At 39.9% G+C, this 250,834-nt stretch overlaps 2 protein-coding genes, 1 long non-coding RNA gene and 1 pseudogene across 8 annotated transcripts; 1 reads left to right on the top strand and 3 right to left on the bottom strand.

Moving 5' to 3' along the window:
• Positions 1–19,981: 19,981 nt before the first annotated feature.
• Positions 19,982–26,492, bottom strand: LOC125093330 (uncharacterized). Its single transcript, XR_007125210.1, has 3 exons — positions 26,321–26,492; positions 25,335–25,468; positions 19,982–20,975 (listed from the first exon to the last, which is right to left on the bottom strand). It is a non-coding gene; the product is annotated as an uncharacterized LOC125093330 (long non-coding RNA).
• Positions 26,493–40,518: 14,026 nt separating this feature from the next.
• Positions 40,519–206,563, top strand: LOC125093322 (uncharacterized). 6 transcript variants are annotated; one of them, XM_047718319.1, is made up of 10 exons: positions 40,531–40,608; positions 104,349–104,569; positions 122,583–122,619; positions 130,722–130,992; positions 172,184–172,305; positions 180,539–180,742; positions 190,937–191,095; positions 196,151–196,219; positions 197,642–197,713; positions 205,316–206,563. In XM_047718319.1, the coding sequence occupies exons 2-7, from the start codon at positions 104,482–104,484 to the stop codon at positions 190,953–190,955; spliced, it is 741 nt and encodes a 246-aa protein (XP_047574275.1). In that variant the 5' UTR covers positions 40,531–40,608; positions 104,349–104,481; the 3' UTR covers positions 190,956–191,095; positions 196,151–196,219; positions 197,642–197,713; positions 205,316–206,563. The 6 variants fall into 6 exon arrangements, 4 of the variants coding, with proteins under 4 accessions (XP_047574277.1, XP_047574276.1, XP_047574275.1 ...); XM_047718322.1 differs by lacking the exons at positions 172,184–172,305; positions 180,539–180,742; positions 190,937–191,095; positions 196,151–196,219; positions 205,316–206,563 and adding exons at positions 104,733–104,827; positions 199,250–199,441 and having other exon boundaries at positions 130,789–130,890; XM_047718321.1 differs by lacking the exons at positions 122,583–122,619; positions 180,539–180,742; positions 190,937–191,095; ... (1 more) ...; positions 197,642–197,713; positions 205,316–206,563 and adding exons at positions 104,733–104,827; positions 176,816–178,463 and having other exon boundaries at positions 40,519–40,649.
• SYNPO2 (synaptopodin 2) lies at positions 52,206–226,764 on the bottom strand. The gene is made up of 5 exons (XM_047718306.1): positions 226,509–226,764; positions 89,422–89,573; positions 85,217–86,028; positions 80,598–82,780; positions 52,206–54,005 (listed from the first exon to the last, which is right to left on the bottom strand). The coding sequence occupies exons 1-5, from the start codon at positions 226,611–226,613 to the stop codon at positions 53,466–53,468; spliced, it is 3,792 nt and encodes a 1,263-aa protein (XP_047574262.1). The 5' UTR covers positions 226,614–226,764; the 3' UTR covers positions 52,206–53,465.
• On the bottom strand, positions 152,665–154,105 carry LOC125093321 (keratin, type II cytoskeletal 8-like; annotated as a pseudogene).
• Positions 226,765–250,834: the final 24,070 nt, after the last annotated feature.

Below are 250,834 nucleotides of genomic sequence, written 5' to 3'. Positions count from 1 at the left end.
ATTTAGCCAGTGTAGTAAACATGAGCCTTTTAGCCAAGTGGTAAACAAGGTCTACATTGATCTTCCTCTGACTGAGCACTTGTTTTTAAATTCTGTGTTTCTCCTTGTCCCATTTGCTGTCTATATTAGGTGACTGTGGGCAGTTAGAGATTAGGGCAGGATCCGGGGGATGGGGGTGCCCAGGATGTGGGAACTGGCTGTCTACTAGATGGGCAGACAACATATCATCATTATTGAGGCTCAGTTCTGGAAAGATGCACACATAACCCAAACAGGGAAGCTCCCAGGCTAATGTTAAATGACAAACCTGTTAAGATGATCAGTTGTTTACCACCTTCAGGTGTCACATATGGCGCTAACCCTGGGAGAAGAGAAAGGATAACAAAGGTGTAAAAGCTTACAGTCGGTGAGGCTGTCTAAGGACTCATGGGTTTTGGTGTGTGTGAAAGGCCTATCCATTCTCCTTATGGCTAATAGGCTTGCCATGTCTTCCGTGGTTCTTATTTTTCTACGTCGAGGAAGGCCCAGCTTAAAATCAATCTCATTACCCAGACGAGGCCAGAGTAGTTACAAAGCAGTGTTTGCTGACCATCCCACTGGCCAAAGTGAGACAGTAGCAGACAAATTGGTGAGTTTGCAACTGATCTCACCAAAGCAAAGGCCTCAGGGCACCTGCAGGGGTGAGAGGAACTGTTACAGCCACCTCGTAGTTCATGTTTGCCAGGCGGGGCTGTTGGTCACACATCAGTCTACACTTTCGTAACCCACTTTGCCTATAAATCGAGGATGAAATGTTTCACCTTAATCTGGAAGGAGAAATCAAGTCCCCCAAATGTGTGTATCATATGTACTAAACAGCATCATGTGAACACATATATGCAGTGTGTGTGGTCTAAAAGCTAAAGTAAGGGTGGGAGGTTTGGGGCACCAGGTGGTGGGTATTGTAGAGGGCACGGATTGCATGGAGCACTGGGTGTGGTGCAAAAATAATGAATACTGTTATGCTGAAAAAAAAAAAATTAAAAAAAAATAAAAAAAAATAAAAGCTAAAGTAAGTGGAAGAGAGAAGAAGAAGTAAAACCATATGAAACAGCAAAAACATAATGTCTAAGGTAGACAAAGAGCATTTTCTTAAAAAATAAAGCAACTTTTAACTTCATCATACTTTTTTAGTCTTGCTCTTACATTACAGAGGAGGAAACTGACCTTCTGAGAGAGAAAGTAAAACCCGCACACATCATCATCTTTGTAAATTATAGAGATGGAATTAACCATTTGGTTTGTCTGATCCAAAGACTTTTGTATTTTTTTTAAAGATTTTATTTATTTATTTGACAGATGGAGATCACAAGTAGGCAGAGAGACAGGCAGAGAGAGAGGAGGAAGCAGACTCCCTGCTGAGCAGAGAGCCCCATGTGGGGCTTGATCCCAGGACCCTGGGATCATGACCTGAGCCAAAGGCAGAGGCTTTAACCCACTGAGCCACCCAGGTGCCCCAAGACTTTTGTATTTTCACTATACTATGCAGAAATATGTATCTTCTCAATCTCCAAATATCTCTGCATTAATATCTTTGTAACAAAAATAAAGAAGCAGAGTTGAGAACCATCAGAATAATTATTTCAACGTGTTCCTTATCAAGTCCCTTTAGAATGCAGCATCCCAACACATGCTTTATTTTGGCTGGGGTCCTTTTTACTTATAACATTAGTCGCTTTTTTCCAACTCGTGTTTTTCTCCTTTGCAAGCTTCTAGAGTTCTTCCTGGTGTCTATTCTCGGGGTGCTTTCTTTTCCTTCAGCTGTGCAAATACTAAAGTTATTAAAGTGCTGAACATAAACAAATGGAAACATGTGCCATTTGCTTGCAGACCTCTCCTTCCTTTCCTGGCTGGCGTACCACACACACAAACACACTTACCACCTTCAGGGCCAAAAATAAGAATCAAATCCAACTCTATCAAAATAATCCATTTATAGGCAAACCCAGGGTTTTACCTGTCTTCCTCTGCAAATTTATTCCTCTTGCTTAAACAAACTGGGGTGAAAAGGAGAGTTAAGCAGAACCCGATGACCAGCTTGTCAAGGATGGTTCATGCAATAGGGTTGGGAACTTGGAAAGAAAGAAAGTTTCATATACAGGAATATTAAGAAATAAGTTGCCAAAGCAAACCCGCAAATCATTTTTTTCCCCTGCTTGCATAATTCCAGCATTTATCCAGAACTTGGTCACATTTCCTTTCGTGATGCTAGCCAGCCTGTATTTTTCCTACAGTCTATGGAAGCATTTTCTTTGACAGTTTTCTCACCTGCAAGAAAATGTACCCTTGCTTTTATACACAAATTTAGCATGACCTAATTAAATAAAAGTTCATTAAAGAAAACGTAAAGTTTTTTAAAGAATGTATAGTCCACATTTTTTGGTGACAGAATCTGGATTTCACAGCTATGTGTCACAGGCTAGCGTATGAGCAGTATTGACTGTACGTAAGTTAAGGATGTCCATAGCATCAATGTCATAGAGCAGGTCAATGGCATGGGGCTTATCCCAAGATAAGGTCATTGGATTTGGCAAGAAGTCGGTCTTTGGCAAATTGAGACATCTTTTTAATGTGGTAGTCACAGAATCCAAATAGAAAGGATTTAAGACAATAATGAGTGGTTAGGAAGTGTCAGCTGAAATGGAAACTATTTATTTGAAAGGACTGGCCATGAACTAAAGGGGAGAAAGAGTTCAGTTGCTAAAAGGAAAACAAGTTGCATGTGTGTGTGAGTGTGTGTGCATGCATGTTTTGAAAGAGGAAATTTGAACATGTTTGGAGATAAAAGAGGAAGAAGTATTCATTTGTGAAGTAATAAGAATGTTGATAATTTGAGATTTGGAGTGGTGCACTTCATGGTAGTTGTAGGTCTATGATGGTTGATCATTGGAGAGAAATCCCAGGAGGAGGAGAGAAGTATGTGACATGCAACGTTTAAAAGGAAATGTGCAGTGAGGTTTTGGGTCAGGGCCAGGTGGTGCCATCAGGATCTCCAGCATGACATCACCAAGATAAATCTGCAAGGGACCAGGTTCTGAGCAGGTGCAGACAAGGCAGCTTCCCAACTACATTAATCTTAGTAAGTCTATGCCCCGTCAGTTCATGAAATTACGTTTAAGACAGTCGTAAGTGGCTGATCCTGACCTATCTCCCCGCCTTTTCACCTGTTTTTCCAAATTGCAATCAGAACCCCCATTTTTGTGTCCTCCAAATGGCATAACATTAACACATCCCAAACTAGGCTCATCCCCTTTCCTCTCAAGTGAGCCCCTCATCCTGAATTCCCCAGATAGACGTCTAGAGAATGTTGGCATCACTACCTACACTGCAGACCAAGCCAGGAATCACCATAGAATCCTCTTTTTTTGTTTTCCCCTTACAATCTAATCAAGCACTTAAGTCACTTTTAGGCTGGGGAAAGGAAGTCTACCTCAACCCCAGCCCTCTCACCCAAAGGAAAAGAGGGGATAATAACTTGAATGTTGTCTCTCAAGACACAAATCTGACCAGATTGGGTGGTAACTATAGGCACAGTGTGTTGATAGGACCTACAAGCAGGCCTCGTTCCATTCTTCGCTCTCTATTCCAAGCATCAGCAATGGTTATAAGGCAACTACAGCCCCAGCCTTCTTGCTTGCTCTTCTCTCCTGTTTTTCATTTCATATGATTGACAAGATTATATTAAAATTACATTTTGCTTGAGATGGGTAAGCTCTCAAGTCTCTACCCATGTTCATTGGGAACCTGAAATTTTGCTAACAATAGGTTTTCCCCTCTACCTGATGAGCTCTCTTGGTGAGTTTCCACTGATTTTCTGATCGCCTCCATCTACAGATAGTTTCACCTCCTTGTAATCTTTTCTGATCTTCCCAAGTAGTTTGTGCTTGCTCTTGGGTCAATTGCTTTTCTGGATTGTGTTGTATTGTGTTTAAATGTACAACACATCTGTTAGATATTCAATCTCTTTGTTCTAACAAGACTCTGATGTTTTATTCCCTAGTAGATTAAGTCACTTTGTAATGCCAGCATTTAAGATAGCAATGGTATATCCTAGTCAGGGGGCAAATATCGGTTGGATAGCATAGTATAATGCATGGGCCATGGCAGGAATGTAATGAATCGTAGTTCCTTTCACCACTGTTAACCTTTCATTCTTATCTCCTGATTGTATGATATGCAGCAGTGGGTCAAGAAGTGATGCTGGTTAGAACTTTAGCTCCTTTATTTTGTGTCAAAACTCTTGAAGTTGAAATCGTGTGCATGCCATGCAAACACAACCTCAATACATCTCAGATATACACATAGATCTTCAGTCAAAATGCATCTTCAGTCTTAAAAAGGCTTTCTTTTTTTGTTTAAGGTTTTATTTATTTATTTGACAGACAGAGATCACAAGTAGACAGAGAGGCAGGCAGAGAGAGAGAGAGAGGGAAGCAGGCTCCCTGCGGAGCAGAGAGCCGATGCGGGACTCGATCCCAGGACCCTGAGATCATGACCTGAGCTGAAGGCAGCGGCTTAACCCACTGAGCCACCCAGGCGCCCCATAGCTTTCTTTTTTTTTACTGAAGTATAGTTAACACATAAGTTAAATTAGTTCCAGGTGTTCAATACAGTGACTTTTCAACTGTATACGTTATGCTGTTCTCACAAGTGAACTACCTACCACCTGTCGCCATACAATGCAGTTGTAATACGAAAAGCTTTGTCTCTTGATTCCAGGAAACCATATATTCCTGGTCTTCCTCCTGTTTCTTCTTAGTTTGTTCATTCAACAAATATTGACTGGGCAAATGCATGTATTAAGTACTATTCTAGGCACTAAGTAGTAAATCAATTTTTTTAAAGATTTTATTTATTTATTTGACAGAGATCACAAATAGGCAGAGGGGCAGGCAGAGAGAGAGAGAGAGAGAGAGAGAGAGAGAGGAGGAAGCAGGCTCCCTGCTGAGCAGAAAGCCCGATGTGGGACTCGATCCCAGAACCCTGGGATCATGACCTGAGTCAAAGGCAGAGGCTTAACCCACTGAGCCACCCAGGTGCCCAGTAAATCAAATTTTTAAAATTCCCATCTGCATGGAGCTTACATTCCAGTGGGAGAGATAGGCATAGGGCAAGATAAGCAAGTAAAATATACCATACGCTAGATAATGATAATGGTTAAGAAAAACAATAAAGTAGAGAAGGCAGGCAGCATTGTTGGGGGGGGGGATTGATTTTAGAATGACCAAAGAAGGCCTCATTGAAAAGATGATATTTGAATAAAGACCCAAAGGTAAGGAAAGAGGAATCCATGTGGATGTATTAGAAGAACATTCCAGGAAGAAGGAATAAGTACTCCAAGGTGTTAACATGTCTGACATATTTGAGAAAAGTGAAGAAGCTAGCGTGACTAGGGCAAAGTAAGGGAGAAAGAAGTCCAGAGATTGGTCAAAGGTACATCAGTCTGCTATTTCTACATGTATTTCTACATCTCACTCAATTGAGTGCCTTTTCAAAAGGTAGCGAGGACGTTTTAAAAATCATATTTAACTCCTCTTCTCAAAAATGCCCTCATGGATTCATATCTTAAAGTCCAGCCCCAAGAATAGCCTAAAAATATCCTCCACATTTTTACCATCTGATAACTCTCTGACCACATCTGTTCTCTCTCTTGCACTTGCTGCTATAGACCTCCAAGCTTCTTTGCTTTGTTCAAATATTCTAGGCTGTTCCTTCTGCTGTTCCATTTTCTTCCAGATAATCTGTGTGGCTCTCTCCCACACCACTTCAGTCTTTACTTAATGCCACCTTCTTAGTGAAGCATTCCTTGTCTACCCTATTAAAAAATACAATACCTCCTCCCTCCAGAATTCCCTAACTTCCCTGATATAATTTTCTCCATAATACTAATCGTGATCTACCATATTTGTGTAAATGCCACAAAACAGGGATTTTTGTAACCCACAAGTGGATTATCATTGGATCAATTAGTGAGTGAGGATATAATATGAAAAAACTCTCCTCAATTCTTAAAATTTCCAAGTTGAACATTACTTAGTTGAATTGATTAGAATGCTAGGGCTCTGGGACTGCTAGGGCAATAATCAGAAGTTTCCAGGTGATGCATATGTAAAAGGAAGCATTGTCAAAGCCCCCCCCCACTACTCTATGATCACCATTTATAACAATTATCATTTCTATACCCCTTGTAGTATATCGGAGACTGTTCTATGTGTTTTACATAAATTAACTCATTTAATCTTCACAACACCCTAGATAAGTTCTCTTATCATCACTGCTTCTTTACAGATAAAGAACAGACACATGGAAAACTAAGTAACCTGCCCTAGCTCAGAAGCATTGTTGCAAAGACTCACACCCAGGTTGCTTCGCTTCACATTAGATGCTCTTTACACTGCCTCAATAGTAATGAGGAGCCAAACCATCACAATTCATAATTCCCCATTAAATTTAAAATCTTTAAGGTAGACATGTCTTTTACTCCTAGAGATGCTTGTTGCCTTACATGTACTCGTTGCTGTAAAAACTTGATGCTTTAGGAATAAAGCCGTTAGCAAGAGAAAGAGACTTGAATAACCAATTTAGCTGATTTTGGGACAGATTCTCCTTCCTATGTGCAGAAAATTTACAAAGTGGTCATGAATTGGAACGACTTTGAATGTCGATAACACTGCTAAGTCTTACCTTACACAGTTGAGCCTTGAACAACACGGGTCCAATTATGCGCAGAATTTTTTTTCTCATAAATAGAGTACAGTACTGTAAGTACGTCATTCTCTCTCCCTTATGTTTTTCTTAATAACATTTTCTTTTCTCTAGCTTACTTTAATATAAGACTACATTCTGTAATACATATAACACACAAAGCACACATTAATCAACTGTGTATGTTATCAATAAGGCTTCTGGTCAACAGTAGGCTATTAGTAGTTAAGTTTTGGGTGAGTCCAAATTATATGCAGATTTTTGACTACGCAGAATGGGGTTGGTTCCCCTAATTCCCATGTTGTTCAAGGCTCAACTGTGTAATTCAATGGCCCATCCCATAGTGAACTACAGCAGTTGAAGTGTCTCTGTGTGAAGAAAGGCCCAGGCAAATTTAACTATTTCCTTTAGGCAATACACAATGGGAAAATATTTCACTTCTTAAGAATTGGAGGAAAAAGGGGCGCCTGGGTGGTTCAGTGGGTTAAGCCTCTGCCTTCGGCTCAGGTCATGATCCCAGGGTCCTGGGATCGAGCCCTGCATCAGGCTCTCTGCTCAGCGGGAAGCCTGCTTCCTCCTCTCTCTCTCTGCCTGCCTCTCTGCCTACTTATGATCTCTCTCTCTGTCAAGTAAATAAATAAAATCTTAAAAAAAAAAAAAAGAATTGGAGGAAAAATAAATAGATGATTTTTAAAGTAAATACACATTCACTTAATATATTTATGCATATGAGTCTGTATATTTAGAAACACTTTTTCTTTTAATGTCTATTTCCCCTAGTTTTATTACTAATATATGTACATTATATGTAAGTTATGAAGCACAATTTTAAAATGAATACCTGTGAATATATTGCCCAACTTAAGAAATAGGATGCTATCTGTGCTATTGAAGCTCATATCTGTCCCTTCTATCTTCTCCCTGCTTCTCTGTCCCTTCCGAGAAGTACTCATAGTAATAAATACTTGAAGTCATGTCCTAGATCTTCTTCGCAGGTTTTCCAATGAGCATGTATATATTGTCAAACTAGGTAGTTTGCTTTGGGTTATTTTTGAACTTTATAAAATATCAAGAAATTATCTATATTCTTCTGCTACTTCCTTTTCACTGAAAAAAATTCCAAGATTCATCCATGTTTTGTTATAGTTGCAGGTGAATATTTTCATTACTGTTTACTATTCATTGTATGGATAGCCACACTTTTACTAATCTAATTTCTTATTGAGAGATACTTATTTGTTTGTTTTCCATTAGAAGCAGTGTTGCTACAAATATTCGTACATGTCTCTTGGGGGCACTTATGCAAGAGTTTTTCTGGAGAATAAAGCTAGGAGTTAAATTCAGAGCATATAATGATTTTTTTTTTTGGAGCTTATAATGATTATACCAATTTATCCTCCAACTAGCAGCCATTAAGAGTTTTACCACATTTCGCATCCTCTACAACACCTGCAGAAGATACTAACTCCTGAGTCAGAGATAATGTACTTTACTTAAGGCACAGCAAGCAGCATGGGCTTCATGTTTGTATCAGTTCTTGTTTCCAAGTCCAACTGGGCTCAGACGGATGCCTGCATATGCACTGGGTTGCATTTTAGGAGAAACCTTAAGCCTAGGGAACTTGAGCCTTTTTTTATTGGCAGTAAGTGTTGACTGCTTTTTGCTCAGAAAAAGACACTGTATCTTCCAAGGCTGTTCACTATATAAACATCCCCGACAAGTTAGTCCAGAACAAAAGACAGTCAGTGTCTCTTATTTTTAATACTTCATGTATTCTTTATTTTTAAACTTTCTGCTACATCTGTAGTATTCCTCTTTTCATTCCTAATATTGTTAATTTTTTACTTTACCTTTTTACTTGAATCAACTTTTCTAGGGGTTTGTTGATTTTATTAGTCTTTTCAAAGACCAACATTTCATCTTGTTCTCTTCCCTTACATGCTTGTTTCTATTTCCATTCTTTCCATATGATTTTCCTCTTCCAACTTTCTTTGGGTTTATTTATTATTTAATTCCAGTATTTAAAAAATCTTTATTACACTCTTCTCTTTAACTCTTTTTTTTCTCTTTAACTCTTGAGTTACCATAATAGTGTTTATTAGAACTTTATGAACAGAGAGAATTATTTTAAGCTCTCATTTTATTTTTAATTTCTGTGTTCTTATGATAAGCTACCAGCTACAACAAACAATTCCAAATTTCAAAGGGCCTAACACAGTACAGGTTTATATCTTGTTCATTCAAAGTCCATCCTGAATATTTCTATGTATGACACAGAGAGTAAGCTTTTTCCCTTTTTCAAACTGCCAGCATTCTCAACGTGTGAGTTTTGTATGTTTTAGATGAAGGGGAAGCAAGAGTGTGTAGAATTGCTCAGGATATTTTGTGTTTGGACCTGAAAGTACATGCATCACTTCTTTCTACATTCGATAGGACAGAACTAAGTCTTCTAAATATAAAAGAGATTTTAAACTGGGGTTTAACTCTATGATGAGAACTGAGAGGAAGATCAGAATCCTTGCCATGATTTCTAATGGTCAGAAAAATGTGTTCTGTATGATACCAATTCTTTCCAATTACTGGTTGCAGACTTCTATATATATTAATGAAATCAAACTTGATAATTTTATTGTTCAAATTATTTGCAATATTAGTTTTTCTTTTTTTATTCCCACCATTTTATTTTTTACTGAAATACATTTGACATACAACCTTGTGCAGATTTAAGGTATATGTGTTGATTTATTACATTCGTTATAGTATGATTGCCCAATGGCAGTTATAGTTAGCATCTTTAACATGTCATATAATTATCATTTCTTTTTTGTGGTGGGAATAATTAAGATCTAGTCTCTTAGCAAGTTTGGCAATTATAATACAGTATTGTTGTATATTCAGTATGCTGTGCTTTATAGATCTCCAGGACTTAACTTATTATCTATTGGTTGCAACTTTGATGGTTTTAGCTGCTCAAAGTATTAGAGCAAAGTCTAAAGCTTTAGCTTTAAAGCTTTAGCAAAGACTAAAAGTTATGTGTTAGATATTCCCTACAAATATTTGCATTTGTCAATTTCTTTTTGTAGTTCTTTTTGTTTACATGTTATTTATTTTGAGGCTACAATATCAAATAATATAAACCTATAAATGTGATATTCTTTTGATTATATCTTGTTATTTCTATAGAGTTTTCTTCTTTACCAGTAGTATTTTTTTCCTTCAAAGAATAATTTTGGGGGCACTGGGGTGGCTCAGTCTGTTAAGGGTCTGCTTTCAACTCAGGTCATGACTCTAGTGTCCTTGGATGGAGCCCCACGTCCAGCTCCCTGCCCAGTGGGAAGCCTGCTTCTCCCTCTGCCATTCACCCTGACTGTGCTCTCTCTCACTCTCTCTGTCAAATAAATAAAATCGTTGTTTTTTGGTTTTTTTTTTTTAAAGAATCTTGTCTGACATTAGTTATAACTAAATTACTTTCTTTTGATTGAATTTACCTTGTTGTCCTGAAACTCTAACTAGATATATTTTTGGACTTCCTCTTTAATATATTTTGGACTTCCTCTGTTTTCTTTATGTCTTCAAATCTTTTTAAAATTATTTCCCATTTTTTAAAATCTCTATTGCTTTATTCTGTGTAATTTCTCTTTTTGAATAAGAATTTTCCATTTTATTAATTCTGTTCACCATGGTATCTATCTGCTGCTTTTAATCCCTACATTGAATATTTACTTTTAATTATTATACTTTTATTGCTAAATCTCTTTTCCCAAATCTACCTAATCTCTTGCTTATTAGTGAGGTTTTTACCTCCCCCTCCCCCTTTTAAAACTTCTTTAAACATATAAATTTATTTTCTTTTTTTTAATGATTTTATTTGTTTATTTGATGGGGGAGGGGAGAGCACGAGCAGGTTGGAGCAGCAGGCAGAAGGAGAGGGAGAGAGAGATTAGCAGGTTCCCCACTGATCTGGGAGCTCAGTGTGGGGCTCGATCCCAGGACCCTGAGATCATGACCTGAGCCGAGGGCAGATGCTTAACCAACTGAGCAGCCCAAGTGCCCCTATAAATTTTTCTTTTTTTTTTTTTTAAGATTTTATTTATCTATTTGACAGACAGAGATCATAAGTAGGCAGAGAGGCAGGTAGAGAGAGAGGGAGGGGGAAGCAGGCTCCCCACCGAGCAGAGAGCCCAATGTGGGGCTCGATCCCAGGACCCTGGAATCATGACCTGAGCCAAAGGCAAAGGCTTTAACCCACTGAGCCACCCAGGCGCCCCTAAATTTATTTTCTCATATATTCTCTCTATTTGTATATTTCCAGTATCCAAGCTCCTATTGTTTATAATTTCTATGACAGTGTTTGTGATGGCTTAGTTTCTTCTCCTGTGTTTTGTGATTTTTTTCTTACTGCAAACTTTCTTCACAATTAAAACACAATCCTTTGGACTTTTCTAATTCATTCCTCCAGGGAGGATCTGTGTTTCTTTCTGGCACATGTATGAGGACATTACCAACCTGGGTTTAGTTTAAATGGGTCCAGACATGAAAATTTTTAGCTTACAATTTTCCATATCATGTGAACTGTGTAAATTTCAATCCCAAATGCATGGCTGAAACTTCCAGTGGCTACAAATTCTCAGGAGAGCTTTGGCCCATATTTAAATCTCTTTTAGACAGTTTTCTTTGTTGCTTGCCTCTGTGAAGGGCTATTTATTCAATTATTTCTAGTGAACTCTTTTCCTACATACCTGGCTTTTCCTGAGCATGGCTTTCATGCTGGAGGGTCACTAATGGAGCTTTCTGCTCTGGGAAGATGCAAAGTTCTAGGCATCCTGGATATACAGGTTCTCCCAGGACACCCAACTGCTTCTCACTGACTTAGCTAAATTCATACTCCTGCTTAATTCCTGGCAGCCTCTTCCATTTACTTACAAAATGCTGTTGGGATTTTATCTAGCACTTTTTCAATGAATTAAGAGAATTATGAATGAATGTCTTTGCTATTTTTTTTAAGTAGCATTAAATACGATTGAAATCAGTAAGACATTTGTGGGAGAGATCATCATTTTTGCGATCTATTGGGGTGCCTCAGTGTATTGGTGGGTCCCTTCAAACGACTCCTCCACCAGTGATCGGAACTGGTAAATTCTGAGTGGCATATAGACTGGAACTACTGTTCATATGAGACGTGTGAAAACCCAGTGCTCACTCTCCCACCAAGTGACTTTGTTAACCTCTTTGGTGTCAAGCCACACTTTGGGGCTTGAGTTCTCTCTTCCCTAAGATGCATTGGTTTATCTAGTATAAACTTCTTGAGTGGTATGGGTTACAGAGATTCTGGGAGATACTAAGCTTCTGACACCCACCCACCGGCAGCAGGAGCCCCTTGCCAGTTATCTGTAGCCTCCAACAGTCTCAGCTCTGACCCCGGTGTGCCACACAAATACCATTTTCTGTTGGTATTATAGTTTCCACTCTATTGTGAAAAAGTTTAACAAGTATGGCCTAGAAAATCTCTAGCAGTCTTTCTGCCTCTAAAAACTCTTTTTCTAAAGTTTACTTCAAAAGGGATTAAGTATTAATGCACATTTTTTCTCCAGGCACTTGTTCAGTGAATGAGCATATTGCATCCGAGAGAAGGGAGGGTGGGTTTTACAGAGTTACTTTGAACTGAAATCTTCAAAAGGAGTTGCGTAATTTTTTGAATGAGGAAAATCCCAAGAATTTTGGGGTAAGTGACTTGTTCAGAGCCAGTAATGCCGGTCTAGGATAATAGTTCTGCTGATTTGAACAAGCCAAGACCCTTGATGGCTCCTTGGACACAAATCATATTGTTTTTATAACTAGTCTCATTGTGCTTCTCCTCTTCACTTTTTTCCTCTATGAGTGAGTACAGTATTATGGAGACAGTTTACATAACTTCATGTCCTTTTCTTTCTTTCTTTTTGTATATATTTAATAGTTTATGCCTTTGTTTTATTTTATGTGAAACAAAGTTTTGTTTTACTTTATGTTTTCAATCCCTCTATTTCCCTGGTATTTTGAACAGCTTGAAATAACAGAAGATGATTTTACTTCCCAAAGACTCATACACATAAAACCTGTGAAGAACAATGATTGGTTTTATTAATTTCTGAAAACATGGGTCCCCACATGCTCTACTTCTGGCTGTTTCCAGCATGATCCTGAGTCATGCTTTAAGAAGAATGTTTCGCGCTCAGCAACCCAGAGTTCAGTCTGGCATTGTTTATGTTGGGATGTAGCATGTTTTTAAAACAACAGATTCCTGTCTCCACCGCACTCCTACGAAATCTGAACCTCCATTTGTGGGGGTCAGAGAATGCAGTTTTACAAAACTTAAGTTTTAGCTTTTGGGACAAACTTCTCTGGAAACAGCTGAAAGAATTAATCACTTGGCTGAAAATGGAGGAAATGTTGAAAAAGACTTTGTAGAAGATATATATATATATATATATATATATATATATATATATATATATATTTGCCCTTGAAGGACACATCAAATATTTGCCTGATGAGGAAGACTGGGGCAGGATATTTTGGTCAGAAGGAGTGGCATGAGTCGAGTGAGACTCCATGGCACTTCTTTGAGGACTGTGAATGGTCTAGTGTGACCAGGCTGATCCCTAATATAAGAGACAGAAGTGAAAGAAGATGGGTCAGAAAAGTATAGTAGAATTAAATTGTGAATAGTCTTGAATGATAAGGAATTGCATGTTATTTCATAGGCAACAAAAGTCCCCAAAAGATTCATAAACATGACAACAACGTAGCAAGATTTTCTTTTGATAATATAATCATGGCAACAATATGGAGGGTGAATCCAAGGGAAAAGAAATTGGTGGCAGTGAGACCAATTACAGATTATTAGAGTAGTTCAGAAAAATGATTATAAGGCAGCAGTCAAGGACAGGGAGAAATGGGGCATAGATTTGAGATTATTCATTTACTCAGTAAATATTTGTTGACTATTTATGTGGTAGGCCCTGTGCTAGCTGCTAGAAAAATAAATAAAACAAAACAAACTATGACTGTTCTAAGACAAATTAAAAATATGTAGTGTGGGTGTGTGCATGTGAGTGTGTGTGTATATGTATATCAATAGAAGAGCTATTTTTAAAATAATGGCATTTTCTTTGTGGAAGAAATAGAAACAATTTCGTTTTTGTTACACGTTATTGAATTTTCAAAGGTGCCTACAATAAGAATGTATCACATTTTTTTAAGTGTTATAATTTTTTTAAAAAAATGTATATATTAGTTTGCCTCCCAGAATAGTAGTGAGAAGATAGATGTGTGAACAATTATATAGCTCTAAGGTAATTGTTATAATAGAGAGATGTTGACAAATTAGCTGAAAGCATGTGAGCACTAGCATTGAAGTGTGCCGTCAAGAGACAGGAAGTCTTCCTGAAGGAGGCAGCATTTCAAGTGAAGTTTTTAAGATCTGTGGGAATCCCAGAGAAGAGATACTCCAGACCACGGGAATAGCACTGGAAGATTAATCTGAGTGAATGGGCAAAAGTGTTTTTGCAAAAGTGTTCAGAATTGATCTTATACTGCATTATGAAAATGGAAGCAGGAAAAAGACTCAAATGTTCATGCCACGAATGCCATTCAGGCCACAGTATGGAAGTTAGGTTGAGGTGATATGGACTGTGGGATAAAATTAGAGGCAGGCAGAAAAATCAATAAAGAGACACTTGTGATAGTTTAGGTGATAATTAAGAGGCAGTAGTGATTTGATTGGTTAAATAGTATGTGCGTTGGGGGGAGTGTTGCCCATGACATGTGTTTGGTGGGTAGATGGTCAAAGGAGCAGAAAAAACTTATGAAGTCTATCAGATTACTTTTTTTCCTCAAATGAGGGGATAATGGTGTTATTTACCATAATAGGATATATATGATTAAGAGACTGGTGGGAAATTATGGTGAGATACATGTGGGATATCCAACTGGAAAATTTTAGTAGGCAGATGTATATATGAATACAGACCTCATGAAAGAAATGAAGAGGTAAAAAAATCCATAAGATCTGATGCTTATATGCAATTGAAGGAATGGTGGTGAGACTGCCATCCAGTTAACTTTTCAAAATTTAGTTTTTAGTTGTTCGGAAAAAGAAGATAAGACAAAGAACAAACTTGTAGTTGTTTCTCAAGACAGGGCTCTGTTGTGTCCATCATGACCATGAGGCTCTCTTGTTCTCTTCCGGGTATGGTAGATTATTTTGGATCTCCAGGTGGGGTAGTTGGAAGACACCCTTCTCATTGAAGTCCATCATCGCTTCCTTTTTCTTATGGTTAAGCAGTGCAGACCCAGAAGTGAGCCACCAAAGGGAAGTGGACGCCTAGAATATGACATTGTTTAGCCATATCCTCTCAATTGCTATGAGTCATATCGGTTATATCTTTTAGTTTCTTAAGACAAAATGCAAAGAAATGAGCAGTTCAGCTCTCAAAGTTTTCTTGATCTTGTGTTCTTAGATGCAAGAGATGAGTGGATTTTAAGAGAGACAGCTGGATAAATGTTTAAGGGTTGTTTTTTTTTTCCTGAAAGAATAAATGAATCTTATGGTCTGATTATTTATTTATTTACCTTTTTAAAAGATTTTATTTACTTGTGAGTGTAAGAGAGAGAGAACACAAGGCTGGGGGAGTGGTAGGCAGAGAGAGAAGCAGGCTCCCTGCTGAGCAAGGAACTTGATGAGGAACTCGTTCCCAGGACCTTGGGATCATGACCTGAGCCAAAGACAGACACTTAACCGACTGAGCCACCCAGGGGTCCCTGGTCTGATTATTTAAATACCTGTCTCTGGTAATGATAAAATTGCCAGCTGACTCACTTATCTTTTCAGATTCTTATTCTTAGAACTAATATTTATGAGTGTCTATTGCATAGGAGTCATTGTTCTAGGTTCTTTGCATATTTCAATGAATTTAATATGCACAACAGCTCCGAAGATGAGGTAGGTACTGCATACCATTTTATTGATTAAAAAATTGAGAAATAGATAAAGCAATTTGTTCTAGTAAGTGGCAGTCTTTATGAACTTAATCCTGATACTCTGGTGTGTATTAATTACTTTAAAAGAATTAATGAAAAATCATGATAAGGGTTATAGATGGATTTTTTGGGTTATAAGTATATTTTTGAAGAGTTTGCCTCATTATATATCTTTAGTAAAGGGTATACAAATTCATTACAATTTTTATAAAAGTATTTTACATGTCATTTGACATTCCCAACACTTCTATGGGTAAAGCAGAGAACAATCCTTTTGTCCCCATTTTCAAATGAGAAAATGAGGTTCAACAAGATTAAATGACTTACCGAAGGTTGCATGGCAAATAGTAAAGTTGGGGCAAGAATTTACATTTATCCAGTCTTTTTCCTTTCAAGCCATCTTCCTACTTTCATAAACAGTAATCCATTGGCACCTTTGCAGGGTAGAGGAAGTGTGGAGTAAAATGTGACTTTTTGAAATGGGTGTTTTGCTGAATCATAGAAAAGTGCAAAGTAAGGTAAACATCTACTATTGGTATAGTATTTAATACCAAATCTAAATTTCAAGTGAAGAATAGCTAAATCATTTTATTCATTTATCTATATATTTATCATCTATTTATCTATCTACCCATCAGAACTACAAGATCCAGTCTTACCAATCCAGTTTTAGAAATGACAGTTTCTCAAAATGAATATTTTGGAGATTAGACTATCTTCATTGTCCATTGGCCTTTTAAATATTTTTTCTTAAATAAATTTAAAGTGTTGCTGAGAAGAATCAAAAATTTTATTTGATCTTATTTAAGGTCATTCTAAAAACCAATCTCTCAATGTTATTATTCACTGAAAGGAGTTTTGAAATAATTAGTTGTGATTGTATTATAGATTAGTACAGTTTATCCCTTCTGATTTTTCATTTGTTTTTAAAATTCACAATATCTTTTGGCAGTTCATCACTTTGCTCTGCTACACATTTTGCATTAATAAAATCATATGTTTAGAATATTCTAGAGCCATCCTTTCCAAGTTGCTACTTCAGTTCAGTAAACCATGTTTCCTTCCAGGCATAGTGATTTTCTGGAACTTACTCTGAGAGCAAGAACAATAGAAATTCCCCGAGTTTGTTACAAACCTAAGAAATAACTATAGGAGGAAATTTACAAATGAGATATATAGGAAAACAAATTAAGGGAATGAATGAGGGTAGAGAGGGAGGTGGTGGCATAGCTAAAAAATCAGGACAACTTTTTTCTGTTGTCTTACTCTTCCTACAGAAAACGTCTAATCACTATGCTTTCAAACAATTTAAGAACAAGCCTTCTGTTGAAGGGCATCTTGGTTCTTTCCACAGTTTGGCAACCGTGGCCATTGCTGCTATAAACATTGGGGTACAGATGGCCCTTCTTTTCACTACATCAGTATCTTTGGGGTAAACACCCAGTAGTGCAATTGCAGGGTCATAGGGAAGCTCTATTTTTAATTTCTTGAGGAATCTCCACACTGTTCTCCAAAGTGGCTGCACCAATTTGCATTCCCACCAACAGTGTAAGAGGGTTCCCCTTTCTCCACATCCCCTCCAACACATGTTGTTTCCTGTCTTGCTAATTTTGGCCATTCTAACTGGTGTAAGGTGATATCTCAATGTGGTTTTAATTTGAATCTCCCTGATGGCTAGTGATGATGAACATTTTTTCATGTGTCTGATAGCCATTTGTATGTCTTCATTGGAGAAGTGTCTGTTCATATCTTCTGCCCATTTTTTGATATGATTGTCTGTTTTGTGTGTGTTGAGTTTGAGGAGTTCTTTATAGATCCTGGATATCAACCTTTTGTCTGTACTGTCATTTGCAAATATCTTTTCCCATTCTGTGGGTTGCCTCTTTGTTTTGTTGTCTGTTTCCTTTGCTGTGCAGAAGCTTTTGATTTTGATGAAGTCCCAAAAGTTCATTTTCACTTTTGTTTCCTTTGCCTTTGGAGACATATCTTGAAAGAAGTTGCTGTGGCTGATATCGAAGAGGTTACTGCCTATGTTCTCCTCTAGGATTCTGATGGATACCTGTCTCACGTTGAGGTCTTTTATCCATTTTGAGTTTATCTTTGTGTACGGTGTAAGAGAATGTCGAGTTTCATTCTTCTACATATAGCTGTCCAGTTTTCCCAGCACCATTTATTGAAGAGACTGTCTTTTTTCCACTGTATATTTTTCCTATTTTGTCGAAGATTATTTGACCATAGAGTTGAGGGTCCATATCTGGGCTCTCTACTCTGTTCCACTGGTCTATGTGTCTGTGTTTATGCCAGTATCATGCTGTCTTGGTGATCACAGCTTTGTAGTAAAGCTTGAAATCAGGTAACATGATGCCCCCAGTTTTATTTTTGTTTTTCAACATTTCCTTAGCGATTTGGGGTCTCTTCTGATTCCATACAAACTTTAGGATTATTTGCTCCAGCTCTTTGAAAAACACCAGTGGAATTTTGATTGGAATGGCATTAAAAGTATAGATTGCTCTAGGCAGTATAGACATTTTAACAATGTTTATTCTTCCGATCCGAGAGCATGGAATGGTCTTCCATCTTTTTGTGTCTTCTTCAATTTCTTTCATGAGTGTTCTGTAGTTCCTCAAGTACAGATCCTTTACCTCTTTGGTTAGGTTTATTCCCAGGTATCTTATGATGAATGGATAAGGAAGATGTGGTCCATATACACTATGGAGTATTATGCCTCCATCAGAAAGGATGAATACCCAACTTTTGTAGCAACATGGATGGGACTGGAAGAGATTATGCTGAGTAAAATAAGTCAAGCAGAAAGAGTCAATTATCATATGGTTTCACTTATTTGTGGAGCATAACAAATAGCATGGAGGACAAGGGGAGTTAGAGAGGAGAAGGGAGTTGAGGGAAATTGGAAGGGGAGGTGAACCATGAGAGACTGTGGACTCTGAAAAACAATTTGAGGGTTTTGAAGGGGTGGGGGTTGGGAGGTTGGGGGAACCAGGTGGTGGGTATTGGAGAGGGCACGGATTGCATGGAGCACTGGCGTGGTGCAAAAACAATGAATACTGTTATGCTGAAAATAAATTTAAAAAATTTAAATATATATATATATATATATATATATATATATATATATATATAAAAGAAAAGAACAAGCCTTCTGGCTAGCAGCCATGTGGGGGAAACATTTGCTGCTCATCATCCTTGAGTTAAATTTTGTCTACGGTGAAGAAGACCAGATAATGAAGGAAAGGCTGGTTAATGAAGTCACATAAAGTTGGTCCACTTATTTTTTTTGTTTCAATTATGCCAAAGTTATTCCTGGTATACTGAGAATCAGAATGGTTTTACAGGAAATAAAGCCCTGAGTATGGAGCCACATTCAGTCATGTAGACAATGCTAGGCATTGCAGCACGTGGAAATAAAAGTTAATAGTGGCTTTTTTTTTTTAAGATTTTATTTATTTATTTATTTATTTATTTACATGAGAGAGAGCACATGTGCACACAGGCTGGTCTGGCGCATGACAAGGATGGGAGAGGAACAAGTTGAGCCCTAGAAGGGGTTCCATCTCACCACCCTAAGGTCATGACCTGAGCTGAAATCAAGAGTTGAACGCTTAACCCATGAGCCACCCACTTGCCTTGTGACAGTGGATTTTTAAGTTCGCACTCTAGTGTCCATGTATATAATCACTCCATAAATTCCCTCACTTTGTATCATGAATGGGACAATCCTCTTTTTCACATATACTTCTCAGCATACAATCTTTCTTATTCTGATGGCTATTTTTCCTCTTTACTCTATCTCCCGTATCAAAACTGTGGTTGTTAACAGGTGGGCAAGATGAGACAGTACAGCTGCTGGTAATGGAAAATCCACCCTTCCTTGTCCCTGCCCTTCTATAGATAGTCTTATATATGTCTTCCTAGAAGCCAAGGAAATTTTCCATTTTCTTATATTTTATTTAATTTTCTCTTTCTCCTCTATGTTCTTACAGCATTTAACTCATGCTTCTGATATGGAATCTGCTATCTAATATGTATGTTTTATATTTGTCTCTACTGCTTGATAATAGCCATCATATACATTCATCTTGTATTGTTCTGTAACACCCAGCAAAATTATTCCTTGTACATAGTAGACATTTAACAATTTTAAAATAAATCAATGAAATCACTATTTCCATATATTTTCTCTGCTTTTATTTTTTTTTGCAATGCTAAGATATGTTTTTATATCTTACCTTTTTAAGAAAGAAAATTAGATTTTGTAATTTGAAGAATGTGCTAAATCCTAGATAATTCCTTTCTTGATGATCAGGTTAATAGTCAATCAGCAGCAATCTCCTTAGAGATTTTTAGAATCATACTAGAAGCAGATACCAGTGAATCCAGATGTACATTAGGAAGAAAAGTCACCTTTAGTTGATTATCACTTTTGGCATAAGGTTTGTCCTGGTCATGTTCTTGTAAGGTCCTATAAACCCTGTTCTTGACTGGCACGTTGGTTAGCCTTCATCCTGTGGCTATGGAACAGGGATGGTTACTCATGGTGACAATGATAGCTATGATAGCTATGGACATACTAGCACTATATTCCCCACATGCATTATTACATTGAATTCTGTGGTGCAGACACAGAGAAGATAAGTGATTATCCTAATATCACACATTAGAGAGTGAGGGAGCCTGGCATCCAAGCCCCCACAGTTTGCCTCTAGCCCTTACACTTAACTACAACATACTCTGTTCCTGTCAAGTTTCCCTTTCTGAAAAAAGAAAATGAATTGAAATAATAAATGGCAAATTGAATTTTCTCATGGAAATAAAATTATATAGGGTATTATTTCCTATGTGTATTCAATGACCCTTGACCAGATTTTTAACAGAAGTGACTATGAATGTATCTAATCTGTTGATGCAAGTAAGAATATATGTATGAGAATTACACAGGGCAACTAAGTAATGAAACATTGTAAATTACAATAAATGTGTACTGTTTCATTATACTGTTTGGAAGAGTTCTTATTTTCTTAATCTGTGTCTTATTTTCTACAAATCAGAAGAGGAAGTAATAGTTTTTATTGTAACTGTGTAATTCAGAAAGGCTTCTTTGGAGAGATATTTATAGACATTCTCAAGGAGGATTTTGTGAATACTGAGTCACTTCATAGATTTTTGCAGTTTTCCTTTTCATTCAACAAAGCTTTCTACAGAAAGAACAAACAGAAGATAAAATTCTTCTTTATTATACATCTTTCAAAATGAAGATCTTTCTACTTTTATTATTTTTTAAATCTTTCTATTCTTGATCTGTTATTTCATTGTGATTCATAATTTTATCTTGGAACCCTAGCTGAATTTTGAATTATTTAATTCTTTACCACAATTTCACAATACAGTTGACCTTTGAATATCATGGGAGTTAGGGGCACCAAACCCCATGCTGTCAAAAATCTCTGTATAATTTTTGACTCCCTCAGAACTTAATTGTTAATAGCTTACTGTTGACCAGAAGCCTTACCAATAACATAAATGGTCAATACATATTTTGTATGTTATATGCATTGTATGCTGTATTCTTATAATAAAGTCAGCTAGAGAAAAGAATGTTATTAGGAAAATCACAAGGAAAAGAAAATACATTATACCACTGTACTGTAAAAAATCTGCATATAAGTGGACGTGCACAGTCCAAACCTGTGTTGCTCAAGGGTCAGCTCTACAATAACCCTGAAATCTGTGTGGTTAATGGTATTCAAACCGAAACATAATTCAGACTGAATCTGAACCCAGAAACATGAAACTCTTGATCTTGCTTTCAAAGCCTACATTTTTTTTCTGATTGTATATAATACTAGTTTTCAAATGGGTAATTTTGCCTCCCCAGGGAGCATTTGACAATGTCTGGAGATATTTAATTGTCAGGACATGGGGTGTTACTGGCGTTTAGTGAATAGCGGCCAGAGATTTGGCTTATGATCCTGTAATCCACAGGACACCTCCACCCAAGCTCTCCCATCCAAAATGCCAAGGGTGGTTTAGAAAGAAAAGAAAACCTAGTTTATTGAAACCCTTACTGAGTACATTGCTTTGCTACCTTTTCAGCTACAGTAAAGGATTTTTAGGTTCTGTATGGAAAAGTTAATAGGTCTGATTTATAAGGGAACTTACACATTCAAACAAAAGTTTTGCTTCAAAGTCAAAGAGACACAAGACAAGAATGAGAACCAGACCTTAGCTTGAGGAGCTTGGGGTTTTTTGGTTTATTTGTTTTTTTGTTTTGTTTTTCCCAGGAGAAGGGAGGTTTTTCCCTAATGAAAGCAGGAAAGAAGGAAACAATGGGTGAAGGTAATTTTGAAGATGTGGAGATATAAATTGCCAGATGTTTGTATCGAATGTCTCCTGAGATAAGAGGTGAGATCATCTGTTGGGAGAAGGAGAGATAGCAGCGGTAACTGAAGAGGTTTAGGAATAATAAAAGTTGAAATAACCACTGTAGAGAATGGGCAGTGGCTTTGTTTGAAGTTAAAAGGACAGGTGCATCGTGATTCAGAGAGCTCATAAAGTTTGTGTGGTAAATAACCAGGGGCGCATTTCTTGCTGAGTGGAGAGTTCTAGCCACAGCATGGGACTTCAGAAACCAGTAGAAAACTAAGGAGAAGCACAGTTAAAATGGCTGGACAAAAACAATGATAATTAAGGGAAACAATTGTATCTTGATGGGCATGGAAGGCCCAGGTTTATGGTGCAAGACTGATTCTTAGTCCCAACTGCAGATGGGACTCGTTAATGTTTCAAACATTAGCTCCACGATTCCTAAAATAAAGCCTAGCATGTTGTGGATGCTTAATCAATATTTGAATGAATAAATGCCACATACTTTACTAGGCACTGAAGATATATACATTGTGGAAGAAAATGGTCTTTTCTTGTATAAGCTGGTTTGATTCATATTTGTTGGAGTTTTGAGACCGAAAGAGATATACATGATACAAGAAACAAGCACAGTGTTCTCTAGGACCCAAAGGAGGGTCATCTGATCCAGTCTTGAGAGCTCAGAGACCTATTCCCAGAGGGAGTGAGATTTGTCTAACATGTCAAAGATGAGGCAGAATCATTTTTTGTAAGAAATGGTCTACGTGGGTTCAAGCAGAACTGACATGGAGAAATTCACCCCTTTCCCTAAATTCCTTTACCTTCCCCACCAGATAAAAGTTGTTGCCAGGAAAATACAATAGAAGCTTCTAGTCCAGGGAAGCCTCGTGCTCATTTCAAGCCACATCCTTACCTTATGTACTTAACTAAGTACCGTATGTATACATTCCAAAGTCAAAAATTCAAAGTGGATTGAAGATAGGTGAAAGTCCTGAAATTTGGGGTGGAAGACAAGGAATTTAAGTTTGGTGTCATCACTTGAGTAATGTTACTAACCGTTGTTGGGGAACTGTTAAATATTCCTACCTCAGTTTCCTTTTAGGTAGCAAGAAATTTGTATTGTCTCTCATGTGATATTAATCAGTACCAAAAAAAAAAACGGTTCAGAATGCTCGGAGCAAGGAGTTCTGAGAAAGTTTATTTTCTTATTCAAGATACATATTCGGCTATATTTACCAGAAAACACATTTCTTTGTACTAATCCATAATTTAGTTATTAGGTTATAGAACAAAACCAGCTGTATTTTTCTGATGAAATAAAATAAACCTTTCCTCCTTCAGGCTTATGTTTTAAATTACTGGACCTAATTCTGGCTAATGTGCCTTTTTTACATTAGATGCGGTATACATGCTACAAATAACCTGATAGTTATTCAGCTATTTCCCAAAGAATCTGATGCAAAAAATGGGGCTGAGGGAAAGACAATCCTTTGTTCATTTGTACCAGATTCCAGAAATCCACTAGTTCTGAGGAAAAAAACAAAATGTATTTCTAAGTTATTTTATGTTTTTCAAGATACTTTATCATATATTAATTTAACAATTTCACACAACAGGGGCACCTGAGTGGCTCAGTGGGTTAAGCCTCTGCCTTCAGCTCAGGTCATGATCTCAGGGTCCTGGGATTGAGCCCCGCATCGGGCTTCTCTGCTTAGCGGGAAGCCTGCTTCCCCCCGTTTCTCTCTGCCTGCCTTTCTGCCTACTCGTGATCTCTCTATCAAATAAATAAATAAATATTTTTTAAAAATAATAATTCCACACAACAATTCTGTGAGTTAAGTATCATAATTTTACCCACTCTATACTTTGAGAAAATAAGGAGGTTAAAGAGCTTGGCCTAGGACGTAGGAGTTACTGGGGTAGTCAAGCCACTGGGGCTGCCTCACTCGCAGAATTGGTGTCTGTGCTAGCTACTTTCTTATGGAAAACTGCTTCTCTACCCTCACCTCTGATGTGTGTTCTGTCTGGGAGCTGCCTCATCTTGTGACCTCAGTCCCCTGGGCAACACTAACCGACCTTGGAGTAATCACTTACCTAAACTAGACTAATAATAACCCTTCTGTCCCAGTTCATGAATACATGAAGGGAGCCTGGGCAATTAGAATCTTTCCTCACATTTTTTTTTAAAACCTGGATGAAGAGAGGGATGGAGGAAAATGAGGGAGGTGATGTGGAGAGAGATCCTCTTCTCTGACTGGGAAGCTGTTCCTAAGGGAACCAGAAGAAGCCGCTGAAAGTTGTCATCATAGGCACATCGAGAGTGCCGGTCCGAGAGAAGGAAGCTGACCTGGCAGGACTCATGTCCCTGATCCAGTTCTCCCTCATGACAACTGTGTTTTTAACCTGCTGCCTGTCTGGTTTCCTGAGCCAATAAATACCTCCTTTTCCTTTGACTAAGCTAGTTCTAGTTGGGTTTTTGCAACTTCCCACAAGGGTCCTGACTCACACAACTATGAAGAGGCAGAACCAGAATCGTAATGGGTTTTCTTACAGCCATCTCCACGCTATTTCCACCAAACTATAATATCTATCATGCCTCTGTTTTGGGGTTCTCAGGTCCTTCTGGAATTGACATTCATTTATATGGACAAGACTAGATAGATAAGTTGTGCCAGGTGCAAGTTTCTGACTTTCTCTCTTGGCTCTTATGATTTATGCTTCCTGAACATGCCAGAGTGGTATTTCTGGTAAGTAAAGCTAAACAGCCAGGGGGTCGGAGGAGAGCTAAGCTCTGGGCTGAAGGATGTTGTTCAGATTTTGCACGTTTAAAACTGCCTGGAATTCTTTGCCATTAGGTCTCTAATCCCATTTTCCCCATTTCAATAATAAAAGCCAAAAAAAGTGAAATGTGAGGGGATGGACTCTGAAAAACAATCTGAGGGTTTTGAAGGGGCGGGGGGTGGGGTCAGAGGTTGGGGGAACCAGGTGGTGGGTATTAGAGAGGGCACGGATTGCATGGAGCACTGCGTGTGGTGCAAAAACAATGAATACTGTAATGATGAAAAGAAATAAAAAAATTTTTTAAAAAGAGGCATTAAAAAAAAATCAAATATGGATTGTGATGGTCTCCCAGAAGAATTAGTTTTAGAACTATAGCCAGATCATTTGGTATAACTATAGCTTTTGCTCACCATATTCACTAGAATAAGATGGCTGTTCTTCTTGAATGACAGGAAGCAGTTCTTCACTCTTCTGAATTCACTATGTATGTTACCATTGCATATGCCAACATCATTTGAAATTTTTTTCTAATCCATTCCACTTGCTTTTTTTTTTTAATAAAGATTTCATTTATTTATTTGAAAGAGAGAGAGAATGAGCAAGGAGGGAGTGCCAGAGGGAGAAAGAGGAGCAGACTCCACACTGAGCAGGGAGTCTGACGTGGGGCGAGATCCCAAGACCCTGGGACTGGACCTGAGCCAAGACAGGTGCTTAACTGACTGAACCACCCAGGTGCCCCTCCCTTTCACTTGTTTTATGGAAAATCTTGGCTATTTGGATGTCATAGAACCCTTGACCCAGATTCTTATTCTCAAATAACATAAATATAGATTTACACTAAAAAGCCGTGTGCATTTATATACATATAATGCATGCATTATATATGTAATTAATATAGAATTTATCATTAACAAATTATAAGATTTTTTTGGCATAGAAGTAGGACACTCAATTAAATGATTTGTTCAAGCCTCGTAGTTCTTATATCCTTTATAATAACTCTCATGATCGATAAGTCTTTTTAAATTTAATTCAAGTTTGAGGTGAAGAAATTCATGTTAAAGGACCACATCATGTTCTCGATAGTCATAAATTAATATATTCATAGGATATATCATTTATGACAAGAGAACGGCTCTGCTTAGTTGTCCTTGGCCATTTGGATAGGGCCATTTTCATGGAACTAATTGGCATGATAGCAATGACTACAGTAACAATGATAAATACTGAGTCAACTGAAATATTCAATGAAGAATATGAAAGACAAAACCAACCTGCAATCCATAATTCAATTAAGAGAGTGACCAAGAATACAGCGGAGGGAAAAAAAAAAAAAAAAGATTACAGTGGAGAGTTATAGAAGGTCAAGTCAAATTCTGCTTGTGTTCTCACTGACCTGCAATGCTGTGTGACAGGACTCAGTGCCAAGTCAGTTTTAGCTGTATCTTTTTTCCTTACCACGCTCAGGGCTTCTACTGCCATCAGTAGAGGTAGTAAAAGGCAATAGAAGCCAGAGGTGAAAACAATAAAAGGGAGGCAGACCCTTGCTTGAGTTTCCAAGTTACTCGTCATCCTGGTTTATGGACTTACCATGAATATGGATGTGATTTCTTTTTCACTGTCAAGTCACCTGATGTCTCAAGTCCTGGCTGAGGAAATGAGATGATCAGGGAGGCCTGCCATTGGCTCGCAGAAAACTGTTTGTTACAAGTGCCGTTTGTTGTTACATTCTTACTGGACAAAGTACAATGTGCCATGTAATTACAAGGCTTGATTGTTTAGACTCTGAGGTTAAAGAAGGTAAGGATTAGTGTCTCTATTTTTTTAATACCCATTTTCCTATAGTAGTCCTGCTTTGCTACACTCTTATATTCCAAGATATGAGCTGCCAGGACAATGACCGACATTTTGATGTCTGATGCACAAATAACCTCTCCAGAATAACTGGAAATTTTAATATTTGGGGGATCTGAAATAATACATAGAGGTAAGCTATAGAATTTGGAGTAGAGAGGAAAAACACTAAGTGTGATACCCACTTTAAATTTGGTAGATGATTTTGAAGAATTTAGGAAATCACTTCTTCCTAAATATTTTGTTAAAGGCTCTGAGTAGCTGAAAAGTCAACAATAAAATTACTCTCAACTACTACATTACGTGGCTCCACGCTTTCCTCACTTATAAAAACCAAGTTGAATTATACATCAGATGTATAAAAAAAGATATTTGCATTAATTGCTATATATGTATATTATATATGTGTAATTTTTATACATGTATTTTACTTGTTGAAACTTCGCAGCAATATGCACGCATTACGCATAACTACCCCCATTTTGCAAATGAGAAGTCTGGGACTACGCAATTAAGTAGCCTTCCCTCACCTACAGCTACTAAACAACCAAGACTACATACTTAACCCCTACGTTACACTCTTTCCTTTTTGGGGGCTTATTAAAAATAATAATAAAACAATTTTTAAAATTTACATTCTAAAATATTGTGGAAAGGAGATCTGCTTAGAGCCCTAATTCTTCCTCATCACTAATTTGCATCTTAGTAAGGGCATTCTTCCCAAACTAGAGCTCTGAACTTACATTGGTTGTATTTTGTGAGAGTTCTTTAATTAAGCTAGCAGATTAGGATTTAAATTCATGAATATACTGTAATAGTTCAAAAACAGACCCTGGCACACTTACTCCCACCTAGACAAAGAGCCACAGTTTGAAAAACTGTTTGTGTGGACATCATTGAACCCCATCTCTTGAATTAACTATTCCAGTGCCTGTATTAGAATAGCTCAAAAAGAACATTTCTAGAGGACATATTTGTAATGTGGTGGTAGAGATACTCTGATAATGAGTGAATTACTTTCGCCTTATGGATAGTTTCTTTTTTTTTTTCTTCCTTAGTAGTAGTCACCTACTACTGTTAGCTGCTGGTAGTTATAAATGAGAAATTGTTTTGTCTCATATTTTTAGGATTTCTTTGTATCAGATCATTGTTTCTAGATAGAAGGAAGTTGAGTGTTTGGAACTTAAGTAAGTCACTTACTCAGGATTACAACAGAGTCAGCCAAAAGAGAATAAGAAACTTCCTGGTTATAAGTGTTAGATGCTTATCTACCTTTTTGCCAGTGTGCCACCTTCAAACCCATGGGCTTTTCATGCAGGGCAAATAGGCTTGTTCTGACCACCACTGCTGCTCTCTGAAATGACATCACCTTGAATTAGGTTTTATTTCATATGGTTGACATGTAAACCTCTTGGTTTTATTATGAGATGTCAAATCTAAAAGTGAAGGTTCCTTGTCAGTTGCTAATTTCTTTGGACAAACTTTGCCTGAAGAGTAGATTGCTCCTGCAGAACAAAGGTTTTAAACTTCAGGCAGTCTTGAATCAAGCTATAAGTAAGCATAAGGAATAAGGCAGCATGACCCATTGCTCTCTTATTTAGAAATATAGTTTTCTCCCATTGGATATCTACGTGTTATGATGTAATGTTTCAGGAAGGGCACTGTTAGCGCTGACTCACACAGTATCATTGTTGTCTGGGCATGAGTGATTTCTAGAATTCATTTATCATGAAATTATAAATATTAATTCTGTGTGTGTACTGATCATTCTTAATCATCCAGTTGATTTTTCTCTGTCTGTTCCCAATTCTCTATTATCATATTATTCCCTGTATAGCAGTTGTCTTTATCGTAATTTTTCTCATGAGCTTTAATTGCATAAAATTTGCTTTGTTGGCTTGTACTTTGAAATATTTTGTGGGGCAAGCCAGAGAGGACACCAATGGAGCTGGAAGGGCAGGCCTCTTTGTTGGTTTCTCTTAGGACAGCAGACATTGATAGACAGTTTCACTTTCCTGAAATATCACCTTTTACTTCCCCTTTCACAAAACACTGCAGGATCCCCATGGAGTGACAATATTGCTGATGAAATAAAATTTAAACTTCTAAGAATGTTTCTAAAACTCATCTGATCACTTCCTACCTTCTTTGGGTGACAATGCTCACTACACACCAGCATACATGTTCCTTCTGACTCCTGCGTCCAGGTCACATGGCATTTCTCAAAGCTGTTGCACCAAACACTAGTCATTCCTCTGCTCCTTTAAAAATGCTATAAAATGTCCTTCTGTAATTTCTTATTTACCCTCAATAGTTACTGAACTTACTGTCTTCAGCAGGTAGAGGACAAAAATAAGAGGTGGTAAGTGTGTTAAGTGTGACCCTACCTTACTTACCACCTTCCATCAGTGATCAGAAAAAACACCAGTATTCCCCCAACCATATATGCCAACTTACTGCTTCTGCAATGTTAAATTTTGCCTTCTTTCCTATTATAAGAGATTCTTTGTCCACACTCCTGTTTAGAGTCAAGCCCTCCACTCGAGCCCTGGATCCCATCCTGTCCGACAGCCTTGTTTCATTCAGGTTCTCTGCTTTGTTATCATGAAAAAGACTTTTTCTAACAATCTAGACTAGCAGTTCCTCCTCACCATTACCTTCTATCCCCTTGGCCTGTTCTACTTTTCTCAAGGCATTTATAATGACCTGAGATGATATTCTATATTTATCCATTTCCTTCCACTTAGAACAGAGGTTGGCGAACTATGGCCTGAGGGCCAAATCAGCCTGCCATCTGTTTGAGTAAATAAAATTTTTTTGGAACACAAACATGGCCACTTGTATGTCTTTCAATGACAGCTTTCCCACATATGAGTTGAGTAGCTGTGACAGAGACTATGAGGCCCACAAAGCCTAAAATATGTGTTATCTGGAACTTTATAGAAGATGTTGGCCAACCTCTGTGGTTGTGGGAATATAAATCCCACAAAAGAAAGTATTTTGTTCTGTTCCCTGTCTTAACCCCAGTGCCTAGAAGAATGGCTGGCACATAACAAGAGTCTCAATAAATATTTGTGGAAGAGAGAATGAATGGATGGATCCTCTCTGGTACCATCTTATCCTTCACCCTCTCTGATTCAATCTTCTGTTTTTTATTATCCTTCCTCCATTTTCTGTAAACTCAGTCCTCTGATTTGTTTCTTCCATTAACATTTTTCTTCATATTCATCAAATTTCCATTTGGAGGAAAAGTCCTAAAAATAGCTCAACAAATTTTGGAAATAAAGGTTAGCTTAAAGGAATTTTTTCTTTGGCAATACTACTAAAAATGTGTCCACTGTTTCTTTCCTAGCATCTGTATCATTGTGTTCATTTTGGAGAAGAAACTCTGTCAGCAAGAAACAGTATTTCTTTTATTAGTTATTTTTCACAAATAGTTACCTAGTATACTGCTCAGTACTCTTGGTAATGTTTGCTAATAATGTTGACATTCTTTATCATTCATTTATTCCATATCCTATGGAGTTTAATTTCTGTAGAGTAACTCCCTTTTATATTTTGTTGACTGAGCATTTTACTTGTTATTATTAATGTGTATTATGCATACCCTGTCTTAGGTTTTTGTTCATGAGGCTTTATCCAAAAAGTAAACACTCCCGATACATGCAATTCTTTTGATTTCACAACTTATCCATGCCGGAGATACTTTCCATACTAACTTTGATTTCTTGCAGATGTGGAATAAAACCCGTACTAAATAAATGAACTTTCTATGTCTATTCTTAAAACAAAAGAAAACAAACAAAAATCTCTGCTGGATCTGATTACTCTTAGGTGACTAAAAATTCTGTGAACCTGGGGAGACTGGAATGTACTGGCAGCAAAGAGCCTGGGTTATCTATTAGAATCTTGGATTGTGTTTTTGAAATAGGAAGTTAAAATGCTAATGTGTCCAAAAATAATGTCAAGTGTATGTTATTATTGTTCCCTTAGAGAGAAATTCACAATTGCATAACATCTTATAAAGGTAAAAATGTGACTCTCAATATGCAATCATTCACGTGTTATGAGTAGATGCATCAAATCTGATGCATCAGAGCTGTCCTGACATGATCATTGTTGTGATGGGGTTCTAATGCCCAATAGACTTTCATGGTATGTCAGTCAAGGTGATTTGCTACTGTCTTATCATGAGTAGTGATGACAATACTTGATCCTTCTCTCTGTGTCAACCTCTGACCTCATTTATTAATTGAGTTTTGAGATTTACTCTGGGCAGGTCTCCAGTTCACATTCAATCTCACCTGTAGCTCTAGTTTCTTGGCTATAATTTATATGTGTCTTATAAATTGTGATAATGCCAGAGAAGCCTGATGAAAGATACTTATTTCTAAATATGTAAATGAATTTCTGTTTATTTCAAAATGTAACATATGTAAATAATAAGAGTTTTATCTTTAATAATGATGGCATCTCCAAGTAACATTGATGTATTCTAGTTTTCTACATACTGAACTAGCAAGGACAACTAAGATACTGGAAAATAAAAAGATTAGCCTATCCCATGCAGTGGAAAGGTTTTTTAAGCTGCTGTTTTTCATTGAGTATTTGAGTTCCAGTAGATTGTTTTTGTTTTTCACAAATCTCTGTTATGAGGTGTGCAAAATAAACTAAATCTATAAAATCTACCAAGTTTATTGTGCATGTTTCTCATTTTCTGGTAAAACAGAAACTACATAGTATATGACAGCATGGTAGAGTTGAATCAGTTCCTAGGAATCAGGAGACCCAGTCCTGAAATAGTTTCTATTGTATGATGTTAAACAGGTCACATAATTTCTCTGGAATTTGGTTTCCTCATCAGGAATGGAAGAGGGTTTAGTTAGGTGATCCTCTCTTCCCTCCCAGATTACTAGTTTCACCCTCTATTTTAGGGTCTCTGGAAAGGCTTTGTGTTGTGGAAAAAAAAAATTCACAAACTGGAATCCAGGTATATATTCCTACTTCCATTTTTTATTACCTATTTTCTATTTCCTTCAAAATGAGGATAAATTTTAATTTATTTAGCTTATTCGTCTTTTGTTCTTCCAAAGGCACACCCGATCATGGGGTCAGTGAAAAATGTTCAAACATTTGTAAACAATCAACTTTGCTAATGTGAAGGCCAACCCTCTGGAATCTTAAGCAGGGCAAGGCAATGAAAACAGTCTAAGCCCTGGCTTGGACTCCTTTAAGGGCTCCAAAATCCAGGCTCTTTGTTAACTGTATCTTCTTCATCTTGGTTTCTTCTACAACAATGTTTTGTTGCTTCAGGCAAAAAGAGTAGAAAAAAGACAACACACCCGACTCATTGAAATGTAAATCTTAGCATAAAGATTTAAACACTGTGATGCTGTATTAGGCTGATTACCAAGCAGGATCATCAGGCGACCTGATTCAATATTAGACTGCACAAACTGTGAAGGTCAACCTGGTGTTTTGGGTGCCCAGACTGAGCCTGTTGCTAAAAACGACTCACAATGTCAGTTGACAAAAAGGCTTGATTGTATTCACAAGCTGGAATACTCGGGCTGTGAATTATATGAAGGTGGGACTGAATCCAGAGAGGTGAACAAAGGACATCATTTGAGGGCTTTTCCTGACCTGGATGAACCTCAGGGTTAATTTTTGATTCTTTGCAGTTTTATGGGGATGGGAAAGGAAGCCGAGGGCTTGCCTAACATGGGAAGCTTAGTAAGAGGCACCCCCCCACTCCATAAAACTGAACACCAAAGGATTGTACTCTAATTAAAAGTGTGAACCAGAAATAAACTTGTATGTACCATGCACGCTGCCCCTCCCTAGGTATTTCAAGAAAAACTACCTGTATTAAACCTTGACGATAAGCTGAATTTAAAAAAAAAAAAGTCTCCCAAGAATTTCTAACCATAAACTAACCTTTATATGTTTTTTCATATGTTTGAAGACAGAACTCCCACTACCAGTGGTGGCCTGAAACATCTTAAGTCAAGTTAGTTTCAAGTGATCCAAGACTAGTAGTGCTAAGGCACTTGGCAGAAACAGGTGGGAGTCTTTTTCAGACACACCTTAAAGAGTCCCCACTGATAAAGACCCAAGGGATAGGAGCTTCTCATTAAAAAACAACAAAACACATAAGGAAACAAAATACCAGGAGTGAGAGCTGACAATCAAGAGGCAGAGACGTCTGCGATTATTTTGCAGTTAATAGACACACATATCTTATAAGAAGTATGAATTATAGATTTTAAGGCATAAAAAAGAAGAGTTTTTAAATTAGAAGTAAAAAGCAAGCACAATTAAAACAGAATCAAATCAACCAGAGCCTACAAGTGAAGTGAAGAACTAAATGCATGGGTTCGATAGTGGGTTAACACAGTTTATGAGAGAATTAATACTCTAGACCTGAAGATATTGTCAGTTCAGTGAGTAAATGAGAAGGAAGGGGAAAAGGAGAGGATGAGAGAAATGGAGGTTGAATCCAAAGTAAATCTAGTCAGCATCCCAGAAGGATAAGAGAGAGAATGAGACAGCAGTTTTTTTCTGTAAAGATAATGACTGAGGCCTGGTAAAAGGTATCAAGAAAACTAAAGAAGCCCAAATAGGAACTATAAAATGATATCTATACCTAAATATATCACAATGAAATGCTAAGATTTAAAAAAAAAAAAGTCTTAATAGCAGCTCTGGGGATGGGGAATGTTGGGGGGAGGGATGGGGCAGCAGAGAATCATAAATTGCAAATAGCAAAAGGTACAGAAAAACCCAGTCGTGAGCATTTTGGGGCTTTTGAACTTCTGGGGTAGAGTAATAATGTGACTTATGGGAAAGAGGTGAGTAGGGAAGTTTAACAGGTTTCCTATTTACCAAAGCTCTGCTATGAACCAGGAGGGCTTAGTTGTACCACTTAATTCTCTGACAGTCTGATGAGGTGGATATAGATGTCCTCATCTTATAATAAGAAAAATGAAACTGAAAGACATTAATTTTTCAAGATCATAAAGCCAGTAAGTGGTGAAAGTGAGTTTCACACCCATGTCCATTTGCCTCCAGAGCTTATACGTTGGGGGCGGGGGGTTGCTTTATGGTTATGAAGGACAAGAGAAAGAATGGAGTAAATTCACAGTGGCATCTTCTATGGCTCCCCGGCAGAGTCACTGGGAAGAAGAGAATTCTGAAGTTAACCACGACTTCGATGAACTTTATAAAAGCACAGTGAGTGGATCCTTAGCCCTAACGGATCTGGCATTCCAGTTTTCTGACACCTGAGACTGGCCACGAAGTCCATGACATCTATTACTTTATAATGAGGAGAGTCAATACTAAAGCCTTTGTTGATCATTCATTCCTTAATCCAACGAATAGATATTGAGCTCCTAACTGGGTCAAGAACTGTGTGGAGTGCTGGGGATGCAGCAGCCCCAATCCCAGTTCTCACAGAACTTATATTCTACTAGAGGACATGCAAAATAGGAACCATAACCGTAAATGAACTATGTTGAGTGACAGGTAAAGTCATATGGTGGTGCTAAGAAAACAGGTGGGAAGCAGATGGTTTTGTTGAGGGTGGGAGGCTGGAAAGAATGATCACAACAGTTTGAAACCTGAAGGACAGTGATGAAAATTAAATGCACTTGGCAAAACCTTGAGTTGTAAACAGTAAAGTTGCTTTGGATGGATAAGATGGGAAGAAAATAGACCAGCATTTTTGTTTCAGTGATGGTTAAAGCTTAGTCCCCGCTAGTCATCTCTGGCAGAAGGAGAGCTGGCCTGTCTGGAGGCTATTTCATGAGAGGCTGAGAGGCCTTTTGGTGCAGGGTTGATTCTGAAGGTCTGGTCCTTCTTCCCTTTCACCACATAAAAGCAGATGGTAGACAAATGGCACCTAGTGACAAAGCTTTGGTCGTAATGGGCCAGTGGGTGTTTTGAATATGAAGTCACATCTGTTACTTGTGTAATAGGAATTTTTGTTGGTGTTTGTAACACCCACCATCTTCCAAGGAGGAAGGGTACTGGTAATGGAAGAGAGGCACAATGAGGCTGGGCCCTGCCGGGAGGGGAACTTTTGCTAGTAACCTGATCAGAAAGGGGAATCTGGAGAAGAGAAATGGAAAAATGTCAATTGGGAATTTTCAAGCAGTCAGCTGTAGAGTATGTGCTATTACTTCCCTCCTCCTTTTTTCCCCCATAAAATCTTGTATAAATTCCACAGTTCTCAACAGTATTTTTTGGGGGAGTGGATTCATTAATTTTTTGGGTGGAGAAGGAGGTTGGGGAACTCAAAGAGAAAGACCAGGGAACAGAGGAAATTTGGGTTACATTTGCATACGATCTCCTAATTTAAGCCCCTAAGGATACTTTTTCAACCAGAGAGGAGAAGGGTGGGGAAGACAGAATGGGCCCTGAGTAAAAACTAAAAAGGCTGCTTTCTCTTAAAAAACTCAGAATGGCATTAGGGTAGTATGGCTTAACCCACATGCCAGAGTAAGACACAAACCGGGGAGAGAATCTTCATTCCCTCTTAGGCCAAAGTCTAGGCCTGAGCTGTGGAGCCAGCTTGCAGCAGTCTCTCTGAGCCCACCATCTCTGCTCCTGAGCAGGTGCACAAGCCCATCACAAGAGTCACACCAATAACCCAAGCACGTCAGGAGACACCATGGGCATGAGGACTTGCTATTGTGAGCCTGGTTTTAAAGACAGGAAATCATAGGACAGAGAACTTGGGGAACTTGCTCAAGGTCTCCAAGCAAGGAAGTGACAGAACTGGGATTTGAACCTGAGCTGTGTGACTGCAGAGTCATGCTCCTCACCAGCATGCTAGATTGTGATCGAGACGGGAGGTTCTAGAAACCAGACATGTGGGCTGATCCTAGGTTCCACCACCATGGAAGTAAACTGGACAAGGTAAGGAGTCTATCTGCTCTGCTCATCACTGTACACTCAACAGCTGTTAAATGGTAGGTATTCAGTAAATATTTGTAGAATGAGTAAAATCAGATGTATCACTGCATACACAGGATGTCTTCTCTCATCCAGACTAGAAGTCTCTACTCTGTGCAAGTCATTAGGACACACAAGCCAGAGCAGAAGTATTTTAACTTTTTTTTGAAAGATTAAAGAGAACTCCAAGGGACTCAGGAATTAAAGGAACATGACATACCAACTTCATAGTAACCAGATGATGAGTAACCAGACCCAGAGTGGTGAGGGACTCTCCCAAGGTCACCATCAGTAAGGCCCAGGATGGTGTTAGAATAGGCAAAACCAACACAAAACAGGGAGGGAGAAAGTCTGGCTGTACTCAGCATGTCCAAAATGTGAAGATCACAGAATCTAGAAAAATAGCATAATTTCAGCATATGGGTAACTTATGTGTCACTTAAAAACATTAATATGAATTCTAGAATGAGAGCCATGGTGGCCCCATAGTCCTCACTGTGCTTGGGCCTCGCAGTGTGAATCCTGCTCAGGCCAGACCAAGAGCTGGACTCAGATCCCCACCCCCAACTACCAGTCTGCGTCTTACTCTTCCTATTGCCACATGGAGCTATTTTGCCAGGGCCTGACTTGCTTCTGCAGGAAATGCTGAAGGAGGGGTGGGGTAGGAAGAAGGAATGCATATGACAGGTCCCAGCCCATTATTCCTTTCTCCATGTTCAGGGAAGCCACAAGTGGCACAAAGAAGAATGGGGCTCATTAGTCACATTCTTCGCCATTGTCACATGTCCTTCCTCTCTTTTCCTCTTGCCTCCAACTTCCCTTGTCCCTTCGCTTCCCAGCCACAACAAACATGTTTTATTCTGAAACGATTGTCAAGCCACAGGATCCTTATAAACCAGACAACATTGAGTAAGCTGGAGTGATACCTTTTCTATTAGTAGCTCAGAATCATGGTTTTCTCCTATTTTTGAAGTATTTATTTTTCTTTTCTTTCTTTCTTTTTTTAAGATTTTGTTTATTTTTGAGAGAGAGAACACAAGTTGGGGAGAAAGGCAGAGGGAGAAGTAGACTCTCGGCTGAGCAGGAAGCCAGATGTGGGACTGGATCCTAGGACCCTGAGATCATGACCTGAGCCGAAGGCAGACACTTAACCAACTGAGCCACCCAGGTGCCCTGTTATATTTCTTTTTTCCCCTTGTTCTCTAATTCACTCCTCTTTTATGGATTGTGGGAGGTAGAAGAGGAGGGAGACTGTAGAAGACTCTGTCAGAGGTTGGTCACCATCCTGCTTCACTCCAAGGGACTCTGAGGGGGAGGCTTTGAGTCACTCCCACTCACTACTCAGGGCCAGCCCAGGAGGAAACCTGTTCCACCATCCACCAACCCTCCCCAAATCACTACTGACTTTTCTTTAAGCTTTGTTTCCAAAAATTTCTGACCACAGTCCTGGAACCAGGGATGGGTACAGATTGTGGGGGGCCTGAAATGCATACAATTCGGGGACTCCTTTAAGAAAAAATGACCTAAAATCTAAAAAATAAAATTAGTACAGGGTAAAAGAGACTTCTATAAATCAGGTCCCTTAAACTACCTTAAACTAGCTAAAACTATATTAGCTTCGAGGTAAATCCTGGGAGAGCTTTGGGACTGAAAGGTTTTATTTTATGGCCATAAATAAATTATGAAGGCAAAGATTGTTTTATTTGCCTTTTCCACTTCTCCAACATTTGGCCACAGCCCTACTCATGGTGGATAGTAAGTGTGGTCAATGAATTGTGTTTGTGCTGAGGAAACAATCGTGCCAGACTGATGGGATCACCAGAACAAAAGTGCGCTAGAAGCAGTCTGCCCTGGAAGCAGTGGGAACAGAAAGAAGGAAAAGGTCAGTTCTATTTGGGGCAGAGGCGCAGTGATCCCAAAAAGCTTCAGAGACAGGTCGGTCTGTGAATTGAGACTGGAAAGATGAGTAAAGGCACTTCAAGCCGAGAGCAGTGTGAGCCGAAGCAGGGAGGTTTGAAGACACATACGGAGTTGAAGGAGTTGTAAGTAGTCTGGTAGGGCGGGAGTGTGAAGTGCAGCAAGAGGGACTGTTAGCAAGAGGAAGGGTTGAAAGGCAGGAAAGTAGGAAATACTGGAGGGATACACAGAAGTTTGGACTTTAGCCTGAGAACCAGAAGGGCCATTGATGGCTTTAAAGGCAGTAACACGATATGCATTTTTGTACTATTCTTTTGACACTTGAATGAAGAACAGATTGAGGATGTAGGCGGCAAGACCTTAGGACCCTACAGCAGTCATCAAAGTATAAGGTCACGAGGGCCTGAGCAGATGCTGCGATGGGCTCCAGGGAGGGCCAGGCAGATAATGAGAAATGCTGTGAAGAGGGGGTTTCACAGAGTTTCATGATCGCGGTGTTGTATGAGGGCTCAGGTGAGGAAAAAAACAAGGGCAGTGTGTCCAGTCCCACCTTAAGCAGTCAGCTGGGTGGCTGGTGGCACCAGGGAGGGAGGAGAGGAAGCAGACTCTGAGCAGGAAGGGAGCAAGGTCTCTTCTGCAAGTGTTTAATCAGAGGTGTCCTGGAATCCTTCAAACAGTGAACTCTAATGAGCAAATAGACTCAGGGATGGAGCCAAAGAGATCATTCAAGTCAGGTTTGGATATGGACTGTCCCCCGTGTGTCAGTGCTAATGATTTAGGGGGTTGTCTGCTGGATCACCAGGAGAGGACCTTCAGGGAGACAGAAGAGCGGGCGGCCTGGGATGGAGCACGGACGTTCACAACAGGCATAGACCATTTCCCCATCTGCTGCGTTGCAAATTTTGCAAACCTGCTACCTGTGCCCAATGGGACAAATACTCCTGCGCCATTTCCACAGTGCCCTACCTGCTGCTTCTCTTCTCAGGCTAAGAAATTTTGAGCTGCTTCCTGGTTTAATTCTACCTCCATTTTCAAGTTTACCCTTAAATCTGATTTTGTCCGGAGGATTGGGTGCTCACAGTTTATTTTAATTAGTGGATTGACTGACTGAATCGTTTTTGCCTCCCCTCCAGTCAGAAGCTCTATGAAGTCGGAGTCATAGTCCCGTAGTTACTCCAGTCCCTGACTCCTAACAGACAGTCAGTAAATAGTTTCTCAAGTGACAACTATGGATGTCAGAGGGCGTCTGCAGGTGATTGCCTCCAGGCAAGAGAGCTAGATGGGGAACCCAGTTAACTCCCCTGGGAGAAGTCATTGCTGATTGATTGCTGCTGGGTCCTACACCGTAATGTCATTTCTATAAGGGCATCCATGATAAGAAAGGTTATTCAGCAACAGAACTGTCATTTCTTAAAATCGGTGTTTAATAAATCTTCTCATGTAATATGTGGAGAGTTGTGTTTGCTTCCTGTTGGTCTTACTCAGAAATAAGTACAATTTCCTGGCTATGGGTCCTTCTTTTTTTGTTGTTGTTGTTTTGTTTTTGTTTTTTGATGCAAAGAATAAAAGGCCAGGCTCTGAAGTCAGACTTCCTGGATTTAAATCCTGAATCTCCCACTTACAAATGTGAGATCTTGAGGAGGTAACTCAACCTTTCTATACTTTGCTTTTGTTGTCTATAAAATGCAAGTCGCTGTAGTAACTTCCTTGTAGGTGATCGCGGAGACTATATAACTTAATATGTAAACCAAGTCTGGGACATGTTGAGCAATCCCAATGGCTCTTAGCTATTATTACTGTCATCTGGTGACTCTTTTACTTTAAGAACAGTTTTCCACAGGAAAGTTTAAAATGTCCAGACTTAATATCATTTCAATATGTCCAAATACAGAACTTTTAATTTTCCCTCCTAAATTTCCCACTTTAATCTTCTTCATCTCAGTAAAACATAATGCCATCCATGCAATGGTTCAAACCATAACATCTAAAAATAAGCTGTAACACCTCCCTTTCTTTTACTGCCCACATCCAAGATGTTTCCAAGACCTGGTGAGCCTATCTCCCAAATAAAATTAGAATCGGTCTGTGTCTTTTTCCATCTCCAGTGACTCCACTTTAACCACTGTTTGCCTGGACTTCTGTAAGAGCTTGCTGGCTGGGCTTCCTGCTTTTACCCTTGACCTTCAATCCATGTTACTCATTTTTTTTTTAAGATTTTATTTATTTATTTGACAGAGATCACAAGTAGGCAGAGAAGCAGGCAGAGAGAGAGGAGGAAGCAGGCTCCCCGCTGAGCAGAGAGCCCGATGCGGGGCTCGATCCCAGGACCCTGGGATCACGACCCGAGCCAAAGGCAGAGGCTTTAACCCACTGAGCCACCCAGGCGCCCCTCCATGTTACTCATTTTTAAATACACTAGGTGTTAGGCTAAAAGGTGAGCAAGTCATTTTCTCTTTGTTCATTCTTCTTCTTCTTCTTTTTTAAAAAAGATTTTATTTATTTATTTGACAGAGAGAGAGAGAAGGAGCAACATCGAGAGAAATAACACAAGCAGGGGTAGTAGGAGAGGGAGAAGCAGGCTTCCCGCAGAGCAGGGAGCCTGATGCAGGCCCCCGATCCGAGGACCCCAGGATCACAACCTGAGCCAAAGGCAGATGCTTAACGAATGAGCCACCCAGGCGCCCCAGTCATTTTCTCTAATATTGAGTATAAGTGAAGGATTATGGAAATGCAGAGGAGGGAGTGACTAGTCATTTGGAGAATGAAATGCTTAAAGAGTGATATCTGAGCTGCTTCTGGAAGGATGAACAGGTTTATAGGCTAGGAAAGAAGGGTATTTTAGACAAAGGGAAGGGCAGGCTCAGACACATAAGGAGAGGATCATGACCAGCCAGACTGTGGGAAAGAATTGCTGAGCAGTCGGAGCGGCGGTGGGAAGCAGAGCCGGAAGGATAGGTTGGTGTTTGATGAGGCAGACCTGGGCCTTCAGGGAGAAGGTAGGGAAAAGTGTTTTGAAGAGTTTAAGTCATTCAACATTAACAGACATGAGTTTTAGAGATATAACTGGGTAGAAAAAAGATGGAACTGGAGGCAGAGAAATGCGGTCTGACATTATTTTAATAGTTCAGGTGATAGGGGATGAGGACCTGGACTTGGAGAGTGGCACAGGGACAAAGCCCTTCTATACTGCATTGGGGGACCTTGGCCATTTTGTCCTAGCTAGGTCTCAGAAAATGACAGTTTGGCTAGATAAGCTCTATGATCACTTTCAGCATGATGATCCCATGCATGCCTTACAATGTTTCTTTTGTTGTAAATGTATCTGTCTAGTTTCCCAAACATGGAGATACCATGCCATCTATATCTTTTTTATCATGTGTATACAGACAAGTATATATAGAATGGACTGTAGAACAAGTCAATTCACATCCCAGATCTATACTTTCTAGTGGTGTGACTGTCTGTTATTTATGCATTCTATGTCTCAGTTTCTTCATCTCTGAAATGGGGAATAATAACAGTACCGACTGCCAAAAAGGTGAGAAAGTTAAATGAGACAATAGAGTTGAAGTATTTAGTGTAGGGTTTTGGTACGCTGTGAGTACCTACAAAAAGTGGCTATCACCACCATGATCACCATTATCGTCCTCATCATCATCATTCTTACTACTAGTAGACTGCTTACTACCTAAAAAGCATGTAATACATTCCTGATTAATGATTGGATAAATGCAGTAAATGAGAATACCAGTTCGGGTAAATTACTTCAAATAAATCTCTACTTAAGTTTTTCCTTGATTATGTAAATAAGATTTGTGATAATTCTATGAAAGTAGATTAGCAACAATTAAGTCTCCTGTGCAAATCTTTACCTTGTTATATTTAGGAAGCTTCATTTTGGGGAGGCGTATATGATGAAGTTACAGTACGTCAGAAGATTATGTAGCAGAATTATCTGTTTTTTTTTATTTTTTAATTTTTATTTTTTAAGAATTGTTGGTTTTGGGTGCCTGGGTGGCTCAGTGGGTTAAGCCTCTGCCTTCGGCTCAGGTCATGATCTCAGGGTCCTGGGATCGAGTTCCGAATCAGGCTCTCTGCTCAGTGGGGAGCCTACTTCCCTCTCATTCTCTGCCTGCCTCTCTGCCTACTTGTGATCTCTTTCTGTCAAATAAATAAATAAAATCTGTTTTAAAAAAGTTTTTAAAAATTTTTAAAAATTAAAAAAAAGAATTGTTGGTTTTCATGACATTCTAAGATTTTTTTCTGTTTTTGAAAATCAACAATCACTAAATTTTTACAAATTTCTATTTGTCATAATTTTTTCACATATCATCCTGTTAAAAGATTTTCACATCATTCTTGAGCTTGAACTATTTGTGTGGGTATAATAGCCTGGCAGTTTGCAGATTACATAGCTGCTTTAGTTAGAATGACTTACTATTGTAGTCAACTCTGGCTTATTCCGCTTTACTCTTTTAGAAGTACATATTATTATACATCTTCCATTACTATGTTCTTCTCCACTTTATGGTTCTACATTTTGGATGGATTTCAGAACAGAGATAATGACATAGTGCCACATAAAACTATCCTATCAATTGCCAATGACATCACCTCTGTCTGTAAAACAGGAAGGGAGGAGGGGATGTTGACATGGGCCATGTCTGGAACAACATAACATTGGCTCAAGTCTATAAACATCAAGTGCCTTAAGACCTTAAAATGAAATTAATAATACAGCAACATTAACATTTGAAAATGGCATTGCACGGAAGGTAGGATAATATTGCCATCTTAAATCTAGCAGATACTGGGTTTAAAAAGCTCTGTAATCAGTTCTTTGAAGAAAGAGAAACCTGGCACGTGTTTTGGCTTTTTTAAAATCCCTCCTGTATTTCATCACACATTTCATTACATTTTAATGGTCTGTGAGTGTATGAACCAGACTGATGCCATGTTGGAAAATCTGCCATGAAGTCTTACCTGATGACCTGAAGCCTGGAGCACAGTCCTCCTCCCCCACTAACACACACACATGCTTTTTGTTTAACCACAGCCTTAAGTACATCCTTGGGGTATAACATCCTCAGTGTGCTCTGGAGATGTGACTATGACACATGACTCTTCTCAAACATCTCCTCGCAGGTGGTCTACCAGGACATACCCCCCAACTTCCATGGCTATACAAGTGCGTCTTATGGGAGTGGATTTGCTGAGATCTGGGATTGTGGAGATCTACTGGTCTTGCAGCCACCCAAGATAAGTTTCTGTCCACAAATCCCCTTCATAAACCGTTTCTTGTCAAGCTGGATTTACCAGCCTTTTTCTTTGGTCCTATGGCTCTTTCAACCTTTAGAGGTATTTTGCATAGACCTCCCTTTCACAGAAGAGTGAATTTTGAAAACCTCCCTAAGATATTCCTATTTTATTTAGTTCTTAATCTCTTGAAAATTATTTTTCATTTCAAGACATTTTTGTGACATGTTTGATTTTAAATGCTTTGAAATCCAGATTATTTAGCAAAGGATGAAATCTTCAATTATGCTACAGGAAAAGAAGCTAATCATTTTGGTTTTCTGAGATGGCATCAGTTCATCTGTCAAATACAAACAAACAAACAAAAGGCTGTTATGGCTGTCAACAAGAAAATAACTGTTGTGAAGACTGTGACCACATCTGTAACACATATTGATGGCTTGCAGGAATTGGGCCATCCTAGCACTCACTCAGCCGCCACCATCTTCCCAGAAATTAGGGAAGTGGGTTGCTGGGAGTGACTCTTTCCACACAGTTCCCTCTTGTTTGCTCGGTTGGGAGAATTTGAAAGAGGAGGCGAGCTGGCGGCCACAATGTGTGCTTGGGACTTGGGACACTGAGGAGGCGCAGCGACAAAGAGAAGGACAGGTAGAAATAAGGGAGGGAAGGGACTCGGACTCTTCGGGTTGGTTTAGAGTTGATGATTTATTACAGTGTGTTCCAGCAGGCAAACCATGCCTGCCTTTTCACACAGGAAGATTAGACAGCTCTGTGTCCTCCTTTCCCCTTGTCCTGCTCTCTCAACTCTATCTTCCCCAGTGCTGCCAGAATAAACTTCCTACCAAGAAGGCTGGGTCATGCCAGTTCCTTGTTTAAAATCCTTCAATAGTGCCCCATTGTTGCCCTACAGCAGGAATCCGCAAATGACCGCTGAGGGCCTAAATTTGGCCTGACACCTATTTTTGTACAGACAGTGAATTACAAACAGTTTTTCTATTTTTAAGTACTTGAAAAAAAATTTTTAAGAATATTTCGTGACTTGTGAAAATTATATCGAAGTCCAATGACAATGTCCATAAATAACGTTTTATTAAGCCACGTTCATTCATTTCCTATTAGCCATGGCTGCTTTTGCAGAGTTAAGTTGAAATTGTATGGTTCTGTAAGCCTAAAGTATTACCAAGTAGCCTTTTACCAAAGAAAGTTTAACCTTCCCAGTAAGATAAAACCCACCTTATTATCCAGGGATAACACAGAACTCCCGGGGTATACCCCTCTGTCTGAAATGGCCTCTCTTTTGGCTGCACTCAGTTACTCCTACTCAGCCTTAAGATTCAAGTCTGCCATAAGCTCTTCCAGAAAGCCTTCTGTGAGGACCCTCCCACACTTAAGGTTGAATTATTTTTGTTCTTCTCATAATACTCAGTATAATCCTATCGTTGTTCTTGTCTCCTTACACTATCCCCTCCCTTAGAACTATCAGCTTCCTGGCAACAGAGGCCATGTTTTATTCACTAATATATCCCACATCAAACACTGGGTATGGCACAGTGATAAAGGATAAAGGATTATTTGTTTGATAAATTAATGAATCCATCTCCCCTTAATAGTAATTTCTGGAGCTGCCAATAGAAGGGCTGTATGTGCCCCTGTCAAAAGTAGTACATTCTAGAAGAATTACTAAGGGTCTACCGATCGGGACATACCACTCTCCATTCTAGGACTTTATTGTCAAACTGCGAAGAGTCTATAGCTATAGACTGTGGTGAGCCTATTTACGTTAGCTCTCCACTTAGGGAGAGTATTTGAGTTTGCTGTCACTTTAAATCCAATTCTAGGTATATTCATTATGCCAAGAAAAAAAGTCCAGGGCAGGAACTGAAATGCCATTCAATGTTAATTAAACCTACTAGCTGCTCACACTGATAAAATTTAATGTTTCCCCTTGTCAGAGAAATTAAAAATCAGAACAAGCATTACTTGCAGACTTTAATTCTGATGTCTTCATGAAAGCCCCAATGTTGTCATTGCTAACTTCAAATAATAATAACTAAGGGAAAATGGGTAATCAAATGCTTAAAGGAAGAGTTCTCTTTTTTTTAAAGATTTTATTTATTTATTTGAGAGAGAGAGAGAGAGCACAAGCAGGGGGAGGGGCAGAAAGGAGAGGGAGAGGGACAAGCAGACTTCCCACTGAGTGGGGAGCCTGACAGTCATCAGACTTGATCCCAGGACCCTAAGACCATGACCTGAGCTGGAGTCATATGATGCTTAACTGATTGAGCCACTGAGGTGCCCCCTAAAGAGAGATTTCTTAAAATGAATGCAATGCACATGTTTTATGGAAATATTTGTGCCATAAATGGCAATGTCAGGGCACCTGGGTGGCTCAGGGGTTAAGCTTCTGCCTTCTGCTCAGGTCATGATCTCAGGGTCCTGGAATCAAGCCCTGCATTGGGCTCCCTGCTCAGCAGGGAGCCTGCTTCCTCCTCTCTCTCTCTCTCTGCCTGCCTCTCTGCCTACTTGTGATCTCTGTCTGTCAAATAAATAAATTTTTTAAAAATTTTTAAAAAAATTTTTAAAAATGTCAATGTCTTCATGGTAGTAAAAATATCTGTTTTATACTTATGGATAAAATTCACATACATACCCCTTTTTTTGATCTTGGAATGGACCTCTTTTAACGTGCTTTGTTTCAAGAATAATTTTATAGCAGGGTAATGGTGAAATAAAAAAGTGTAACCAATTCTTCTGAAAGTTCCTCAGCCAAAATATGTATAAAATGCATTCCTACCTCTGATTTTTTTTCTCCATGATAGCATTTTAGACCTGAAACAGTATTTCTTTTTTTTTTTCTTAATGTCTCCTCTTTTATACAAATGAGAAACCCAAATAGTTTCCTTATTCAAACATATTGTAGAAGAACCAGTTGAGTCTCCACAAGGAATGATTTTCAGACACCGCCACTGAAGAATATTACAAGACATGAAACCTCTCCCCTCTTTTTTGGTTATTTTCTATTTCAAATTCATGATGGACATGGAGCTTGGCTTAGCTGAGAACTGAAGTTTGGCTGTTTTATCACAAAATCGGGTTCTTTTTCCTCTTCTCAGCCTTCCGGTAATTATCAACTTCAATAACTTATAGGCACTTTGTATTGCTAATGATCAGAGCTGTAGTTGTTGTAGTTAGAAACCAGAGAGAGATCATCTGAATTCAAGGATAAAGAGACATTTAAATGACATAAGGACCCAAATAATACCAAGTTATGAGGAAATATGAAACCCCCTACCCCTTTTTTAATTTAAAAAATATTATTCTTTGTCTTTGTTAGGTCCCCCCAAAAATGGGTCCAGGATTAAAGGAGCGAGACTGATATAAAGTGAAGGTCAAGCAAAGCTTTATTCCGCGCCAAGCATCAAGAATCAGACCGAACGTTCAGGGACGCATCTCTTACAAGAGAGGGCGACCCTTCTCTGTTTCACAGACTAGCTTTTAAGGGCAAAGGCCATGCGGTTGGGCCTGGCCACGCACAGGTAGCCAATGAAATTATAACACACAGAAAAAGCTGTACAGTGATGCTAGGTGACCAATTGAATTACAATTTACCCTATAGTAGACATTTGACCTAGCCTATCACCTTGGTTAGAATTGGCGCCCAAAAGGCTCCCAAAGGGCGGGGCCCATACTTCTTGGTAGCTAGGGAGACAGTATGCAAACCCCCACTGACTGGATGTCTCCACCTGGCCTGACCCACCCTTGTATCTGGGCTTTGTTACCTGGGGCTGGTTTCCGGGACTTGTTTTTAAGTAAGTCCCCTGGGGGAAGGGGAGCAGAGATAGTTTAAGGGTTAAACAACCTTATTGTTTTAACCTTGATGGAAGCCTCTGACTAAATAGGTCCTTACAGTCTTGTGTATTGGTCTGGCAGAAAGCTGTGGTATGAATATCATGTAGATCAACAGGAAAAACAACCAAGCCAATCTCTTAAAATGAGGTTAGTCCTGATAGGGCACGGATTAACCCCAGGAGCTGCAAAGTTTCTGCTGACTTCTCTTTTGGTTCTTTCTTTCTTTCTTTCTCAACATTTTATTTATTTATTTGACAGAGACCTAGACAAAGGCAGAGAGCCCAAGCAGAGAGAATGACAGAGGGAGAAGGAGAAGCTGACTGCACTGAGCAGGTAGCCCAACGCACGGCACCATCCCAGGAGTCTGGTATCATGACCTGAGCCAAAGGCAGACGCTTAACCGTCTGAGCCGCCCACGCACCCCTGGTTTGGTTTTCTATACTGCGTTGGAAATGGTTGCTTCATAGAAGTGGTAATAGGGGCAGTGCAGTGTCCCTTCCCTAGTTTAAGGATGGCTTTTTACTTTCCAACACATGCACTACACCTTGTTGAGGAAATATCCCTGCAGAATACACCTATAGCTCAATTGTCTAAATAAATAATTTTTTCTAGAAAAGGCGGTGTTGAAGAAAGGCTAAGGAAAGTCTTATCTCTACTTCTAAATGTTCACAGAAATGTAGACAGGATTCTTCAAAGGCAGTTTGAGCTTGGATAAGATTTTGCCCTTGCCTACGTTGTCAGGGAGGAAAAAATTTTCTCTGCCTTTCAAAGTCCTAATTGGACTAAGAATCAAAATGACATGAGACCTATTAGCAGGAGAAAATAAAATTTAATTTCATACATGAGAGAAATTCACACAAGCATGAAACTCCAAAGACAGGTAAAATGAAGTATTTTGTCATTCCTACTTTAGGAGATGGGGTTAGGGGTTTGGGACTTCTAAAGGAAGGAATGAAATTCACAGGAAGATGAAAAAGAGTAAACGTTTGGTAAACAAATGTTCACTGGGCCACACAGAAACAATGGGACATTTGCTAAATTCCTCCGTGTTTACCACCCACTCGGTTCATATCATAATGTAGTTAACTGTGGTGATCAGTCTCTTCCTGGAGTGGGCCCTCTACCTCAATTATCTCTAGGCAGTTGAAGAGGAGGTAAAGAACTTTTTCTGAATCTGCTGGGTTTTGTTTGCTTTTAACTCAAAATAATCTTCATTCCAAAGTGGCCCATCATGATGGTGGCCTGCCCTTAGTTCTTACAACATACCCCATTAAATTTCTTTGGTAATTTAGGGCAAACCTCACACATATTCAAATCATCATGGTTCGGCAGTCATGCTTTATAAAAGCTTTTTCAGACTTTTAAGTAAGAAATATAAATCATGGGGCGCCTGGGTGGCTCAGTGGGTTAAGCCGCTGCCTTCGGCTCAGGTCATGATCCCAGGTCCTGGGTTCGAGCCCCGCATCGGGCTTTCTGCTCAGCAGGGAGCCTGCTTCCTCCTCTCTCTCTGCCTGCCTCTCTGCTTACTTGTGATTTCTCTCTGTCAAATAAATAAATAAAATCTTTAAAAAATAAAAAAAAAATAAAAAAAAATAAAAAAAAGAAATATAAATCATGATGTGATGAGCCCTGGATGTTATGTGTAAGTGATGAATCATTAAATTCTACACATGAATGTTATATGTAAGTGATGAATCATTAAATTCTACACAGGAATTTTACCATATATATATATTCACTAACTAAAATTTAAATAAAAACTTGACATAAGAAAAAGAAATATAAATCTTAAAATCCTTGAAAACATGAATGAAGCTTTTTCCTCTTGGGGAAGGTGGGAGTAGAGGAAAATTCATGAACACTGGTAACAGAAAAGTAAAGAAGAATGAAGTTACAATATAACAAAGCTTCAGTACAACTATAGAGAGAAAAAAATACTGTAAGGACCAATTTAGCCAGAGCAGCTCCATCCGGTTAGACAGTGATTTTGTTGTTTATGCAGTAAAACTTAAACTGACCCTGCCCACCCTCCTCAGGGAACTTACTTAAAAGCAAGTCCGGAAACCAGTCCCAGGTAACAAAGCCCAAATACAAGGGCGGGTCAGGCCAGGTGGAGATATCCAATCAGTGGGGCGCGCATACTGTCTCCCTAGCTACCAAGGAGTGTGGGTCCCGCCTTTTGGGCACTGATTCTGACCAAGGTGATAGGCTAGTTCATATATCTACTAGGGTAAATTGTAATTCAATTGGCCACCCGTGTGTGACCTAGCATGACTGTGCAGCTTTCTCTGTGTGTTACAATCTCACTGGCCACCTGTGCGTGGCCAGGTCCAGACCACATGGCCTTTGCCCTTAAAAGCTAGTCTGTAAGGCAGAGAGGGGTCGCCTCTTTGCAAGAGATGGCGCCGAACAGTCAGTTTGATTCTCGATGCTTGGCACGAAATAAAGCTTTGCTTGATCTTCGCTTTGTATCAGTCTCGTTCCTTTGACCATGGACCCAACAAATACCACAGCAAGATTCATTGGAGGCCATTTCCTCTTTAAATGACCTGTTTTATAATTACTTGATTTTTATAGCTTGATTGCCAGATTCTTCCTAGAATTATAAACTGTCACATTTTATAAAGCTGTAAATAACAAAATGCCCCTTCATGGAAAATACTGTCCTATTAAATTTGAGAAGTCACAAATTCTGTTGTTTTCCAGAACCTCTGAGGAAAAGGGAGTAGTTTGTACTAAATACTTTTGGTAGTAAGTAGACGGGAGGAAACTGGCTAGTTTTGAAGCAGCTCTGTCGTGTTCTTCCCAATGAGGAGCCAGGGAATTGAACTCCCCTTGCCTCAGGCTGTCTGTCCGCTCCATGTGGAAATGATATTACCTACTTCTCAGTATGTTTTGAAATTTAGTCTACTAAGCACTAGGAATTCCTCAGAGAAAATGGGATTCTTCCAGGGCATTAGCATCTTAAGACAGTATAGTGTTAGTACCCTTAGGTCATCTTAATCTTTAAAAAAGTCCTCATTTTTGAAATATGTTTCCAGTGCTGGCCCTTTAAAAAATATGTATATATTTTTTTCAGAATACCAAAAATAACCATTCTATTCAGAATTTATGAAACAAAGCAAAACCAAAAACCGGTGTCACAAAGCTGGGCTGTATGATACCAACTGACCAGGGAGCTTGAGTTCCAGCTGATAGTTTTAATATCATGCAGGAGGAGCCAAAGTCATTTTTGGAATCACAAACATGACAGATTCTCTGAATCAGTCCCCAACAGCTTCAGAATCACAACCAACATGTTATCAAGTCATATTGCCATTGGGTATTCTTAGGCTTAGGACTAATTTCCAATATACTATGAAGGAAAATATTAATTTATGTTTGGACCCCAAACATCTTAACTTACATGTCAAAATGATCATATTTTTAGATTTTTCTAAAGTTTTTAAGTGTGACAGTTAAAATGTTGCCAATCAGCATGAAATTCTTTTGATGTGTCTGGAAGCTAATATTATGGAAACTAAAATTCAAAAAAATGTAATAGATAAGCTTAATAATCTAATATATCATACTTAAGAATATAATGTATATAATAATATACATCAACTTCTGGATTTGGAATATATCAAATCCCAGTTCTTTGGGGTGAAAACTAATTCAAAATAATATTTTACAAGGAAAAATGAAAACACTCTTTAAGTTGATTTCCAAGTTACTTTTTATTACTAATACAAATTTGGCTTTTAGTATGCATCTTTCAAATACAGTCTTTTGGGATAAACACAGTCAGAAATGTCAACCTAACTAGCAGGAGAACATAGTCATTTTTAAAAGAAAAGTGTGGCCAGAGTAAATACTTCTACTTTGAACAGAAATCAAATGTGAAAATCTACTTTCTCTTAAAAAACAAACATTTCTACAATTCCTCTCTAATTATAATAACTGAGCCTATCTAATACAATCTTTTATCCAAAGTTCCAATTCATTAATACATATATATGCTTGAGCCCTAATAAGGTGGCCCTTTCCAATGTGAGTGATGGTGCCAAAACATAAAAGAGACATATTCAGAAATAAATGGACTAGAATCCGTGCATTTATAAAACTTAAAATACAAACTCTACATCATTTTAATAGGGGACACTTCACACACATGTAATGATGTGATATTTAAACTCAAGATGGAGGAAAGATGACAAATTAGTGTCCCTGTGACTGGCATACTGTAACATTTTAGGGCATGCTTTTTAATCCACAGTGAAACAGGAACTCTGTCTACCTATGTGATTGCTACTAGTAGAAAAAAGTCTTCACGAATGTGGTATATATTTACAAGCAACAGTCCTTCTAAAAATGCTGATTTTATCTTACAGATATAAGGTATTCTCACCCATAGGAATCAGATCTCAGTGTGACAAGTCTCCTGTCTCAAACAGTAGCTTGAATGCAAGCAATCTAACTTTGCTCATTTTTAAGTAAACTGGAGATTCTATATCCTCAATATGTTTTGTGATGATTGACGTTGGCACTCCTGCTTTTCAAATTATATCTGCAATGTATGACTTTTGAGAACATCAATTTCTAATAAAACTGTGAGATGTTCATTTCTTTGTGGGTGAAAAATGTACAACTTTCCTGCCATTTATTGTCTTTCTCTTGATGTGTGTAGAATCAATTCAGACAACTTCACACGAATGATAATTTTGATCTAGTAATGCAAAGAAGATGACTATTTTATTATTATAATATTTGTTTACAATGTCTGCTTTTTAAATTTTAAGTCCAGTGAAAGTTTTAGTGAATAATCTAATATATATCAATTTCTGGAGTTGGAGTATATTAAATCCTAGGAGTAAGGAAAACCACTACTAGAATTTATCAAAGAGAACCACAAAATAGGATCTGGTCCTGTCAGGCAGTCTTTCCTGCTAAATCACCCTTATCTTAAGACACTGGCATCTAGGATGATTTAGGCAATATAGTAAAGTTTGAAGCACGTAAGACTTTAATGTAGGGGATTCCTGAGAATTTGCTGACGTACTAATCAATATACAAGACATTATTTTTTAAGATTTCATAGAAAGTGTTTGGAGTCAATGATTATATTTTATAATTTGAGAGAATTAACAGTATATAAATTTAAGGGAATTTAACAATGTAACTTTAGAAGTATTTATCTTTTCTTTTCTTTATAACTAAATATTAGTAACTGGTTGGGTCCATCAATAAGAGAACTTCTTGGGATTTCTTCACATTTTTGATCTTCTACTTCCAAGATAAGGGATCATTTAGGCCCTGGAATTTTTTTCTTTTTTAAGTTTTATTCTGTGAAAGATACCATTATAATGATAAATTCAAGAGTTACAGAGTAAAACAGAGCAAAAGAGTCACATTTAAATACCTAAGAAAGTTTTGAATACTCAAAATGTTTTTTTTTTTTTTTTTTAAAGATGCTCTCAGTTCTTATTTATGATGTTAAATGCTTTGAATTTTCTTGTACTGAGTACTTTGTGGGTACGGTAGTAAGGAGCAGCTGTTTGATTGTCTCATGGCCGTGCTAACAAGGCATGGGTCATGAAATTGACCAAGCATCTGTTCAGCTTCCTTTGAACATCCTAATGGTGGCTTTGTTTTCTGTAACTAAATAAATGGTCATGACTTACAGTTGCATAATAACAGACACATTCATCTACCACTTCCTTAAATCCATTAACAGTTTTATTTTTCTCCACATCAACCCTCCCTTCATGTAACACATAGCACAAAACCTGTCTCCCAACAATTCCTTTTGGACCTTTAATTATATTGTAGTGACACTGATGACCTAACCCACTCCTAAATTAATCCTGCGTTTATATGATGAGCAACAAAAATGAATAATGCACCAAAGGTCATTCTACTAATGAGAGAATCTCAGAATATCAGAGCTGTTGAGGATATAAGAGATTAAATAATCTGATCTTCGCATTTGACAAATGAGAATACCTGAACCCAGAATCTATTCCTGTTTCAGGCTGCTGGCTTTAAATAGATTAAAAATATATTCTATACCTAAATCTTTCTATTCCCCATACATTACACAATTTGCCTCAAAAGTCCTTCTGAATTGTATATCTTTCTGCCGAATATTTCTTTCTTCTGAGAACGCCTATATTTTCAATTCTAAAAAACTGAATTTCATTGGATTTTTGATAATGTTTCAGAGAAATGCTTAAAATAACACCAAGGAAATCCTTTTTTATATAATTATCATTCAATGGCATGCTTTCATGGAAAACTTCTCCCATGTTCTATTCCTTGCTGTTATTGCTAATGACAATTAGCACATCATATTTCTTTAATACCTTCCTGGACTAAGACACTTAGAAGAAAATTCTTAATTTCACTTTAAATGAGCAGTGTTTAGTTGCCCAGACTACCTCATATTAATGGAATAAATGGAATTAAGATTATGAATTAGATATAAGTGCCAACACATCAATGCAGAAAATGAATTTTTTCCTCAAAGAAATTCTCTATCATGAGCAGATAAGAAAGAGATCCCTCACGTGTGCACGTGCGCGCACACACACACACTCAAATAAATGACTTCTGAGAACAAGCCAAGACCAAAAGTGAATCAAAATCTACTGGAAAAGTGAAATGCCCTACAAAGGAACATTTTAATAATGACTATTATAGCGGCACATGATCAGTTTTTCTAACATTCATGTTTGGCGTCTCCATCCCCTTGGGTGTGGGTTGTAGTTGTAATCAGCTGTTGAAAGACAATAATCGGACCTAGTTTCCATGGACATTATTTCAGAATCATTTCTGGAAGGCTGCCTATAATATGCATATGGCAACTGTGAACCATACTGGGAGTTGGTAGACACATTATTACTAGGTAAAGATGCAACATTATACTCTTGCCTTGCAAATGAGCTCACATTAGCCTTCTGGGCCTGAGGAACATAGGACAGTCTCTCATTCCAATCTTCTGAGCACCCTGGAAGCACCTTCCTCCTAGCTGCTGAGACCACATTTGCCACAATGGATTCCTGGATGTTTCTGGGTTTAAACGCATCATCCACTAGACCCAGAGGAGACTTCGTTGCTGCTTCCCAAGGAGTTAGTCTCTTGTTAGCCTTCTCTAGCTCCTCACTTGGTTTGCTAGAGTAGTTATAAGCAGGCTGGAATACCCAAGGAGACGTTGTGGAGATAGTGGGTGGGACTGGTCTTCCAGGAAGAGAAAGGGAGTGTCCAATCTGCTAGAAACAATGAAAATGTTAGTATATCTCATTCATTTCTGTTGTGCTGATTGACTGTTATTCCAAAGTAATCTTGGCAACATTACTGAGCACTGTAAAAATGAAACCCCCAAAATACTTAGTGCTAAAGCCAAGACAGGCTGCCTCTATCTGCTGTGTTATTAGCTCTGGCCTGGGACTTGCTCCTCACTTAGGACTTTCTTATTGCTCTCCCTCTCTGAACCCATAGTTCCAATCACTACCATCTCTCTTGGGCACAACTACCGCTGCTAGGACTCTGTTATCACTAGGAGCCACCCTCACTTATCTGCCCTCCACATATTCATATCCATATCTATAGCCCACGCTCATCCAGGTCCTGTTTTTGTGATACAAAATAAACAAAACATCGACTACCCCAGAAACAGACCATGAGCTACTGGGCTTTTTACTTTTCCCAAGTGACTTCCAACGTGTTATCTTATTTAGGTCCACTGAATATAGCAAAAAAATCAAAAATAAAAAAATAATAAAAAATCCAAGAGCTACTTAGATGTATTTAATTTTGCTGATCTGATGGAGTGGGCAGACTTTTTCTTTTCAAAATCTATTTATAATCACTGCAGATCATATGGCTCTTCACTTCCTAAGCAGAGGATATTGCCCATGTCTCAGATAAATACTCCTGCCCTTTGTTTCATTTGAGATTTGCTTCTTTTTATGTGTATTACATTCCTTACTTTTTTGAGATTTTGTGTCCTTGCAATCCTCCCCTGTGTACATGAACTGTTTGGTTTGCCAGTATGCAGAAACATAATTTATGGAAAGCTCTAGTATTCTCTCTCCTTTGCCCCTTCTTATTTCCAGGAACCCAGAAGACTAGTTATCTACATCACGTCCTCACACATTACCATCAACATGAAACTCTCTTAGACAAACTTCTGGCAAAAAGTAGCAAATGTACACCTAGGGGAAATGAGTCAACTTTGAAAGTATTATAACATTGTGTGTCTCTGGAACAAAAAGCATTGCCATGCTTAAAAATGCACCCAAATTTTATAAATGGTTCCAACACCTTTTCTTTCTTGAGCAAGTCCTTAAGTTTAAATTGAATACCCACACCTGGATTTGACAAGCTATCTTAGGTTCAAATGTTTTGTTTTGGTTTTTTGTTTTCCATTAAACACACAAAGAGGGTAGGTGGTTCATTCTTGGCTTGCATATCAAGAATTAGGTCAATATACTGAATCTTGCCTCTTTCTTTGTTATCATTACAATTTCAGTAATACCGGTTGAGTCCTAACAAATCTTGTTTTCATTAATCTCTTTATCCTAACCTAGATCTAATAATAAGTTCTCTGGTCTATATAATCAGGGAGGGGAGAAAAGCCTAATTTTAGTTACCGTTTTGGACTTGATTTCTATTTCACGTTATTTATGTGCTGGTTTCATTCATTTAACAAAAATTTTATTGAACACCTGCTACTTCCCAGGCACACTCATGAGAGTCTAGACATACAAAGATGATTTACATGAAGTCCTTGCCCTCAAGAAACATGTAACACAGTACAGCTGTTAGCTCTTCAGTGGCAAGTTAGTCAGTCATGGAAGGTCACTTTAGAGACTCTACCTATCTTGACAGGATCAATAGGGAACTTTCCAAATTGTGAGAAGTATTAACATTCAATATGATAAAGAAATACTCAGCTCTTGTCTCCCATAGTATATATCCATGTTTTACTTTAGTCCTTACTAACGGAGGACGTATTGGTCTATAGAGTCTTTGGGCAGTTTTCCAATTCCCATGATACCTGCCTTATGTGGTCTTTGATCAGACCTAGCACCTCAGAGGGCTGTTTCAGTCAGGTCTTTAAAACATCAAAGACTTGGGGCACCTGGGTGGCTCAGTGGGTTAAAGCCTCTGCCTTTGGCTCAGGTCATGATCCCAGGGTCCTGGAATTGAGCCCCACATGGGGCTCTCTGCTCAGCAGGGAGCCTGCTTCCTCCTCTCTCTCTGCCTGCCTCTCTGCCTACTTGTGATCTCCCTCTGTCAAATAAATAAATAAAATCTTTAAAAAAAAAATCAAAGACTTGAAGAGATGTTAATAAAGGGATCTAGGCCTTTACCGAAACATGGGAAGTGATCTTAAATACACATGCAGATGATTAACATCACTGGCTAGCGACTGGGAAAAGAAATAATTATGAATTTATCTGGAAGAATTAAGTGCAATGTGAATGCATACGCTTCAGTGGTAGGGCGTCCAAAACACTAGATGGAAGTGAAAATTTTATTTTCCATTTTTCCCTCTCCCCTTCTTCGCTTAAAAATCCTCAGAAGAGGGACGCCTGGGTGGCTCAGTTGGTTAAGCAGCTGCCTTTGGCTCAGGTCATGATCCCAGCGTCCTGGGATCGAGTCCCACATCGGGCTCCTTGCTCATCAGGGAGCCTGCTTCTCCCTCTGCCTCTGCCTGCCATTCTGTCTGCCTGTGCTTGCTCTTTCTCCCTCTCTCTCTCTGACAAATAAATAAAATCTTAAAAAAAAAAAAATCCGCAGAAGAATGGAAACTTAACAGAAATTAGCTCAAAAGTATTGCTGAATGATATTCTAATAATGAAGAGATCAGAGATTTTTTCAGCTAAGCCATAAATGTTAATCAGTTGAATATGTGAGCAAAAAAAATTATGAAGTATAATATTGAAAGAATAAGTCTCTCTGAGGGAAAAAAATTGTTTTGAGGAACAATTTTAAATAGCATCAAAGTTTTAAAAAAATCTCCCATAGAGTTGAGGGAAATTGGAAGGGGAGGTGAACCATGAGAGACTATGGACTCTGAAAAACGATCTGAGAATTTTGAAGGGGTGGGGGGTGGGAGGTTGGGGGCACCAGGTGGTGGGTATTGTAGAGGGCACGGATTGCATGGAGCACTGGGTGTGGTGCAAAAATAATGAATACTGTTATGCTGAAAAAAATAAAAAAATTAAAAAAAAAATAAAAAGTGAAAAAAAAAAATCTCCCATAGAATACAAATATGCCAAATATAGTAGCAGTACTGGCTGTGAAGGAAGAGAGCAATTACCTCAGTGAACAAAATGACTATTGCTCTCCTACAGATTCCTCAGTCCACCAAACAAGCCTTCATATTCCTTTAAGTGCTAACAATAGAACATAAACGTACAAACTGTCAGAGACAAGAGATGCAAATGTGGTATAAATAAATAGTTCTCTAGGTACATTGTTGTTACTGTTTGTGCCCAAAATATTACAGGCCTCTGGTCCCTCCCTGCACCCAAACCTCTAATTTTAACGTATTTCCCCAAAGCAATTTTCGCATCTTGTTCTTTGGTGCTATTTCCCTCTGTCAGTCTCTGTCCCAAGGCTCATGCTGTTCTCTACTTGGCCAGTGAAAGGAAGCCATGTGATACACCCCGAGCCAGAAATGACCAAAGGGACCTGAAAATAACAGAGGTGTTTCTTCTATTTTGGAGTTTGAATGTCTGATGGTAGAATCCTAGCATGACATGGGTTGGATCCTTGGTTGCTGTTTTTCCACCGTGGGTTGTATTATTATCTAAAGAATTTAAATTTCTGATATATGAGCACTAAACTGTAACCCATATGTTAAATTAGCAATACATATGATGTGTCATCAAATTGCTTCTTTCTTTTTGTCTCCTGAAAACCTTTCATTTTTTTAATGAAAGAAGTTTTTTCCACCGTCACTAGATGAAAACATAGCAGGTCCTGTGGTACTCTGCTTTCTTTTAGGAATAGTCCTGTGGTCACTTTAAGTTACCCAACCTAGTTCATTTCAAAATAGAATATTCTATCCCTTGCAGTAACAAGAATTAAATCTCTTCTCCCTGGGGCCTGTTTCAGGAAGATCCTCTTCCTTCAGGGAAGGCACTGTAGTTGGCTTCTTCTTGCTCTCTTTCCTCTCTTCCCTCAACTTGCTAACTGGCACTTCATGCTCCCTGGACTTAGAGAACAAGAATGGAGAAGAGACAAAGAGCAGAGGGGAATTTTTACTTGATTTGGTAACATCATATTCTGGCTTTTCACTCTCAGAGCCAGGTAGGCCCAGACAAGAGAACTTTTCACAGGATCTTTGGAGATTCCTATCACTGGGGACATTTTGCTTATAGCCCTCAACTCATGCCAAGTCATCCCTATTCTAACAGGTTACTTGTGACTCATTCTTTACCCCCAAGGAAGCTGAAGCTACAAGAGGGTCCATTTGAAGAGACCTCAAGACAACCCCATCCAGCTCTCCTTTGCTCCTGGCCTGCTGGGGACCACGCAGAACACTCATCATTTACCTTTGGGATGACAGCAGCAGATTTCCTAGTGTTTTGCCAAAACAATTTGTGAGCCCATGTCTCACCTTCCAGATTTCTTGGGAGAGTGTCAGACCCCAATCTACTCTGCCTTCCTATCCATTCTCACGCAGACATCTCATAACAAGCTCTCTAAGAAGCTACTTTAAAAAAAAAAATTTTTTTTTTTTTTTTGAGACAGAAAAAGTGTGAGCAGGGGGAGGGGCAGAGGGAGAGAGAGAATCTTTTTTTTTTTTTTTTAAAGATTTTATTTATTTATTTGACAGAGAGAAATCACAAGTAGGCAGAGAGGCAGGCAGAGAGAGAGAGGAGGAAGCAGGCTCCCTGCTGAGCAGAAAGCCCGATGTGGGGCTCGATCCCAGGACCCTGGGATCATGACCTGAGCCGAAGGCAGCAGCTCAACCCACTGAGCCACCCAGGCGCCCCGAGAGAGAGAATCTTAAACGGACTCCACACCTAGCACAGAGCCTGATGTAGGGTTCGATTGCATGACTCTGAGATCATGACCTGAGCCAATATTAAGAGTCGGGTACTGAACCAACTGAGCTACCCAGGTGCCCCTCTAAGAAGCTACTTTGAAACTCTTCTCTCACATGGGTGGGGATGAGGGGGTAGGACCTCCCCCTACTCCAAACCCACACCCCAAGATCTATGGCATCCAAATTCTTCCTCAAGAAATCCTCTCTCCTTGCCATTCTCTGATCCCTTTTAATAACCTAGACCTGACTGGAGGGTTCCGGAGGGAGTGGCTCCTGCTGAGTTCTTTGTAGAGTCTGTAGTTTCATCTGAAATCAGACTTTAGTGGGCAACATCTCCGATATTTGAGGGCCTTGGGGGAACTTTTGCTTTTATACCCTGTCATGTAACATTACCATTTTCAGTAGTACACTAAGCCTTACTCTCTTTGTTCTTTTAACATTGAAATATAGGCTAAAAATAGAATGAAAAAATTTTTCTAAGGATTAATTTCAAGAAATTCAAATAGTGTTAAGAGTTGAAACCTCATACTTCACTCAGGCCTTGCTCTAGAGAAGGGGGCTCACATGTGTTCAGGGCATCTTGGTCAATCCTTAGGCTTTAACTGTTGAGAACGCCCTCCTTACATTGAACCCACTTTCGCCTCCCTAACTTTTGCCGCAGTGGTCCTAGTAACATAAAATATACCTGCTTCCACTTCTATATGTCTTTTCTTCACATATTCCTAGTTGCTTCCACCCTCTTTGAACACCTTCACCATCCTATTCCTATTCCTCATTTTCAAACGAGGGAGAAATAACATCTACGGTGGTCATTCTCTCAAGTCTGCATCCTTCTGTCTCAGTTTGTTAGGTAAGGTTAATGCAGACACACCATCCTAATCTTCCTGAGTAGATGTGTATCCATAAACACAGACACCGAAAGCATACCAATGAAGACGTCATTCAAATTGATGGAGGGAACTTGTCATCTGGCAGATGGCACAGTCCATATGCATGTAGAACATTTGGTCTGTGTGTATTTAGGATGGTGCGTCCTTTAAGTGTTCAGTGCAAGAAAGTACATGCTACTTTTTAGCCAGTCCAATATAATGCCTACAGCAAAGGTTGCAAAGATTCCCCCGAACTCACGAATCACCTCGTGTTAGATATTCCCACCAAAGGCTAAACATAAACATTTTCCTACCTCTGCCTTTAATACTAGCCAACACTACCAGCTCATACCGTGTGCCAAGAGGTGGCTACTAATTGCCTCACATAGAGCATTTCATATAATCCCATGAAGCAGGCCCTATTACTGTCCCTATTTTCAAGGACAAAGACAAGGAGAGTGAGACTTAAAGGGGGCAAGTAGCAATAAATAAATAAATAAATAACTTCCTTCCCTAAGGGCAGAAATCTAATAAGTGCTGGAGTGCGGAAGCTGGTCCCACACAGTTTTACACCAGAGTTCTCAGTCAAGTAGCAGACTATACTTGGCCATGAAATCACTTTGTGAAAATGTCTTCTGTTGTTTGTTTTTGTTTTTTTTTTTTAAGATTCAAATCCAAGCAAAGTAAATGAAATGAGATCTTAGAAATTTTGGAAAGAATCATTTAAATTTTGACTAAGTTAGGATTAATTACTACTGCCATCTTGCCATTTGTCACAAGAAAGAGTCAATGGCAGGTTCTAGGGCATACCTCACATTTAGATGTGCTCGCTCCCTTTCTGTGAAGGTGAGACAGACATGGGGCTTTGTTCTCAAGTCACCTGAAAAGCTCAGAGGAGCTGAGGGCCTTTCCCAGCTTACCTTAACCAACCTGTCATGTCAGTTCAATGCTGACTTATCCACAGAAAACAGTTAATGAAGCAGCTTAGTTAGCTTCCTTGCTAAACTTCTGGGCAATCAATTTAACTGGCCAGAAACACTTGACATTTAAAAAGGAAGTGTAGTCTGAGGTTTACATAGGACAATGAAGTGAATTCCAAAGCAATGCAAATAGCCCTAGAAGCCAAAGAAGTTTAATAGGCTATATTCTGAAGTTCAAACTATTTCATACCATAAACCTGGAAAGCCGAAAACATTCTCTTAACTCAGTCCCTCCTTAAACGTGCCGTAGTAGTGGAAGTGTCCTCAACAAATGTTGGTTCCAATGTTATTTCAACTCCTTCAAATGTTATTTCGACTCCTTCGACAACTTTCTTTCTTAAACACATGATCAGTAACTATTCATCACAAATATATATTTTGTCATAAGCAGATTCCAACAGAGACAAACAGAAATAAAGGACATTTCATTTGCCTTTTAAGTCATTCATAAGAATTTCTAAAAAGCAGAGGGCTATGAAGAGGCACATGAATGGAAAAAAAACGCCAGGCCTTCTCCAGCTTCCCATCTGTTCAGGTCAGAATCTTGAAAGTCATTGTTGACTCTTCCCTGTCCCTCGCACGCCACCTGATCTGTCAACATTGACTTTAAAATATACCCAGTCTGCCACCATTTCCCATGCCTCCACTGCTGCCATCCTAAGGTAAAGCAGCATAATCTTGCCAGGATTATTGTTACAGTCTCCTAATTGATCTTCCTGGTCCCACCCTTACTGCTCTAGTCTACTCTCAAATGGTAGCCAAAATTACCCTGTTAAAACCTAAGTCAGATTATGTCACTTAGTCCTCTGTTTAAAATCCTCTCTTGGCTTCTCATTTCAAAAAAGAAAAATCAATGGCCTTTCATTGACCCTTGAGGCCCTGTAAAATCTGCTTGCCCACCTTAGTCTCTGATTTCATCGCCTTCTGCTCTTTCCCTCTCACTTGGATCTAGCCACACCAGCCTCTGCTATTTTTGAACACACCAGACATACTCATGCCTCAGGACCTTTACACTTGCTGATCCTTCTGCCTGGAACACAGTACTCCAGATATCAGCATGACTCCTGTTTCTTTTCCTTCATGCCTTACTCAAATATCATATGATCACTATCTGACTATTGTCTATCTATCTGTCTGTATCTCTCTCTTTCTCTGTCGAAATTACCCATTCTTTGTTTTATATCTCCCTTTAAGCTTATGTCTATTTAACATAATAAATGTTTTATTTACTTTGTTCATGTGCTTCTTCCCACTAGAATTTAGCTCCATGTAAGAGTAAGAGTTATTGTTTCATTCTGTTTTTTTCATTAAGACATCTCTAGATGAAAAACAGTTCCTGGCAAGTAGATGCTTAGTAAATATTTGTTGGCTGAATGAATAATTAGGAAATATCTGTTGGTTGAATGAATAATTAGGAAATATTTGTTAGCTGAATGAATAATTTCTATATCAGACTGCTATAACCAGGAAACTTGGAAACTAAAATTTTTCATCATGCCTCAAGATGTAGGTAGCTCTTCTCACAACACTTACATGTAGTGAGGGACTCACACCAAGAGACTCATCCCACCGCCCTCACTATACACACACCAATCTGCACACCAACCCATGTTTGTCAAAATAAAGAGGATGAATCAATATTTACATACAAATCAACTTTTCTAAGCCCGTAGAAGATTTTAATGTGCAAGTAAAATCATTTGCATTTTTAGGGCAGTGCAAGTGTGAGGGCTTCAAGCTGTTCTGAATCCCCAAATGAGAAAAGTCCTAGACTTATGCATGAATCCTAAAGAGAACCTAAAATATATTTCCAAGAGTGGAAAAAAAAAATAAGACCTAAGAAGAAAAAGATAATGGACCTGTACCGCTGGTGCTAATAATACATTATATGTTTATTAAAAAAATTATTAAAAAAAAAAGATAATGGACATTGGGATTAATTAGATTTGCAGAAGGAAGGGGTGCCTGGGTGGCATAGTCCATTAAGAGTCTGAGTCTTGCTTTTGGCTCAGGTCTGATCTCAGGGTCCTGAGATTGAGCCCCATGTCGGACTCCACGCTTAGTGTGGAGTCTGCTTGGGACTCTTTCTCCCTCTCCCTCTGCCCCTCCCCCACGGTGCTCTCTCTCTCTCTCTCTAAAATAAATAAATCTTTAAGAAAAAAATTGCAGAAGTGAAAGCTGAAAGCTGATTTACCATTTATCATGAGACTGCAATCAGGTGTAGGAAATGGCCTTTTCTACTAATTTATCTCTTAGGTGCACTCCCATTTTCTTGAGCCTTGGATTAATTTTCCTGATAGGGAAGCAGGTTAACAGGAAAGATAATTCTCCATGGAGATGCAGAACACTTATATCTAGAGATCCTTAAATGCAGGATAAATGTTCCTCTGAGGTGAATCACATACAGTCAAGCTTGACATCAAGGAATAAGGAGAATTTTAAGGTCATTTTGTCCTAGTCTCTTAATAAAATAATGTCTATCTCCTATTTTCTGAGATGTACCTTCCTAAAGTGAATCTTAAGTTTTTCTTATCTGCAGAGTTTTCAGAAATCCTGTGGTAACACTCTCCTAACAAAATGGAGGAGGGTGTCCGTCTCTTCAGACAGCAATCTGCAGCACTGGGCTGCTCATCAAGAATAGTGCGGGGAGTCAGGACGAATCAGTCCTACTGTTGACTAGGGAAGTAGCCAAGTAACCATACATTGCTTGGATACATGAAATAAACATACTTGGGCATCAGAAAAAGAGATACCATCTTGTAGCTAGTGCTTCTCATCTGGGCTCTGCCCCTGCTATTCTAATCTGTATTCACTTTAGATTAACTTTTAGATTAAATTTGGGTTCTAGAACAATGCACGTTTTAAAAGCTTATCTTTTAAATGTTTGGGGGCGCCTGGGTGGCTCAGTGGGTTAAAGCCTCTGCCTTCGGCTCAGGTCATGATCTCAGGGTCCTAGGTCCGAGCCCGGCATTGGGCTCTCTGCTCAGCGGAGAGCCTGCTTCCCTCTCTCTCTCTCTCTCTCTCTGCCTGCCTCTCCGTCTACTTGTGATCTCTGTCTGTCAAATAAATAAATAAAATCTTAAAAAAAAAAAAAAAGCTTATCTTATGTTTGAAGGAAATTCCTTGGCGAGAAAGGCCGAGGGTTATAAATGACAATGGAAGCGAGCGTGATATGCTGGAAAGAATAACTGGGATGTCGCACTGACCCGGGGAGTCCTGCCTTTGCCTCTGGTGACCCGTGTGCGCCCACCTCTCCAGCCGTATTTTCATTGCTCGTCAAATGGTAACAACGCCGGCTACCGTTTCAGGAGCAGGGGTAGAGGAGAGATTTCGTTTAGAAATCAAACGCCCCACGGCAAAACAAGTGGCGATTATTCTTGTTTTGGGGAGAAGAGACTGTGAGGTCTTAGAAGGTGTCAGAGACCTGGCAGAACCTTTTGTTCAAGAGGCAACTGCATGGGCAGGCTGCCGACCCAGGATAAAAATAGGGGAGCCTTGCCTTTGAAGTGGCATTAGCACCGCAGGCCTCAGATACCGCAGCGCTGCGTCCCACCGTGAGAACGTCAGAACCCAGGCAGCAGAACTGGCCAGAAACACGCACTGACCTCACCTCTCTGCTAGCTCCGCGGTGGGGGGGAAGGGGAGACTGCAGATTTCTTAATCTTTCTTAACCCTCTGTTATAAAAGAACAAAAGTAACCACATTCAATGTAAGATCATGAAGCCTGACGTTACGAGGAATCTGTATATACTTCCGCGGTCCCTTTTCACCTTAGATAGCAAAGATAGCAAGACCGAAAATGTATAGAATTTTTACTGTGTACTAATCACAGTGCTAAGCAAGTTTTTCTATTAACTCACTGAATCCTCTCAACAACCCTATAATCCCAATCTTGCAAATCAGGAAACTGAAGCATAAAAATGAGGTAATTTACACTAGGTCGCGCAGCTGCTATGTGTCTGTATAGGGAAATTTAAAAATTAAAGTCACAGGTAATAAAATTGTATCTAAATCATTTTAAGGCACTGAATCTATTAGTGAAGAGAGATTAACGACACAGCAATGTTTTACCCGCTCACCTCCCTTTATCCTCAAAAAGGTATGCCACTCTAAAAACTATAGCCTATGAAAATACTCCTATTATATACTGTATTTTAAGGGTGCTTGGGTGGCTCAGTGGCTTGGTGGTGCCTTTAGCTCAGGTCATGATCCCAGGGTCCTGGGATCAAGCCCCACATAGGGCTCTTTGCTCAGAAGGGAGCCTGCTCCCCCCTCTTTCTCTGCCTGACTCTCTGTCTACTTGTGATCTCTCTCTCCGTCAAATAAATAAAAATCCTAAAAAATATATATACCGTGTTTTATTTAAAAAGCTGGAATTGCCATTTTAATTTTTTGTATTTCTTGGGGAAAGGCCTAAATACATTTTTTTAAAAAGATTTTATTTATTTGATAGACAAAGATTACAAGTAGTCAGAGAGGCAGGCAGGGAGAGAGGAGGAAGCAGGCTCGATGCTGAGCAGAGAGACTGATGTGGGGCTCCATCCCAGGACCCTGGGATCATGACCTGAGCTGAAGGCAGAGGCTTTAACCCACTGAGCCACCCAGGCGCCCCCTAAAATACATTTTTATAAAAATCTACATTAATTGGCTTGAACGTAAAAACAAAATTTTAAACACATTTCAAAATATTTTCTGAAGAGAAAGTTCTCTCGTCTCCGAAGATTTAAGCAGTAAAAGTCATATGGATTCCCATGATAGAAAAAAAATGAATAACATATCAAAAGTTCCAATTTCATCAGTTTCTATAGAGAAAACAAAGAAACTTTCACAATAAACAAAGGTTGATGATCCTATATGAAATAAATGAATTGTTGAACTTTTGGAAGACTTTTGTAAAGAAAACTGTCAGTGTCTGGTATGTAGTAAGTACTTAAGAAAGGGGACTCATCATTACTAGTATAAAATTATTACCTACACGGTAAAGCCTACTTAAAATGTATTTCACTATCTGAATATAGCTTTAGCTGTCCATTATATCCTCGATACTTTTCCTAAAACAAATCCGGGTAACCATCTCCTTCCTCCCTCATTCACAAAAAAGAAAAGTCACGATGAATGTACACTTATACCTAGGGAAAAAGTGGAGCAAAGAGAGGTGTTTTTTAAATATATTTTACGGGGGCGCCTGGGTGGCTCAGTGGATTGAAGCCTCTGCCTTCGGCTCAGGTCATGATCCCAGGGTCCTGGGATCGAGCCCCGCATCGGGCTCTCTGCTCAGCAGGGAACCTGCTTCCTCCTCTCTCCTCTCTCTCTGCCTGCCTCTTTGCCTACTTGTGATCTCTGTCAAATGAATAAATAAAATCTTTAAAAATAAATAAATAAATAAATATATTTTACGGATTATGTGCCTGCTATTTGACATAGAGCTCATATCCCTTAAAGCAAACTCACTTCCCAAGTAGAATGGCTTTGATTTTCCCAGAGGAAAATTTTATCAGATATGAGGTTAAGAAAAAGAATTCTTAAGAAATGTGTGCATAGCATGCAACAACCTTGATTGGACCTTTTACATGAAAACATTCTCTGAATTTCTCCCCGGGATGTTTTTAAGTCATTCTTCTATTACAACTCCTAATTACATTAAAAAGCTGACAAACCAAAGCTGGTTAATGGTAATGACAAAGACACATCAACAACTAAACATGTGACAATATTATTTCACAAGGATGTGGAAAACACAATATGAGAAAAATGACTTATTAGGTCTTTGTAACTGTGTTTCTGTCCATTACGTTTTCTAAGCTTGTGAAATAGATCCTTTGATTCATTTCCTGGTCCCTGGGGAAAATGTTTAACCTACTGTTCCTGGGAAATTTAAGATTTACTGCCAAATCATATTTATGTTTCCTTCATCAAAATCATGGCCCAAGTGATGTTTAAAATTAGGAATAAAAAAATATAACTCTTCATCTGGGAAGTAACCAACAACGTATCTTCTTAAGCACAGAATAGGAAAAATTTTGTTTAACTGCCTTACCACATCTCTCTGGTGCAAGTGGTAATTTTTATTTCATGATATCTTTCTTGTCTGAGGGATTTATGTAGTAATTCCATGTATGTCATTTCATTTTATAGACATGAGGATGCCATAAAGTAATTAGGGCTTTCAAAGGAATGATTGTTTTTCTGAAATAGATAAAAAGGCCCCTCAGGGGGAAATATAGATTAAAGCAGAGTATAGGGTGATAGTCATGATGGTGTACTTTTCAAATACAAATGGAGAATGTGGAAACATCTTTTTATCAGTAGTGTCTCAGGAACATATCTTCAAAATGGGAAACATTTACTTCACTTGAAAATACTAACCACATGGGGCGCCTGGGTGGCTCAGTGGGTTAAAGCCTCTGCCTTCGGCTCAGGTCATGATCTCAGGGTCCTGGAATCGAGCCCCACATCGGGCTCTCTGCTCAGCGGGGACCCTGCTTCCTCCTCTCTCTCTCTGCCTGCCTCTCTGCCTACTTGTGATCTCTGTCTGTCAAATAAATAAATAAAATCTTTAAAAAAAAAAAAAAAGAAAATACTAACCACAGGTGTATCTGTAATCCAATTAATGGTTCAAGGAGGTGTCTCAGGAGGCATTAGTATGCTTTAATTTTCCCCTCTTGTTAGCTATTATTACAGCTTTTCCTATTGCTATAGCTTTCTTAATGTTCTCACAAAACTCCAATATCTCATTTCTTAGACATGATATTGGATATTAACACTATAGCAAATTTTGCTATGTGGGCCACACATTTATTCAAAGGATCTCGTTCCTTATCATCCCCCTGACTACTCCTGTTTCCCAAGTTCACCTTCATATTGATATAATGTTAGGTAGTTTTAACTATCAATTGCCAAACGACTTTTTCCTTTTTCAATACTGATTCATGCAGATACACAGGTGAGTTAACAAAGCCCCATGAATTAGCTACAAACACTTCAACCCTCTAAGCCACATTGGATGTATAGTCTTAGCCTAAGATAAAAGATAAATTCTTCTGGAGGTACTAAAATGTCTAGATCCTTATAAATAGGCATTTGAGATGGAGAGTAGGGATCCTTCTGTTAATATGTATGCCTGAAGTTCTTAAGCAACTATCCACTAAAAAAACAAAAAATGAAAAACTCTGGGGAAGGGATAGAAAAAGAAATGTCTAGAGCTTATCTCTTTGTAAAAAGATTCCTAAGTTACACCCATCAAAAATTTCCTCTCTTTGTTCTGATCTAGTTCTTACACATGATGAGACACTTTGTTAGTGATGTGCAGACTTTTCAGTCACATCCTTGTCCTTAACTTTGCCTGTTTTGAAATTGTTAACTCTAAGGCAGTTAAGTTCTTTTCAAACTTTAAATCATAGACCAGCAATCATTGACCATTTGGAATCACACAAGGCTGTGACCTAGGCTAGAGCTTTTGTGTGTGTTTTAGCTGGGAGGAAAGTTATCTCCAAATTCTTTCATTTAAAGGGCCTGAAGGAGGTGGGGGGGGGGAGAAAATGGCTTACAATTTATCACCATGGGTCAGGTATTCTCAGGCAAAATGCAACTTTGATGATATAACTAGTTGCTAAATGAAGTTCACTCTAGATCAGTACTTTTTTTTTCTTTTTGCAAAAATTTGAAGTCTACATGAGACCAGATGAAGTCTGACAATGCAGTCATCCCCAACAATACACTGATAATTAAAATTTATGCATCATTCATAAGATAGGATTTTCACTTTGACCATGGTTGACCGTGCTAGGTAGACTATTACAGAAGTTTAAAAAACAAAGCAGAAGGACAACAAAACAGAGGTTGGATAGTGAAAGAAAAGAAGATAAATACTGAATGGTTCTTTCTTATAGAAGATTGCTTTCTGTATGAATGCATAGTACATCTGATATAATTCTGTACAATGGAACATGGGTGTTTTGACAGCGAAGTGTGGAGATCTCGTGATGCAGGTGAAATCACAAGGAAAGGGAACTGGAAATTCTACTTTATAGCATTGCCAGCTGTTTCTCACCCACCTCGTGGCTCCCCGAGGCCTAGAGTTTCCTCTGAGCTTCACAGTGCTCCCCCTTCTCAAGGAGTATCTGTGTGTGTTTCAAGAATAGTCAAAAGGAATTATAATCATACTTACAGACACTATAACTGAAGGAAACCATTCTACTCATGGCTTGAAGAAAAGAAAGAAAAATTCTCCCCTAAGCTCTGTTTTTGTCTTATTAGAAAAAATGATTATTTAATTTTAAGATGTGTTTTCTACAAATATCCTGGAATTGAAGGGGTAAGGAACAAACAAATTTTGTCTTGTCAGGAATTAATCCGACCTTGCTTTTTAAAAAGTATTGAACTACACCAAAATACAAAACATAAAAACCCAAAATTTTTTTAGAAGACACATATATAGCAAATTATAAAATCTCAGAGGTGGATGGGATTCGAGATCTGTAATCAGGTTTCAAGTAGGTGCAGAAGTTCCTTTTACAACACACCTGATAGGCATTGTAGTGGGAAAAAGCACAGGCTATGAAAACAGATAAACTCAGTTGGCAGGTCTTCCACCTTAGGACTAGCTGTGTGACTTTGGGCACTTTTCTTAACCTCTCTGAGCTCCAGTTTCTTATCAATTAAAAAAATGATAGTTTTCCACCAAATAAGGTTGTTATGAGAACTAAATACATGTATTAAAGCTCTTAACACATTTTGTGTGTCCAACATATATGTTAATTCCTTCTCCATCTCTTCCCACAAGATTTTGAAGTTTTACGTTAAACTGAAACTTACTGTTTTGTAACTTCTGTTGATTACTCCTAACCTTTCTTTTTCATCAATAGATACATTTACTCCCTCATTCACAATAGTTCCTCAAATATCTAACTCTCCTATCTCTTGTTGGTCTCTTCTCCTCCCACTGGTAAACGTACAAACATTTATCTCATATTACGAAACTTCCAGACATCACCATCCTTTTTGTTTTAGAAATAAACTTTAGTGCGTCAAAGATCTGAAAACAATGGTCTTGTTGGGATCAAAGCTGCTACTCAGTGGGTCTACCTGTCCCTTTGTTCTGTACATTCTCCTAGTATTTAAACAGCCCCTGACTGATTGCAGTTTGTCAATCTATCACACCATGTGATCATCATAATGGAAAGGCACAATAAAAACACGGGGATCTCCCCCAGTGATCCTTAAAGTACATGAATTTTGGTGTTTTTTAGATCTGAAAATTTTACAGTCATATTTGTTTTCCCTTTAAGAGGCTAATTAGCACTCAAAGTGCTCCAAAATTCTCCTTTAGCCTAGATCCCAAAATAAAAATGTTTTGATTACTGCCAGAGAGATTTAAGTTAGTTATTAGTAAGAACATTTTTGATCAGAGATAACAGACTCTATTGCCCTACAGCCAAGGGAAGTCATACAATCTCTTTCCCCAGAGATAAGAAAAAACGGCCAAGGAAATTTGTCCCTTTTTAGATGATAAAATTGTATCATTCTCTTCCTCTGCCTTGCTTAGAAGCAGGAGGCCCAACAAAATCACATCTGAAGGCCCTCTTTACTCTCCTATTTTAAAAAATAAAGAAAAAGAATGTTCCGAGCAAATTATTCCCAAGTTTGAGAGGCTGCCTGCGAAGCCCTTTTGGAGCGGAAAGAGGGTTTGCTGCCCCCTGGCGGACCTCTGAGATCATGCCCGCAAGATCCGCGCACCCCCGCCGATCACTGCACCCAAGGCCTCCAAACAGTGGAAAACAGGTGCAGTTTACAAGTCTGGCTGTGCCTGACTGGACAAACTGGAAAACTATTTATGGGTTTTAAAGAATAAGGTTGACCTAAGTGTTTTGTGTGTTAGAAAAGTGTTTTACAAAGTGTGGTGCACAACCATTAGCATCAGAATCACCTGGAGTGTATGTTACAAGAACAAATCCCTGGACCCCAACCAGACCTACTAAGTCAGAATTTCCACGGTGGGGCCAAGAGTGGGGGTGGGGGGAAGGTCTTAATTTCCCTCTGTGAACAAAAGTTGGAAAACGGTGTGTTAGAACCCTCCGAAGACAATGGTTGGCTAAAACTAAAGTGCTCTACGTAAAGGAAATCTTGTTAATTGATAAACTTAAGTGCAAAATTAAAATAAAAAATTCTAAGTGATCTATTTTGCTTTGCTTTTTATTTCAATAATAGCACCCACCCTGAGTTGTAACATTTCGCTGGCTGTTTCATAATGGAGAATTCAAAATCTAGTTAGTTTATTTTGGTTTATATGAAGAATGATAATTGGCACCATCTGATAAGCATTAACAAGTAGTCAGTGGACCAGACCCCTGAGTGTGATATAAAGGGGGGGGGGAACCCTAACAATGGAAGGATTGGTATGACACTTAGCACTTCATTTATATTAGTCCAGCTTATTCTTTGGTGATCTTGAGCTCTAGGGGACGGTTTTGTGAATATTTCTTTACCAATCTGAGACATGTCAGGAGAAAACAAAACTAAGGGGTATGCCATTCAAGAAAAAGATCTAGTTGGTTTTTTTACTTTCCAAAAAAAAAAAAAGTAATTAAATGGTACAAAAGGAGAACAGAACTAAATCAATTTAAATATATTTAAAGCAAAAGCGATTTGGGACTCAGATAAAATTTTCAGCCTCTCAGGTTGTTTTTTTTTTTTTTTTTTTTCTCTTTAAGATTAGTCCCAACTTCTGCTTCTGACTCAGTAAGATTCTAGAGGCACACCAGGAAACCCACAAAAATTCCCTGGGTTTGAAAGGCAGCTGGAATTCTAGGTTCCTCCCTACACCAGGCACTCAAATTCTGAGAATTGTTTTTCATCCCTTGCTCTGTGAACTGGGAGTTTGCTCTGTTCGGAGAGAGGGTTCACCCTGTTTTTGGAAACCGCTCATGCTTCTCAGGCAAGGGGATCAATTACTCTAAAAAGGCCAGGTTGCTGACCCTTTGTCCTGGGACAGTGTTGGGAAGGAGGGGTAAGAACAGCTGTCTGCAGCTCCTTCCGGGGTCAGCCAGGTTCTGTCAGAGCCCCAACTGTTGCAGTCTGAATTGGGGTGGCCTAGGCAATCAGGTGGCCAGCTGTTCTATTTTCTGTGGGATAGGCCTATTTAAACTTCAACTATCCTACCAGAACCTTCCTCAGGAGACCAACCACCCAAATTTGAGACTATATTTAATTTACAAGCATACCCCCATAAGAATTCTCTGTATATTGCTAAGGGCCCCACACTTGTTTTACTAACATTGATACTTTGAATTGAACACAGTCCCTTTATAGTGGAGTCTCAAAGCTGATGTTAAGGAGTTTTTTTGTTTGTTTGTTTGAAATATTGTACCATCTCTTTGAATCCTGGTCTCATTTTGTATACCATTATGCTAGGACAGTAGACAAAGAAAAAGAAGAAAGAAATTGTCTAACAGGCTGAAGAGAGAGGCACGTAGACATAAAGTTTCAGTAAGAAGAAAACAGAAGAAACAATGACTTCTCAGTACAAGCCTCTTCAGAAGAGATTGCTTGTGTCAGTAGATTTATACAGACATTGTTTCTGCTTTTTCTATTTTAGTTGTGTTTTAATCCCTAAAACTGGGATGCACATTCACAGAAAAAACAAAAGAACTTGTCTAATAGTTGTGTGTGCGTTTTCCTCCTTGGAAGTTTTTGAAATAGTAGCTATGGTTTGTTAAGTGACCTTTGCAATAATACTAGCAGGTAACACCTGTCGAATGCTTGCTATGTGTCAGGCACTGTTCTATACACCTAACACCATGGACTTCTCTAACCTGCACAAGCTGTGAGATGCACCCAGCATTGTCCTCATGTCACAGGGAGGGACACTGAGTCTTGAAAAGGTAGAAGCATCTGCCTAGAGCCTCTCTACAAGCCAGAGGTGGGCCTGGAGGCAGTTGTAGACGCCTCAGCCCAGGTCCACATTTGCCCATTGCAAAATGTGCCTCTGTACACTTGGGGTTCACGTGCAGGTTCTCATCTAATCATAGATGAGTTTCATTTAAGAAATGGTTACCTTTTGCCTTCCCTAAACCAAATCACGACTTTTAAATTTAGAAGTGGCGGGGGGGAGTATTTTTCTTCATATTGTTCTTAAAATTGAGAAATTTTTCTTCATAGCTCTTCTTTTTTTCCTTAATTTACCTGGTGTAAATTAAGACAGCCCTAGTAGTAATATATGATGCTAGTTGGCTGGAAGTGGGTGTTTGAGGAGTTTGGTCTAGTGCAAATTCTGGTCAATGGTAACTAGCAAAATGTTAGGCTCCCTCCTTCCATGTATTGAGTTATAAGCAAATAGGCCGACAGAAAACTACAGCGTTTCTTTTTGCCTTGTACCTGCTTACAAGTATGTATCATTTGGGGCTACCAAACTTTAAGTCCTTTTAATATTTCTTACTTTGATTTAGATGATTTAAAGTAACTTTTGAGGTATTTCTGCGACCGGTAAAGCTTATCACTCTGGTGGACAAGTTCTTTCAACTGTGACCTTTGTCTTGTGATCAAGAGAGGTAATGTAGCCTTGTGGATAGTGAATGGCTCTGGTGTTTGACTATCAGGTCTCGAGCCTTATCCTCACCTCCTTAGAAAAGTTCCTTAACTTTTCTTCACCTCCATTTCTCATTTGTAAAATGGGATGATCATAATATCTACTTTATAGTCATTTTGTGATGACTGAAAGTCAATGTTTGTTAGGTATGCGTCTAGCATATAGTAAGCCCTCATGATTATAAGTCACCTTATTAGTGGCTCTATGATTTTTAAATTAAGACAGTGGAGCTCTGCAAATATAATGGGGAGGTGGTTTACAATGAACCTAGAAGTTCATATCTTCTCTCCCTGAAGTTAGTGATGGGAATGTTCAAATCCCTGTTTAGAATCCATTAAACCAGTTCCTCAGGAGATGTTTACAAAATAACAATGAGACATTGCTGAAGAAAAGAAAAAAAAGAAACTACTGGAAAAACATAAGGTATAAAAATGTCCTTGTTGGGAAGTCTTTGACAGCAATAACTGTTGAGAAATCCTCCATTGAGGACACTGTGGCTAGAAAGTTCTGCTGCCTTGTGCATATCCAGGAGACACTTCATGGAATTCTAAGATTCCAGTGACAACTATTTTTTAGATTTGAAACACTGAAAGCCTGTGACTCTCTCATTATTATTCTGTTTAGAATTATTCTGGTTGAAATGTCTTAAATTATGGATTTAGTAATAAGCCAAGCTGGGCACCATTTCACTATTTAACAAGAAAGTTTCCTCAATCACGTGTAGTCAGAATGGCATGAAGCCCAGGAGAACACTTCCTTTTATGTAGAGATTCCGATTTTGCTTTATTTTTTTTAAGTGATATTCCTCCCTAATCTCTGCCCATAAATATCACCTATTCATCCTGAAATAAGAAAATAAGAGAGTTTGGGTAACTAGTACAAAATCACTGTCAAATTCGCCTTTTTAACTTATAAGACAGATGCTTCTTTCTCAAAGACTGGCTTTCACTTCCAACATACTATCAAAGCATCTGATTTTCTAATGTCATCAACGTGGTCAAAGTCACCTATAAAGTCTATACAGAGTAGGTTCTTGCTAAATAGTTTGAACAACACACAATTAATGGGTCTCAGGAAGTAGTATTCGGGGGTCTAATAAGACTGTGGAAACCATGCAGTGTGGAAGACAGTGTTCAGGCTGGGATGTAGACAAAGATCTAGTTTCAAACCTAGCCTGCAACTCATAAGCTTAATGACTGTCCGACAAGTGGTTTAGCCTCTCTGAAGTTCAGACACCTCGCCTATAAATTGGGGATAATACCTTCTTTTCAGCGTCATACGGAGGAGTAAATGAATTCACAGTATAATCAGTTAGGAGTGCAAGCCCACATTGAATCCAGAGCCCACTAATTAACACTGTGTTACCTTGGGCAAGTTATTTAGCCTCTTTGTGCCTCTGAATCCCAGCTATAATCTATTAACTGGGGATAATGATACTATCTATTCCATAAGGACTCTTGATTAAAAGATATAATCCGTGGTGATCGCCTATGGGAACGGAGGGAGGTGTGGCTGAAATGAGTGAAGATAGTCAAAAGGTACAAACTCCCAGTTTTACGATAAAGAGTGTAAGTCTGGAGAACATAATGTACAGTATGGTGACTATAGTTAATAATGCTATATTGTATATGAAAGTTGCTAAGAGAGTAGATCTTAAAAATTCTCATAAGAAAACAATTTGTAACTGTGTGGTGATGGATGTTAACTACGCTTATTGTGGTGATCATTTCATAATAAATAACAAATACCAAATCCTTATTTTGTACACCTGAAACTAATAAAATGTTATATGTGGATTATATCTCAATAAAAGAAAAGAGGTAATCTATGAAAGATACTTGCCACAATTCAGGGCCCAAAATTTGTGCTCAGTTAATGTTAGCTATTTGTATAACTTATGGGAAGTGTTTAACACAGTTCTTGGCACATAGTAGAAACATAATACATGAATGCCACCCCCGCCCCCCACACCCGCTTTTTCCTCAGGCCTCACGAGGTTGTTTGAGTGGCTGCCCAGCTTCCATCCCCATCCATGTAATCCTGCATTGGATCATAATACTTGAGTCGAGGTCTTTGTGTTGTCTTGAAAACAGATTATTGCATCAGGTAAAGATATCAAAGATTCCCTGACTTCTAAAATGTCTTCTAAATAACAAAACACTTAGGTGTTCGATATTTACTCCCAAGAAGAAAAATTTTGTTTATTCCTAGATCGTGCACTACTTTTCCACTCAGAGCTAGTTGCAATCCTTTGTTCTTTTGCTTTTTGTTTTCCATGAAGGAATCATTAACAGTTATCAAGGAGCTCAAGAAGTGGAGGCTGTGAAAGCAGGATTAATCCATGGCACATATGAATGTCATTATTTTGAGTATTATTAGTGTTATCAAGTAGAGGAAGGAAGACAGGCTGAAAAGTGGGTCCTTGGATCTATTTTTATTAGGGACCCTGAATGTATATTTCAGCAGTCATAAAACACACATAATTTAGATAAACATGCCAAGAATGGGGTAATGGGGTAAAAGAAATTCTATGTATTAATAACAAAAAATGATTTAAACCATAAGACCCCAAAATAAGCTTAACTTTTTTATACTTGAAATATACTGTATTAGCTAGCAAACTTATATAAAATCAGGAATCTGAGAAATGTCTGACAGGATTTGGTATTTTCAAGTTAAATTTTTTCTTCATTCAGTTGCCTCTGAGTAGTAAGCTCTGTGATTTCCAAGTGCCAAGAGGTAATCTAGTGTACAGATATACATACCATAGAAACATATTAATTTTTTGAAAATTTAATAAACTGGCTGTACCTGATAATGTTAAGGAAAGAATAAGTCTGCTTTGGGGGCTCTTCCAGAAACTGATTTTTATTGGCCCGTTGCTCCATAGGATAGACTATAATATTTGTACTTTTTTTTTTTTCTTTTTAACCATAAAGAAGAAACAGAGATTGGCTTCTTGCAGTGATTTTGCCTGGTGTTTGGGTCCTGTGGGAATTTGCGAGTTTGCTTTATGGCCTTTGGCCAGAGCTGGTGGGAAGTCTAGAGAAGAATTCAATTCTGCTTTTTCCCAGAATACTTGTTGACGAACTTAGTAGCACTGAAGTGTTACTTGAGCTTTGTGTCCCCCAGAGTCCAGCAATAAGGGGACATGAGACCAGTAAGGGTCAGTGTGTCTGGGAATATAATGTTGGTTCTTAGACTTTATATATCTTTCTCATGAACTCTTAGCAATCTTTAAAACAAACTCAACAACTGTGATTTTAGGAGGGAGTGAGCATGCTCGCTACCCACTGTTTCCCTCTGGAAGCATTTTAAGCATTTAGCTTTTCAGAAAACAATCACTTCTTTTTGATAACCATGACTTCAAATACCCTTCCTGCCAGGCCGGTTGTGACTCATAAAACAGCAGTGGATTTCAGGAACTCACCCTTAGAATACGGGTCCTTGCCTCTTCTCCACTTTGTAAGTGGATAAAATGATACACAGCAAGGGCTTTTGTCTGAAAGGTTAACTCCACACTCAGACACTAACAGCCCTTTGTCTTCCCAGGCTCTTAAGAGGCTGGAACTGCCACGGAGTGCCAGTATTGGATACGCCTGTCAGCAGCACAATGACCTTCAAAGTTCTCTAACCTAGTAGCTGTAAACAGGACAATGGTCCCACTTTTGCAAGTCCACACCCTTTTAATGCAGATCATTTGTTTTTGACATCTCAGATGTGACTCTCGCGGCCAGGCTAGAATTTAGGCTGCGTGAAAATACTCAGTAGCCCTGTGAAGAGGCCCTCTTCTGGAAAGGGGTCGGTGTAATCTGGAAGAACTGAAGAACCCAGGCTTGCTTGAAAGAACTATGCGTAACTCGGATCAGTTTTCCTGTAGATAAATGAGCTAGTTCGTGTGCAGATTAAATGAGATATGTGTTATCATTAACAGTCGTGCTGGATAGATTTTGAAGTACAAACTTTTACGTCCTCCACAATGACAACCCAAATATGTCTTATAAGACGTATTCCTAAAAACTTATGCTTTATGCTACCAATGAGCAGTCAAAATGCAGAAACAGTGTGATTCTTCCTCTCTCAAAACAGAACGTGTTTATTATCGAAACATTAGCAACAAAATCGTAAAGGTTTTAAGGTGGAAGTGGCCATGCTCAGATTCCCAGTCTCACCAGTTATGTGATTCAGTCTATTCTCTGATGAGACCGAGAGGCTCATGCTGTGTTTAGATTCACATAGGCCTCTCTTCCTAGAATATCTAGGGTTGTGCATACTCCTCCCGGCACAATGGTCCAGGAAGAGAGGTTTGAGACCTTGTTAAGGGGAAACTCGTGGGGGAAAAAACTGCATGAGATCCTGCAGCAAGTCAGTGACTGTGACTACATTTTATTTTATATCTCAGTGCCTGTAAACCATGCGGTGGATTCCTTGGGATAAGGTACATAAAGCACCGAACACAGGTGCTCAGTAAATGATCAGTGCTACGGTGTTGACGATGACAACTGGACTTCATAACTGCTCTGCCCAGTAACTAAGCTAACAAAGGACAAGAGAAAAGGCAAGGTGCTAAAAACAAAACAAAACCTGCCTCCTCATACCCCACCAACCAGTCCAACATCTGCTACCACAACAAAGACAACAACACCCAGATTGCAAAGGGGGGTCCCGTGGGCGGGGAGCTGAGGTCACGAGTTCCCAAGGCTCCCACCCGCCACACTGATGTCATTCCTATAACTCCAACCTGAAAGGTGGTACATACAGCTTATTCTGCATGCAAGTTCTCAGGAGGCTGTCTGGTTGAGGAGAAGAGGCAAAGGGAATCCCTCTTCCTCCAGGGTGCTGGCTGGGTCCTTTTCCCTCCCACTCCCCCATCCTCATGGTGTGGTGACGCTCTGTCACAGACACAGTTTGGGAGGGCACCCACCCGTCCTGCATAACACAGGACCATCCACATGGTTCGAGATGAGACCTATGCTTCCACTCCCAGTCGAGGTTGGTGGATGCTTTGATTGCATGCCTAGCATGTTTCTGAGAAGCTTTTTGGGAACCCTATGACACTCCCAGTTATGCTAGTGGTGTGTTTAGTCATCGACTCCAAATAGTGGCTCTGCTAAGATTGCCACCTGTCCTACAGGAAATGGACTGAAAACACTTCTCATTCCTACATACCACAAACCACTGGACAACTGGGAATACTTGTGGGTCATTACCAGCCCAAGCTACATTTGAACTGGTGATCTCAAATTAACTACCCTGTGTTCCATTATCTTTCCTCTACTTCATACCATTCTTTAAATGCTATGTCAAGAATGCAAAGTTATAAAAATGATCTCCTTTCCTGCTTCACCTTAAGAAGCCTTTTTTGGTTGTCCTATTAGAAAAGAATGCAAAATGCACAGCTTTTGACAGACTTCCTTTGCAGGGAACAAGTAATACAAACAATAGTGTTATATAATGGATAGATTGCTTTTTCCTTTACCCTGTATTAATCTTCCTAATTGATTTCCAAAAAAGGCAAATGAGGGACTGAGCTGCATCCTGTGGTTGTAACCTCTAGGTAAACTACTACCAAAGGCAATGGAAGATTTTCCAGAAAAAAAAAAAAAAAAGGCAAAAGAGACAGCCCCATTGTCCTGTAGCTGACCTAATTCTTTCTGTGTGTTCTGCCTTAGAGTTTTACAATGTACAGACAAATGAATATGCTCACAAAAGGAAATTCAGAGGTTTTTGGAGCAATAGAAGAGAAATATCAGAGAAATGACTTAGGTCAGAACAGTCCTACAGGGTAAGATTACTTTTAAAAATATGTACGTTAAACAGATAAAGAAGGAAGTGATATTTTAATAGGATAGTGAAAAATATAGCAGGTTGACAGTGACGGTATTAAAAGAACAGGAATACAGACATTTTCAGAGGGTGAAAGTGGTACCATGTACCCTCAAAGTAGGCAAGTTTTTAATAAGAGGTCTCTAAATGTGTCTCCTGTGCTAAGTAGATGGTTCTTCTCCGAGCTGTCAAAAATGCTTTGCGGTTCTCTCTACATTAATTCCTGTTGAATATTTTCCATGGTTGGTCAGACTTGGACTTAAAATAGATATGAGAAAGGTCTTCAGGTTTACTGTCAGTAACATTTTTAACTTCATCGCCAGCTGGATGACGGCATGGTGTGTGACCAATCCAAATTTACAAGGTAACCTTGCCTGAATCCTCCTGGTCCATCACACAAAAATCACAAAGTGAAGCTGCGAGAATTGAATTGCAAGGAACAGTGGGGGAAACAGTAGGCGGAAAGCAAAACAAACACAAGGAAAACCATCTGTGAGGTCACTCAGAAACGATGCTAGTAATTGTGTGTTCTCACCCTACAGCCTCCACACACGCGGGGTTCCTTGTGCTTCACAATCAGCCCCTGCAGGAAACCCTTCATGCCTCAATCGCGTGTTTTCCCAAGGGAAAATAATAGTCCTAGCTACCTTTATCTGCAACCTGCTCACCCTTTTTTATGTTATTCCTTTATACTGTGCTCTACCACTTGCCTCGGCTGAGGAACACAAACTTACACTTTTCATGGGCAATCGGAGATAACACCTGCTTTGTTTCTTAAGTAACTGGGAAGAGAAGATGGAAATTGGTCTCTAAGGATAATTAGCCTTCTTGCCCTGTCTCATCTACTTTAAGGGAGTCTTCTGAAATGAGTTAATACATAGAAAACATCTGGTGAAGAACCTAGTACATAATTAGTGCTCAGTTATCACTGACACCCTCTTCCTTACCCTGCTTACTAAATATGTACATTTCAACAATCCCCAGAGTCCTCCTCTGCACTATCAAACAGGTGGCTGAGGTTGACAGACCAGAGCTGATCCCTGTCCTCAATAAATGTCTTATCTCTTCACACCCATTATAGAGATAAGGCACTACCTAAAAAGGAAATCTCAGTCAATACATGTATCTTCTCACTACATCTGAACCTTTTCACCACAGGAGCACAGTAGCTGGTACGCTACACAAAGGCTGTGTGCACTGTCTGCTAACACGGATCACTGCCTTTCTTGGGACTAAAGCGTAAATCCTAAGCATCCTGCTTACTTAATATAATGGCACATGTCTATTTGGGGGTGCTCCCCTATTTTTGCGAAAAAGGTAAATATGTTTTAAGTCAATCTGAGTTAGATTTTTGACTCATTAAAAATATTATGCTCCTTGGACCCAGATTGGGAAGTGACATCTGAAATTCTAAGTTGAGGACTTGCTAGGCATTCTCCGGGACTGGAGCAACACTGCAAACAGCTTGTTTCAAACAAAGTGGACACTCAGCTTCGACTACAAGATTACTCTTCCGCGATAGATGGTTTCCACACCTGAACTGGGACACCACTTTTCTTGGCTGAGAACTTCGGCCTCGGCGCCACAAAGTAAGACGCAGAGGCTGATTCTTGCTTCGGGGAGGCGGGAATGCCCCCGGGCACTGGGGACGCGCTGACCGGTGAGGCGGCCTCTGCAAAGAAGGCGGGCTGAGAGCTGTATGCTGGCACCGAGTACACAGAAGACGCCTGCGCAGTAGTGGGCGAGCCAGGGTTCACGGGCCGGGGAGGGAGAGCTTGCTTCACGCCCGGCACCAGGCTGACCTTGGCGGATGACTTTTGGGGGAGGCCATCCTTCGCGTCTGGAGGTTGGAAAGTAAACAAGGATGCGTTTAGCTGATACGGTTGGTGCTTCATGACGTCCAAAGCATTGAGGGGTTTTTTGCCCTTCTTCTTGCTTGTCTTGGACGCCTGTGGGGGTGATGGCTGAGACTTGAGAGCAGCCAGAGGGTAGGAGGGGGAGTGGATAGGATTGTAGGCCACAGGAGGAGGGGCTCGGACGTTGGAGGAGTACTTCCAGCCGGCCGGCAGAGACGGAGTGGGAGACTGGGCGCGAGCGGCATGGGCCTGCACCGTGTCTGAATCCACCACGTACTTCTCCATCCTCGACTGCCTCTTAGCAAAGAGCTGGGCTCCTTTCCCACTCATTCCTGGAAGCTCATTAGATGGTCCCGCTGCAGCAGCATGAGCAGCGTTCACTGTTGGTGTGGGAGCCGCTGGCTTAGGTGTGTAGTTGGGACTGGCTACTGCTGCTTGTGGTCCTTTGAAGGGACCGGCCAGGGTCAGAGCACTCGCGGGCCGAGCAGGAGCGTAGGAAGGCTGGGCTATTTTGATGGAGGAGACAACGGTGCCCTGCGACGGGCTGGACGCGGGGAAGGCAGGAGGTTGGGTTGGAGCCGCTCCTGGGGACCAGACTGGAGAAACTGGAGTTACTGGCTGGGAGGACGAGGACTTGACTGCAGGTTTCGGAGCCACCGGAGGCGGAGTCTTTTGTTTCGCAGAGGAGCTCTGCATGAAATTACAGGCCTCGGCCCCTAAACTGAGGTAGTCTTCTTCGGGTCCGGAATCGCCTCCAGCTCCCGTGCCCTTTTTGCCTTCCGAATTTTGAAGAAGTGACAAGAGTTCGGGATTTGGGCTTACTTTGGGCTCTTTAAATGTGAACATGGGCTTCGTCGTGCTTCTCCTTTTGGCCTCCTGCAATATCCCTGTTCTCTTGGCCGGCACAGCGATCCTTTCATCCCGGGAAGCTATGCGCTCCGAGGCGTCGTAAAAGGCTGGCTGGGACCACGGGGCGGGCTGGGGCCACGGAGGAGGCTGCGCCGGGCCCGCGATGGGACTTGACACTGCTCTGGAGAAGGCTTCAGGTGGAGGTGTGACCGCGGAATAGGGCGGAGGCGCCGGGAAGTCCGCCATGGGACTTGCCATGTTCCGCGTTGGGGAGAAGGGGGTCACGGGCTGGTTCGCAGACCCCGGGAAGGGTTTGGCTGTTCTGTTCATAGGGATCATCCTCTGTGCCTCTGCGGTTTCACACGCCCCACTGAAGCCGTTCTGTTGGGGCACGTGGCCGTGACCGTGGCTCACCTCGATGTAGCTTCTGCTCACAGAGCTCTGCATTCTGACCGATTCTTCCTCCTTCCTTTGGTAAGAAGTCATGGTTCTCAGGCCGTCCGTCTGCGCAGCTTCGGGTTCTCTGCCTGGCATTCCACCCGCCCTCTCCTCCTCTTTTTGGGCCGCGATCTGATCCATTCGCTCCCTCCTCTTGGCAAACATGAGGGCGCCCTTGCCTGAGGTGTCCGGCAACATCTCCATCTTGTCCCCTTTGTTCAGCTTCTTTTCGATGTCCACTAGTCCAGAATCCCAGTCAAAGTTCACCACTTGTGCGTTGTCGTCAACGTCAGACAATAACTCTTCATCCACCTCTGATTCACTCGTGCCTGGAAATGCTACTTCGCAAGTCTCCTCTCTGTCACCTTCTTCCTCCTCGTCGGCCTCGCGCTCAAGTTCGCCAGTGCCGTAGCTGACTAGGGTGTACTTCTTGGCCCGCCTACGGCGCTTCTTAAACATCAACACCCCCTTGGAGTTGGGGTTGGGGGCATCTGTAAGAAGGAGAGCAATGCTTTTGCATTTAGATTTCGCTTCTTTCACCTGCTTTTCTGATAGGCTTTCGCTCCTCCTGAGCCCTAGGGAAAGTACAGAAATTATACTGAGTTGATGAATTCCAAGAAGCCCTCATAGCAACCCAGAAATCAATTCTCCTGGGGGAAAGTAAATATGGAAAAAACATGTTTACAATCAGCCACTAAATTTTGAAGCAATCGAACTCATTTCTCTTTCTTATTTCTTTTAAAATGTATACTTTTATGATGATCTACAATGATATATATAATTCTACACAATGCTTCTGTTTCACTTGCTCATATAAATACATTTTTATGTACGGTGATTGGAGTATATGTAGACATGGATCTTTATACCTTGACAATAAGCGCTAGCTAGTAAATGTCAGTCAATAGGATGTAATCAAAACCAAAAAGGAAATAATTTGAGGACATAGTATTTTCTGAAAAACAAGGTAAGACATACCTTGTACTTCCGTTTTAAATAATAAAATGTCAATATAAAACTGTATCCAAGCATTTTTAAAAAGTGGGAGTGGGGGGGCAAGAAAATGTTCTTTCTAAGTGTTTCTGTGTAATGAATTTAAATATTTAAGTTTTCTTCTTTTCTTTTCTTAAACTTTGACATCTCCCCAAAGTCCTTGTATTCATGGTGACTGGATCAGTATAAATTAAAAAAACTGAATGAATAATAATTGAAGGCACTGAATCAGTGATTGCTAATGATTTGGAACACTGGATCATTGTGAATACATGTAAGAAATTCAATCTACAGAGCTGTCTACATAAATTTGTTTGAAATGGATTGCAGTTTTGAAATATAAGTACTTCAGTCACAGCAAGAGTAAATGTAAATCTTGGGGATATTTAAAAATTATGTGACTAGTGACCCTTTTAACTGTGGGTAAAAGCTGATGCAGAACTTAAGTCATTTAAAATGAGAGTTTGATAATTTTAAAGTAATATTTAATTTTTTCCTTTATCATTATTGTTACAAGAAACAAATTGGTGGCAAACTAATATATAGCATTAGTTAATTGTCATCATGTATTTAATGATAATGAGCATGATTCACAAGAAAGTTTTGAATTCTTCAAAATAGTTAACTGGAAATTTTGGAAAAACTTCTTGAATATTTTATGATTGAAAATTAGGGGGGGGTTTGTCCCTGGAAAAAAATCGGGCTTCATGACTAATTTTTTAAAAAATAAAATAGAATCAGAGTGAATATCTAACAAAGTTAGATATTCCCTGGCATTTGGATTTTATTTAGAGAAAACAGTTAAAAGCAAATTCATTACTGAATGTAACTCCTTTTTTTTGACTAGTGTTATACAACTTACTATTAAATTGACAGTCACAGTTGCACAGTTGTTGCTTACTTCACAGCCAACATGTAAAGTATGTGAGTACTGCCTTAATACACTTAATATGCCATAAATGTGAAGGTGGTTACAGATGCTTCAAGTATAAGGACGATTAACAGCACTTGCCAATAAAGCTACAAATGCTTCTGCTAAAAATATGCTTGGAAGGGAATAATGAGAGGTTAGAAGATTTAATATAGTACTTTGAATAATTGAGTTCATTACCGTTGTATATCATTCATACCTTCAAGTGCTTTTGCTAGTCAGCTTCTACCTCCTCAAATGAAATTCTGAAATTTGTTTTAAAAAGGAAAAAAGAAAGAGAGAGAAAGAGAAAAGAACAAAAATCGTACAACCTAACTGACATTCTTATCTTCATTCTCCTTTCTCTAGTCACTCCCTTGAATAAAACAAAACACCATAAAGAGCCTTGAATGTAAATATATTTTACATTTGGGGACACTTAAATGCCTCCACGGGATCCGGGAGACTGACCCATGTGTCTAGAAGGTAGATGAAATGCTTTGCAGTCGAGTGAAGACATACAAAACCAAGAGGATCGTGTAACTGCTCAGTATTCCACATGTCCTTGTCTGTCAAACTCACTTCTGCAAGCATCATCAAGCTGCACAAAGATATTTTTTTTTTTTTTCCAAAATGAAGATCTGCTTTTAGTGTCAGTGGTGGAGCCTCTATTTTCAAGACACTGCAGCACACTCAACCGTTTTTGACATTTAAACTCAGAGTCCACCCGACTTCAAATACTCCCTTCTGCAATTTTACCTGAAATCTGACAACATTCTGAGACAAGTCAACGAGACACATTAACCATATCATTTTCTTGAACAGCTCCTGTGCCTCTGGGGATCAAAGAAAATGCCTTAAATACCTTCAAATCTATGACAAACTTCAAATTTATTGCCTCCATTTCAGCAATTGGTGTTCTCCACAATTTCCCATTTGTTATTCTGTGCATTAATTAATTTTTTTTTTTTAGCCACAGAAAAAGACATAAGAAAAGTCTTAAAAAGAAAAAAAGAAAAAAACCCATGTAAGTGAAGCAGCAGCAAAATGCCCTTTAAGCTCTCAGACCCCTTCCAATAGCCCAGCAGTGGCCCTGGGCAGGACTTACGTGCGTGGCGCGCTCGGTGCTTGTGAGGTCTGCTGTGATCCCTTTCCGAGCGTGGATCTTCTCCCTGCTCTGTGCCTTCTGATGAGACTGCAAAGGATACCAGAGAAGGAGGTGCTTCTGACTGCCCTCCTTCCACTGAAGAATCCACACACCCCTTTCCTGCCTGAAGCCTGCACCCTTCCGTCTTCTGCCTGTCCAAGCAGTCGAGTATCACTTCCACTTGGGGCAGGCCCGCGTCTCCTGCTTCACATCCCCGGGTCACTTTTAACTCTTTGCCACTGGAGAGCTGGATTATCTTGCTGGACCTCAGAGAAGGCTCCCCTTTCTCCCTCGTGGGGACTGAATTTATGTGGACAATTCCGCAGTGTTGTACATGAGGATCTGGGTCAGGAGACTTGGATTTTTCAGCTCCCAAGAGAGCCACCACGGGGACATTCGTGACCTTGTGTCTCTCCTGCGAAAAGGACAGTTGTAGTTCAACCACAGGGCCTGGCTGCCCAACTTCTGGCTTCTCCCTTAAGATGATCTCCTCTGCTAAGTGTCCTGTTTGGGAGTCAGGCATATGGGGAGCAACATGGTAGCTCAGGCCTGTTTCTTCTTGTATGCTCCCAGAAAAACCAGGACCACTCCCTTGGTCCTCAGCTAGAGGAGCCCCACTCCTGACCGAGGCAACGTACAGCTCTCTGTGCTGGTTCTTTGTGGCTGGTTGAATTTGCAGGATGGTACTTTCCACGCGCCCCTCATGGGTGAGATGCTCGGGGGTTTTGTTTTCCGTTTCAGAGATGGAACTCTCATTTACTCCACTGGATGGTCTGCACACAGGAAAATCAGTCCAGAAGGTTAAATCAGAGTGTTACACCTGCCAAAGAACTTTCTGACACTTTTAGGATACATGATACAGTCAAAATATTTCCTCTTAAATGTCAAGTGCAACATATTTGAGAACAGAAGTTGGCAACATGTTGATATTATTATTTAAAGATCTTCCAAATAAACTTTTCTTTAAAGCAAAGCAAAAATGCTTACAAAAGATTATGGAACCTAAATCTACCCTAAATTCAGCTTTGATTTTTAAAAGCACAGGTTATAGCTACATGGATGTCCTTTATCTGTAATTATTTGGGTGTTTTCAAATAACCACGTTTGTTCTAATATGACAAAGCATTTCAATGTCTTACTAAGTATAGGTCTGAACATTGTAAAGTTATGTAAACATATTCAGCAACTTCAGAGTAATATTAATATACAGATAACTCAAGTAATCCTTTTAGAGGCTGTGCTTTCTTGAAAGGAATGAAATAGAAGCTGTTTTTCAAGCTCCAGGGAGCATGTGTTTTGTAATAAATGGACCCCAGCCCAGTACTCTTGTGTAAAGAGAAATCCTTTCCATGCTGCAATGAATTATTGAGTCATGGGGTATTTATAATCGGAGATGTCTCCCCTTCTCCCATTTGAACCTGTCTCTCGGAGCATTTCCTTACAGGATCTCTGAAGTCATACCGTTCCTTTATCTCTCAACTAAGAAGCCCAGCTCTGCTCACTACCATCCTTTGCTTTTGACCTTAACCATTCCCAGCTGGTTTTGCAAACCTGGGTTGCAAGAAGCAATGTCAGTTTAAGTGTCAAACAACTTCTTGCTAAAGCTCTAATTTAAACTCAAACTCCTTTTAGAAGAGAAGCATCACTCGCAGAACAGCTGTAGGAGATGGCTTCATGTCTCACATGTGTAAGTTGTTTTTTTTTTTAAAGCAGCAGTGTCTATCTCTGCCCCTTTCCTCTTCCTCAAAATGCCCCCTGATTAATGCCAGATTATCATTTGATGGGGGTGAATGAACCCTACTTGAGGGGCTACCCCAAGGAAGATACCTTAGAATCAGTCTGATGGCATTTCTGACGAATGTTCAAAATAATTGCTCCTAACTTTGCTTTTGTCTGCATTTAGTAAAGCAAAACTAAGCAAAACAATAAAAAAAAAACCTAGTAGTCAAATGAAATGCAGCTTTCTCTAAGGAAGTAATCTGTAAAGCTTCCTGATAATTAAAAAAAATTATAACATAGCATTTTAAAAACATGATGATAGCAAATTAGATCTTTCTTATATACAAAATGATTAATACACTCTATGCAACCAAATTTGATGGTACCAAAAGGTCAGAGAGTTTTAATTTAGGAAGGCCTCGGATGGAAGTAGATTAAATCACTTTGAATTATGTTAGCAATCAATTATGAAGCTGAGAAGAGAGTCATTTGAACTTATTCCAGTCTTACAGAGTGTAATTCAGGCAAATGGATCATATAAATGTTAACATTTACTGGTAGCAGAAGTAAAACAGATATACAGGAATACAAATCATAAAAGCTCTAAAGGTTAGAGATTTGTACCTTAAAATGCTCATTTCCTTTCAGTCTACATAGGTACAATGTTCAGATACCCAGAATGGTGATGGTGGTGGTGATGATGATGGTCTTTAGGCTAATTTTAATTTGAGATTCCATTTCAATCTCATCCATTAATTATTTATTTTGCAAAAGTCCAAATACTTAAGAGAAAATAATCATCATCATATCTCCAGTTATTGAAAGTAACAGAGAGCTAGTTCATTTATTTCTGAAAGTAAACATGTACCTAACATTCAGCTTTAAATCACCAAGGATTTTCCCAGTGGTAGTCATTGTAATCAAAACAAGAACTAGCAGGGAATGTCCCACACCACAAGTATGTTCCTAAGAAATTGGCCTCGTTAAAAGAGTAAAGACACTAAGAAGGGAATAAATTAGAGAAGGTTTTCCCCCTTTTTGGGATGTGATTAAACCTTTAACAAAGATGGAAGTCTTCAAATACCTCAGAGATTTATGCACGATAATGGCAAACACCCCATCCACACTTGGCAAGACTCCTGTTAGTTTGCTTTTAAAAGCAAATGGCGGCTTCATAATGAAGTAGGATCCTAAAGGCTTAAACATTGGGCTTGATGGGTAAATATTTAGATGGGAGAGTCTAAGAATAGTGCTACATTTCTTTTATTTTCACAAGATCATGGCCCTGCCAGGTTCATGTGTGAAATGGAATCAATAGTGAATGATTATCAGAGGGGTAATGCTGCACATCGTTTAACTATAGAGTTAAGACAAAACCTGGAGGGCTTTCAATTCTGTGTGAGATTGTCCTCTGGCTTCTTCCCGAAGGCTGCTCTCCAGGAAGCCAGAACTTTCCTTTCTGGATTCATTACAGTGTCATGGTCAGAGGCTCACTTGCAAAGTCAGTATGGGTTTGTACAGGGTCCTGTGATTTGCACAGGGCTGTAAAAATGTGGATGCTGTTGCTTTTTTATGATTGCCCTTGTTTTCTTTTGTCTTAATGTTTAAAGTTTACTACTGCATTTTTAAGCAATTAGGTAGGAAGGGTGGTATTTGGGGAGATCAAATTAACAATGATTTCCATTAGTAGTCCAAAACCTATATTCTATCCATCTGCTTTTTTCCATACACAAATGCTTTCGCTAGAGGTCCTGACAAGCAGAAATCGAGCTGCTTTTAGGGTTTTATGTGGTTCTTTACCTTCTCTAGGCATTCTCTTTCTATAAAAAAAAAATTATTGTACAGGGCAATAGTTTAACACAAACATTTTTTAATGGAATTGATTGCTGTTCTTTTTTAAGTTTTTAATTCCAGTACAGTTAACATACAGTGTAATATTAGTTTCAGGTGTACAAAACAGTGATTCAACACTTCCATACACACCCAGTGCTCATCACGACAAGTGCACTCCTTAATCCCCATCACCTATCTACCTCTCCACCACCACCCACTACCAACCCCCAATGGTAACCTTCAGTCTGTTCTCTGAAGTTAAATTAAACATTTTTAACTCATCAGTGAATAAGGTAGTGATCCTGACGCACCGCAAAATCTTGACCTAGAAGTATTAAATTATGTCCAACATAATGAGCTTTCTAAGGCACTTGTCTAAAATACTTGAGATTTTCAACCAAGCTCATGATACAAAAATTTTCAAGTTAATTCTCAATTAACCAGAAAATTAATTGCCATTTCTCAAACACGGTGGTTCTTCTGTTTAACTATATTAACCTTCCACAGAGCAACCCCAATTTCCCCATAAATGACAAATGATACATTTAGTAAAAGCTATAGTCATTCCTATCTAACTTCAAAAGAAAATATATACCCCAACAAATCTTCTGTACCTTTTGATAAGCATTTGGAGAGAGTCCCTTATGCTCTCCATGAGCTTGATGACTTGGGAATAGGTGAGGTCCGCACAGGGGTTGCCATTGATGGAGACGACTTCATCTCCCTCACAGAGCCCAGACCCAGAGGCTTTGCTTTGGCTTCGGATCTGAGTGGAGTGAAAAAAGAAAGGAAGACTTAGAATCATATAATTTGTAAAAACAAAAAACAAAAAACAAAAAACCATGCCACCATCTCTGAGAAACATTTATTTGGGAGTTAAGTAGATCTGTAATCTATAAAATCAGCCCTGGTTTTTAATCCATCTGTTGACCCAGAAGACCACTTAAACCCCTCTTACCCCTCTCACACACACAATGTATAATGCGCCATCATGTCAACATTTAATTCATAGCATTGTAGGTGAATGGAAAAGGAAAGCAAATCTATAGTAAAGGAACTGGAATCAAAGAAATAAAGAATAGAGAAAAGTGAGGGCAGACATGTTAAAATAATGGAGTTTACATTGAAAATAATTGTCACACTGTGAAGGTTGACCCCAGTCAGAGAGTGACCTCTCACATTCAAAAAAGTGTGAAAAGCCTTTCCTATTGAGGAGATGGGCTGAATGCTGGCTGTAAGAAGGAGCTGTAAGGAAGGACAGTGTAAGGAAAGAGATGTACAGCTAAGTGAACTAGTGAAAGCCATCCCAGCGTAATGGGGAAGTTAGGCAGCCAGGATACTAAGAATTATGTCAAAGAGAAAAATCCTGTATTGAAATCAACTATTCAAGTCTTGGTACAAAGCAATGTTTAGCAAAAAGGAAAGAAAAAAAAAGGATGATTTTGCAAATAACAAAAACATCCCTGCTATAAAGATTGCCTCATATTCTTGCCCAGAATGACATGGAACAAAAACTGAATAAAAAACTAACAAAGAACTTTCAGAACTTGGAAAAGAGAAATTCAGAGGAGTAGAATAATGGCAGAAAGCCCTCACCAGCTCCTTAGTGAGGAATACTTGGAGGTTTATATCCCATATAATTCAGAATATGGCAAAATGTTATGCTGATTATTCTCCCTGTGCCCTTCCAAGTTCATTCTCCTCCCTCCTCGGTGCTGCATTGTGCCAGTGGGGAATTGGCTCCTAGAGACTGCATTGGCTGAGCTCCCTGTGCACTATTCCTGGCTGGATTTGGTCAACAGGAAGGCCCAAGAAGAGATCAAAGAGCAAGAAGAATAAGAGATCAGGTAGACAGATGTTCTCCTTACTGAATGTGCTGGGTCATGGTTTGGCAACGGTTCTGTTCCTCCATTTCGAGAGTCACAGCTCCTGTCCGTCTGCCCCTCTCCCTTGCCTTCAGTCTTGTTATATTCCAGTAACACATACCATCTTCTTGCTTCTTCAGGCCTAACGGTAATAATAGCTTCCCACTTTCTATCTCCAGGCACTTCATTATCATTTTTGGTTCACCTAAACCTGTCTTTAGTCCCTACATTCTAGTATCTTTAATTACTCCTTTGAGCATGCCACCTATTTCCTGCTGGACCCTAAGTGATACTAATGTGTTTAGATGTCATTTTATAATGTGAGTCTACTAGTTCCCCATGAACCATGTAACGTGTCATACAATCTGAAACTTAACATACTTTAAGATCCTATTCTAGATATTTTCCACCAAGATGATCCCTTTCTGACTATTCAAATCAAGATTCTGAGTTCAGAGAGATCAAAGCCTGGTCAGCAATACTTCCTGAAGAATGTTTTCATAGCCAGACTCATTTCTGACTGGGCATGAAATGTATTTCAACTTCCCTCCAACAGCTGCCCACTACTCAATAATCGACAAGTTGGCTAATACAAGTTTTAAGTTTCTATTTCCAGGTGCATTTACAGGTTAAGTGGCACTCTTGAAAGTAGAAGATATCTTTAAGTGCCAAAACGATGACACTAGGGAAATTTAAAGTGATTCAGTTAATTTTGCTGTGGGAAGGTCTGTCCTTTGACTGTCAGAAATTATAATTTACAGTGGTTTCCCATTTTCTGACAAAACTATCTCATTTTTATTTGTTTTGGAAGAACATACTAGTTCATTGCAAAATATTTGCACGGCTATAAGAAGCAATAAAAGTAATGAGAAAGAGAATATGCCCCCAATTTTGAAAAATATCTATTTACCTGCCAAATATATTTGTTTCATTTTGTCTTGCATATAATTAAGATAAAGAATCACAAGAGAGCTGTTAATAAGTCAGGATAAAACGATATGCAACAATGAACATTTAAGCTACGGTTAGAGTTAAGTCACATTTCAGTGACTTAAATTTATTTATTTACTTTTTTGTAAAGTAAGATGAGGTGGATGATAAAGCATTATTTAAAGCATAAACCCATTCATTCAATTGAGTCAGATGTACTAGAACACAGACAGGAAATTCATCCTTTGAAGGACCAAAGAGGTTTTATGTTTGTAAGACAGCTGTGTCATTATACCCTGTAGCGCTCAAGGCCCAATCTCAGGGGTGGGGAGAGGGGGTCTCCCTTTTATCTGCAGTACGTTGTGTGAATTTTAAACAACTTTATGGGTTTGTGGAACAAGATGAAAAATTGATCCTTGGATGAGAAATAAACTCCAATTTAACAGACCTGTCTCTCATGTAAACATGTGTTGCCTGACGGGAAGCAACACAAGTCAAGTGGAGCTTTTAATGGTATCCGAATAAGCAAAAGCATCATGGGAGGAGTAGTTAGCATCTCCTCAGAGCACACATTCTGAAGCCAACGTTCAGAATCAATTGCGGCAGAACTGCAATTCCTGAACAGCAGGAAATAATTTCCTCAAGAACCATGTTCAATGTGGTGATATTGTTCCTGCCACAAAGGTTTTTCTGAAGGACTACTCTTCCTCCATTTCTAATAGGATGACCAAAACAAACAAGATGGTATGACAGTGTCCCTTATGCCCAGACATATCTTTGCAATCACCAACTTTACCAATACGGTTCATTTATTAGCGTACAAAAGATCCTCACTTTACATTGCACGTAATCAGGTATTTTAGAATGTATATATTTGTGTATTACTACGTATGTGAGTAAAAATTCCAATTCCTGAAAATATTCTTATTTGTGAAAATGAAATATTACTGTCAGTAATAAGTTTGGATATGCAGATCATTAGCATTGACAATGCTAAATCTCAGTGAATTTTTTTTTAAAGATTTTTATTTATTTATTTGACACACAGAGAGAGAGGCAGGCAGAGGGGGAGGGGGAGGCAGGCTCCCTGCTGAGCAGAGAGCCCGATGTGGGGCTCAATCCCAGGAATCTGGGATCATGACCTGAGCCGAAGGTAGAGGCTTTAACCCACTGAGCCACCCAGGTGCCCCTCAGTGAATTTATCAACCAGAAGAAGTTCTTAGGCCATTAGTCCTCGATTCATAAAATACATAGTGGGAGAGAATGGCAACTCGGAAGAAAGAGAGGTTTCAATTGTGTGGCTCCAATGATTACTAGCTGACTGAACTTAGATAAGTCATATTACATCTTTGAGTTTTAGTTTTCTCAAGTGTAAAATAGAGCTAATGAATTTTATTTCTCTAGATAGTTAAAAAGATTAGAAATAATATGTACTAAGTTCCATTACCCACATACAGCTCCTACATGTGCACGAGAAGGGGCAAATGGATAAAAATGAGTGGGTTTCCCATACATGTGCGCCCCCCCCCACACACGAAATGAACATGCCAAGTGAAAAGAAAAGCTATAAAATGGTGGTGCTTTGTCTACAAGATGTTTGAAAACATCCAGATTTATTTTCAGTTTTTATGCCTATATTTGGCATCAGTTCATCATAATCTAAAGATAAATGTTGTATATGTCTTTTCCTCAGTAAGTACACATTTTATAACTGAAAGGTGGAAGAAGACAAGCCTATTTATTGTTTCCTGGTAGAAATAACAATACAAATATTTAAATACTAGTAGCTTATCTTCACTGAGCACTTACTATGCTAAGCCCTCTACATGCTTATACCATTTATCCCCATAGAACTTCAATGAGAATATGTACACTTCCATTTGTGAGTGTTCAGATGGACTACCTTACTTCCATTTTATAGATAAAAAGACAGTGACTCAGAAAATTAGGTACTTTGCCTGAAATCACATAGCAAGAATCAGAATTTGAACCCAGGGAATCTGACTTGAGAGCGTGTGTTTTTAACCATTATACACATTGACTCTGTAGTTAATAGTCTGAATTCTCTACCATGAATCTTTTTAAAAAAATTGATTTGAGAGGGGAAAGGGGCAGAGGGAGAGGGACAGAGAAACCCAAGCTGACTCCAAGCTAAGCATGGAGCCCCACACAGGGCTTGACCCCACAACCCCGAGATCAGACCTGAGCCAAAACCAGGATTTGGACACTTAACCAACTGTGCCACCCAGGCACCCCTACCATGTATCTTAAAGAGAGAGTGGAGTGTAGCAACAATTAGCAGAGGCTGTAAAGAAAGTCAGGGAGGAAATAAGAACTTGCCAAGTCAGTCCATAATTTGGGAAAGACAGATTTTGCTTTATTTGGCTTTCTTTTGTCTTCTTTTCTTTTAAGATTTATATATAAGATATTCTTTAAAGATTGGAAAATACTCAATATTATAACCCAATATGTTAAAAATTCGAACAAGTATAATTATCTTTTGCAAACTGTGATTTGACACAACATACATATATGAGCATGTGATGCATGGCCTTTTTCTTGAGAACATTCCCTTAGACATTTCATTCCATATCTAACACATTAGACAGATAGGAAGTTTCTATCCATAAAACACTGTAGGCTCTATTAGCATCTCTCAGTCTAATCAGACCACAGAACTAAGAGATACTGGTAATGTAAATATTTACCAAAGACTGTGTTTTTTTGCTTTCTGCAAAAAAAGCAGAAAAAAGCTTTCTTGATCCACAGGAGGAGAGATTTATTACAACCAAGTGAACATGGAAAGTTAGACCTTCTCTGGGAAATTCAACATTATTTTCATTTCAAAGAATAAATCTGAGAAGTTTCAACAATGCTAACTTGGTTTTAGGAATTAATAATTCCCTGGCAAAATGCAAAAAGCTTCTTTTTCTATTCTTTTATTATCACTTCATTTCCAAGTCTTCCAGAACTGACCAGAAAGCGGGTATCAGATTTGAATTCACACAGAACTTTGTAGTTAAACTATTCTGTCTTGTGTAAATGGCATATCAGTTGTGTCAGCTTGCTGTCGGTGAAACTAAATCTTGTCTCAGGGATTACCTTTTCATGTGTAGCTCATTGACAAGTCCTGTTGGAACATGTCACAGTAAGTGGCAGAACCAAGACAATCTCTTTCTTAGATTCCATTACTCTATTTATTAAAATATATTAGAAAGAAAGAGGAAATTAGCATAAGTCTAACCTATCGCATGTGGGCTATTCTCAGTCCGTAACATGGAGTCTCAGGGACCTGGAGATAACTAAAAGAGGATGAGGGAGATGGTCTCAGACAAGTAAAATTTCAGAAATTAAAACATTTTGATGGAAATTGGAAGTAGTCTATGATCTAGCAGCTCTTGCTGAAGCTTCAATCTTTCCTCAGTTCTCCCCTTCAGGCCTTCAACAAAACCCTCCTTGTATCTCTGAGATGAGACTCAATAAGCATTCCCTCACCCCTCTCACACTACAGCCCTACGCAGGTCTGTACTCCTCAGCTGACCAGAGAAATGGTCAGAATGGTCACTGGGAGGCTCAGCAAGGGCGGTGATGATCATAGATTAAGTTTTAGAAATTAAGGAGATAATCCAACTTTTTTTTTTTTTAGATTTTATTTATTTATTTGCCAGAGAGAGAGAGAGAGAGAGCGAGCACAGGCAGGCAGAGTGGCAGCAGAGGCAGAGGGAGAAGCAGGCTCCCCACCGAGCAAGGAGCCCGATGTGGGACTCGATCCCAGGACGCTGGGATCATGACCTGAGCCGAAGGCAGCTGCTTAACCAACTGAGCCACCCAGGCGTCCCGATAATCCAACTTTTAAAAGGATTTGCTCTCCACGTTCTGAACTCCAAACCTCCATCTTTGGTGGTGAGTTGCCTAGCACCAAAGATGAGGTCACAAGATGTCAGGAATTCATGTTTAGGTGGTACAGTATTTCTGGAAATCAATAGCAAATAGCAATATAGTTTCAGATGACAAGGCAAAAGAAAACAAGGAGCAGAATACAATGGAATAAAAGCAGTAAGAACCCCAGGAAAATCTTTATCGTGGGAAGCAAAAGGCATCCTGGAACTTAGTGCAAAAATTGAAACAGTAAAATGGAGGGGAAAAGAAAAGACTTGCAAAAATCCCTAGAATATGATAAATAAATATGAACTGTAACTAATAACTGAGTAAATCAAAAGTCAGTGGAGAAGACCGTGGCAGTACTGAATAGACTGCTCAACTTGTGTCCCAAGCTCATTTGTGTGTGCCTCAAATGTCACAGAGGCTGAGAAGGTAACAGCATATCCCAGATTCTCCTGCAGCCAGGGCTCTGGGTGGGATGTAGTTCTAACCCAGTGGGCGTAGCTGCAAGAAAACTTGTATTCGGGATTGAGTATGGTGGAGCCCTCTCCATTAAGACTGTGAGACACCCGTTTTGCTGGTGCAGATCTGAGAGACGATTTTACTCTGGATACAACATATTTGCTGGCAGCTTCTTAATCCCAGATCATCGCTGAGGTGTGTGACCCCAGACCCAGAGCCAGGCCCTGGATTCTGCTGCTTCCGTATTGTGGCAAATGTTGCCAGTCCCTTGGGTAGCCAGATGTGCCAAGTTGTTTGAAGTCATTCCTGGAGGCCCTTCCTCAAGCCTGCCTTTCCAGATCTTTCAACAATTCTACAAGTACTTATTGAATTTCTGACTAAAACAACTAGAGAGGTTTCTATTTTCTGAGAATGAACCCAGAACCGATACGGAATGATAGAATTAAGGGCAGACACAGAAGCTTAAGAGAGGAGGGGTGGGTGCCTGGGTGGCTCAGTGGGTTGAGCCTCTGCCTTTGGCTCAGGTCATGATCTCAGTGTCCTGGGATCAAGGCCCACATCCGGCTCTCTGCTTAGCAGGGAGCCTGCTTCCCCACCCCCCCGCCCCGTCTCTCTGCCTGCCTCTCTGCCTACTTGTGATCTCTCTCTCTCTGTCAAATAAATAAATAAAATCTTTAAAAAAAAGAGAGAGAATTCCTTTCTCACATTGAGATCCTTCATCCATTTTGAGTCTATTTTCATGTGTGGTGTAAGGAAATGATCCAATTTCATTTTTCTGCATGTGGCTGTCCAATTTTCCCAACACCATTTATTGAAGAGGCTGTCTTTTTTCCATTGGACATTCTTTCCTGCTTTGTCGAAGATGAGTTGACCATAGAGTTGAGGGTCTATTTCTGGGCTCTCTATTCTGTTCCATTGATCTATGTGTCTGTTTTTGTGCCAGTACCATGCTGTCTTGATGATGACAGCTTTGTAATAGAGCTTGAAGTCCGGAATTGTGATGCCACCAACTTTGGCTTTCTTTTTCAATATTCCTTTAGCTATTTGAGGTCTTTTCTGGTTCCATATAAATTTTAGGATTATTTGTTCCATTTCTTTGAAAAAAATGGTTGGTACTTTGATAGGAATTGCATTAAATGTGTAGATTGCTTTAGGTAGCATAGACATTTTCACAATATTTATTCTTCCAATCCAGGAGCATGGAACATTTTTCCATTTCTTTGTGTCTTCCTCAATTTCTTTCATGAGTACTTTATAGTTTTCTGTGTATAGATTCTTAGTCTCTTTGGTTAGGTTTATTCCTAGGTATCTTATAGTTTTGGGTGCAATTGTAAATGGGATGGACTCCTTAATTTCTCTTTCTTCTGTCTTGTTGTTGGTGTAGAGAAATGCAACTGATTTCTGTGCATTGATTTTATATCCTGACACGTTACTGAATTCCTGTACAAGTTCTAGCAGTTTTGGAGTGGAGTCTTTTGGGTTTTCCACATATAGTATCATATCATCTGCGAAGAGTGATAGTTTGACTTCTTCTTTGCCGATTTGGATGCCTTTAATTTCCTTTTGTTGTCTGATTGCTGAGGCTAGGACTTCTAGTACTATGTTGAATAGCAGTGGTGATAACGGACATCCCTGCCATGTTCCTGACCTTAGCGGAAAAGCTTTCAATTTTTCTCCATTGAGAATGATATTTGCGGTGGGTTTTTCATAGATGGCTTTGATAATATTGAGGTATGTGCCGTCTATCCCTACTTTGAAGAGTTTTGATCAGGAAGGGATGCTGTACTTTGTCAAATGCTTTTTCAGCATCTATGGAGAGTATCATATGATTCTTGTTCTTTCTTTTATTAATGTGTTGAAAGTAATCCATCAAAATCCTTGAGGAGAACACAGGCAGCAACCTCTTCAACCTCAGCCGCAGCAACATCTTCCTAGGAACATCGCCAAAAGCAAGGGAAGCAAGGGCAAAAATGAACTATTGGGATTTTATCAAGATCAAAAGCTTTTGCACAGCAAAGGAAACAGTGAACAAAACCAAAAGACAACTGACAGAATGGGAGAAGATATTTGCAAATGACATATCAGATAAAGGGCTAGTGTCCAAAATCTATAAAGAACTTAGCAAACTCAACACCCAAAGAACAAATAATCCAATCAAGAAATGGGCAGAGGACATGAACAGACATTTCTGCAAAGAAGACATCCAGATGGCCAACAGACACATGAAAAAGTGCTCCATATCACTCGGCATCAGGGAAATACAAATCAAAACCACAATGAGATATCACCTCACACCAGTCAGAATGGCTAACATTAACAAGTCAGGAAATGACAGATGCTGGCGAGGATGCGGAGAAAGGGGAACCCTCCTACACTGTTGGTGGGAATGCAAGCTGGTGCAACCACTCTGGAAAACAGCATGGAGGTTCCTCAAAATGTTGAAAATAGAACTACCCTATGACCCAGCAATTGCACTGCTGGGTATTTACCCTAAAGATACAAACGTAGTGATCTGAAGGGGCACGTGCACCCGAATGTTTATAGCAGCCATGTCTACAATAGCCAAACTATGGAAAGAACCTAGATGTCCATCAACAGATGAATGGATAAAGAAGATGTGGTATATATACACAATGGAATACTATGCAGCCATCAAAAGAAATGAAATCTTGCCATTTGCGACAACGTGGATGGAACTAGAGGGTATCATGCTTAGCGAAATAAGTCAATCGGAGAAAGACAACTATCATATGATCTCCCTGATATGAGGGAGAGGAGATGCAACATGGGGGGTTAAGGGGGTAGGAGAAGAATAAATGAAACAAGATGGGATTGGGAGGGAGACAAACCATAAGTGACTCTTAATCTCACAAAACAAACTGAGGGTTGATGGGGGGAGGGGGGTTGGGGGGGGTGGGGTTATGGATATTGGGGAGGGTATGTGTTATGGTGAGTGCTGTGAAGTGTGTAAACCTGGCGATTCACAGACCTGTACCCCTGGGGATAAAAATATATGTTTATAAAAAATAAAATTAAAAAAAAAAAAGAGAGAGAAGAGGGGTGACTAGCCAAATACAGATAAAAAAAAAAATGGATACAGCCTCCAATATTCAAGACAGGAGAGATGATGCAGAAACATATACCAGATAAATGGTATGAGGCCACCATCTGCTAAGAATAAAGGAGGAAGGGCAGGCCGAGGAGACGAAAACTGAGGACAAAGAAGGCAATTCAGAAAAGCAATTATAGAGTACATACTAGGAAATCAATGCAAGAGAAATAAGAACTTTGTGAAGAATTTGTACGGAGAAAAGGGAGATGATTATCAACATGCACAGTTATCTCAGGCAAATGTTCTGAAAGGACAGTACTTGATTCCTAAAAGGAAATGAGTCTTTTCTTCAAGTGCATAAAGAATTGAATAAGGCACTCACTTCACAAAGTGTTTGTCTAAATAGTGACAATAAATCTTAAACTATATTCACATCACGCCACGAGTGCAAATGCAAACAGACACTAGAATTTTTCAGTTACAGAAGTCTCAGTACCTCAGTACCTCAACTCAAGCTCAATAACCTGTTTTCATGTTGAGTTTGGTTTGAAGGCTATGAACTTTACTGCTCAGGTCACTAATATATGTACAGACACTGGGCAGGAAGTTTTCCTTTTGGACGACTGTCTTTACCCTTAGGGACCAAGTCTCCATAAAAGTAAAAAGCATTCCTGGTAGCAACCTTGGAAAGATTCCCGGAGTAAATAACTATCTTTGACAGCAATGAGGGCCCTAATCCATGGGCTGCATACTTCAGAATCTGCATACCAATGTGATTTCACAGGCAGAAACGAGACTGCAATGTAACCGCTGTGAGCTCTTACTGAGCAGCCACCATCATGCTAGAAAACCAACAAGTACAAATATGGAATGGTATTCTCTGCTCTTCTTTTCTTCCGAAGAATGTAAACATCCTAGCTCTTTCAGGAAAATACTGATGGATCAGAGCCTATGCGGACATGTCCCTGTCTGCTTTTTTGTTGGATTCAATGTGAAAGACTGTAGGAAGACTTTTGACCCATAAGGAACATGCCTTCTATAAGCATTTATACAGAATTTTTTTAAAAATACTTTTTAAAGAATTCATTAAAAGCCTATGTGAAATCTAAGACTAGATAAATATGTAATCAGGAGAAGCAAACTTACTCAGAAAAGGCAACAGAACTAGAACTCACTACTTTCAAATATCTGTTTATTTTTAGGATTTTTTTTAACTGTGCACATGACTATTTGCTAAATAATTATGATGCTTTAATACCTCACCTAATACCAATTTAGTCAGTCATCTAAATAACCTATAAGGGACCCATGGGTGGCTTGGTCTGTTAAGGGTCTGCCTTCGGTTCAGGTCATGATCCCAGGTTCCTGGGACAGAGTCCCACATCAGCCTCCTTGCTCAATGGGGAGTCTGCTTCTCCCTCTGCGCTCCCCGCCACCATGCACATGCATGCTCTCTTTCTTTCTAAAATAAATAAATAAAATCTTAAAAAAAAAAAAAACCCTATAAGTAAGCTCAACAGTCTTTTAAGTGGTCAAAATACAGTAATAAATAAAGCTCACTAAGACTTCTGTGCATCACTGTAAGTGTCTGGGGCCCTTTCTCACTCTATTTGTTCAAGTTTATACATTTCTTTTTTTTTTTTAAGATTTTATTTATTTATTTGACTGACAGAGATCACAAGTAGGCAGAGAGGCAGGCAGAGCGAGAGGGAAGCAGGCTCCCTGCAGAACAGAGAGCCCGATGCGGGGCTCAATCCCAGGACCCTGAGATCATAACCTGAGCTGAAAGCAGAGGCTTTACCCACTGAGCCACCCAGGCACCCCATCAAGTTTACACATTTCTAATAAGGTTTTTCATTTGGTTTACAGAAAATTAGAAGTAGAGAGACAAACATGTGTCCTGCATAGAGGTAGATACTATAGTTAATACAATGTCAAATCAAGAAGGTAAAAGGCAAAAAAACACATCAAAATCTTAAAAAAAAAAAAAAGAGAGAGAGAGACTCCAGATACAGGATCATTTAAAGAAGGCGTAAGAACTCTCATGCTCAATGGGACTGGATGCCTCTATTGTATTTGAGTAAAAGAGTGGACATTAGTAATAGTGATCTCAAGTCATTTAAAATGTTCAAGTCATCTTTACTAGATTGATGAGATGCAGAAAAATATACCTTTTAGAGAATAGCTAAAATAAATAGCTAAAACAAAAGATCTGCTATTTAAAGGCTTAACTGGATCTGAGGCATCGCCTCATTAGGTACTGGATTAGAGTTCATAATCTGAGGCCCTAAAAACTTTGCTTGTATTGGTGTTTTTACTGAAATGGTTTAGTTTTAGACACTGAGTATGTCTCACATATCCATAAATTGTATCTTTTGGGAATGCCCTGTTTCTCCACAGCTCTACAGCCCTCTGCAGTTTTACTATATTTGACTAAACTAGATAAAGCAGTTTTTTCTTCAGGTTGCACATAATAAAACTACAGATAAAGAAGGCAGACATTACATGAAAAATGTCCTCCTCATGACAAGAGTACAGATTTTTAAAAAATGTGTAAATTCTATTATTTTGGTCTAGTAGCAAACAAGAGATCATACCTTAATTAAGCAACCAAATCATTCCACAAGGCATTTAGGGTCTCAGGGACTCGTTTTCCTTTCAGGACAACAAAGAAATCCCCTCCAGATTGCTAATTCTATGCATTGTTGAACTGCAGTACACACATACACATATTACACATGCATGCATACATACATATAAGGTATCATGGTGCTTCTATTTTTGGAAAGAATCATGTAAAATTGTTGAGGAGGTTTTAATTAAAGAACTGTGAATAGTACAAATTTATAAATATTTTGCATAGTAATCCAAGAAAGTCACTGATTGCACTGAACATTTACTTCAGTAGGAAAGTGGGGTAAAAGACAATGTTAATACTGTCTTCACATAATTGGAATACTTGCCACCAACCCAGCCACAGGACATGCTGAGCCATCTGGCTGCAAAAAGGAAAAGCTAGCTGATGCAGAAGCCAGGGGCAAGTTAATCAAGGACTGTGCCCTTTCAAGTGAAGAGCCGGGTTAAATGATCACCTTCAGAGCTTTGGTTTAACTGGAATTTCATTTAGCCCGGCATCAGTATTTAAGAGTGTGTGACCTAGAGCAACAATTCTCAAACCTTTTGGCCTTAAGACCCATTTGCAATCTAATAAATGAAAGCAAACTTTAAAAATATTTTGTTCTTGGGGTTCTGTTGATATTTACCATGTTAGAAATAAAAAGTGAGACACTTAACAAATTGTGTTAATTAATTATAACATATAATAACTGGTCTGTTAATGTAAGCAATATGTTTTTATGAAAAATATCCATGCTTTTTAACACTCAGATAATTCAGTGAGAATAGTGACATTGTTTTCCATTTCTGTAAATCTCTTTTGTATCTGAGCTTAACAGAAGACAGCTGAAGTCTCGTATGTGCTTCTTCGTTCAGTTGTATTACGTTGTGTTGACTGAAGTGTATAAAGATCTAGCCTCACACAGATACATGTATGTATACGTATGTATGTATGTAGTTTGAAAAAGGAAGAGTGTTTTTGTAGCTTTTTGATAATTGGGGGTATTTTCCTTTGATACTACATCAAACTCAACAACTGGTAGTTTCTAAAGTTGCAATGTGAAATTTAAAACCATAGCAATTAACTTTCCATACTTGGTTACATTAAAATCCATTGCCATATTTTGTGCTTTGAATGGACTTTTTACCCACTCATGATTCTGTTAACCACACACTGTCATTTGGAAAATACGGTTTCACTGAGTTATGCAGATCTTCCAAATATTGACACACTTCATTACACAAATAGGCAAAATCACCCTCCTTAATAGAATCAATGTTCTTATCAGAGAGGTCTTTAAGTATTGAGAAGCTGTCAAATTCACAGTGGCAGATGAAACTTAATTTTCCCTTGAAAGTTCAAATACTGGCAGTGTTTTCCTTGAAGTTACAGGTTCATTTTGCTCCTTTTTTAGAAAGTACCTACTGAATACCCAGTCTGATTAATCACAGTGGGTCTGTGAGTTATTCTTTAAAGTAAAAATGGTGTTCAAGAGAAAAATGGCTAATAAAGCTTGCAACTGAAAGGACTGTCCAAGTGCTTCCTCGGGACAAACATTGTTCTTCAGTATTCACAGTGCTTTATATATATTTTCATTTTGTCACATAGAATATTAAAAATATGTGTGCTCAAGAAAATAATATGCAAGCTTTGGGGCATTGGGGTAGCTCAGTTGATTAAGTGTCCAACTCTTCATTTTGGCTCAGGTCACGATCTCAGGTCATGATCTCTGGTCTTGAGATTGAGCCCCGTGTCGGGGCTCAGTGCGGGGTCTGCTTGGGATTCTCTCTCACCTGCTTTCCCTCCCTGCACTCACACTCTAAATAAATAAATAAATACAATCTTTAAAAAAAAAATGCAAGCTTTTACTGCCTTATAAAGAATATCCTTATACAAAACAGAATCTTCTTTCTTACGTCACCTGGTGACAGTGAGGAATACAATGACTCCTAGTATAGGTCAGAGTCACGGCCCTGAATGCTAAGCTGTGAGTTTGCTTCACCCATCTTTGCTTTTTGCATCATCGGTGCAAATGTCAACACAGTGAAAAAGACAAGCAACAACCTTGGTGTTATTATAAAGGTCAATTTGAACTCAGGGCTCCCCTGAAAGCATCTCAGAGCCCCCCGGAGCACTGCAGGCTACACTTTGATAGCTACTGATCTAAAGGGACAGACATATGTGATATCCATCTTCGGCATCCTGGGTCTCTGAGCTGGAGAAGAGGAGATTCCATCAAAGGCAATGCAAGGGCAAACAGCTGAGGGAAGAAAAGGCGGATAGAAACCAGGAAAGGATGCCTTTTGAAAAACTTGCACTGAGAGAGCACACCTGAAACCAACCGTGAATTTTGACTGAAGGCAACTCTGTTGACCTAGGGAAATGAAGAAGCTCATTGTTTGGCCCAGTTCTAGAGATTCAAAGTCTACTGTCTGTGGGAGGAGAGACAGAGGGAAGGAGAATTGCATTGGAAATAACTGCCCTAGAATTGCGTTGGAAATAACCCTCATCCAGTTTCCAAACTAGCGGCTAGGTGAAATTCGTTGAGTACTGTGATCGTAATACAAAGATCCTTGTATGTTTACAACCCCAAGCATGTCTTGCACACAGCAAGTGTGCCTAGTAAATGACAATATAAGGAAGCTAAATTTTACTCCGATATCTGTCTCATTTCCCTCAGTACTAGGGGCCAACAGTCACTCCCAAACCTATTATGTACTTTGTACTTTCTAGTCTCTTTCAGGTATGAGATTATAACAAAGGTCTCCAGTGAGAAACAGGGAATTCCCAGTGTATTGGGGGAAATGAAGAGGTCCTATCGAATACAGCACATCAGCGAGGACGGAGCTTTCCCCCGACAGAGGAAATGGTCACATCTAGACTCCATAAAGCAACTCTGCAGCTGCTCCTGCCAATCACTCCATTTCGCCATCATCTCTCTGGCCCCAGAAGAGGTAAAGTCACAAGGCAATCAGTAAAACCTAAACCTTTCCTAACTATGGGCTCGGCTGCAATTTATGGAGAAAAGCACATGAGCAGAGGCAGCCTGAAGTGCCAGAGCTGAGGCAATGCGGCAGGTGCCTCAGCCGCTCAGATGTGCTCTGTCTGCCTTGGCAGGTCTGGGGGAGCGCGCCGGAGCTCGGGGAGTGTTTTCCAAATCCCCTACTTCAAGAAGGGAAATCAGGGTCATGCCACATGCTCTGTGTGTCCACGTAAGTGTTCTGTTCATGCATTTTAAAGCCAGTCATGCCCCCGCTGTGATTGACTAATTCTTCTCCTATTTATTTCTGATTGAGGAGAGCCTAGGTGAATGTCGCCATCTTGCCAAAAAGTCTTGGGCCAGAGCCAGCCAGGACAAGCAAGAGCCCTCAGATACTCTCTCTTCACCTAGCCAGAGGTCTTTCTTGAGTTTATATAAGAAAAATGGAGTCAGAGCTTTGTTTTTGTTACCTCGACTGGTTAATTAGTTAAGTAGGTAATTACGCTACATATTTACTGATTGTGTTTTCTGAGACTGACGGTGTTCTGGGTTCTGAAGTCAGTAATGAATATTGACCGCAATAACTTTATATTCTTCGACTCCTGGGTGGCTCAGTCGGTTGAGTGTCTTGACACTTGGTTTCAGGGGTTGTGGGATCAAGCCCTGCCTGGGCTCTGTGCTCAGAGGGGAGTCTGCCTGAAGCTTCTCTCCCTTGGCCCCTCTCACCACACTCTCTCTCCCTCTCTAAAATAAATATATACATCTTTAAAAAAAAATCTTTATATTCTAAGATAAATAAATTAGTAGGTAACTGTAGCCCCACATAACTGCTATCATTCAAGTCAACAGAATATGGAATGAGAGCACACCTAGGGCAGTACTGACAAAGGATTCTTGGAGGAGGCAAGGTTTCCTGAAGGACAAATAAAGGTTAGCCTTATGAGGAGGGGCAAAGGAGATCTAAGATGCCCAGACACAGCACCTAGGACACAGCAAGTGCTCAGGGAGTGCTGTTGTAGGGGCTATCCTTTCACAACACAATGTGGCCTCCAGTCAATACTATAGTATCTCCTAAAGTACTTCAAAACAAATGCCTGTTAGCTTGCCTACAAAAGGGCTATAAAAGTCCCATCTTTTCAATTCAAAGTGAGGTTCCCAGACCAGTAGCAATGGGATCATCCCAGAACTTGTTACAACCATTGAATTGCAGCTCCCAACCCAGATGGATCAATTGCATTTAACAAGATCATCTATGATTCATATACATGTTAGGGTTGGTGACATGCTGTACTGAAGTCTCATCAACCAGTGATGGCTTGCTAGACTAGTGTTTGTAAGCTTTGGTGAACATCAGATCTCTGGGTAGGACTTTCAAAATGCAGAAACCCAGTTTTTATTCCCTCCCTATCCTCCATGGAAACCAAATCTCAGAGGCTGGGATGTGTGTATCTGCATTTTTAACAGGTTTCATGGGGGCCCCTGAAGCAGGTGTTATTTTCTATAAAATGCTGTAGGGAAATACGTGGGAGAGGGGGGCAATATTTCGTGTGTGTATGTGTGTGTGTGTGTGTGACAAATAGGCAGATCTGTACTGAGGAACTTTCTTTTGAGGACCATCTCATTAACTCTATTAAGCTTTGGGGTGCCTGTGTGGCTCAGTTGGTTAAGCGTCTGCCTTCAGCTCAGGTCATGATCTTGGGGTCCTGGGATTGAGTTCCGCATCAGGCTCCCTGCTCAGTGGGGAGTCTGCTTCTCCCTCTCCCTCTGCTCCTCCCCCGCTCATGCTCGCTCTCTCGCTCTCTTGCTCACTCTCAAAGAAATGAATAAAATCTTAAGAAAAAACTCTATTAAGCTTCAAATAATGATACTTTTCTTTTCTTTTCTTTTTTTTTTAAAGATTTTATTTATTATTTATTTGACAGAGAGAGATCACAAGTAGACAGAGAGGCAGGCAGAGAGAGAGAGAGAGAGAAGCAGGCTCCCTGTTGAGCAGAGAGCCCGATGCGGGACTCGATCCCAGGACCCTGAGATCATGACCCGAGCCGAAGGCAGCGGCTTAACCCACTGAGCCACCCAGGCGCCCCAAATAATGATACTTTTCAAGGAGACTAGAAGATGAGTTTGTGATCATGATTATGAGATTTTTTGGCATATTCTTTTAAGTATACAACTTTTATTATTCTGAAAACAAAGATGTTCCAAAGCAAGACTGTCTGGATTAGAAGTAGTAAATATAATGTGAGCCAGAGTGCTGCTAAAGACTGCTTACATGGAAGCACCATTAGTTAAATTTTATCCATAAGAAGTTCATGCAGACAAATAACTAGTTCTTCAAAAATATCGTATACAGCCTCCAGCCATACAAAAACTCCAAGTACCATTTGACAATACTTGTGCTAAATGTACAATGCAAATATGACACAAGTTCAAATTCTGCCTTACCCTAACTATGATGTTTATTCTCTAGCTGGTCGCAAAATCTAACATGCTAAAGATGATGGATTTCCATGTGTTCTTGATTTTCATTTGAAACTAAATATGAGGAAATTTCAATTTCCTCTCTATTAGGACATAAATCTGAAGCAAAGAAATGGAATTACCAAGTGCTTGTTTTATAGGAAAAATTGTCTCCACAAAAATTACATTAGTTGTGCATAATATTTGGAGGAAATGGAATAATCAGGTGGCAGATAAATATATTAAAGTAATTTAATGAATTAAAGTTCAGTATAGAAACATTTGAGATGACTCAAGCAAACTGTGTAACAGCCTATATGAATTATAATTTAAAGGAAAAAAATAAACTGTACTAATTTTTTGAGACAAAAACTTTCCTAATTTACAAATTATAAAAGAAATTTTATGAAATACTGAGTTTTCTCCTCTTACTATGAAACAATTTGGATTTCCAAAGAAAACATCGAACCTTTTCAAATTTTTTTCAAATGAATGGGTTGGTACCCATCATTCACAATACCACAACATAATCTCCATCACTGTTTAATCTCACTTCTATTTGCTAAGACATGATTTCTTTCATTCAGAGTTTGCTTTACACAGAAATAAAAAGCCAGTGAAAATTAGACCAATGTGCTTGCAAGTTTCCACAGCTCATTTCACCTCACTCCTGAGGGCAAACATTCATCTACCAACTACTGAGTGTGTCTAGCAGCAGGTGCTGTTTTAGACTTGTCTTCCAGGTTAGCCCCGGAAACTAGGAAGAACTTGGCAACTTGATCTCCCTCTTAAAAGGCTAGTTTTCTGGGATGCCTGTGTGGCTCAGTTGGTTGGGCGGCTGTCTTCGGCTCAGGTCATGATCCCAGCGTCCTGGGATCGAGTCCCACATCGGGCTCCTTGCTCGGCGGGGAGCCTGCTTCTCCCTCTGCCTCTGCCTGCCACTCTGTCTGTCTGTGCTTGCTTACGCTCTCTCCCTCTCTCTCTCTGACAAATAAATAAATAAAATCTTTTAAAAAAAAAAAAAGGCTAGTTTTCTGACATGCCATGATAACCACAGATAATGAGAGGGGCACAGATAGTGAGAGGGGCAACTAACCCCGTAAGAAGTGATGTAATCCACCAACAAATATGTCACGTTGTTTCATTTATTTGTTCGTCCCTCCCCATCCCCTTCCCTGTTCTCTCTCTCTAATAATGGTGTCTTACAAATGTTTCATGGACTATAATTATAGTTGACGGACTCAATTTGCTTGTCATTTTCTTTCTTTTTTTTTTTTTTTAAAGATTTTATTTATTTATTTGAGACAGAGATCACAAGCAGGCAGAGAGGCAGGCAGAGAGAGAGAGAGGAGGAAGCAGGCTCCCTGCGGAGCAGAGAGCCCGATGTGGGGCTCGATCCCAGGACCCTGGGATCATGACCTGAGCTGAAGGCAGAGGCTTTAACCCACTGAGCCACCCAGGCGCCCCTTGCTTGTCATTTTCAAGTGTGTGAAGAATGGTTTCTTGTGCCTGGTTCTATATCTCACAGATTCTTTTATTAGCACATTTACATTTGACATGTTAATATTCCTTGAAACAAAAGCAAAAGTATGAGATAATGTTGTTGGCCTTTAAGTGTATAAACCAGATGTTCTGTCTGTTCCCCAAAATTAGTGTTAACAAATTTGAAATCCATATCAAAATGGGAAAGAGTGCGATTAGAAGAAATATAGTTTGATGCTCCTGCATTAATTTTCTTTGATGTTTGATTTATTAAAATAAATTTACTGGATAATTTGTATTCTAGTAAAAGACTTTCTGTTCCTAAGAGTGTTAGTTGTGTCTCCTTTGGATGAACACTCTGACTCCATCTTGAATAAGTTCTTCATCAAAATCTCCTTTTGTCTTCATATATTATAAGGTGTAAAAAGGACAATGGTTAGGACATCAACTTTCACACCGTCAGGTTCAGGCTTATCTTTAAGAAGTTTTGTATTGTTTATTGCTTATGGTGTCAGGATGAGTGTGCCCTGGGTAGGTTGTTGCTTCCCCTTTCCCTCACTCACAGCTTCTTCTTGCTAGGGAAGGTGACATCTTTGCCTTTCTGGCACCCCAGGGCCTCTGCCTAAAGCTCAGAGGACACCCTAGCTTCTCTCCATCGACATACTGTGGGCCAGTGCATTTCCTTTTTACTATCAAACCATCTATTCTCTTTGCAGAATATAATAGTCATGGTTGCTGAACGTTCCAAGCTTGGTGTTAATGCTATTTCAAAACAATTGTTTAGAGGTTCCCAGTAATGCTATTTGCCCATATTGTTTTCCCAAAGTAGATACTTATTTGCCATTTTAAAACTTTCCTCTGTTATAAAAAACAAAGGCAATTTTTAGCTGTTCCTACAAAATTCCCATGTCAGGAAAGGAAAAAAAAAACAAAAAGCAACACAATGTGCTCTGTAGAACTCCCTCAAGACTCAGGAATTTGTGGGAATAGCTCCCTCTTGAAGTAAGGATGATGGTAGGGATGAAAACAGGAAGATTAAGAAGACATTAGAACCCCCCAATACCATTTCCTAATCCCACTCAGCCAAGCAAATGTCCTCTGTTAGCCCTATAGGACACTGGGCACAGTTGAAGGTAGATGCGCCATATTTAAAAGAAGGACTTAAGTGAAAGTGTAACTACTGGATACTGAGACAACCCCCCCTCCCCCAAATCTGGGCTCCCAGAACTCTGGCAGCTGGACTTCATACCCTTTTGGAAGGAGACTGAAAGATTCTGATTAGCTAATTAATAAAAATAGAGATATTAGGACTTCACCAAGAAATGTCACAATGTGATCACTCTATAGTAAGCAGATAGCCAAGGAAATCTATCTACTAATCTAAAGGAAAACGTCTATAATCCAAAACAAAACAAAACAAAACAACAACAACAAAAAAAACCTTCTGTTGTAAAAGACATGCCAAAATAAGCAAAAAGCAAACATAAAAACTGCTGGGAGAGGAAAACACCAAAAGACATTGTCACTAATCCCTTCAGAGTGACATGAAATTCATGAAGCAGAAGGATATAGAAAAGAATGAGAAAGACTCTCAGAGGTTAAAAATATCTCAGCAAAAATGAATAGCTCAACAGAGTTTAGAAGATGATGTTGAGGAAATATTCTAGAATCTCTTAGAAACTAACAGGTTTAAATATTGAGATAAAGAGATAAGAATAGAGGGGAAAAGTTTAAAAAATTCAAGCATGGATACAAATGGTCCAATGTCTGAATAACAGAAATTTCAGATGAGAAGACAAAAGAAATAAATCATCAAATAAGTAATTCAAGAAAACATCCTAAAATTGAAGGGCCCATATGCTAGAATAAAATATATACGAACCAAGGCACATCATCATGAATTTCACAAAAAGATCTTTTAAGTTTCCAGAAGGAAAAGTTAACATACAGAAGCGATCAAGAATCAGAATTGCTTTGGGTATTTTTTTTGTTTTTCTTTTTTTTGTTTTGTTTTGTTTTAGAATTGCTTTGGACTTCTCAATAGCAACACTGAAGCACAGACTAATATCTTCAGAATTCCGAGAAGGCTTTTCCAGGCTAAAATGCTATTCCCAGAGAAATTATCAATTAAGTGTAAGGACAGAATAAAGATGCCATCAATAGTCTAGGTCGCAGAAAACTTAGCTCTCAGCACCCTTTCTTAGGGAGCAACTGGACGAAGGGTGACATAAAAATGAGGAAGACCAAGAAAAAAAGATGTGGGATCTAGGAAGTAGGGATCAGCTCAAGATAGAGGAAAAAAGGAATCCCCAGGATGAATACACGAAAGATTCCAGGAACCAGACATGCACCTTGCAAAGAGAGTTACCAGTCCAAATTAGAGCAGGTCAGGAGACTCTAGTGTCCCAAACAGATGATACTGATAGAGTTCCTGATGTGACTTAAAATATCAGAAGAATTATTTAGACAGATGGACAGAGTTTGGGGGTGAATTGTTTGATGAAGAGTTTGGGGACAAACAGAACACTAAAAAGGAAAGACAGCTGTTAATTCTAAGGAGAGAAACATTTGTGTAAGAAAGGAAAAAGTAATCACAGCATAGAGCTTAGATTTATAATCTAAGCATTGCATATTGATCCAGACAAAATATGATATAATTATACTGGAAGGGTGGAGTAGGGGCCAAGGGGAATTATGTGAGCTTGGGGTTGGAGTAGGGAGGCATGGCAGAACTATAGCTTCAGCTTCCATTTTGGTAAGCAAATGGTAACATTTACAAGGGAAAGAAAGAAGGAAGGAAAGGATGGAGGGAGGGAGGGAGGAAGAGAAGAAGGGAGGGAAGAAGGGAGGGAGGGAGGAAAGAAGGAAGGATACAAATAAGTGTGTAATTTGAAAATAAGGAAAATAGTCAAAGGTTAAAAAAAAAAAAAGGAAGGAGGGAGGGTTAGAAGGAAGGAGAAAGCACAATACACAGACCTTCTGTGCAAATGATAGAACTGAATTCTAAAAAATGGAATTAAATGTTTAATTTGTTCAACCTGCCTATTTTGCTTCCTGTCCCTCCTGTCTACCTCCCTTCCCCTTTCTCCTGGAATCCAGCCCTGGCAACTCAGACCATGATGAAGTCATAGGCTCCAAAATATGGCCATGGTATGAAGGCAGCAGCACAAATTTTTAAACAGCATTTCAGCACCACACCACAGTGCCGAGAAGGGAACCTTGTGTAATGTGAACAACTATGAGCTTGTGCTATTTTATTAATCCAGGGTGGTGATCCCTGGGTGTTGCATTACCTGTGTGTGTGTGTGTGTGTGTGTGTCTCTGTATGTGTGTCTTCGGCAGTCTCCTATTTATATGGCAGTCATCAAGAAGTCTTCCTCTCCTTGAAAATGGCAAAAAAGGGAGAAAACTCAGTATTAACACTAACTCTGGGGTTCTCACCTATTAGCAAGTTCTTTAACATTAAAAGCAAAGAAATGTTCAAATGGGAATGACCTTCCCTGATATCCCCTTCTTCTGACTCCGGCTCTGCATGTGTCAGTTTCTTGCTCCTTATCACCTCATTAAGTCACCAAACACTGCTACCTGGGAGGAAAGATTGATGGAGTGATAATTGGCAGCTCTCCTGTGACCTGCAGCCAGTTCATTTCCATTTGCTTATTAAAAAGAGTCTTGCTTTTTCCCCAAATAGAGCCATATTTTGAAATTCCTTTCTGTTTAAGGAGCCATTTCCAAAGCTCTTTCACTTTTCCTTTGCCAGATCCTCCAGAGAAAATACAACTTCTTGGGCCAGAACATGTTGGTATTTAACATCTCTACTTGAAAACCTTTTATAAATGTCAGGCAACAGTGCAAACCTTGAAGAGAGTAGTAGATTAAAAGAAAATTCTCTGTGTTTAGAATCCATCCTGTTTTTCCCTGAATGTTCATCCTGTCTTGAAATACGATTTCCTCTTCAGATTCCATATAAAATGGCTGTTCTCCCTGAAGCTCTTCCTTTCATTATCCCCCTTTGCCCTCCAGAGAGAAATATTTGCAGTGTATGAACTCATTAAAAATCACTTTGAGTTTCTCCTGTGGCACTTTGTAACTTATATTTTAATTATTAGAAAACATGACATCTGCACTCCTAAATTGTATCTTCATGAAAACAGGAACCTCATTTTAATCTCCTTATCATTTGACATGGTCAATTAGTAATAACAAGAGCCACAGCTAAACCATTTGCTATGTACACACTATCTCTAATCCTCACGACAGCCCTGAGAGGCAAGGAGTTATTAAGTCCACTTTGCAGAAGAAGAAACTAAGTCTCTTAGTGAAGAGATGTGAAGTCGCTTCCCTAAGATTACACTTTCAGTGAGCGTTGGATATTTCAGGAACCCATTATTTCAACTAGAATATGTCCTCCTCATTCTCTGTTATAAGACAGAAATTATTACAAGATAAAATAATTCTCTTTTCTTGGTTCACCAAAAAGGACATATTTTGCCTTTAAAATGTGCTTTGCCGCTTAGAGTCATTACAGCACAAATAGTGAATGCTTCATCTGTCAGCAACCTACCACATTCATACTTTTGAAGAGCACAAAGGTCACAAAGTTTAGAATATGACCAAGCCAGTGAGGTGACTATCTACATTCAGGGCCAAGTTCAGGGCCTTGTAATTTTCCTCAATTAACTGATATATACTTTCATAAAAATGTGATAAGCAAGCAAGAACAATTATTAATCAAGTCCTAGATGACTTCCCAATGCAGAACTCTGGGCTTTCCAAACTCCATGCCAATGCCCCACCCTACCCTGCCCTGAATCTTCACATCTCCTCCAGGAAGCCTCTTTTCTCTTCTTCCTCAGTGCCTTCCCACTTCCCCATCCCAGCAAATGCACTGTGGCAGGAATCAAGGACATCTAACATCTTGGAAATAAGGAAAGGGGGTTATATGTGAGAGTTAACTCTGAGGTCAACAGTAAAGGATGAGAACAGAATTTTCAAAGTAACTTTAGATAAATGAACTGAGCATTGTCCAGAGCAGCCTAATGGAAGGTATTACTATATCAAAAGAAAGAATGTGTCTTTCTGAATGAGTTGTCCAGAATTAGAAATTAGAAAAGGGTAGGAGACAAAGCAGTGCCTATAAAAGTACTGCCCCGAAGAGAAGGTCTCCAGACCAAGGGCCTGACATGCCTAGTATCAGTGGCTTTCCAATCGTGGTGGGGAGCAGGGCAGACACCTGCCATTGAAGCCTTCAGCTTACATACTCTGTTCTGATTCCACACTCACAAATTCCGGATTTACATAATAATTTGGTTTCTATGGGAAGACAGGCCCCGGCAAGAAGATGCAAGTATTTGTTCTTCTTGTCATTATGTTTTTTCCCCTCTCTCTAAAGGAAGGAATCAAAATTCTAGCTTACCCTTAGTCTTCTCTGACTTCAGTAGCAAGAGTTAGGATCCCCAGATTGGGTTACTGTCTGAACAATGACAAGATTGCTATGGAAGCTGCATAACCGAGAGTCAGGCCCTAGACTATCTTAAATTTATAAAAGGCCACCTCTGAAAGACCTTTCCTCAGTCAGGCAGTAAAGTTTGTCCTACCTCATCATACCTTCTTTCAAATTTCAGTCAAAATTAACTGACTTCTCTTCCTACAAATAGATATTCATTGACCTCTCTCTCTCACACACACAAGGCACAGTTTATGCCTTGTGTTATTTTTATCTTACAGAAGTGCAACCCTCCTTTTGAGAGCAGGTTGTTTTATTTTAGTTTAGCTTAGTTTAGTTTTATTTTATTCAGTCACTATTTTTTGAATGCAAAATAGAAATGAGTAAGATACAGTCATGTCCTCTATAGACTCAGGTTAGCAGGGGGTGACAGATACAAAAATAAATTATACAAGTGGAAAGGCAATAATAAAAGTATAAAGGACAAGAGTATTGCAAAAGAGGGGACAATGAACCTTGCTGGGAAGCCTCCCTAGAGGAGGTCATGTCTGAGTTAGATTTTGGAAAATAAATAAAACTTCACCAAGAAAACCAGAAAGAAGAGTATTCACAACAAAGGGGAAAACATGTGCGAAGGCAAAGAGTTATGAAAGGACCTGGGAACCAAAATACAGTTCAGAACTGCCAAAATGTGAAGTACAAGGAAGAGAGTCATGCACAATATGAGGCTGGCCAGGTGGAGAGAGGATAATAAGTTGGGGTATGCCCCAGATGCAGTTTGGACTTTCCATTGTAGGTGACCACTGAAGCTAGCAAAGGCTTTTAATTACAAAAAGAGACTGGACCAGGGAGGGTATGTTCTATGGTGAGTGCTGTGAAGTGTGTAAACCTGGCGATTCACAGACCTGTACCCCTGGGGCTAATAATACATTATATGTTTATAAAAAAATTAAAAAGTTAAAAATAAAAAAAGACTGGGCCAGATTTGTGTTCAGGAAGACGTATTTAATATTACTATGAACAAGGGAATAGAGAAAGGTAAGACAGAAAAAAGTAGGGTTAGCTACATAGATGACTAGATACATAGATAACAAAAGAAAGCATTTGGAAACATCCAGACCGGCACTAGTCAGTACAAATATAATATGAACAACAAATATAAGCCACATGTATAATTTTAAATTTTCTAGTAGCCGTGTAAAAACATAAAAAGAAACAAGCAAAATTAATTTAAATATATATATTTGGGGCACCTGGGTGGCTCAGTTGGTTAAACATCTGCCTTCAGCTTAGGTCATGATCCCAGGGTTCTGGGATAAAGATCCACATTGGGCTCCTGTTTCTCCCTCTGACAATGCCCCCCACCCCCGCCACTGCTTGTGCTCATTCATGCTCTCTCTCAAATAAATAAAATCTGTATGTGTATGTATGTGTGTGTGTGTGTGTGTATATACATATATATGTATATATATATACATACATATATATGTATTCCAAAATATCCAAAGTGTTTTTCTTTCAATATGCAAGCAATATAAAAAGTCATTAATGAAATAGGTTACATTATTTTTTTGGTTCTAAGTCTTTGAACCCTCTTGTGTATTTTATACTTATAATGTATCTCAATTCAAATTAGCCACAATGCAAGTGTTAAATAGCCACACGTGGCTGGTGGCTACCATATTGGACAGCAAAGGTCCAGATAATAAATGATGAGGCAGTGACTCATGCAGAAATGGGAAGGATGGGATATGTTTATAAAGGATTTACAAGACGAATTTGACAGAAATTAGGAACTGATTTATATCAATAACGAAATACTAGTTGAATATAAAGTTTTCTAGCTCGGGAAACCTACGGATGACAGTTGCTCAGCCAAACCAGGGAAGCAAGTCTAGGGGAAATAAGAGAATGAATGTGTTTGAGGCATGTGGGGGCCGCCATGACTGTGGGTACAATAATGCACACACTAGATGTGAACAGCATACACTATATAATGCTTCTACGTGTCAAGGTCTGTTCTGTTGTTTGTATATGAACACATTTAATCCTCAAAACAACACTACAAGATGGGTTTTACTACTAACCCCCATGTTAACAAATGAGAAGAAAATCAGTCCTTTGGCCCAGGTCTCATGGCAGAGCAAAGACTGAAACCCAGTCTGGCTTCAGAGGCAAAGCTTCCAACCACCCATAGTACTGCTCCTCAAAAGCAGGGCCTCTGGAATCACACAAACCTACGTCCAAATAACTCCTCCTTCACTTACTAATTGTGTGACTTTGAGCAGGTTAATCACTGAACTTTAGTTTTCTCATCTATAAAATGGGAATAAGATGCCTGTCATAACCATAGTTGTTGAGAGGAATGACTGACTGTCCTACATGATGTATATAAAATGTTCATCAGAGTAGTAGGTACACAACAAATAGTGAACAGTAGCTGCTGTGATTATTATGCTGGGCTTGGAACTCAATGTAGAACTCCAAATTGGGCTATATATTTCTCTTTAAATACCTAAGACACTAACTGGTCTGAGTTTTGTCTTCTGAAGAAATGGCTTTGGCTCATTACAAAGACATTTATTTAAAGAACTTCACAGATGAGAGCTATAGGCTGGGGTCATCCTGCATAAAATCTAAAATAATGATGGACATTTAGACCCTGAGACAGCAACTCTGAGCGTTCATGGCCCTTGGACACTGTGGAGAATTGTGCTGGGAGTAAAACCTTGTCCTTACCTTCGAGGAGTCTGCAAGAACAGACTGAATACATCATGAGAACACATTTGTTTGTGTGCACTTTTATTAATTAGTGATTAAAAAAAGCAAATAAGAATATTTATCGAGCAGAGATCTACGGTTATTTGGTTAAAGTCCAAGAAAATTTAATCATAAGGTCTAGGGTTATCACGTTTCCCCCACCAGATAATCTCATTCTTATATGGGCAGGCATTTGGATACGAAAACAAAAGACAAATTAAATAAAATAAATAACCCAAAACCATAAACAGAGGACATCTTGCTCTGCGATCCCTGGCATTTGTAACTTTAGACTTCCAACATGTTAATGTTAATTACATACCATTTCCTGCCAAGCTTATGGTCATGTAATCTAAATTTGCATTGTAATTAGCTTTGCCTTTCATAAAATACTCTGCCTTTTTCTAGATGAAGGGATGCTAGATGCAGAACCTCTTAAACAGCCTTCAAGAAGACCTCAGCAGCCAGCTACCACTCAAACTCTTCTAAGCCCCCAGTCCATAGGTTGAATCAACAAGAGTTCCATTGAGCCATCCAATCCAATTGTCATTCCTTCCCTCAACACTTTAAATTCCATTTAGGTGGTAGGTCTCCTCTTTCAAATCAAGGCTAAACTAATCACCCACTTAATGCTCTGAATGCCGAGCTCATTTGATTCTTTTCATCTCAGGTTCCGTCAGGAAGCCTGCCTAGGAAACCTCTCCTCTACAAGATGTTCAAGTGGGCCACACACCTAGCTTGCCCAACAGGGACAGCAGATGAGTAACAAGTGTGTTTATAGATTTTGTGGTGCTCCAGCTGTCGCTGATGTCAGTGTTTTCTGCTAAATTGGTGTATTTTTTGCTGTCTGCCTCATCCCCTGGGCAGTTCAAAGCATCACCAGCCAGGCCCAGTTGTCTGAGAAGGCCTCGCTCCAGAGAAAGAGAGCAGATTATCTGTAGAAATAAGACTACTCCCCAGAATGTTGCCTCATATAGTGGCAGTGACTGAGCCAAAGGCCTCCTAGAAGAACCAAATGTTCAACAAGAATAATGGGATTATTAATTAGTTCAAGGAAGGTGCACGAGACTATTGATCAACCAGTTAGGCTTTAGCCCAACATGATGCATTCTAAGACTAGGAGTAGCATTAAATCACTCTATGCTTCCATTACTGGAACTCCGGGGATTAATCTGTTAGTGGAATACATTTTCAACCCATCTGAATATAAACAAACATTCACTTGAGACTCTTCTACAATCTGGAAGATTCAAAATAATATATCAAAAGCAAAAATAATGTTATATATATTGAGAAGAAAAGTGTGGGGAGGGAGAAAAGACCCTCAGAGTAGTTAAACACGTTCTCAAACAGACTTCTAGAAACAGCTTACTAAGCTGTAGGTTATGCAAGGGAAAACCTATGTCATGAGAGTCTGTAGGCTAAGAATTTTGTATGCTAAGAGAATCATGCTGGTAGAGCAAAATGGAGGGTGGAGGGAGGTTGTTGGCTCATACACAAGCATTCAGTAAGAGGATGGATCCACGAATTGAGTGTTGAGTTATTAGAAGAAAGAAGTTATTTGAAATTTATGCAGACATATTAACAAGCTGCACTTGACAATTTGATCCAATGGAATAGGTTTTTTTCCTCTCAATTTTAAACCAAACTAAATCAAGGAAGGGTCGTAAAACAAGGTAAATTTGTCTGAAGGCAAAGGTTTCCAAATAAATGTCAATCCTCTAAAACTGGATTTCTCTACAATGGCCAATCCCACATACTATCAGCTTTGCTGTTTCAGTTCCACATGGTAAAGGACTTTTTCCTTTAAAAAAGCACACACACACACACACACACACACACACACACACACATCCACATTACACATCTGGCTTCCTGCTTTTAGTCTCTTCCTTCTTTAATGAATTTTGTAAATCAGTGTCAAATAGATTAATAAATACTTCTCTCATGTTGCTTTCCTATTCAAGGATTAACGCGGGCTTCCCGCTAACTCTCAGCTCTCCTCTGCTTTCAGTGGTCTTCTTAAGAAGGTGAACCTATCTCTGTCTGACCACCTGCCTGGGGTCCAGAGCAGAGAATGCTCTTTCTCTGGTAGGAATGAGAGATCCTTCTCAACAACAGAAGATGTCTGAGCAGCAAGACAAGTTGAAGCCATGCAGAGGAGTAAGGATCCAAAATGTGGAAGACAGTGAAGAAGCACCATCAATGGGAGGGCTTCACAACAGGCTTGGAAGTTTAGGCAAGGGCTGTTGCTCCAGTATAGGAGTTCCAAACCTAAAGGCCAGAGCAAGTCAGAGAGAAAATAACTGCAGGTCACGTGCATTTATGAGGTTGCTGGAGGTGAGCAGTTCATAAAGAGAGGTGAGGGATGGGGAAGGGGGAGTCCCAGATAACTGCCTAGAACAGCAAGTCTCAAAGTATGGTTCAAGGACCCTTGGAGGTCCCCAATACCCTTTTGGAGGGTCTGTGAGGTGAAGACGATTTTGTAGTAATAGTAAGGCATTTTTTGCCCTTTTCACTCTCACGAACATGCAAGGGAGTTTTCCAGAAGCTGTATGTTATATGTGACACTGGCTAATGGAATGTGTGCTTCCCAAGCTGGAAGCCTCACTGTTACCCCAACTCTTCCATGTCCTCAACTCCACATCTTATCATATCCTGTTGCTTCTACCGCAGATCGTCTCTTGAATCTGGTCCTCCCCACCACTGCCTTACTTCAGTCCTTCCTCAGACTGTTTTGGCAGCCTGTCATTTGAAGGTCACGTTTTCAATCTTTTCATTTTGAATTCATTCTCCAGGGACGCCTGGGTGACTCAGTTGGTTAAGAGACTGCCTTGATTCCAGGGTCCTGGGATCAAGTCCTGCACTGGGCTCTTTGCTCAGCTGGGAGCCTGCTTCTCCTCTGCCTGCTTCTCCCTCTGCTTGTGCTATGTCTCTCTCTGACAAATAAATAAATAAAAATTTTTTAAAATAAATAAATAAATAGATCCATTCTCCACAATCAAGTCCTACATCAACACTCTCTTGTACAAATCTGTGCAGTCTTGATTATGAACAGAACTAGATCTAGATATATTCACATCACACAAGAGAGATCTTGCACAATCACCCCATCTACCTTCCTAACTCCATCTCCTGCCCCCCTTCTCCCTCCCTCCCCTCCTTCCTCCAGCCTCAAGTGCAGCCACGATGAAGTTCTCCAGATTCTTAGAACATGCCAGATTCTTCAGTGACTCTGTCTTTTTCACATGTGAACTCTCTTGAATCCTTCATTGTTGAACTTTATTACATGCTATCTTCCCCCCCTTTTAATTCTCTTCTTTCACTTGCTCAGTCCTGCCCTTCCCTGCTTCAGAGCAACTAAACACGTTATTTCTGCATAGAATGTTCTTCCCTTCGCTTCTTACATGGCTTGGTCCTTCTCGTCCTTTGGTTCTTGGTTGATAACAGGCCAGATGTCATGTCAGCCCTTTCCCCAATAAATGCAGATGTTAAAGCTACATGAGCTTCACATGTGGTTCTGCCCAAGCACCATCCAGACAATGCAAAATATCAGTGGCAAATATGTATCTCTCTCTTTCTCTCCCTCTCCAACCCCTTTCTTTTCCATTTCTTGTCTGTCTCCTAAAGTCTAATCACTTCAATCTTAAGGATCTCTGAGCTTTGACAGACGGCTCAAGTTTGATGAAAATTTCTCTAGAAGAACACTCAAGTGGCACTGATGATGAAGAGGTCAGGAAGTTCCCATCCTTATTAATTTTTTTAGAAGATTTTATTTATTTATTTGACAGAGGGAGACACATCAGGAGAGGGAACACAAGCAGCAGGAGTGGGAGTGGGGAAGCAGGCTTCCTGCTGAGCAGGGAGCCCGATGTGATGCCGGGCTCCATCCCAGGACCCTGGGATCATGACCTGAACCGAAGGCAGATGCTTAAGGACTGAGCCACCCAGGCACCCCAATTCCCATCTTTAATTAAAAGAAAAAGAATAAGATGTTCACACCAAAAAGGAGTCATTGAATCAGCAAGACCTGGATGTTGGATCCGGAATGTGAATCCCTGGACCCCGTGATCTTTCCTGCATGATTTCATGTTACACACAAAGGAGTTGATTTAGGAAAGGCATCTCATCCTGGTCTGGCCTGAGCTGTGGGCTATGTTAGCTTGGTGCCCCTGCCAGAAAACTGAATACATGGAAAAATCACAGTTCTCCATCTCCACTGCCCTGCTTATTCTTAGTATGTCCATTTGCTTGGTTTTGGTCTGTCTCCTCTGGCAGATAAGCTCTATGAGGTCCAGCACTGTCTGTTTTCTACACTGTTGTGTCCCCAGTAGCTGGCATAATATCTGGCACATAGCAATGCTCTGTAAACATGTGCTGAGTGAATGACTAGACACAGGACTGACTTACTCTTCAGGATCAAACAAAACTGTCATTTCCTAGGTGGAGGCTCCTCTCCGTTTCTCAAGCACCCATGGGCTCTTGTCCCCGAGCAGCCACCACACTGCATATTCTGTGGTTACGGAGCATGGAATCAAATGTTTCCTGATGGTCTGTCATATGCAGTGTGGTGCTATGATTTTTTTTCTAATTTTATTTATTCATCAGAAAGAGAGAGCACAGGCAGGTGGATGGGCAGAGGCAGAGAGAGAAGCAGGCTCCCTGCTGAGCAGGGAATCTCATAGGGGCTCGATCCCAGGACCGTGGAATCATGACCTGAGCCGAAGGGAGACGCTTAACCACCCAGGCATCCCATGGTGCTATGATTTATATGTGTTTCTCATTTTTTAAAAGATTTTATTTATTTATTTATTTGGCAGACAGAGATCACAAGTAGGCAGAGAGGCAGGCAGAGAGAGAGAAAGGGAAGCAGGCTCCCCACTGAGCAGAGAGCCCCATGTGGGGCTCGATCCCAGGATCCTGGGATCATGACCTGAGCCTGAGGCAGAGGCTTTAACCCACTGGGCCACCCAGGCGCCCCTGTGTTTCTCACTTTATTCTTTCAACAATCCTAAGAGATATTACTTTCCAAATTACAGACTGAGGAAACAGACTCAAAATATCCAAGTCATACTATCAATCATAGCTGGCAAAGCCTGTATCCAAAACTAGCTCCATTTCCCTCTTTTGCAAAATTCCTTTTCATTAAACCATGCTGCTATATGGTATTTAGCTTGAGGTCATAATGTATCGGTTTCTAGTTAGTCTCACCTCTGGACACGGGGACCATGTACATTCATCTTTGTGTTCCTAGCACTGGGCATGGTGTCTGCCATCCAACCGTTAACATCTGAATTAAAGAATACATGAAGCAATGATGTGGGTCTGTCTACCGATGGACAGTGGACTTGGCAGCCTCAAGGTCTCAAGTTTTGCTCTCAAGGGCTGTTGGTATTGACCATGCACCCCCTGGAGAGCTGCTGCTGGGGTCCCTGCCTGGAAACAACTCAGATGTCCTCTAGATCCCGAAACCCTTAACCCGACCACCTGTTTTTTTCTGTCTCTGCCACAAGATTCTCAGATACTGAGTGCAGTTCACCTATTTATGCCTCATGGGGTATTTCTATCTTGGTGATCAATCTGTTACCACAGAGGCATGACTACATGACACATTCTTTTTTTTTTTTTTAAGATTTTATTTATTTATTTGAGAAAGACAGCATCAGAGCCAAGCGGGATGGGGGCAGAGGGAGAAACAGACCCCCCTACTGACCAAGCCCGACAAAGGGGTCATCATGACCTGAGCTGAAGGCAGATGCTTAACCTGCTGAGCCACCCAGGCACCCCAACATGACACATTCTTTTATCATTTGGAACATCAACTGCTTTTCTTTATTTGCAGCTGAAGTCACTGCTACCAGAGACTATCATCCAACAAGGTGAGCCCATGACTCTGACAGAATTTTGGGGAAATCAAAAATAGCATAGTCTCTGTCTTCTGATGCTTTCAGGCTTGCAAGGAACATATGAGCACACATGAGACAATTAGAGAATGATACAAACAAGTTTAAAGTCATATGCCAATTTGAGTCACAGTTTGAGGAACTGGCTCTCGGTCTCAAGCTTGCCAAAGCCTTAGCTACTCTCAGTTGCTCTCCAGAAATCTCTGAAATGCTGTTCACACCCCTAGAGGCTGACAGTCTCTTCCCCAGCAATGGGCACAGGGTCTCACAGGCATAATTATGACCCAGGGTCTGACACTTTCAAGTATTCTCAGAGGCTTCTGGTGAGAGCACCAGGTTAACACAGCCCGTGTGATTCAGCCCAGACCAGGCTGAGATGCCTTTCCTAATCAACTCCTCTGTATGTAAGCATGAAATTATGCAGCCAAGATCACTGATTCCAGGGTTTCATATGCATTTCCAAAGCCCAGTTCTGGCTAATTCAATGACTGCTTTTTTGTGTGACCATCCTATTGTTTTTTTGTTTTGTTTTGTTTTGTTTTGTTTTGTTTTTGAGAGAGAGCACACGAGGAGGGGGAGAGGGAGAGAAAATCTGAAGCAGACACTGTGCTGAGCACAGAGCCCAATGTGGGGCTCCGATCTCACGACCCTGAGATCAGACCTGAGCCAAAACCAAGAGTCAGCTGCTTAACCAACTGCGCCACCCAGGTGCCCCTTTTTTTAACCAAAGAAGGGAACTGCTTGAGTAGCTGCTCATCATTAATACCACCTGGGTGTTCTTCTAGAGAAGTTTCAATCAAAGTTGAGCCTTCTGTCAAAATTTGGAAACTTAAGGGGCGCTTGGGTGGCTTGGTGGGTTAAGCCTCTGCTTTCAGCTCAGGTCATGATCCCGGGGTCCTGGGATCGAGCCCCGAGTCGGGCTCTCTGCTCAGCAGGGAGCCTGCTTCCCTTCCTCTCTCTCTGCCTGCCTCTCAGCCTACTTGTGATCTCTGTCTGCCAAATAAATAAATAAAAATTGAAAAAAAATTTTGGAAACTTAAGATCAAAGGGATTAGACTTTGGGAAAGAAAGTTTTAAAAAATAGATAAAGAGAGGAGAGAGTGAAAAGGAAAGAAAGAGAGGAGGGGTGTATGTTGCCTACTGAGGCTCCTTAGCTATTGACTTTTGCAGAGAAGCCCAAAGGGCGCTTGGGCAGAGCCTAATGTGAGCTTCGTGTAGCTGGAATGGGGCTTGCAGGGAAAGAGGCTGGAGGTCTGAGCTGGAACTCCTCATTATAACATAAATCGAATCCCTTTCTTGAAATGAAAGTGAAGGCCACTTATTAATTTATAAATAAAAGTCCAAATTCTTACAGACTTTCTTCAGAATAACTCATAGACTCACTGGAGTTCTTCTAAAGGAAATGTTGGATGTACTTTCCAAAATGTCAGTTCGAAATAAAACAGAATCCAAATGTCCCATCTCGCAGTATCCAAGCAAGTCCTATTTTTAGGATGAGGTGTCACTCAACCTGCTTATAAGGCTGTGCTAGGAGCCCTCTGCTTTTAGGGAAGTTCCCAGCTCTTCCTTGGAGCGGGCCTGTTTCATTTCACACGTATAGGCCTCTTGATTAATACCTTCTTCCCATTCCCGGGGTGCCCGGAGGCTTCACTCCTAGGTCTAAAAGTTTTCTTAAACACATGACAATGTACAATATAAAGACCTAAAAACAAAACCAAAACACAACAAATAAGACAAGAAGACACACAGATGTACATGCACATAAATTAACGTTAATGAGATATGGACAGATAAATATAATTTATGTAATATTTGCTCTAGCTGGTCATATAAACAAGATTAGAATAAGTCTGCCCATAAAATCAAGTGTGAAAATTGAGGCAGTGTGTGGACAGTGGCAAAAGCATGCTGTTATATTTGACTTCGAATCCATACTCTTGCATGTAGTAACTGTGTCACCTTGGAAAAAATAATGATTATTTTAACTAATATTGACTGAGAAATTGTTACATGTCAGGCACCGAGCTCATTAATTCACATTGCATAACTTGATGGAGTCATTTTCCTTTTCTGCAGAGTAACAAGGATAAGCTGTACTTAATACATCATTGGGAAGAACAGAGAAAATGCATATAAAACACCTAAACATGGAGTGACTATAAAAATGGGTATTTGAAAAATAAAAGGGAACACAGTAATAGCCCTGCTCGGATATTTAAACCACAATCTAATTTTTTCTTCTCTGAGATCCATCAGTCATAAGTAAAAGAAATCTAGAAGGAGCAATTCTGGTGCATAATAGGAGTTTTAATCAGTGAAGGAAATAAAATTTAAAATAATTAAAGCCACATTATCTTTAAATCAAAGTGAAATTCTAAAGATTTAAATTATTCAATTTCTCTTTCATGTTATTTGTGTGAGACATTCCATGTTATAAGAGAAACTGTGTTATATTATGGACTTAGAAGAAAATTATTAGGCCTTAGTTCTTGGTCTGTTCTAACTTTATTTAAAGTCGTTCTGTGAACTTGATCTAGTAAATCAACTTTTTCCTGTGTCCATTTGGATATCTATAATCAACTCATTATAGATGTTTTTTATTTGTAATTTCACCTGAACAATGGCAGGAGAATGACATATCTAAAGAAGTCTTGGTCTTGGTATAATTCAGGAAAACTGCGGTAGTTTTATTGAGTGAGACATATAACACGTTTGCAACACACATGAATGGACAAAAGCAACCCACCGGAATCTTCTGGCCCTGTCAGTGATGTTGAGAGGGGAAGTTGTTGGAAGCTTTAGGGGGCAATATCAATAGCTCACTGAGTAACATTCTGTTTCCTGGTTCGTCTGATCCAGCCAGGGCATTTATTTAATGGCTGCATGAGATGGAAAAAGGAAGAACATGTTCCAACATTAAGCCTGAAATAGAATGTCGAACAATGTGAAGGTAAAATTACTGGCCCCAATCTCTCTCAGCAAAGGACCAGACTCTCTGTCAGCCCAAGGTGATTTGGATTAATTCTAAATCCAGCCCATTTACAGACTAGAGAGAATGGAAATGGCCGCAGATGCCTTTTATCACATCTCAAACCTGGGGTGGGCCAGCGTGATGCTCCCCGTAGATACCTCTGGGGCCACCAATGCTAACTGAAATCAGGGTCAAGTTTTGGGGCTACTTTAAAAACCATATGAAATCTAAGAAAAGAAGAAGGCCAAATTTTTTTCAGATCTTATCCATGGGAGTTTTATCCAGATACTGATTCATTCCAGGTAGTCTGTGACAGTTTAATTCTGATTTTCAGCAGCCAGGACAACCTGTATGCTAACCTACAGGACACTGCGCATAGACAGCCCAGTTTGAATAGGCATTTTTCCTTTTCTTTTCTTTTTTTTTTTTTTAAAGATTTTATTTATTTGACAGAGAGAGATCACAAGTAGACGGAGAGGCAGGCAGAGAGAGAGAGAGAGAGGGAAGCAGGCTTCCTGCTGAGCAGAGAGCCCGATGTGGGACTCGATCCCAGGACCCTGAGATCATGACCTGAGCCGAAGGCAGCGGCTTAACCCACTGAGCCACCCAGGCGCCCCTGAATAGGCATTTTTAAACAGTTAATTGAACTGATTTTCTATCTTTCATTCATAAAAAAAAAAAGTAAACTGGCTAAAAAAACAAACTGGGTTTGTACACACATGGTTATAGTTTCCACTGTGACTGTTAGAAAATAAATAAAAACACTTGTGTCAGTAAATATGGCCTGTAGCACAAAAAAATTCTTTCTGTTTATTGGTTTTAGGAAGGGGTATAGTGTTGGGGGCCATAGGGTGGAAGTAAATAATCATCTTCATATATAAAAGGATTTTAGGATAAAAGGATAAATGAAAGCCATTTACGCTGAGGATAGAGGTTTTGAGTATAACCGTGGATGGAAAGCGTAAAAGAAAAAGATTTCTTTCAGAGAGTCACATACTTGTGTACAGAATTTTTTAAGATTTTATTTATTTATTTGACAGAGAGCACAAGCAGAGGGAGCAGCATGAAGGGGCAGAGGGAGAAAGCAGGCTTCCCGCTGAGCAGGGAGCCCCATGTGGGGCTTGAGCCCAGGACCCCGAGATCATGACCTGAGCCAAAGGCAGCCACTTAACTGACTGAGTCACCCAGGCGCCCTTGTCTGCAGAATTTCTTTTAATTCAATGGAAGTCCAAGGAAAACCAAACATTGTGAGAGCCACAATGTCAAGCTGAGATCGCCAAATAGCCAGTCACGCTGGAGGAGCTGGCCGAGCCCTATTCCTCTTAACTTCGTTAAGGGCTACAGAATTATGTAATATATGGTGGTATTGATGTGAAATATAGCTCAGCAACCTGGCATGACCACAAAAGCAGCAAACTGTGGACAGCATGGCACACAGGGATGATATAAGGTCACTGAACCAAGTTTTGTCCCAGCCAGCAGTTGTTAAATCAGACACTTCTGGACGCCTATTTGGCATTCAGTAAATACTTGTTGATTAACTGATTGACTTACTGATTGACAAAATGGCCACTGGGAGTGCCAAGCTGGATGACAGGGCTTTTGACATTAACTCTATTAATATGTCAGAGTCTTAGGCAAGTCTCACATTTTCCTGCCTCAGGATCCCCATGTCTGCAACGCAGGGATAATCACTTGCCCACAGCAGTTCCAGGAAAAGAGAGAAGAGTGAAAAAAGACAAGATTATTGTTGAAGTCTGAGGCACTCCGTCGGCGGGGTGCCAGCACCAGCTTCTGCAAGGAATCAGAGCTTGACGGCTCAGCTGTCAACCTCCCGAAAGGAGAGACAGAGGGCAAGTCCTGTTCCAGGAGCAAGAAGCATAGCCAGGGACACGGAGCGGGCTGGGCCGCGGGGTGGAAGGGCTGGCAGAAGCCGAGAACACCGAGCACACAGGCAGGGTTGCGCTAAAGAAACCCCAGGGATTCTCTCCACTCAAACCTTCCCCCTAAACCCTGCCGTAGTCTACGACGGCAAAGGCTCTCAAAACCCAGTGTAAGGATCACCTGAGGTACATGCTTAAATTACAGATTGCCAAAACGCACTCCCAGAGATGCCGAACCAGCAGGTCTCAGTTGGAGCCAAGCAATTTACATTTTAGTGAGCTCTCCAGGTGCTTCCGCAGCAGGTGGTCTGGGACCAGACTTGAGGAAGCACTGACCACAGAGGGAATCCTCAACCTTTGTATTTCCTGAGGGCAATGACAAACACCAGCGAAGACACAAAGGGCACCCTCTCCAAACGGTTTTCATTTTGGTGGGGTCTGCGGCCAGCAACCTTCAGATATCATTAACTGAGAACCCATCATGCGAAGAGCATTGAACTAAGGGGTGCAAAACACACACAGATAAGAACAGTCACGTGCATGGGCATAGGCTGGCTCCGACAGAACCAAGAGCACAGTCCAGGAACCTACGGAAGAGCAGTGGTTTTACATGCTGGGGTCCGGGAAAGCACTTTGGAACTGGTGACATCGGAGGTGAAGCTGGAAGGAAGGAAGGACAGTGTCTGGTATGAAGCAGGATGCCTCAGGCAGATGGGATGGTTTGAACAAGGGCATGGAAGGCTTGGAATCCAGAGTAATGGCACGTGACTGGGCTGTGCAGTGGAGACAGCAGAGAGAAAGAGCAGACTAGAAGGAAGGGTGTGGCCAGACCTAAGGAAGCTTTCAATGATGGGATGAAGTCTGGTTTGGTTTTGAAGTCAATGCGTGCAAGATTCTGAGCAGAAGAGTAACTTAAAAAAAAAAAAATGTTTATTTTTCTAAACTTAGTTGGCAATACCTGTTTAACTTAAACATTATTTTTGCTTTGTTTTTTTTTTTTTAAGCAGGCTCCATACCAGGTCCACATGGAGCCCAACATGGGGTTTGAACTCAGGACCCTAAAATCAAGACCTGAACTGAGACCAAGAATCGGTGGCCTAACCAGCTGAGCCACCCAGGCACCCCTAAACGTTATTAATAGCCAATATATTCACGGAGCACAGAATTTTAAAGGAATAAGATGGTATGTAAGTGTAAATTTCCCCTCCCTTCCACTCTTGTTCCCCAGCCATTTATTTTGGAAGCAACTAATGTTACCCGTTTCTTTTGCATTAGGGAGACTGTTGGGAAATAGCTAATGGCCAAATATTGATTGGGCTGGAACAAGGAAGAAAGAGATGAATGACAGAGACAACAGTTTGGTGATGGTTTCAAGTCCAGGTGACAGTGGCTTGAAGTGCAGCACTGTCACTTGGAATACAAGGGAGATTCTGCAAAATCATTTCCTAATCCCTTAAGTTCATGTCCAATCAATTTACAAACGGCACAGAAGGAGTCGATGATGACTGAAATTTTGTCTTGAGACTTGAGGGCTAGTAAGATGGGAGAATGAGTTTGGGACAGACAGGGGGAGGATGTGCAGCAAAGTGAGATACAGGACATGTGTACATGACAGCTGTTCCATTGGAAAGTGAGGTACACAGCTTGGCAGATAAATGCATATGGGGCGCCAAGGGCAAGGAAGTGGTAGTTAAAGCTGTAGGTATAGACAAGCTCAGGAAAAGAGGACCCAGAAGATGGAGGGGATGAGTACTGAAAAAATCCCTATATGTAAGAGGGAAGGAGAAGAAATGGGGCCAACAGAGACTTAGGAGAAAAGGTCAGAGTGCTAGTATGTGTGTTCCTGAAGCCAAGGGAAGAAAGAAATTCAAAGAGAGAAGTGGGGGAACTGTCATTGATGCCACCACAGTGACAGATGTGTGATGTTGTAAAGAGAAGAGCGGGAAGAAATCACTGACCACCTGGTGATGAGCAAATTTCTAATGAACGTTAAAGGGTGGTTTGTGAAGAGTGGGAGCTGGGTGGAATAATGTAAAGGCACTCCAGGATGTGGTGGCCCAGGACGTGGTGGTCCTTTCTTTCAAGAATCTGCCACAGATGGAGGGCGAAAGGATCGGAGCTGGAAAGGTGAATAAGGTGGAGAAAGAACTTTTTCTCAAGTGTGGGAGAAAAGAGTGGAGTTAGGGAGATATTTGATGGAACAAGATCCTGGAAGAGATTGAAGGAGAAAAAACTGAAGTGAAGAGAGGAAAGCCAGGGAGTTCACACCTAATCACCTTGGCCATCTCAGCAAAGTAGCGGAGGTCACCTCCGTGCCCCAGGAGAAAGAGTTTCGTTTTGGAGGTTTGCCAAAAAATACAGAAAGGAATTTGACAGCATATGGACTTGAGATGAAAGAAGGGATTTTCAAAAGGCACTGAAGGTCCAGCTGAGGTCATACTAAAGAAGCTCCTCTTATGGGTTGCTTCCAGATCTTTCCTCCAGTTCCTTGCCACAATGACAACCTTGAAAAAACAAAAACAAAACAAACAAACAAACAAAAAACCCCATGCATCAAGTTAAGACTTTGCTTCTTCAGATAATCTGGGAAATGTATTCAAGAACTACTAAATTCTTTCTATGGCCCGTACAGAGAAGCAGAGGAAGGAATACAGAGTGCCTTCCAGACAGGTTTCTGGGAGTTCGTTATCTGTCTCTTCTTTAGATAGCTTATGCAATGATATGTGGAAAGAGAACATAAATATCTCAGGCTGATCAAATGCAATTTCTTAATTAACGTCATGTGAAAACTACCAAAAGGTAGGGTGCCTGGGTGGCTCAGTTGGTTAAGCAACTGCCTTTGGCTCAGATCGTAATCCTGGAGTCCCGGGATTGAGTCCCACATCAAGCTCCCTGTTTGGCGGGAAGCCTGCTTCTCCTGCTGACCTCTCTCCTCTCATGTTTTGTCTCTCTCTCTCTCTCTCAAATAAATAAATAAAAAATCCTTAAAAAAAAAAAAAAAGAAAACACACCACTACCAAACAGTATTTACAAGCAATATATTGGTGAGGGTTGGAGATGAATGGAGTTAATATAGTTCCCTATGAATTAGGTCAATGTAGACATTTCCCTACAAATCACTGCTCGTGATTCTGCAAAGACAGAGTGCGATGCCTTTCTACTTTTCTTTCCCTCTAAACTTCCCCTTTTTCTCTTCTCTTACCCATCCTGGATTGACTCCCAAGATATAGAATAAAGGCAGAGAGGCAGTTTTCCTGCTTAGTGTCAATCTGTCCGCCACTGCATCACCAGATCCCAGGAGAGCATGGAAGGGAAAGTGCAGGTGTCTGTCTTCAAGTCTGGGTGTACATCCTCGGCTGGGAGTCCCCGCTGTCCCTCTACAACGAGTTGCTGGTGAGCATGAACATGCAGGGCGATTATGAGCCAGTCGATGCCACTGGGTTCATAGATATCAACTCCCATAGGCTGAAGAACTACAATCACCTCCAGAGCAAGGTCAGTGCCAAACAGACCACTGACAATAAGGATCTGGGCCTCCTCATTTGCCCATCTCCCAAGTACAGGCACTAATTGTGATAATTTGTAATTGTGACTTGTTCTCCCAGGCTGGTAGCCTGGTGGGGGTGCCAGGCCCCAGCTTTGTTCCCTGCTCCTCTGTAGCCTGCCGAAGTGGTCATCAGAGGGAAGGGTGGGAGAAGCTGCAGTAAGGAGATGTAAAATGACAATAAAAAAAAAGATACATGAGGAAAAAAGATAGAGGTAGTAACGGGGACATGTTAGTCGTGAAAAACCGTGTCCTGGGAGAAACATAAGGACTTGCAAACATATCCAGGATTGTATTCCCAGGTCAATTGTTCAGTATATTTTATTTAAGATTTTTTTATTTATTTGACAGAGAGAGAAAGAGCACAAGCAGGGGGAACAGTAGCAGAGGGAGAGGGAGCAGCTGCTTGGCAGGGAGCCTAATGCGGGACTCGATTGCCGGACACTGAGATCCTGACCTGAGCCGAAGGCAGACGCCCAACCGACTGAGCCACCAGGCACCCCTATGGGGTATATCTTAGTTTAGCCTTGTTTGTTTGTTTTCCCTGTCTGGAACCCCCTTATTTTTATGAGATCACTTGGATTTACACATTTTATTTTTTAACTAAAAAAATGTTTTAAGTTTTTACCTTAATTCCAGTTAGTTAACATAAAGTGTTTTATTATTTTCAGGTATATAATATAGTGATTCAGAACTTCCACCCAACAAACACCCTGTGTCATCACAAGTGCACTCCTTAATCCGCATCACCTATTCCATCCATCCCCCCATCCTCCTCCCCTCTGGTAACCCTCTGTTTGTTCTCTGTAACTAAAAGTCTGCTTCTAGATTTGCCTCTCTCTCTTATTTTTTTCCCTTTGCTTGTTTGTTTCTTAAATTCCACATATGAATGAAAGCATATATTTGTCTTTCTCTGACTGATTTATTTCACTTAGCATTACATTCTAGATCCATCCATGTCGTTGCAAAGATTTCCTTCTTTTTTTATGGCTGAATAATAAAATGGAATAATATTCCATTATCTATCTAATCACTCTATCTATACCACTTCTTCCTTAGCCATTCAGTGTTTCCTCGGTGAACACATGGGGGGCTTCTTCCTTGGCTATTGTAAATAATGCTGCTACAAACACGGGGGGTGGAGGGTGGGCAGGTATCCCTTTGAATTAGTGTTTTGTATTCTTTGGGTAAATACCCAGTAGTGCGATTGCTGGATCTTAAGGTAATTCAGTTTTTACCTTTTTGAGGAAGTTTTCCACAGTGGCTGCACCAGTTTGCATTTTCACCAACAGGAGAGCCCTCACTTTTAAATCTTTTTCATGCAAATGGTTTATATTGTGCCTGACTCAAGCAACTATGTTACGTAAGAACATGATGTAGGTACTTTTAAAATTAGACATGTAGGGACCCCTGGGTGACTCAGTGGGTTAAAGCCTCTGCCTTTGGCTCAGGTCATGATCCCAGGGTTCTGGGATCAAGCCCCACATCGGGCTCTCTGCTCAGCAGGGAGCCTGCTTCCTCCTCTCTCTCTGCCTGGTTCTCTGTGATCTCTGTCAAATAAATAAATAAAATCTCAAAAAAATAATAAATAAAATAAAATTAGACATGTATTCCTTCATCCTTAAATTTGAAATGACTTCCAGGGAGTGTTTTCTCATTATTTATGGTTTATTCCCTGAATTACAGCGATATCTATATGAAAGTCACAGCACATAGTTCCTCCTTGTGCTACGTGATCAGGCACTCAAAAAATATGTTCCCAAGGCTATGCTGCCCTCAAGTGGTCGAATTAGAGAATAACCAACAACCAACTGTGTGTGTGCGCGCGGGTGTGTTTGTTTCTTGATGGAAATTCCAATCTGACCTGTTTTGATTTAAGCATTAGCTCCTGACAAAGAAGGAAAAAAAGATAGGATAGGAAGAAAGAAGGGAGGGAGGGAAGGAGGGAGGGAGGGAGGGAGGGAGAAAAGATTATTATGTGCCAAATCTGAGGGGCATAAAAAGGAAGATTTTAGGTCTCAACATTCCTCTAAAAGGTACAGGAATAAAAAGTACAATCACAATCACAACAGCCACAAGCTGGTTTAGGTTAATGATAGGGTAATTGGCTGCATGCATGTGGCCATGGGGTGGCAGCTGTGCGACAGAAGTTGAATTGGCTCCTTTAGGCCTTTGGGGACAATCCTCAGCTGTTCTAGAGCAACCCCTACATCAGAACTCATGACATCATCTTCCATAACTAAGGACTTATGGTTGTTTGGACACAATACACTCAGGGAAAACTCTTGCTCTTGTGGCCATGACCTCAGAAGGGAGGCCAGTAATTATTGTGATTACATTAATCATAAGGAAGGCTGTGGAGGATGGTATTAATGTGGATGGCCTCTAATGGTAGCTCTGGGGGGCTCTGTGCTAACTGGCCACCATCGAGGCCCTCTAATGTGTGGTTAGCTTCCCCGGTTGCTGATGGAGAAAGGAGACCACCCATCAAAGTAACCAGCAAACTCAGGACTTGCTGTGCAGTTCTGGGCTGAACTTACAAAGCAGGTGGGTTGCAAGGCTTTAGGGAAAGCACAGCATGGAACAGGTGGGCCAGCTAAAAATGGACAATGGGCTGTCCCTTGTGGTTTGTCACACTGTGGCTGGTACCTTGGTGATTTCATTGAATTGTGAATCTCCTTCAATAACAAAGATATGTAACAAGGAAAACACTAGTTCTCATACACTGCTCTTGGGCACAGAGAGGAATTGCGCTAGTCCAGTGAGTAGAAATGAACTCTTTATTTAGCAGTATTTGTGGGGAAAGCCCTGGAAAGGGCTCTGTGCTTAGTAAGCTGGGATCTCGAATCAAAACTCTGTCACAAACTCATTACATGACCATAAGTGAGGCACCTAATATTTCTGGGCTCAGTTTCTTCATCGGCAAATTGTGACATTTAGTTCAAATTAGTGGTTTACGGACTGGTTTGTGGATTCTGGTGATAGCCTTCTGGGCTATCACCAGGTTCATAGTCCCTTCTTCCCTTCCTCTTCATTCAACCAGGCCCGCTTGATCCATTTTATAAATGAGACTTTGAAAACCAATGGATTAGTGTTCTATATATCTTTCCTTTCCAGCTATACTACATTGTGATAGGAAAAGACGCTTGAAATGGTGATGGTGACACTTATTAATGAAGTTCTTTTTCTTTTTTTAGTGAAGCTTTTAAAAAATTATTGAAGTATAATTTACATACATGTGATATTAGTTTCAGGTGTACAATATAGTGATTCAACAATTCCATACATTTCTTAGTGCTCATCATGACAAGTACACTCTTTTTTTTATTTTTTTAGTAATCTCTACACCGGACATGGGGCTTGACCTCACAACCCCGAGATCAAGTCACATGTTCTTCTGATTGAGCCAGCCAGAAGCCCCATGTTAAGTGCTCTTAATCCCCCCTTATCTATTTCACCCATCCCCTCAGGCAACCACCAATTTGTTCTCTATATTTAAGAGTCTGGGTTTTTTTTTTTTTTTCCTTTTTTGTTTATTTGTTTTGTTTCCTAAAGTTTGATTTGAATAAAATCATGTGGTATTTGTCCTTCTCAACTTACTTATTTCACTTAGCATAATACCCTCTAGTCCATCCTTGTTGTTGCAAATGGCAAGAATTTAATCTCTTTTTTTAATGGCTGAGTAATATCCCATTGTGTGTGTGTGTGTGTGTGTGTGTGTGTGTGTGTGTGTGTGTGTGTGTATATATAAACATCTTCTTTATCTCTTCACCTATCAATGGACATTTGGGTTGCTTCCATATCTTGCCTATTGTAAAAAATGTTGCAAAAACCATAAAGGTGCATATATCTTTTTTTCATTTTTTTTAATTTAATTTCTTTTCAGTGTAACAGAACTCATTGTCTATGCACCACACCCAGTGCTCCATGCAACACGTGCCCTCCACAATACCCACTACCTGGCTCACCCAACCTCCCACCCCCCACCCTTTCCAAACCCCCAGATTGTTTTTCAGAGTCGACTGTTTCTCATGGTTCATCTCCCCTTCCAATTTCCCTCAACTCCCTTCTCCTCTCCATCTCCCCATGTCCTCCATGCTATTTGTTGTGCTCCACAAATAAGTGAAACCATATGATAATTGACTCTCTCTGCTTGACTTATTTCACTCAGCATAATCTCTTCCAGTCCCATCCATGTTGCAACAAAAGTTGGGTATTCATCCTTTCTGATGGAGGCATAATACTCCATAGTGTATATGGACCACATCTTCCTTATCCATTCGTCCGTTGAAGGGCATCTTGGTTCTTTCCACAGTTTGACAATTGTGGCCATTGCTGCTATGAACATTGGGGGTACAGATGGCCCTTCTTTTCACTACATCTGTATCTTTGGGGTAAATACCCAGTAGAAGGTGCATATATCTTTTCAAATTAGTGTTTTCAAATTAGTGTTTTCTTTGGTAAATACCCAGTAGTGTAATTGCTGGATCATATAGTAATTCCATTTTTCATTTTTTGAGGAACTTACATACTGTTTTCCACAGTGGCTGCACCAATTTGTACTCTGCCGACAGTCACATAGGTTCCTTTTTCTCCACATCCTCACCAACACTTATTATTTCTTTTTTTAAAATCTTAAATGAAATCACATATGGCTCTAAATCCTAAGACTTTCCCATGAAATGAGTGAGTCCAAACTGACTCTCAAATGATTCACATGTATGTGCTGGAGGAGGAGAGAAGAAGGAAGGAGTATGAACCACTGTGCTCCCACAGCAAACTGAAGGACGCAGGCCGAGGAAGGAACCAGCTAGAACTTACCAAGCAAACACCACACAGTTCTAGGAGTGTGGGAATGTGTGTAATTATGGTTATACCCTGACAGGAAAGCCAGCCAGAAAATGGTCATGGCTGAGGAATGGTCTGGAAAAAGTAGAGCATAGGCAGAACAATATCTCTTTTCACTGTGTACCTCAATGTATCACTATTAGTAGCAGCCTTCATTAATAAAATTAACATGATTTATTTTCATCTAAGAAATTCTCCTCTTAAGTTATTTAAAAACAGGATACAATATAAAATGTGTACAACTTTATTTCATAAACACTAAGAGTGTCTTTTCCTCTGTAGTGTTTAAGTCAGGGTGATATAAGTGTGGATGAGTGATAGCTGGGCTCCAGTCTCCTCTCTCCGTAACATGGGATACAAATTAAGCAACAGACAAGGAACTCAGAATCATGAAATATCCAATGTTGTAGTTCAGGTCTCTGAGCAACTGCAGAAAAAAATGTCTGTCCTCTTGGTGGTTTCATATCTCTTGATATACTTATCAAGAGATTGTGATTTATGAAAGTAATTGCCCAAACTATAGCTCTTAGTTACATGAATTTCTGAGGTTTGATTTGCATACCCTCCATTGATGCCTCTACTGATATCCCTTTATTGTGTTAAAAATGTAGCATAGATATATAGAGAGAATACTCATTCAGTGAACAAATTTTTATTGCACACACATTATGGGAAAGGCATTGAAGTAAATAATATGGATATACAAAGTTGGACCAGGCATAGTCCTTGCCCACCAAGTGCATATAGGCTAGTAAAAAGCGTTATGTGTGAGCAACTACAAAATAAGGCAGTATATGGTTACTATTAGAAACATAGGGTAATAATATGTGCTTCTGATAGAAAGCTGAGGGTAGGATTTTAAGTAATTTGCTCAGGAAAGGGTTTATGAAGTAAACTGCATTTGGTCTGGGCCTCAAAGCATACATAAAATTTTGTAGGTAAAGATGGGAAGAGAGAACGTGCCAGGCAGGAATGACATGAGCAAAGCTATGGCAGTAGGAAAGCCTGGCCCATGTTCAAGGGACAGCTAGGAGGGTGGAGGGGTGCAGAGGGAGTGGGAGGGACAGGGAAGGAGGAGAAGGCAAGTCTGGACAGGTAGGTCAGGATTATATTATAGAGCTATACGTATTTTGTGCTGAGGGGATAAGAGGCATTATTGGTCTGTAAGCATGGAAACAAGGTACAGAATGATTTAAAAGGGTAAGTGACAATCCAAGAATTCCTCTAGAAGTCCATCATGTTAGTCCAGCTGTAAAAATGATAAAGGTGTGAGCTAGAGTGAATGGCATTGGAAATGGTGTGTGACTGTGTGTGTTCATGATGGGGGCAGTGTTACTGAAAAATGGAATTGAATTCAAGGCTACTACAGAGGGTAAAACAGATTGGACAAGAGGGAAGAGGTTAGAGTCCTCCACCTAAAAGGTTATAGCCATTTTCAACAGATGGGCTAAATACATGTGTGTGTGATGTTAGAAATAATTAGAATGACATATACAGGTATGTTTGTACCCACAATTAGCCAGAAAATCCTGGCACCATTTTCCAAAGTAAAGAGCATTTTTAAAAAATGAAAGCAAAAAAAGTAATAATAATCTGGAAGCAGGGAGATGTGATTGGATACTAATAAACATTTCTATGCAAATGAGGTTGAGTACTTTTCCATTTCAGCAAATCACAAGTGGAAAATACATTGGAATACAGATCTCCAGTCCATAAACAGAACAAGATACTATAAATTACCCTGATTTCTGGTGACAAGAATGATGTGCAGCCAAAATTTCCCTGCAAATAGCTTGTCCTGCTTTTCTTACCAAAAAAATTGAGTATTAGACTCACCTCCTTTGTGTTTTAATTCCCTTTCTATTATGTTAGTGAAAATGTTATATTTTATTTCAGATGTAACTAGGCAATTGAAGAAAATGACCATCTAGAATTCCCCAAACTAAACAAAATGGTAACAAAGATAGTCACTGAATCAATTACCAACTGCAGGTTGAGTGCTCACTATGAAGGGAACTTTGGGCTAAATTTGGGGGGAATCATGTGAAAAAAGAGACTCGGCTCAATCATAGAGAGGCTTGAAATTTGGTTAAACAAAACTTGCTAGAGTACAAGAGGCAACTAAAAATCAATAAATTATAATATTACAGACCATTGACATCACCAAGGATTTCATCCAGAGAACTTAAAAAATTCCCAATCCTCATTCCAAAATAGGATATAATTCCCCCCACAAAATGTTCAGGCAACAACAAATTGGTATCATCAAAATTATGCTGGACTATGATGGGGGCCAACTTACTGGGTTCGCTCACTTGGCTTGTTTCACAGTATTTCTCTGGAAGTTATATCTTTGCAACATTACAGATGGCCATGCCATGAACCTTAGGGATTACTTGAAAGAAGCCGAAATTGGGATTGCTAATATTATACATGGTCAAGTAATTAGCAAAATGCCAGTTCAAAAGGGGCCAAAAGAATGGAGGAATCTCAAGAACAGAGTTGATGCTTCCCAGAAGAGGGGCAGTGGTGCTGAGAATGAGTCGTGTTCAGGACTGACAGAGGTAAGAGGATGGAGCAATGAGGAGGGGAGAAAGAAGGGGAAGGCAGGCAGGCATCCCAGTGAGGAGTCAGGCCAAGCCTGATGACCTGCCTCTCACTCTTCTCTGCCTCATTCCACAAGTGGAACAGCGGGTTCCCACCCACAGGCTTAGCACCACCTCAGCCACGAGGGTCAATCCTTTTCTCGGGTAGGAGAGATTTCAGAAGTCTGGCAAAGAGCAGGAAGCTTATTACTAAATGGCAGGTGTCATAGCAGGCACTTTATTTAATCATCATACCAAATCTATAAAATATGCGTTTTCCTCATTTTTATATATAAAGAAATCAAAGCTCACAAAAATTAAGAACCTTGCGCATGATCATACAGTCAGTGGCAGGAGGATTTAATTCAAGACCAAAGGTTACTGTGGTAGATTCCCTTTCAGCCTCTGGAATGCAAATTCTTAGCTCTGTGTTTTTTGGGGGCACGGGACTGAGTCATTTGATGCTGGTTGGTGGTGACTGGGTGGGTGATCTAGTTTCCACAATCTTCTATATTGCTCTAGGGAGCAAATCCTGTAACCATCTTTCTGCTTGTCTTACTCTTTGTGATTTAATCCTGGCTTTGATGATCCCAGCTCTTCAAGGATGGGAGTCTTTTCTTGCCTTTTCATATCTCCTCATCCTCCCAGGGATAAAAGTCCTACTCCTGGACTTCACCAAAAATTACTGGACTCTACTACCACCTGTAAGGAGATATTCCAGATGCTGTTTGTCTGTATCCCTAGATGTCTCCGAATGGCTGTCCTGGATCCCTCATTTCTGTCTGCCATCCATATACTAGTCCATTCCCACTCTTGAAGTTTGGCTTTTTCTCAGAGAAACTGCTTGCCCGGACTGCCCCAAATTTTCTGCTGTCATACTTGTCCAAAGCCCTATTCTATTTGTTAGACTTGTCTTCTCTCTAGTACTAGTACTAGCTAGATTTGGGAATCTGTCTCCCAAATTATTTACCATTCCATGTGCAGGTCCTTGTCCAGCTGCTTTAACCATGAAACCGGGCTGTGTGTGACCCATAATGTAAATATGGCAGGACAAGGATGGGGAAAAGCAGAGTGTGTTCTGGAAAGGTGTAGAGCTGACCTAAGAAGGTTGGGAGGGTGTGTGTGACAGGTCATTGAAAGTAAAGATGGATTAGTGGGGTGGAACTACATTAAAAACAGTTTTAAATGCCAGGATGAGACACTGGAAATGACCCAGTAGTGATGAGCAATTATTATTGGTTCTTAAGCCCCCATAGAGAGATTAGTCAGTGTGCAGGGTAGACTAGAGAGAAGACTGAAGACGGAGAAAGGAGGAAACCATTAAAGTTGTGCAAACAGGAAGTGATGAAAGCCTGGATTGGAGTTTATCTGTTATAACCCACAGGAAAAAGATAAGAGGCAAACTTTGAAGCAAAAACTATAGACTCAGGAAGAGAACAGATTTATAGGGGAGTGGAAATCAAGAATGACTGCAAATTAGTAATTATGGTGGTATTACTGGTAGAAGCAAGGGAATCTCAGAAGGAGCTCTAATATTGGAAAATAAAAATAAAACCCAAGCTCTCTAAGAGGTTTCATTAATAACACTGATTATACATGAGAGCTTTGCTAGCAAATATTCAAGCAGAGGGATGTGTTAGAATCAGTTGAACTGCTGAAATGAGACTAGAAGGCAAATGAGAGATCAGGGCTAAACACATCAATTTGGGAGTGGAAGTCATAAATGTGGATGAGGGAACTGTAAGGGAAGGGAATTAAAACCTAATTTGTCAAAAATCCCACAGTTTGACACAATATTCTGGGCCTGGGCCTCTTCTAGGCTGCTGGCCAAGAACAGGCAAAGGAGTTACAGATGGACTGAACATGCATAAATAAGAAAATCTGTTGTATAACGTGGCTCTAAAAAAAAAAAAATCCACCTCTCTACCTACACATGATATTTCTAGAGCATGAGAACTCATGATATCATGACTGTGTGAACATTTCTTATCTCATCCCACTGAGAAAAGCTGCACCTGCCACTCAAGCCTTGATTCCCTTCGGGTGCTAAAATGTACTCTACCACCAGAAGGGTCCACATGCCTCTTTTCTTAGCTCAAATGCAATAATTGCCTGAGTTTAACCCTCAGCTGTGTTTCTTTCTAATTCTTCATTCTCCTTTCCAAATTCCTATCATCTGACCATGATAAGCAACTCATTGACTGTTAGTGTCCTCATCTGTAAAACGGAAACATTAAGAACTAATTTCCTTTTTGATGAAGAAAGGGATCTTAAAACAAGTCAACACAGAATGGACAATTTTAACAAGATGTTCTGAGGGACCCAGATAGCTCATTTTGGTATGGTTCTTTTAGTTTGTATGTTTAAAGACTAGTGGCCAGTGTAGCCCATATAACTTTTATGTGACTTCAGAACCAAACTGGGCTTCTTTTAGTTCTGGTCCTGATTAATACAAAAAATGAAAGGAAGAGAGAGAAAAAAAGTGGAACTTTATGGTGGGTTCTTTTGTGGGGAGGGAACTCTTTGGATATAAACTGGCATTTGCCCAACAGTATTCTGAGTTCAGTAAATAACTCAACACACTTGGGCTGAATTTCCAATGAAAAACATGAAGCTTACAAAGTAAATGGAAAATACTTGGCAAGATGCATATTTACATTTGATGAAGGGAAATCTGGGCCGGGGCGGGGGGGTAGTTGGCCAAACCTGACAGGCACAGAGGGATTAACCCATGCTCACTCATCACCATAACAGAAATTGCCAGTTATCACCAGCCCTGGGCCATCGACTTTCTCAAAGAAATCGTACTCCCCTCTCCCAAAAGGAAGCTGGCTTCCATAGGAGCTGTGTGTGTGTGTGTTTGTGTACAAATTTAGTGCACAGGTATGCCTTACAAACGAATCAGCCACTGAAGAAATGAAGACTTCATATACTATATAAACCACTTTCTAAAATGCAGGACAAAATCTGATATTTGTTGTGTGTACTACGATTCTCCACTTTAAGATAGAAGTCTGAATACAGGTCTCTTTCCTCATTAACATTTTTAGCCCAGTAAGAAAATGAGACCCTTTAGCTGATTTATCCAAAGTGACACAGCTAATAAATGATACAACAGAAATTCAAACCCATGGTTGTTTCATTCCAAGTTCACATTTTCCCATTGCATTTACTGCCTGCAAAAAATAAAAATTTTTTAAAAATGGTGTGAATGGGGAGACAAAGCAGGAGGCTGGTGGGTACACCTAGCTTATAAAATATATACTGCTGATTCTGCATCTAATTCATTTCTAAGATTCAGAGGAAAGGCACAAAAATTAGTAAGCCCTCACCCTGTGATGAAAAATCAACCCAGCCTCAGACAGATTGTAGTGGTTTGCCCAAGGTCACAGAGCTAGTACAGGAGGGAACCAGGATTCCAACCCAGAGACACATAACTTTAACTGTAAGGTAATGGCAAAACGTTTTCACCTATGACACCACTTTAAAGCCAAAGACAATCCTAGGAGAAAAGTGTTGGAAATGATACAAAGAAATTGGAGTCAGCATGTAAGAGACAGATTTGCTAGACTTCCTTGTGGGTTACTTCAGACAAATAAGCTCCTGCATTTTGTAAGGAGGGGGAGGTGGAAAGAAAAACATATATAAAATATTTTATTTTCCCAAATGGGAAACATGAGGGTACAGATTTTGCTTGCAGGCTCAGATTTCTTTTTGTATGTATGGTAAATATTATTCTGTCTTCTATTATGTTCTGACGAAGGTGTCCATGAGAAGAAGTTAGGTTAACTCCTTGAGTTTCTACAGAGATTAAATAGAGTTCTCCATGTCAATCCGCAGTGGAGTTCAGGGCAGTGAGGGTCACCAGGACTACCCAGGGTGGTCTACCCTGTGGAATAATTCAGTGTTGGGGAGATCATTATTTCCCTCTTCATACTTTCTCCACAAAGGGGAAATTCCATTCCTCCCACAGATGGGACTATATACTTCTAGATGTCTCCTGTCACTTCTCCTGTGGGAGGAGTAGCTAATTTGATTAGTGGAGAGTGTGAACACCATTGAACCAGGATTTTTCCAAATACTATAGTTATTGAATGGGAAAGTTTGTGATGGCCAGTCCTTTCTCTCACTGTCTTATACCGGCTGAGGGAGTGGGCAGTGGACTCACTTGTGCTTCAAAATCCACGTTCCCCAGGTAGGCCCAGCTAGGTTTCTGTTCTCCCTGCCAGCTTTCCCGTCTTGTCTGTGAATGGGTGAGGCAGGCAGGCCAGTCACCAGAGGCCAAATAACCTTAATAAATGTAAATTCCCGAAAAGGAAGTGCTAGTTTAGCCTCAAGTCCAAGTTCTATTGCCTAGTCCACCTTCACTGCAAGTAAAATTGATAATTTGACGTTAAGACCTGAAAGGAAGGTGGGATATGTGAATGTTACTCTAAGCCTAGAACACTCAGGACCTTTGAGGCAGGCATTCACTCCTCTGCTGTCATAAAAACATTGGCATAGCATAATCATCAGCAGGATCCCTGGCTGTCCTTTTGTAAATTTTTTTTAAGATTTTATTTATTTATTTGAGGAAGAGAGAGAGAGAAAGCATGAGCCGGGGGAAGGGGTAAAGGGAGAAGGAGACTCCCCACTGAGCAGGAAGCCTGATGCCACACTCAATCCCAGGACCCTGAGATCATGACCCGAGTCCAAGGCAGACACTTAACCAACTGAGCCACCCTGGCGCCCCTGGCTTCCCATTCTTAAGAGTTGTTCTGCTTTTCTCTTTGCTTTCTGCATAAAAGATCATAATAAATATCTGTTGATTGACTAAAGTTGCTAAACAACAACTGGTGTTTAAATTAATCCCACTTGAGCCAAAACAGCTGGCCTAAAGCACTGAGCAAATCTCTGAAATCAAACACACTCATCTTCACATCAGAGAACATGTTGTATTTTCAGATGAAGGGGGAAGAGAAAGAGGAAAAGGTGCTGATGGGACCTCTCACTGGCACCAGAAAGTGCTCAGTCCGAAAGCCACTCCAGCTTTCTGCCACCTGAGAGCAGCTGGGCAGGTCCAAAGAGGCAACTGGTCATGGAGTCAAAACAAATGAAAAGATTTCCTGTACTCTGGAATTGATATTGACATTCCTCTGAGAAAAAAAAGCAGAAGCAACCTTTGTGATTGATTGGTTCATTCATTCATGCATTGACAAGAAGTTATAAAGCACCTACAATTATAGGTAAAAGTTTTCTCTACACATGCAAATGCTTCCGGGGAAAAAAAAGGGTTTGGTTTTGTTTTTTTTTTGTAGGAAGACTGATGTGGTCACAGGTCAAACCATACTCTCCAAGTCAAGTTTACCAATAATAAGGCTGATATTTTTTTTAAGCTCCATCTGTCTAACTCTGGTCTATTTCTTAATTGGTTCTAAAATTAAGAGGAAGAAGAGGATGATTAATTATTGCCCTCTAAAATGTTACATGTTTATTGGATAAAAAACAATTTATGGAACTTTTTCTTAAAATATTTCTTAATGTGGACAGGTTTCCATCAACCACATTTTTTTGGTAACTACTGATGGGTAGTAGTGCGTTCCTGGGGTGCTAGTTAGCTGAAGAACCACAATGACCACAGGATGGGGGAGACTAAAGTTGTCCAAACAGAAGGCCACTCTGCTTTCTCATGGAGGGGACCACTAGAGGCAGGCTGGGCTTGGTTAAGGTGCTCAAGAAGAAGATCAAGGTTTCTGTTCGTGGCTCATATATGTGGAAAGATGGTCAAAGGTCCCAAATGCACACCATACAGTATGATTTCAATGCCTTAACCCTAGAAAACTTCCGAGGCAAGTATAACTGAACGACTACCTTCACCATAACAAAATGCGAAGCTTTATCAAAGCTTTTAACTTTGAGCAGTCACTCCCCATGCATTCCTTATATGGTATTTGAGGACTTGAAACAAAGCCCTTTGTGTATTCCTTGTGTTTTCAAAACATACTCTTGGTAACCAAATAAACTTGCTAAAGAGGAATACTGACTCCGAGCCAATTAAATGTCAGAATCATCCACCAAAAAATATCCACTTTGGTTCTCGAGTGTTGGATCAATAGCTCTCTGTTTTGGCAGTAATTGGATATAACAGAACCAGTTTTCTATTACCGTCCCTTCAGAGTCATAAAAATAAAATAAGGTTATCTGCACTTGAAAGTATATTTATCTTTCTATTGTTTACAAACACATTTTTGATTGGAGAGGAAACGGGGTGGTTAGGGTAGATACAGCCATTTTGTCCAAGGAAGGTATCAAGTTATTAAAAGGTATATGGTAAAAAAAAAAAAAAAAAGAGAGAGAGAGAGAGAGAGATTGAGATTTGCAAAACCCATTCCTGTTTTTCTTAGTGAACACTGAGGAGTACTACAAGCAAAATTAGTCACTAGTAACTGTGTCATAGGTCCTGATCAAAACAATCAGACTACTGGGGCTCTTGACTGGCACAAATGGGAGCACGACCTTTGGAGATTTCTTTTTTTTCTCCCTCCTGCCCCTGGAAATTTCTCTATAAGACATGTTTATTTATATTTTGCACCCACTAAATTGTGAGCATATTAGGTCAGAAAGGCAGTTTATATTCATCTATAAATTTGTGCCTGATACTTAATAGGTTATTTGACACATTGTTGTTAAGTGAATAAAATCTGTTGATAATTTATAATTCAGGAGTAAAACAGATTTCAGGTAAAGCTTTTGCTAGGTCAATAATGAATATATATAACAAGCATATCTCCAAGAATTTCATGAGTAAGTTAGTAATTTTCACTATTATTATTAAACAAAAGCCCTAGAGAATAGACTGACATGGCACTTAATGTTGTTGATTAAGAGTAGATGAAGATATAATGAAATTATGAAAATACTCAATCTTTTTCTTATGTTAAGCACCCAATATTTAAATGCAAATAATAGAACAGTCCCACAAAGCAATTCTATTAAGCTTCATTTCACTTTTTAGAGAAGCAAAGGTTCTCATCTTATCAGTTTTATTGCCATTTATTAATGCCATCTATTAATTTTTCATGTTTAAAAAAAATAACAGGTATTGGAAGGTCTGGCTGGCTCAGTCAGTGGAGCATGTGATGCTTGTTTTCAGGGTTGTGGGTTCGAGCCCTATGTTGGGCCTAGAGATTACTCAAAAAAAAAAAATCTTAAAAAATAATAATAAGGTATTAAAAACCTTTGTAATCAACTTCTAAATAAACAGCTATTTCCATGTATATTAGTGATCTTATGGAAAGAACACTCGGAACTTAATAAAACCCCAGAAAATCCTGACTCACAAGAACATAGTGCTTATTTGGTTTTGGGTCATTGGCTGCTTCATTGTTGAGATTTTCCAAGTCAGATAGTGTTACCCTTGGAATATGCCAGTAGGCATCAATAACTGACCATAAATGAAAAGTTGGCCTTCCCCAATCAGATGTAAGACTCAGCTTTCCAAATCCAGTGTTCTCGTTAAGGCAGCAGAGGGCAGTGAAAGCACTGTTAATTGATCGTGTAAACCTTTTATTACAATCTGGAGAGAAATATTGTATTTCCTTATGGCTGCATTTTCCATTTTAAACATCATACATGTAAGTGGTTTGAAAGACAATACATTTTTAGTCTCAGATGCATTTTTGAAACCAAAAAGAACATTTACAAAGTGCAATGAAATACCTATGTAGCATTTCGGGGACTTAGAGTTCACTTGAGTATTAACAGAAGAATGTCTTAGAGGATAATACTACTTTGTGACGTTGGTCTAAAATTTACCTACATGGTGTAAGAGACACTAGAACTGTGGAAACCTATCAGAGTGCTGTGCTTATATTAGCAGAGAATTTAAGAGTTTCCAGGAGCCTTTACAGTCAACTGACAATCATGGAAAAGTTACTAGATTCTCTCCACTGGACAAGGCTAAGGTATAATCAGAACAGAGGTCTTCGTGTTCCTTTCACTTTAAAGCCTTATTTTGCCACATCATATTTCATAATATTTAACAGTAAGACTTAGGACTTCTGATGTGCTTCTCAGGGTTCAAACATCTTAGGAAACCTCACTTGAAAAATGCAGTTGTAGGGGGCACCTGGGTGGCTCAGTCTGTTAAGTGTCTGCCTTTGGCTCAGGTCATGATCCCAGTGTCCTGGGATCAAGCCCGGCATCGGGCTCCTTGCTCTGTGGGGAGCCTGCTTCTCCCTCTCCCTCTGTCTACCGCTCTGCCTACTTGACCACGTGTGCGCTCTCTCTCTCTGTCAAAGAAAAGAAATAAAATCTTTAAAAAAAAAAAAAATAAGAGGGGCAGCTGGGTGGCTCAGTGGGTTAAAGCCTCTGTCTTCGGCTCAGGTAATGATCCCAGGGTCCTGGGATCGAGCCCCGCACTGGGCTCTCTGCTCAGAAGGGAGCTTGCTTCCCTTCCCCTCTCTCTGCCTGCCTCTCTGCCTACTTGTGATCTCTGTCTGTCAAATAAATAAATAAAATCTTTTTAAAAAAATAAGAAAAGAAAAATGCAGTAGTGTTCACATTCTATTTCTACAAAAGTTCTCAAGAGGTAAGAAGAAAATATACCCAGTAATGTTAGACATCTTAATCAATATGTATTTCACAATTTTCAAAAATAAGACCTTGTCACTCCCTGACCCCAACTCCAGCCCCAACTAAGAAGAAGACGTTGTTCTTTTCACCTCAGCCAACGCATGCATATCTGCTCCCCTTCTTGGCATGCCCCAGCACTGTATCATAATTAGAAATTTTACTAAACGGGACTGGACCTGGCTATGGATACTTTCTTAGCTGTAACCTTCCAAAGCCTGTGCTTCCTTCTGGAAGATCTACCACCAGCTTTCCCTACTGAGTTAGGTATGTCAACATCAGGGGAAAGGGTTAAATGTCTAATGGTAAAATAACAACCTCTGGGAGAGAGGACATCTCAGGGAAGCCAGGACACTGCTGTAACAGTTACAATGAAACATTTTTGCCTCTGGACTTTGTTGATCTGTCTGGAGCACAGGATGTCTGATTGGCATTCACAAGTTCTAGGGCTGCCAGTGACATTCCCCTGACCCTGCAGGAGTTCTTCCTTCCTCAAAGAACACACACTAAGCCTCGAGCCCAGGACCTCTTACTTTCATTTTCGCTCGCTCTCCGCCTGCTTGCTCTCAGTCTGCAGTCTTCCAGTGAGTTGAGGGCCAGGCTGAAATCCCACAGCAAATTCCTCCAAAACCAAACAAGGAAATGTTCAACAAGTCTTTGGAAACCAATAACTGAGAGCACCAGGTTATCTTATTTGGAAGTTACTATATTGGCTGCTGTACATTTTTCAAGAAAATTAGACATTTTCTGGATTACTATGCAGCTTCACCATACCATGATCTCTAACCAAGGTTAAAGGTGCATGAATAGATCCATGTTTCAAGTAAGACTCTACATGTTTTTAGAGTATAAAGGTTTTTCAAATCCAGGTCAAGGGGAGTACTACTATTGTGGCCCCAGTTTTTAACTATAAATTTTGGTTAAAATGTGTATCTTATGACTTTTTGAGGAGATAGCTAATACTTAAGGGAATTATCCTGAGGTGTGCCAAAAAAATAAGGGAAACATGGAGACTCTTTGTAGAGAAACTATCAGGTAGTATTCTCTATCACTTTTCCCTGCATGAGAAACGACCATGGATGGGGGCTTCTCCATTGTGCCTTCGGCTGGTCTGGCCAAAAAAGCCACAGAACCTCCTGCCAAGAGCTAAGTGGACCTGTGTTTCTTGTGTGCTGACAGGTCACCACCCAGCAAGGATTAGGCTCTGGGCATGACTGCTGGTCTGGAAACCTGAAGCCAGGATTTTTGGCATCCCGGGCTCTTCAGCATACCCCAAACAACAAAGGGAAGCTCTTTGTTGGGAAAGCCCAGTCTCAGGGCCGGTTGGAACTCAGAGGTCACCTGAAGAGTTACCAGGGAGCCTAATGCATACCTTTTTTACATGGCTTCTCTGCAAGGGTTTGTTTCCATGGGGCAAGGAGAGAGGGAGGAGAGATAAAGGAGGAAACCAGGGAAAAAAAAGAAAATTGGCAGTATAGAGTGGGAGTTAAAACAGGCTCTAAGTTCAAACACACTCACTAGCTGAGCTCAACCACCTAAGCCTCAGTTTCCTCAAACATTAAATGGAACTGATGATATGTAAATCATAGGATTATTTTAAGAATTCGTGGAGTTAATCTCTGTAAACTACTTAGTGCAGCACCTGGAGCATGTCAAGTATGCCCAATAAAGGTTAACCAATTACTTTAAAGTAATTGGGTAAGAAGAAGGGAAAAGATATCCCGATTGTGTTGTGGGGTTCCTTAAATGCTGCCATTTTATTAGCTAATCATTCAGAGCCTTGTGAGGAAAGACCTACAGTTTGAGTATATCCATGAATTCGGGTACTATAAGAACCTCATCGATCTCTTCAGACTACATTTATAGAATCTGGTCAACCTGGGACAAAGTGGATCGCCCTTCTTTCAGGCCGCACGCCAGAAGAGGGGACCTTTCCCTTCTCAGAGGCTGTACCCTGGCCACAGGTTGCATCATCCCAGAAGAAGTGGCAGGGTTGTTTTGTTTCGTCTTGTTTTGTCTTTCAGTTTTGCGTAAGTGTTCATATGAATTAACAGCCCTAGGACCCAATTCCAAACTCCACAGCTCTTAGGAGCATGACCAGACCCTCCAGCCATACCCTGACTTCCATTCTCCAAGACAAGATCACAGAGAAGGTCCTTCCCTAAGATCTACCTGGGTGCGAAGAGAGAGCCGTGCTCCAGGGCCCAGCCTCTGGGAAAGAGAAACCAATTCCAATAAGACTCTCAGACCCTTGACTCCACCTTGAAACTGAAAAGGGTGGGAGGTTGTGCCCTGTCTTCCTCACTAGAGAGCTCCTACCTCAACTCTGCCCAAAAGCTATCACTTAAGGATTGAGGTTTGGGAGCTGGAGGGAGAAATAATGGAAATAAACCACAATTTATTTCCCTCTTCATTCCAGCAGCTCGAATGAATGGTGGAGAACTTCAGTGCCAACTTTTGTCATTGAGTCTCTGTGTCTAAAATATCCTCTGAGTGACCTACATTAATCCTGCTTGTCCTGTCAGACTTAGCTCTCCATGATGTGCAATCCTATCCCAGAATGAGGTGGGGCCTTTCTACTTCTTCTTAGCATCTTGTACATTCTTCCTGGAATGTAAATCCATGAGGACAGGACCTGTGTCCATCTCATACACAGTTTTTAACCTCAGCATGTGGAGTGGTACCTGACCCATAATGGAAATCCAACAAATATTGTTGAATGTGTGTATAAGTGAATTACTACAGATAAAGGAGAGGAGAAAACAGTGTGCAGCCACACTGCCTTCTGTGCAAAGAATAGAAAGTGGATTCTAGAACACGAAAACCCCATTGCCCGAGCACCAGGAAGGATTTGGGTATGAACAAGATGGGCCTGCACTTTAATTGTGGAGTACATGAAAAGGAGAGGCTTACTCTGGATAGTAGAGAGCAAGAATATTCCTGAACTGGAGTGTGGGGGAAGAGGCAGAATACAGTGCAGGAGGGATGGCATGCGGAAGAGAATCAGGAGGCAGAAGAGAAGACAGGAGGACATCTGAGTGTTCTGTGAGGTGAAGCAGACACTGCGAAGGCCCTGGTGACGGGTACCAGACAGACACCACAAGAATGTGCCCTATGTCATTTGAAGTTTACCGCTGTGCTCTCTCATGACCCCCGAACTCTCAGTTCAAGTTCTGAAACATAGAATCAGTATCGTAACCTTGTTTTGGTGATTGCTTTGTGTGGGAAGAGAAGAGGCCCACCCGGGAGTGGGAGTGAACAGAAGAGAAGGAGTCGTCCCCACCCTGGGTTTATGTCAGAACAGAAATAAAAGAAGCGCTCCAAGATGCAGAGAGCATCAGAAAGCAGGAAATCAGAGCAAAGCTGACTGTGAATTTAACAGGGATCTTAGGGACATGGTTTGGCCTTCAAAGAGACACGAAATGGGAGTTTTGCGCTACTCATCTTTGCCAGGTCCCAGAGGGCCAGGAGGTCCTAGCTAATACCTGGGACATATTACGCATCCTGCCAGAAATGTTATTTTTCTTGTCTGTGATGGCTTTTGGATCACGAGTTCCTTGAAGACAGGGGTTTTCTTATTTGCAAGAGCATCAGTATCTCTAGCACACTGTCTAACACAGAGTAATTACTATCTGTTGAATGAAGAGATGAATAGCTTTATCACAGAGTTCTTCATCAAGAACCACCTACAATTAATGAAAGAATCCAATGGGAGAGAAGGAGGCAGGAAGAGAGAAACAGAAATTAGAGGCAGAGAAAGAGAGAGAGAGAGGGAGGGAAGGAGAGAATGAGAATACAATCCTAATATATAAACCCAAATGTTTCCTCAGGCAATGTTTTTTGGCTTTTGTTTTGTTTTGTTTTCCTTTATCTCTGGTTTACCTCTTAGCCTCTAAAACCTCCCTGGGCATCTGCTCCATATTCTAGAATTAGGTTCAATGGCACCCAAAGCCTGGTGGATGGTCATCATAAGGTGATCTTCCTCTTATTCCAAGACCAAGCACACCCTGCTAGGCTGCACCCTGTCTCAGTGAAAGGCATGCATGACCTGGCCAGCCCTTGATTAGAAGTAGTCACATTTCAAGGACAGGATGTACCCAGGACAGCTCTGGCCTCGAAGCTTCTGAGATTGCCTAGAGCCAGTACTTAACTGGGGAATAGAGGTTTCCCAGAACTTAATGCAAATAACTTAATGCAAGTTCTTGGGTCAGAAGATGAGGAAGGTTTTATAGACCACAGAATGAATCCTAACAACATTTAATAACACGTATTTTAGAAAGCTAATGGATCCTCATTTCCCTGTGTTTCTGATCAACTGACAGAAGGAATAAGTAAAATCTAACGTTTTTTAAAAAGTTAAAGATAACAAACCTTAAATATAATTGTTGGGACCAGGTCTAAATATATGAAGATTCCAGTGTCTTAAGTCCTCTTATTGTTGAAGATATATTAAACATTGAAACGCAGTTACTGGTAATATGGATCAGTAAGGCAGGCAAAATGATTTCTGAGTCTGGGGGCCTGTACACCCTTAACCTGAACTAACTCACCTCTGAGATTGTAGATAGGATTGAAGTTTAGTTTCTCCTGGATGAAAACATGCTGAAATAGGACAGAAGGAACTGTCTGCATCCTCCCTGGGATCATCTAAGGGGACAGATGTCTGGCTAGGATGCCCCCTGCAAAGTATCTGACCTTGTATACACTGAATTCAACAATGTATTCTCTCCCTAAAAGTGTTGCAGAAGTGATTCTTTCTTAGAATAAAATGTAGTCATTGAGTTCGTTACCAGATAAGTTTAACTCTCCTTCTCGACATTTCAAAAATGTCCTCTCTTTCCCTTCTCTCTTTCTACGATGGGGCAAAATCCACCTCTACAGGCAAGCACAGTGATGCCTGGTGGCCATGCGGTTAGTCCTTACACAATGGCCGCACCCACAATTTCACTTAGTCCTTGGTTTATTTGCCCACAGATTCTGGACATGACAGACGGTTTGCATTCCCCAAGGCCAGGATCATGGCTAGTGGGTGGCAGAAAGAAAAGTGCCTGTCATCCTGCAAAGATATGACCTGCCAACAAAGTGTGGATAAGCTCAAGAAACCTTTTCCAAACATGGAAATGGGACTGGATCAGTTTGGGGCAGATGGAAGCTTTTGCCAGTTCTTAATTTTGCCAATCTCCCTCAGTGATTTCTCAACCACTCAACACAGGGTGAAAGGGAACAGAGTAACTTCTATTTCCAACACTTTGAAGCTATTACAAATTATCAGACTTTTTCCTAATAAGTAAAATAGATACTAGAAAAATTGGCAGTCTGAGGACTATCCCCAAACCCTTTAGGATTACAGGAATTTCATAGCAGGGTTAACATTTTTAGAAAGTAAGAACTGAGTACTTTCATTATCTTCTCTGTTTCTAGGTACGTCTTTATAGCTAAATTTATTTTTGCTTTGCCAAAGACTTTTCAGCTATTCACTGATTAATGGAAGGAACGTGTATCCCCAATACAAAAGCACAAAATTCCAAAAATGCATCAGCAATGCTTCTTTTATTTATTTTTTTATGGGGGAGGGGGGCACTGGCAGAGCCATCTGAGGCTTTATTTGGGAAAAGACACTTGAATTGGTTTTTAGTTGGGGTCATGGGCGAGAGGTTGTACCCAGGGCAGTAGACTCCCCCCAAGAGCAGGCTGAGGACGGGGGCTGAGCCTTAGGTATCTCCCTGTTCCCGATGCTCCTCAGCACAGCTCCTTCCCCAAGGCTGTATGGCAGCCACAGGAGTTGGGAGGCTGGAGGGAACTACAGTGCTTGTTCACTTGGTCAGGCATGAGACCGCTCGGACACCAGCTTCCCATCACAGTCTCAATCTTCTTCACAACCACACACTCGTTGGGGTTCACATGGCTGAAGGAGCTGGAACCCCTGCCAAGCTGAAACTAGGTTGGAAGGAACTGAGGCCATAGTTGAGGCCAGGACTGGTGAGGCTTTCTTGGGCCCAGCTCAGCCCACCGGAGTAGCCACTGGTGGTCTTGGTATGGATACTCATGTTCAGTGGCAATCTCAATGTCCAGGGCCAGCTTGACTCTGAAGAGCTCCCAGTACTCACACAGTTGTGGTGCCATGTCCTGCTTGACTCTCTGTAGGGCAGCCTCCAGCTTGGCCAGCTTGGCATTGGCGTCCTTAACAGCCAGCTCCCTGAGTTGCTTGCAGCCTCCAGGGAAGCCCTCTGGCCTTTAAGGACCCTGATCTCAGCCTGGAGTTGGCTGATACCTGTTTCGTCTCTGAAATCTGTCTTCATGTGTTAGAGGTCATCCCCATGTTTCCCAGCCAATGTCTACAGCTCCTCATACTTGATCTGGTACATGATCTGACCTCAGCCTGGCTGTGGTTGGCAATGTCCTTGTACAGGGCTTTGACCTTGGCAATGATGCTATCAAGGTCCAGGGAGCAACTGTTGTCCATGGACAACACCACAAACGTGTCCGAGATCTGAGATTGCAGCTCACAAATTTCCCCTGCTATAGCTGCCTTAAGAAGCTGATCTTGTCGGTCAGGCTTTCCAGGAGGGACTCCAGCTCTACTTCGTTCATGAAAGCTTCATCCACATCTTTCTTAATGAGGACAAATTCATTCTCCATGTCTGCATGCTCTTTGATCTCCTCCTTGTACTCATTCCTGAAGTCCTCCACCAGCCCATGAATGTTGCCAACCTCCACCTCCAGCTGAAGCTTCTCCTGGCCCCGTGTGTCAGGCTGCCCTGGAAGGTGGTTGATGGAGCTCTTGAACGCTCTGCCCATGTTGCTCTGAGCTGTGTTCTGCTGCTGCAGGAGGCTTCACTTGGTCTCCAGAATTTTGTTCTGCTGCTCCAGGTGCTGCATCTTGTCGATGAAGGAAGCAAACTTGTTGTTGGGGGTCTTTATCTGCTCCTTCTCTGGGGTGTACACAGCTTGAACATTGGGGTCTACCCCCAGCTTAAGGGGTCTCAGCAGGCTCAGATTCAGAGACAGCTATGATGCTCCCCATACCCCCACCCTGCCATAACCCCCGACCACACTCATGCTGGTGCCAAGTCCACACCAGTAGCTGCTTCTGCTGCCCACATGAGAAAGTGGAGAAGCTGATGTGGGTGCCAGGAATGCTTGTGTCGGAGCAGCTGCTGAAGGCCCTGGGGGCCAGAGGTGGACAACTTGTAGGACTTCTCGGCCACCCTGATGGTGGAGGCTGGAAAGGAAGCCAATAGGCTGAAGCTAACAGAGGGTCAAGAGGGAGGTGAGAATCAGCTTCTAGGAGGGTTAACAATGCTTCTTTTATAAATTAGCTGTCTTCTATCACTCCATGACTCAGGGCTTCAGAGACTTTGTTTTGTTTTGTTTTCCTATTACTTTTCTAACCAGTTTTCTCTATTTCCTTTGACTCTTCTTTTTCTCTGTTCCAAACAGTAGGTTCTTTCAGAAAATTCTTGGTTTTTCTCTCCAAAAGCAATCCCTCAGTGGACTTGTCTGCTCTCAGGGACTCATCTGTTACTTCTGTGTGCATGCTTCAAACTTCACAACCGTATTATCAACTGGTTACCAGCCGTCTACTACATGAAAACCTACATTATCTTCAGAACAACAAAGTCACAGGCAAAATTACATCTTTTCTACAAACAAGGTAGTCTTAACATCCCAACCACTCCTTCAGTCAGTGGAGTTAAGTCCTTAATGGAGGTAACACCCAGAGCCATCTACTAGAAATTAACAAGAGCTAGAAATAAACCTGCCTTCCTGGTGATTCACCACATCACTTTTGGCACCAAACATTTGATGAGTTATTTAATTATCCTCTATTGCTTTACATTTGTACCCAGTGATTTTACAAATATTCACTGAGCACTTACTCTGTGCCAAGTATGGCTGCAGGTGCAGATGGCAAAGAGCTTAAATCTTTGCTTAAATCTTTGAGCAAAGAAGCCAAGAGTAGACAAACACCAATATAATTAAGTTAAAGTACTAATGAGATCAATATTACAGAAAGTAAAAAGAGACTAATGTGATAGAGCAACTTGGGGCAGGATGGTGAAGGCTACTAGAGATGGCAAATGTCTCTCTGAGAAGGTAATATTTGAGCTCACACCTGAATAATGAAGATACAGAGATGCAAAGATCTAGGAAAATGTTTCAACCCAAAGTCTATGCAAAAGCTCTGAAATGTGGACAAGCTCGGCATATTTGAGGAAGAGTAGAAGGAAATGAGACAACAGAAGGCAGATATCAATCAGCTCCTGTGGACTCCACAGGCTAGGATTTCTCAACCTTGGCACTACTGACATTTAGGGCCAGATAATTCTTTACCATGTGGAGCTGTTCTGTGCAGTGTGGGATGTTTAGCAGCATTCCTAACCTCTATCCACCAGGTGCCAGTAGGCTCTTCCTAGTGACAATCAAAGAACCTAAGCATCTGTGATTACCAAATGGGGATTACCAAATGGGCACCAAAGTAACAAATGAGAAGCCAAAAAGCTCCAGTTGAGAACCATTATTTTAGACCAAGGTAAGAAATTTGGATATTATTCTAACTGGAACAGAAAGCTATTAAAACATCTTTGGCAAAGGACGCCTGGGTGGCTCAGTCGGTTAAGCATCTGCCTTTGGCTCAGGTCATGACCCCAGGGTCTTAGGATTGAGTCCCACAACGGGCTCTCTGCTCAGCAGGGAGCCTGCTTCTGCCTCTGCCTCCTTCTCTCTATTTCTCTGTCATGAATAAATGAAGAAAATTTTAAAAAATAAAATAAAACTCCTGAGTTTGGGGGAAAAAAACAATCTTTGGCAGAGAGTAATAGGATCTGAGTCACACTGTAGAAAGTTTATTCTGGCTTTAGTGGAGCAGGATGAGAGAAGAAGCAGAGAGAACCAGAAGTCTGTAACAGAAACCTGAGTCAGAGAAGATGGACTAAGATAGTAGCTAAGAAGGATCCATCTAGGAATTAGGTGGCAGGTATTGAGAACAAGAAAAGAATCAAGCATGATGTTTAGGTTCTTTGCTAGAGCCATGAAGTAGTTGGAACGAGCCCTAAACCTGAGATAGCAGTGCCATTTCTTGATGGGGAACACTTGGAAGTGGATTTGTGAGTGTAAATGTTGGAAATTAAGAGTTCCCTTAGCCATATTAAGTTTGAGATATCTCTTGATATCAAATGGAGAGGTCCAGTAAGCAAGTTAAATGTATGTTGGGTATGGGGAGGTCAGGTTTGAAAACTGAAATCTATGGATGGGATAGGAAGATGAGAGATTAGATGGGATCACTAGTGTATGTGTTTCTTGTGGATGCTGTAACAAATAACTACAAACTGGTGACTTAACACAAGAGAAACTTATTCTCTTATAGTCTGGAGCCAGAAGTTCAAAATCAAGGTGTCTGTAGGGGCTGCACTCCCTCTGGAGACTCTAGGGGAGAATGCATATTTTCATTCTTTTAGCTTCTGTGGCTCTTAGCAATCCTTGACTTGTGGCCTAATGTGACCATATCACTCCAAACTCTACCTCTTTGGTCACATATCCTCCTCCTCTTCTGTCTGTCAAATCTCCCCTGTGTGTCTCTCTCTCTCTTTTTTAAAGATTTTATTCATTTATTTGAGAGAGAGAGCACAAGGGCGGGGGAAGGGTGGGGGGGGGGGAGAAGCAGGTTCCCCACTGAGCAGGGAGCCTGATATGGGCCTTGATCCTAGGACTCTGAGATCATGACCTAAGCTAAAGGCAGATGCTTAACCGACTGAGCCACCCAGGTGCCCCTCTCCTGTGTGTCTCTTATAAGGACAGTTATTAGATTTAGGTTCTACCTGAATAATTCAGCATGATCTCTTCATCTCAAATTCCTTAACATAATTACATCTACAAAGACCCCTTTTCCCAAGTAAGGTAACATTCACTAACATTCACAAGTTCTGGGAATTCAGGTGTGAACATATCTCTTTGGGGACCACCATTCAGCCCACTACACATGGGGAAAGAGTGCAGAGAAGACAAAAGGTTCCTCCAAGGTGGACCTTCCAAGTAGGGCCTTAGAGACTCCAACATATAGAAACTGGTAGAGGAGGAGGAACTAGGAAAGAAAGGCGGGACGGCATGACGGTCAGAGACAACCAGAGAGGGCCTGGGGGTCATGTTTCTTCAGTACCTCGCATGTCTCTTTATACCAGATTTGCCCCAGAGTAAGTTTAAAAGATACTCCTTGAATTGAAATTAATATTTATAGTGAGCTTCTTAAAAAGCCTGTTGCCTATGACATTAAACTGCCTTGAGATTATTGGAAAATCTCAGGGGCAGTCACCCACACATTTATTGCTTTAGGTGAGTACATGGAAAGAGAGAGAGAGAGGGAAAACCTGTTTCATTCTGTGCCAAGTTTTTATTGCAGCTGTAATCATCGCTCCTCTTTTAATTCTTCATTCCCAAGCCTACAAAGTGCTAACATTTGAAACCTATTTAGGAAATTCTTTGGAACTTGCAGCAAACTTCCAAAGTTAAATTTAGGGTTCAAGCCTCCATGATTGGCTTGCGAAGTGAAAAGGATGGAGAGTGATTATTTGAGGGAGCTGCTTTCCTTTGATGCTTGATGTAGAGATGGGATATACATCTCGGGGCTGCAATTAATTCCTTGCTTCCAAGGAAAATATACTCCTTGTCTTTTCATAAAAATAAGAAATTCTGTATTACCCACAACTTTATAGTCAATACATCTCAACTTTATTTACTAATGAACAAACATATCCTAAAATCCTCTGAATAGAAATATATCACATAGGGTCAAAATGTCATCTGTCCAAAACATAAAAATTAGTGCCTTGGGGAAAACATATCTTTTAAATCAAAGTAAAACTGAATGTATGACCTCAAAATGCAGGAATACTGGTCCTTTTTTTTTTTTTTTTCTTTTCTCAAGTGTATCTCCCTTGGGGGCTGGCAGATCATTCTATGACTTAATCCTCAAAAATTTGAGGGGAGCATATTGAGGGAAAATTTCAACTATTCTTCTAATAAAGCCATCTTGCTTCTAGAAGAGAAATGATGACTAAAGCAGTCTGAGATTGTCGAAGACTGCCAGAGGAGATATGGAGAATTTTCTATAGTTTCCCTCCACTCATGCAACGATGGACAAGTTGCAGAGCAGAGCTCTTTGCGATCCTGATCTCACTGGAGATGGATTCAGAAATGTCAGTCTTATACTTTTGACCCTCTCCCTTCCATCTCCCACCCCCTCTCCTACCGGCCACAAGGTCCTAAGGGGTAAACAAAGTTACCTAAGACTGAAACCTGCTTCTCTAGGACCTTATACCTTGCAAGCAAGTACAAAATTTTATTAAATAATGGACTGGGAGCACCTGGGTGGCTCAGTTGGTTAAGCGGCTTCGTTTGGCTTCGGTCATGATCCTGGGGTCCTGGGATCCAGTTCTGCATCAGGCTCCCTGCTTAATGGAGTATCTGCTTCGGCTTCTCCCTCCCCCTCTGCCCTTTCTCTACCCCCACTCATGCTCACTCTATCTCTAATAGATAAATAAAATCTTTTTAAAAAATGGACCAGTCAATTCATTAACTTGTTGTACAAAGTTGAAGAAAAGCATATTTTATATTCAAAATCAAAGGATTTAAAGTAATATGACATATCTCAAAATCTTTGAGATTAATTTCACTTGCACTTTCCTCATGTTAATTAACACGCACCCCCCTCCATACACACACCACATGTATCCAAACCAACATTCTGATTTGAATATTTGGATAGGTAATGTGGACTTAGAGGGAACATAGTCATACACTTCTTTGAGATGTGAAAAAAAAAAGAAAAAAAAAAGAAACCAATGCCTACTATTCAAGAATGCTAAGAGTAAATTTAAAAGTGACTTGAAAACTAAAGGTAGAAAGAATGTCAAGGAACTGCTGAGGCTAAGACTTGCCAAAAGTCGAAAGTTCAACAAGCAGGTCTTTGATGTGACTAGACCTCATTTCTGCACTGTGTTCACTGCATAAGTAGAGGGGTATTTTCACAGGAAAAGTGGAGGCAGGCTTTTTCCCATCAGACTCTGACAGGAGTGAGCAGCCCTGGGTTCCAGGTCAGGCTCGTGACCTCGTTTTAGGATTGAAACAACACTTTGCCCCTTTCTGAAGATCCTCTCCATCTGCAAAAAGGAGGAATAACAAACACACTGACTCACTCACAGGTCTGTTGTGAGAATAACATGTATTAGTGGGCACAGAAGGGCTATGAAAATGTTCAGATATGCAAGCCATTTTATTATGTAGTAAAAGAATCACGATTGAGGCCTGACAATACTCAGTCCTCATAATCCAGTAGGATAAGCACCATTCTTCCTATTAACCTCCTTACATAAGAAAGTAGTTCTCATGTATTTAGTGTGTCACATGGGGTGGGTGGGTGGCTCAGCTGGTTAAGCACCTGACTCTTGATTTCTGCTCAGGTCATGATCTTAAACTTGTAGGATGGATCCCATGCTGGCGTCCGTGCTGAGTGCGGAGCCTACTTAGGGTTCTCCCTCCCTCTCCCTCTGCCCCTCCCCTCCAAGCGTGCTCACTCACTCTTATAAAGTAAAATAAAATAAAATAAAAACAGTGTGCCACATGAACAGAGCATTTAACAATAATCATTGATATAGGGTTATTACTGCCATCTTTACAGATGATAAATGGGATTAAATGGTTTTCTACATCATAATTTTGATAAATGGAGGAGCTGGGGATTGAATCCAGACCTGATTCCCAAGCACATATTCTTACACACTAGGTTATAAAGGCCAAAGGCCAGAAAGATAGGAGAACTGGCCCCTGATTTCCTGGGTGGGTGTGTTGATGGGTCCCTGCCTACCTCCTACTTCTCTCCACAGATTCTCAAGAGCCTTTCAGATCAGAAGCACCCAGGAGGTCCCTGCCATGGAAGATCACAGTAAACTTCCCTTGGGGGGAACCCCCCATATTATGTGGGGGTTGGGTTTTCTAAATAAAGACCATAGTTCAAAAATCCATTACAGAGGGGCACCTGGGTGGCTCAGTGGGTTAAAGCCTCTGCCTTCAGCTCAGGTCATGATCCCAGGGTCCTGGGATCGGGCCCACATTGGGCTCTCTGCTCAGCAGGGAGCCTACTTCCCTCCCCCCGTCTCTGCCTATCTTTCTGCCTACTGGTTATCTCTGTCAAATAAATAAAATCTTAAAAAAAAAAATCCATTACAGAGATGAAATTTGCCAGCACACTCCCAGGATGTCTTGTGTGCGTGAGTCCATCAGCTTGTTATCACCATGTCACCCTCCTACATGCATCCTCCATGTACCAAAAGAAAATAAGTCAGAGCTAAGATCACCCAAGCTCTACGGTTTATTTCACTGGGAGTTACACTTGCCTCCATCTCTCCCACCAAGCTTCCTTCCTCCTCTGTTCTGAATTCCAGTGCTCAGTAAGAATTACCGATTGACTGGCTGGCTGAGTAAGAACTAACTTACCCAATCAGGAATAATTTTTATGACGACAAAATACAAATAATCTCTCTTCTCATTTCAGGGTGTATCTTCTCCCATGGACTCCATCTTACTTTGTGTTACTCACCTTTAAAATCTTTGAAATAATCTTTGATGTTTTCCCTTGGGGTTCCTTAACCATTCAGACCATTCCTACTGATATTTTCTCAGTAATATTTCCAGATTTATGCCTTCCTTCCTTTTTATTTATTTAATACATACCTATCGAATTACGGGCCCTCGTCTTGAAAAATATACAAATTTCCAAGTAGGGCCCTTTTTCCCTTTTGTTATCCTGTCCATTCATCTTGCACATGGTTGCCAGATTAATATTCCCCAAATTCTGTTTTTTCACTTTCCCATTCTTGATCTTGACCTCTTAAGACACCACCACTTTATCTATGAAACGAAGCCCAAATTCTTTGCCTGATAGTCACATCCTTGTAACATCTGGATTTAAGCAACCTTTCTAAACACGTCTCCTATCTTTCTCTGCTTGACCCTGTTGCTCCAGGCAGACTGGCCTTCCTACTGCTCCTCTTTGAGTAACGCTGTGTGCATTTCCGTCTCTGAACAGTGGCTCAAGTCCTTTTCCCACCTTAGAATGCTTTCTGTTCTCTGCTTCTCTCAACCAATCCTTCCACTGAAGAAGGCCCAATTCCATTCTTGCCTTCCTAAGAAGCCTCCCTTGGTTATCTCAGTCCACAGTAAGATCAATGGGAAATAGACCCTGCTGATCGGCCACTAGCCCTGCTGCGGGGCCCAGCGCTATCTAAGGACACCCTGTTGTGGGACGCTTCGTGTCGTGGAATGGAGGCATTTCACATTTCCTATGCAACTATTTAAATTTGCCGTTATGTTACACCTCCTCGGAGGTTGGAGGCAGTTTGGCCTGGCGGAAAAGACTAGAGCCAGACTGTTTGGGTTCAAGTCATCCCTTGACCACCTGTGTGATCTTGGGCAATGTTATTTGCTTACATATCAGTTTCCTCATCTGTAAAACTGACAACAATATCATACTTCCCACGTAGATTTATTGTGAGTCTGAAATGAGTTTAATAAATGTAAGGTGCTTAGACAATGCCAGGCACACAGTATGTACTTTGGAAGTGTGAGCTATTCTTCTTCCTTGCATATTTCCCACGGTATAGATATAGATACATATGGAGAGAGAGATACAGACACACACGTACTGACTTACCTATACACATACACCTATATTCTTATCTATATCTATATATGGAAAGGCAGTTAATCAACTAACCAATTAATCTGGGGAGTGTAGAAATACCATTTACTTCAAGAATATATATATATATATATATATATATATATATATATGCTCACCTCTAGCTCAGTTTTATGCCTAAGGTTGCTTCAGCTTCATTCTCTTCCTGAATGCATGTAAGTGTTCTTCTGGGACAGAAAGATGGGGTGTACACTTACTTTCAGACGAGACTTTCATTAGCATAGAAATGCCCATTTTTAGTTGAATATACTTTCATCTTTAAGACATACATATTCTCAAAAAAAAAAAGACATACATTCTCTACATGGCAATGATAAGTCGATATAAAAGGGTGCTTTGTATTATAATTTGTGTTTAGTTTGGGAATAGGGTCTAGGACTTTCCCCATAAATAATCTTCCTGAAGTTAAAAAAAAAAAAAAAAGGACAGAAGGGGGAAGACCCTACTGTTGAATAATGAAGACATCTAAATACATCTGTAAGCAAAGTATAAGTTTTTAAAAATCTTTTTTTGTTTTAAAGATATGTACATGGACACTTGGGTGGCTTAGTTGGTTAAGCAAATGCCTTCAGCTCAAGTCATGATCCCAGTGTCCCTGGATCGAGTCCCTCATCAGGCTCCCAGCTCCACGGGCAGTGTGCTTCTCCCTCTGACTTTCTTCCCTTTCCTGCTCTGTCTCTCTCTGTCTCTCTCTCGCTCTCAAATAAATAAATAAAATCTTTATTAAAAAAAAAAAGATATGTACAGACTATAGGATATGGTTACATGAAAATCCATATATTTAAATATTTTTAAAAAGGAAATAAAACTGTGATTTTACTAGCAAGTAAAGCCTGTATGAAAAGAGCATACATAATTGGTAACACCGAAGAAAAGGCAGGTACAGGATCTAAAGAGATCAGCAGTCTGTGTGTAGACAGACACAGGCTGTGTATCAGGAGGGACGAGTACCTGGTAGGAATCCTGGCTTTCTGGGAGGAGTGAGGGGGAAAGGAGGCCAGTGAGAGGGGTTCCACTCTACCTTGTCACACTCTGATCCATTCCTCACCAAGCCCAGAGGCATCCAGTTTTGTTAGAGGACAATGCATTGGAGAGGACCAAGGGACGTCAGTTTCCCTGGTTCTCTGTGGAGCTCATCAGCACTCAACCTCAGGCTTGCTTATGATCTTTACTTTGGTGACCCTTGGCACTTTCTATTAATACCTAGGAATCTATAATAAGCATGGTGGTTTTGCAGTTATACATGAAATTATGGAAACATAATAACATTCTATATGGTACAAAGTGTTGAAAGCCTCATGATGTGTACAAATATGAGCAATTTTTTTTTTTTAGATTTTATTTATTTATTTGAGAGAGAGAGTATGAGAAGGGGGAGGATCAGAGGGAGAAGCAGACTCCCTGCCAAGCAGGGAGCCCGATGCGGGACTCGATCCCAGGACTCCAGGATCATGACCTGAGCCAACGGCAGTCGCTTAACCAACTGAGTCAACCAGGCGCCCAATATGAGCAATTTTTAATTTTCAAAAGGAACGTCTGTCGTTGGAGGAAGGCTGGGTCCTGCAGAGTTTTTCCTTTTCTTGCCTGAGTTTGATACCTCTACCACTCATTTATAAGAACCCTATGCCTTTAATCATTAATTAGCACACCCAAATAGTCTGTGAATATTTAATGAACACCTACCTGTCCCAAGTGTGATGAAGCCATAAGAATAGAGAAGTACAAGATACTATAGAACCTTAAATCAATGGTGTGCCCGTTAAAAGCTTCAAATTAAAATCAATGCAAACAAACAAACAAAAAACCCTTGTTTCAAATTTCCCTAAACTTTCAACACAGTTTGGATAACCAACCAAACATCTTAGCTGAAAATAAATAATGTGTTTAAAATAATATGTGAGGGTTTAAAAAGGCTATCTTCCAATCCCTTGTTATACTTCCACTAAGTGAAGTTCCAAGGTCACTTCTGTTAGTTTACACTAATGGAACCACAACATTATTTTCTCTCTTTTCACATGAGATTTTTTTCCCAGGGGGGGGCCAAGGATATACTTGGCCAAGGATATACAGGGGGAGAATGTGGGCTTTGTTGGATTCTGAGTTATAATTCTGACTTTACAACTTTCAATCTGTAGAACTTTGGGGAAGTTACTCAATCTCTTTGACCTTCAGTTTTCTCCTTTATAGGATTGGGATAATAATAATTCCTTCTAGAGTTGGTAAACAATTAGGAATAAAGCTTTATAAAGCACCTGGTACAATGCCTGGCAGACAAAGCACTTAATAAACAGTCTGTCTTAGTATCCTTGTTGGAAAAGTTCTCATTTGCTGGTGGCCTGTACATATAATAATGAAGAATGTGCTAATTTGTTCTATGTGGAAAGATGAATTAAATACCTACCATCCAAAGTGAGCAATTAAAATACTAACAAGAATAATGGAATGGTACGATTTAATACTCATGTTTACGGATTGCTATTACATTATTTCTGGCATTTTCACCAATCTGCGGTCTTACTGGAATGGAATTTGAGAATCATATGAGGGAATTCAGAATACATAATTACAAGTAAATTGGATTCAGACAGTACATCCCCTTTTCTCATGAATTAAAAAACTTATTCTTGGGTATCATAAAAGAAAAAAAAATAAAGACCAAAAATGACAGTCATTTCACCGAATTTCAACTTTCCACTTAACATGCTTACTTTCTGGCTAGGCATCTTGCATATTTTATCTATAATCTATCTTCATAATAATCCTCGAAGTAGTGAAGGGGGATTTCCAGTCCTCATTTGTACTTTTTCCAGAGCAAGGATGTGGGGACCTACTGTCTCCTCTCTCACTCTTCCTTACTTGTTCTTCAAGCAGGGGCATGTGCGCCCGCCCTCCCTGATTCTTGAGACTGGGAGGAGGTACTGAACAAGCCTACAAGAAATCAGCCTCCTCTGGCTCTTCCCGCCCCAGAACCCTTCCTCAGGATGTATTCTTCAGTTAGTCCTTGGATAAGTTTGAAAGAATGGGCTCTCTCCAGCTTTTCATGAGACTGGGTGGGGAAGTTTAATTCTGGGGTGAAATACTAAAGAAGCTCATTATGGCTGCACATCTTAGCCATATCCTCAAATTCACCTTACTCTAGTTTGTTTGGTTATATTTACATCTTCTTCTGTTTCCTATGTTTTGTTTCTCGGTTGTTTCCAATCTCAAGAACAGATATAATTTGCATTTTGGATGAAAAAAACCCAAGTCCATGGGGCACAAACTTGCTGTCTCTTCATGTATTGCTACTGTCTGGTAACAGAGCATCTTCTCTGAGCTTCCATCAGTATACACTGTGTCGGCACAAGCCAAGCACACAGGGGATAAGACAGGCCATAGAGTTATGCAGGCCACAATGCCAGTCAACTCCTCCTGCCATCTGTTTCCTCCCGCCAACTTGATTTATGTATACAATATCAGGAAGATTTGAACATCTGCGTTCTTGGTTAAAGCTTTCTCCTTGTATAGAAATAGACCAGAAGGCTTAATAGCATCTGGGTACATTATTTTTTCAACATTCAAATGTCTTCCTCCTTTTCCACAACCAAGTTAGTTTATAGCTTTGAGTTTCTGGAGACAACTTTGTAGTAACTATATTTAACTACATTAGCTATATTTTTAAATTTTCTGTTTTCCTGATACTCTGACATCTGAGGTTTTACCAACTAGCATAGGCTGCCTTTCCCAGGTTAGCTAATTCCCAGACAGTGTCAACAACTTGCTCTGCCTTTGAGCAGCCCTTTGATGTACAAACCAACCAATCCAGAGTCCAAAAATCCTCTTCCTCCTCTATCAAGCACTCCAGGAAGGAACATTCTTTTGCTCTAATCATCTTGAGGCCAAGTATCAGACAACAGGGACCACCCCTCTTCCCCCACCACCACAGTCCATACCACACAGATTATCCAAACTACCCAACTCTAAACCTGCTCACCTTGCCCATTCCTAATCTGAGAAACCACACCTAAGGCTTTCACCCATGCCCTCCCCTGTCTCCTTCTACCTCCTGACCAACCCCCTTTCTTCCCCTGTGGCCATTCATGGCTCGGCTGTTCCCCTCCTCTTGGGAACTGTTTTTACAGTTATGGCAACTGTAACTGTTGTCACTGTTACAGTGACCATCTCCTGATTTGTTGGCCTCATCCCTCCCAAATAACAAAATCTTGGGTACCTTTTAAAACAATTTTGTACCCTTGCAAATAGCAAAAGAACATATGCAACCACAGGTATTTTAAATATTTGCCTATTTTATGGCAAGTTATACTCTGAAAACAACCATAGTAGTACAAATTAATGAAGTGACAATTTTCTAGACTTCTTTAGAAAAATAACACTATCGAGATGAAGGTATGGGGATTCCTTGATTTTGCCATTTCTTCTAATGGAATGTTATGTTTTCCAAAAGGGATTAAATATATTTGGTAATCGTTTAGAGTGAAAGCAATCTGAAGCCACCTAGTTCCCTCCCAGCTTCCAATGGAACTTGTCGCTAAGCCTCACGAAGACAGTAATTATTTTCATTATAAAATACTTTGAAAATGGAGTGAAGCCAGAATCAAGCAAAACTAAATATAATTTTGATATATATTCTACAGGAAAAATACAGGGCAATGAGAATTAACTCAATAATATATGTAAACGTACCTCACTAGATGATCAGCAGGTAACAGAATTTAAAAAAAAATGTTTTTTTTCCTACCAGTGTGTCTGCAACAGCACTCAGCCAGATTCATGTTGCATTTCAGAAGTCAGATACATTACCAAAAACTCACAGCAGTCTTTCAGGGTTAGGGCAGTATTTCTCAACCTGTTTTCATGATCACTTCCTAAAGAATCTTCTCCTACTTTGCTCCATCCCCATGAAATGCTAATACTACAGATCTACTGTACATCTGTGTTACACTGTGGCCCTTTGGGGGTCCACAAACCATTATAATACGTAAGATATATTTTTGCCCCCCCGCAAAGAGCTAATTTTTACCCCTGTGAGGGTGATCACCCCACTGATAACCAATGAGAAGACACGGTCAGGGTTACCACTGGTCTGAACCCTGGCTGCACATAAGAACTATCCCAAACGCTTTTAATTGCCAAGCCCCCACTTAGCGATTTTTACGTCATATGATCATATGTCTGAGATGGGACCCAGGCTTTGTTATTTTAAAGCTCTCTGGGAGGCGGGGTGGATCAAAAAGATCTTTCAACTGCTAAGCAGAGAGGACAAGCCTGAACGCTCACTCCATGCGTTAAGCTGGGACAAGCTAACTGAGGACATGGTATGTTTATGATCTACCTTGATTATAAATGTACATGTATCAAATATTTCACACTGTAATAAAAAACTTGTATATTTCTTATGGATTCCCCATGTAAAGTCGGGAAAAGGATGTAGTGGAGAAAATACTTCTGGAATGAAAAGAGGAAGTGACCCATGATCACGATTCAAAGAACATGGCGTTCGAAGGAGAAAATCTCCCCCCTTCCATTTTGGGGTCAGCACAGGGTCAGCACTGGGCCTAAGAGAACTGGCAGGAGAGAACTGTTTGCCTTCCAACCCCAGGAGGACCTATTAGGATAGAACAGTAGTTTTCAAAGTGTAGACCTTGAACTTATTAGAAATGCCAATTATCAGACCTTACCCCAGACCTACTGAATCAGAAATTTGGGGGGTGGTATAGGGATCTGTGGTTTAATAAGCCTACCAGGTCATTGCAACACACTCTGGAGTTTGAGAATCACTGTGATAAAACCTGACTCTCAAGCACTTTATTTCCCAACTGCTTTTTTTTTTTTTTTTTTAAGATTTATTTATTTATTTGAGAGAGAGAAAGAGATCTGGGGCAGGGGGAGGAGCAGACAGAGAAAGACAAGTAGACTCCCCGCTGAGTGTAGAGCCAGACTTGGAGATCCAGCCAGGACACTGGGATCATGACCTGAGCCTAAATCAAGAGTCTGACACTTAACCAACTGAGCCACCCGGCACCCCCTACCTCCCAACCACTGCTTTTCTTCTCAAGAAAATTGACCTTTCATTACTACTGCTAATTTTTATCCTGTACTTCATTAATTTGTTCTTAATTCTTATGAACAAGGATCTTAACAACCTGGATCATATTAGTACCCTCAACTAACTTTAAAAGTTCCATCTTTTGTAAACCACAGTTGGTTATATTAAACCGGACAGAGCTCTAAACCAACCATTTTGAATCTCTCTTTAAACAAATTCTACAGAGAAGGAGGGGAGAAATGAGGTTTGTTTGTTTTTTTTTGTTTGTGTTTGTTTTTGTTTTTGTTTTTTTGCTTTTGCTTATAGGGTTAACTAAACAAAGAAGTTTCCTTTTGGACCATTATAGACATGTAAAATTCTTTATGTTTTGCTAGAAATACCAAACATTAATCAGATCCTCAAAGCCAGGGTGACATCAAACAAAAAGCAATTTGGACTATGGTGATAATGGTATCCTGTCTCTTGGTATTATTTAATCATGCCAATTCCTAACCTACATTGTCCTTCTAAAACTATACATACATATATATATATATATATATATATATATATATATACACACACAATGTTATGGTAGCACTTCCTTCTAGAACTTAAAACATATCCACATGCTAGAAGTAAACTGTTCCATCCCCTTAAGCTGTTTTAATTTTATATAGAGTTCAAAATTGCCCTCTAACACAGGAATAGATTTGAAAGCAGAGGTGCGATGATTACTTCTTCAGGGAAGGGACTTATTAATATAAACCGATTCAGTCCTTACAGGGGAGAGAATGCTGAAGACCACAGAGGATGAAAAGCAGAATGCGAGACAATAAACTTATTTCAGGTGGCTTTAATCAAACTTATGAGAACTGGGACTGAAAGCCATCTTCCTCTCTGTACTTCAAGAGGAAATGCTGCAAAAATAAGGCTCAGGTTGTTGACGTGAATGAGCTTAGAAACTAAGATCATATGGGAATCCAGGCATAAAAACAAAGTGCTGTGTCAGATTTGCTATGTAGCCTAAAAGAGAAGGCTGCAACACATTAAGTGTCTCCCTGACCATAAAAGGTAATACAACTCCGCTTGTGACCTTATTGTTCAAATATACATTTTGCCTGATGTAAACCATTTGCCCCATCAGGTTGTAAAAGACATAATACAGAGATGATGGAATTTATCACCAGAGACTCTGAAGTTCATAGAATTAAGTCAATCTGCTTAAAGATGAATTAAACTGACTGAAAGCCTAGTACATATGTGATTTTTTTTTAAAACCTGAAACACCAGGTTTTAAACAGAAAAAAAAAAAATCATCTTGATAGAAGAGATGGTAGAAGTGTATTTGTTCAAACTTTTTAGTTACACAAGAGCAAGACAATCAATTCAGTAAAAAAAATTGGTCAGCTTGAAGTACTTGACCCAAAAGTCCTGGCCTAAGTGGATTTCCTTTAATCATACTGATTTTCATAGAAACTTTAAAGACTTTCATTGATTTTATTCTTGAAATACTCATAGATAGGGCGCCTGGATGGCTCAGTGGGTTAAAGCCTCTGCCTTCCGCTCAGGTCATGATCTCAGGGTCCTAGGATTGAGCCCCTCATTGGGCTCTCTGCTCAGCAGGAAGCCTGCTTCCCTTCCTCTCTCTCTGCCTGCTTCTCTCCTTACTTGTGATCTCTGTCTGTCAAACGAATAAATAAAATCTTTAAAAAAAAGAAATACTCAGAGAATTCTCTCTATACTTTATATAAATGATTTAGAAATGAAAACGTGCTAAATTGTATCATAATGCATGTGCAACATTAGAGTAAAATTAGGAAACTAACATACTTTAGTGTAATTTTCTAGGATTTTGCAATCTACAACAACATTAATGAAGACATACAATGCACTGTAGCAATTCAAATAAAGTTTAAAGAATATAAAAGGAAGTACCAATTACTATTTTAATTTTGTAGTTAGAATGCAACAGAGAGTGAGCAACGATATATAGGGCTCACAGAGGAAGGCAGAGCCTAAGCTGGGACCTGACTGCCAGACTGTAACAGTCTTTGATAGTTGTTCTCTTCTCTTGGGTGGCAGTTGTCTAAAACTGGGTCACAAAAAGAACGAGAAAGTCAGTGACCTCTCCTAATCATCTGTCAGCTGTTTTCAGAATAGCACTGGAATTTACCAAATAGCACATTTTGACCCCTCACTTGGTGAGAAAGCATTGTTTCTGTTTGATGTCTTACCTTTCTTTCTAATGTCAGGTCTCACACAGAAAATAAAACCCATATACACTGCAGCAGAACACATATTTTTAAGTTTATGGCATCTGGACCTACTTATGGTATTTTATGTAGGGAACGTTCTGGATGGAAGTTGCTTTGTGTGCCTACCCTTCCTTTTCCTTTTCTTTTCTTTTTTTTTTTAAAGATTTTATTTAATTTGACAGACAGCACAAGCAGGCAGAGGGGCAGAGGGAGAGAGAGAAGGAGAGGCAGGCTCCCCACTGAACAGGAAGCCTGATATGGGGTTTGATGTGGGGCTTGAATCCAGGACCCTGGGATCATGACCTGAGCCAAAGGTGGCCACGGCCGCTTAACCGACTGGGGCCCCATTCTTCCCTTTCCTTTCCCTTCAGTCTGCCTCTGATTATCTTGTTAGATGACCACATGATCTCAACCTACCTTTATCTACAATGCCCTACAACGGACACATCTTGCTTTCTCCATGGATTTTCCCATTAGTATTTAAACTATTCAAGTAGCCACTTTCAAACTAGCTATAACAAAAACCTGGGAGAGAAAAATTGTGGATTATTTTGATTCCATATATGTAACACTCTAATTTTGAACTCAATATATCAAGGAACTTTGGAAAATAGCTAAATAGGAGAATTTTGGACATATCATCTTACTTTTTAAAACCAGTGTAGTCGGGCATGTGGGTGGCTCAGTGGGTTAAACATCTGCCTCTGGCTCAGGTTACGATCCCAGGGTCCTAGAATCAAGCCCCTGCTCAGTGGGGAGCCTGATTCTTCTTGTCCCTCTGCCCCTCCCCCTGCTTGCATGCTCTCTCAAATAAATAAATAAAATAGAATTAAATCAAATAACCTGTGTAGCAACTACCTTGGAATGTCATATCTTGCTTTCTAACATCTTTAGTCTTGCTTTCTAACATCTTTAGCTTAATAGATATGAATAACAGCTCTTTATTTTCTTGTCCCAAGTAACATATGTTTTGATGCAGTCCACCTTGAAAGATAAACTAAAGATATACATAAGGTCACTGTAAGGTATACACGAAAGTAGTTCAAGTCCTTTTTTTTTTTCTTTTAATTGTGCAGGTTTAGTTTTTAGAATTTCTTTTTTTTCTTTAACTTATCTTGTTTTGAAGACTGCAAAGAGTTTTATGTCATGGGTGATTTATTTCTATCAATATTCTCCTATAGTAACACTACGCTGATTTTGGAACCTAGACTGATAAGTAGTAAGACATCTTTTATCAGAATTCTCTGTGCTCTTTGTGTATTTTAAAAACATGATCCTTCTTGATCCCAGGGTCCTGGGATCGAGCCCCACATCGGGCTCTCTGCTCAGCAGGGAGCCTGCTTCCTCCTCCCTCTCTCTTTGCCTGCCTCTCTGCCTACTTGTGATCTCTATCTGTCAAATAAAATAAATAAAATATTTTTAAAAAAACATGATCCTTCTGCAGAGCAATGGATAGGAAATTAGAAATTAAAGACACAGCATGACTCTAGAATATAGTCAGAATATACTACTCTCGAAACTTCTGATAGGTGCAAATAATAATGGCTCCTATTGGGGCACCTGGGTGGCTCAGTGGGTTAAAGCCACTGCCTTTGGCTCAGGTCATGATCCCAGGATCCTGGGATCGAGCCCTACCGAGCCCTACCGAGCCCTACGTCCAGCTCCCTGCTCAGCGGGGAGCCTGCTTCCTCCTCTCTCTCTGCCTACTTGTGATCTCTGCCTGTCAAATAAATAAATAAAATCTTTAAAAAAAAATAATGGCTCCTATTTATTGAATACCTCCTATGTGCTGGGCACAACTTAAGTATTATATATTCATTATCATTTAATAAACAGCAATTCCAGGAGACCGATACCATAATTGTCCCTATTGTTTGTTTTACGAGGAACCTGAAGTTTAGAGCAACAAATTCAAAGTTACACACTGGTCAATGGCAAGGCAGGGTACAAAAGCAGCTCCTCCTGACTTTAGTGCTCTATCTCCTATCTGTAGAGCCCTAAATTCTCCCTCAATGATGTATATCTTTAATGTTAACTCAAACTCCACTATAATTTATTTTTCAGGCATCATGGATAATTGTTAGATCTACTTACAAAGACTTTGAAGAACCAAATAAGCCAATTATTTCCTTGCCCAACGACATAACTTGTCGAAATATCTCCACTCAAGAACCACAACAAATACAGTAAGCATGATAGGTAAAACTTAAAGGATTGTATTACTATCTCTGTATTGTTGCTGTTATTGAAGTAGAACTTGACTTCAGTTGAATCAGCATAAAAGTTAGTGATTAGCCCAACCTACTTTCAGCTAAGCTATGCTGCTGTTTGAGTTCAGTTGCTGTGCGAATTCCAAGATGTATGTGCCCTGTCCTTTGTTTATGATTGAGTCATTGTTTTGTTTTCACTGCAAATAGTCCAAAAGGAATGGAGGAGCTAACTAAGACACTAGCAGTGGGTAACTGTCTTGATTTGCCCAGGACTGACGGGTTTCCCAGAAAACTTTCAGGTTTAAAATCTGGACAGTCTTAGGCAAACGGCGATGCATCAGTATTAGAAGCAGACTTGTAATTTCATCAATTCGTCTACTACAACACCAATCTATCCTCAATTACCCTAAACATGCTCTTGATTTGACACTGAAAAACTGTTCTAGATCAGGCCTAAATGTCCAAAGTAAAGCTAACATCTGAGGGAAAAACTTCAAAGATAAATAACCTCCTTGCCTATAGTAGAAATTCCAATTTTGAAATGTGGGATCAAAGCTTAAAAATTAAACTTTAACACATAAAAAGTGCAATAAGACCCATCCTAAGCATTCTTGCTCTATCAGAAATCCAGTAGTACACAAACTTGGTGCTACTTCCACACGTCTGTGGCACTGAAAGCCACATGACCGTCAAGTAATGCTTCGAGACATGCACATCGCAATGTAAGCAATTCTCCTGCAAACTCACTCCAGTGATGTTGACATAGCTCAAGACATTTCTAAACTCCTTTTGAAATTGCCTTTAGAGTCAGACTTATTGAATTTATAGCCCATACTCAATTTTTATGAACATGGCTTTAGGAACAGGGATTATTTTCCTTATTTGCTGTATGCAGTTTCTAATCACTTGATTCTTTTCCCCCTAAAATCAAACTACCTGCCTTAGAGGGCAATGTTTGCAACTCCTGATGTTATTCAAAAGAACATGACACAAGCTCTGAAGACAGTTCTGAAATGGTGTGACATCATGTCTTTGATTAAGAGCAGCATGTAGTCTTGAGAAGACAACTCCAATATAAAGAGAGCAATTTTGGAGTTACAAGCTCTAAATGAACAACTGTTCCCTTCCCCAATTCACTTATGTTAACTTAAAGTCATATATGTGTATGTATACACACACACACACACACACACACACACACACACACACATATATATATTTTTTAAGATTTTATTTACTTATTCAACAGAGAGAGGGAGAGAGAGAGAGAGAGTGCACAAGCAGGGAGGGCAGCAGACAGAGGGAGAGGGAGAAGCAGGCTCCTCACAGAGCAAGGAACCTGATGGGGTTTGATCCCAGGACTCCAGAATCATGACCTGAGCCGAAGGCAGATGCTTAACTGATTGAGCCACCCAGGTGCCCCAGTTAGTAGATTTTAAAAGCAATGTAGGAGAAGATTGATAGTTTCCTGAGTGAAATTGGTGACTGAGAATGAACAGAAGTTGATAAATTAAAAAGATGTTCAAGATGAAGACCTGAACAGCATTGCTGAATTGAAAGAAAGGAGCAAGGAAGAAGCCAAGATTTCTGACTTAAAGAACTGGTTAGATGGGTCTAGTAGTCCTTTCACTGAGGTAAATGACCTAGGGGAGAATCAGATTTAGGGGAGGGGTTGAACTTGAGATGTCTGTCAGACATAAAAATAGATGTCCGGCATTCATTTGGATATAATGGTCTGGAACGAGAAGAGAGATGATGCTATAGAGATAGAACACTTAAAAATAATGTCTAAACAATTGAAAAATCACCTCCAAGAAATGGAAATGGCAGCTATGAATGATGCTGGAAGAATGAGTTGAATGACAAGAAAAGAGTTCAGTCAGAAGCCAGAAAAACATCCACATTAATCAACAAGAAGAAGAGGAGCCATCAGGGAAGACTGAGATGGAGTGACAGGAGAGGTAGGAGGGCAAACTTTTGCCTGGAATTCTCACTTCTCCATCTCCTTCCACCTCCCTGCGCCCCCCCCCCCCATCACTATCTTATTCATCTGAAAAACTATTCTGTCAGGATTCTTTGCTGAAAACTCACTTTCAACCACTGCCTCTTTTGTAGTGCTTTCTTTGACAATCCCCGGGTAGGAATAAGGGTCCCTCCTCTGTTACAGCATGAGTCTCAGCAGATGCATGTCCCCCCTAATGGCAGAGACCATTCTCACCACGGTGTCTCCAGTCCAATAATGAGCACAAAGTAGACATTCAATTTGTGTTTGTTGAATCAAAGAAGAAAAGTAAGTTATCATGCTTGATGCATAGAGTTGTCCTTATGCAATCACTTGAAGCCAATTTACTCTTGTTTTGGAAATAATTCTAATACATTTTCTAACCCACCAGTGGTTAAAAAACAAATGGGAGATGGAACCAGAGGCACACATACTCTCACAGAGAACTTAAAGTGAAAGAGAAGAAGCTAAAAAGCTTTGTATATGGCAGTCTAGTGTCCCTCAGTGTAAGTGCCAACATGTTCACAAACTTTAACACAATACAAATCAGAAAGTGATGTCCCTGTAAGAACACTGAGTCTACAAGGAGGCTAAATTACAACAGGTAGAACTCTCAGTAAGCCAAGAGAATATGTGGACATTTTTGATAGATTTATAGTACAATGGAAATTATTTTTGGTTTTTAGCTTTTAAAGCAAAGGTTATATAAATGTTAGAAAGATTCAAAATGTAAAGTGATTATGCATTTCAGCTGAACTTCCGGCTATCTGAAATATGTGCATTCTGGGGAGCAGCTCATTCTCTAAGAGTGGGTGTCCCATACAAACAAGTTGCTGCCATATGTGGATATGCATTACTCAGAACTACAGAATGGAATCTCTTGCCTTTCTCACTTATAAACTCATGAAGACAGTGTTTATTACAAAAGCATATTAAGCAGAACACAACATTTCCAAGTGGCTGTCCCATCGTTACTGATATCTTCTATGTCAGGATGTACAAGAATGCACGAGTTTTACAATGCGAGGGCCTTCTCAGTCCTTCATGGACGAGCACAGAAATGTATTCTGTTGACTTTTGCAAAGACTGAGCTTCCCTGCCACCAACTTACGACTGTGTTCTTGGACATTAAAATAAGCTCACTCAAAAAATATTCCTAAATAGGGCACAATGATTAAACTGGCAATGCTATAAATATTATGGGACCAAAATATATTTTTGTCTTTATTTCTCTCTGCCAGACACCGTTAAACCAACTGTTAATACACAAACTTCTTTGTTGTTGTTGTTGTCAAGGAGAGTATGCGGCTTCTTTAGGGCTATTTTAAATTCTGTGCCTCATTTCATATAAATATTTACCCAAAGAAAGGTGTCTGACAGAGAAAATCTATACACTGTCATAATCCTTTTACACTAAGTGGTATTTTTCCTCTATAGATCTCACCAAAGGTATAAAAATCTCCCCCATGAAAATCCCATGATGAAGAGAAGGAAAGAAACAAAGGGAAAATTGCCATTATTCTCCAAAAGCTGAAGTTTATAAAAACAAAACATTTCTTTGTCAAGAGGCCCAACCAGTTTGCCCTGCATTTGAAACCTACTGAACTGGGGGCCTGGGTGGCTCAGTGGGTTAAGTGTCTAACTACTGATTTCAGCTCAGGTCATGATCTCAGGGTCTTGGGATCAAGCCCTATGTTGGCCTCTGTGCTCAGTCCAGAGTCCACTTGACATTCTCTCTCTCCCTCTCCCTCTGCCCCTTCCCTCCCATCCCCCACCCCACTCACACTCTAAATTAATTAATTAATTCTTTTTAAAAATCTGCTAAACTAAGAAATCTCAACGGAAAAATAAAAAGTAACAATGGATTATTTTTCTAAGCATCTGAAAATAAGTATTATGTAATCTGCACATTAAAAAAACCCAACATATTTGAAAACAACTTCTGAAACAGGTTAAATTATGTTTTAGCATTGCTAAGCTGAAATATTAGACAATTATAAATGAACAGGGAAGCTATCAGTTAAAAAACATCTATTTTGGGGCGCCTGGGTAGCTCAGTGGTTTAAGCCTCTGCCTTCAGCTCGGGTCATGGTCCCAGGGTCCTGGGATCGAGCCCCTCATCGGGCTCTCTGCTTAGCGGGTAGCCTGCTTCCCTGTCTCTCTCTGCTTGCTTGTGCTCTCTCTCTCTCTGTCAAATAAATAAAATCTTAAAACAAAACAAAACCATGTATTTTAGTGCTATTCTAACTTGTATAATAATAGCTTTTCTAGAGACTTTTTAGAATTATTCAAGAAACTAAAACAATTTCCCAGCGGCTTTTGCTGACAATAATATATTCTAAAAGCAATAATATACTAATAACCAATATAGACTGAATACCTATTATGTGCCAGGTACTCGATATAGCACTTTACATGGAATTTGTAGTTTGATCCTTGCAATACTCCTGTAAAAAATATATTATTATATTTTCTATCGCACAGGTGAAGAAAATGAGGCTGAGTATTCATGGTAGAGCTGCCATGTGAGGGCACAAGGATTCAAACCCATGTAGCTCGACCACATCTTGGAGATCCAATAGTGAGCCAACCTACTCCTCCTGCAACCTGTGGTGAACTAACTGAGGTGAACTTCAGACATTCAAACAGTACATACATAGGTGCTTTGAAAGATAGGTAGAGGATATTGTTAGAGAATAAAACACAGGGTCTGAATTGGGGCTGTCAGGGAAGAATGGAGAGTTAAGAACCCTTGGGGTAAGAGCTAATGATTAGTAGGATGTAGAGAGGCAAAGAATTGGGGAGTGTTCTAAGCAGCAAAGAGGGCATATGCAAGGGCCCTGAGGCAGAAAAGAGTTTATTTCAGTAATGGAACTAAAAGAAAGCAAGTATATCTGGAATGTACTGAACTGAGAGAATGGAGAGAAATGGGTTTGGACGAGTAGGTAGAGCCTCAAAGACTGGTGAAGGATTTTCTATCATCCTAAGTACAATGAAAAGCAACTGAAGATCTTTCTATGAGTAAAGAGAGACATGATCCTATTTGCATTTTAAATTTGTCTGGCTACTGTTTGGACAATGGACTGGAGGATGGGAAGAGACCAGGCTGGAGGCCATGGCAGGAGTCCCAAATGGTTGGGATGATGCTTGGACTAGTGGTGGCAGTGAAGTTGGAAGAGAGAGAGCACGCCCACAGTGTATTGTATAAGTAAAGTTACAGGAACTGGTGGCAGACTGGATGAAAAAGAAGGCATGCCAACACCTCATCAGAGGTGTTCCTTAAATCAGTGCTCAACTCCTTCCCACTTTCCTGTGTCTGATTGGGACCGGTCCTTTTTCAGAATTAATACCAGTATAAATTTTTCATGATACTCAAGTGCTTCAAGTTGTGGCTCCTGGGAGGTTGTCACTGTGCTGGAGAACATTTACATGAAGAAGAGAACTGAGAATTCTCTCATGACAAATGACCACACATCTTGATGTACTACTTCCTATTTCATTTTTATAAGACAAAATAAAGAGAATTATTTTAAAAAACAAAATAGTATATATATATATATATTTATATTTGAATATATAAAATATATATACAATATATTATCTATACAATATATACACAAATATATATATTATTATATATAGATATCATATATATTAGGCACTTATTTATCAAAATACTAATAATTCATAATGTTTTACAAATTATATATCAAACCTCCCACAAAAAAAAAATCAGTAATTAAACCCAATGTTAATGGTTAAAGATTTGAGGAATCATGTCCCAAAACATATTTTCTGTACACATTCTAGCTACAGATAATTTATTTTAAGTAACTAGTCCTGAGACTGGCTTCTTCTATAGATTGCTGTTCAAGTTATTCTCCATGAGATTTGGCCTCCTCGGAGCACCTAGGTGGCTCAGTCAGTTAAGCATCTGCCTTTGGCTCATATCTTTGTCCCAGGGTCCTGGGACTGCTTGATGGGAAGTCTGCTTCTCCCTCTGCCCCTTCCCCACTACTCATTTTCTCTCTCTCACTCTCTTGCTCTCTCTTTCTCTCGCTCTCTCTCAAAAATAAATAAAATATTTTTAAAAAATTGTTTCAAGAGATTTAGCCTCCTTTTCCTCAATATCTTTCTGCTCACACATATGGCAATAAACCACTTTCCAATAGCCACATTGGGAGTCTTTCTGTCAGTATATGGAAGTGTGTGTCTGAGTTTGGAATTACTTAGCCAGAATCACAAAAAGAAGAGAGGCCAAAAGAGTGAGGGTATTTTAAACCTTTCAACATCAATAACAGATGAGATAATGGGGATGTTGAGCCTGGAGAGGAAAGAATAAGGATGACTATCTTAACTATCTTCAATATATACTAGAAAGGCTACATTGTAGAAGAAGAATTGAATTTACTTTTTGTGGCCACAAAGAGCAAAACAGGGTCCAATGGATGAAGGACAAAGGGTTTTTGTTCAAGGTAAAGAAAGCCTTTCCCAATACAACTGTTCAAAAATCAAACAGGCTAGAGTGACTCACTGTTATAAGTGATACCCACAGAGACTAATGACCACTTTACTTTTTTTGTAAAGATTGATCAATCAGAAAGGCATTTAGCTAAAGATTCTAAAGTCTCCTTCTATTTCTAAAATTCACCATGTAATGATTTTCTCTAGCATCCATTCTTCTTACAGATAACTCTAACAGTCGTAAATTTCCATTGGATGACTTGTGTAGTTCACCGGCATCACATTGGAAATTGTTAATTTAATTGTTAAATTGTTAATTTAATCACATTAAATTGTTAAACTAAGTAATTAGTGCATTCCATTTCTCTGGCCATGATGATTGGTTTAGGGGTGACCATGTGATTTAATCCAATCTGATTTCTTAAGAATGTGGGGACAGATATGTCTTATTTCCACCACAGGGAAAAGAGATAGGGAAGCCGTAATAATTGGTAGACATCTTAGGACCACACAGGAATGAGGTGAACAAAGACACCAAGCAAAGACCTGGACCTTTCACGGTCAGTTCTCCCAACCGCCTTTTCCATTACATGACCTAGTGAAGTCTCTTAAGCCATTTGTGAGTGTTTTTCACACATGAAAACAACGGATTCCTAACTCTGATTCTTACCCAAAAATGTGTAAAGTGACCAATTCTCAGAAAGAAAGTGAAAAGGAAACCAGTTACATGGCACATCAAGAGATCCACTTAGCAACCAAGAGATTTCTCTAATATTGGTCCCTGAGAATCATAAAAATCTCCATTTGGGTCTCAGGACCATTAGTATCTCTTTCAGAATAAAGCATGTTTGCCAAAATTCCAACTAAAAAATTACTAAGCATTTAAAACAGATTCAAGCAGTTTTATAGAAAACTTTTCATTCCACATGCATAGACTCAATTCGTCTCCCTCCATCCCCCGCAGGGCTACTGTCAATAGAAGAAAATCAGTTATAATCAATTCATAAATCCTGCAGTGTTAATGCCTTTGTGAGTTGACTATATTAAATGCTTATATAATTTCTCAATTTGTTTAAAGTTTTGATAACTTCTCAACACTAAAACTATAAGAACCATAAATTACTTAGCATGCTGCATCTCAATATTTCATATTTTGATTCTATAGAATGTTTTTTGACCCACATCCAGGTTCAAATTTTACTAGTCTTTACTCGTCTATGCCTATATGTAAATTTTAAAATAAAAAGTGAAATTCAAAGACTTATACTGAAACCAAATATTACATTAATTTTGCCTGCTGGCTTGTGGCCCATGAGTATGTTGGAAAAAAAAAAAAATTTTTTTTTCAGTCCTCAGGAGAGTTGGGTAGGGCTCCAGATAGACCAAGACCCTATATCAGGAGTGTCTGGCCAGGAGCAGCTTATCTGTTACCCAAAATGCAACAGAAATATTTTCATTTTCTCTGTGTAGCATCGCAACAAAAATTCTAGGATGTGCTACCCTATGTAACATTACTTAAAGGTTATACCTGGTTCTTCTTTTATTGAATTTCATAGATTCCAGCTCTGGAAACCTGTGATAAATATTGTTTAGCCAGAATATCCCTAAAACCAAGTAAGGCTTTCCTTTCAGCTGAATTCAAAGAATTCAAGACAATTCAAAACTTTTCTTTTTCAGTGCCAAGATAAAATAGTTTCACTTGTTCCTTTCCCTTAAAATTTATTTTTATGTCCTTTTACTCAGTTCTCCTCTTAGAAAAATGGATTTCAGCAAGTTCTGGCTTAAAAATAAAATTGTAGCTTTTCAGGGTAGAGCATGTTCTAGTACATTTCTTCACATGATTGCTGTTCGCAGAAGATTCCTACAGCCAGACACAGAGGAATGGGAAATGTTGCAGAGACCACGCAACAGGGTGCTTGGAAAATGTGTAAGAAACACTCTAGAAAGGTGGGTTCTTGTTCTGATATGATAATGCCTATGTACTGTCAAGCATTCGTCTATCAATTTCATTAACAATGGTTATTTAATATTTCTGGTTTTAAATTGCAGAAAAGAAGTTCTTACCTTTCAACATCATGTTCACACAGAAAACACCATTTTGGGGCAAATCCCAGCCTTATATATGTTCTGTGCCCAATTCCCATGCAAGTTTCTTATTAGCCAGAATAAAATTATCTGTAAATAAAATTATCTGCATGAAATCTAGATATTGTTGGCTATAGTAAGCAAGAATCATTCAAAGGAATTGAAATTTTATAACTAGCAGGAGATAAATTACTTCAAAATGCTCACTTTTATAGATGATTTTTTTTTTAAATTAACAATAACCCATTACAGCGACACCTGGGTGGTTCAGTCGGTTAGGCATCTGTCTGCTTTGGCTCAGGGCATGATCTCAGGATCCTGGGATCAAGCCTGGCATTGGGTTCTCTGCTCAGTGGGAAGCCTGCTTCTCCCTCTCCATCCTCCCCTCCACCCCGCTCATTCTCTCTCTCTCTCTCTCTCACACACACACACTCTATCTCTCAAATAAATAAAATTTTAAAAAAACCAATAACCTATCACATATAAACAAGTATATTTACAACTTCAGAACTCTCGGCTCTATATTTTTGACAGCAAGTTTGAGAAGCTTTTGAGAGCACTTCTCCTAAGCCAGAATCTTCATTGAATCCCACTCTAAATGCTACCTTATCCCTTAAGGGGTCAATGCTGCCTCTATCTCTGAATACAGATATGTCAAAAAAAAAAAAAAAAAACCCACTCTCATCTATTTTTGAACATTCTGAGATCTTGGAAGTGAAAAGTCTTATAAATAGTTGGAAGCATATTATTAGAAGTCTGCTTGGAAGCCATTTGGGTCAGGAAAAAAGATAACCCACAGAGGGAAAAGATTACAAGGCTGTGGGTAACCACAAAATCAAGTGATGGTTAGCCCCTGGCACACTTACTTAACGTTCCACTGTGCAAGATTCACCTTCTAAAATGGGGACTAGAAACAGTGGTTTTCAAACCTGTAGACATGTTGAACAGAGAAGTATTTAATTCAAGGGGGGGATAAAAAGCCCCTGTACCTCAATAAATTGAAATTAATGACTGATAGAGTAAGGAGTTTTCACCCCAAAATATAAACAACTATTTGCTGATTTTTTTTAAATGATGTGTAAGACTGGTCCTGTAGTAGGCATTCCATAAACATCTGGGGCATGCACTGGGAATCCCAACCCAAGATGCACTGAGCCACAGGAATGGAAAGAGACTACTGTATCCAGGTGGGTAGTAATAGACTGGGTATAGACCTGGTTCTGGAGAATCTGTGATCCCACTGATTTGCTTAGATCATTTTCTATCCCTCACTTACTCTGGGCTATTTCTGATCTGTGCAGCAGAGCTGGATCATTGCACAGTTTAGCACAGAGAAAACAAGTGGTATGGATATATGGATATATGGATTCATATAGAATTGCTTTCTCTTTTCCCCCTGTTAGGGAGAGTCAAATTTCTTGGGAGTACAGGACGGATGTATAAAATTTTTCACAATGGAACCTACCATTTTGTGAATGTTCAATAAGTATTTAAAAAAATAGCCTAATGACCCTGGATATGGTGGTATTAAGTGTGCTCATAAATTGAAATGTCAGCTGGGAAATATTTTACTATCATGGCAAGGACTCAAACTAGGAGTCAGAAGACCTATATTCTCATCCCAGCTCTGCCACTTACAGGTCTGTGAATGCCGACAAGACAAATTCTAAGAGGGTCCATGTTCCTTACCTCTGAGTTTCTAATTTCTCAAGTTTATTCTGAGAATACAACAATGTTCTTTTTAAATTGGAAGACCTTGTAATACCTTCTTTTTAAATTGGAAGGTATTACAGGTACCCTTTTGAAAATCTGCATAAGATGTGACAGTATTCTCATATCTTAGTTAATACAACATAATAACACTCATTTTAACCCTTATTTAACTCAGTAAATATTCATTTGAGTCATCACCATGGGTAAGGAGTTTACAAGTCAGATACATCTTTATCCTTGAGGTAGTCATGATCTAATGAAGGAGATAAACCCAAATACAACTGCTCATTTCTTGCCAAATATTTACTAAATTCTTATTAAATGACAGGTGCTATGCTAGGAGGCTCTTTGCTACCAATATGAAAAAGACCTATACCATGACTTTAAGGAACTAGTGTTCTAATGAGAAAGACAAATTTGGAGGGGGGGGTTGTTTGTTTTAAAGGTTTTATTTATTCATGTCAGAGAGAGAGAGAGAGAATTTACAAGCAGGGGGAACAGCAGGCAGAGGGAGAAGCAGGCTCCCTGCTCAGGGAGCCTGATGTGGGGTCTGATCCTAGGACCCTGAGATCATGATCTGAGCCAAAGGCAGAGGCTTATAACTGACTGAGCCACCCAGGCATCCCAAGACAAAGTTTTGTTTTGTTTTGTTTTTTTAAGATGCAAACTGTGTCCATATAATACATAATAAATGTGATAACAGGGGCACCTGTGTGACTCGGTCAGTTGAGCCTCCAACACTTGATTTTGGCTCAACTTTTGATTTTATGATCTGGGGGTCCTGGGGTGGGACCACATGACGGGTTCTGTGCTCAGTGGGGATCTGCTTGGGATTCTCTCTCTTTCTCCCTCTGCTCCTCCCCCACAACTGTGTGCACGCTCACGCTCTCTCTCTCTAATAAATAAATAAATCTTGTAAAAAAATAAATGAATGTGATACCAAAAGTATGCACAGCATAGATCAAGAGTAGAGGTGGGAAGGAAATAATGGGGAAGATGGTCAGAAAGTTCTAATATAACATAACCAGAGCAACAGAGAAAAATCCAGGACCAAGTTTGTGTTAAAATCCTAGCTATGCGATCTCCTCCAAGTTACTTGTTTCATTACTTGCTGATGTGTAAAATTGGAAAAAAAATAATATTATCGGGGCACCTGGCTGGCTCAGTGGGTTGGGCCTCTGCCTTCGGCTCAGGTCATGATCTCAGGGTCCTGGGATGGAGCCCCACATCGGGCTCCTCCCTGCTCAGCAGGGAGCCTGCTTCCCCCTCTCCCTCTGTTGCTCCACTCACTTGTGCTCTCTCTCCTTCTCTCACTCTCTGTCAAATAAATAAATTCTTAAAAAAAAAAAAAGAAAAGAATATTATCTTCCTCCTATGACATTTGTGTGGATTAAATGAGGCAACACAGATAAAGCTTTAGCATTACACCTGGCACATAACACATCCTTAATAAATGTTCAGTTGTTAGCACATACACGCTTCTGCCTGAGTACCTAATGCAATGTTACACACATAACAGGCTCTCTATAAATTTTTTTTCTAAAATTTTATTTATTTATTTGAGAGAGAGCATGAGAGATAGAGAGAGAGAGAGCATGAGAGGGGGGAGGGTCAAAGGGAGAATCAGACTCCCCACCAAGCAGGAAGCCCGATGAGGGACTTGATCCCAGGACTCCAGGATCATGACCTGAGCTGAAGACAGTTGCCCAACCAACTGAGCCACCCAGACACCCCTGTAAATTCTTAGTTACAATCTTATAGGGTCAGTATGAATGCTAATCTAAAGGATTATCATCGTAAGCATCTATTCCAAAAATATACTATTGAAGATATAGTTTTTGTTTACTAAATTAATACTATCTACTTGTTTTCTTAGTTCTTTACCTTTTTCTTCTAAATGCAGAATGTAGAAAATAAATAAATCTGAAACAACATATACACACCCATGATAAATCAGTTGACTGAGGGTTCTAATTAATGGAATTTTACTTAATCTATATCAATCTAGCTACAAATTACAATAATCACTATATATTTTTGTTCTACAAAATACACATGTACTTTTGGGAACATTCTATCAGAGTTAACCTACTGGAAATTTTTCAGTTTTGCAGGGTCTTGGGAGATCTTGAAGGACTCTTATTTGTGTAAACAACAACAAAAAATGAGGATTAAAAGAAATCATTTGGCTAAAGTGAGGGATAGGATTCAACTGAACAAGAAATGAAGTATAAATTATTTTATTAAAAATTAAAAGCCAGTTATTCTCTACTTGGGAAAATGCAACCAAATGTATTTCTTTTTTTCTGCATAATTAGCTAAAACAAAGGGTGCCAGGGTGGCTCAGTCCTTGGGCTTGGGTGTCTGCCTTCTGGCTCAGGTCATGATCCCAGAATCCAGGGACTGAGCCCCACATCACTGTGTCTCTCTCTGTCAAATAAATAAATAAAATATTTTCAAAAAAATAGCTGAAACAAGATTAGAAACCTCTTGATTTTTAAAAACTTTGAGAGGGTACCTGATTTTCTCAAAGGACATACTGAAGTCTTTTTTTTTTTTTTTAAGATTTTATTTATTTATTTGACAGAGAGAAATCACAAGTAGGCAGAGAGGCAGGCAGAGAGAGGAGGAAGCAGGCTCCCTGCTGAGCAGAAAGCCCGATGTGGGGCTTGAACCCAGGACCTGGGATCATGACCTGAGCCGAAGGCAGCGGCTTAACCCACTGAGCCACCCAGGCGCCCCTAAAGTCTTTATGTTGATATAAATTTTAAGATATAAGTAACTTGGTTTCTGATAACAAACATTCAGATGAAAACATTCATCTGAATTTTTTAAAAAAAGATTTTATTTATTCATTTGACAGACAGAGATCACAAGTAGGCAGAGAGGCAGGCAGAGAGAGAAGAGGAAGCAGGCTCCCTGTTGAGCAGAGAGCCCGATGCGGGGCTCAATCCCAGGACTGTGGGATCATGACCTGAGCTGAAAGCAGAGGCTTTAACCCACTGAGCCACCCAGGTGCCCCTCATCTGAATTTTTTAAAGGTCCAAAGAATTGGCCAGTTCCTTATTTTAACTGTGAATATGAAACAGGGGCATCCCACATCGGGCTCCCTGCTTAGCAGGGGAGCCTGCTTCCCCATCTCTCTCTCTCTGCCTGCCTCTCTGCCTACTTGTGATCTCTCTCTCTCTCTCTATTTCTGTCAAATAAATAAATAAATAAATCTTAAAAAAAGAAAAGAAAAAGAGCCACTCAGCTAGCTTTACTATTTTTAAATTTTATTTATTCGTTTGCTTGTTTATTTTAGGAAAGGGGGCAGAGGAGCAGAGAGAGAAGGACAAGCAAACTTGGGGTTTGATCCCCTGGCCCTGAAATCATGACCTCAGCTGAAATCAAGACTCAGATGCTTAACTGACAGAGCCACCGAGGTGCACCTCAGCTAGCTTTATTTTTGTTTCTGCTCTCCCTTCTTCTTCTTTCCCTTTCTCCTTCCTCTTTCTCTCCTTCCAGCCCTCCCTCCTTCTCTCCCTTTCTTTTTCTTCCTTCCTTCCTCTCTCTCTCTCTTTCTTTCCCTTTCTTTCCTTTCTCTTTCTTACCTCTCCTTTTTTCTCCTTACCAGACCAGAAACTTTGCTAAGTTCTGGCAAAGAAACAGGATAAAACAGTTCCTCCCTCACAGAGCTTACAATCTTCTATGGAAAACCGTTAATTAAACAGGTATGTTTATGACAACATGATAAATGCTATCAACAGGGAAGTACAGTAGAGGACAAGAGCACATTGCTGTGGAATGTGGCTTAGTTCACGAACAAGAAACAAGTCATTACCCAGGGTTTTTGAAGTTGCTTTACATCTTACTATGTATTTATATGCAAGTATATAAACACAAAAATACAACATAGTCAAACTGCCTGACAGTATCCCGGGGTAACTAGGTTTAGGCATTGTGGTTCCCTCTAATAAGTGGGCTAATCCCCTTCACCAGACATGTATAAAATAAAGGAACAAATAATGGAGGCTTTCTTGAAAACCTCTTTTTTTTTTTTAATGATCTGAGACTTTCTGAGTAATGTCTAATCTTGCTAAAGAAATTTCACTGCAAACATTTTTGGACGTTGCTGGAACTGGTCTGGATTTGCAAGTCTCAGAGTATCAGTTATGACCTAATAAGACCTAGGCCATCTTTTTTTTTTTTTTCCTTTGCTCAGAGAAGCTTTTTAAAAGTTTACTATAGAAGGACATATTTTAAATATATTTCTTCCCACACAAATTTATATGCAGGTTGGCAAGCTTTCTAAAAGATCAACACTTCTGACTTCATCAGAAGGGTTTTTTCCTACAGTGTAATCACAGAAGACTGTTTTCCAAACGTTTTTTATAAGTTTTGATCCTGACCAATTAGCTAATAAACCCCTACATGGACTGATTAGTTCTGTAAAAACAAACCTGTTACTATAAAATATCAACACTTCTTAAAGGGTAACATGTCAGCCATTATGGTCAGTTCTAATTTACAGCGTCTACTTGCCTTCCTAGAGGATGGCAGCAGGCCAGGCAGGAATATCTAAGTTGGTTTGAAAACTTGCTCTGGTTGCCTAGCAAACCTCCTGTCATGGGAGCCAGGCAGCCCAGCCTCTCAGATCTCCAGCACGCTGCAGACACCCTCTTCCTCCCAGGATGTAGTGCAATAAGTATTCACAAATGCTTTTTTTTTAAGAGAACATTCATGTCTGCCATCAACCCATGTACATATTTAATAAAGAACGTTATAAGGGTGAAATGGGGGAGAAGTTTAGTATTTCTAGATCAACACAGTCTCCTGACCAATTTCTATACAATATCATATACAAGCAGAATGCTTTTTTCCCCAAGAATGACAGCACAGCTTAAAGTTTCCAAAAATCCAAGTATACCAATAGAGTATATACATAAAGCCAATAACAACTACTAAGTACCAAGAGAGCAACAGCCCTCACAAACTCTGCATTCATCCATAGGCCAGTAAACATCCATCATCCCCAAAGTTCTCTTACAGCTGTAAATCCTCAATCACTTTTAGGAAAAAAACAAGGTCTAGAATAGCATCATTAAAAGCAATCCTCAGTCAACATGGTCACCACTATATATCAAAAAGCAGGGGGACGCCTGGGTGGCTCAGTTGGTTAAGCAGCTGCCTTCGGCTCAGGTCATGATCCCAGCATCCTGGGATCGAGTCCCACATCGGGCTCCTTGCTCGTCAGGGAACCTGCTTCTCCCTCTGCCTCTGCCTGCCATTCTGTCTGCCTGTGCTCGCTCTCTCTCCTCTCTCTCTCTGACAAATAAATAAAATCTTTAAAAAAAAAAAAAAAACAGGTACAAGTTCCTACAATCACAAGAGGCATAATGTAGGGTGCCTGGGTGGCTCAGTCAGTTTAGCATCTGCCTTTGGCTCAGATCATGATCCTAGGGTCCTGCGATCGGGCCCCACGTTGGGCTTCCTGCTTGGCGGGAAGCCTGCTTCTCCCTCTGTCCCTGCTCCTGGTCTCTCTTTCACTATCTCTCTCTCTCTCAAAATAAATAAATAAAATCTTTAAAAAAAAAAAAAAGAGGCATAATGTAATGCTATCTTAAAGCTACACTACCCGACTATACAATTCAAATGCCATTTTTTGAAAATTCTACTTTTCCAGCCCAGCAGGGAGGGCTAATATCTTTAAACCTAGGAGACACACCTCTTTCCCTTTTCCTCTCTTCCTCTCACTTGTTTTCTCTCTCTGCCTCTCTTTTGTTCTACCTCTCCATCTCCCTCTCTCTCTCTCCTCAATGCAATTTCAAAAAAAGCTCTGGGAAGCAGAAAGGTAATGTCTGAGAATGACTGCGCTTAGGTCTAGATTGGCCCAGACACTACTTGGTTGTAGAGTTTAGTCAACTCACAATTTACTTTACAATCACAGGCCTCATTTTCCTCATCTGCAAAAGGATGATAGCGTTGGTCAACATACTCTTCATGGTCCTTCCTGATTCCAACATTTTATGTCTTGTTAATAACATAAAATCAAGAGAATCTGGCAGTCACTATGAGTTAGGAAAATGAGAGCAAATATCTGAATAATGTCGAATTTCAGATTTTTTTTTTTTTAATGCAGAAAATACCCATGGCAGGAATTTCAACTTGCTTCTGTACCCGTCAGGTGCTAGGGTCCAAGCAAGACTAGGAATGTCTGGCAAATTGGTGAGACAGGACCAAGAGGAGTTCATTCGCATGTGAGAGCGCAGGTCTTGTTTTTTGCGAAAGGGGAAAGGGACAGAAGACTCCAGAGAGTGAGAGCAAACATGATGGAGGACAGCTGGTGTGTCCCTAAGGATGCCTCCATCTATGGACGGGGATAGTCCTGGCAGGGGCGGAAAAAGGAAGCATCAGTGCTACTTCTGCATGGGCTCACAGAGCCAGGACCCTGGGAGGCGGAGAGCATGCTCTCTTTATGGAACCCCCAGGGCTCTGCCAGACTTAGGAGAGCTGGGGGACAGAACCCTGGCTCCTCTACAGCCCAAAGCATTTTTAACTACAACAGTAATAATTTACATTCATTACACTTATGCCTTATAGCATTTCTGCATTTTTCTTTTATTACACCTTTTGCTATCGTGACTCTTTAACTGGCTATAATTTTCTCTTCACTTTAACTTCTAGAGACTTTGGGGCCCCACTGCAGCCTGGCTGTCAGGGTTCTCCGCGTCATACAGGTTTGCCAATACCATTTAATCAAGGCAGAAAGAAAAATTCCTTTAATCACCCTTATTATTCTTTCCTCTTACTTCCAACTGATCATCAAGACCTTTCCACTGCATTATCTAAACATTTCTTAACTGCGTCCCATTCTCCTCAGTGACCCCCCGCCCCCGATGCCGCCACAGTTCATGTCCTCACCATAGTCCATGGTTGCAATAGCTTCGCAACAGCTCCAGATGTATATCAAAAAGCAAAAAAGATTATTTTGTCTCCATGAGAACCTGAGAATTATGTGAGTAAATTTCACTCTTGCTAATAGCTCCCTATCACACACTCACAGGACAAAACCCCAAATCCACACAACAGCTTACAAAGGCTTTTCTAATCTGGCCCCCACCTATCTCCCCAGTTTACTCCCTATGATCCCCAGCTCTGTTTTGCATTCACACTGGTGGAAACACAGCACACCATGCCATGCCTCCTTGCCACTGAAAATATTGTGCCGTCTGTTCCAGTTGTATTTTCCCTCATCTGCCTGGTAAAAATCTGCTAGCTTCTCCCCTACTGGACTGTGTGCATTTTGGAGGCAGGATCTGTGCCTAATTTATCTTTGTTTTTCCCAGTACCTAGCAAAAAGCTTGGCACTTCTTAGACCTTTTTAAAATGTCTTGGAAATTGGCACATGAGCTTTCGGAGCACCAATTCCTGATCAGCCTACCTGGGCAGAGAAGTATAATTACATGTCCCACCCCTATTTCTACTCTCTTAAGGGCCATGTTATTACTAACAGTTAACTCAGAATGTTCATGGCTTTGTTCCATTCCAAATGATAGCACCAAAAAGCAATGCCAAATTCAAAGATGTTCTATTTCTCATTAGTCATGCCACAAGATCCTTTCCTGCCAATTTTCAATCAAGAAGAATGGGAAAAGAAGGAGGAAGGGGAAGAAAAAGAAGGGAGAGGAGCAGAAGGAGCAGTGGCTGGGTGGCTCAGTTGGTTAGCGCCTGCCTTCAGCTCAGGTCATGATCCTGGGGCCCTGGGATTGAGCCCCACAGTGGGCTTTCTGCTCAGCAGGAAGTCAGCCTGTCCCTCTCCCTCTGACCCTCGCCCCATACTCCACACATTCCCTCTCTCCCTCTCTCTCTCTCAAATAAATAAATAAAATCTTTAAAAAGAGAAAGAAGAATAGGCAGCGGCAAAAATTTTCTGCAGACCTGTATGGTCCTGGAGTATGGGAATACCTGTACCAGAAGGGATGGTTTTGATATGTCTCTAACTCTGCATGATCTGTTGGTCCTTCATCCCCTGGGGAATGCTCCACACCCACACAAAGCCCCTGGGTACTACCTCTCACATTTAAGGCTTTGATTCACTGACAGATGTGTAGAATCTGACGTATCTAGACAACTCCTGTCAACTACATGTGTACTGAAACACAAACAACCCAGAAGTGCAGACTATTCCAGCTGAGATCAGCATTAACTGAAACTTAGTATAACAATCCCCTCAAGGCTTTCTGGAAAAACTTGTGGCCACATGAACTCAGTTGTGTTGTTGTTATTGTTTTAGTGCTCCCTGTTGGGACGCTGTCCTTCCTCGTGACGCTGTCCTTCCTTGTGCAAGGATTTTTCCAACAGGAATGGTTCAAGAAGCTGAGGAGAAGCCACTGTGTTATGGAGGAGCATAAGTTTACCGTGCTGTGAAGAGGCAGTATTCTCTCCAACTGGGTGCCGTGTGCGGCGTTTCCTGGGCTCCACTCAACAGTCCATGTCTGTGTGCCGCGAGGGATGACATAGGTCAGTTAACCATCATGTTTGTACTCAGAGCTAGGAAGCAACCTCCAAGGTCAGTATTTGGATTTTCTCAGACTACACATTATGTGTGAAATTTAGCTAAAACGCTAATATTCCAAAGTGGCCACCATACTGTATGTATGGCAGAGAAAACTTTTTTCCCCAAAATATATACAAGGAACCCAGATGTCCCAGTTCCTTTATTGCATATCCAGGGAATTTCTCATTTTATTTAAAAGATTTACCTTGTGCTGTTATTAGCACAGGTGTATAATTAAAGATATATGCATAGAGATCAGCCAATCCAAATATGACTAAACTATACTATGGGGATGATACTTCTGGTAAAAACAAAAACAAAAACACTTATTTCTTCTTGACAGGCTGAGCTTTTTAGCTGTCTGAGATCCCTAAATATACTGAGATTCCTACAGGACACTTTTACTTGGAATTTAAAATGTGAGCTAGCAGTATGTCTTTCTATCCTATTATAATAGCAGTCTCATATTCACACCTGACAGAAATTTTAAAATGCCAGGGGTTAATATATACAGAAAAGGTTGTTATATTTCATAAATAAATATGGTATGTGTCTCTCCATATGAACATGTAGGTTCCAGCAGAATATACAGTTAGAAAATATGTACATCCCATGCATCTGTATGTCAAAGAGAGTTAGGAGCAAAATTGACTGACCATCCTGTCAGTCAGGACTGGAGTTTCTTCAAGGAATTCTTTAGAGGATAAAATCAGGAGCACCACAAATATAGCATGTTTTTACTTTCAGAAGAGATCGTTTACATATGGGTCTTGGAACAGAGAGCCAATCTTTTTTCTCTAACACGGAACGATTTCTTGAGAGAATGAAACAGCTTTGCCCATGAGACAGACGTATGTGTACTTCAGGCAATATCTAATGAGAAGCCAATTATTAGAACTGGTCAGAAAAAAACATTTGACAGTAAACAAATCTGTACACAGTTAACCGGAATTAGTCAGTGGCTAAGACAATACACTGAAATACAAAGACCCATCTTCCATGTGAGTTTGACTTTGACCTTCACTCCTTCCTCATTTATTTGACCATTCTACAAGCACACAGTAGACACCAAACATACAAGATGAATAAGATATAGTCTCTACCCACAGGGTGCTCCCAGAGTAGTGAGGGAAAAAGTCATAGAAACAGATAATTGTGAAACACTGTGCTAAGTGACAAAGATATGCACAGAATATTATGAAGACACTGAGATGAGGTAATTAATTCAAAGCCAAGCCAGGCTATGGTGGGGAAGTGACAGAAGTTAGGTAGAGGACAGAGAACTGCATATTGAAGGAGAATAATGAAGACAAGATGGCAAAATAAGTATATTATACATAAATAAATTCCTATGAAAAATAACTATAAGCTGTTGGTATTGCTAGAGTTTAAAGCTCAAGTAGTTTGAAAAGATATAAGGCTAGAGCATTAGAACATAATTAACAAAAGATCTGTCTTCCCAAATTAAAGGGCTTTGGCTTTAGCTTGGAAGGGAAGAGGTTTTTTCTTTACTATTTTTATTAATATATAATGTATTATTTGCCCCAGGGGTACAGGTCTGTGAATCATCAGACTTACATACTTCACAGCACTCACCATATCACATACCCTCCCCAATGTCCATAACCCAACCACCCTATCCCTAACCCCCTCCCCCCAGCAACCCTCAGTTTATTTTGTGAGATTAAGAGTCTCTTATGGTTTGTCTCCCTCCTGATCCCATCTTGTTTCATTTTTTGGGAAGAGTTTTAATCAGAAAAGGACATGGGCCATGTGTTTCAGACATTAGTCTGGCAGTTGTGTAGACGACAGACTGGAAGGTAAGATCTCCACTAGAGACAGCGATGTGGCCATAAACATGATGATGACAGTAGAATCTCTGAGAATGGTATTAACATGCAAGGCATAGTGCACACAGTGAGAAGGCTGGGGACTGACCATGAAGCCCTACAAAAACCCAACCTTTAAAGGCTAGATAAGTCCCAAAATTTCATTTTCATTTTTGTTTCCCTTGCCTTTGGAGGCATGTCTTGAAAGCAGTTGCTGTGGCCGATGCAAAGTGGTTCCTGCCTATGTTCTCCTCTAGAATTTTAATGGATTCCTGTCTCACATTGAGGTCTTTCATCCATTTTGAGTTTATCTTTGTGTACGGTTTAAGAGAATGGTCGAGTTCCATTCTTCAGTTTGGGACTTCATCAAGATCAAAAGCTTCTGCACAGCAAAGGAAACAGTCAACAAAACAAAGAGGCAACCCATAGAATGGGAGAAGATATTCGTAAATGACACTACAGACAAAGGGCTGATATCCAAGATCTATAAAGAACTTCTCAAACTCAACACCCAAAAAACAGATAATCAAGTCAAACAATGGGCAGAAGACATAAACAGACATCTCCAAAGAAGACATACAAATGGCTAACAGACACATGGAAAAATGTTCATCATCATTAGCCATCAGAGAAATTCAAATCAAAACCACAGTGAGATACCACATTACACCAGTTAGAATGGGAAAAATTGACAAGGCAAGAAACAACAAACATTGGAGAAGTTGTGGAGAAAGGGGAACCCTCTTACACTGTCAGTGGGAATGCAAGTTGGTTCAGCCACTTTGGAAAACAGTGTGGAAGTTCCTCAAAAAATTAAAAATAGAGTTTCCCTATGACCCTGCAATTGCACTACTCAGTATTTACCCCAAAGATACAGATGTAGTGAAAAGAAGGGCCATGTGCACCCCAATGTTCACAGAAGCAATGTCCATAACAGCCAAATTGTGGAAAGCAGAGATGCCCTTCAACTGATGAATGGATAAAGAAGATGTGGTCCACATACAAAATGGAATATTACTCAGCCATCAGAAAGGATGAATACCCAACTTTTGTACCCACATGGATGGGACTGGAAGATATTATGCTAAGTGAAATAAGTCAAGCAGAGAAAGTCAATTATCATAGGGTTTCACTTACTTGTGGAACATAGGGAATAGCATGGAGGACATTAAGAGAAAGAAGGGGAAAATTAAGGAAGGAAAATCAGAGTAGGAGACAAACCATGAGAAACTATGGACTCCAGGAAACAAACTGAGGGTTTTAGAGATGGGATGGGTTAGGCTAGTGATGGGTATTAACAGGGGCACGTACTGCATGGAGCGCTGGTGTTATATGCAAACAATGAATCATGGAACACTACCTCAAAAATGATGTACTGTATGGTGACTAACATAACATAATAAAAAAAATAAATAAATAAAGGCTAAGTCAGGAACTTAGGGGAATCTTAATAACAATCTTCCTTGGCCAGAAGAGATTATTTTTGATCAGGCCAGCATGCCCACCTTTGACCCAGTTATTTCATGATTAGACTGGTGTCCAAAAAAGAAATGGTTTCATATGTGTATTATGAAAATGTTCATTTAAGATTTATTTCACCCTCAGCAAAACTGTTCCAGTATGCAGTCAGAATAAAGTTGGAATATGAAATATGTATTTCTTATTATAGCACATTAATACTACAAGAAGTTTTTATGATACTTAAGTTTCTTCTCAGTTTTGAGAGAGAATGCCTAAGGAAGTGATTTCTTTTCCTTTGTTCCATGGTGGAATATTTTGTTCTTAGAGCCCAGGGTCCAAGACAGAACAAGTACCTGGTGGTGTGCCCACTGTGGGTGCCAAGTATTGCTGTATCTACTTTAATATGTGTGAAGCTGGAGCACTTAGATAAAAGTTGTTTTTCATGACGTGGGTGATCTCACCCACTCCAATGACTTCAACCACCAGCTGTACACAGATGAATTCCAAATCCTTCCCTTTCTCCTGAGCTCTGGATCTTTATCCATAATTACTGACAAGGCACTGTGGACAGTTTCCAGGAACCTCAGATTTCAAATGCATAAAAGTAAACTCATCTTCTTGTATACCTGTTCCTTCTCCTATAGTTACTGTCTCCAAAAATGATGCTAACATTTGCTCAGTCACCCAAGTCATAACAGATTCCTTTCTTCTTCACTGTTTTCCACGTCCCTTCAACCACCTTATCTTACAGAATCGAATTATTTTGATCAGTGATAACCATCTCCTCTTTTCTACCCTTCATCTTTTGTCCCATATTACTAGGACAATAATCTTATAACTGCTCAACTAGCCTTCAGTCTTTGACCCAACCAATCCTCTCTCCAGGGGTCGACCATATCATTCCTTAAATGCATAAAATGTTTTAAATGGGATTCCCATTGCCTTTTAGGGCCATGAATCCCTCCATGATATGCCTCTTACCTAATTCCCCAACTAAATCTTTTGTGGGCTGATCTCCTCCCCAGCTTACCCTACAGAGTTAGTTACACACAGAAGACCCAGCTGTCACCAGCTCCAGCACTCAGAGACTCTTACCAGGCCATGCTGGTTTATGCCTCATGGCTGTTCTTAGAACACTTTGTGTGACCACCCCTCTGCTCCATCCTGATAGACATCTTGAATTTCAAGCTAAAGCTTGTGTATTCCATCTTCTAATGTTCTGATCATCTCTCTGTATCCCCCTTCCTGCCTCCACTGTTCCCGATTCCACCTTCTACAACACTTACAAAATCTTATTACACTGATTGTATCACATATTTGACTCCCACTACTATAGTGCAAGCTTTCTGAAGACATGAACCTTACAGAATTCATCCTTGTATTCCCGGGACCTAGTTTGACTCAGGGTGAGGGGCTGATGTTTATGGACATGAATAAACACATCAAAACAGGGTTGAAAAATTGATATTTACATGAATGCATTCTTCTCCCTCTCTCTCTTTTTTTTTTTAAGATTTATTTATTTATTTATTTATTTGACAGTCAGAGATCACATGTAGGCAGAGAGGCAGGTAGAGAGAGAGAGAGAGAGAGGAGGAAGCAGGATCTCCACTGAGCAGAGAGCCCGATGTGGGGCTCGATCCCAGGACCCTGAGATCATGACCTGAGCCGAAGGCAGAGGCTTTAACACAATGAGCCACCCAGGTGCCCCTCTCTCTTTTTTTTAAGTAGGCTTTACACTCAAGCGTAGAGCCCAGGGGAGGACTGGAACTCATGACCCTGAGATCACAACCTGAGGTGAGATCCACAGTCAGGTGCTTAACTGACTGAGCCACCCAGGTGCCCGACGTTCTTCTCTTTTAATTGAATTACTTTGGTACGTAAAACTAGCCAAAATATGAGGGGGAGAGGGCTAAGTATGGTGATTGCAAAGAGGTTTTGGCTCAAATCCAACTCTAATCAACTGCAAATGGCTGGTAAAACACAAGTCTGAGGGACAGAGAGGTCCAACTGAGGCACTGAGGAATGAGTATAATGATCTATTAGCACTTTCTGTCATATTTGTGCCTTATATTTGCTCTCTTTCACTGAATGCAAGTGTTCAACAAGCAGGTCTTTTTAAATAAGTATTCAGTAAATGTTTTTAAAGATCTCACTTTGTGCAAGTGAGGAAAGCAGTTCTGCGTTCTATGCATGTATCACCCTGGGAACACCACTAAAACTGGCTATTCGATACTGCTATTTGATACTGCTATCGAACTCTTAGATGTATATTTAATTTTATAATAGCCTTAATCTTGGCCTGTGTAGTCTGGTTGGTACAATTTTTTTTTAAAGATTTTATTTATTTATTTGACAAACAGAGATTACAAATAGGCAGAGGCAGGCAGAGAGAGAGGAGGAAGCAGACTCTCCATGGAGCAGAGAGCCCAATGCAGGGCTCAATCCCAGCACCCTGGGATCATGACCAGAGCTGAAGGCAGAGGCTTTAACCCACTGAGCCATCCAGGCACCTCTGGTTGGTACAATTTTTTTATGTAACTGGATGGACTTGTAAATCTAAAATAGTCATTGCATTACCTCTGAAATACTTAGGAATTAAATTATCACTACCTAATATAACTATGCAGCATGACTTTTGTCAAATACGAAAACTAGATCTATTGAGTTAAAAAGGCAAATGAAGGGGCACCTGGGTGGCTCAGCGGGTTAAGCCGCTGCCTTCGGCTCAGGTCATAATCTCAGGGTCCTGGGATGGAGCCCTGCATCGGGCTCTCTGCTCAGCAGGGAGCCTGCTTCCCTTCCTCTCTCTCTGCCTGCCTCTCTGCCTACTTGTGATCTCTCTCTGTCAAATAAATAAATAAAATCTTTTAAAAAAAAAAGGCAAATGAAAATTTTATTCCAATGTTTAGATTAAGTCATTAAAAAAAAGGAACAATTTATTCTACCTACAAAGTACATTTAAGAAAATGCAATCCCTAAGGTTTCTTTTTGAAAATTATTGTCTTGTTCTGTACAGTCTAATTAGGGTCTGTTTCATTATAATTTCATCTAAACTCTATATGCCTTAGCACTGCTCTGCAAATGAGTCAGAGGATCACTATTCCCAGCTTGTAGCCAATTCTCCAGAGAAGCAAAGGAAAAAAGAAACAACTGCCTTTTATGGAAATCAAACCTGTTTCTAGAGATAAACCTCTTTCTGTTTCTATTTGAATGCAGTCTCAACAACGGAGAACAAGAATCCTACAAAATACATGAACTACTGGAGGAGCCGCCTGGCCAAATACATCTGTAGGTTTGTTTAATGCTTGTCCCATTCCATAATCTATTACATAAACACATTACATAAAGATAGGCACCTGGGCATACATGAGATGGTAAAATAAAAGGACATTTTTGTTTCTGCAAATATTAAAACAACTGGTTGCAGTTTGGAATTATAGTTTGGCCACTCTTTTAAAGAAATTTGTTTTTCAAAGTGAAAAAAGAGAACTCGCAGTTTCTAGGAAATTTATAAAGGCATTTGTATGGTGAAGAGTTTGCATAGAAAGCTAAATGGGAAATATTGTTAAAAGAAGGCTTCAGGTCGCCTGGGTGGCTCAGTTGGTTAAGCGGCTGCCTTTGGCTCAAGTCATGATCCCAGCGACCTGGGATCGAGTCCCACATCGGGCTCCTTGCTCATCAGGGAGCCTGGTTCTCCCTCTGCTTCTGCCTGCTGCTCTGTCTGCCTGTGCTCACTCTCTCTGACGGAAAAAAAAAAAAAAAATGGCTTCATGGGGGCACCTGGGTGTCTCAGTAGGTTAAGCATCTGCCTTTGGCTCAGGTCATGATCTGAGGGTCCTGGGATCGAGTCCCACATCAGGCTCCCTGCTCAGTGGGGAGTCTGCTTCTCCCTCTCCCTCTGCCTCCCGCTTGTGCTCTCTCTCTCAAATAAATTTATAAAAGTCTTAAAAAAAAAAAAGGCTTTGTGCGGCAGGCACCATTTAACTAACCTCCTCTTTAACTAATTCAACAATCTGATGGCAAAACTGTCACTTCAGTTTGGACTTCCCTGTAACTCTTCTCATTCTCTGAACATGAAGTGAGAGAATATAAAATTGTAGTAAATGGTGGCTAGATCTTTAGATATTTTTCCAAAATTTTGCAATTGTTTTATTCTCTTTACATTAAACCAAAGTATTTTTTTTAAGATTTTGTTTATTTATTTGAGAGAGAGAAAGTGAGAAAGAGAGCATGAGAGGGGAGAGGGTCAGAGGGAGAAGCAGACTCCCTGCTAAGCAGGGAGCCTGTTGTGGAACTCGATCCCAGGACTCCAGGATCATGACCTGGCAGTTGCTTAACCAGCTGAGCCACCCAGGTGCCCCTATTGTTCTAATTTTTGTTTACAGACGGGGAATGGGGGGTGGGGAGGGGTCACATGTGTTTATGATATTATTAAAAACAACTCAAGAAATATGCTATGAACCAAGCAGTCAGTATACTTATTCTAATTCTGGGCTCATGTTGTCCAAAGTATAAAAAAAGTTTAATTTAAATAAATAAATAAGTAAAATTCAAATACGTAAAAAAGTAAAAGTTGAGTCCATGACTCAGACGCTCTAGAAAGCTTTCAGATAAAGATGTTACTTGTTTTTTTCTTTTATAGGACTTCTTAACATTTAATATTTCTTATTATATACAAAACACTTCCAACTATCAAAATGAAATAAATAAAATTTCTACATATTTAGCACTAAGTTCAATGGATTTAATCCCTTTCAGCTCCCCTGATCTTGCTACAAGAGTAACTACTTGTCTTACATTTTTTTTCTCTCTTTTTGGTTTCAGTGTTCTGAAAAACACTTTCCTGGACCATCATTTCCCTTCAATAGATGGCATCTTCACTCCTGTTTTCTCATCTATTTGCTCACATCCTATTTGCTATCTTTCTTTCACTGCTTTAAATACTTTAAATACAACGTCTATGCTCATTATCTCCACATACTATTTGCTATGCAACGTCTATGCTCAATATCTCCACACACTACTTGCTATCTTTCCTTCACTGCTTTAAATACTTTAAATACAACGTCTATGCTCATTATCTCCACATGCCCTCCTCGAATTCCTGTTCAATCCCCAGCCAACTTCAGCGTGGCTTCCATCCCCACCATTCTAGTGAGAGACAATCACCAAAAACCTCCCAGGTATCAAAGGTATGCATGGTCCTATAGTCCTCTTCCTTGAGCCCTGAAATACTTGTCACTGATAACCCATTCCTTGAAAGTCTTCTTTCTTAACTTACCAGAAATACTTCTGTTCTACCTCTCCAGAGACCTCTTTTAACTGCTCTCACTGTCTCCTCTTTCTCTGTTCATACTTTATATATTAGTGTTTCCATGTCTCTGTCCTCTGTCAGCTGCTTCTCACTTCCTCTGTTTCAACTGTTAACCCCAGATTTCCTCTAGCACTGGCCACTCTCCTGAGCCCAGACTGAATCTCTTAGCTCTTCATGCTATATTGCCTTCTGTGTGTCCCACACAAATTCAATTTATTCAAAATTAAATTGATTTTCTTTTCCCCATAACTGCTCCTCCTATTCCCCATAACTGTTCCTCCTACACATTTCAATAAATGCCACATCCATCCTCCAAATTATTGCCCGCTCTTCCCCTATTCTTGCTAATCACATCCTGCATCTTTCTGATAGGTCTGCTGCTTCTTTTCCAGCCCAGTGCTTCAGCCCAATCTAGTCTCACTATCTGTCACTGGAGTATTATAGTCTCTGCCTCACCCATCTCCGTCCTCCAAGCTCTGCCCTTCAATATCCAGCTCCACCCCACCATTAAGTCATCTTTCTGAGCACACACCAGATCTTATGATGCCCCTGATTAAAAATCTTTAATGAGAATTTGAGAGAGTTTATAGCAAATAAGATGATGAGTTGAAAGGAAGAAGACAGGGGCGCCTGGGTGGCTCAGTGGATTGAGCCGCTGCCTTCAGCTCAGGTCATGATCTCAGGGTCCTGGGATGGAGTCCCACATTGGGGGGGGGGGGTCTCTGCTCAGCGGGGAGCCTGCTTCTCCCCCCACTGACCCCGCCTGCCTCTCTGCCTACTTGTGATCTCTGTCTCTGTCAAATAAATAAATAAAATCTTAAGAAAAAAAAAAAAAAAGAAAAGAAAAGAAAGGAAGAAGACAGTGACTTTTAATCCCCGGTTCTTCTCAACTTCTGAGATAACAAATTATAAGAGGTTCTAAATTTAGTATCTTTTAACTCTTTCCATGATGGTGAGCTGGCAAGATCTTCATTATGACTTTCCTCATGAAGAGTTCTCTGTTGATTGTGACACAAAGATTTCACGCAAACTATGGAAAATGAGTGTAGACTTTTGAACGTTACCATAAGAACATCCCAGTGAGCTTTTATGCATGCACAAAGGAAATAAAACAATGAAGGAAAGAAGGCTCAGGCATCAGAGAGGAACATTTTGAATCCTATCTGGTTGCATGCTGTATTACACATAATTCATCAAGATTTATCCAATACACATAAAAGAGATCACTACAGCCCCAGAACTGAACAATACCTCAGTTCTGGTCTCTGCAGCTGCTTGTCATTCACTGAACAGGCCCTACTCTTACCGGCTCTTATGTCCTTGTTGAATGGCTCCCAAGGCCAGGAATGTCATTGTCCAAGACAGAGTCCAGTTGGACTGGTGACTCCTCTGTAGTGCTCCCTGATGCTACCACACAGAAAGAGGTTATTCGTGGTTTTTATTTTATATTATCTATTTCTCTTTAAAGACTTATCACCCTGTATAATAATTATAAATATGCCTCTTCCGTGGAAGTTGAAGTTTCTTAAGAGCAAAGACAATGTCTTATTCACCTAAGAATCGAGCATAGTTGTGGTATAATCAGAAATATAGTTAGCTTTTGTCCTTGCTACCTGGCATGAAGCTCCTGAACACTTGGAATTTCCTGAGTGATAGGAATGTTTTTAGTTACTCATAAGAAGCCTTTGTGAACATACCTGAGTTTATTTAACGAAGCAACTTAGATTGGGATCCCTGGATAGGCTCGAGATGGGGCGGTCACCAGAAAGACCAAAGGATTGGAGGATGGCAGCTTTCAGCCCCATCCACCAAGCTCTGGGAAGAAGGGGACACTGCAGATTAAGCTCTAGAAAAATGCATGTATATCAAGACTTGATGAGCTTCCAGGCTGGTAAATGCATCCACTTGCCAAGAGAGTTGTATCCCCCCGTTCCATGGGGACCGAAGCTGCTGCACGCTGGACCCTTCTTGACCTCGCCTTATGTACCTCTTCATCTGGCTGCTCATATCTATCTTTTACAATAGCTTTTATGATAAACTAGTAAGTGTAAGTAAATGATTTTCTGAGTTCTGTGAGGCCCCCCTACATATTAACCCAACCCAAGGAGGAGTCTCCAATTTACAGCCAGTTGGTCAGAAGCACCGAAAACAATCTGGATGTAACTGGAGCCTGAAGACTGGGCAGTCTTTTTTTTTTTTTTTTTAAGGTTTTATTTATTTGACAAAGAGAGATCACAAGTAGGCAGAGAGGCAGACAGAGAGAGAGAGAGAGGAGGAAGCAGGCTCCCTGCCCAGCAGAGAGACGGATGCGGGACTTGATCCCAGGACCCCAAGATCATGACCTGAGCTGAAGGCACAGGCTTAACCCACTGAGCCACCCAGGCGCCCAAGACTGGGCAGTCTTGTAGCACTCAGCCCTCAGCCTGTGGGATCTGATGCTATCTCCAGGTAGATAGGATCAGAATTGAGTCAAATCTGTAGAATACGCAGTGTCTGCTGAGACATGGAGAAATGTTTCTTGATATTGGAAAAACACATTGTAACCGTACTTTTCATAAAGCAAGTGGTGAAAATGCTTGTTTAATTAAGACAAACAGCCAAAGTAGAAGCTAAAAATTAGATGGAATCTATAAATCTGGAAAATGTGGTTGATTTTACCCTGAAATAGCAACCCTAATAATGATTATAGATGCAATTTAGAACATTACATGAAAAAAAACCCTACTACAAAGTTGAAGCTATAAACATAAATAATAACAATGTGCTTAGCTCAACATTTTCTTCATTATTGATGCCTGAGACTATTTTACAACTGTGGAATCTCAGTGTTAATTAATAGTGAGCGTAGCCAACCAAAAAAAAAAAAAAAAAAAAAAAAAAAAAACCATGGTACAGCTAAAGCTTTGAGGTAGATATGTTCCATTACAAGGATAAATAACAGGGAAGGAATGATTGACATTTCTGGAGGTCTTTATTTGAACAGCTGTCTTAGGAAGGAGTGGACGTATTCTCTATTGCACTGAAGGCAGAGTTAGAATCAATGAGCAAGAGTTACAAGGAAGATTTCATCTAAATATAAAGAAAATTTTTCTTTGAGTAATGGTGACCATAATAATTTAGATTTCATTGGTCCCATTATCAGAACTATTTTTTTAAAGGCTGGTTGTTTATCACTGGTGGTTTAAAAAGAAGTCCTCCATCGAGAGGCAAGCTGTATCAAATAAGAGGTCTCTTTCAACTCTAAGGTTTCATGATCCCATTAATACTTTCCATATTTTTCAGTTATTGCCATTCTGCAACCGATCTTCTTTTGCATGTAGACTTATTCCCGTCAATTGGTATAACCTGTTAATTCATGTCTGTGCCTCAAGGGAAATTTCTCTTTATAAAATAAGTCTGTGTTCTCATTGTATATATTCTATTATAAAGGGAGAAAAAAGATCTCTAAAAATGAGACTTGTAAACAAAATGATTTTTAGTACATGTCTCATCTCAACTCCCAGAAATAATGATCAAAAGAGCTTCGAAATGTTAGTATTTCTTAAGTCTTCCATGATGGTGAAATGGCAAGGCCATCATTATGACCTCTCATGCAAAAAGCTTTCCTTAGGCTTTCACACAGAAATGTCATGCAAACTATAAAAAGTACAGAGTTTTTAATGTTATTAGTGGAGCATGCCAAAAAAACTCTTATGCATGCACGAAGAAAATAAAACAATAAAAGAAAGAACAAAGGATTAGGCATCCAAGAACATACTGATATTTCCATTCCAGCTGCTTGAAAGGTGACTATCTTCAATAGAAAAACAAATGGTGATTGGGGGAAAACAAAGATCGAATTAATCTCAGACATACATCTGGAATCTATAAGAGAGAAGCAGAGAAGTCTGTGTGACTGATGCATACTAATGGATACCCAAGAAAGTTCATGTAGGTATAACACATGCAGTTCCCAATTATCTATCCATGATATTGGAACTAAGGATAGCTGAAGATGATTTCAATCTCAATAATTCAAAGATAAATTTGCTTCAAAATTCTACCCACAAATCCATATTCTTAAATCAAAATATTTTCTTATCTTTATCCATATGACAGTAAAAATGGTACCCAGCAATAAAGGAACTAAGGATTAGATGATGAATAGAAAAATCCAGAATAGATCTTTTGGATATTTATTGAGGGTTTTTTATGTGTAAGAAACCATGAGAAAAAAGAAATGTAAAATATACTCCCTGCTTTTAAAGGACTTAGCGTTGGGGGTAGGGAGATGGGAAACCACACACTTGTGAAAAATCAAATAAATTAACAGTATATGATCAAGCACCAAATGCACAGGCATTGACAAGATACAGCATTGATAGTTTTAGCCAAAAAAATACTCTTATTTTGTTTGGAAGGATTCACTAAAACAACTGGGCGAAACTAAACTTTAAAAGATTATGGGGGGCGGGGATGGCTGCATAAAATAAGAAAGAAAGATTTGTTCTTGCTGTGTTCCTTTAATGTATCTTAAAATAAACTATTAGATTGGAGTCTCCCCACCCCCACAAGCATCCACCCACACACCAAGCTTTAAACAATGTAGCTGATTTATGAAATGTTTACAGGTAGTGGGCCAAAGTCCCCTAAAGCCACTTAAGTCCCTGAAACCACTCTTCCCTTTTTTTGGAAATCAATGCACCAGTGTTCCTCTCTATCTCATCAATTAGTTGAAAAGGGCAATTCTTTAAAAACCCATATTTATTTCCCATAAACACATGAGCAAACACCAAGTTAAACAAGTCATTTCTAAGCATTTGTGCTCATGAAGATTGATTCTGGACGCTGTGAAACTGGAAATCCCCGGGGCAGTGCTCCTCTTTTAAATACGAGTATAGGCATGTTCTGCAAGGTCAAAAGCAAATGAAGGGACAGAGGGCAAAACAAAGTCCCAACACAGAAAAGGCAAAGTCAGCGATCTTGTCTGCATTCTCCTCTGACATCCTGTTTCAGAGCGCCCTCCTATTCCAAGGAGGGACTGGTTATAAGGAAAAGCTTTTGAGGGTACCATGTCCGGGTCTCTCTCTGTGCGAGGGCAATCTTTAGTAACAACATGTGTTGCTGCAAAGACAGAATCGAAGATTAAAAGCAGCAACACAGAAGGGACTGGTGAGCCTTCAATACTGTAGCTAGATTAATGATTTGGGGGTCATTGCAGAACACACACTCTGACAATGGAAAAAAAAATTGGGAGAGGGGATCATGCTCAGTTTGTCTGTTTTCAACACAGGGGAGAGACCAAGAACATACTGAGAGTGATCTGTACACAGCATTATGCAATTGCTGTGTCATCTCATTTCTAATTATTTTAGCTTATAGATGGTACATGGATACCAGCATACCTTTTGGTATGTGGATACCAACTTCTGGGAAGAGTCAGAGATGTGAACCCAGGCCATCTGTACTCTGGGAATCACACATATCTAAGTGCAATCACAATGCCCTCAGGGACACTAATAATTGGAAGTTTACTAGCTCCTCCTCCGTCCTCAGGTAGCGTTCACTCATGTCCTTCTGCTCCCACCTTCCCACAGATGGGTATGGTCTTCCATCCATCCATGGTTACCTCTACCAACCACTCTTTCTAGAAGCCTCCATGACAAAGCGCCTTTCTGCTAGAAGAGTTGTGGTTCCTGTGTAGAAAGCTGCAAAGCCCTCAAGAAGATAAACTGTGATGTCTTCAGCCCTTGCCATCTCCTCCGTCTGCCCCAACCTCACCACGCATGAGAAAAAAGAAATGGCCAGAACACCCAGCTCCACAGTGCTGTGTCACACGTTGTCATCAGGACGCTGGCACAGCCAAGACCCAGAATTTCACAGAAAATAGTTCCTTTGCTTCCACCTAATCTCTCTCTACTGGAATGAGGTTGTCCCTGGGGAAGGCTGGGGAACAAGCCTCTCCCTTTCCCACAAGCTCTCCTCCCCTCCCATGCACCCAAACACATCAACTCCTGTAGGTCAAGCCCCTCACCAGCACATTTTTGGCTTGGGCTGTCTCAGAACCACTCCGTCACTCTGTCATTGAGCTAAGGGAGAAAAAAAAATTAAACTAAACATGTAAACAGAATAGATGGTCTGCACGTATGTAAGTTCCCATTCTCTCGATGTTTCCATGAAAGGAGATTTATCTTTCATACTGTGTTTCCTCAGAGTGAATTTACCATCACTGGTACTGTTTGTTAAGGTCTGAAGGATGTTTGAGAGAACACATGAGTTTTGTTCTCATCTCTCAGCGCGAAGTCATTCCTGGGGACCCGGGCTCCAGGCCAGGTTGCTGGGCCTGTCTAGGGGCCCCTCGGCTGTTACAGGGAATTGAACAGGGGACCAGAGATGGTCATTCTTCCATGCTTTACATTATGCAGGCCCAATCTTCTACAAAATAAATTCTCTTTTTCTAAGAACCACACATATTAGAAATCTTTAAACACTATTAAAGCAAAATTATATAAACTGTATGAAAAACTAAACAGAGGTTTTGCAATACTTTTGTAAATTAAAACAAAGAATGAATTCCAAGGCCTAAATTTCAATGATGGTGTTTCTTATAAAGAAATATTTCCCTTGAAACTGACTCTGTAACTTTAGGAAAACAATGCTGCAATGACATTTATTATAATACTTTTATATATGGCTTTATCATATATACAACTTATTTTCATATCTTTCTCAAAAGAGAAATATCATCCTTCTGGAACTTCCCTTATCTTTACTTCTGCCAACCCCAAGGTATATAATCACACGCTCCTCATAATCCCAGAGTAGCAAGGAGCAGTAACCACAGACAGCTCTTTCTGCCCACAAGTTCTGTCCTCACCCTTTAATAAAACTACCATTTTGCTCTGGAAAAAAAGAGAGAAAGATCAGAGTCTAATTATTTCTTTAGGACAGATTGGGATGTTTTTTGTTGTTTTGGGGTTGTTGTTGTTGTTGTTGTTTAGAGAGGGAGAAGGGGGAGAGGTGAGGCAGAAGGAGAGACAGAATATTAAAAGAGGCTCCAAGCCCAGTGCCAAGCCCAACATGAGGCTTGATCCCACGGCCCTGAAATCATGTCCTGAGCCGAGATCAAGAGCTGGACACCTAACCGACTGAGCCACCCAGGCAGCCCTACAATAGTTCTTTTTAAAAATCTGATTTATCTGGTTATCCTTTCTTGATAATTCCATGGAAAGCTGCTAACCCTGATTCCCTGGGTATTAATACTGTTTTTTTTTTAATATATAACTACCTTATTTCTATACATTCTTTCAAAATATATACTAATTTGCTTTGTTTTGTTTTGTGTTTTTAAGGTAATCATGAGAAACAGTATTTATTTTTCATTCCCATATTTCATGGATGGATTTATTTTTGTACTTCTGAAGACACTTTGGATATTCTGCTTATTTTTCATGAGATTGTCAAGGTCCAGGATCTCTGTGGGCCCGAAAGTAGAGCATTTCAATCTTGAAACTCAAGCCTGTCCGCTCTAAGAAAGTATCTTCCAATATTTATTTGATTTTCTCCCATCCATTTTCTCTGTTCTCTTCTTTTGGGACTTCTATTAGATACTGCATCTTCTGGGTGGTTTCTATATAAGTTTTTGTCCTTTTATCTGTATTCCGGAAGACTATCTCAACTTTGCTTTCCATATTTTCTATTCCTTCATGTTATTTGTGTTTAATTTACCAATTTAAATCATTCTTTTTGTTTTATGGTTATAAGTCTTGTTGAATCTTGTTGGCTATATCAGGCATCTTGTCTTTTTTTAAAAGTTTCTAGTCTCTAAATTGTCTGTTTCCCCTAGGGTCATGTTTTCTACTTGTATATTTTGTTCTTTCCCTTCTATCTTGATAATGCTCTTCATATTCTTTTGTACAGTTTTTGACTAAGAACTCTCTATGTGGTGTGGGAAAGAGTCCAGTGTCAAGCTTCCGACAACCCATTTCCTCCTGTGCCAGAATGAGAAGGGTTTCATTCTTGGGTGCTATTTTCCACACAAAATGCCTTCATGTTCCCCACACATATTTTCAATGTCTTTAGAGAAAACCCAGGCTTTCCCTGGAAAAATACTGTATTACAGAGTGCCCTTCAATGGGAACAGCAGGCAGGTAGGTGCGGTGGGAGGGGTGGCTACTGGTATAGTGATACAGACTGCCAATAAATTATCTTGTTTCCAACTTCTCCCTCCTTCTCCCCGCCCCCACCTCCCCCTCTTCCTCCTCCTCTTTCTTCTTCTTTTATTTTTTTTTCTTCTGTCTTTTAAATAGCCTTAGGTATCATTGATATAGGCATTAATACGTTTGTCCATTACTTTTAAGACACTAATCTTCTTGCAAAATTTTTATCCCGGAACAATCTGAAAAATTTTTTTTTTTTAAAGATTTTATTTATTTATTTGACAGAGAGAGATCACAAGTAGACGAAGAGGAAGGCAGAGAGAGAGAGAGAGAGAGAGAGAGAAGCAGGCTTCTTGCTGAGCAGAGAGCCCGATGTGGGACTCGATCCCAGGACCCTGAGATCATGACCCGAGCCGAAGGCAGCGGCTTAACCCACTGAACCACCCAGGCGCCCCTGAAAATTTAATAGAACTGAAACAAGTGGGAATTTTTTCCCCCTCTCAAAAACTTTTCTTCCAAGACATTTAAGTTACAAATCAGTACTAATATTTTTAAATGTGTAGAGATGAAAGTATGCTACATAGCTTATTTGAGTTTATATTTACTTATTTTGTCAGCTAAAAACAATTATACTTGCTAGTGTAATAATGAGTAATACATGCATGATAAGAAAATGTCTCTTTGTAATAGTTGCCCTCGAATTTATTCAGATAGTCTTCATTTCCACCAAAAAAAAAAAAAAAAATATATATATATATATATATATATATATATATATATATAGCATGCCCTCAAACCTGTAATTCTAGTTTTAGAGATTTAATCTACAGGTATGATCAGACCAGTGCACAAATGTATTTTATATACAAAAGTATTCATCTCGGCACTATTTTTAATGTTGAAACAGTAGAAATAACTTAGATGCTCAAGAGGCGATGGGTTATATAAATTGTGTTGAGTCCACACAATTCGACAATATGCATGCATTAAAAATTACAATGTACATCAGTATTCACTGACACGGGATGGTGTTCATGCTGTGTTACTTAATAAGGAAGTATATTTAGTACCATTCAGTTGACATAAAACTGAATGCAAGTGTGACTGTAAGTTAGCACATTTGCCGGGAGAGGGGTTTAACAACTTGTTCACTGAAATGTTAATAATGTGTCATTTCTGGGTTGTATGATTTTTACTTTATTTTTATCCTTTTCTGTAATGTTTGAATCTTTTTTGTAAGAACAATGTATCATCTTTTATAATCCAAAAATAAAAGCTATTTTCAATTCTAGCTATTTTCTTTAAAAAAAAAAAAAAAACTGTGAGCAATCCATTTGTGGGATAGAGACATGATTTGATTAAAAATTCTGCACTTTGGTAAGCCTGGGTGGCTTAGTCCATTAAGCATCTGCCTTTGGCTCAGGTCACATTGCCAGGGTCCTAGGATCAAGTCCTGCAGAGGGTTCCTTGCTCAGCAGGGAGCCTTCTGCTCCCCTGCTTATGCTCTCTCTCTGACAAATAAATAAACGAAATCTTAAAAAAAAAATCCTGCACTTAAATATGAGGAACTAAACTAATCAAGTCCAAGTATGCTAAAAATTCTCTCCTTTTTTTGGACACATTTTTCCCAAATGAGAGAGGTTTAAGGAATAGATGATGAATATCAAATATATTCCCTCTTCTCCATCTAATTAGAATACCTCATAGAAGTGAACAGCTAGGTCAGAATGAGTGGTTTTACTTGATGAGATGGTCCATACCCACTGTCTCTTTGGGGTTTCTAGTAAAGTAAGGAGAACAAAACTTAAAAAGTATAAATTATGTCAGATCCAGAATCTGAGTAAAGAAGTTATATTTCTAAAAACATCAATTATGTTTAAATCCACAAATTCTTAATGATATTTTAAAAATATATTGGTTACATTAGCATATGCTAGGGAACTAATTATTTAGAAAAATATAAAGAAAAGGAATCAAGTATTTACAAAAAAAGCATAAGATAATGCAGTGGTAATTTACTGTAATATAATTTTAAGCATAAAAAAGGAAAATTCTGTGAGAGAATACATTAAATTGATACCATTTTGAGAATTATTTTGTTTTTTTTTTTAGTTTTTTTAAGCAAACATGTCTTATAAATTATAATTTGGAGAAAGGCAAATCAAATTCCCATAAAATGCTACATAAAAAATTGTCATTTCTGAAAGCCTGGGTGGCTCAGTAGGCTAAGCAACAGACTTTTGACTTCAGCTCAGGTCATGATCTCAAGGTCCTGGGATCAAGCTCCACATGGGGCTCCTTGTGGGGAGCCTGCTGGAAATTCTTGTACTTCCTCTTCCTCAGTCCCCCCAAATAAATAAATAAATCTTAAAAAATTAATAATAATTGCCCTTCCAAAAAATACTACTTTATTTTTCAAGTTAACAAGAGAAAATATGACCATTCATAGACATTTTCTTTCACCTATTATCTTCTTGATTCAAAACAGACTCTAGCTGCAAGGAACTTTAAAATCATCTATTCTGAATCTTTCATTTTATAAATAGAGAGATTGGGAGCCAGATAGTTTTAGTGACATCTCAATTAAAGGCCACAGAGTAAAGTCAAGTTAGAACCATGCCCAGAATTCAGGCTTTCTGACCCCTATTCAGTTCAGTACTTTCACTGCACCCTTTGGATTGGTGTCTTGTTACTACAAAATCTCAAATAAAAATATGTCTGAACACACACACATAAAACATATACAGTATTATTCTAATTACTCTAAATACATTGCTCATTTTAAAAAGCATCAGATAAAGCTTTAGCGACATCAGGCTTTTTAGTGGTTGCCATTCTCATGCTAAAGAATAACAGATGTCCTTCCAGTTACTCATTTATTTATTCAACAACCTTTCAATAAGTAAAGAGGCATGCCTTAAGCATGTAGTTAGTTACACATAGATGTAACACACATGTATATCATCTCCCCTGAAGAGCACTATTTTAGAAGATGCCAATACCTATGGTCTTGCTTTCAAAGAGCCAAGGTGCCAACAGAAGTGTAGGAAAATGCAAATCTTTTAACTAGAAATACTAATGAGAACCATCTACAGCAAAACAGTAATATTTGCTTAAGGGCAAAACGGGAAGGTGTACCATACACTGACACCACTCTTTGCCACCTTGGCTCCGGGACACTGGGCCGGGAGTAAAGGCTCTAGTCTAGCAGTATTATGAACACCAAAAGCAAGGATCTCCTTGTTTCACATTGCATCACAAACCTTAGTTCCTGCCATCCCTGTGCCTTTCGTCTGTCCCAGCCCTCCGTCCTTTTCTTCAATCCCAAAGCATAACTGTCTTCACGCTCCCACTTGCCTTTGAGGCAGACTGTGAATTTCAACTCAGGTTTTCATCCTTAAAGGTTCTGATGAAGTTTATAAACTTCCCCACATAGTAAGTATTTATTTTTTACTGAATGCAGTTTTTATCACTTGGTAATTTAACAAATAGGAGTCTGGATAAACCAATCAGTTAAAAAGTAACAGTCCTTATTACATACCTATTGGGTGCTTGGGAGAAATAAACAGGAAAACATTCTATTTCAGAAAAGATCATGGGCAGTTACAGAGGACTGTGGGAAGAATACACGTGTCATGTTGGGAGAAAATGAGAACAGGAAGAAGCAGACAGCTCAACCAGAAGCCAAGAAAGGAGGTGAAGGGCCTTAAAAAAAACCTTAAAAAGGAGTTTCCATGAGTCAAATGCTGAACTTTGGAAAACACATGCCTGGAAAATGCTTATAAAGACAACATAACTCTCCATTATTGTTCATTTCATGCCTGAATCAAAAAATCTAGTATGTTGCTACCTTCCCATGAAAATCAGTTAAGAGACTTATGCAGAACTTCCTGTTTATTCTACCTCTCTCCCTCTCTTTCCCTCTGTCTCTCTCTCTCTCTGTCTCTGTCTCTCTCAATCTCTCTCTCTCTCTCTCTCTCTCACACACACACACAAACACACACACACACAGACACACACAGTACCTCTTCTCTTTCCTCTGCAGATAAAACGTCAGATTAATTTGCTTAGAAATTTGCTTAGAAAGCTCTCTGGGAAATAAGAGACAAAAGAATGAGATAAAGGACGCGAGTGAAGAGCAGGGGGGCGATGAAGATGGAGAAGCAGGAACTTCTCAAATAAGAAAGAGAAGCAGAGGATCAGACTAGTGAAGGTAATAAAGAACAGAATGGAATAAACATCATAATGGGATCTTTAATTGAATTCATGTCTCCTCTCAGCCCTGAAGGAACCCTGGTAACTCACTCAGCATGAAGCCCCAGGGTCATCTGGGCAGAGAAGAAGCATACAGCCATGTGCTTCCTCTCCTGATCGCAGCTCGGCCTCAGGATGAAATCCTTCTGATCAACATTTCCCCATCTGGCAGGCAGGCAGCCAGAAGACTGGAGACCCCAAAATGGATCACTGCATTTGGACTCAATGCAACAGCCAATAAACGTAATATAATATTCACACAATTCAATCTAGTGTCGGTCATGCTAAGCACCATCCAGGGGGAAATGTTGTTTTTCACAAAAGAAATAAAATAAAGGTGAGTTTTATGGTCATATCCAACTCCCAAGGCCTGAGCCTTTCACAAATTTTGTTTCTCATTTTAGCTTGATCTTGACTGATGAAAATAACTCACCACTGTTTGGAAAGTTGGAAACACCAAGAGCTTAATGTATTATCATTTACTTAGAAAAAGCAGCCTTATATAGTAATAACTTCTTCTAATTTAGAAGACAAGAGTGTGGGGGTGTCAGTGGGGGAGGGAATGAAATGCTCATTAGCCCTTCGCCAAAGGCCCTGGCACAGAGTTTTCCTAACTATTCAGAAATCATGTCCTATATTTACTTACCAGGGACAATTTATTTTCTTTTATATTTTCAAAGCCCTTGAAATGATTCCTTTTCTTTGTGATGATTTCCATATGCTGTTTCCAAGGAAAGGGGCATGGCTTACTCAGTGAATGTACGGCCACATTCTGAAACCATTAAATGCCATCTCATAGGGAGGGATCCCAAGGACTGCAGGGGCCCTTTCAGTGACATTGAGATCTGGATCTCAAAAGGCATTGTGTGGAAGACAGCAGATATTCCTTCAATTTCATGAAAGTTGGTTAAATAAAAGTAAAGTAACCAGAAAGGTGCTACTCGTAATTTTTTTAAACCATTGAATGTTTCCTATGTGCTAGGTGACTTACATTTATAATTTTTAACCCTGAAAATGATCCTTAGAGATAGGTCCTAACACTATCCTCATTTTACAATTGAGGAAACTGAGGCACAAAGACTAATATGACTGAAAGAGTCAGCGTCCACTCACTCTAAACAGAGCTCAGCATAATGATTGCAATTAATTCTTTATAGCTTCAAGTATTTTCCTTTAAAAAAATCTGGGGGTGGGGTGCCTGGGTGGCTCAGTGGGTTAAGCCGCTGCCTTCAGCTCAGGTCATGATCTCAGGGTCTTGGGATCGAGCCCGCATCGGGCTCTCTGCTCAGCGGGGAGCCTGCTTCCTCCTCTCTCTCTACCTGCCTCTCTGCCTGCTTGTGATCTCTCTCTGTCAAATAAATAAATAAAAATCTTAAAAAAAAAAAAAAAATCTGGGGGTGCATAGGTGGCTCAGTCAGTTGGGGGGCCAACTCTTGGTTTTGGCTCAAGTCATGATCTCATGAGTCGTGGGTTCAAACTCTGCCTCAGGCTCCACGCTCAGCGTGAAGTCTGCTTGAAGATTCTCTCCCTCTGCTCCTTCCCACATTCTACATGCATGCTCTCTTTCTCCCTCTCTATCCATCTAAAATACATAAATAAAATCTTTTTAAAAAATCTGTCCGATTTTTAAGAAAATCATTTAACTTTATTTGGCCTTGTATAATGTATAACGTTAGAATCCATTGCCTTAAACTAATTAAACGACATAACAAAGAAATCTTGGTTAGTCCTTGATACTGCAAACGTTTTGTGAAAAGTTGCATTTAATCAAAAATGAAAACTGACACTGGGAGAAAGAAATATCACATGTTGTTCTATTTTCCTTTCGTGCTCTTAACTTCCATTTGTATATCAGGAGTATAAGGAATTGGTTTAGTGCTTTCTTAATTTCTGAAGAAAAAGAAACTTGTGTAGAAGATAGTTACTTCTTCTTCTAATTAGAATAATGATGATGATGACATGATTACTATGTGTCAGGTGATATATGAATACACAATACTTACAAAGTATAGTAAGCTCAGATTCACCTGTCAAACTGGTTCCACTTTTTAATCTACAAAAATAGCAATTTCATTACACAGCACTCCATTTTACAGATGAGTAAACAAGTTCAGAAAAAAATGTATTTAAAGTCACATAGAAATGGTAGCCAGCATTAAAATGCTTTTGTCCTTTCAAGGGTCAGTTCCCAAGAAATATCTAAATAGGATTACCTCTTTTTTGAAGGAGAAAGAAAATGAAGACACACTAGAAAATATAAAACTCTTCTTTACCCTCAGTCTGACACTAAGGTCAAAATAAATAGGATCTATGTATCAAATTCTCCTTGACACTCCTTAAATTCTTCTTCTCTCACTGGGAGAATCAATTTCAGAGGAAGAGAAAGATTAGTTTAATATAATTTCTAACCACACTTCTACATTAGAGGCAGTGGCAATTATTCATTTAAGTAAAGTGTTCCAGACACTGGTCGGTAGGCCGCTCCATTATGAAAAGCTGAAATGGATGACGAGGAAATACGAAGAGGACAGTTCAAAGTTGTTCTAGTAGGATCAGTATGTTAATCACTTAGCAATGGGAAAATAACCACATGGTCAGGATTCCCAGGAGAGAGTTTTTCATTTTTATCACTGTGAAGACTGGACTTCTACAGCAATTTCTCATGGAAATATGTGCCAGCTACACTGGCATCTTTAGGTTTCCTTGAACTTGCCAAGGGTGATTCTGTCCCTTTTATACTGTAGTGCCCTATGCCTAAAAGACCTCCCCGCCAATAATCAGCCAAGCTAGTTGGAACGCCTAAGGACACTTATTTTCATCCAAGAAATGAGAAGAAGGGATCCCAAGTGGCATAGTCATTAAGCGTCTGCCTTCGGCTCAGGTCATGATCCAGGGTTGTAGGGTCAAGTCCCACATCAGGCCTCTTGCTCAGCGGGGAGCCTGCTTCTCCCTCATCCTCTCCCCCTGCTTGTGCGAGCTCTCTCTCTCTCTGACAAATAATTAAATAAAATCTTTAAAAAAAGAAAAGAAAAAAGAAATGAGAAGGAAATAAGTGCCAAGTAATGTTTAATCTACATTAACATAAAGGCTAACATAGGTACCCTGGGCCAGTCTGGCCTAAGCAATTAAGAATCTCATATAGTATATAAGGTGACCCCACTGAACTGAGGAAAACCCAACATAGCAGAAGGGAAACACTCTTCTTCACATGTTCATTCTCTCTCAGCATATTGCAATATATCATGTTTTACAGTGCTTCATTAAGTTAATTTCCATGTTATTGTCAAGTTTTAACTCCCACAAAATGACACAAGTTTTAAAATATTCCTGAAAGGAAGCTATTAAATAAAGATAAGGAATACATTTCAAGCACAAAAGAACAAGAATATGCCAGAGCTGGGGTGCCTGGGTGGCTCATTCAGTTGGTGTCTGCCTTTGGCTCAGGTCATGATCCCAGGGTCCTGGGATCAAGCCCCACATCGGGCTCCCTGCTCAGCAGATAGCCTGCTTCTCCCTCTCCCTCTACCTGCTGCTCTGCCTACTTGTGCTCTCTCTCTTTCTCTCTCTCTGTCAAATAAATAAATTTTTTTAAAATCTTAAAAAAAAAAAAGAATATGGCACAGTTAACCGTTCTCTATAATCCTAAAGAACTCTTCATCAGCCATATTGTGATATTAAAAACCATTACTGCCTAATCACATAACAGGTAGACTAAACATCTCAAATTACCAAGAAGACTTTTGGTATATGGAATATGAATTTGGAATATGAATTCATATTCACTGTTGTTAGAAAGGAGCTTTTACATTATTATGCTGAATGATATTAGCTACTGTTAGAGTGAAGTAATCAGTTAAGAAGACATTTAATAACAAAGTGTCCAGAACACAAAAAAATTCTAGGCTTATTTTTCCAACAATGGTTCAAGTCAGGCAATACTCCGTTTAAAACTACACAATGTAGGGGCGCCTGGGTGGCTCAGTGGGTTAAGCCGCTGCCTTCGGCTCAGGTCATGATCTCAGGGTCCTGGGATCGAGTCCCGCATCGGGCTCTCTGCTCAGCAGGGAGCCTGCTTCCCTCTCTCTCTCTCTGCCTGCCTCTCCGTCTACTTGTGATCTCTCTCTGTCAAATAAATAAATAAAAAAAAAAAAAAAAAAAAAACTACACAATGTAAACCAAATGATAATGTTTAAAAAATTCTTCATGGATGCAATTAAAAATGGCTAAAATAGGGGCACCTGGGTGGCTCAGTGGGTTAAAGCCTCTGCCTTCGGCTCAGGTCATGATCCCAGGGTCCTGGGATCAAGCCCCACATCGGGCTCTCTGCTCAGATAAATTAATATTCCAAATGTGTTAACCTTTTCTGGAATAAGGGCTCTTAGTTATCAGTTACCTGGCCTATATTTTAGATAAATAAATACAATATGTTCCCTAACAATCAATTGCTTTGAGAAAAACTTTTCAAAAACATAAGTAGATGAAACAGAGAAGATTTTGAAGAGTACTTGAAAATGTTCCTATGATTATGCAATTTTTCTAGTTGAAAATTATTTAAGTGTGTTATTCTTTAAAATGTCTTATCTACACACTTAACTAGAAAAAAAGAATTTCTGGGATGCCTGGGTGGCTTAGTTGGTTAAGTGTCTGTCTTCAGCTTACGTCATGATCCCAGAGTCCATATATCAAGTCCTGTATCACATCAGGCTCCTTGCTCAGTGGGAAGCCTGCTTCTCACTCTGCCTGCTGCTCTCCCTGCTTGTGCTCTCTCTCTGACAAATAAATAAATAAAATCTTTAAAAAAAAATAATTTCTAACAGGTTTTCAATCTTCCAAGTAAAAAGTGTCAGTGAGATTTTAACACTAAAATATTAAAATATAGGCTATTCTCATTAGTTTGTGAGAACAAAGTATGGTTATCAAGGAAGATGGAAATCTACCCATCAAATTACAACAAAAACATTTGCATTATGAGTTGAGAACGAAAAATAATTTCCAGTTAGTGCTTCATTTCTTCAATATGGAACTACCTATGTTAAGAGGTTATCTTTTTCAGCCATGAGTCTTCAAAATCAAGTATTGAAATGAATTAAAATTTCACTAGACCTCTTAACTGTACCTCATGGGGTCACATACAGTTTTCAAAATCACAGAGTCCATCAAACACATCATTCTCACTTAAAAAAACAACTTCTGGGGCACCTGGGTGGCTCAGTGGGTTAAGCCGCTGCCTTCAGCTCAGGTCATGATCTCAGGGTCCTGGGATTGAGGCCCACATCGGGCTCTCTGCTTAGCAGGGAGCCTGCTTCCCTCTCTCTCTCTCTCTCTCTGCCTGCCTCTCCGTCTACTTGTGATCTCTCTCTGTCAAATAAATAAATAAAATCTTTAAAAAAAAAAAAAAACAACAACTTCTGGTCAGTGATGGTGAGAAGACTTTTTGTGCTATTACAGTAAAATAAAAATTAGTTTAAAAAACATTGCTGATTTTATCTTCATTTTATTCTTTAAAATTTTCTTTTTTGATATATTATACACTGTACATAAAATATTGGCAGAGTATTACATATGTATGTATATATATCTTGCTTATATAGCCCATATATACACACACATCATTTATATGTATATGAGGTACAAATGGGCTACCCTCAAAACTGTTTTACTTAAGGAGATATAATCAAAACATTTTGAATGCCACTGCTCTCATAGGAGAAACAAACATGTGAACAAAAATTACAGCCACAGGCAGCAAAGTGTACAAAAGCATGAGGTGAAACCTATATGTGATAAAGGGACCACCACAGAGCAAATGTTTACCTACCTCTGACCAGAAAATTGAGTCAGATCTCCGAGAGAACTGACTGTGAACTGAGTTGCCCAGAATGAACAAAATTTCTCCAAGTGTATTAGGGTAGGTGCCAGACACATCCCTCCCTGCCCATCCCCATCCCTGCCACACACAGCAGGGATGAATCTTGGTGGCAGGAAAGGCAGTGTTTTGACAAGAGAACTGCCATATTTTCAAACAGCTAAGTGCACCTTGAAGGGAGTCCCAGGTGATGGGGCTGCAAAGTATAGCAGAGATGGGATCGTGGAGAGTTATGGGTGCCTCCATAACATGGAGTTACGGCCAGTGAACAAAGCATGGTGCAGGCAGCAGCTCAGACTATGGGCTTTGGCATTAAACTGGACTTGGTCCTGGACCTGCCATTTACCAGCTGTGTGATCTTAAATTATTTAGTTAACTTCTCTCTCAGCCTCCTCATCCGCAAATTAAATAAATAAATAAATAAATAAATAAATAAATAAATAAAGTAAAGCTGTTGTGTATGATATAATTCATTAAGTACTTGATTGTACATTATATGATTTTTTAAATGTTATGGTTCTTTTGATGACTACGATGGGGAGACTTTGAAGTATTTTAAGCAATGACATAACAGGTGATTTAGAAAAATCTCTCTGGCAGCTCTCTGTAGCACAAATCTTAGGAATGTGAAACCTCAACATGGGAGACAGTTAAAAGGCTTATAGTTATCTAAAAGACAAAGAGTAAGGGCCTGGGCTGAAGACCTAAGCGAAAGCATCCAGGGCAGGAAACAGACTAAGAGCTAGAGGAGGTAGAAAGTCAGTACCCAGTTACCATCTAAATTCATTGTCTTTATATGCCTTTGTGAAAATGAAAAAAGAAAACCACACTAGACCCACAAGAGTCGTGTGGGTAGAATACAAACCCTGGAGCCAAACTCTCTAGGTATGAACTCCAGGTCTAACCCCAACTACTTATATGACCTGGGCATCACTTAACCTCTGTGTGCTTCTGTAATAGGGATCTCAAACAATGATAACCTCACAGACTTTTCTCATAATATTTAAAAAGTGGTTTAAAGAAGTACCTGGCATTCAGGAAACATTATACATGAGTTTCTTAAATAAAGTTAATCTCCACAAAATACTGCTAAAGGCAGTAAGATGTTTGGGGAAAATGACATTGATTGGCTGTTATTATAAATTCCTTAGGGAAAAAATAATCTGTATCTTAAAATGGTGAAATTCAAGCCAGGTAGATTTTGATAAAGGGACTAAAGGAAAAGCAGTAAGAAAGGCATACTGTCCAGGCAAAATTAGATCATAAACCTGTAGTTCTTTTCAGGAAAATTCATCCACCCCCATTGTTTTATCAATCTGGTCCCCACACTGCTTCCAAATAAAAGTGGAAAAGCTAGCCATGGATGAGCAGGATTATAAAAATCCAAGACCAAGGTTAGGAAAACTATTGTTTCATAATCAAGTGACAGGAGATTTTACACAATGTTTCAAATGGCAAATCCACTGTATTTTTTTTTAGTATATTTATCTGAAACACACTAGATTTAAAGGCCAGATAAGAAAACTAAATCCAGACAATCATAACACCAAACTATAACTACTATTGCCAATATTTCCCACATACCAATGGATTCACAAAGACGTGGAAGACAATTTGTTGAGAACCTGGCCAACTATACTCATTTATAATAAAAAAGAATGGTAAATACTTTAAAAAATGCCTAAGGTAATTCAATACTATAAATATGTTCTCATTGAGGTGGTCAAACAATGAAATATCCATCAAACCACAAATAATATTTTGCTTCTCATATAAGGCTTTTCGCTTCATGAAGTTGTTTGCTCTTAAAAGACTGAGTGTATGTGCATTAATGGAGGGGGCAGAGGGAAAGAATCTTCAAGCAGATTCCCAGTGAACATACATCAAATGCATGTGATTAATAGTATAAACCTGCTTGTTGGAACTGTTTTTGAGGAGGGTCAACTCCTTCAGTTATAAACATGAAACATTCATTTCTTCCAGCAACCGCTTTCAAGTATGGGAAAGCCAGATCCCTCCCTTAATAATGCTTTGGTCAGATCCCAAGCATTTCTGTTGACTTTCAGTTATTAAAATAGCCTAGTCCAATTACAGCTTCAATCTAATATCTGTCCCTAGGCTCTCTCCCTAAGCACTGTGGTGGGCTTGTGGCTCTGGGGCTTGGCTACCAGAGGTGGATGTTGTCTGCTCTCTTCCTACCTCCCTCTAGCTCCTCCCAGGTTGAAGGCAGGAAGACTGGGGAAGGAGCGGGGATGGCAGACTCATAACTGAATGAGGTGGTATTTCTCTCTGGTTGCTGCTCTCCTCTGGTTAACAGAGTGGCCATCTCTGTCCTCTCTATAGCCAGTGTCCAGACGCTAGGACACTTGTGTGGTTTCTTCAAGGAGCCCTAGAGAGTTTTACCATAGCACAGTTCCTTAGCATGGAAATAGGGCTCCTGCCCAGCTCCCTTCCAACCCCCCAGTAGTTTCTCAAGATGCCAGCTTGTGCCTGCTGGTCCCTAGCTAAGAGCATGCCTATCTGGGCAGGGTGGTTCAAATCCCTCCACTTTCTGTGCCAGTTATTCACCCCTGGGAAATGCAAGGATCCTTGCCTTATCAAATAGTTAAGTTCCTACTCTTATCTCTCATTCTCTCTCTCTGTCTCATCTCTTTTTTCTCCCTCCTCTTACATCTTTCTCTGGTTTTATTCCTTCACCCATCCCTCCCTATCTTTTAAAAAAAATTTAAATTCAATTAATTAACATATAATGTATTATTTGTTTCAGGGGTCCAGGTCTGTAACTCAGCAGTCTTACACAATACACAGAGCTCACCACAACACATACCCTCCCCAATGTCCATCACCCAGCCCCCCAACCCCCCATCCCTCTCCCCTCCAGCAACCCTCAGTTTGTTTCCCAAGATTAAGACCCTCTTATGGTTTATCTTCCTCTCTGGTTTCATTTTTTCCTCTCTTCCCCTATGATTTCTGCCTTGTTTCTCAACTTCCACACATCAGTAAGATCATATGATAATTATCTCTCTCTGACCTCTTATCTCTCCATTCACCCTAGGCACTAGGCAGGCCAGCGATTCTATTGACAAAGAAGACATCCTGCTAGGGAATATATTGTCAGGTGCCCCTCTTGCAGGTACCTCCAATCTTTACAATGAGCATTTTTAAGCTTCTCAGCACCTCCTTGCCTCCCAGCAATGCAGAGATCTTGGCTTCAGAAAGGGGAAACTATCCCACTACTAATGATGACTTCATCCCAATGTTAAGGACCCCCATAATTCTTGCATCTCTCTGTTCCTCTTCTTACATCAGCTGGGAAAGGGGCAGTGGGGATGTGCCAGAACATATCACACAACCCTTCAGGAAGCCCCGTGGCGACATATCTGGCCTCAACTTGGAGATCCCTTGGCCAATTAAATCACAATTCAATAAAGAGCACGTTATTTTTTACAAGCTTCCTTTTGGGGACCACCTTAGCATTCCTTTATTCTCTCAGGCACCTGTTTCTACCAATTCAGAAGGAGAATTTAGATTCACAATCAAATCCCACCATTTTTTATAGCTTAACCTTTGGAAAGTAACTCAGTCTTTCTGTGCCTGAATTTCTTCATCTCTAAAATGAGTATATTTTTTTAACTACTTCTTAGGTTACAGGGAATCATTTAATGAAAAAACACCTTCAAAGAAAATACTGCAAAGAATATTTTTCTGAAAAGAGCTTGATAAAAGTCATTATCTTATGCAACATGGGGGGTTTGGGGGGTAGAAAAAGAATAAATGAAACAAGATGGGATTGGGAGGGAGACAAACCATCAGAGACTCTTAATCTCACAAAACAAACTGAGGGTTGCTGGGGGGAGAGTGGTCGGGAGAGGGTGGTGGGGTTATGGACATTGTGGAGGGTATGTGTTATGGTGAGTGCTATGAAGTGTGTAAACCTGGCGATTCACAGACCTGTACCCCTGGGGATAAAAATATATTATATGTTTATAAAAAATAAAATTAAAAAAAATACATTATATGTTTACAAAAAAACAAAAAATTTAAAAAATAAAAATAAAATTTTTTAAAGTCATTATCTTAGTTTGTCTTTCAACAAACCTAGATCTGTCTTAAAACACACAACTCCAAAACAAAGACTTTAAATAACATATGCTTAATAGGTTTGCCTAGCGTGTAAGCATACCAATTTTTAGAATTCTATAAGCATACCTGTTTTTAGAATTTCTAGAAAGCCCTCAAAAACTCAATAAAACATGAAGTCATCAATCATATGTAGTAAGGAGCATTTATCCTCAAACACACATATTCAAACACATTTAAAATATTTCTTTTTTTTTCCATTTAGAAATAGCTATGTTTCTGGAATTACTTTATTTGAAACATTTTAGAGACCTCACTGATGGCACTAATGGATGAGACTATGTTATCTGATTGTGCTTTACTAACACATCTTTATTTAAAGTTTTGAAGAGAGGACATACAGAACCATTAGATCCACTTCTGCCTCATAAAATACATGATTGTAATTTGTCATGTCAATTTTAATAAAAGTTACTTGAAACTATGAACTGAAATTCAGGGGCACCTGGATGGCTCAGCAGATTAAATGAACAACTCTTGATTTTGGCTCAGCTCATGATCTCAGGGTCATGAGATCAAGCCCTGCATCAGGCTCCACACTGGATATAGAGCCTACTTAAGATTCTCTTTCCTTTTCCCTTCCCCCAACCCTTCTTCCTCTCTCCTTCTTTTAAAAAAAAAAAAAAAATTTTTTTTAAAGAAAGAAAGGAAGAAAATAAAAGAAATTCAGTAAGAGAATAATAAATGCCATAGTGGTCTATATGTTTTGAAGAAAGCTTAAAGTTCTAAACATTCAACATATAAAGGATACAGTGTGAACATTCTTTGCTCATTATTTTCAAAATGTGAGTTATTACTCAATTGTTCATAAGATTTGTTTGTAAAACAAAAATTTCTCCCCCCTTTTGTATATGAAGATTTTCCAAAGTTCTCTGTCCAGAAGCATAGCCATGTAAGTCCATATTCAAAAAAGGAGTTCTGTAAAGTAAAAGAGCTAACACAGTTTTTCTAAGAATATTTCCACACATACAATGGCATTTTATGTTGTAAATATGCCTCAATAAATTTGTTTCTATGAATGTCTCCTGGAAATACACTTGTGACTCTGTATTAGAAACGTTTGCCTTCTATCACATTTTTGGAACACAAATTAAAAGATATATAAGCATTCAAAAACCAGACAACCGTTACTGATTATTTGAATCTTTTAAAAATTCAATTTATTCTTGAAAACAAAACCGAATTTCATGGCCTTGAACTTCAATATCAATGAAAGTTTGATTATTAATATTTCTGTTAGTGATCTTTAAAAGCTGGAGTTTGCCTACAGTTCAATCAGCCAGCCAAATACTAAAAATGTTTGAACATCTCTCAAAAGTGACTAAAAGTGCCAGTAGAAGGATATTTACTAGAATTATAAAGCTACTCAATTTCTAATCATCATTAATAACATAAGGCTAGGGGTGCCCCCCTTATTTCAGCTTGTTCAATTTTCATTTTTTTTTTTAAGATTTTATTTATTTACTTGAGAGAGAGAGGGTGAGAGAGAGAGCATGAGAGGGGAGAGGGTCAGAGGGAGAAGCAGACTCCTTGCTGAGCAGGGAGCTCAATGCGGGACTCCATCCCAAGACTCCAGGATCATGACCTGAGCTGAAGGCAGCTGCTTAACCAACTGAGCCCCCCAGGGGCCCCTCAATTTTCATTCTACACGGAATTATGAAAAATCTGAACACTAGATATTTTATAACAAGACAAAAATTTGTTGTTATCTATAGAACTGCTGTAGTGTTCCCCTTTTAAGGGGGCATGATTCAAGCACTGTCTGAAATTTCCTTTTCTTTGTTAGTATATATTTTCTTTAATTCCCAAATTCATCCTCCCTGTTCTTCAAAACCATTGAGCATTGTGTTTGCTAGCAACATCCCTACCCAGGCTCTCCACCCTGTTCCTCTCCATCTTCCTTCTTGGGGTAAACTTGGCCCCCATAAGCATCACCTTGAAAGAAGAGGAAGTCTAGGCTATGCAATGTTCACTTCACCTTGAGCTGAGGGACCATTACTAGAATTGAGTTGACATGATGTTTTAAATGAAAAACAGTGATCCCTGTGAGGCCTTGGCACATAGAAAGTGACAAGCACTTTGCTCCAAGGGCTTTCTAGAACAAATAATGCTAGTAACAGAAATTAAATGTAAGTTTGAATTAAGGGGAAAAAAATAGACCAACAAAAGTAGCCATTGCCATATTAACTTATAAATTTTATCTTCTTTAGAAGGCTCTCTAGGCACTTTTTAGATATGGGGAAACTAGACTGTAAACTGTAGTGTACCCCTCTCTCTCTCTTACACACACACACACACACACAAATTAAGACAAACATCCAGATGCCTTCATAATGATATTTTAGAATTAATAATCAATTATACTATCACAAACTAGAAAATTAAAACAAACATACAAATACTTTAATAATGTCTTTTAAAAATCACAAATATATTTCCAGGGTATTTTAAGAAATCTGATTTTGGGGGAAGAGCTGGATTGAATTTTTTGACACTCACATACACAATAGCCTCTCTGAATCCTTTTCATAGAGATGTAATCAGCAGAGAAATGCTCCCAAAGCACCCTTCACTAGCTATTAGCTTAATTCTTTAAAAAAAAAAAAAAAATCACCACATAATAGTTCTGCTTTGCAGTAAGCACATTGAGGACTCAGGAGAAACTCAATACCCACCCTATTCTTAAGGTCTGGTCACAAAAGAACTAACAGGGAATAACAGCATTCAGCCACCTTTGTCCCCGTATTTTAACTGGTAGGCAACGATTCTAAAGTTGTATACTAATAGGACAGTAAGATAGTCTAGCAATATAGAATCTGACTAATGGTAGATTACAATTTCCAATTTACTTTCTCCTTTCCTTTCTCACTCAAAATGTTTGTCTCTTTCTCTCCCTCTACACACACACACACACCACCTCACAAAAGATGACTCAGGGTGAGAGATTTGTCTCATGCCCGGCTACAAGTTAGATCAGAGCTGGAATTAGAACCCAAATCTCAGTAACTGGAGCCAGCCAACTGCTATTCTAGACCCAGAACAAATCCAGTTCAGTCTCATGAATTGTGCGTACTCCGAATTAGGCATCACTGTTCTGTCTGATGTTTCCGGCCACGGACTCCTAAAGCAACATAATGAAACCACCTTTTCAGATTCTTCGATCACTGCTAGTTTGGAGCAGAGGAAAGTTACTTAAACTCTCTGGGCTCTTTCCTTATCTAAAATCCACAGGTTGAACCAGAGGTCTCTGAGAAACTTTCCAGTTCTAAAAATTTTGCTTTAACCTTCTGTTTTATGCTTCGTTTTTGATGTTAGAAATTTTCACTAGGTGGCAGGATTCCACCATAGCATTATGAAAGGATTTTCCTATGGAAGCCTAGTTGCAGAAAATTTCAAAGAAACTCCTTCCTCACAGTGAACATTAAAAATTAAAAAAAATTTTTTTAAAGCCAAAGCCAAGAGAAAAAATAACTACAAAGGCCAGAAGTCCACATATTTCATAAGGATCTAAATCCATTTTTAATATAAAAGTGGAAATTAATCAAACATGTTCCTCTCTACAATACTACAATTTAGTATCCAATTCAGGTAAAAGTCTGCTTAAATTTCATGCATTTTTAGAATGTATTTTAGCTGAATCTCAATTTAGACCATATCAGATCCCCTCCAGCAAACTGGTAGCAAGAAACAAGCAATACAATGGAAACAAAAGCATCGAAAGCATTTAAAGTCATTATTAGGTGCATTTCAAAGTTTCTTATAAGCTACTTACAATATATTTCCAATGTCTTCTAATTTTATTTTGAGCAGTTAACTAGATGAGTACACATGATGGAATGGAGTAGATTTTTGCATTTATTTGTCAAATCCTTAAAAGAATATTCTTTCAAATAGATTTTCTGACATTTTCATCATATATCTAAAAGTATTGCCCAAAATTAGACTTTTCATAAATGCTGCATTGTAAATGTCACTACCAAGGCCTTACAAAAGTCCCCCAAAGCCATGCCAATTGGTTAAGCTGGGCTGAGCATTTCTCTTCGGAGAAACATAACGTGAAACAGTAACTGCGTATTCTAATACTGCCTGGAAGAAACTTCCCAGGTGTTTGCTGGTAGTCAGAAAAGCTGATTAACTAGCCTTTTCTTCAGCTGATAAACACGGCACTCTTTTTTTTTTTTTTCCTATCAATTACTGGTAATTTTTCTTTTCGAAACACGAACAAACCCGCATCCTAGAAAAATTTAACATCGGCGCCAAAATCAAACTAATACATAAAGTCCTGAATCACAACTTGAAAAAAACCATCAACAGGTTGCTCTCATTCCTTCCCAGCACTGAGCGGTGATAGCACCTCTTTGGTGGTCCTACCTTAGCCACTTGTAAGGGCTGCTTCTGCTCCTTGCCACCTTGCAGTCTGAACCCCCAGGGCGCCCCTCCGGTCATAGAAATGCAGATAAAATCCCCCGTGCCCATTTTCTTCTTAGTTGGGTAGCATGAAGAGCTTGAAAAGGCAGAGGAGGCTTCCGTGCAGCTGAGATGTGTACTTAATTCCCGGCGCCTGCCCAGGAGGCACGACCGGGGAACCGAGAGCCTCAGCAGCTGCTGCGGCCGCTGGCCGCGTTCACTAGGAGGCAGAGGCGCTCCCAGCATCAAAGACACCGCCCACTTTTGCGTCACGCTCCTTTGCTCCGCCCACTTCACGCAAAGAAAAGAGACTCCTCTTGGGGGAAGGTCCGCATTTGGGGCCAGATGGGGGCGGGGAAGCGAAAGTTCTCTAGCGCTAACGGATTTAAATGCCAGTACTTAAAAGAAAGAATGATTGAAAAACTTCCGTTTAATAATCCTGTGACTGGCGGAGAACACGTGAAGGTTTTAATCTTTGGGCTACGAGTGACATCCTAATACATGAGCCCTGAGAACTCAACCACTAGACAATTTGATTCTGTCAAATAAATGTTTTGAGAATGACCACAGTGATGATTGAAACAGACCAAAGGGAGCTCAAGAGGGTGAAAATATTACAATTTTTTCTGAGCGTCTACTGTCTAATTACATAAGAGGAAATAAAAGAAAGCAAACCATTTGTTGTTTCTTTTTTAACCTCCTACTCTGAAAGGTACTTTTTTGAACTATGAAATAGGTGTATGTATTTTAGAGTTGAGGACTGGGAGAAGAGGCAGAAGGAAGAGGAGAAGAAAAGAATTTCCCTCCTGGAAACTACATTCTTTTAACTATATCTCTTGCATAGTTTGGAGTATTTTAAATTTAAATAAGTGTTTCATTTTCTGCCTTCCTTAGCAGGAAAGAAACTTCTTAAACCAAAATAGTCAGCGAACTACGTACAATGTCATCTACAAGTTTCTTATTTTTATAGTCCTTCATCACAGTGTTCTGAGTCTGGGTGGTCCAAAATAAAAGTCGACTTTATATGTGGTAGAAAATATTTTAATGTTTTAAATCTGAATACAATCTATCACAAATTGTGCAAATGGAACATTTTTATTTTCCCATAATATTTTTATTTTCTATGACATTCATCCATATAAAAACATACCAAATAAAGAAAAGCTTGGGAAAGTTAATTTGTGTTACATGCAGTACCAGATAAAACTGACTTCCAGACACTCTGCCTGTTTCAGTACTAGGAAGCTCTCTGCGGTGAACCTTCACACAGCCTCGCCGCCGAGAAGCCAAAGGTGTCCAGTGATTTTGTTTGTGTCTTCTCACTGGAGTAAAAGACAGTCACTCAGATACTGGCAGAACTCAAAGAGATCCTTTGATGGGCATGAAGATCAAACATGCATCTCAAGTTTGATTCTCTCCTGAGAGGTGAATTGCATTTACCTCCCAAATCTTTCTTTGAAAAAAAAAAAAAAAGAATTTTATAAGTAACAACTTAAAGTATGAACTCAGAAAAAAAGAAAAAGAACTTCAGGGACCCCTGGGTGGCTCAATCGGTTAAGTGTCTGACTTTGGCTCAGGTCATGATCCCAGAGTCCTGGAATTGAGTTTCACATCAGGCTCCCTGCTTTGTGGGGAGTCTGCTTCTTCCTCTGCCTGCCACTCCCCCTGCTTGTGCTTTCTCTCTGACAAATAAATAAAGAGAACCTTAAAATAAAATAAGAAAAAAAACTTTTTACATTTGTTCTTTCCACTCCGGCCTATTTTTGTGCTCTTCAACCCGGTCGAGTCTAGCTCTCATCCCCACAGTGGGAAAAGCTCTCTACAAGGTCACTTATTACCTCCTTGCTTTTGTGAGCACTTAAGATTATTGACCATGTCCTCCTTCGATTGTCTTCTCTCCTAGGCTTCTATTCTAGAATACAAAACATGCTCTCTCCTCTTTTCTTTCTAACCACTCTTCTCTCGCCTTTGGCAGTCCTGAGCTTCTACTCATTCTTTAAATGTGTGTGTTCTCTTCCAGGGCTATGTCCTGATCTACTTACTTTTCTCACCGTACACCCTTTCTATGGGTTCTCTCATTCATCCCACAGAATTTAACCTTCCTCCTCAATCTCAAATATCATTCCTTAACTCCAGGCCAATATATTCAACTGCTCATTAAACCTGTTTCTACGTGAACACATATAAAACTTAAAACTCAATATATTCAAAATCAAGCTCATTATATTTCCTCCAACTTCTGCTTCTACTCCTGTGTTTCCCATCTCAGGATAATTGACAGACTTATGGCCTTTTTCTTGTGCCTGGTTCCCCTCAGTCCTGCCTTAAATGTGAATATGATGCTGGAGGCTGGAACTGGGGTAGTCAAATTGTGACCATGAGATAAAGATGACGATCACAGCAAAGACTCCTGTTCTGACTGAATTTATGTCAATACCTGTCCACCTCCAGTGTCCTTATTATGCAAGAAAAATAACCCATATTCGCTTAAGTCCCATATCATATTCACTTAAACTGCTGTAGGTCCAGTTTATTGTTACTTGCAGCAACACACTCCCATCTGCTATACTCAAGGAATTGCTACTCCATCCAACCAGTTCCTCCAGAGCACCAGGGACTCAAATACTGCTTAATTTACTGAAGATTTATAGTATTTTATTTATCTTCAAAGTAACCATGCTAGGTACTTAGTTATTAGTGTCTCCCTTTTACTGGTAATTAGCTCAGCCTTAGATTCTAAGTGGTAGAAATTTGAACGTTTGCCTGCCTGAATTTAATATATCTGTTCTTATCATTGCTATCCTGTCTCCAGGACTTATGTACTCCCTAGTGCAGTTCTCCTGTGTCCAGTTACTCATTAAGAGGTATAGATCCAGAAGCACTGGGGTTGCTCAGCTAGTTAAGCATATGCCTTCTGCTCAGGTCATGATCTCAGGGTCTTGGAATTGAGCCCCATGTTGGGTTCCCTGCTTCTCCTTCTCTGCCTCTCCCTCCTGCTCCTGCTCTCATTGTCTCTCTCTCTCTCTCAAATAAATATTAAATAAAACCTTTAAAAAAAAAAAAGATGTATGGATCTAACTTCTAAATAGATCACAAATCTGCCCCTTCACTCTATTCCACAAGTGTGATTAATCCTATCTCTGGCCTGGATTTCAACAATCTCCTAACTCATCTCTCCCAGCTTTGTTTCTTTTTTCTTTTTTTTTCTATTTTTTTTCTATTTCTTTTATTTTTATCATTTTTTAAAAATTTTTAGCATAACAGTATTCAGTTTTTGTACCACACCCAGTGCTCCATGCAATCCGTGCCCTCTCTAATACCCACCACCTGGTTCCCCCAACCTCCCACCCCGCCACCTCTTCAAAACCTTTAGATTGTTTTTCAGAGTCCATAGTCTCTCATTGTTCACCTCCCCTTCCAATTTCCCCCAACTCCCTTCTCCTAACTCCCCATGTCCTCCATGCTATTTGTTATGTTCCACAAATAAGTGAAACCATATGATAATTGACTCTCTCTGCTTGACTTATTTCACTCAGCATAATCTCTTCCAGTCCCGTCCATGTTGCTACAAAAGTTGGGTTTCTACCTTCAATTCATTTTTGACTCTACAGCCAGGGTGAAACTTCTAAAATGAAATCATTATCTTACTTATGTTTCCCTCTGTTTCAGGTCTTTAAGAGCTTTCAAAATTATCAAAACTCCTTTACTTAGAGAATATGTTCTGCCTCTCACTCTCATTTTTTCTCCAACCTCATCCCACCTTGAATTTTATGATTCAACACACAAAGCTGCTTTTAGTTTCTTTAATCTGCTTTGCTGCCCCATCTGCTAGGTCATGCTTCCAAGCGATCTCATCCTCTTCACACATAGATCACCTGATAATTCCTACTCATCCTTCTGGTCTCAGATTACACATCATATTCTCCAGGAAGCCTTTCCTAACCATCCTGCCCTGCCCCTGTGTCCAAGTCAGATGTTCTTTCCATGTGCTGCCATCATCCTGCACTTTCTCTCTCATTCAAATGGTCTCTTAAATTGTCTGAATCCAACACTAGATGATTAGCCCCATGAGATTAGCAGATGTTTCCAATTTATTTGAACTTGTATTCCCAGTTCTAATAGAATTCTTGACCGCTAATGGGTGCTCAATTAATATGAGTAGAATGAAAGACTAGATAAGCTTTCCCAGAATATAGAAAATATAGAAAAGAGAGCCAAAGAGTTCTAATTTCTTTTCTTTTTCTCACTTCATTTGACTTGGGAAAATCTGCAATAAAGCAAAATTCTTCAATTATACCACTTAAAGACCATGTGGAATATTTAGTGAAAGTCTCCCTAACATTTTGCCCCTTCCCTATTGGGCAGGAACTACTGGGTTAGATAAAAATTAATCCTCCCACCCCAACAGCATGGATAAGTTGGTTGATCTAAGACAGTCAGAGTAATCTTTCCTCCTCAACACAGGGATTAGTTCAGGAATGGATGCCAAACCTAGGCCTAAATCAAGGACATTATCCCAGCTCCAGTGATTAATTCATATATGGTCCAACCGGGACATCTTGAGACTCTTCCAGATAGCTGTTAGGGACAATATTGTTTGCCCCATGGATATTGATAACAACCAATGGGGGAAGCCAGTATGAAGGTGAAACCACCACAAGATATATTGGGAGAGAGAGTCTTCCGTGGGTCTCTAGTGCTCCTAGGTGTCTTTCTGGATGTGTCAGAATTCAAGGTCATAATGCTTTTTTTCCTGAGCCTTTTCTCAGGCTTGTGTTTGTAGCAGGCAACCTTGATGGATATGGTAATATCTCAATGTGGGGAAAAGAGTAAGTTTGCTAGCTGATTGCAAGCAAAAAATAAAAATGAACTAAAAGCAATGGATTCACTAGACTTAGTGTCCCTTAGCTGTTATGGACATCCACTACATATGTAGCATCCATCTGGGTAATATCTTATAAACCCTATGGAGTTTGAAGCTAGATAAACATGTAAATGTGCTGATGTACTGTACTGTATGCTGCTCACTGTACCTTGTATAAGAAAGTTCTTTGTCTCTGACCAAAGAATCTCATGTCTTCTCCCAGCTTCCATGAAACAGGAGCAGGCTAACTTAATAGCTTGCAAAGAGGGTGAAATCAAGTACCAGACCCAACAAAATGAAACTGAGACACAAGTAGAGAAATGGAACCAGAGCCCTGTGCAAACAGCACACAGCCTGCTCTTTATTTGGAATTAAAGAATTAAGAAAAGAATAAAAATTCACTTTCTTAAAGAAAAAAAGTGATTTGAGTGGTTTTGAAAATGACCTCTTTGATGGTAGCTACACTTGTGGTGAGCATAGCATAACATGCACACTTGTCAAATCACTGTGTTGTATACCTGAAACTAACCTTAACATTGTACACCTGACATAATGCAACAATGTCAACTATACCTCAATTAAAAAAAAAAGATTTTCTTAAACTATCTCTACTTTTAAGTCATTTAAAGGATATAACAATGTACCAGATGTTCTATTTTATAATACCATCCATCCATTCATTCACTTGATCATTCTGGAAATAATACCTATATTATCCTTCCCAATTTTGACAGCACAGTAAGATTTCTGAGCCTAACATGAATTGGGAAACCACATTATAAAACACAAATATTCCTATAGGAATTACTTATTCTACAATAATTTCACATTAGCCACCTATGCTGGGTCATGCTTCTTTGTTATTTTTCCAATTCAATTTTTTACTAAAAAATAAGTGAGAGTGGGAGTGGAGAGCGTACCCCACACCATCAACAAACAATTCTCAGGACATGAGGAGGATATTCAAAAATTCAACTCAATTTTGACACTCTCTGCCTGGAGATAGCATCAGATCCCATAAGTAAGAGCTTAGTCCCACAAAATGTACTTCCTCCCCACAACACACACACATACACTTCAGACCCCAGTCACAAGTCCAGGTTTTCACCTGGGCTTTTGACCAACTGGCTATAGATCAGAGGTTCCAAAGATCCCCTCCCTGGATTTGATTAATTTGCTAGAGTGGCTCACAGGACTCAAGGAAATACTTACCTACATTTAACTGTTTGTTTATTAAAAGACACGGTAAAAGATACAGAGAACATCCAGCTGGAAGGTAGGGCAAGGAATATGGGAAAAGATGAAGAATTTCCATACCCTCTCCAGACACACCCTCTCCCAGCACCAAGCATTCACCAATAAAGAAGCTCTCCAAACCCTGTACTTTTGGAATTTTATAGACGCTTCATTATATAAGCATGATGGCTCCATTACTCTTCTCAACAAAATGGGTGGCAAAACTGAAAATTTCAAGCTTCTGATCTTGGCTTGGTCTTTCCAGTAGCCAGCCCTCATCCAAAAGCCCACCCAGAATCACCTCATAAGAAATAAAAAGACACTCCCACCACACAAGGATTTCAGGAGTTCTGTATCATGAACAAAAGTCACAGACCAACATTAAAACAAGAGATGCTCCTAGTGTGTCAGGAACTGGGGTCAGAGACCAGTATACACTTTCTATTATCTCACAACATTATTGAAATTTAGAAAAACCAAAATTGTAATAATACACCATGATTTCAATATCTACCAAACCTAACCTTTTCTTTTGGGCCACTAAATCTTGATGCTTATCAAATGCCTTTTTTTTTTTTTTTTTTTTTTTTTGGCTGGTCCAGAGTGGTCATCTTGCACTCAATTTAATTTAAATTTAATTAGCCATCATTAGTTTCTGACATAGTGGTTAAGGATTCATTAGGTGTGTATATCACCCAGTACTCACCACATCATGTGCCTTCCCTAATACCCATACCCCAGTTACCCCATCCTGCATCTCCCTCGCCTTCTGCAACCCTCAGTTTGTTTTCCAGAGTCAGGAGTCTCTCATGGTTTGTCCCCCTCAGTTTCTTCCCATTCAGTTTTCCCTCCCTTCCCCTATGATCCTCTGTGCTATTTCTTATAGTTCACATATGAAACTATATGATAATTTTCTTTCTTTGCTTGACATTTCACTTAGCATAATCCCCTCCAGTTCCATCCATGTCGATGCAAATGGTAGGTATCCATCCTTTCTGATGGGTGAATAAGATTCTGTTGTGTAGATGAACCACATCTTCTTTATCCATCTGGATTCCTTCCATAATTTGGCTATTATGGACATTGCTGTTATGAAGATTGGGGTGCATGTGCCCCTTCTCAAAAGGCCTTTAAAAAATTACTTTTATATGTATTATTTATTTATTTATTTGTCAGCGAGACAGAGAGGGAGAACACAAGCTGGGGAAGCAGCAGACAGAGAGAAGCAGGCTCGCCGCTGAGGAAAGAGCCTGATGTAAACTCAATCCCAGGACCCTGAGATCCTGACCTGAGCTGAAGGCAGACACTTAACTGACTGAGCCACCCAGGCATCTCTACCAAAAAGCCCTAAACACACACACACAGACACAAACATACACACACACACAAAACCAGAAACAGAAACCTAGCAGGCATCTTACAACATTAGCTAATATATTTATGTGAGCTAAATTTGAATGAATCACCAAATGAAACCACAGGGATTAAAGTCCCCATAGGATACACACACATTAAAAGTTTCAGTTTCAAAAAGCATATTTTATAAAAGTACAGGTGTGTGTGTGTGTGTATACATTTTAGGACAATGAAGATGGAGTTAAGTAAACTTGTTAGAAAAAATAGGTTTAGGCCTCTCTTTTCTCCAAAAAGCTGGAAGGCATTTGTCTGTAATGTCAAAAAATAAACGAGAACATGATTCATGATGTCTCCTGACAATATCATTTTGCTACTTTTTTTTACTATTAAATATTGCACGTTTTGTATTTCAGATAGTATTACTTGAAAGATCAGAAGGAGTAAAAATAATTTTTAAGGAAAAATGTAAGGTAATACCAATGAATTATTAAAGATCTAAATGATAGCATCTGTATTTTTAAATGCACAAGAGCACTTTTTCCATGGGCTACAATCATTATTTGGAACTGTCACTAAATTATACCTTCCCAAATCAGGGTTAAAATTTAGAGCTTTAAGACAATGTATTTTATTACTGTTTTGTTTTAATTTTTCCTTCTGCAAAAAAGGACTGACAACAAGTAGACATAAAATTGCGCCTATGGAAGGAAATTAATATCTCAGACAAAGACAAGCTCTTTTCAAATGATCGTTCTTAACATTTGGAGAAAACATGCTGGCTGGAATTAATTACAGATAAGAGAACTTTATCCTAAGTGTTAAAAAATACATAGATAATCCACACGATGGATAAACATTTGCGAACTCATGTTAAACAGTGAGGCAACTCTCTGACTATTGGAGAATCACTCATTTATTATCAGCTGACCCCACGAGGGCCTGTTGTGACTCGAGTATTTGAGCTGTTTCCTGTGAAATGCCCTCTGAGCAGGTGGTGATGTGTTCTGGCACATTCCGGGGCAAGAGAGAAGGGGCAGCGTGAAAGAAGACACCCTGCAACCGTCTGTTAGGTTTCCCTAACATTTTCTCTGCTCATCTGCATGCTCTCTCTTGTTCTGAGGCTGTATGTAGTTTGGGGAGAAACTACCACAGTTGCTGGTGGTGGTTTAAAATCCCATCACTGGGGCTTGCAGAGTGAAGGAGATGCAGGCCAGCGACTCTTACTTTTACCCAAAGCCCAGAGGGGCTGTCATGCCCAGCGTCACAGCATGAGGGAGCACATTAGTTTGCTGGGCGTCCCAGCACACCATAGACAGGGTAGCTTAAAGAAGAGACACTTGTTGTCTCACAATCTGAAGGCTGGAAACCTGAGGTCAAGGTGTCAGCCTATTTCCTTGGCCTGTAGATGGCTGTCTTCTCCAAGTGCCTTCACATCATCTTTTCTCTGTACCTGTATCTCCAACCTCCTTTTTATAATGACACCTGTAATACTGGATTAAGGCCCGCTCCAATGACCTCATTTTAACTTAATGCCCTTGAAAGACTTTATCTCCAAATACAGTCACATTCTGAGATACTGCAGAATAAGACTTCAACATGTAATTTGGGGGATAAATTTCAGCCCGTAATAGAGAGACAGAGCATAGAGACAGCCAAAGTACCAGTTAGTTTCCTTTTCAATATACAAAAATATATAAAAGGTATGTGACAGGATAATTTTTGAGATTTTAATAATTTTGTTCACTCTTCAGATTTCTGCCTTCTTCCTCTTCCAAGGAAGTAGACCTTCTCACTTCCTTAACTCAGGGACTTCTGCTGAGCAAGAATGAAAGGTGGCAATAGTGATTCCCAGTTTTGTAAGGCCTAAGCTCCATGAAATGATTTTGCAAGGTGTCCCAAGTGCAGAGAAAAGCAAGAAAAGTGCCCTTGAGAAAAGCAAGGGAGGGACTTAGACCTAACTAGGAGTGTCTGGCCATCTGGGGGTCTCCCAAGTAGTGCCGACCACCATGCAGCTGCCAGAGAAATAATGGTAAGATGGAAACAGCTACTGGGTATCTGGAGGGAGGCGGACACCAAAAGCAGGACCCCTAACTTTTGCCAACACTCTTCAGCCACATGCATATCACAGAGCTGCCATTGGGTACCTGGCTGCTGGCCAAGACGGTGGAGGTTCAGTGACCAGTGAAGGCAGATGAGTGAGGACCTGCTGCTCTGCTGACTCCCAACAGCTTTGCAAGCCCTGCGCGGGAAGTAGCTCTAAGGATACATGAGACTGGCTGTCCCACCGATCCAGATCCAGTGAGATGGGGGACTTGAGTTGGAGTAAACTTATTAAAATTATAAAATAATATTCTTGAGCTAATTAAAAAGATACTTACATTTAAGCTTATAGTTCATTCATTCATTCATTCGAATGATTTTTGGGGGGTGCTTAGATGGCTCAGTCAGGCAAGCATCTGCCTTCAGCTCAGGTCATGATCCCGGGGTCCTGGGATTGAGCCCCACATCGGGTTCCCTTCTCAGCAGGGAGTTTGCTTCTCTCTCTCCCTCTGCCCCTCCCCCCTACTTGTGTGCACTTGTTCTCTCTCTCAAACAAATAAAATCGTTTTCAAAAAAATATTTTTTCTGAGTGTCCTAGGCAGCATTCCTGCTCTCGTGGAGCCCGCATTTTACCAGAGAAGGAAGACAATAAGTATGTACACAAAATGGAGGGAAATGGGGGCTAAAAAGAGAGAGGAACAGGGTGATCCAGCAGAGAGTAATGGGACTGACACACACAGGAGATCAGAAAAACTTCCCTGAGGTGAGACACAAATTATAATGATTTGATTTGAAAGGCAGGAAGAACAGCAAAAATATGCTTTGTCAATACAGAAAAGATATGAAGGTTAGGGTCTCTGAAGTGTAGTAGATGTGTACCCCTTCCTGGAGAATCTAATAGGGAGTTAGTGAAGCTAAAGCTCAGGACCCTTCCTTCTGGGATTCCCTCCAAGGCTCTGGAAGGAACACCAACAGCGTGTTTACATGTGCATATGCCGCTGTTGTAAAATCTGCAGAAGTAAAATACTTCAACCGAATTTGGTTAAGATGGTTGTCTTTTTCATCTAGCTTCCCCTGCAAGTGATGGTGGAGTACCCACGAGGCTTTCTGGAATCCCGCCAAGGGGAGGACGAGGTGGGGATTTGTTCAGCTTGGGTTTCACGAAATATGCTCCTGTGGTTCACAACCGCATTCATGAACCGTTGTTGCCAGCTGCCCAGCACAGGAATGAAGAGCTTCCAGGCAGACGCTTCCCATGTGTTGTGTCCATTTGCCTCATGCGAAAACATGAAAGGGCAGGGCCAGAGGTCCTATCATAGCATCAACCCATTCTGAGGTGCTGACGCTGTGTGTATTTGTGTAGTAGAGGACAGCATAGTTTGAAATGTGCTGCATCACAGACCAGTCTGTGGACTATTCTTCTAATGGCAAAATACAAAAACCACCCGTGAAGAATTTGTTTCTTATTGATGCCTAGTCAAAAATGCAAAGGTGCCTCCCTTCAGGAATAAGCCAGAAAATGTAGTACATACTCACAAATGCGCCATACATTCTTAATGGCTATTATAAAAAATAAAATGTACTGGAATTCTTACTTTATAGGCACAAACGTATAGCCACCTTACACTGATTACTTTTGTACGAGAAGTCCCACATTGTGTGCAACCCTATTATCAATGATTAAAAACTACTATTGGTTAACTGTGGTAGATGTGGAAAAAATGATATCATGAAATTTTTATCATATAAAGAAGAGAGATCAAAGAGCATTCAAGGAAGAAATGTAGGGGGGAAAAGGTGTGTCAGTTAATTAATAAAAACAATTATTTACTTGAATTTTGAGATGTTTGTGGGAGCTGGCTAATTTGTATAGGGCTTTTTTACTAGACAAAGCTAACACTTTCTAGATTTTCATAACTTAGTTGTCCCTTTTTTGACCTTTTGATTTCTCATCAGTCTTTCCACCTTCTCTTTTACTTCAAAGCTTCACAAAATGAATTAAAATGTCTGCTTTGCCCTTACACTTCTGGAATTTAATAATATTTAAAATAGATGCATTTAGGGACGCCTGAGTGGCTCATTCAGTTAATCAGCTGCCTTCAGCTTAGGTCATGATCCCAGGGTCTTGGGATCGAGTCCCGCATCAGGCTCCTTGCTCCGCAGGGAGCCTGCTTCTCTCTCTGCCTTTGTCTGTTTCTGTGCGCTCTCTCACTTTCTCTCTCTCTCTGACAAATAAATAAATCTTTTTTAAAAAAATAGATACATTTAAATTTATAATGACAAAATGTCTAAAAGTTGCAATAGTACTGTTAAAAGTACCTAACAAATAAAATAAATAATGCTGATGGGGTTGCTAAGTGAAACTTTACATTGGAGTCAAATTCTAGATACAGGTAGCAGTTTAAGTCAGGAATCACTTTTAACCTATTAAGCAAAAGTACGATTCAGATTGCTGCATTTTCTTGTGTCAGAGTAATCTTTTCCAGACTAAACCATCCTCTACTACCATGTTTCATGCTTGCTATCCATCCTGGGTTTAAAAAACCTGCCTTAATTTATTCATTCATGTAACCAGTGTTTATTATTTAGTTCTGTGTTATTATTTAGTTCAGTCACTGTTTTAGGCATGAGGGACATGGAAATTAACAAGTCAGACAGAGGCCTATTTCCCCCGGAGGCTCATATTCCTGTAGGCGGGGCAGGCAATGAAGATAACCCTATATTTTGTCAGATGGTGGCAAAGCTTCTAGTAGGGAGGAGGTGATGTTTGAATAGAGACCTAGTACATGCAGTTGAAGTGATGAAATGATGGTGGTTACCACTGTTGATTTAAATAATGAAATCAGGGGCACCTGGGTGGCTCCAGTTAAAGGTCTGCCTTTGGCCCAACTCATGATCCCAGAGTCCTGGGATCAAGTCCCACATCAGGCTTCCTGCTCAGCAGGAAGCCTGCTTCTCCCCCTCCCTGCTGTTCCACCTGCTTATGCACTCTCTCTCTCTGTGTCAAATTGATAAAATCCTAAAAAAAAAAAAAAATCATAAACTCATAAAAATATTTTGGCCAAACAAGACACTGTAAGTGTATCTTTATCAGAGGCGGCACAGGTAATGGGAAGAGTCAGGGGCTTGATGTGAATTCAAACCACCCCCCATTTTGCTGCTATTTTCTGCACGGCCTTGAGTGCATCAATTGTCTTTTCTGAACCTCGATATTCTCTTTCGAAGTTGCTCTAAGCAATAAGTGAAATATTTTTAAAATCTATTTTTTAAACAAGTGCCTGGCATGTAGCAACTGTTTCATAAATGTTCCCTTTAACTTCTCCCTTTGCTATCTTATCTAAAATGGATCTTCCTGGATGGGAACACAGAGGCATTAATGGAGAGTTTTTGGAAGGAAATACTTTTTCATTGCAGGTCGGTGCAACAGGCTTCCCACAAAAGTGAGGAATTTCCTAGAAAACTGCTAATCCCTTGCAAGGCAGCCAGCAAAACTGAGCAAAGAGAAAGTAAAACTGCCCCCCCCACACTGTGTCCAAAGAGCATACGTTCAGTGGACCAGAATTTGTTACTCTTCACACCTCTTTGGAATTAGACAGACCTGGGTTTGTGTCCTGGCTCTGCCCCCCACCCTCACCCCACTAGCTGGTTACTGGGACTCCTATGCCTCAGTTTCCTCATGTGTGGAAAAGGAAAAGCTATTGTAAAGAATTGATGAGGTTAATTGATGCTCAGCACTGTGCTGGAATGTAGGAGGCACTTGGGGTTTTTTGTTTTTTTTTTTTTTCGGTTATTGTAATTAGTAGTGATTTATTAGTTTTGGACTCAGGACACTTTCCCAATTCACTACCTTGCAGGTTTCTCAGAAGACCATGTAGTAGAATTATTAGAAATATTACTAGACCCTTCAGCAGAACTGAGCCCCCGAGAAAGCAACTGGTTTCAACCATGACTGGGATTCCACTGCAGTTCTCCTAATTCCCTAGCCTCTCAAATAGTATATTCGATGGGTTGTATATCTGATAGCACATCTGATGGATTGACTATACGCTCTTCCACTGTGCATCACATCCAGATTTAATGAAATTGCTAAACCAGATAGGGCTTTGGGAGATTCTTTTTCTGCTCTGCAAGCAAGAGAACCCCTTGGCCTTCCAACATGGTCAATGAATCAAGTTCTATGGGTCCAAAATTTTCTGAAGGCAATAGTAGCTTCTCAGCAAATACACATGGAATAAAATTGCATAGACTCACACTGAATGTAATGGAAACATTGTAAATGTAGTCAAACTAACATATTCAACTTGGTTTGCACTTTAATTCCAGGTTTCAACTTTTGTGAATTAACAAGTAGAGTGACAAAGAATAATGTGACAGGATTTCTTCTCCTGTCGTGCCCGCAGTTCTTGATCATGCTGTGCTTGGAAGAATGAAGAGGTAGACCAAACCAAGAGTGGTGGGAAATGAAGCAAAGTTTATTGAGTGATAGCCAAATGATAGTACAAAGTTCCCAAAGAGTGAAAGGACCCAAGAGGGTTGCCACCAGAGCTTCTAAGTCTAGGGGTTTTAATCTGATTAACCCTCCCTGAGCCTGTTATCCAACCAGGTTTTTGTCATCTATAAGTCACATGGGATAAGGTGAAGGGCTCCCTCCAGGGTGGTATAAAATCCTTTTAAGGGTAGTTTCCTCTTAGGGTGGGGACCCCTTGTCCCTCTCTGCTTTTCTTCCAACTATCCTTCATCAATTATATTTTTTCCATCATGATAGAATTCTCTTTGAAATCCTGAAGTGGATACAAACATTAAGCGGCCCATCTAGTAAGTATCATTCTCTAAACTCCCTAGAGAGAGGGAAACCTGGCAGTCAGATCAAGTAAATTGCTTTAGGTCACACTGGAATCAGTGAGAGCAAACCAAACTCCAGAGCCCTCTTCCCACATCAGTGGTACACAGAAAAAAGTTACATGGAAGTCACTTAGGCCATTGCCCTGAGAACACATTCTGGGGGTTTTCCTGAATTTTGTTTATTATTTCCTGAATTTGTTTATTATTTATTGTTTATTTTGTTTATTATCAGATCTGGCCTTAAATATCTCTAATAATAGCACTTCCTTCCATTTTTCTTCTTTTCAACTTGGTAATTATGCCAGCGGCCAAGAGCTCTGATTTCCAGGAGAAACTTGTCATTTGAAATATAACTTCCAGCTCTCTTTTTCTATTTCTAGTTCTATTCTTCCTATTACTATCTTTTGTTTCCTTTCTCGGGCTGATACTAATGATGATTGGGATTATTGAGAATAAGATCAATATATATGAAAAATTATTTCTCTGTCTTTGAAAATCTTTCGTTCCATCTTTAATTCAAAAATAGTTTTTAGGGGCACCAGGGTGGCTCAGTCAGTTAAGCGTCCAACTCTCAGTTTCAGCTCAGGTCATGATCTCATGGATCATGAGATCAAACCCCATGTTGGGCTCCACCCTCAGTGGAGAGTCTGTTTTTGAAGATTGTCTCCCTCTGCTCCTCCCCTAATTTGCATGTGCCCGCACACACACTCTCTCCCTCTCTCTTTCTCTCTCTAAAATAAATAAATAAATCTTTAAATGTGTTGAAGAACTTAAAACCTAAGCTTAATACCTTCAATATAAGGTATAAAAAACTTTTTTAAAGTAGTTTTAAAGTCAAAACTTTAAAGTCGTATTTGAGAACATCATCTGCCAAGTATATGCAGAATTTCAAGAAAATGTAAGAAAAGTTTTTTGAAAGGCACACATAAATATACATCAACATTTGCATAGATTAACAATTAAAAAGTTATGTTATCATTATTAGGAAAATATAATGCACACATAAGGTACTTCAAACACATTTTTTCTTATGTATCTCATTTATGAATGCATTTTGAAAATCCAAGAATCACCCAAGTTTAGATAATCTTTTGAAAAACTGTAAAATCCGGAGTAAGTATACTGTACTTTTGGAGGAATTAAGTTTTTTTAACAAATTCAGGCAATTAAAAATATATATATGTGAGCTCTAACAGAGCCATTGCACAGAAATTTCAAGTAAGATTATGTCTTTTACTCCAAAAATTTTCATTAAGTTGTTTTTTGAAGTCCGAGGGAGAATAGGGGTGGATCAGGTCACTGCAACTTTTATTCCTGTGAAGTGCACATTCAAAGTTAAACATGACAGAGCCTGACTTGCAGGGAAATTTTCAGCCCAAAATTAAGATAATGATCATTAAAACTGATTTCACTTCATTCTTTCCAAATCCATCTTATCCTGCTTTAGCAATAAATGAAATCCAGATGTCAGAATGATGCAAGATACTTTGTTTTAAGCCCTGTGAAACAGAGGCATGCTTCCCAGTTAGTATCACCATTCATTTAAAAAACAAACCTTTTAGTTTCTTACCAAAATTGTTTTGGCTAAGGAAACCCTGGGATGTAAATCATTAAGGGTTACCAATAGCCTTCAAGAGATAAGTAAATAAATCATAGATACTATCCAGGTACAACCCAAAGTCATAAGATAACACTGTCTCAGAGTTTTAAGCCACTTTTGTTCAAAGACTGATAAGATTTATAGTATGGTAAACTTGCTTTGGTCAAAGAATTAATGGAATGACAAACACACAGATGTTAATATTCAAGATGCAAAATGAATTCAGGATAACATCCGACTAACAATATTCATCATTAAAGATTAGTAGAACAAATCTTTAATAAGAATTATAAGATTTTAAAGGAGAAGCATTCAGGTCACAACTGTCCATACAACAACACAAATATTATTTTGGTCTAATCTCAAAAACCTTGAGCTAGGGGCAGCTGGGTTGCTCACAGGATAAAGCCTCTGTCCTCGACTCAGGTCATGATCTCAGGGTCCTGGGATCGAGCCCCGCATCGGGCTCTCTGCTCAGCCGGGAGCCTGCTTCCCCCTCTCTCTTCTGCCTACTTGTGATCTCTCTCTCTCTGTCAAATAAATAAATAAAATCTTAAAAAAAAAAAACAAACTTTGAGCCTGTAAATCATTTCCTTTCTTTGCTTTATGAGTCCATTTGTGAGCTACTTACCTCTGCTTCATTTGTTTGTGAAAGAACAGAAAAATGTAACTGTTTCAAAGGCTATCTGCTCTTGAGGGAAACTACATGGATGGCATTCTTATTCAATAATACATTATCAAATATATCAAATATAAATTATTATAATTTTCAGATGAACTTCAAGGAAAACATGTACAATGAATTATATAAATACATATGGGGAACTATTCTAGTAACAGAAAGATGAAGTAAATGACCACCTTTAATAAATGTACTTTTTAAAAAAATCTGTCCAGCGCCTGCATGGCTCAGTCGGTAAAGCTGCTAACTCTTGGTTTTAGCTCAGGTCATGATCTCGGGGTCCTGGGATCAAGCCTTGGGTCAGGCTCTACATTCAGCATGGAGTTGGCTTGAGAATTTCTCTTTCTCTCCCTCTGCCCCTTCCCCCACTTACTCTCTCTAAATAATAAATAAGTCTTTTTAAAAAAATCTGTAGGAATGACTGATTTATACTGAAGCATTTGCTTTGCCTATATTCCCTGTAAAAAATAACATATATTTTTTTGCAACACAGTTGCAACACGGATAATTTATGACTGAAAAAAAAAAAGCAACAGGTACAATCAGGAATCTGCTCTCTATTCTTAAAATAAACCTTTTGGTGGGGAACCAGGGTGGCTCAGTCTGTTAAGTGGCAGACTCTTTTTTTTTTTAAAGATTTTATTTATTTATTTGACAGACAGAGATCACAAGTAGGCAGAGAAGCAGGCAGAGAGAGGGGAAGAGAAGCAAGCTCCCTTCTGAGCAGAGAGCCTGATGTGGGGCTCGATCCCAGGACCCTGGGATCATGACCCGAGCAGGAGGCAGAGGCTTTAACCCACTGAGCCACCCAGAGGCCCCTAAGTGGCAGACTCTTGATTTCAGCTCAGGTCATGGTCTCAGGGTGTTAAGATCAAGCCCCACCTCAGAACCTGTGCTGGGCATGGAGCATGCTTAAAATTCTCTCTCCCTCTCCCTCTAACCCTCTCCACAAAAATAAACAAATAAACATTTTGGCATTGTTCTTTAACCAATGATGCCATTTGACCTAAGTTACACATAATAATGTAGACAAATATACTAATATCTTTTGTTGCCTTTGGATGTTTAAAAGAAAGTGATTGAGTTCAATGTATATTTTTGGATAAACTTAAGAAAATTAATATATGCAGTCATTCAGCTATAATATATTAGACACTAGAGATACAAACTCTTGGTTCCTACCTTCATGGTATCCAAGATCTAGAGCAGGGCTTGGCAAACTGTGAAATGAGTGTCTTACCTCTCTGGGACAACCACTCTGCATTCCTTTTTTTCTTTAAGATTTTATTTATTTACTTGAGAGAGAGAGAGAGTGAGAGAGTATGAGAGGGGAGAGGGTCAGAGGGAGAAGCAGACTCCCCGCTGAGCAGGGAGCCCAATGTGGGACTCAATTCCAAGACTCCAGGATCATGACCCAAGCCGAAGGCAGTCGCTTAACTAACTGAGCCACTCGGGCACCCCCCAGTCTTTAGTCTTAGTGCAAAATGAGCCACAGACAATCTGGAACTGATAGTGTGACTATGTTGTAATAAAACTTTACTTCTAAAACAGGCCAGAGCAGATCTGGCCTGTGAGCCAAAGCTTGTTGATCAGTTGTTAGAATAAAGGAAAAACAATATATTAACCAACAATATCATAACATTGAAAGATAATTCCTTGGAGCTGTGTTTCTGAATATTAGGTGATATCCTTCAGCAGAACAAAATGGCCACAGAGACTGCTAGAAAAGCCAAACACATCTTTTAAGACATCTATTTAAACACATCAAAAGTGGGATGCCTGGGCATCTCAGTCAGTTGAGTGTTCAAGTCTTGATTTCGGCTCAGGTCATGATCTCAGGGTCCTGAGACAGTGCCCCATGTCAGGCTCAGTCCTCAGGGTGGAGTTTGCTGGACATTCTCTCCCTCCCCTTCTGTCTCTCTGCCAACGTGTGCACACGCACGTGCTTGCTCTCTCTCCCTCTCTCTCAAAATAAATTAATTAGTTAAAAAAAAAAAAAAGACATCAGTGGTGCAGGGGTTAATCAGTCGGTTAAGCGTCTGCCTTCGGCTCAGGTTCTCGGATCAAGTCCCGCATTAGGCTCCCTGCTCTGTGGAGAGCCTGCTTTTCCCTCTGCCTCTGTGTGTGTGTGTGTGTCTCTCTCTTTCTCTCATGAATAAAAAAATAAAATCATTAAAAAAAAAAAGACATCAGAAGTGCTGAACCAACCAGAATTAGGAGATATCAAGATTCCAGAGAAGGACAAGAAGCTGAGAATATACATTTTGCCAAACATGCACTGAAACCGGAAGCCAACAAATCAGCAGAGGCTTTGTTGAGCTCTTGGAGCAGTGCAGTGGTTCTCAGGGGTAACTTGCCTCCAGCAGATATCTGACAGTGTCTGAAGACAGTTTTTGATTGTCATGATGTTGGGAATGGGATGGTTTGCTTTGGGCATTTAGTTTGTAGCAACGAGGGATGCCACTGAACAGCTTATAAAGCACACGACAACCCCCACTCCCAGTGAAAATTTTCTGGCTCCAAATGTCAATAATACCTAATTTGAAGAACTCTGGGCTGCAGAAACAAAAGGGAGGGTTTAGAAACTTACACACACACTCACTCCAACTGTATATAATTCTTAATCCTGATTTGGTTAGAGATTTTCTAGAAATCACTGTGCCAGATTCTTACAGTCTCAGATCTGGACTATTCCTGCCCCTATTAAATGCCACACATGAAGTGTTCTGAATTGTCTTCATGTTTTAACAAGTTATTTCTATTTTTTTTATGCTATTCTACCTCCTTCCTTTTGTAGTTATTGAAAAAGGAGTCAACATATACTGTGTCCACTTTATTATAATCTAGTGCCTGTTTCAGTGACTCCACACATGGCTTCTTAACCAAATTACAGTTGTGAAACCAATGGTCTTCCTTCAGCCACAATACTTAAAACTGCTAAAAGCATCTTATCTCCTTCTCTGACATTCACCAAGCTGATTCTCCTTCTATAATCTTTTTTCCTTTCACCACCCCACCCACTAAATACGCCCTCCGCACGCGCGCTCAGTATATGTCAGTTATTACACTGTGCCTCTCGGCTTCAAATCCACCCTTCCACATTCCGACGTCTGATGCTTGAACTTGAGCTCGGACTCTCAAATTGTCTCTCGGCTTTGCCGGCGGCTCCTTATTAAGCCTGCCAATAGGGGGCGGTGGAGGGAGCGCGCAACGCCAGAGAAGGGAGAAGCCGCTTCCTACCTGATTGTTTCCAACTCCACCGAAGTCAGTTCCCGCTCAGCCCTTGATTCCAGTTAGTAGCTATTCCAACACTTGCAAAACCAGTCTTGTGACTCCCTTCAAAGACACCAGCACCAGACAAGCAGCAACCCCTCCTCAGAGGTCTAGGCCGGCCCCACGAAGTTCTACCTTCAAACTTCATATTTTAGTAATTCCAGTTTCTTCTCTTTATTCCCTTAGACCTATCCCGCGCGGCCCGGGCAGAACTGCTTCTTACCGTTGCTACCGGCATAATGCCCTGGTGTTCTTACTTGCCTTTTCAATTAATACTAGAGCCAGTAACCCATGGAATAGACGCTATTGTAGCCATCATCATCTTGTTTATTCATCAGAATGGTAATGTAACACGCTTTTATGTTAGAACACTTTGAGTTTACTTTTCTCCTGAGAGGAAGGAGATATAAAATTTTGATGTTCATTGAAATTGATATTGGTCACAGGAAAAAATTTGGCCTCTAGGGCTTAACTCATGGCCAAGGTCACCCTTTCATTGAACCCCCACACCAGGCCTCCATGACTTGTTATGGGATGAGGGTGGTGATAGTGTAGGCAGAAGATGGACCTGAAACTGGGAATTGGAAACACTGAGGAAGGGCGGGGGGAGGGGAGGTGGTTCTTGGACACATACATAAACCTTGATGAAATGAGCACCCTTGGGCTAAGCTAAGGACATGGGTAACACAGGCCTCATGATGCATCAGGCAATAGGGGCTAATGAGACTGAAGATCCAGTCATTCAAGCTTATTTATTGTATCATCCCCAAAACACCCAAGAAGCATGACTCTTCGAAGAAACTTTGTCGATGTGGTAACATCATAGGACAGCATGCTTTAGGTTGACTTGTGAGGCCACCAAGAAGCAAGTCAAGGTTGAAAGGCCCTGAAATGCATACCCCAAAGTAACTTGGACATATACCTATCGTTTGCACCTGCAAGCTTACGTAACTGGAAATGCAGGCCTTTATAGAGAAAGAGAACTTTGGGCTTGGAAACAGGAAATACATAATACTTTGCACCAAAAATAACAGAATAGGACAGGAGTCCTGAGAGTTTCTAGGCCTCCCCATATCAGGAAGTTGTGAGGAGACAGCATGCATTAATAAGTTTGGTGGCACGGCTTATATGGGAATTCTCTGAGCCTTCCTTGTGAGAAAGAGCTCTAAAAAACAATAAAGTCGTTTAAAAAAATGTCGTAAGTTTTTTTTTCTTTCTTTTCTTTTCTTTTTCTTTTTTTTTTTAGAAAGAGGGCTTGAAAGCAGGGAGAGGGGCGGGCAGAGGGCGAGGGAGAAAGAGAATCTGTTGTTTTTTTTTTTTAAGATTTTATTTATTTGACAAACAGAGATCACAAGTAGGCAGAGAGGCAGGCAGAGAGAGAGGAAGAGAAACAGCTCCCCGCTGAGCAGAGAGCCCGACATGGGGTTCAATCCCAGGATCCTGGGATCATGACCTGAGCCAAAGGCAGAGGCTTTAACCCACTGAGCCACCCAGACGTGCCATTGTTAAGTTTTCTTAAACGTTGTGACTTTTAGTCCCATTATTTTTATCAAGACGCTCTGTCCCACAGTGAGTAACAGTAAAATTCTTAACTAAAAAGTGCCTCCTATGCTTGTTTTTAGGGAAGTAGGAGGTGGAGAGATGATATCCTCATTACAGAGCCAGCGAACACTAGGGAAGATGCTAATGATATTAAAGAGAATGGTGGATAAGGCTGACGCCCTTGGGTCTGTATAGCAGGAAAGAAAGCACAAGGAAAATAACTTAGCATCAAGAACTGACCTTGAGAAATTAATGGTCTGGAGCCCCTGTGGTTTTCAATTATGCTGAAGTATGAACTTGGAAGAAAGCAAGAGAAATGAAGGTAAATGAGAAATGCCACTACTTGAGTCCTACAGTTGTATTACATTATTGTGTTTTCCCAAGATTACAGTCAAGGTATAAGTCAAGACCCTCAAAAAAAGTCTTTGTAATAAATAAAAATACTCCCAATGTATCATAGTTATTTATAAAGATCAATATTATGCAAATAAATGGTTTTAGAAAAATCTGTGTGACTTAGTGTAAAAGTATTCTACTCAACTGGAAATAAAATACAATCTTAAACTTTACACTGGCTCTTCAGAGATTTTTTAAAAGTAATTTTCATGTTGATCTGTGAAGAAATTCAAAATTTTAGTAATTTCACAGATTACTTAAGGCATTTGATTTTTCTTTTTTTTTTTTTTTAAGAATTTATTTGAGAAAGAGAGAGCAAAGGAGGAGGGGTGGGGGGATAGGAGAGGCAGAGGGAGAAGCAGATTTCCCGCTGAGCGGGGGAGCCCGATGCAGGGCTCAATCCTAGCACCCTGGGACCATAACCGGAGCTGAAGGCATAAGCACAACTGACTGAGCCACCCAGGTGTCCTAGCATTTGATTTTTCACAAAAAAATAAAGTATCCTGTTTCGGGCACCTGGGTGGCTCAGTGGATTAAAGCCTCTGCCCTCCCCTCAGGTCTTGATCCCAGGGTCCTGGGATCGAGGCCAACATCAGGCTCTCTGCTCAGCGGGGAGCCTTCTTCCTCTTCTCTCTCTCTGCCTGCCTCTCCTGCATGCCTCTCTCTCTCTGCTGCATGTTTTTCTCATTTAGTACTCTGAATATATCATGCCAGCTCTTTCTGGCCTGCCAGGTCTCTGTGGATAAGTCTGCTGCCAATCTAATATTTTTACCATTGTACGTTACAGACTTCTTTTTCCGGGCTGCTTTCAGGATCTTTTCTTTGTCACTAAGAGTTGTCAATTTTACTATTAGGTGACGGGGTGTGGACCTATTCTTATTGATCTTGAGGGGGGTTCTCTGAACCTCCTGGATTTTGATGCTTGTTCCCTTTGCCATATTGGGGAAATTCTCTCCAATAATTCTCTCCAACATACCTTCTGCTCCCCTATTTCCTCTTCTTCTGGAATCCCAATTATTCTAATGTTGTTTCGTCTTATGGTGTCACTTATCTCTCGAATTCTCCCCTCGTGGTCCAGTAGCTCTTTGTCCCTCTTTTGCTCAGCTTCTTTATTCTCTGTCATTTGGTCTTCTATATTGCTAATTCTTTCTTCTGCCTCATTTATCCTAGCAGTGAGAGCTTCCATTTTTGATTGCACCTCATTAATAGCTTTTTTGATTTCAACTTGGTTAGATTTTAGTTCTTTTATTTCTCCAGAAAGGGCTTTTATATCTCCCGAGAGGGTTGCTTTAATATCTTCCATGCCTTTTTCAAGCCCGGCTAGAACCTTGAGAATCGTCATTCTGAACTCTATATCTGACATATTACCAATGTCTGTATTGATTAGGTCCCTAGCCTTTGGTACTTCTTCTTGTTCTTTTTTTTGTTGTGAATTTTTCCGCCTTGTCATTTTGTCCAGATAAGAGTATATGAAGGAGCAAGTAAAATACTGAAAGGGTGGCAACAACCCCAGGAAAATATGCTTTAGCCAAATCAGAAGAGATCCCAAATCGTGAGGGGGGAGAAAGGGGATAAAAAGGGGTTCAGAAAGAAAAAAAAAAAAAGAAACTATTAAAAAAAGAAAGCCGATAAAAAATATAAAAAGGAAAAAAAAATATATATATATTAGATAAAGTATTTAAAAAACGTTAAAAAAAGAAAACGGTAAAAGTTAAAAAAATTTAGCAGAAGAAGAGAAAAAAAATTGAAAAAGAAAAAAAATTAAATTAACTGCAAGGCTAAAGAATCATGGGGAGAAAGCCATGAGTTTCGTGCTTTGCTTTCTTCTCCTCTGGAATTCCGCCGCTCTCCTTGGTATTGAAACTGCACTCCTTGGTAGGTGAACTTGGTCCTGGCTGGGTTTCTCATTGATCTTCTGGGGGAGGGGCCTGTTGTAGTGATTCTCAAGCCTCTTTGCCCCAGGCGGAGTTGCACCGCCCTTACCCGGGGCCGGGCTGAGTAATCCGCTCGGTTTGCTGGGTTTGCTTTCGGGAGCTTTTGTTCCCTGAGCGCTTTCCATAGAGATCTGGAAGACGGGAATGAAGATGGTGGCCTCCTGGTCTCCGGCCGGAGGAGCCGAGAGCCAGGGGCCCCACTCCTCAGTGCGCCCTCAGAGAACAGCGCCCAATTACTCCCATCACCCTGGCCTCCGGCCGCGCTCCGAGCTGACTGAGCCTGCGACCGGTTCAAGGTAACCCCGAGCTTAGAGCTTACTCCTCGGCTCTGTCTCTGTAGCCGGCTTCCCTGTTCTAATACCGGTAAGCTCTGCGACACTCAGACACCCCGGATCCTTCTGTGACCCTGCGGGACTTGAGGCCACGCTGACCCCGCGTGGGCTTCACCCCGGTTAATCCTCTGGAGCCATGTCCCTCAGCGGAACAGACTTTTAAAAGTCCTGATTTTGTGCTCCGTTGCTCCGC

The sequence above is a fragment of the Lutra lutra genome, chromosome 2 (assembly GCF_902655055.1).
Source record: "Lutra lutra chromosome 2, mLutLut1.2, whole genome shotgun sequence".
NCBI classification, from domain to species: Eukaryota; Metazoa; Chordata; class Mammalia; order Carnivora; family Mustelidae; genus Lutra; species Lutra lutra.
The sequence above is the reverse complement of the archived record's forward strand: the minus strand, read 5'-3'. Positions and strand labels throughout refer to the sequence as shown.

Coding starts and splice junctions, on each gene's coding strand:
- LOC125093322 (XM_047718319.1), top strand. CDS start 104,482: ATGGTCACATCTAGACTCCATAAAGCAACTCTGCAGCTGCTCCTGCCA. Junction 104,570..122,582: donor TCTCTCTGGCCCCAGAAGAG/GTAAAGTCACAA, acceptor CTTTATTTGCAG/CTGAAGTCACTGCTACCAGA. Junction 130,993..172,183: donor ACAATCACCTCCAGAGCAAG/GTCAGTGCCAAA, acceptor TTTATTTTTCAG/GCATCATGGATAATTGTTAG.
- SYNPO2 (XM_047718306.1), bottom strand. CDS start 226,613: ATGGGCACGGGGGATTTTATCTGCATTTCTATGACCGGAGGGGCGCCC. Junction 89,574..226,508: donor AGCCCTTACAAGTGGCTAAG/GTAGGACCACCA, acceptor CACTCCACTCAG/ATCCGAAGCCAAAGCAAAGC. Junction 82,781..85,216: donor GCACCGAGCGCGCCACGCAC/GTAAGTCCTGCC, acceptor TACTTTCCCTAG/GGCTCAGGAGGAGCGAAAGC.